At 42.7% G+C, this 288,358-nt stretch overlaps 1 protein-coding gene across 1 annotated transcript; it reads left to right on the top strand.

Moving 5' to 3' along the window:
• Nucleotides 1-81,810: 81,810 nt before the first annotated feature.
• Nucleotides 81,811-214,162, top strand: LOC126456721 (41 kDa spicule matrix protein-like). The gene is made up of 2 exons (XM_050092464.1): nucleotides 81,811-82,209; nucleotides 214,094-214,162. The coding sequence occupies exons 1-2, from the start codon at nucleotides 81,811-81,813 to the stop codon at nucleotides 214,160-214,162; spliced, it is 468 nt and encodes a 155-aa protein (XP_049948421.1).
• Nucleotides 214,163-288,358: the final 74,196 nt, after the last annotated feature.

The following is a 288,358-nucleotide window of genomic DNA, read 5'->3' as shown; positions in this document are numbered from 1 at the left end:
GAAAACTTTGCAAAAGGTGGAAGAAGGAGTGTGCAGAAATAACAGGAAAGAGCAGTCATTGTGGAAAAGCACCCGAGATGGAATTTTGTTATGCGAGGGCACATAGTGTCATAACACCAACACGGCGGGACGACAAAAAAAAGTCAGTGCAAGAGCTACAAAACAACGCAAGGAAGCGGAAACACATGCAAAATCACTGTCTACCTGGTTCGGAAACACACACATAAGCACTGATTCGAAACAACAGCAAACATCTAGTACCCATAAAACAACGAACTCTTCGTCAGCAATTGAAGTATCTGCCGCAAACAAGTAAAGGCTCAGGCTCAAATGAACACGACTTGAGACAATTGGCCTGGAAGGCTGTTAATAGACGATTGGGGGATCAAAACTCTTGGAAATATTAGCTAAGGCAAAGTCCAAAATAAAATTTTCTGGTAGGAACATTAACAGTACTTCAGGAAGAAGGCCTAGCAAAATGTTTTCAGTTTAAGTTTATGACTGTTACTCCACAATGAAAAATTGAAATTTCTGCCATGAAGTTCTTAGCACACTTAGGATAGGAACAAAGTCTGATTAACATTTCTTGGCAATCGCAAGATAGAAACTCCCTATACAGAAAAAGTTTTTATGTCCGGCTATACTGAGCAAATAAAACAAGGAAAAAAGAGCATGGAAGTGTTACAGGTCACGTTGTGGGATCAAGGGCGAGGAGGCTGGCTCAGAAGACAGTGACAGAGTAGCGACGGCACTGGAGTGAGCTGCTTATTATGCATAAGCATAAGCATTCGGCGTCAGGCCCAAGAAGCCCACTCGGAGTGAATTCGCTTCACAGGGCTCTGGTGCCACACTAAGTACAGCCCTTTGCGCTAGGATGCATTCGGGCCTACTTGCAGTCCTCTGCTGGTGCCGTGGTCTCCGTCTGATGGTCGCACAAAGCGAGGCAGCCGTCCAGCGTCATTTGTACGGCTTCCCACAGTCCGCCTGACTCGGATGCCATGTGGGCTGCAGGCAGAGTAGGCGTAAGCCCCCAATATTGCACCAGAGGCCACTGGAAGGAGGTGCAATAGGCTGATGAGGTAATAAAAGAAAAACCTGGAGTCGATGTGGAAGACGTAGGGGGTCCAGTAAACTCTAATTAATAATCAGCATTGGTGATCGAAGGCCTCCAGCATAAGAAGTCACCCCTTTCTGCCAGCGTCCTTATCAAAGAGGGCGGAGGAGCGGACAGAGGTTCAAGGCAATCTCTTGACCCAGGCGCGGGAAACTGCGCCTAAAGACGGAAGAATGGCGTAATGACCAACGGCATGAGGATGCAAAAGGCAGTGGAAACCACTGAATTAAATACATGTGGCCTATAATTGAAAAAGTGTCATGATGATCTCCCCATTGGCAAAAGATTTTGGAATGGTCCCCATTTCGGATCTCTGGGAGGGGACTGCCAATGGGCAGCTGACGATGAGAAACAGATTGATTTATTAACAAAAATATAACATTCTACGAGTCGGGGCGTGGTATGTCAGAAGATTTAACGTGGTAAGGAAACCAACAAAACTGAAAAGGGAAATGCAAAGGCGTAATCTGCGAGAAGATATAGTTGGGGTCAGTGAAGTGAATTGGAAATAAGAAAAAGATCTCTCGTCAGATGAGTACAAGATAATATCAACAGCAGCAGAAAATGGTATAATTGGAGTAGGGTTCTTTATGAATAGGAAGGTAGTGCAGGGAGTGTGGTACGGTGAACACTTAGGGTTGTTCTTATCAGAACCTACAGCAAACCAACACCGACAAGGATATTTCATGTATAAATGCCAAGGTCGCAAGCTGAAGATCAAGATACAGAGAAGGTATATGAGGATATTGAAAGGGTAATACAGTACGTAACGGTAGATGAAAATCTAATAGCCATGGGGCACTGGAATGCTGCTGTAGGGAGAAGGAGCAGAAGAAAAGGTTACAGAAGAATATAGGTTTGGGACAAGGAATGAGAGATGAGAAAGACTAATTGAGTTCTGTAATAAATATTAGCTAGTAATAGCGAATACGCTGTTTAACAATCATAAGAGGAGGAGGTATAATAGGAAAAGTTTGGGGGATACGGGAAATTTCAGGCAGATTACATCATAGTCAGACAGAGATTCCGAAATCAGATGCTGGATTGTAAGGCAGATGTAGACTCAGGACACAATATAGTAGTAATTATGAGTAGGCTGAAGTTTAAGAGATTACTCAGGAAGACTCAATACGCAAAGAAGTGGGATATGGAAGTACTACGGAATGACGAGATACGCTTGAAGTTCTCTAAGGCCACAGAAGGAATAGCTCAGTAGGCAGTAGAGTTGAAGAGGATGGTTATCTCTAAAAAGGGCCACTACAGAAGTTGGGAAAGAAAACACAGCTACAAAGAGGGTAACTGCGAAGAAACCATGGGTAACAGAAGAAATACTTCAGTTGATCGATGAAAGGAGGAAGTACAAAAATGTTCAACTAAATTCAGGAACACAGAAATACAAGTCGCCGAGGAATGAAATAAACAGGAAGTGTAGGGAGCTTGAGACGAAATGGCTGCATGAAATATGTGAAGAAAGCGAAAAGAAATGATTGTTGGAGGGACCGACTCAGCTTAGAGGAAAGTCAAAACAACCTTCAGTGGCATTGAAAAGAGGGTAGTAACATTAAGAGCGCGACGGAATTTCCACTGTCAAATGCAGAGGAGACAGCGAATAGATGGAAGGAATACATTAAAAGCCTCTATGAAGGGGAAGATATGTCTGATGTGATAGAAAAAGAAACACAAGTCGAATTACAAGAAGTAGGGGATCCAGTCTTAGAATCAGAATTTAAAAGATCTTTGAAGGACTTAAGATTAAATAATCCAAAGGGATAGATAACATTCCATCAGAGTTCATAAAATCATTGGGGAAAGTGGCAACAAAACGACTATTCACGTTGGTGTGTTGAATGTATGAGTCTGGCGAAATACCATCTGACTTTCGGAAAAATATCATGCACACAATTCCGAAGACGACAAGAGCTGACAAGTGAGAGAATTATCTCACAATCAACTTAACACCTTATGAATTCAAGCAGCTGACAAGAATAACTTACAGAAAAATGGAAGAGAAAATTGAGGATCTGTTACATGAAGATCAGTTTGGCTTTAGAAAATGTAAAGGCACGAGAGAGGCAATTCTGACGTTGCAGTTGATAATGGCTGCAGGATTAAAGAAAAATCAAGACACTTTCATAGGATTTCTCGACCTGGAAAAAGTGTTCGACAGTGCAAAATTGTGCAAGATGTTCGAAATTCTCACAAAAATAGGGAAGGATAATACACAATACGTAGAAGAGCCAAGAGAGAATCATAAGAGTGAACGACTAAGAACGAAATGCTCGGATTAAATAGGATGTAAGACAGGGATGTAGTCTTTCGTCTCAACTGTTGAATCTTTACATCGAAGAATCAATTATGGAAATAAAAGAAAGGTTCAGGAGTGGAATTAAAATTCAAGGTGGAAGTATATCATGGATTCGATACGTTGATGACATTGGTATCCTGAGTGAAAGTGAAGAAGAATTACATGATCTGTTGAATGTAATGAACAATCTAATGAGTACAGAATACGGATTGAGAGTAAATCGAAGAATAGCGAAAGTAGTGAGAACTAGCAGAAATGGGAATAGCGAGAAATTTAACATCCCGATTGATGGTCGCGAAGTATATGAAGTTGAGGAATTCATACATCTAGGCATAAAATAACTAATAACGGACGGAGCAATGAGGACATCAAAATCAGACTAGCAATGGCAAAAAGGGCATTGCTGGTCGAGAGAAATCTACTAGCATCAAACATAGGTCTTAATTTGAGGAACACATTTCTGAGAATGTACGTCTGGAGTATGGTACTGAAACTTCGACTGAGGGAAAAACGGAAAGAAAGAGGATCGAAGCATTTGAGATGTGGTGCTACTTAATTGGACTTATAAGGTAAGGAACGAGAAAGTATTACGCAGAATCGGAGAGGAAAAGAATATGTGGAAAACACTGATAAGGGGAGGGGTCAAGATGATAGGACGTTTGTTAAGACATGCGGGAATGACTTCCATGGTCCCATAGGGTGCAATAGAGGGCAAAAACTCTAGAGGACGACAGCGATTCGAATACATCCAGCAAATAATTGAGGACGTAGTTGGCAAGTGCTAGTCTGAGATGAAGAGGTTTGCACGGAAGAGGAATTCGTGTCGGGCCGCATCAAACCAGTCAGAAAACTGATGACCCAAAAAGAAATATAATAAAATGAAGTGGCAGCCAAACGACTTTCCAAGTTGGTATGTTGAATCTATGATGCTAGCGACGTTGCATCAGGCTTGAAGTATACCATCCACACACTTCTGAAATTTGCATAAGCAGATAAGTGCGAACCAACAGGGGTCAACAGAAAAGAATGAAGCCCAGGGGACCAGTCGTTCAACCCCACTGCTCAGTCTACAGATCTAGGAAACAATGATGGAACTAAACGAAATATTCGAAAGTGGAATAAAAATTTATGCTGAAAGGATAACAGTGATAAAGTTGGCTAGTGACATTGCTAGTCTTGGAATGAATCTAATGATTACAGTATGAGCGTCAAGAGAAAACAGGAAAAGAAAAAAAGTAATGAGAAGGAGCAGAAATAAGAAGAGCGAGAAACCTAGCATCAAAATTGGTGGTTTCGATATAGACGAATCAGACTAATTAGATGAAATTCGGCTATCGTGGAAGCAAAATAGCTCATGATTGATGACGGACTTAGGACACTGCCAATGAGGACACTCCTGGCCAAGAGAAGTCTACTAATGTCAGACACACACTGATCAGCCAGAACATTATGAACGTCTACCTAATAGGCGGTATGTCTACCGTTGGCACGGATAACAGCGGCAACGCGTCGTGGCGTGGAAGAAATGAGGCCCTGGTAGGTCGCTGGAAGGAGCGAGCGACACCTCTGCAAACACAAGTCACCCAATTACCGTAAATTCCGGGAGGGGGCGATGATATCTGAAGCCACGTTCAATCACACCCTATATGTGTTCGACCGGGTTCAGATGAGGCGAGTTGGGCGGGGGAAGGCAGCCCATCAATTAAAATACGCCAATGTGGAACAGCTCCAGCACACTTCTGCTATTGTGACATGGCACATTATCTTGTTGAAAAATACCACTGCCGTCGACAGACACGGTGGTCATGAAGAGTGTACGTTGTCTGCAACCAGTGTACAACACTTAGTTACCGTCATGGTGCCTTTTACGAGCTCCACTGGACCCACCGGTGCCCACATGTATGTTGTCCAGCACATATGGAGCCGCCGCCAGCTTGTCTCCGTCCCTCAGGAGCTATTAACCTAGCAGGTGACGGAATCGTGTCCTCCCATCGGCAAGATGCAGAAGGTATGGAGATTCATGAGACCATACAACGCTCTGCCACCACGCTAACGTCCAGTACCGATGATCAGCTGCCCATTCCACTCGCAGTTGTCGATGTCGTGGTATTAACGCTGACACGAGCATGGGTCGTAGGCAGCGGAGGCCCGTCGTTACGAGTGTTCGATGCGCTGTGTGTCCAGACATACTTCTACTCTGGCCTGCTTTAATGTGTGATGTTAGTTTCGACATAGTCCGCCACCTCTGCCGACATCTGCAAGGCGCGTGTTGAAGACACAGACCACAGCACTCCTCCAGCAGCTGACAAGTCCTGCAGTTTCCGAAATGCTCGTGCCGAGCCTCCGGGCCATCACAAGCTGCACTCGGTGAAACTCAGATAGATCGCGCACCTTCCGCATCCTACACGGACAGCACGCTTACAGATAACAACATCCACCTTGCGTGTGTCCGACTAGCAGTCATTCCTCGCCAGGTGACGCCGCTGCCGCCTGGACGGGTTTATAACTATAGTAGGTCGGTGGTCAGAATGTTGTGGCGGATCAGTGTAGTTTTAGTTTGGGGAAGACATTTCTGAGACTGTACGTTTGGAGCACAGGACTGCATAGTAGTTGAATCACACAAAGTGGGAAACCTAAACAGAAGAGATTCTAAGCGTTTGAGACGTGGTGCTACAGAATAATGTTAAAAATTAGGTGATAAGGACGGAGGTGCTTCTCCGTAGAATCGGTGTAATACAGAACACTGACAAGAAGAAGGGACAGGACGGTAGAGTATGTGTTAAGTCACCAGGAAATAAGCACCATGTTACTATGGGGAACTGTAGAGAGTAAAAACCGTAACGGAAGGCAGAGACTGGAATCCATCCAACAGATAATTGAGAACGTTGAATGGAGGTGCTACTCTGAAACGAAGAGGTTGTTGCAGGAGAAGAATTCGTGGCGGGTCGCATAAAACCACTCATAAGAGTGATGACTAAAAACCTAGTGGGCCAGACTGCAGAAACTTCCTGAAGGCTGGCTAGTGTGCTAGGCCATTCACCTGCGGATGCTCTGCGTGAAATTGTCTTGCTGCTTTTGTTGGGCAGTCAGATTGTCGCCCGGATACTAAGCTCTAGTTACAGCTCTGTGCTGTGGCTGTGTTCTAGACCGCTAACCACACACATCAAAAAATGTTTTGCATCAACTCCGTTCCGATAGTTCCGAAACCAGTACAGAAAATTGGAATAGAGATCAACATAAACATCATTTCCACCCTTTTTATTGCTCATGAAAACCACACTTTGCATGTTGTACCACCATACAGCGAGACTTCAGAGGTGGTGGTCCACATTGCTGTACACGCCGGTACCTTTAATACCCACTAGCACCTCCTCTTGCATTGATGCCTGTATTCGTCGCGGCATGCTATCCACAAATTCATCAAGGCACTGTTGGTCCAGATTGTCCCATTCCTCAACAACGATTAGGAGTAGATCCTTCAGAGTGGTTGGTGGGACACGTAGTCCACAAACAGCCCTTATCAATCTATCTCAGGCGTGTTCGATAGGCTTCATGTCTGGAGAACATGCTGGCCACCCTAGTCGAGCGATGTCGTTATCGTGAAGGAAGTCATTCACAAGATGTGCACGACGCGGGGGCGAATTGTCGTACATGAAGACGAATGTCTCGCCAATATGCTGCCGATATGGTTGCACTATCTGTCGGGGTTGGCATTCACGTATCGTACAGTCGTTACGGCGCCTTCCATGACCACCAACAGCGTACCTCGAAACCACATAATGCCTCCCCAAAACATCAGGGAACCTCCACCTTGCTACACTCACTGGACAGTGTGTCTGACCGGGTTGCCTGCAAACACGTCTCCGACGATTGTCTGGTTGAAGGCATATGCGACACTCATCGATGAACAGAACGTGATGCCAATCCTGAGCGGTCCATTCGGCATGTTGTTGGGCCCATCTGTACCGCGCTGCATGGTGTCGTGGTTGGAAAGATGGACATAAAAAATGGTTCAAATGGCTCTGAGCACTATGGGACTTAACATCTGAGGTCATCAGTCCCCTAGAACTTGGAACTACTTAAACCTAACTAACCTAAGGACATCACACACATCCGTGCTGGAGTCAGGATTCGAACCTGCGACCGTAGCGGTCTGGTGGTTCCAGACTGAAGCGCATAGAACCGCTCGTCCACAGCGGGTGGCAGATGGACATCACCATGGACATCGCCATGGATATCCCCATGGACATCAGGAGTGAAGTTGTGCGTCACGCATCCTACTGCGCACAGTTTGAGTCGTAACAAGACGTCCTGTGCCTGTACGAGAAGCGTTATTCTACATGGTGGCGTTGCTGTCATGTTTCCTCCGGGCCATAATCTGTAAGTAACGATCAACCACTGCAGTAGTAGCCGTTGGGCGGCCTGAGCGAGGCCTGTGATTGACTGTTCCTGCCTCTGTGTATCTTCTACGTGTCCGTGCAACATGGCTTTGGTTCATTCCGACACGCCTGGACACTTACCTTGTTGAGAGTCCTTTCTGGCACAATATAACAATGCGAATGCGATCGAACCGTGGTATTGATCGTCTAGGCATGGTTGAACTACGGACAACACCAGCCGTGTGCCTCCTTCCTGGTGGAATTACTGGAACTGATCGGCTGTCGGACCCCCTCAGTCTAATAGGCGCTGCTGATGCATGGTTGTTTGCATATTTTGCCAGGTTTAGCGACAGCTCTGAACAGTCAAAGGGACTGTGTGTATGATACAATATCCACAGTCAACGTCTGTCTTCAGGAGTTCTGGGAACCGGGTTGATGGAAAATGTTTTTTGATGCGTGTATTTAGCGTGTAAGATGCTCGTTGGATCGAAAGCCTGTTGGTGTAATGTTACTAGCCGAGAACCGCACTACAAATTTGTTTTGTGATATTATGTCTGTGTCTAAATTTCTACTATTACGAAACGATGTCCAAATAATAAATTAAATGTCGTCGTGTAAAATCCATATTATGCCATATCAAAGTAACTGAAAGAAAATGTACGTTGTTATTATGTCAATGGATAATTTAATTATTTATTCCATTGATTTAATTTGTATCATATCTATACTTTCTCAATCAGAATCAAAAGCATGAGCTGCTACTACAATTATGCAAATTAGATAAAATAATAGTTGTAGAACAACCTAGATGGAAGGCCATCACCAGAAGAAGCGACAAGTTGATGGCACATTCTGTTTTAATCAACTTGGCGATGGAAAGAACACTATAGGAGAAACAACTGAGGGAATATGAAGAAGGTACTATGCAAAATACAATATTGACGTTTTTGAATGTAGTTACGTAGAAATGAATAAGTTTGGCGCTAGATAAGAAAAGATGGTGAAGAACTTTTGAAAGATACATGACATTAGCGAAAAAGTAAACATGTATCAGAATTTGCGAGATCATTGACAACACCAGAAAGTATCTGCTTTTACAGCAGTGCGTGGCAATGGCGAGGGCTTTAATGCTCTGTTTGTGTGGATCACTCTGAATTTCAGCATATGCAGTGAGAACGTCAGTCAGAATTTGGGTATAGTTTCATTTTGCCCCATCAGGCGCAAACTGACAGCACAGCATTACACAATCGTTGATTGGCTGCACAGGCCTCGCCTGATTTACCGTAAAGCTTGTATGACGGTAGGGGCGCAACGCCATAAATATTCATTTGCCACAGCACATCACGATAGACATGTTGATCGCACAGTTCAGTTATAGCAGTGAGTGAGAGGAGTAAATAACCTAGATAGAGACAGAACCCAGCACACAGTTTTAGACAGATAGGGAAATTCGTAACGTCGCAAGCTGCGCTGCTCTGTGGACACATTTATTTTCTTTTTTGTGGAAAAAAACTGGGCTAGTTTTGGTAAAATTAAATACGAGACGTGAACCAAGAAACCCTACCATGTGCTAACAGATAACGTGGAGATAAGTGGCTGTAAGAAGTTGATCAGAAGATTAAAGTTGTATATCGTTAATGAGAAGATAGTTTTGTCACAAAATTGGTTCCCATGACATTATATCAGATACGGCTAATAGGAAGAAATATTGTTGATTCTGTTACTTCTATACCAGTTACGAGTGATTAATGTAGTTTGTAAGATGCAGCTATACACTGTGGTATTTTGGAGTATTAACAAAACCAGAACCAAGTGGAAGCACTTAATGCTCATGCTAAAAAAATCTTAAAAAAGGAAACTTCGATATTCTTTGTCCTTTTTAGAGGGGGTCTGATACGCAAGTAGGGCCCAGAACCCGAAAATATCGTTTAACGCACTTTCAGTAAAATCAAGGCACTTTCAGTATCGTCAACGACCAACATTACTATGAATATTACAATTATTTTAAATTAAAATTTCGTCAACTGTTGTTGACTTTTACTCAGAACATACTTTTTAAAGAAGTACTGATTTGTAAGTAAGGTCGAGAACCTGAATGTATTGAATGCGACTTTATTGGAAAAAATGAAATCAACTATTAAGACTTATATTTTTGCTTTAAATTTTACTGAAAAATTTAAAAAAACGTGGAGTCTGGTAGAAGAGTGCCTTAAAAGCAATAAATAATTTTCCGAAATTTTAAAATTAAAAAATGACTATATTCCAATCATTTTAAACGGTACAGAGAATTAACCCTTCCACCACCACTCTGCTAATGCGTAGGTTAATTAAAAATCGTAAATTATTTGGAAATGTTTATCCATGAGAACGCATGATTGCCGTCATTTGAAAGCAATATTCCATAAAATATAAAAAATATAATTTTTAAATTGCTTAATTGGAGCAGTCAGTACATCTGTCATGCCCCTCATAGGTAAAGAACATAGATGAAGGTAGATGTAGAACCAACTTTGCTGAGGCAGCTTGTATGTAGTCTGTATCGTTAACATACTATAGTAATACATATTTTTCTCGATATTGTTTTTGAAATAATAACCCAGTCCTCTTTAATTATTGGCTACAATATGAATATAGACGGTAAAAATATTCCAACACAGTTTTCAATCAGTTATGTAGAAGGTTATTGGTTCATCTCACAAAAAACATTATTAAGTGAATGAAAAATTCGTTTCTATTATGAAATAGAGCGACGATTGAATTTATGTTTTGAGCCAATGTGCCGTTAGAATTTGTAACACCATCTTGGAAGAGAACTTATTTAAGATCCCTCATCCTGTACTCGTTGAAGTATTCCGAGGGTCTTCTAAGCGATGGGAACATGTTGCACCCCGTCTCTGTATTGACTAACTTAACTTCCTTCTATTACTTTGTAATATCTAGAGGGTATACAGGTATTTGATGGTCCTTTGTTTTCAAGCTATAACTAAAGTGTTTTACGATGTCTAGTTTTATGTTTGACGGTCCCCGATGGCCGTAATGTTGTTTTGTAAGAGATCTGCAATTACCACACACTTTCAACCATAAAAGGAGGCCTGGTAAACGACAGGAGCTACAAACCTGCAAGTTCTTAACTTTTTATGTAATTTAATTACCGTTTTCCATCATTACGATTATTATAAAATTCATCTGAAGAAGAAAATGCGTGCATATTTGTAAGACCACTACAGTAGATTACAGCAGCACATGGACAATGCCGTATAAAACAGCCTTTCCTACTTCCTTGATATACCGACTCCTACGCTTGGCGTTATACAGTCACGAAATACGCAAATAATTAGACTATTGAAACGAAACACAAATTGATACACAGAGAGTATTGTCATGTAACTGCAGAACAACAAAGAAAATTTAAAATGTGAACACCTAATAGCATAATAGGCAACAAGGTATAACACAAATATTATTCGGTTGATGTTGTTGTTGTTGTGGTCTTCAGTCCTGAGACTGGTTGGATGCAGCTCTCCATGTTACTCTATCCTGTGCAAGCTTCTTCATCTCCCAGTACCTACTGCAACCTACATCCTTCTGAATCTTCTTAGTGTATTCATCTCTTGGTCTCCCTCTACGATTTTTACCCTCTACGCTGCCCTCCAATACTAAATTGGCGATCGCTTGATGCCTCAGAACATGTCCTACCAAACAAACCCTTCTTCTAGTCAAGTTGTGCCACAAACTTCTCTTCTCCCCAATCCTATTCAATACCTCCTCATTACTTACATGATCTAACCATCTAATCTTCAGCATTCTTCTGTAGCACCACATTTCGAAAACTTCTATTCTATTCTTGTCCAAACTATTTATCGTCCATGTTTCACTTCCATACATGGCTACACTCCATACAAATACTTTCAGAAACGACTTCCTGACACTTAAAACTATACTCGATGTTAACAAATTCCTCTTCTTCAGAAACGCTTTCCTTGCCATTGCCAGTCTACATGTAATATCCTCACTACTTCGACCATCATCAGATCATCAGACATTTTGCTCCCCAAATAGCAAAACTCCTTTACTACTTTAAGTGTCTCATTTCCTAATCTGAATCCCTCAGCATCACCCGACTTAATTCGACTACATTCCATTATCCTCGCTTTGCTTTTGTTGGTGTTCATCTTATACCCTAGTTTCAAGACACAATCCATTCCGTTCAACTGCTCTTCTAAGTCCTTTGCTGTCTATGACAGAATTAAGTGTCATCGGCGAACCTAAAAGTTTTTATTGCTTCTGCATGGATTTTAATACCTACTCCGAATTTTTCTTTTGTTTCCTTCAATGCTTGCTTAATATACACATTGAGTAACATCGGGGAGAAGCTGCAATCCTGTCTCACACCCATCCCAACGACTGCTTCCCTTTCATGTCCATCGACTTTTATAACTGCCATCTGGTTTCTGTACAAATTGTAAATAGCCTTTCGCTCCCTATTTTTTACCCCTGCCAGCTTCATAATTTGAAAGAGAGCATTCCAGTCAACATTGTCAAAAGCTTTCTCTAAGTCTACAAATGCTAGAAACGTAGGTTTGCCTTTCCTTAATCTTTCTTCTAAGATAAGTCGTAGGGTCAGTGTTGCCTCACGTGTTCCTACATTTCTACGGAATCCAAACTGATCATCCCCAAGGTCGGCTTCTACCAGTTTTTCTATTCGTCTGTAAAGAATTCGCGTTAATATTATGCATCCGTGACTTATTAAACTGATTGTTCGGTAATTTTCACATCTGTCAGCACCTGCTTTCTTTGGGATTGGAATTATTATATTCTTCTTTATGTCTCAGGGTATTTCGCCTGTCTCGTACATCTTGTTCACCAGATGGTAGAGTTTTGTCAGGACTGGCTATCCCAAGGCCGTCAGTAGTTCTAATGGAATGTTGTCTACTCCCAGGGCCTTGTTTCGACTCAGGTCTTTCAGTGCTCTGTCAAACTCTTCACGCAGTGTCGTATCTCCCATTTCATCTTCATCTACATCCTCTTCCATTTCCATAATATTGTCCTCAAGTACATCGCCCTTGTATAGACCCTCTAGATACTCCTTCCACCCTTCTGCTTTCCCTTCTTTGCTTAGAACTGGGTTTCCAAATGAGCTCTTGATATTCATACAAGTGGTTCTCTTTTCTCCAAAGGTCTCTTTAATTTTCCTGTAGGCAGTATTTATCTTACCCCTGCCTATACATCTTTACATTTGTCCTCTAGCATTCCTTGCTTAGCCATTTTGCACTTCCTGTTGATCTCATTTTTGAGACGTTTGTATTCGTTTTTGCCTGCTTCATTTACTACATTTTTTATTTTCTCCTTTTATCAATTAAATTCAACATTTCTTCTGTTACCCAAGGATTTCTACTAGCCCTCGTCTTTTTACCTACTTGATCCTCTGCAGCCTTCACTGCTTCAACTCTCAACGCTACCCATTTTTCTTCTACTTCATCTCTCAAAGGTACCCATTCTTCTTCTACTGTATTTCTTTCCCCCATTCCTGTCAATTGTTCCCATATGCTCTCCCTGAAACTCCGTACAACCTGTGGTTTAGTCAGTTTATCCAGGTTCCATCTCCTTAAATTCCCACTTTTTTGCAGTTTCTTCAGTTGTAATCTACAGTTCATAACCAATAGATTGTGGTCAGAGTCCACATCTGCCCCCGGAAATGTCTTACAATTTAAAACCTGGTTCCTAAATCTCTGTCTTACCATTATATAGTCTATCTGATACCTTCTAGTTTCTCCAGAATTCTTCCATGTATACAACCTTCCTTTATGATTCTTGAACCAAGTGTCAGCTATGATTAAGTTGTGCTCTGCGCAAAATTCTACCAGGCGGCTTCCTCTTTCATTTCTTACCCCCAATCCATATTCACCTACTACGTTTCCTTCTCTCCCTTTTCCTACTCTCGAATTCCAGTCACCCATGACTATTAAATTTTCATCTCCCTTCACTATCTTAATAATTTCTTTTATTTCATCATACATTTCTTCAATTTCTTCGTCATCTGCAAAGCTAGTTGGCATCTAAACTTGCACTACTGTAGTAGGCGTGGGTTTCGTGTCTATCTTGGCCACAATAATGCGTTCACTATGCTTTTTGTAGTAGCTTACCCGCACGCCCATTTTTTTTATTCATTATTAAACCGACACCTGCATTACCCATTTTTGATATTGTACTTATAACCCTGTATTCGCCTGACCAAAAGTCTTGTTACTCCTGCCACCGAACTTCACTAATTCCTACTATATCTAACTTTAACCTATCCATTTCCCTTTTTAAATTTTCTAGCCTACCTGCTCGACTAAGGGATCCGTAGAACGCCAGTTTTCTTTCTCCTGATAACGACGTCCTCGTGACTAGTCCCCGCCCGGAGATCCGAATGGGGGACTATTTTACCTCCGGAGTATTTTAGCCAAGAGGACGCCATCATAATTAAACCATACAGTAAAGCTGCATGCCTCGGGAATTTTACGGCTGTAGTTTCCCCATGCTTTCAGCCGTTCGCAGTACCAGCACAGCAAGGCCGTTTTGGCTAGTGTTACAAGGCCAGATCAGTCAATCATCCAGACTGTTGCCTCTGCAACTACTGAAAAGGCTGCTGCCCCTCTTCAGGAACCACACGTTTGTCTAGCCTCTCAACAGATACCCCTCCGCTGTGGTTGCACCTACGGTAGGGCCATCTATACCGCTGAGGCACGCAAGCCTCCCCACCAACGGCAAGGTCCATGCTTCTTGGGGGTGGGGGGGGGGGGGCATCGGTTGATATTACGAAAAAATTTCTCAACAACTAGAGAAATAAGAATACAACTGTTAGATAAACAATACTCTGAAACTTCGACTTAGTTACAAGATTGATAACAAACGTAACAGATTTGCAAATTCGGGCGTTCAAAATGCATTGCGATGTTAGTGATAAATTTTATATTTTGTTTATTTATTTACACGTCTAGTTAATTAGGACCAAATTGAGGAGAAAATCTACAAGGTCATGGAACGTGTCAGTACATGAAATTACAATACTGGAAAGATAGGTAGAAATTTTAATATTACATTCATACGCATCCGCAGGACAAAACAGCTTTTGGACTGCAACACATTAAATACAAAGATACCGTAACCACCATAAATAACAATATGCAAGTTGTACACAATGAGCCGAAATGCCACCTGTTGGATGTTCTATAAAAAACATAGATCTACAGGTACAAGAAACGCCACCCCCCCACTAAATTTCTAAATGAACAGAACGATATCAAACCGACCGCATATTTCTCACTGTCTGAGACACTGCTGTTTTTCTGGTCCTGTCTTTATGTTCCTGACCCTAGCCCATACCGCAATTATCCCACTCATAAGTGTGCACTTCCTTCCTCTCTCAGATTTTTCGCGTCTTCTTGGATGTGTTTTCGCGAGTTCGTTCCGCCTGTTACTTCTTTCGGGTCTCTGTACTCTGCTTTCAATTAATTACTTGATATAATATGTACGTTGTGAAACCATACTTGAGAACTGGAATTCGCATCCTACTGTGGACCCAATTTTATGCTTCAGATCATTTTTAATTAGATTTTTAACTCATCCCATTTTGGCGTATGTAGAATATTGTATGTCCGATTTCTGGCTTTGTAGCACATTATTGTAAACCGTCATTGCATACTTTTATTTGCTTCTTTAGCTAGAAGGGGACCACATGCCGATTAAATTTCTGTATTGATGCTACGTGAAGTTCAGAATTAAAATATCAATCGCCAAAAGCACTTTCGTGCAACTCTCAAAAATTCTCGGGAAAATAGACTTTGAAGTTTTCCGACCATCTTTAATACACAAACGCAAGGTCGAATTTTCTAGTCAGGGCGTTTGATTGCGTTGCAGAATACTCGCCTACTGCGTATGTAGTGAGGGTTCAATTACCAGTCCCGACAAAATTGTAAACAAAGGTACATGTTCGATAAACATTTCCCTGAGGTGAAAGATAAAAAAAATATAATTTGTAATTTTTTTGCATTTGAATTATCTTCTATAAAAAATAAATATTTCAGATTTATATTTTCAACACAATCTTGACTTTTGTGTGCGATATTCAATTGGAAGTAGGGAGACGTGTATTTTTCACGAAAATAGCCATTAGACGACTGTTAATTATCTTATATACGAATGTGGGGGGGGCTGGTCTTTCAAACATGTCCAAAAGAACAGACACCACACGAAATCGGCAGCTGTGATACACACTGTGTAAACTGAAGGTGGAGGGGGAGGGGGAGGGGGAGAAAAGAGAGAGAAAAGGGAAGGAACTACTGATGTAAAATGCATCTGGACGAACACGGAATCAGCGGCGACGTGTGAAAATTTGTACCGGTCCGGGATCTCCTGCTTAGTTGCTCAGTAGGCAGTTGTGTTAACCACTTTTTTTCGTTATTGTTCTCTCCAGTTGGCCGGGGTGGACGTAATATGACACCTGTTATAGCAAATCGTTGAATATTTCTCTCAGTTTTTTTTTTTAATTTTAATTACAGAGGGCATTCAGCCATCTGACTGAACATACTGAGCTCTCGAGCCTGATCCACTGCAGTATCCGGACACGGCAGGGTTTATCGCAATTGCGTGGGCTGTCTCGCCGCGCCTCCCGACCTACGCGGATTCTCACGTAGCGACGCACGTCTCCAGCATCCGTCTATGTTCTACATCCTCTCTACTTTGAGATTCCCGCAGGAATTCGAACGTAATTGTGCATCCACAGTGAATGCGATGGATTAATTACACACCGAGGAGAGTCAATTATGTGAATGCATGGTGTCTGCTCTTCTCGGACATTGGGTTGTGCCAACTCATTTGAGGCGTATACTAGGATACTTCTCACTAATAACCAATGGCCAGATTTCCTTCTTCCCTTGCATTCTACTAGCATTTTTAAAATATTTCTCCTTTACATCCTCATTGTTACTACACTACTGGCCATTAAAATTGCGACACCAAGAACAAATGCAGATGATAAACGGGTATTCATTGGACAAACATATTATACTAGAATTGAAATGTGATTACATTTTCGCGCAGTTTGGGTGCATAGATCCTGAGAAATCAGTACCCAGAACAACCATCTCTGGCCATAGTAACGGCCTTGATACGCCTGGGCATTGATTCAAACAGAGCTTGGATGGCGTGTACAGGTACAGCTGCCCATGTAGCTTCAACACGATACCACAGTTCATCAAGAGTAGTCACTGGCATATTGTGACGAGCCAGTTGCTCGGCCACCATTGACCAGACGTTTTCAATTGGTGAGAGGTCTGGAGAATGTGCTGGCCTGGGCAGCAGTCGAACATTTTCTGTATCCAGAAGGGTCCGTACAGGACCTGCAACATGCGGTCGTGCATTATCCTGCTGAAATATAGGGTTTCGCAGGGATCGAATGATGGGTAGAGCCACGGGTCGTAACATATCTGAAATGTAACGTCCACTGTTCAAAGTGCCGTCAATGCGAACAAGAGGTGACCGAGACGTGTAACCAATGGCACCCCATACCATCACAGCAGGTGATACGCCAGTATGGCGATGACGAATACACGCTTCCAATGTGTGTTCACCGCGATGACGCCAAACATGGATGCGACCATCATGATGCTGTAGACAGAAGCTGGATTCATCGGAATAAATGACGTTTTTCCATTCGTACACCCAGGTTCGTCGTTGAGTGCACCTTCGCAGGCGCTCCTGTCTGTGATGCATCGTCAAGGGTAACCGCAGCCATGGACTCCGAGCTGATAGCTCATGCTGCTGCAAACGAACTGTTCCTGCAGTTGGTTGTTGTCTTGCAAACGTTCCCATCTGTTGACTCAGGGATCGAGACATGGCTGCACGATTCGTTACAGTCATGCGGATAAGATGCCTATCATCTCGACTGCTAGTGATACGAGGCCGTTGGATGCAGCATCTTCATCCTGTCGCTTGAATTTCGCGTCTGTAGCACGTCATCTTCGTGGTGTAGCAATTTTAATGGCCAGTAGTGTAATATTATTCCTGTTATCACTCCTTTTTAATCTGTGTATCACTGTTGAATGTCTAACTCGTAAGATTTTCTTAATCGACTTAGTAAGTTATGACGTTTCCCACCAGCTTGTGATTCTGAAAGAAAGTAATTGAGTGGTAATTAATCATTTTTAGAAAACAGTCAAATGAAGTAACCCTAGTGGAAGTGTCATCAGAGTAAACGGAAAAGTAACATTGGTTGTAAAACAATGATTAATGCCACGTCGCAATGTTTCTTTTTCAGAAAATGGGAGCTATTCCACAGTCTCGAAATTTCCAGTCTCGTAACGGTATTCCCACAAGTCTAAAGCAGCTGAGGTCCTGGTAGCGTGTGGGAGGCGAGGAGCCGCCGTCATTTCTGGTGGTGTTTGTTCTGCCGGCGCCGCTGGCGGGATTTAATCAGCAGAGAGAGCGAGCAGGTCGCGCTCGGCGGGTTACTCCGGCGGCGGACGTTTCTCATCTGCGGCGGAGCTGCGGCGGTGGCGGCCATCAGCAAATGAGCGCCTCCTCCCTGCTCGGCTCGGCCCGTCTTGCTTTTCGGTGGCTCTGCGACTTTTGAAGTCGCGCCGAAATAAGGGGCAGGTGTCGGTGTCTCCCGGGACGCATGGGCAGTGATTACAAGCTGGCGTCTGTCGTAAGGGAAGGAGGCGCGCGAAAAACAGCCAGAGACGAACGCTAGATTCTGGACTGGACTCGAGAGCAAGTTCTTAAGGAGCGTGCGTCTGGTGTGAAATGTTAACTGAGAGGAAGATGACGCAACTGAAAATAGGTAAAGTTACGGTGCAACTAACAACGACTTTAACAACCTGATCCTTTGCGTTAGTGCTATATTGAGCTGTACTATTATATTCGAATACATTATAAATATTGTGACGTTTGACGAAGCCACGTTGATTAATTATCTAGGGATAACGTTGCAAAGTGACAAGAAATGGAACTGGTGCTTAAGGGCTCTAGTAGGAAAGACGAATGATCCACAACGGTTTGTTGGGATAATTCTAGTAAAATGGAGCTCAACTGTAACTGAGACTGCTTACAGAACATTTTTAGCACCCATTCTTGTGCCCTGCTAGAGTATTTGTGATCACTAGCAGGTCCGATTCAAGGAAAAAATTCAGAGGCGTGCTGCTAGATTTCTTACTGGTAGGTTCGATCAACAAGCGAGTGTTAGGGAAACGATCGGCGAACTCAAATGGGAAGCCACGTACGGAAACAGGGTTCTTTTTTCGAAACGCTGTTGGGAAAGTTTAGAGGACTGCTATTGCTGACAGACTGCAGAAGTATCCCAATACACCTACAGGGTGTTTCAAAAATGACCGGTATATTTGAAACGGCAATAAAAACTAAACGAGCAGCGATAGAAATACACCGTTTGTTGCAATATGCTTGGGACAACAGTACATTTTCAGGCAGACAAACTTTCGAAATTACAGTAGTTACAATTTTCAACAACAGATGGCGCTGCAAGTGATGTGACAGATATAGAAGACAACGCAGTCTGTGGGTGCGCCATTCTGTACGTCGTCTTTCTGCTGTAAGCGTGTGCTGTTCACAACGTGCAAGTGTGCTGTAGACAACATGGTTTATTCCTTAGAACAGAGGATTTTTCTGGTGTTGGAATTCCACCGCCTAGAACACAGTGTTGTTGCAACAAGACGAAGTTTTCAACGGAGGTTTAATGTAACCAAAGGACCGAAAAGCGATACAATAAAGGATCTGTTTGAAAAATTTCAACGGACTGGGAACGTGACGGATGAACGTGCTGGAAAGGTAGGGCGACCGCGTGCGGCAACCACAGAGGGAAACGCGCAGCTAGTGCAGCAGGTGATCCACCAGCGACCTCGGGTTTCCGTTCGCTGTGTTGCAGCTGCGGTCCAAATGACGCCAACGTCCACGTATCGTCTCATGCGCCAGAGTTTACACCTCTATCCATACAAAATTCAAACGCGGCAACCCCTCAGCGCCGCTACCATTGCTGCACGAGAGACATTCGCTAACGATATAGTGCACAGGATTGATGACGGCGATATGCATGTGGGCAGCATTTGATTTACTGACGAAGCTTATTTTTACCTGGACGGCTTCGTCAATAAACAGAACTGGCGCATATGGGGAACCGAAAAGCGCCATGTTGCAGTCCCATCGTCCCTGCATCCTCAAAAAGTACTGGTCTGGGCCGCCATTTCTTCCAAAGGAATCACTGGCCCATTTTTCAGATCCGAAACGATTACTGCATCACGCTATCTGGACATTCTTCGTGAATTTGTGGCGGTACAAACTGCCTTAGACGACACTGCGAACACCTCGTGGTTTATGCAAGATGGTGCCCGGCCACATCGCAAGGCCGACGTCTTTAATTTCCTGAATGAATATTTCGATGATCGTGTGATTGCTTTGGGCTATCCGAAACATACAGGAGGCGGCGTGGATTGGCCTCCCTATTCGCCAGACATGAACCCCTGTGACTTCTTTCTGTGGGGACACTTGAAAGACCAGGTGTACCGCCAGAATCCAGAAACAATTGAACAGCTGAAGCAGTACATCTCATCTGCATGTGAAACCATTCCGCCAGACACGTTGTCAAAGGTTTCGGGTAATTTCATTCAGAGACTACGCCATATTATTGCTACGCATGGTGGATATGTGGAAAATATCGTACTATAGAGTTTCCCAGACCGCAGCGCCATCTGTTGTTGAAAATTGTAACTACTGTAATTTCGAAAGTTTGTCTGCCTGAAAATGTACTGTTGTCCCAAGCATATTGCAACAAACGGTGTATTTCTATCGCTGCTCGTTTAGTTTTTATTGCCGTTTCAAATATACCGGTAATTTTTGAAACACCCTGTACATACACCTTGCGTAATACCCCTCGAAGGCACAGTAAGAGAAATCAATGTTCGTGCGGAAACATAAAGACACTCGTCTTTCCGTCGGACATTAGAAGTGGTACAGGAAAGGGCATCACAAGTGGTACAAATAACCCTCCATTATGTACAGTGCTTTCGCAGTATATACGTAGATGTAGACGTTTCACCCCAATTCATGTGATTTCATTCTATAACACAATAGAAACTTTGGATGTTTTCATTTTAAGCACAATACAAAGTTTTTATTTTGAAAGGAATCATTCAGGTTTAGGAGGATACGTCTTTTAAATGATTACACACATGGTGCACTTTCTATAATTATATTTAAGATCGAAGTGTTCAACCATCTTTCACAAGAGTTCAGTTGTCTCTCCTCTAGATGCTTGACAAACATCCATTTGACTTTCAAATTCATCCCACACCTGAGATAGCATTTTTGGGATTCCTGCATTAATAAGTGCAGCATCTAAATTATTAGGACAAATACACGATCTTTCACAAACCCTACGAAAGTATCAAATTCCATGAGAAAAAGCCATCTTTAAGGCCAATAGTGCAACCCGAAATATGAACCATTCGTACGCCCGACGCATCGCGGCAAAACTAAATTTTCGAGCAGGTTTTTGTTATTCTGGAAGAAGATATATGAACATATCCTGCTTTGTGATTGCTGTGACCATTGTTTTGCATGAAAGTGTAAATCAGTACAACAATCCTTGTCAACTTGTCACGTGCCCCCCGAACTCTTCGTGCCACTAAAGAATAATGGTATTGTCCCATACAGGGTGGTCCACTGATAGTAGTGACCGGGCCAAATATTTCACGAAATAAGCATCAAACGACAAAACTGCAAAGAACGAAACTCGTCTAGCTTGAAGGGGGAAACCAGATAGCGCTATGGTTGGCCCGCTAGATGGCGCTGCCATAGGTCAAACGGATACTAACTGCGTTTCTTTAGTAGGAACCCCCACTTTTTATTACATGTTCGTGTAGTACGTAAAGAAATATGAATGTTTTAGTTGGACCTCTTTTTTCGCTTTGTGATAGATGGCGCTGTAATAGTCACAAACGTATAAGTACGTGGTATCACGTATCATTCCTCCAGTGCGGACGGTATTTGCTTCGTGATACATTACCCGTGTTAAAATGGACCGTTATCAATTGCGGGAAAGGTCGATATCGTGTTGATGTATGGGTATTGTGATCAAAATGCCCAACGGGCGTGTGCTATGTATGCTGATCGGTGTCCTGGACGACATCATCCAAGTGTCCGGACCATTCGCCGGACAGTTACGTTATTTAAGGAAACAGGAAGTGCTCAGCCACATGTAAAACGTCAACCACGACCTGCAACAAATGATGATGCCTAAGCAGGTGTTTTAGCTGCTGTCGTGGCTAATCCGCACATCAGTAGCAGACAAATTGCGCGAGAATCTGGAATCTCTAAAACATCGGTGTTGAAAATGCTACACCAACATCGATAGTACCCGCACCATATTTATATGCACCAGGAATTGCAGGGCTACGACTTTGGACGTCGTGTACAGTTCTGCCACTGGGCACAAGAGAAATTACGGGACGATGACAAATTTTTTGCACCTGTTCTATTTAGCGACGAAGCGTCATTCACCAACAGCGGTAACGTAAACGGGCATAATATGCACTATTGGGCAACGGAAAATCCACGATGGCTGCGGCAAGTGAAACATCAGCTACCTTGACGGGTTACTGTATGGTGCGGCATTATGGGAGGAAGGATAATTGGCCCTCATTTTATCGATGGCAATCTAAATGGTGCAATGTATGCTGATTTCCTACGTAATGTTCTACCGATGTTACTACAAGATCTTTCACTGCATGACAGAATGACGATGTACTTCCAACATGATGGACGTCCTGCACATAGCTCGCGTGCGGTTGAAGCGGTACTGAATTGCTTATTTCATGACGGGTAGATTGGTCTTCGAAGCACCATACCATGGCCCGCACGTTCACCGGATCTGACGTCCCCGGATTTCTTTCCGTGGGGAAAGTTGAAGGATATTTGCTATCGTATTGGCAAAGGCATTGAGGTTGACGGATATCATTTTGAGCATTTATTGCATTAATGTGGTATTTACAGGTAATCACGTTGTAACAGCATGCGTTGTCAGAAGTGATAAGTTCATAATGGTACATGTATCACATTGGAACAACCGAAATAAAATGTTCAAACGTACCTACGTTCTGTATTTTAATTTAAAAGACCTACCTGTTACCAACTGTTCTTCTAAATTTGTGAGCCATATGTTTGTGACTATTACAGTGCCATCTATCACAAAGCGAAAAAAGTGGTCTCAGTAAAACATTAATATTTCTTTATGTACTACACGAATATGCAATAAAAAATTGGGGTTCCTAATTAAAAAAACGCAGTTGATATCCGCTTGACCTATGACAGCGCTATCTAGTGGGTCAACCAAAGCGCCATCTGGTTTCCCCCTTCAAGCTAGACAAGTTTCGTTCTTTGTAGTTTTTTCGTTGACGCTTATTTCGTGAGATATTTGACCCGGTCACGATCAATGGACCACCCTGCATACTACAGCAATAACAAAACCTCTCTTTTCCGGATCTGGTTGTGGTTGCTGTCTTCTCTGACCACTGGGTAAGGACGCGTCTGCCCTACAGGTAGCCGAGGTTCACAATAACTTGGCCACATCCTGCACAGGCCCTCTCTCATCGGCACACCACATTCCAGTTGAACTCCTCTCTTAGCTGCTGGTCACGAATCAACCCCTCTGCTCCAACTGCGGTCCGAGATGACAGCTTGGGACCACTGTGCAGCAAGCAAAAATTGGCTCTGAGCACTATGGGACTTAACTTCTGAGGTCATGAGTCCCCCCAGAATTTAGAACTACTTAAACCTAACTAAACTAACGACATCACACACATCCATGCCCGAGGCAGGATTCGTACCTGCGACCGTGACGGTCGCGCGGCTCCAGACTGTGGCGGCTAGAACCGCTCGGCCACTCCGTCCGGCCGCAAGCAAAAGAAGTGCGGACAGTACCCTTTAGCAAGACCAGCACCACCACCTGAATCGACCGCCCCTAGCCACCGTGGCTTCCGGCAATGGCTGAAGTATTAGTCACCACAGCTCCTCATCACACTAACACATTCACGCCTAGCTGAACGGAATGAACAATGTCTTGAAAGAAGAATATAAGATGAACATCAACAAAAGCAAAACGAGGATAATGGAATGTAGTCGAATTAAATCGGGTGATGCTACCGGAATTAGATTAGGAAATGAGACACTTAAAGTAGTAAAGGAGTTTTGTTATTTAGGGAGCAAATTAACTGATGATAGTCGAAGGAGAGAGGATATAAAATGTAGACTGGCAATGGCAAGGAAAACGTTTCTGAAGAAGAGAAATTTGTTAACTTCGAGTTTAGATTTAAATGTCAGGAAGTCGTTTCTGAAAGTATTTGTGTGGAGTGTAGCCATGTATGGAAGTGAAACGTGGACGATAAATAGTTTAAACAAGAAGAGAACAGAAATTTTCCAAATCTGGTGCTACAGAAGAATGCTGAAGATTAGATGGGTAGATCACATAACTAATGAGGAGGTATTGAATAGAGTTGGAGAGAAGAGAAAATTGTGGCACAACTTGACTAGAAGAGGGGATCGGTTGGTAGGGCATATTCTGAGGCATCAAGGATCACCAATTTAGTATTCGAGGGCAGCATGGAGGGTAAAAATCGTAGAGGGAGACCAAGGGATGAGTACACTAAACAGATTCAGAAGGATGTAGGTTGCAGTAGGTACTGGGAGATGAAGAAGCTTGCACAGGATAGAGTAGCATGGATAGCTGCATCAAAACCGAGCGAGGTGGCGCAGTGGTTAGCACACTGAACTCACATTCGGGAGGACGACGGTTCAATCCCGTCTCCAGCCATCCTGATTTAGGTTTTTCGTGATTTCCCTAAATCGTTTCAGGCAAATGCCGGGATGGTTCCTTTGAAAGGGCACGGCCGATTTCCTTCCCAATGCTTCCCTAACCCGAGCTTGCGCTCCGTCTCTAATGACCTCTTTGTCGACGGGACCTTAAACACTGACCACCACGACCACCAGCTGCATCAAACCAGTCTCTGGACTGAAGACCACAACAACAACAAGAAGCCGTATTACATAAACTATTGGTGCCATCGTCGAATGCTTTGAGCTCTAACTGGGGCAATTCCGTACTACGAACGAAAATCACGGAACGTGGTTGTGACTGAATTAAACTCGGTGAAACGGAGAACACGAAAGGCCGTTTGGTCATGTTGCTGCGCAATGCCATCTCGGCTTGACACTCACTGGGTGATCTACAAGCCAGCGAGTTGCCTGCAGCAGAAAGACGCTTGCCGGCTGCCACATCTAGACTTACATCTACATCTACTGCTCTACAAGTCAGGTTGCGGTGTGCAGCGGAGAGTACTTCGTCTATCACTGTCACCGGCCCTCCCTTCTATTCTAGTCACGAATAGTTCGGGGGAATAACGATTGTCGGTAAGGGTAGCAAAAAAATAACGTAGATTTTATGTTTATTGTTAAACCCTACCTGCCTAGGGAGTGGTACAGATCCATTACATTTCATAATATATGTAAACAACGTAGTAGACAAAATTGTAAAATACCATAATGTTGTTGTACACAGATAATCGTAGCGGTAGCAAATTGTAGTGAAATGCCGGAAGCCCTGCAGAGAATTGACGCTTGGAGCAAGGAGTGATAACTCACCCTCAACGTTTATATAGAGGTGATTCTAGGTGTGAGCTCGAATTTCAGTTATCTTTTCTTCATGGTCTTTTCTCGAGATGTACGTAGGAGGTAGTAATTCGTTTGTTGATCCTTCCAGGGACGTACGATCTCGGAACTTCAACAGTAAATCATACCGTACTGCAGAACGCTTCTCTAGAAGCGTCCTGCACTGCAATTAGTTGACCACTTCCGTGAAGTTTTAGTGTCTACTGAAGTATCCTCTATCAGTCATACCTCGTACAGATCCCGAACCGGCGAGCAATAACCAGCTATTTGCAGAACAAAGGTACTGTGAACTACCTCCTTTGTTGAAGGACTACATTTCCTGAGAATTCTTCCAATCATCTTCAGTCTGTCAGCTGCCTTTTCTGCCCTTAGTTTCATATAGTCGTTAACTTCAAATTGCTCAGTACGCATATCCCTGCACATTTTACCTTTTCCAGTGATTGTTCTGCAGTCGTGTAACCATAAAATAATGGGTCTTTCTGGCTATATATACGTTGAGGGTGAGTTATCACTCCTTGCTCCAAGCGTCAATTCTCTGCAGGGCTTCCGGCATTTCACTACAATTTGCTACCGCTACGATTATCTGTGTACAACAACATTATGGTATTTTACAATTTTGTCTACTACGTTGTTTACATACATTATGAAATGTAATGGATCTGTACCACTCCCTAGGCAGGTAGGGTTTAACAATAAATATAAAATCAACGTTTTTTTTTTGCTTTGAAATCGTTTTAAGGCGCTTGAATGATGAAGCCAGCTTTCTAGTTGAGGGCAGCTTTTACCATTCCTTTAACCTCGTGTAATAATTCTGAGTTTCAAAAATTAGTGCTGTCGAAGTTGATCGGCGCCAGATGTCAAACGCTAGCTGCAAGTTACCGTGTGCCACGTAGGTGAACATGTGGAACCTGCCGACTGAAGAGTTAGTACGTTGCACCAGTTCATCGAAATTGGGAGCACGTGACCACAGCACACTCATTTACTTAGATTAAAGCGAAATATTTGGACAACAAATATACTTATATTACATCTTTTTTTGCTACTCACCGGTTTGTTGCCGCTCATTCACATAGGAAGTGTACGCTATTTAATATCGGAGCTGTGTTTGTATGTAAACTAGATCTATTTTTCAGAACATGTATTACGGCACCGCACACTCATAATAACACTGACGTGGTTCATTAACTGCAAACGGTACCTTAGCGTAATCAACTGTTAATGACCGCGTAACGATGCAGCCGTTAATTATGTATCCATATTAAATTAATTATCGCTAGCATTTGTTTATATTTGTATTCGGAGTCTCACATACGAATTTCTCCGCTCTCCTCATTGCTTCCACATTTACCCCGAAAGCGTTTACGTTTCGCTGTCCACCATCAATTATCGTTTGCCAAATGCGTGCATTTCGTTGATTTAGGCAATGCAGAGTTTTTGCGTTTTTCTGTAGCGTCGTGGATAATTATATATGTAAAGAATTTTTCTTAATATTTGACGGTCGCATGACCTTCCAAACGACTGAACGTGTGTGGTCGACCGACAGTGCAGCCACTACTTCATGAGAACTCAATGTACGGCTGGAGGCTCCGTGCTGCCGGGGCTCTGCAGGCTCTCCAGCCTGCACTTCCACGTATTTATTTTATTAATTTAACCTTATCTAATTAGGGCCATTAGGCTTTCTCGTACATGAGCCCATGGTTTCGCATATACATTATGATTTTTAAATGACAGTTACCGAATAAATAGCAATTTTAATATGTCAAATAGTACTAAAATGATATCAGTATATATAGTGATAATGTAAGTAAATAATACTGGCAGTGAACTAATAAAGTTAATACTGGCAGTACTTTTACTATTGATTTTGCAGCCTCTGACAGCAGTAATAGCAATAATAAAAAAAATTTTAATTTTTATTTATGAATTTGGCCAGTACTTCTTCATTTTATCGCCAACTGCTCGACTCTGCTCATCTGTCCACACTCTCTTGGGTCGACGTTTTGGCTCATCTTCTTCACAGATTGCGTTTTCTGTCAGTAGCCTGCAGTGATTCCTGTCACGTATTATTTGTTCTCTAACACCTATTTTGTTGGCGTCCTTCTTTACAGCTTCTATCCATCCTACAGTTTTTTTCGGGTTACTAACGCAATTAAAAATGTTCTTTGTAATCTGTGTTTCTTGCATTCTTTTTAAATGTCAATAAAATGTTAGCCGTCTCTTCCTCATTGTATCTGTGATCTTTTCTGTATTTTTGTATAAGTCTTCATTTATCCTTTTAATCCACCTATTTCCCTTGTTTTTCTCAGGACCTAGAAGTTTTCTTAGTATTTTTCTCTCTCTTTTTTCTAGTTCTCTTAAATCACCTTTCTTATTCAATGTTAGGCACTCTGACCCATACGTTGCTTGTGTCCTAATAACTGAATTATAATGTTTAATCTTCGATTGTATGGATATTGATTCCCTATTGTAGTAGTTTTGTGTTAATATGTATGCAAATTCTAACTTTCTTACTTTTTTTTTTATTTGTTGTGTTATCCAGTCCATTGGCTTGGATCCACTCCCCCAGATATTTGAATCTATCAACTCTTTTAATTTTTCCATACTTTGTTTTCATGAAACTTTTCTGTTTTGTTTTATGTTTGTGTTCTATATACTCGATTTTTTATAGGATATTTTTAGCCCAGTCTTTTCAGCAATTTCGTGTAATAGATCAAGCATAACTGTTGCGTCTATTCGGTTTTCAGTTATCAATGCCATATCATCCGCAAAGGCTAAACATTTTACTTCAAATTTGTTCTTTCCTTTTCCCATGCTTATACCCATTGTGCCTCTGTTTTTAATGTGCTTTCCCATGTTGTTACCATTTTATCTAAAACCAAGTTAAAGAGAATTTGGGACAGTCCGTCTCCTTATCGAACTCCTGTTTTGATTTTGGATGGTTAAGAAATTTCGCCTTGAAACTTAATTCTTGATGTTGTATCTGTCAGCGTTTGTTCAACAAGTCTTCTGGTGGTTTCATCTATCGCTAATTCATAAAATATCTGGAATAGTGTTTGTCTGTCAACTGAGTCGTAGGCCTTCTTGAAGTCTACGAAAGTAACTGCTGTATTCTTATTTTGTATAGCTCTCACTGTCAAAATTGTTTTTAAATTAAGGATCTGTTCTGCACATGATCTACCTTTTCTAAATCCTGCTTGATAATATCCTATATTAGATCCTACATGTTCCTCTATTCTATTTAAAAGTCCTTTAGAAAGTATTTTGTATGTCACTGGTAACAAGGGTATGCCCCTGTAGTTGTTGGTGTCTGTTTTATCACCTTTTATATGGAGAGGATGGATCAGTGCTTGTTTCCAGTCACTGTGTATGATTCTGTAATCCAAATGTCTTTACGTACTTTCTGAATTTTCTGCCAGGCGGATAAGCCCCCTAGTTTTCATATTTCTGCTACTATCCCATCCTGACATGGTGCTATGTTATTCTTCAATGGTTTGATAATCTATTCTATTTCATCTACTGTAGGTGGTTCCGATGGTGGATTTTCATGTTGTGGTTTTTGAAATTGTAATCTGTCATTAGGCTCTTCACAATTTAATAGATTTTCAAATAATTCTAGGCACTTCAGTCTGGAACTGCGTGGCTGCTACGGTCGCAGGTTCGAATCCTGCCTCGGGCATGGAAGTGTGTGATGTCCTTAGGTTAGTTAGGTTTAAGTAGTTCTAAGTTCTAGGGGACTGATGACCTCAGATGTTGAGCCCCATAGTGCTCAGATCCATTTGAACCATTTTTTTGCAGAGATATGTTTAACATGACACTGTGCAATGCAATGTGTTTTCAAGTCTGCATATTTCAAACTTTTTAGGTATTATTGTACAAACATGTATTTAACCATGTATACTGTGTGCCACAAACATATATTTGCCCCTCATAATTTCAGTCTTCCTTAATTTTAAAATATATGTATTCACATTGTAATATAGTGCACCTTCCGTGTACATTTTATTTGTGACCTGGTTACTCTTGCTATTTAAGTATGTAATCAATTGATGTTTGTTTACCATGATAATTCTAGTTAGAGCCGTACTGCTCACAACATAATGTAATTTGTTAATGAGAACAACTAAAGCTTTGTGGTCTAAAGTTTATTAATTTAAAAAAAAAGTGTATAAAGCATGTTAGACCAAAACCTATTATACGCTCCATTCTGATTAGTAGATAATGGAATAATTTATATAAATATTTAACTTTTTTGTTTATTACATGAAGCTAATAACAATATTTGCTACAGATCTACAGGTTTCCACACTAAAACGTGCGTATTTGTTAATAGTTACATTCACATTAATTTCTACAGGTCAATATGGCAGATAAATTCTGCACTGGTTTTTGAAATTGTATTCTCAAGTAGCTGCACTTATGTGTACATAATTTATGTGTATATCAACTTATCAGTGCGTTCACTCATTTTGCCTTTCGTAACTGCTGGGGCCCTTCGTTCTTGGTTAATTTCACACTGAAACATTATATCGCCATAAAATTGAAGGTGAATTTTATTTTTGATAGTCCAGGAACTCATGGGGATCCTATACGTTCCCATGTCTAAATATGACTTCTACAGATGAAACTATAGCTGGTTTACCCATGTCTAGTATCTTAGAGTGATGTCTGCAAACTGATAACGACTTTGCAATTTTAAGTGTCGTCGTTTTGTGCACGTGCTTGGCGTAGCACAACAGTCTAGTACCTTAGAGTGATGTCTGCAAACTGATAACGACTTTGCAATTTTAAGTGTCGTCGTTAAGTGCACGTGCTTGGCGTAGCACAACAGTAGTTTGTGTCATCAATTGTCTTTTTTGAGCCGTGCCCGCTTGAGACGTGCATGTTCGGAAGTAATGAATCCAGTCTAACTATCCGTGCCGTCTTTCTGGGTCTCAAAGTTTCAGTGTGAAGCGGTTAATGTGGTATTGTGGCGTCGTTGAACTGGTTTGAAACGAGCAATAATTTCAGTACTAAACCATAGAATTTGTCATCCGCCATTAATTGTCGTCAATAGAACCTTTCTGTGGTGAGCGTACTGTAAGACCTTCAGTACATACACCATCAGATTATTTGACTTTTCACTCTAACGAAGTAGGCGAGTGTCAGCAATATGTCTCGTGGTCTTATCGTGGCGTGTTTATCTTCTCCTGTTAGGTCAGACGATAGAAATGCCACTTGCACACTTAGAGTGGCAGATTGACGGTGTCCAACTTTAAACAGAACTTGATTAATTTTCACACACATTTATTAAAACAATAACAAGCATAAAAATTTCTTAACTTGGTTCTGGATGCTATTTACAATTGACAGTCTGAAGTTCCTTTGGTACTGGTATGTTAATCTTATTCTCACATATATCTCTGATACTTGACAAAAGTGTCTATACATTTATCTTCATGGCTATGTACAGGAATGTGGTAATATTATTAGGCGCGGACTGAAACTTGACTATAGACTGGTACAGACAAATGTAGAACTCGTACAGACTGATGCAGACTGGTACAGACCGGTGCAGACAAATGTAGACTGACTAAACAGAGGTCTGTACACTCGTTATAATACCTCTTGCATTCATGTATCACTGTGTGAGTGTGATCCATGAGGAGAAAAGTTTCTACGTTAGCAGCAATCTCATTGGCTGCGTTACATATTAATACGCGGATCGGCGGAAGCAGAATTTGGCCCGTCTCTATGGCAGCGCCATCTCGTAGTGCGGAGACGGGCGAGATCGCTGCGCCTGCGCTGTTGTGCTTAGCGGAGTGGTCTCTAGTGGGAAAGTTGTGCACGCGCTGACTACGCGGAACTATGTACGCAACACTTTCACTGTCCGCTTCCTTAAAGTCAGCAACAGAAAGCATATACCGAGATATTTGGAGGTGAAGAGGAGTAAATGAGCATTGGCATTAACTTTCACTGTCCGCTTCCTTAAAGTTAGCAATAGAAAGCATATACCGAGATATTTGGAGGTGAAGAGGAGTAAATCAGCAATGGCATTAACCCACACCACCGGTCCCGTCACGTTATAAGGTCCTTACTTATCAAAGCAGCGACTTGAAGGCACTCTCAAGCATTTGGAGCCTGTAAAAGGCTAGAAGAAAAATATATTAATATTACTCCACATAAAAGCCTTAACATTATCCAATGCATTTTCTTTTGCAGTGAGTTAACGTTTCAGTGCGACAAATAGTTGGAGATATTGGTTATGCTGTGGCATTCCTTTAGTATGGCATATGCATAGGGGCAAAGGAAAACCAAATTGACACAAGAGTCTTCGTCTCTTTTGAAGGACAAGTTTCGCTGGGAAAAGTTGTAGTATGTAACTGGGGCATCAAGCCTTACTTCCCACCACCCATCAGATGCTTCCGATACTTCCATTTTCGTGACATATCATCTCTCTGGATTTCAGAACCATCTGCGGAAATTTCGCATAACAATAGCCCCTGTCAATAACCACCTGTGTGCACAAACTGTCTGAACATACAAATTCCCCAACCACAGGTTTTTCCCACTTTTTTAAACAAAGAGAATGATAGAAGGGTATCAAACTGTGCCGTTTGCAGCTCGCGTTGATGCCGTTCATAGCTTGGCATCTAGTAATAGCTGTAGTGGTGTTCGTTTTCTTAGTGTGTTCACTGGCGCCACTACGTTTGCTCGCTATCGATAGCGCGTACTGTGGTACCATCTTTGGAGCGGCCTATTGTATTTCCAGGTCGTTGTGTGTCGAACGAGTTGAGTTGGGACGGATCAGCTGTGAGGTTCGGACAGCCAGTACTAGCCCGACCGCTGGCGACACACATGCAAGGTCCGACGGAAGGATGTGGTCGCGAGAGTGCACGACCACATCAAGTACCGGATTCAGCGAGTTTTAGTTGAATGGACCGTGATGTGCGAGTAGTGCAACTTTCACTTGTGAGTGTGTGTCCACCCGGTGAAGTGACCTCATGGCAATAAGTTGTCAGTCGACGATCGATACTGGGACCTTTCGCGTGCCTGACTTGAGCGGGGACGACCGTTGGTTGGTAGCTCGGTCGATCGTCGCAGCGGACGACGTGCATTTGGTTTTCCGACCGCTTCTGGCTTATCTGTGTTTCTGCCTACTTATAAAACGTCCATGTTGTTTCACAGTGACTGGTTTTAGTATTGTTTGAGAAGTTGTGGAATTGTCTTCTCGGATCTGTTTGTATCTTGTGTGGTTTTTAATGTCCAGTGATTTAAATGCTGCATTCGTTGAAACAGAGGATGACACGCGTAAAGCTGAAATACTAAACACCTTTTTCCAAAGCTGTTTCACAGAGGAAGACCGCACTGCAGTTCCTTCTCTAAATCTTGGCACAAACGAAAAAATGGCTGACATCGAAATAAGTGTCCAAGGAATAGAAAAGCAACTGGAATCACTCAATAGAGGAAAGTCCACTGGACCTGACGGGATACCAATTCGATTCTACACAGAGTACGCGAAAGAACTTGCCCCCTTCTAACAGCCGTGTACCGCAAGTCTCTAGAGGAACGGAGGGTTCCAAATGATTGGAAAAGAGCACAGGTAGTCCCAGTCTTCAAGAAGGGTCGTCGAGCAGATCCGCAAAACTATACACCTATATCTCTGACGTCGATCTGTTGTAGAATTTTAGAACATGTTTTTTGCTCGAGTATCATGTCGTTTTTGGAAACCCAGAATCTACTATGTAGGAATCAACATGGATTCCGGAAACAGCGATCGTGTGAGACCCAACTCGCTTTATTTGTTCTTGAGACACAGAAAATATTAGATACAGGCTCCCAGGTAGATGCTATTTTTCTTGACTTCCGGAAGGCGTTCGATACAGTTTCGCACTGTCGCCTGATAAACAAAGTAAGGGCCTACGGAATATCAGACCAGCTGTGTGGCTGGATTGAAGAGTTTTTAGCAAACAGAACACAGCATGTTGTTATCAATGGAGAGACGTCTACAGACGTTAAAGAAACCTCTGGCGTGCCACAGGAGAGTGTTATGGGACCATTGCTTTTCACAATATATATAAATGACCTAGTAGATAGTGTCGGATGTTCCATGCGGCTTTTCGCGGATGATGATGTAGTATACAGAGAAGTTGCAGCATTAGAAAATTGTAGCGAAATGCAGGAAGATCTGCAGCGGATAGGCACTTGGTGCAGGGAGTGGCAACTGTCCCTTAACATAGACAAATGTAATGTATTGCGAATACATAGAAAGAAGGATCCTTTATTGTATGATTGTATGATAGCGGAACAAACACTGGTAGCAGTTACTTCTGTAAAATATCTGGGAGTATGCGTGTGGAACGATTTGAAGTGGAATGATCATATAAAATTAATTGTTGGTAAGGCGGGTACCAGGTTGAGATTCATTGGGAGAGTGCTTAGAAAATGTAGTCCATCAACAAAGGAGGTGGCTTACAAAACACTCGTTCGACCTATACTTGAGTATTGCTCATCAGTGTGGGATCCGTACCAGATCGGTTTGACGGAGGAGATAGAGAAGATCCAAAGAAGAGCGGCGCGTTTCGTCACAGGGTTATTTGGTAACCGTGATAGCGTTACGGAGATGTTTAATAAACTCAAGTGGCAGACTCTGCAAGAGAGGCGCTCTGCATCGCGGTGTAGCTTGCTCGCCAGGTTTCGAGAGGGTGCGTTTCTGGATGAGGTATCAAATATATTGCTTCCCCCTACTTATACCTCCCGAGGAGATCACGAATGTAAAATTAGAGAGATTAGAGCGCGCACGGAGGCTTTCAGACAGTCGTTCTTCCCGCGAACCATACGCGACTGAAACAGGAAAGGGAGGTAATGACAGTGGCACGTAAAGTGCCCTCCACCACACACCGTTGGGTGGCTTGCGGAGTATAAATGTAGATGAAGATGTAGATGTGCCCGAGATCAGAGCTTCGGACGGAGCAGCATGGCGGTCCGCAGCGTGAGGGCGGAGCAGGACCGCTGGCGGCGTGCTGGGACTGTCGGATCGAGGGGCTGTAGCCTACAGCTGAAACCAGGACGTTTGAAGTTGAGCGAAACTTATCCAGTACTGAAACCTCCACTGTTTGAGATCTCGCTGTTGTTTGCGTGTTGCTGCTCCAAGGGTCGGTGAGACCAAGTGCAACAAGTGGACTATGTCAGGTTGGCGGAAGCCATTAGCTGCCTTCTACTCTTTGATGTTCGTTTGGATTTAGTATTGTTCTTATTAGTGAAGTGCAACCAGTGGCATTTTATGCCTTGTGGCCGCTAGCGCCTCAGTTTCCTGCCATGGAGGTTAGCTTACTTTTCTGGCAGTGTACCTTTCCTCGTCGTGTTGATGCTGTCCGACATGGCGTGTGGTTCGACAGCCTCTTGAATTGTACTGTGCATATGTTTTTGGGAGGTCTACCTTGGTTCTAGTGTTTCCTTCGGCCTTGGGTGTGTTTCTGAAGACGTGGTGCTGACCGTCTTTCGCCCTCGCCTAATATTCCATCGTTGTACCCGTGATCGGACGTTAGGTGCATTGGTCAGTCGGTCGGTTGGTGCTTAAGCTACCATTAGTGTGAGTTGCCATCCCGTTACGTGAGTACAGCTCTTGGCTGCCTGTCTCACCGCCTACACAGCTTTAGTCAACTCTATCAGGTCGAGCCAGGGAGCACTGTCTGTGGATCACTCCATCTTATTTCGACAAGTTGTCATAATTGTTTAAAATTTTTTCTAATGTTTTAACATGTTATTGCCTTCCCTACTTTTAATTCCGGCCTTCAGCCGTTAATTGTTTGTAACATTGCTTGTGGCCTTCAGCCGACAATAACTTTCAATTGTTCTAATAAGGCTTTCAGCCGCCAGTGTGACTAAATCTTTTAAAAATGATTGTTGAGAGTTTTTTTAAATAAAGTGTATGTGTTTTCTGTGAAACCAATGGTAACTGATTAGGCCTCGTCCATTCCTTTCCTGCTTTCCCAAAGTCCCACGTCTCACAAACGTTCATAACCTGTCAAAGACCAAATAATATATGAATGGCTTCATAGAGTTGGTATGATCACAGATTTGCCAAAGGTTCCTGGTAGCACCTTCTCTGTTTAAAGCTCTGGTCTACTTAATAAATCTGTAATCTGTTCGAGGGAGACCTTGCCACTGATCTTGAACAGCACATACACCCTGTCAATTGTACCCTCTGCTGTACCCTCTGCTGATGGAGCCAAAGAACTTTCTTACTTCTCTGCCTTCACTTGAAATATGGCCACCCCTAGGACTTCACCTTCCCTTATATAAAGTGACAAACAAAGAAGAGTCAGCCAGAAAAAGTAGTAAGTGCATCAGTCAATAAAATGGTCCAGTTGTTCTCTTTCCAAGATCTGCAACCTGGAAATATCTTCCAAGAATTGAAATCTTAGAAAAAAGAAGAAGACAGAGAAAAAGCTATAAACGAAGAACCACTTCGGCTTTCCCAAACCCCTTTGACTATGAAAGCATCAACTTAACCCAATGAGGATCAGCACTTGGAGTTAGAGCCTCCTAGCTCCAATGGGAGCAGATATATGGGCTAGAAAGAAGTTTCAACTGCTGACATATTGGCTGCCCTGCATGACAGGCAAGTGGTGTGGGTAGTATTGGCATGCCTTGTCAAGTCTACACATACAGATGGGCTCAGCTGAACACAGAGGGGGAGGGAGAGGGAGGTTGGTTCAAATGGCTCTGAGCACTATGGGACTCAACTGCTGAGGTCATTAGTCCCCTAGAACTTGGAACTAGTTAAACCTAACTAACCTAAGGACATCACAAACATCCATGCCCGAGGCAGGATTCGAACCTGCGACCGTAGCGGTCTTGCGGTTCCAGACTGCAGCGCCTTTAACCGCACGGCCACTTCGGCCGGCGGAGAGGGAGGGGGAGGGGGAGGGGGAGGTGTATGTGGGGAGGTGTATGTGGGGAGGATAGGGTTGACAGAGAAACGGGGAAAAGGAGATGGACAGACAGAGAGTGTGAGGGAAAGTTGGACAGAGTGAAGATGAGGGTGAAGTGGACAGAGAGAGATGCTCTGGTAGAGATGGATGAAGAGAGGGGCGAGTAGTGGCTAGAAAGATAGAGAAGGACAAAGAGAGAGGAAGAGGATGTGTACAGAGAGATGGAGGAGGGAGGTATTGCGAGACAGGGGGTAATGGAGATGGGCACAGAGAGGGAGGATGGGGAGGTGAAGAATTGGAGAAAGTGTTCTAATATCCAACAACCGAAACACACTTTAGTCAGTCTCCAAATTATTCTTCTTCAAATATCTGTTTATCTTCATGTGAGCTACTGAACTTGCATCCTTAAGACCTTGGGAAAGTCGTCGAGCAGTTTATCAGACTGTATTCTATGACGGACATGCAGGCTATTTCCATTTTCTAAGCCATAGCATACCGCTACGGTCGCATGTTCGAATCCTGCCTCGGGCATGGATGTGTGTGATGTCCTTAGGTTAGTTAGGCTTAAGTAGTTCTAAGTTCTAGGGGACTAATGACCACAGCTGTTAAGTCCCATAGTGCTCAGAGCCTTTAAGCGATAGCATAAAATCACATCCGTGGTATCACATGTAGAGTTGAAGACTTCTAATACTAACAAACGGTAGAAAATAGAAAAGAAAATACGCTAAAGTTTTCGTACAAACGATCAGCATAAAAGCAGTAAACATGGAAATGAAGTAATTTGTCTAAGCACCTTATAAACCATGGTACACATACGAAGTCGCTAATAATGCACTACTTAAAAACACACACTAACACGACTGCAACTACAGTACTCGTTGATCCATGCTACGGCTTGCGTTGGTGCTGTTTGTTGGTTTCCGCCCTCTGCTGCTGGCCAGACTATATCGTTTAGTTGGCATGGTCGCGATTGTTTGTCTTCTCCTCGTGTTGACTGGCGCCACTCGGTTTTGCAAGCGTTGCCTGTCTGCTAGTGGCAGTAGCGGCGGTTATGTAGTGACTGTTACCCCATCTTTGGGGTGACGTCGTTGTTTGTCCGGGTCGTGTGAGCGGGCCAGTTCGGTTGGGGGCTCAGGAGGAGCGAGGTCCGCAAAGTGTGTAACACGCCAGGACTGCTGGCGGCACGCATGGACCGCCGGATGGAAGGGCTGTGGTCACAGGGGTGCACGATGTCGTTGTGAACCGGATCTAGCAAGCTTTACGATGAGTGCATTTCAATCCAAGTAGAGCGGACTCAGTCACCCGTGTGGGCCCCGTAGTACGTATGTGATGTTGCGACAGATTATCATCGCGCCGTCTTGTGCTGTTTGGTGGATCTGCGAACTGCTTAGTGCTTGAAGGCCATGCTGTGTTAAAAACACTTGGCTCACTTATTAGACGGTGTGGTTACTCAACTATGAATCAATAAAGCAGTGAAGAGATTTGTTTCATTCTGCCAACCGTCGTCAGAGAGTTGTCACCGTGAGTTCAGTGTGACTTTGTGTGCTTCACGAATTTGATGTCACTCATTTGGCACTTGGTTTTAGCTCGCTTTGCGATTGTTACATTTCGGTTTTGCCTCACACGCAAATCGCGTAGGGTATTAGTTACTGTTAGTTTGTCTGGTGTTCTGTACTGTGACTTGTTTGTTCAGATTTTCGGGTTTGTGGAATAGGACGGAAATCTGGTAGTGGTTCGTTTCTCGTTCTGGGCGCTCTAAACACAGTATTCTTGACGTAGTGCAGACCGCCGGTTCCGGCTTTAGCGTACTGTTCCATCGTTGCATTTGGTTTATTGGACGTCAGGTGGCTTCAGCAAAATTGTCATTAGTCATTCGTTAGACTGCCACTAGTCTTATGTACCATCTTGTCAAGTGAATGCAACTCTTGGCTGCCTATCTCATCGCTCGCGAAAGTGTTTGCTGCCGGTCCTTCTCAGAGGTCGATTCCTGGAGCACCGTCCGTGACTGGTCCTTGTGTTTTATTATTTTATTATTTATTACCATACCCTGTAATGCCTACATTAAAGGTTATGTATGTCTATTTAATAGTTTCGGTCTCCTTCTGGAATAAATCTACCAGTGTAAGGGTTGTGTTACAAGATTACCATCATGTTATTTCACCCGTTTGGTACTCAGTTGCTTGTTTCTTTTAATTCACCTTTGCTTATATTTGCTGTTTTACAGCAGGTTTCTAAATTTTTTATACAATTGCCATTCCTGGGGTGTAAGGCCTTCAGCCATGATCATAGTGGCTTGGTTTATTTGAACATTATCTGTATCTTGCGACCGAACCGCCGAATCTTTCCATCAGTAAATGGGGTATGTTCTCAACTGATTCGGTTGTTTTAACCCCCTCCACTGACAGAATGACCCGCTTCCTACTTCCGTATGTATAAAGCCGATACGGACTTGTAGCTGTCACGCCTTTGTGCTTACTGCTACGTATTTTAACCGTAAATAGCTCAGTCCTAATGGTAAGAGGTAGTAGTGGATTCACGTTATTAATCTTTGAAGACAGCACAGCTGCCACAAGCTCAGCTCACTTTTACTCCACTCCTACCCTCGCCATTGCACCACATTAACTAGGTGCTACATGGACCTTGCTAAATTCACTTGCGTATACATTTTTGACCGTTACTCGCTAGTATTTACCTAATGATTAGTACACTCCTAACCGGACTATTTCCCAAAGAGCTGTGATGATTGAACGGGTTCGATCCACGGCCTACAGTGCCCTACAGTTCACATGGTAACACTGCCTACCTGACCCACTTAACTTGGTAGTGAGCTTATGTATCCAATCACCACTGCTAGCAGCAGTGGGTAATCCTATCAGCACGACGAGAGCAGCAGACTTACCGTCGAATCCTCCTGAAAATACTTATAACTACGGTCGCCAGCTCTTCACGCCTCATGCCCTTAATGGCGGCTGGAACTACGAGCTGTAGCACTCGTATAAGCTACTGCACGTCCGCCATAAAATCTGGGCGCAGGAACTCTTACAATCATCACCAGTGGCATAGAGACGGCTTTGACAACCATTCGTCGCGTTCTACTCCACAAACGGCGACGATATTCACCTCTTCGCTGTTGCACAATCACTTTTGCGTGAGCACAGTTACGCACGTCCGATCACGTCAACACTCCCCAGGCCATTCCATTGTTCAGTCCCTGTGTCTCCAGCTACCTCTAGCTACGCTCGTATCACCAAGAGTGGGGGCGTTCCCCTACCACCTTTTCACCAAAATCATTTAGTATTTAAGAATATTTATATTTATTACCCTGGAGTTCATACCAGTCATAATAATTTACTACTAGCGCTTTATAACATTAAATCATACAGTAATAACTTATAATTACCAAGAAAAAGAATACATTTGACTCCGAGAGCTTAGTACATTGTCTGACAGGCAGCGCTAATTCCCAGTTTCGCCAATTGATGTCATCAGGGTGCACTCCCTGGCAGTCTCACACCAGCGCGCCCGTTTCCGACGCGCGGGCTCCAAATTACTGTCAGCCCACCATCATTTCAGTTCCGTTACAATCTGTATTTTACGGTGATTTGCTAAATTATAACCACTGAAAATACTACTATTTGCACAGTTACTTATTCCTTCATTAATAACTTGTGGTATTTTTTAAATTTATTCTTGAGTCTGGAATTACTGTTTTAAAAATAAATGTGTGTAGCTGTAAAAGGCAGCCAATAGTAACTTATTACGCCCCGTCCACAATCGTAACCGAATCCTGCCTTGCCTTGACTATCAGGTTTCACTCGTTCAACACAACTCGAAGTGTACGACTGCCTGCAGACTGTCAAATGCTCAGATTACCGTGCATCCAGGGTATTGCGTTCCGAAAAGACGAATAATCACTCTTTTTGTCCAGTGAACGAAACGCCAGTGCGACAACGGCTGTGCTCATAGCCACAACCAAGCGTCTTTCATTTCTTCCTATGTGTTTTCAGACCCTTAATTTAGTGTACTTGTTTTCCTTGTTTCGGAGAGTACTACTACCACTCAAAATATTCAACTCCATTCTTTTAGCACCCTGTGTATTTGATATTTTTACACAATATCTCCTCTTCTATTGTGTATGATTCGCGTAGGGCTCACATTTGTGCTGTTGTTTAAGAGAATTTCAGTCCCTACCCCAGGCGTGATGTTAAATACTGCATTTTGTAACTTGCTGTAACATGCTCATGTTTGTTTCTGAACCATATGAAAATTATGGAGAAATTATTGCGTCACTGCCGGATTTCACAAGCTTCGCTGATTTCCTGTTGCCTAGGATTACCTGGAGTAATATTACACACCCCAGCTTGTCTCCCATCTAGCTGTTCATACGCTTGTTGCACCCAATAGACTTGCTACTGGGTCTCGAACACTCATGTTCTATTATCTAGGCTATTAATTTTCTCGAGTGTTTCAGTTTCTACAGTTTATGGTATTCCGAGGCATATTTGCTTTTACTTTGATTCATCAGATGAAGTTTACTTGAAGTCGCTTGTGCTTTTGTCATCAAATTTGATACTCTTTGTTGACAGATACTGTCTAGCTATTTTAATTTGCAATAACCTTTTCGTGGCGTGTATTTCCTGTTAAAATGTTATTCTTTGGACGAGGACGTCGTCTCTTGTCTCTTGCCTCTTGCCTCTGAAGGCTGTCTGTATGTCATAAGATGATGTGTTAGACAAAGAAAGTAGCCAAGTCTGGGGCAAAGATTTAATGTCAAGAGGTTTCATAACGGCGCATGCTACTCTGCCATGTGGAGCTTCATTTTAAGCCCTCTGACATTGTAGTAGTTTGTGTGAAAATATGTTCGACGTCTCAAAATTGCTTAAAATTCTTCCAAGTCATACACGTAGAACTATTAAGGCACTAAATAATTGTTGCAAATTATATTGCTCTTCCCTACCTTTTTCTTTTAATTTATGTTTTTGTTACTTTCCTTAGCGTATACCAAGCGATTATTAAATAATTTTGCTTGTCGTTGTAGAATTGCGAGGCTACTTTTGTGACTAGAAACGACGGACTCACCATTGCCGATTTTTGATTCATATTGAAGGTAACGTGAAGAACGTGCAGAACTCCATACAATTAATACGGTTTGAAGAGAAGAGTCTGAGAATTTTGCATGAAATACAAGCGTCCCGGTACGATTTTTGGTCCGCAAAAAGTTTTAATTTGTCAGGAGGTATTGTATCAGTTAACAGTCAGCTGCACAATGATATATAATTCTTGAATATTGAAACTGATGTAATTAAAGTTTTATATAAATGTCGAATAAAGAGAAATCCCATGCTTCACCAAAGAAGACGAAGTAAATGTTCCAGTATTTGAATCATCTGCCAACATGAGTAACAGGGACATAGATATCCTCGGAGTAGTGAAGCAACTTAGATCACTTAAGAAAAACAAGTCTTCCAGACCAGACTGTATACCAGTTAGGTTGCATTCAGAGTATGCTCATACAATAGCTCCATAATCATCAATCATATACAACCGTTCGCTCGAAGACTGGGAAACTGCAGAGGTCACACCAATGTTCAAGAAAGATAGTAGGAGCAATCCACTAAAATTACTGGCAGATATGCAGCAGGATTTTGGAAAATATATTTTGTTCGAACATAATAAATTACTTCGAAGAGAACGGTCAACACGGTTTTAGAAAACATCGTTCTTGTGAAACACGGTTAGCTCATTATACACACTAAGTGTTGAGCGCAATTGACAACGGGTTTCACATTCATTCTGTATTCATAGATTTCCCAAAGGCTTTGGACACTACCAACAAGCGGTTGGTAGTGAAATTGTGTGCTTATGGAATATCGTCTCAGTTATGGGGCTGCATTCGTGATTTCCTGTCAAAAAATGGCTCTGAGCACTATGGGACATAACTGCTGAGGTCATCAGTCCCCTAGAACATAGAACTACTTAAACCTAACTAACCTAAGGACATTACACACATCCATGCCCGAGGCAGGATTCGAACCCGCGACCGTAGCGGTCGCGCGGTTCCAGACTGTAGTTCCTAGAACCGCTCGGCCACTCCGGCCGGCATTCCCTGTCAGAGAGGTCACAGATCGTACTAACTGACGGAAAGTCATCGAGTGATTTTTGGCGTTCCCCAAGGTGGTGTTATAGGCCATCTGGTGTTCTTTATGTATATAAACGATTTAGGAGACAATCCGAGCAACCGTCTTAGGTTGTTTGCAGTTGATGCTGCCGTTTATCGACTAGTAAAGTCATCAGAAGATCAAAACAAATTGCGAAACGATTTACAAAAGATATCTGTAAGAATCAACCTACATTAATTGTACACAGCCACCGTCTCACTATTTCAGTTTTAGACATAATAGATATCTGTATGGCGCAAAAATTGGCGATTGATCCTAAATAACGAAAATTGTGAGGTCATCCACATGAGTGTAAAAAGGAATCCCTTAAACTTCGGTTACACGATAAATCAGTCAACTGTAAAGGCCGTAAATTCAATCAAACATCCAAGAATTACAATTACGAACAACGTAAATTGGAAAGAACACATAGGAAGTGTTGTGGGAATGGCAAACCAGAGACTTAGTTTTATTGGCAGGACACTTACAAAATGTAAAAGATCTACTAAAGAGACGCCTAAACTACGCTTGTCCGTCCTCTTTTAGAATAATGTTGCACGGTGTTGGATCCTTACCAGATAGAATTGACGGAGTACATCGAGAAAGTTCAGTGATGGGCAGCACGTTTTGTATTCTCGCGAAATAGGGGAAAGACTGTCATTGAAATGGTACAGGATTTGGGGTGGACATCATTTAATCAAAGGCAGTTTTCGTTGCGGCGGAATCTTATCACGAAATTTCAATCACCAACATTCTCCTCCGAATGCGAATATATTATGTTGACGCTGACCTACATAGGGAGAAAGTAAGGGAAATCAGAGCTCACACGGTAAGATATAGGTGTTCGTTTTCTCCGCGCGTTGTTCGGGATTGGAATAATAGAGAATTATTGTGAAAGTGATTCCACGAACCCACTGCCAGGCACTTAAGTGTAATTTGCATAATATCCATGCAGATGTAGATATAGAAATAGATTTGCTTTAACCGTTTCAGACCCTCTGGCCACAATTGTGTACATTAACTTTTACTCTGTGTGAGGTGCTACAGAAGTACCTTTTCTACAACGCAACCCTGAGGTACACACTTGTGAAATTTCAATCTCATCATTACGCGCAATTGCTGCCTTCTGATGTTTTTTAGTACGTTAATATCAACAAGTCAATGTTGCCGTGCGCAGCACCTCGTGACCACCAGAACGCACTGATGTGATTCGTTCCCTGTATTCGATTGTATAATTGAATATCGTTATTGTTATTTTGCATTGTAATGAATGAATGAATTGAATGATTATTTTATTTCCTACAATAGAGAATTTTTCGTTAATAGTCATTTTAGCCAATAAAATGAAGCCAAGTGCACAAAGTACATTTTGGAAACAGGTACATGTTTTTGTATAGACCTTGCATCTAAAATCATTCAAAACCACCTACGAGCCTTACCACATTAAAAAAAAAAAATATTCCTTCTTCCAGAAAAAGTTCAGGTCTGAAAGGGTAGAACAGCATTAGTACCTATTACCTTCGTACATTTTTTTTCTGTTTTTCAACATTTCTCCATTGCATAACTCCTTCATTGACAATTGCAACTATATAGGTAATTGGGTGCTTCATTGTCCGATTTGCTTGATACTGAGCCATTCAATTTCCACCGCAGGATATAAGTCGCCTCCACGTTTCTCCATCCATTAGACTCTCTGCTGTATGTATCCATGACTCCTCTACGTTTTCCTTAATATCATGTACCAACGCTGCCTTACGTTTTCGTCCTTTCTTTTATTATGTCCTGAAATAATTTTCCATCTCACTCTTATGTCTTTCCCATCTCTGTTTCGTAGTAATTATTGGAAAGAATACTACATCTAGCACTCCAGTTCGACCACTGATATATTTATTCCCTTTGCTGCACCTCCTAGTAATTGTCAACAAGCATCTCTCGCTGATAAGCTCTTAGTTTTTGCATAATTTTGGTATTTAACGTCCAGTTTCCAGTACGATAAACCTTAACTGCTATTAACACCGATGTCAAACTTCATTGTTCATACGTACTGCGAGGTTTGCTTTTAAAAACTATATTTAGTTCACTTAAATTGTCCTAGGCAATCCTTTCGCTATCCATGTCGTCGGTATTTTCTACTGCGATTAATACAAACACTCATTAATTGGTTTTATGGCCTCAATATTTGTGAATAGGTTGATTAAACTTCGTTTTGGTCTTGCTATAACTGAGTTGCACACCTGCTTTCAAACTTTTTCTATAATGTTATTCTGCTCAGTGTCTGGAATAAGTCTGCGTTAACTGCAATCGGTGTAGTGACATAGGAAAACGGAAGGTAGTTCCAATATATTACTGTATTTAGAGGAATTTTCAGGGACGTGGAAACTTTCTCTAGGGCTTCTTAGCGTAGTTTTCATGATGAGAAATCTCTTGTCCTACTCTCCTTTCCATTCTGAATTCCCTACTTCATTGATTGACTCAGGGTAGCTGCAGCTTAGACGTAAACCTTTCTGAGTATAACAACAGACTTTAGGAATGCATTCTCAGTACAGAATTATTTCAAAATGTGCCGAAATTTTTCGACAGAATCTATGAATTCTAGTCAAAGTGGAATTCCATACCCATAGCTCCGTTGTATCATTTCAGTTACTATTCACACATTGGCTAATATGCTGTGTCCGTTACTACAACCAGCTGGTGCTTTTGACTGATTAAAATTTAATGGCTTACGTGCTCGTTGGATGATAATTGTAGTGAACATCTGCACTGCAGAGATTTCTATATATTCTTTCCTTTGGAAGCTGGACAGTATTGATATTTACACAGCTTTGAAGATTTTTCTCCCTTCGTGGGCATTCTGAAAGTAACTTATCATATAGTATTCGCACTTAAATCTTTTGATGAATTTTTTACACTAATACTTTTTCCCTGTGTTTCTTCTCAGTATTCTCAGGACTTCTTCTTCTAATTGACAATGTCATTTCTTTACATCCAGAATGTTTCTCGCTGGTGACTGACGTAACTAAATCAACGATCGTAGTGTAGGTGGTACGAGGAGGACAGTATCTATCTGCCCAAAGCAGGCATCAGACTGATTTAGCAGCTCTCCGAGTTTGGGAGCTATGCCTTGCTCGCCTTCGTCCACTCCTGTTTATCCCGGCATGTCGCTGAGGTCTGATTGTGAAGCACGACAGCAAATCACGTTAAGGACTTCCCTCTAAAGCAAACAGCGGTTCATTACGGAGGACCCAGATCCAGACGAGTGGCTGGCCTCGTAATGACAGCCGCTACCCAAGTGGCCGTCTTAGCTCGGGGCCGGCGGCATTAATCAATACAGCGGAATACAATGGGCGTCAAGCAGAAAGCCTGCCCTAGACGGTCCAGACCGCCACACTGCTGGAAACTGAAAACGATCGCATCCCCTACTTAAACGCTGATGTACTCTTATGAGTAGAATGTCAACAAAATTATTTCATATTTAATTTATTTCGGCTACGGTGTATGATGTCCTTGTCCTAAAATAAAATATGTGGTATAATAAAAGTACAGGCGTGACACGAAAGTTTTGATATACTCTACAGGCGTGACACGAAAGTTTTGGTATACTCTCATAATATACGCAATCCTTGTATGAGAGTAAGTTATGTATTTTGTGTCAAGATGCATATGGACCTAGAATTAACTATAGGTTTATAATGTGGCGTAATTCCAAACCAACGTCAGTTGGTTGTTGGATATACTCCAACCTCTTTTTTTCCGCATAGTTTCACTCTCTACAACTTCCTCTGCTGCGATGGAAGTTGTTTCCTGATGTTCGTACAAGATGGCTTATCATCCTGTCCCTTATTCTTGCCAGTATTTTCCTCCCCAAAAGAAATTTCCTAGCATCAAATTTTCGCTTCGATCTGAGGATCAAATATCAGCGAACATACCTGCGAAGCGTAGTATTTAATGGAACTGAATTTTGGACGGTGGGGAAACTGGAAAAGAAGAAAATCGAAGCGTTTGAAATGTACTATAGAAAGTTCAAAATTAGGTGGATTGAAAGGAAAAGATATCTGAAGGTTCTCCGCAGAGTCGCTGTTTCCCTGCTCTCAGGGACTACCTCCTGTACCATTACATACTCTAGCTCATCTCCGTTTTAACAGTGCATAATTCATGCTGAAGTCGATAGAGTCGCCACTGTTTCCCCAACACTTATGTTGCTACTGTTTATTGATTTATGTTTCCGAAAATACACCAGCTGACAAAAATTAAGCACCTGGAACAACTGCCCTCATGCCCACACTAGTCTGATTCTACAGTATTTGTCTATTTGTCTTGTACGTCAGGCCTACTTTGGTTTACAAGGTAGCGGAATTCCTTCACTTCATTTTCAATCTTAATGTTAAATTACCGCTATTCTACTTATCACAATGTTATGAACTTAATATAGTTAATAGTTTACTGAATGTTTTTCAATTTAGGTGACTCAGGGAATTTCGGGACTGCTCAGATTCTCTTGATACCTGCTCTCGTGCACTACTACTTCTGTATTACCTTTCCCCTTTGGTAGCAGCACCGGATATTTCTTGAGTAACGACATGTTCAGGACACTGCCAGTTAATGTCGACTTGTGACTCCGAAGGCTTTCCCGGCGTAATAATTGACAATACTCTTCTCGGGCGTGCAGCCGGATCATTTGTCAAGATGACGTTATGATCCGGCTGCACACCCGAGAAGAATATTATCAATGTCGATTTGTATTTTCTGTGATTTTCACAAAGCGGTTTAATTAACCGCTTCGACGGTTTCTTGTTCAAGTTCGAGAAGGATGATTCCCTCGTTCATTCTAAAGCTGAAATTTGCTTTATCTTTTGTAATGTCACAATCGCCGAGACGCTAAAATGTAATTTTTCTCCCTTCCTTTCTGTCTTCTTGCTAACATGCAAGTGGATGGCAGTCTTACTGAGGTGACGTAATGTTGAGATGGAACCTGCTTTTTTTTTTCTTTTGTTGAATCTCGAAATGGGTTCTCTCTATTTATCGTATGCTTGCCGATGCATGTCATACTGTCAGTAACAAAAATTACCTGTTAATGGAATTTAATACGAAGCAGGAAATAGACTGGTGTGTGAAGCTTAAGGACGAAAGTAACTTTCGGATGATGGGTCACTGCCAAGTGATCTTGATGAAACTTGGACCATACCTTGGAATAACTGCTAGAGTAGAGTTCTGAAGGTGGGAAATACGCAGTGAGATTGGGAGAAATGACACTTCTGCTCAATACAATGACGCTGAAGTCACCGTGATTGATGATGTCCCTCTGCTCGTTACAAAAGGCGAGAATGTGATCACCACGACGGCAGTGCACGCCCTGTGACGCAGTCCCACGCTGACCACGTTCCACTCCTCCGCCTGCGCGCTTGACGACGGCTGGACAGTCTGCAGTGCACGTGTACCTGTGCTGTGATGCATCTTCCTAACGCATGCCACACGTGCCCGGCAGGATTTACACTGGGGCGCAATGCAGCAGCTCGACGTTGCATGGATGCAACAAGTTGTTGGGAATCCCCTGCACAAATATTGAGCCAGACCGCCTCTATAGCTGCCCACAACTGCGTAAGTGTTGCCAATGCAGAACTTTCTCCACGGACTGACCTTTCGAGTAAGTCCCATAAACGTTCGATGTGATTCGTTTCGGGAGATTTGGGTGGCCCAATCATTCGGTCGAACTGTCCAGAATGTTGTGAATACCAGTCGCGAACAATTTTGCTGCAAATAGTCTCGACATAACCGAACACAACCATTTCCAGTCAATGATCGGTTCAGTTGGACCAGACGACCCAAACCATTCCATGTGAACACAGACCACACCGTTATGGGGCCACTAACTGCACAGTGCCTTGTTGACAACTTGGGTCCGTGACTTCGTGGGGCCTGCATCACACTCGAACCCTACCACCAGCTCTTACCAACTGAAATCGGGACTCGTCTGAACGTGCCACTGTTCTCCAGACGTCTAGGGCCGAACAGACATGGTCACGAGCCCGTGAGAGGCGGTCACGAGCCCGTGAGAGGCGCTGCAGGCGATGTCGTGGTGTTAGCAAAAGCACTCGTGTCGGTCGTCTACTGCCGTGTCTCACTAACGTCAAATTAGACCACACTGTCCTAAGGGATACGTCCGACGTTCATTGATTTTTGCTGTTATTTCACGCAGTGTTGCTTGCTCGTTAGCACTGACAGTTTGAAACTTCTTAATAAAAAAATTTTACTTAAACTGGTGAGCGGATCTAAATCCCCTACTCAGTCACTCGTTGACCACGATGGCACTGAAACAGAGGACGACCGAAGAAAGGCAGAAATACTGAATTCAGTGTTCCGAAACTGTTTCACTGCGGAAAATCGTAACACGGTCCCTGACTTCAGCCGTCGCACGGACGCCAAAATGGAAAATATTGAAATAAACGATATCGGAATTGAAAAACAACTGCTATCACTTAGTAGCGGAAAAGCATCCGGACCAGACGAGATACCCTTAAGATTCTACAGTGATTATGCTAAAGAACTTGCCCCCTTTCTATCAGCAATTTATCGTAGATCGCTGGAAGAACGTAAAGTACCTAGCGACTGGAAGAAAGCGCAGGTCGTTCCTATTTTCAAGAAGGGTCATAAATCAGATGCGAATAATTATGGGCCTATTTCGCTTACGTCAATCTGTTGTAGAATAATGGAACATGTTTTGTGTTCTCGTATTATGACGTTCTTAGATAATACAAATCTCCTTCATCACAACCAACATGGATTCCGCAAACAGAGATCATGTGAAACTCAGCTCGCCCTATTTGCCCAAGAAATTCACAGTGCCGTAGACACTGGCGAGCAGATTGATGCCGTATTCCTAGACTTCAGGAAGGCATTTGATACGGTTCCGCACTTACGTTTAGTGAAAAAAATACGAGCTTACGGAATATCGGACCAGGTTTGTGATTGGATTCAGGATTTCCTAGAAGAAAGAACACAACATGTCATTCTTAACGGTTCAAAATCTGCAGATGTAGAGGTAATTTCGGGAGTACCGCAGGGAAGCGTGATAGGACCTTTATTGTTTACAATATACATAAATGACTTAGTTGACAACATAGGTAGCTCCGTGAGGCTATTTGCAGATGACACGGTTGTCTACAAGAAAGTAGCAACATCAGAAGACTCGTACGTACTCCAGGAGGACCTGCAGAGGATTAATGCATGGTGCGACAGCTGGCAGCTTTCCCTAAACGTAGATAAATGTAATATAATGCGCATACATAGGGGCAGAAATCCATTCCAGTGCGATTATGCCATAGGTGGTAAATCATTGGAAGCGGTAACGACCGTAAAATACTTAGGAGTTACTATCCGGAGCGATCTGAAGTGGAATGATCACATAAAACAAATAGTGGGAAAAGCAGGCGCCAGGTTGAGATTCATAGGAAGAATTCTAAGAAAATGTGACTCATCGACGAAAGAAGTAGCTTCCAAAACGCTTGTTCGTCCGATTCTTGAGTATTGCTCATCAGTATGGCACCCTTACCAGGTTGGATTAATAGAAGAGATAGACATGATCCAGCGAAAAGCAGCGCGATTCGTCATGGGGACATTTAGTCAGCGCGAGAGCGTTACGGAGATGCTGAACAAGCTCCAGTGGCGGACACTTCAAGAAAGGCGTTACGCAATACGGAGAGGTTTATTATCGAAATTACGAGAGAGCACATTCCGGGAAGAGATGGGCAACATATTACTACCGCCCACATATATCTCGCGTAATGATCACAACGAAAAGATCCGACAAATTAGAGCAAATACGGAGACTTACAAGCAGTCGTTCTTCCCACGCACAATTCGTGAATGGAACAGGGAAGGGGGGATCAGATAGTGGTACAATAAGTACCCTCCGCCACACACCGTAAGGTGGCTCGCGGAGTATAGATGTAGATGTAGATGTAGAATGCTTACTCAATATTCTTAAACTGCTGAGTGAAACTGAACGTACTGAACCTACCGTCTCTTTGCTTATTCTTTATCATTTCAACACTGACCTACAGAATTTGCCCTGACAAGCAGAACTCTAACTTTTCCTGTTCGCTGATTACTGACAATATTCAAGGACAACGCAATCTGACTGCTCAAAAATGATAACCTGATTTCAAATAATTAATACAAAAGAATGTCCCAGAATGAGAAGAAATCGTGACAGTAAACTATACATTTCATATGTCACTTACCTCACAATAAATCTTCATTACCCGAAGTACAGCGATGCCGCAAGCACCAATACTGCCAGCTAAATAAAAGATTCTAAGTACTGTAGGCTCTAACTACTAATAGGCATGTGGTTAGCAAAGGAAATATTTTGTTGCAGAGCAAATAATGTATTTACCTTAATAATGTGTCAACCAGTTCAAAAAATATATATTCGTCCACGCCATCCAGTTCCAAAATTATAAAATCATCAACAATATTACATTTCCATGACAGATACAAGTCCAGATCCTCAGCTTGCTCTGACACTTTAGACCTCCAACCTCCATCAGTGCTAACTACTCACTTGCAACCTCCATCAGTGCTGGCTGGTCGCCTCCAACAGCTAGTCCGACCAGCCACAGAGTAACTTAAAGACTGCGCACAGCGCAGTCAGAGATTTAATACAGAGCGCTACATAGCGCTACCGACATACAAACACAAAAGTAGCCTACTTACAAGTTCTACGTAACCGAAGCAGCTGTCGATCGTTACATGAAGGCCGTCGGCCACTGCGGTGTCCGTGGTGAGAGGTAATGCCTGAAATGTGATATTCTCGGCACACTCTTGACACTGTGCATCTCAGAATACTGAATTCGCTCACGGTTTCCGAAATGGAGCGTCCCATGCATCTAGCTCCAACTACCATCCCGGTGTGTTAATTCGAGTCGTGCAGCCATGATCACGTCGAAAATCCTTTAATATGAATCACCTGAGCACAAATGAGAACTCCCCGCTGCCATTTTATATCTCGTTAACGCGAAGCTACCGCCATCTGTTATCGCTATCCACTGACTTTTGTCATCTCAGACTAAGTCGGCGAAACGGGCACGGCAGGCTATCCGCCAAGCACCCTCTCCTTCCCAGAGCTTCCCCTGCCCTCCTGCTCAATGCTAACGCGCAGTGACACGCAAGAAAATGACGCCAGTTCCGAATTCAAGCCGGAAAAGGAGCACAATGGGAAGGTGTGCAGTGTCACAACAACATTGACCAGTGTTCAGACGTCTGGAAGTAAGTACGCCCTTGCAACATTATCCCTCCCGCACACCTGGATAACCAAACCGATCCTGTTCCAAAATTCTGGACTCACGCTCATTTGGCGACAGGTGGGAAAATGTAATGCACCCAAGAACATTCTCGAATCCAGTCTGTAAATAATTTCGCAAATTTCCTTTCTATAACTTTTCCTTCAGCTTTACTAGTTCCTATTGAATCAGTATAACTGGCTGGCGCATCCCTTTGCTTCATACCTCGAGTGGATGTATGTATCTAATGCCTCTCAGAGAAAGTAATTCTGTTCAGTATTATATCTGGATGCCTGATTCACGTAGTCAGTTATATAAACATTCACAAAAGTCGAGGCACTTTCTTTTAATTTCCTATGCATAGTTAATTATCGCTTCAGCAACCATTTTAACGTCAAAACAATATATTTTCGAGACTTTTCGGGTGTCCAACCAGGTCACGTAATAAGTGCTCCACGATATTTCGGTAAACACTCTCGTTACCATCTTTAGGTGGTTCCTTATAATTGTCGTCCAAGATGGCAACGTTTCAAATTGGTTCAAATGGCTCTGGGCACTATGGGACTTAAGTGCTGAGGTCATCAGTCCCCTAGAACTTAGAACTACTTAAACCTAACTAACCTAAGGACATCACACACATCCATGCCCGAGGTACGATTAGAACCTGCGAACGTACCAATGGCGCGGTTCCAGGCTGTAGCGCCTAGAACCGCTCGGCCACTTCGGCGGCGACAGCGTTTCTTTTTACTAAAATCTCGAGAACTTACGACACGACCCAGGAAGATACCCGAGAATTTTACAAGTCAGAGATACACGGAGAGAGAATCAGTTCGTTTATTAAAGCGATATAGTTTCTGTAAATACAAGGTTCAGTCAGTTTAAAGTGACCACCATCTCTGTTCGAAGTCAAAGTCAACGTACAATAGCCACTCACAGACTGTAGGTGGCAGCAGTAGCAGTGGAGGGTATGTAAGGCATTTCGGGGGGACGTGCAAAACAGTACCGTCATTTTTGTAATGTAGAAATGGACCGATTTATCTGACGTCTGGAAGGACATGATCATTGGCGTTTGCGAGCAAGGGTGGAAGCATTCCTGAAACCTGTAAATCTGTAAACTCTGCACATGCCCCTGTGGTTGAAGCATACCGAGCATGACAAAATCGTGCAATGCAAAACTGGCTCCGAGGCAACTGCGGTTCACCGCGGGCCGTAGATGAAAGGGGTGAAAGACGGCTGGGCGAATTGACGTGATACTGTCTAACCGTCACAGTTCTCGTCAGGCGATGTCCCTAACAGTGTCGCAGTCAGAAAACGATACCTAGCCCGTGCTTGGAGCGAGACGGTAAAGATCACAGTTGCACCAATACGATCGCAGTCTATATTGTCATCCGCGTAACATCCCCATCTCTGTTCGGCATAAAAATGCACGTAGACAGTATTTCAAAATGTTCCGCCGAGTTTGTAAAAACTGGTTTTAGCTCTGAATATATTGTACTGTATACAATGGTTTTAACTTTGACAGGCCAATGCATCTTGCTTCAACAGCTAATTAAGATATGCAGTGCACTTATGGCTCAAATTCGACAAATGTATTAACTTGCGCTGAGATCAAATGATGGTAACTCCGTTTACCGAAGCCGGCCATCGAAAATAAAGTTTTACAAATGCGATCCTGGCCGAGATGCTTTCTCTGTTCAAGCTGAATGTTTACAGATCACCCATTATCATTCTGCATCAGCAAGTTGACTAATGCGATGCGACTTGAAGACATTTCTGGCAATGATTGAAGGAACTCAATCGACACAGTCTGATGCCACGCAAATCCAACGTCTTCACGCTTTATCCCTCATCAGAAAATATGACTGTGTTATGACTACATGATGTTGAGTTATTTCAATAGACAAAACTACGCTCCCATAGGTTCTCGATACAATACTTTTGGGACCAGTTCGACATAAACTCCGCCATCTCAGTGTCTATACACTTTAAATCGCCAGCCAGTTGCAGCAATTAAGGGTCAAGTTGCCAATGAAGTGGAAGTAGCTACTCGTGTGACTCGCTTTGCAACTGAATCATTGCCTTCATCTAGGCTGAAAAGGGCAACGTTCAATTGACAAGGGATCAGTAATGTTTTTATACAGCCGACTATGCTGTTGTTCCGCGTAAACTTGCAACTACTAAAATAATAGCAAGGAATGTCTCAACACGTGAAGTTACATTTTATTACGTCTTCTTCTTTTAGGTACTAATGTTTTCTGTCAGTCTGTTTCTGTACGTCCTGGAACATACATTTTCTACTATTCACGACTGATAAGCTGCCGTATTACTATAAAACTTCATTCTGAGAACAGCATTGTAGAGCATTCCAAATAAAAAGTACTTCTTTACGAAGTTCACGAAACCGAGAAACGCAAAACTACAAACGAATTTTTGACTTCAGTGACTTTGTTCACTGCAAGAGACGGAAAAATACTTTTATTATATATTAACAGGTTCAAAGAAATGGAAAATAATGATGTCGGTGGCAGAGTTGTACGCTTGCGCCAAAAGGACTGGAGTGCTTCAGTATTAACAATGTTAGATTTTTTGCGATAATTCGTAATGTTTACTGTACTTTAAGGACAGTTTTATAATAAATGATAAATTATTAGTCTCTTACAAAAAATAACGTTAACCGTAACTGGTTAAGGAACAGAAGTGCAGTACCATTGAAGAGGAAGAAATGAAACTGAAATCATGTAATTGATTATGGATTACAGCATGCTTTAATAATGGTGTTTTAAAAATTAATCATAACCTGAAAGTACTGTGTTTTAAAATAACACATTTCGCATTAACATTTGGAATACATACCGTATCCATAAACTTTTACTCCGTTCAAATCGTTAAAATGAATAATCCGTCATTACCATCTAATGACACGTATGATTGTAATTACTCGCTCGAACAGTTTGACTAGTAAACCGTTCAGTTTTGCTGCAGCGTGAATTTGAATTCAACTCAACCAATAATTTATGCAGTATCCCAGTTCGAAACTAATTTACGCAAATGTAATTCTTAGCAAGAAATTAAAATAACAAAATGACATAGGACAATATGATTCCTGTAAGAAACTGTATATCTTACAATATGTAATAACTTTTACGTTGAGAATGGAAATGGAAAACTATAACAAGGATTTAGAACAAAGGTAACATTGACAGCCTGGAACTGGAATACGGCTGGCTGGCTGCAATGTAATTTCTGCACTAATATTTCGGCCGTAATTCTAATTAACAGCCGAGTACTTTATAACAGTCCCAAGTTTTTACTGCTACTACGTTAGTAACATAAAAATATTGGTTTGAAGTGTATTACTATGATAATCTATTTTAATCTTATTTGCGTGTATGTATCTGACATTTAGAAAATGCAGATAAGCATCTTTTATGTGTAAGAGCCTGAGTGAAATTTAAAATTTAGGAAAATGTAATTATGCTTTAGTAAAAATGTGACAGAATTACCCTAATCTGTGTTTATACTACACTAGTGAAACCGGTAATGCTTCGCAATTGCGTAATATGTATTTGCATTATATATACGTCCTGATCTTAATCTCCCCTCCTCTGTCTACCCCCTCCTGACCCTCACTTTGTTCATCTCCTCCTCTTCTTCCATCTCTTTTCCATCTCTTTCTATTCCCTCGTCTCACTGTTTATCTTCTCCTCTTCCGCCATCTCTTTTCCATCTCCTTCTCCTCTCCATCTCCTTCTGTACCCTCCAATCTCTCTTCATTTTCTGGTTCATTCCTCTCTCTATACGTCATCTCCTTCCGTCTTTGTCTGTCCATTTTCTTCCTATTCCTCTCTCTCTGTCCATCTCCTCCACCTCTCTCTATCTGACCTATATCCTTGTTTATTGTTACTGCAAACGAAAACTCGACTAGGAAAACAAGTCCTTAAAATGAATGAGTAAACAGGTTTCTATCCTTAATGCAAGGCATACAGGAGATACCTCATCAGTTGCTGGATAAGTCAAGATAGCACTTTCTATGAAAATATTTCTCATAGCTGTAATCTGTGAATTGGTAGGATAGCTAAGTTTTGGATAATACAGAGCCTATAGTTTTATTCTAATCATAAGTCGATAAGCCATAAATACAACATTCGTCTTTCCTCTAAAAACTGACTGCGACAAATAAACCTAAACAGCACACTGTTGCGTAGGCAGGGTTTGTATAAAATTACATAGAAGCAGAAAGAATATAAGTGGAACAAACAATTTCTCTAATGGTTTAAGAGCACTGATATTTCAGTTAAAAATGACAGTGACAAAGGAAACGAAACCGCACTTTGTCATAGCATAGCATTTTCTTTTTCGCTGTCTGTTTTAATATAAATTCTGTACATAGTTGTTAATAAAACAACATACAGCCTATGTCCATCTGAATGTTACTAGGGTATCATATAATAGTTTGAAGAAAAAGTGGTCAACACTTTTCGAGAATTTTGCTTTCAACTTTTCCCTTTATATAATAAATATGTATATTCATATTACATATAGTAAAAAATTTACACTCAGTGTCTGACTTAGAGCGATCAATATTTCATCACGGTATTAAGGAACATTACCAACATCTGACCACGACTTTCAGGAAGTTGAAAGGGAAATTTAGTCGAAATGAATTTCAACTGCCCATGTACATGGCATTTTCTTAGAATTGGTGGCAATGGAGATATAAATATAAAGGGGGTAGGCACAGTTTGCTAACTTCATTATACCATATGCGTAGGCTCTGCCTATAACACCGGAGACGCGGGATGTGCGGGAGAGTTACCGTAGTCCGAATATTTATTAGAGCATCATGTGAAAATCTGAAATAAATTGGTCAAGAACTTTTGAAGATTTTTAGTAACAACTATTCGTCTCGATGTATTACTTATATGTTTATTCAAAATACATATTTAAAAACATATAGCTTACTTCCGTCCAAAGTTTATTAGTGTGTCTTGTAAAAGTAGAAAAATAGTCACTGAAGAACTTTTCGAGATATTTATTCGTAATGTTTCCTTTTTATGTATTACATATATATTTACGTACCATATATATTTTAAAAACATGTAGCCTATGAATGTCTGCACCGCTTGATTTGTAAGAAAAGACATTCTGGTACTTTGACTTTTCGGGGGGGGGAGGGGGGGGGGCGGGGGGGCCAAGGTTGTGGTTTTGAAATTCGATCTTCTTAAAAATTATTTTAACACTTTTCTGAGCATTTTGAAAGTGTGAATACAACATTCCCAACTCAACCTACAATCAGTTATTTCATAAATAAAGTGAAACATTGCTTCTCAGTTTATAATTTGTTACAAAATAAACTACAGTAAGGTGAACAAACATAAATTTGAACTAAAACATACTGAATGACGAAAACATCCCAAATGTTCATCTCACTGGTGCCTACAGTGGACTGCCATCCACGAAGCAGCCATGATTCCACGTACTCTGAAGGGTCAAAACGACTCAGTGGTGGACCACTCACCTCCGGAAAAAAGTATTGAAAAAACAGTTATTGTTAACAGAGAGGCTCTGCCATCAGTAATGATCAGATTAATTTGGGGAAACTCTCTCTTTCACATTCTGTGCATGACACTGGAATTCCCTTACTGGTAATTGTCAAGAGAAGCAAATTTGTGGACTATTTGTTTTGTTTCCACAATTTACACCAAAGTTCTCACACTTGGCCAAAAGATTCACCTGAAGTCCTTTAATCGTATCTTAGCTGTCCTACTGACAGTGAACCGCAGGGGGCTCAATCTCTTTGGCCCCAGAAGTATTGTCTTTAATATCTTTGGGCCAAGTGCTTGTTTCAACTATATGGGCTGAATTAGCTATTGCTGCAATTTCCACACTCAGCATTCACTTTTCAAAATCTTGTGAAAGATGGTCATGAAAGTCAACTGGATTAATTGGCAGTTTTCGTACAGTCTGATTCCCATAAATCTTTTGTTGTTGGCAGATGTCTCAGCCTGTTCATAAAAATTCCTATACTACCTTTCCGAGCAATAAGTGTGTTAACCAACATCTGATTTTTTTATTAGCCAGATATAAGTCTACATCTCGGTTTTGCAATTCCTCACTAACTTCAGAATGTTATTTAAGTTCATCAGACATCAACGCCAAATCTAAAACAAAGCACGTCACGATAGTTTCCTGAGTAGGCCCTTATACTTGCATCTGTCCGAAACATCATATTTTGCATCTCCTTTAGCTGCTACAAAATGGTTTAAAAGAACCTCGCATTTCTCCCAAACTGCTGAAACTTTACGAAAACTGGACGAAAACCATATTTTGTGTAAAACGCTTGCAGTTGTCACCAGTTGAACGCCAAGTTAGTATGCAAACAAAGGCATCCCTCTGCTTTTCTTTGGTAGGGCATGGTATTTAACATAAATTATTTTAGTGAAGCCTTTGAATCGACTTGTCATTTTCTTTACTACAGCAGTTACACAAAGTTCAGGTCTATGAATACAACAATGCCATACAATAATAGACGGAAAATGGCCTTTGCAAAGAGCCCCAACTCCAGATTTTCATCCAATCATCAATGCAGTTACCACATACGACAGGAATTAGTCTACTCTTCAAATTTTCTTCATCTTTTTTTAGCTTCAAGATATTGCAACACAGAAGGAAACCACCAAGAGACATCAAACTTTCAATTACACCAAAAAAATAAATTTACAGAGAACTCCATATTCAGTTTTGTTAGGCAAAATCTAAAGTACAAAATTTATTTTTTGCTTAAAGTAGCTAATTCATCAATGATTATTGCAAATTTATCGTCCTATTTCCTCTACAATATGTTTTCTCATTTCTCCTCTATCATGGTTGATATTCACATACGGTTAATTCGACTGTAGAATTCGGCCCATATTTGATCCACTGAGCACTTGAACATCGATTTCTGGTTCATAGGTGTTGGAAGTTTTGTTTTCTTTTGCAACCTTGTAGGCAACGTTAAATATTCTTGGTATGAATCCCTTATTTTTCGGTACGGTTGCCAGTCAAACGTTTTCCGGTGGTTCTTTCTGGGATTCTCCTGAAATCGTTACAGCTGCTCTGTAAGCACCACTGTCTTTGTGATCAATATATTTTTTCTCAACGCTATTTGGGTGTTGGATGGAGTTTTTCCAGAACTACTAGTAACTTCACATCCAGTCCATTGCTTAGATGTTTTCATACCAGGGATTTTCTTCCTTTTTTCCTTCCATTTTGTTTTATTTTATTTCTGTTTTTCAACGACGAGAGACACAAATTTTCGGTAAGCATCACTGTTCAATATTTGGTTACGTATTTTTACAAAAGTCGCTAATCTGTTCGTAAGTCCAACAGTCTGGTTATTGTTCGAACAGTCCACGGGTATACTGCCGGTTCATAGTGTCAAAAGGGCACAATATTTCAGCGATCAGACATGTCGCCATCGTCAGGTGAGCTGACGATGGCGACATGTCTGATAGCTGAAATATTGTGCCCGTTGGATACTATGAACCGGCAGTATACCCGTGGACTGTTCGAGCAACAAATACGCCTGGAGAAACTGAAGAATAACAGTCTGATTATTGTTTATCATGTTATCTGACGTCCTCAATTGAAGACCGTGAAGTGACGCTGGAAGTATCAGACAACTGGGAGTCCGTTTGAACTGTTTCCTTTGGCTGCGGCGGGAATTTTTCAGCTTCTTCGTCTAGTTTTTGGTTTTTAGATTTTTTACTGAAATAACTAGTAATTTTATTCATTCTACACGACGAACAAAATCCTTAGGCGGTTTGATTTTATGACATTACCAGAGAAAGCTGAGCAAACGCAACAGAACAGTGATAGATAGAGAGGGCACTTGCCACACCAAACCGAGTCGAATCGAATAAACTTACAGAATCGATGTTAGTGCAGTACAGGGGAGCTCTTGTGGAGTGGTGGACCGGACAGGGAGGGCGTCGAAGGGTCAGCTGACCATAACCATCTCCCACAGCCTCAACTGCGTACGTCTGGATAAACTACAGTACAGTCTCGCACAAAGTAGGTGTAGTTCTACACAGCTTCAACCGCTGGAAAATTTCTGTCATACAACGTCTCAAAATCTCAGGTTCTGATTTCGTTTTCCCACCAGAGGTGCCGGTACGGCGTATCAGAGCTTTGTACCGTCACAAATCAAGCACTGGATGCTTTAATGTTTTTAGAGTATTGTGTAAAAATTTGAAGTAAAACAGTAAAGAAATTTTGACTAATTTTACGGAACAGATTGTCAATATACAGCTGTTCCAAGTGTCATCATCGTCAACTGGATGGAGCACTATCTGCTTACGTCTACTATGCATTAAAGGCCGAAACCAGTAATGAACGACTATAGAATCGAGACTGTTTTTACTAATTTTACTTGACCGATAGATCGCTGTTAGGTCCCAATAATGTTACCTAACTTTATGGATTATTCTATGGTGCCGAAGGGCATCGGGCGCAACAAACATGGTGGCCATAACGCGCGAATCATGTGATGCAAAACTCTCGCGTTCCATAGCAGCCACAGAGGGTTTTCAAGTATGCCCTCAGACCGCCAGGTAGCACACCGAAAGCTACAGATCACCAGGTGCCCCACCAAACAACAGGAAGAGGTCGCTGGCAGGATTCCAAGACCACGTCTACATCTGGTCACGAGTTACTAGGGGGAAAAATGTCTCTTTCTGGACGACAGCTATTTAAGGAAACCCAGGGATCAGGACGGACCCACCCCTTCGTTCCACCTCCATGATTTTCATGTCACCATCTATGGCTGTCCTATTCACCTCATCCCCCACCCTCAAGTACCTTGGTGTCACCCTTGACCGTCGCGTTTCCTGGATCCCCCCTCTCCGGACGATCCAAGCCAAGGCGCGTTCCTGACTCCGCCTCCTCAAACTCCTCTCTGGCTGAACGTGGGGACTGGACCCCTCCACCATCCTCCACACTTATAAATCCCTCATCTGCCCCATCCTCTGCTATGCCCATCCTGCCTGGATCTCCGCCCCTCCCACCTACTATAATTCCCTCCAAATCCTTGAACGCCATGGGCCTCGCCTTTCCTATCACATCCGTCTCCCATCCCCCACGCACATACTATACAACTTGATTCCCTTCGCACACCTTCCGTTTTCCTCAAACGGATATGGATCCTTTACACCTCCTGCAAGCTCGATCCCCCACACCCGCTTGTCTCTCCCATCCTCGCCCATGTCAGTCCACTACTGTGCCTGTATTCTTGCATCCCACCTGCTCTACATCTTCACACACTCGATACCCTTTCCGAAGGTGGATTCCGCCAACTCCCTCTTCCTGATGATGTCCTTTCCAATCCATCTACCCCTCCTACCAGCTCTGACTCTGCCCTCCCGTCCCCCCCTTTCCTCCAGGGCTCCCTCTCTCCTTGCTCCCCTCTCTCCTCCTCACTGCTCTCCCTTCTTTCTCCCACTGGCTCCACCCCCCTCCTTCCCACCCTCCTACCTTTTACCTGGAGGCAGTCCCCCCCCCCCCCCCGCCTCATCGTAAGTGTGAGTGCTTCGCGATAATCGTCGCCAGTTTTTTCCGTGCGTCAGTGTGTCTCCTTTTGTGTACAGTCTTTTTATCAGTGTTTTCCACTACGTTCGCGTCTCCACCTGGATATCGTGTCTTCGTCTGTTCAACTGGTGACACCCTTCATGTACAGTGCCTTCCGTCAAACGACTTCTAATTTATTGTGCAGTCTTCCTCATATGTTTACCATGCTTTTTATGGTTTCTCTGTCTTCCTTGTCTATATTTTGTATCTCTTGGCCGAAGAGCGGCGTATGTAAGCCGCTGCCGGCGCACCTCAGCTGAGGCATGAAATAACAAAAAAAGAAAAAATCACGATTGACAGTTCCCTCTGAACAGAGCTGGCCGACTCAGGAGCCAACTGATAGGAGTCCCTCAGTTAAGCTCTCATGGACGTCACATTTGTGACGACAGCGGAACGTCGAGAAATAGACTTTGTGTGGAAAAGCGCTTTCTTCGATTGTTTGTAATTTCAGTGTTTTTTTCCAACTCCAGGGAGTTTCGTGGAGCTAAATCCACAGAACTGTATTTTGTTTGGAACCACAGAAGCGGCGGAGATAATTTATAATTATACACTCCTGGAAATTGAAATAAGAACACCGTGAATTCATTGTCCCAGGAAGGGGAAACTTTATTGACACATTCCTGGGGTCAGATACATCACATGATCACACTGACAGAACCACAGGCACATAGACACAGGCAACAGAGCATGCACAATGTCGGCACTAGTACAGTGTATATCCACCTTTCGCAGCAATTCAGGCTGCTATTCTCCCATGGAGACGATCGTAGAGATGCTGGATGTAGTCCTGTGGAACGGCTTGCCATGCCATTTCCACCTGGCGCCTCAGTTGGACCAGCGTTCGTGCTGGACGTGCAGACCGCGTGAGACGACGCTTCATCCAGTCCCAAACATGCTCAATGGGGGACAGATCCGGAGGTCTTGCTGGCCAGGGTAGTTGACTTACACCTTCTAGAGCACGTTGGGTGGCACGGGATACATGCGGACGTGCATTGTCCTGTTGGAACAGCAAGTTCCCTTGCCGGTCTAGGAATGGTAGAACGATGGGTTCGATGACAGTTTGGATGTACCGTGCACTATTCAGTGTCCCCTCGACGATCACCAGTGGTGTACGGCCAGTGTAGGAGATCGCTCCCTACATCATGATGCCGGGTGTTGGCCCTGTGTGCCTCGGTCGTATGCAGTCCTGATTGTGGCGCTCACCTGCACGGCGCCAAACACGCATACGACCATCATTGGCACCAAGGCAGAAGCGACTCTCATCGTTGAAGACGACACGTCTCCATTCGTCCCTCCATTCACGCCTGTGGCGACACCACTGGAGGCGGGCTGCACGATGTTGGGGCGTGAGCGGAAGACGGCCTAACGGTGTGCGGGACCGTAGCCCAGCTTCATGGAGACGGTTGCGAATGGTCCTCGCCGATACCCCAGGAGCAACAGTGTCCCTAATTTGCTGGGAAGTGGCGGTGCGGTCCCCTACGGCACTGCGTAGGATCCTACGGTCTTGGCGTGCATCCGTGCGTTGCTGCGGTCCGGTCCCAGGTCGACAGGCACGTGCACCTTCCGCCGACCACTGGCGACAACATCGATGTACTGTGGAGACCTCACGCCCCACGTGTTGAGCAATTCGGCGGTACGTCCACCCGGCCTCCCGCATGCCCAATACACGCCCTCGCTCAAAGTCCGTCAGCTGCACATACGGTTCACGTCCACGCTGTCGCGGCATGCTACCAGTGTTAAAGACTGCGATGGAGCTCCGTATGCCACGGCAAACTGGCTGACACTGACGGCGGCGGTGCACAAATGCTGCGCAGCTAGCGCCATTCGACGGCTAACACCGCGGTTCCTGGTGTGTCCGCTGTGCCGTGCGTGTGATCATTGCTTGTACAGCCCTCTCGCAGTGTCCGGAGCAAGTATGGTGGGTCTGACACACCGGTGTCAATGTGTTCTTTTTTCCATTTCCAGGAGTGTAATTTGTGACGAGCAGATATTTGGTTTTTAGAATGAGAATGAAGAAGCTACTGCATTTTTACTGGGACTCTCTTTCAGTGTCTCAAGTATTGATTGTTTCTTTGCTTTATAATATATAGTGCGACTTCTTCCTTATTCTTCCTATGAAGGACCTCATCATTTGATGTAATCACTAACCTGATGATATGCAAGAGACATCAGTACGTATTTCAGGGGCCTCAATTCGTTTTTGAGAACTTCTATGTGATGTCTACACATTCATGAAGGGGAATAGTAACTTTCTCGTTTTCAGTTGCTGACTGACTTGTTGAACAAGTCCCTCGTATTGATGAATGTTTCCTTGCACACAACTTTGGAATTTATCTCACATTCGGGGTAGCATTGGAAGTGCAAGACTTCCCCTAACTATTTGAGGGAGGACTTTTAGTCAGCTGTTTTACTGTGAAACTTTATTTCCGTTTAGAGAAAATGATAATTTTCTTCTTTGAATGATTGATAACTCGACCTAACTCTTCACTGCGATGAAGAGGTGGTTTATGATGCATTGAAGAAAAGGTAATTCGTTTCCTATGATGGTTGTGTGCTCTGCATATTGGGCATTATTAATGACATTCTCATTTGTTGGGAACGTTCCACTATCTTCTTCCGTTAACATTTTCCTACTTCTGATAGTTACTTACAGTTAATTAGAAATGGCATTAACTGGTACCCCAACTTGTAACGTAGATGTAGGTTCAGAAATCGATAACGTTGTGGATACACGTAGTTTGTTGCTGTTAGCTGTCTGTGGTTGCAAACCTACAGTTGAATTCTTGAATTTAAGATAAACTTCTAACATTAGAATTAACAAACCAAAATTGGGTGTAACGATTGTTTATTTTGCTTCCAAAACAAAACCAACAGTAGTTTGATGAACTAAACTATCTTGCGCCATCAGTGCGGCCTGCTTTATGTTGCGCCAAAATTTTACAGCTCCTTCTTGAAAACATACACAAGTGCATAGCTCTGGACAATGTGTCAAGGCTCTCAACACAAAAACCGCACACTCATCACTGCCCAGTTGCTACCATCCCCGTTCAGCTCAGGCTGCTGCTTTTATTTCATTCCATTGGCGTCACGCAAGCACCTCACCAGAACTGCGATTCATGTTTTGATTCAAGTTTTATATAATTTTTAGCTGTTCTGGAGACTAATTATGTAAATAAATGAGTGCATTTTAACAACATTGGAAGTCTCTCATAAACCTGATTACATGTAAATCATATTTACCACTTACTAATTTAACTGAGTTGTAAGAGCTTGGACAGCCTAAAACCATACAAAAACTACTTCACTAGAAATAGATCAAAACAAAAACCAAACAGAATGGTTTTGTGATGTGTAGTAATCGACATTGTTCATCAGAATGTTGCAAAACTAAAATTCTGTCTGGGTAAATTATTACGAAAATTGTGTTTTAATTAATGAACAGTACCTAAAACTTCGTATTTTAAGCGAAAGTAGTCGTCAGCATCAAGGTGTTTTGATTTCCTGCTTCGACTGAAGTACGTCAATTGTTTCAAACTGGTCTTCTAAAATAATTCGGAAATTAAGATGAGCAAAGTTCCCATACCAACATTTACAGAATTAGTAGATGGAAGCTATTGCACACAGGAACCAATAATGTCATTACAAGAAAGAGGTTTATTCCGATATCCATTTCATTATAGTAAAGTTGTGGATAATTTCTAAAAGAGAAACCAATCGCGAAACCTTAAACCACAAAGAGAAAGCTGATAAAGTAATTCTTAAATCCAGAATGAGATTTTCACTTTGCAGCGGAGTGTGCGCTATTATGAAACTTCCTGACAGTCGCGGTACAGAAAATGGCCCAGGGATCACCAGTGTGTGTGTGTGTGTGTGTGTGTGTGTGTGTGTGCGTGTGTGGGTGTGTAGTAAGTGAATTGTTATGAAATAATGTGTGTGTAGTGTGTGCAGTGACTGATAGTGAGATATGAGTGAATATGTGGCACTACATTAGTTAATAAGCATGTTAGACCAAAACCTATTATACGCTCCATTCTGATTAGTAGATAATGGAATAATTTATATAAATATTTAACCACATCGAGTACCGGATTCAGCGAGTTTTAGTTGAATGGACCGTGATGTGCGAGTAGTGCAACTTTCACTTGTGAGTGTGTGTCCACCCGGTGAAGCGACCTCATGGCAATAAGTTGTCAGTCGACGATTGATACTGGGACCTTTTCCGTGCCTGACTTGAGCGGGGACGACCGTTGGTTGGTCGCTCGGTCGGTCGTCGCAGCAGACGACGTGCATTTGGTTTTCCGACCTCTTCTGGCTTATCTGTGTTTCTGCCTACTTATAAAACGTCCATGTTGTTTCACAGTGACTGGTTTTAGTATTGTTTGAGAAGTTGTGGAATTGTCTTCTCGGATCCGTTTGTATCTTGTGTGGTTTTTAATGTCCAGTGATTTAAATGCTGCATTCGTTGAAACAGAGGATGACACGCGTAAAGCTGAAATACTAAACACCTTTTTCCAAAGCTGTTTCACAGAGGAAGACCGCACTGCAGTTCCTTCTCTAAATCCTCGCACAAACGAAAAAATGGCTGACATCGAAATAAGCGTCCAAGGAATAGAAAAGCAACTGGAATCACTCAATAGAGGAAAGTCCACTTCACCTGACGGGATACCAATTCGATTCTACACAGAGTACGCGAAAGAACTTGCCCCCCTTCTAACAGCCGTGTACCGCAAGTCTCTAGAGGAACGGAGGGTTCCAAATGATTGGAAAAGAGCACAGTTAGTCCCAGTCTTCAAGAAGGGTCGTCGAGCAGATGCGCAAAACTATAGACCTATATCTCTGACGTCGATCTGTTGTAGAATTTTAGAACATGTTTTTTTGCTCGAGTGTCATGTCGTTTTTGGAAACCCAGAATCTACTATGTAGGAATCAACATGGATTCCGCAAACAGCGATCGTGTGAGACCCAACTCGCTTTATTTGTTCATGAGACCCAGAAAATATTAGATACAGGCTTCCAGGTAGATGTTATTTCTCTTGACTTCCGGAAGGCGTTCGATACAGTTCCGCACTGTCGCCTGATAAACAAAGTAAGAGCCTACGGAATACCTGACCAGCTGTGTGGCTGGATTGAAGAGTTTTTAGCAAACAGAACACAGCATGTTGTTATCAATGGAGAGACGTCTACAGACGTTAAAGTAACCTCTGTCGTGCCACAGGGGAGTGTTATGGGACCATTGCTTTTCACAATATATATAAATGACCTAGTAGATAGTGTCGGAAGTTCCATGCGGCTTTTCGCGGATAATGCTGTAGTATACAGAGAAGTTGCAGCATTAGAAAATTGTAGCGAAATGCAGGAAGATCTGCAGCGGATAGGCACTTGGTGCAGGGAGTGGCAACTGTCCCTTAACATAGACAAATGTAATGTATTGCGAATACATAGAAAGAAGGATCCTTTATTGTACGATTATATGATAGCGGAACAAACACTGGTAGCAGCTACTTCTGTAAAATATCTGGGAGTATGCGTGCGGAACGATTTGAAGTGGAATTATCGTATAAAATTAATTGTTGGTAAGGCGGGTACCAGGTTGAGATTCATTGGCAGAGTGCTTAGAAAATGTAGTCCATCAACAAAGGAGGTGGCTTACAAAACACTCGTCCGACCTATACTTGAGTATTGCTCATCAGTATAGGATCCGTACCAGATCGGTTTGACGGAGGAGATAGAGAAGATCCAAAGAAGAGCGGCGCGTCTCGTCACAGGGTTATTTGATAACCGTGATAGCGTTACGGAGATGTTTAATAAACTCGAGTGGCAGACTCTGCAAGAGAGGCGCTCTGCATCGCGGTGTAGCTTGCTCGTCAGGTTTCGAGAGGGTGCGTTTCTGGATGAGGTATCGAATATATTGCTTCCCCCTACTTATACCTCCCGAGGAGATCACGAATGTAAAATTAGAGAGATTAGAGCGCGAACGGAGACTTTCAGACAGTCGTTCTTCCCGCGATCCATACGCGACTGGAACAGGAAAGGGAGGTAATGACAGTGGCACGTAAAGTGCCCTCCGCCACACACCGTTGGGTGGCTTGCGGAGTATCAATGTAGATGTAGATGTAGATGTGTCCGAGATCGGGGCTTCGGACGGAGCAGCAAGGCGGTCCGCAGCGTGAGAGCGGAGCAGGACCGCTGGCGGCGTGCTGGCAATGTCGAGTCGAGGGGCTGTAGCCTACAACTGAAACCAGGACGTTTGAAGTTGCGTGAAACTTATCCAGTACTGAAACCTCCACTGTTTGAGATCTCGCTGTTGTTTGCGTGTTGCTGCTCCCAGGGTCGGTGAGACCAAGTGCAACAAGTGGACTCTGTCAGGTTGGCGGAAGCCATTAGCTGCCTTCTACTCTTTGATGTTCGTTTGGATTTAGTATTGTTCTTATTAGTGAAGTGCAACCAGTGGCATTTAATGCCTTGTGGCCGCTAGCGCCTCAGTTTCCTGCCATGGAGGTTAGCTTACTTTTCTGGCAGTGTACCTTTCTTTGTCTTGTTGATGCTGTCCGACATGGCGTGTGGTTCGACAGCCTCTTGAATTGTACTGTGCATATGTTTTTGGGAGATCTGCCTTGGTTCTAGTGTTTCCTTCGGCTTTGGGTGTGTTTCTGAAGACGTGGTGCTGTCCGTCTTTCGCCCTCGCCTAATATTCCATCGTTGTACCCGTGATCGGACGTTAGGTGCATTGGTCAGTCGGTCGGTTGGTGCTTAAGCTACCATTAGTGTGAGTTGCCATCCCGTTACGTGAGTACAGCTCTTGGCTGCCTGTCTCACCGCCTACACAGCTTTAGTCAACTCTATCAGGTCGAGCCAGGGAGCACTGTCTGTGGATCACTCCATCTTATTTCGACAAGTTGTCATAATTGTTTAAAATTTACTCTAATGTTTAAACATGTTATTGCCTTCCCTACTTTTAATTCCGGCCTTCAGCCGTTAATTGTTTGTAGCATTGCTTGTGGCCTTCAGCCGACAATAACTTTCAATTCTTCTAATAAGGCTTTCAGTCACCAGTGTGGCTAAATCTTTTAAAAATGATTGTTGAGAGTTTTTCTTAAAAATAAAGTGTATTTGTTTTCTGTGAAACCAATGGTAACTGATTAGGCCTCGTCCACTCCTTTTCTGCTTTCCCAAAGTCCCACGTCTCACAAACGTTCATAACCTGTCAAAGACCAAATAATATATGAATGGCTTCATAGAGTTGGTACGATCACAGATTTGCCAAAGGTTCCTGGTAGCACCTTCTCTGTTTAAAGCTCTGGTCTACTTAATAAATCTGTAATCGGTTCGAGGGAGACCTTGCCACTGATCTTGAACAGCACATACACCCTGTCAATTGTACCCTCTGCTGTACCCTCTGCTGATGGAGCCAAAGAACTTTCTTCCTTCTCTGCCTTCACTTGAAATATGGCCACCCCTAGGACTTCACCTTCCCTTATATAAAGTGACAAACAAAGAAGAATCAGCCAGAAAAAGTAGTAAGTGCATCAGTCAATAAAATGGTCCAGTTGTTCTCTTTCCAAGATCTGCAACCTGGAAATATCTTCCAAGAATTGAAATCTTAGAAAAAAGAAGAAGACAGAGAAAAAGCTATAAACGAAGAACCTCTTTGGCTTTCCCAAACCCCTTTGACTATGAAAGCATCAACTTAACCCAATGAGGATCAGCACTTGGAGTTAGAGCCTCCCAGCTCCAATGGGAGCACATATATGGGCTAGAAAGAGGTTTCAACTGCTGACATTTTGGCTGCCCTGCATGACAGGCAAGCGGTGTGGGTAGTATTGGCATGCCTTGCCAAGTCTACACATACAGATGGGCTCAGCTGAACACAGAGGGGGAGGGAGAGGGAGGGGGAGGGGGAGGGGGAGGGGGAGGGGGAGGGGGAGGGGGAGGTGTATGTGGGGAAGTGTATGTGGGGAGGATAGGGTTGACAGAGAAAAGGGGAAAAGGAGATTGACAGGCAGAGAGTGTGAGGGAAAGTTGGACAGAGTGAAGATGAGGGTGAAGTGGACTGAGAGAGATGCTCTGGTGGAGATGGATGAAGAGAGGGGCGAGTAGTGGCTGGAAAGATAGAGAAGGACAAAGAGAGAGGAAGAGGATGTGTACAGAGAGATGGAGGAGAGAGGTATTGCGAGACAGGAGGCAATGGAGATGGGCACAGAGAGGGATGATGGGGAGGTGGAGAATTGGAGAAAGTGTTCTTATATCCAACAACCGAAACACACTTTAGTCAGTCTCCAAATTCTTCTTCTTCAAATATCTGTTTATCTTCATGTGAGCTACTGAACTTGCATCCTTAAGACCTTGGGAAAGTCGTCGAGCAGTTTATCAGACTGTATTCTATGACGGACATGCAGGCTATTTCCATTTTCTAAGCCATAGCATACCGCTACGGTCGCATGTTCGAATCCTGCCTCGGGCATGGATGTGTGTGATGTCCTTAGGTTAGTTAGGCTTAACTAGTTCTAAGTTCTAGGGGACTAATGACCACAGCTGTTAAGTCCCATAGTGCTCAGAGCCTTTAAGCGATAGCATAAAATCACATCCGTGGTATCACACGTAGAGCTGAAGACTTTTAATACTAACAAACGGTAGAAAATAGAAAAGAAAATACGCTAAAGTATTCGTACAAACGATCAGCAGAAAAGCAGTAAACATGAAAATGTCTAAGCACCTTAGAAACCGTGATAAACATACGAAGTCGCTAATAATGCACCACTTAAAAACACACACTAACACGACTGCAACTACAGTACTCGTTGAGCCATGCTACGGCTCGCGTTGGTGCTGTTTGTTGGTTTTCGCCCTCTGTTGGAGGCCAGACTATATCGTTTAGTTGGCATGGTCGCGATTGTTTGTCTTTTCCTCGTGTTGACTGGCGCCACTCGGTTTTGCAAGCGTTGCCTGTCTGCTAGTGGCAGTAGCGGCGGTTATGTAGTGACTGTTACCCCATCTTTGGGGCGACGTCGTTGTTTGTCCGGGTCGTGTGAGCGGGCCAGTTCGGTTGGGGACTCAGGAGAAGCCAGGTCCGCAAAGTGTGTAATACGCCAGGACTGCTGGCGGCACGCATGGACTGCCGGATGGAGGGGCTGTGGTCACAGGGGTGCACGATCTCGTTGTGACCCGGATCTAGCAAGCTTTAAGATGAGTGCATTTCAATCCAAGTAGAGCGGAGTCAGTCACCCGTGTGGGCCCCGTAGTACGTATGTGATGTTGTGACAGATTATCATCGCGCCGTCTTGTGCTGTTTGGTGGATCTGCGTACTGCTTAGTGCTTGAAGGCCATACTGTGTTAAAAACACTTGGCTCACTGATTAGACGGTGTGGTTACTCAACTATGAATCAATAAAGCAGTGAAGAGATTTGTTTCATTCTGCCAACCGTCGTCAGAGAGTTGTCACCGTGAGTTCAGTGTGACTTTGTGTGGTTCACGAATTTGATGTCACTCATTTGGCACTTGGTTTTAGCTCGCTTTGCGATTGTTACATTTCGGTTTTGCCTCACGCGCAAATAGCGTGGGGTATTAGTTACTGTTAGTTTGTCTGGTGTTCTGTACTGTGACTTGTTTGTTCAGATTTTCGGGTTTGTGGAATAGGACGGAAATCTGATAGTGGTTCGTTTCTCGTTCTGGGCGCTCTAAACACAGTATTCTGGACGTAGTGCAGACCGCCGGTTCCGGCTTTGGCGTACTGTTCCATCGTAGCATTTGGTTTATTGGACGTCAGGTGGCTTCAGCAAGATTGTCATTAGTCATTCGTTAGGCTGCCACTAGTCTGATGTACCATCTTGTGAAGTGAATGCAACTATTGGCTGCCTATCTCATCGCTCGCGAAAGTGTTTGTTGCCGGACCTTCTCAGAGGTCGATTCCTGGAGCACCGTCCGTGACTGATCCTTGCGTTTTATTATTGTATTATTTATTACCATACCTTGTAATGCCTACATTAAAGGTTATATATGTCTAATTAATAGTTTCGGTCTCCTTCTGGAATAAATCTACCAGTGTAAGGGTTGTGTTACAAGGTTACCATCATGTTATTTCACCCGTTTGTTACTCAGTTGCTTGTTTCTTTTAATTCACCTTTGCTTATATTTGCTGTTTTACAGCAGGTTTCTAAATTTTTTATACAATTGCCATTCCTGGCGTATAAGGCCTTCAGCCGTGATCATAGTGGCTTGGTTTATTTGAACATTATCTGTATCTGTATTTTATGGTGATTTGCTAAATAATAACCACTGAAAATTCTACTATTTACACAATTATTTATTCCTTCATCTATAACTTGTGGTATTTTTTTAAATTTATTCTTGAGTCTGGAATTACTGTTTTAAAAATAAATGTGTGTAACTGTAAAAGGCAACCAATAGTAACTTATTACGCCCCGCACAATCGTAACCGAATCCTGCCTTGCCTTGACTATCAGGTCTCACTCGTTCAACACAACTCGAAGTGTACGACTGCCTGCAGACTGTCAAATGCTCAGATTACCGTGCATCCAGGGTATTGCGTTCCGAAAAGACGAATAATCACTCTTTCTGTCCAGTGAACGAAACGCCAGTGCGACAACGGCTGTACTCATAGCCACAACAAAGCGTCTTTTATTTCTTCCTATGTGTTTTTAGACCCTTAATTTAGTGTACTTGTTTTTCTTGTTTCGGGGAGTACTACTACCACTCAAAATATTCAACTCCATTCTCTTAGCACCCTGTGTATTTGATATTTTTACACAATATCTACTCTTCTATTGTGTATGATTCGCGTATGGCTCACATTTGCGCTGTTGTTTAAGAGAATTTCACTCCCTACCCCAGGCGTGATGTTAAATACTGCATTTTGTAACGTGCTGTAACATGCTCATGTTTGTTTCTGAACCATATGAAAAATATGGAGAAATTATTGCGTCACTGCCGGACTTCACAAGCTTCGCTGATTTCCTGTTGCCTAGGATTACCTGGAGTAATATTACACACCCCAGCTTGTCTCCCATCTAGCTGTTCATACGCTTGTTGCAGCCAATAGACTTGCTAGAACACTCATGTTCTACTATCTAGACTGTTGATTTTCTCGTGTGTTTCAGTTTCTACAGTTTATGGTATTGCGAGGCATATTTGCTTTTACTTTGTTTCATCAGATGAAGTTTACTTGAAATCGCTTGTGCTTTTGTCATCAAATTTGGTACTCTTTGTTGACAGATACTGTCTAGCTATTTTAATTTGCAATAACCTTTTCGTGGCGTGTATTTCCTGTTAAAATGTTATTCTTTGGACGAGGACGTCGTCTCTTGTCTCTTGCTTCTTGCCTCTGAAGGCTGTCTGTGTGTCATAAGATGATGTGTTAGACAAAGAATGTAGCCAAGTCTGGGGCAAAGATTTAATATGTCAAGAGGTTTCATAACGGCGCATGCTACTCTGCCATGTGGAGCTTAATTTTAAGCCCTCTGATATTGTCGTAGTTGGTGTGAAAATATGTTCGACGTTTCAAAATTTCTTAAAATTCTTCCAAGTCATACACGCAGAACTATTAAGGCACTAAATAATTGTTGCAAATTATATTCCTCTTCCCTACCTTTTTCTTTTAATTTATGTTTTCGTTACTTTCCTTAGCGTATACCAAGCGATTATTAAGTAATTTTGCTTGTTGTTGTAGAATTGCGAGGCTTCTTTTGTGACTTGAAACGACGGACTCACCATTGCCGATTTTTGATTCATATTGAAGGTAACGTGAAGAACGTGCAGAACTCCATATAATTAATATGGTTTGAAGAGAAGAGTCTGAGAATTTTGCATGAAATACAAGCATCCCGGTACGATTTTTGGTCCGCAAAAAGTTTTGTCAGGAGGTATTGTATCAGTTAACAGTCAGCTGCACAATGATATATAATTCTGGAATATTGAAACTGATGTAATTAAAGTTTAATATAAATGTCGAATAAAGAGAAATCCCATGATTCACCAAAGAAGACGAAATAAATGTTCCAGTATTTGAATCAGCTGCCAATATGAGTAACAGGGACATAGACATCCTCGGAGTACTGAAGCAACTAAGATCACTTAAGAAAAACAAGTCTTCCAGACCAGACTGTATACCAGTTAGGATGCATTCAGAGTATGCTCATACAATAGCTCCATAATCAACAATCATATATAACCGTTCGCTCGAAGACTGGGAAACTGCAGAGGTCACACCAATGTTCAAGAAAGGTAGTAGGAGCAATCCACTAAAATTACTGGCAGATATGCAGCAGGATTTTGGAAAATATATTGTGTTCGAACATAATAAATTACTTCGAAGAGACCGGTCTATTGAGATACAGTCAACACGGTTTTAGAAAACATCGTTCTTGTGAAACACGGTTAGCTCATTATACACACTAAGTGTTGAGCGCAATTGACAACGGGTTTCACATTGATTCTGTATTCATAGATTTCCCCAAGGCTTTGGACGCTGTACCAACAAGCGGCTGGAAGTGAAATTGTGTGCTTATGGAATATCGTCTCAGTTATGGGGCTGGATTCGTGATTTCCTGTCAAAAAATGGCTCTGAGCACTATGGGACATAACTGCTGAGGTCATCAGTCCCCTAGAACATAGAACTATTTAAACCTAACTAACCTAAGGACATCACACACATCCATGCCCGAGGCAGGATTCGAACCCGCGACCGTAGCGGTCGCGCGGTTCCAGACTGTAGTTCCTAGAACCGCTCGGCCACTCCGGCCGGCATTCCCTGTCAGAGAGGTCACAGATCGTACTAACTGACGGAAAGTCATCGAGTGATTTTTGGCGTTCCCCAAGGTGGTGTTATAGGCCATCTGGTGTATATAAACGATTTAGGAGACAATCCGAGCAACCGTCTTAGGTTGTTTGCAGTTGATGCTGTCGTTTATCGACTAGTAAAGTCATCAGAAGATCAAAACAAATTGCGAAACGATTTACAAAAGATATCTGTAAGAATCAACCTACATTAATTGTACACAGCCACCGTCTCACTATTTCAGTTTTAGACATAATAGATATCTGTATGGCGCAAAAATTGGCGATTGATCCTAAATAACGAAAATTGTGAGGTCATCCACATGAGTGTAAAAAGGAATCCCTTAAACTTCGGTACACGATAAATCAGTCAACAGCAAAGGCCGTAAATTCAATCAAACATCCAAGAATTACAATTACGAACAACGTAAATTGGAAAGAACACATAGGAAGTGTTGTGGGAAAGGCAAACCAGAGACTTAGTTTTATTGGCAGGACACTTACAAAATGTAAAAGATCTACTAAAGAGACGCCTAAACTACGCTTTTCCGTCCTCTTTTAGAATAATGTTGCACGGTGTTGTATCCTTACCAGATAGAATTGACGGAGTACATCGAGAAAGTTCAGTGATGGGCACCACGTTTTGTATTCTCGCGAAATAGGGGAAAGACTGTCATTGAAATAGTACAGGCTTTGGGGTGGACATCATTTAATCAAAGGCGGTTTTCGTTGCGGCGGAATCTTATCACGAAATTTCAATCACCAACATTCTCCTCCGAATGCGAATATATTATGTTGGCGCTGACCTACATAGGGAGAAAGTAAGGGAAATCAGAGTTCGCACGGTAAGATATAGGTGTTCGTTTTCTCCGCGCGCTGTTCGGGATTGGAATAATAGAGAATTATTGTGAAAGTGATTCCATGAACCCACTGCCAGGCACTTAAGTGTAATTTGCGGAATATCCATGTAGATGTAGATATAGAAATAGATTTGCTTTAACCGTTTCAGACCCTCTGGCCACAATTGTGTACATTAACTTTTACTCTGTGTGAGGTGTACAGAAGTACCTTTTCTACAACGCAACCCTGAGGTACACATTTGTGAAATTTCAATCTCATCATTACGCGCAATTGCTGCCTTCTGATGTTTTTTAGTACGTTAATATCAACAAGTTAATGTTGCCGTGCGCAGCACCTCGTGACCACCAGAACGCACTGATGTGATTCGTTCCCTGTATTCGATTGTATAATTGAATATCGTTATTGTTATTTTGCATTGTAATGAATGAATGAATTGAATGATTATTTTATTTCCTACAATAGAGAATTTTTCGTTAATACTCATAAAATGAAGCCAAGTGCACAAAGTACATTTTGGAAACAGGTACATGTTTTTGTATAGACCTTGCATCTAAAATCATTCAAAACCACCTACGAGCCTTACCACATTAAAAAAAATATTCCTTCTTCCAGAAAAAGTTCAGGTCTGAAAGGGTAGAACAGCATCAGTACCTATTACCTTCGTACATTTTTTTCTGTTTTTCAACATTTCTCCATTGCATAACTCCTTCATTGATAATTGCAACTATATAGGTGATTGGGTGCTTCATTGTCCGATTTGCTTGATACTGAGCCATCCAACTTCCACCGCAGGATATAAGTCGCCTCCACGTTTCTCCATCCATTAGACTCTCTGCTGTATGTATCCGTGACTCCTCTACGTTTTCCTTAATATCATGTACCAACACTGCCTTACGTTTTCGTCCGTTATTTTATTATGTCCTGAAATAATTTTCCATCTCACTCTTACGTCTTTCCCATCTCTGTTTCGTAGTAATTATTGGAAAGAATAATACATCTAGCACTCCAGTTCGACCACTGATATATTTATTCCCTTTGCTGCACCTCCTAGTAATTGTCAACAAGCATCTCTCGCTGATAAGCTCTTAGTTTTTGCATAATTTTGGTATTTAACGTCCAGTTTCCAGTACGATAAACCTTAACAGCTATTAACACCGATGTCAAACTTCATTGTTCATACGTACTGCGAGGTTTGCTTTTAAAAACTATATCTAGTTCACTTAAATTGTCCTAGGCAATCCTTTCGCTATCCATGTCGTCGGTATTTTCTACTGCGATTAATACAAACACTCATTAACTGGTTTTATGGCCTCAATATTTGTGAATAGGTTGATTAAACTTCGTTTTGGTCTTGCTATAACTGAGTTGCACACCTGCTTTCAAACTTTTTCTATAGTGTTATTCTGCTCAGTGTTTGGAATCAGTCTGCGTTAACTGCAAACGGTGTAGTGACATAGGAAAACGGAAGGTAGTTCCAATATATTACTGTATTTAGAGGAATTTTCAGGGACGTGGAAACTTTCTCTAGGGCTTCTTAGCGTAGTTTTCATGATGAGAAATCTCTTGTCCTACTCTCCTTTCCATTCTGAATTCCCTACTTCATTGATTGACTCAGGGTAGCTGCAGCTTAGACGTAAACCTTTCTGAGTATAACAACAGACTTTTGGGATGCATTCTCAGTACAAAATTATTTCAAAATGTGCCGAAATTTTTCGTCAGAATCTTTGAATTCTAGTCAAAGTGGAATTCCATACCCATAGCTCCGTTGTATCATTTCAGTTACTATTCACACATTTTCTAATATGTGTCCGTTACTACAACCAGCTGGTGCTTTTGACTGATTAAAATTCAATGGCTTATGTGCTCGTTGGATGATAATTGTAGTGAACATCTGCACTGCAGAGATTTCTATATATTCTTTCCTTTGGAAGCTGGACAGTATTGATATTTACACAGTTTTGAAGATTTTTCTCCCTTCGTGGGCATTCTGAAAGTAACTTATCATATACACTCCTGGAAATGGAAAAAAGAACACATTGACACCGGTGTGTCAGACCCACCATACTTGCTCCGGACACTGCGAGAGGGCTGTACAAGCAATGATCACACGCACGGCACAGCGGACACACCAGGAACGGCGGTGTTGGCCGTCGAATGGCGCTAGCTGCGCAGCATTTGTGCACCGCCGCCGTCACTGTCAGCCAGTTTGCCGTGGCATACGGAGCTCCATCGCAGTCTTTAACACTGGTAGCATGCCGCGACAGCGTGGAAGTGAACCGTATGTGCAGTTGACGGACTATGAGCGAGGGCGTATAGTGGGCATGCGGGAGGCCGGGTGGACGTACCGCCGAATTGCTCAACACGTGGGGCGTGAGGTCTCCACAGTACATCGATGTTGTCGCCAGTGGTCGGCGGAAGGTGCACGTGCCCGTCGACCTGGGACCGGACCGTAGCGACGCACGCATGCACGCCAAGACCGTAGGATCCTACACAGTGCCGTAGGGGACCGCACCGCCACTTCCCAGCAAATTAGGGACACTGTTGCTCCTGGGGTATCGGCGAGGACCATTCGCAACCGTCTCCATGAAGCTGGGCTACGGTCCCGCACACCGTTAGGCCGTCTTCCGCTCACGCCCCAACATCGTGCAGCCCGCCTCCAGTGGTGTCGCGACAGGCGTGAATGGAGGGACGAATGGAGACGTGTCGTCTTCAGCGATGAGAGTCGCTTCTGCCTTGGTGCCAATGATGGTCGTATGCGTGTTTGGCGCCGTGCAGGTGAGCGCCACAATCAGGACTGCATACGACCGAGGCACACAGGGCCAACACCCGGCATCATGGTGTGGGGAGCGATCTCCTACACAGGCCGTACACCACTGGTGATCGTCGAGGGGACACTGAATAGTGCACGGTACATCCAAATCGTCATCGAACCCATCGTTCTACCATTCCTAGACCGGCAAGGGAACTTGCTGTTCCAACAGGACAATGCACGTCCGCATGTATCCCGTGCCACCCAACGTGCTCTAGAAGGTGTAAGTCAACTACCCTGGCCAGCAAGATCTCCGGATCTGTCCCCCATTGAGCATGTTTGGGACTGGATGAAGCGTCGTCTCACGCGGTCTGCACGTCCAGCACAAACGCTGGTCCAACTGAGGCGCCAGGTGGAAATGGCATGGAAAGCCGTTCCACAGGACTACATCCAGGATCTCTACGATCGTCTCCATGAAAGAATAGCAGCCTGAATTGCTGCGAAAGGTGGATATACACTGTACTAGTGCCGACATTGTGCATGCTCTGTTGCCTGTGTCTATGTGCCTGTGGTTCTGTCAGTGTGATCATGTGATGTATCTGACCCCAGGAATGTGTCAATAAAGTTTCCCCTTCCTGGGACAATGAATTCACGGTGTTCTTATTTCAGTTTCCAGGAGTGTAGTATTCGCACTTCAATATTTTATGAATTTTTTACACTAATACTTTTTCCCTGTGTTTCTTCTCAGTATTCTCAGGACTTCTTCTTCTAATTGACAATGTCATTTCTTTAGATCCAAAATGTTTCTCGCTGGTGACTGACATAACTAAATCAACGATCGTAGTGTAGGTGGTACGAGGAGGACAGTATCTACCTGCCCAAAGCAGGCATCAGACTGCTTTAGCAGCTCTCCGAGTTTGGGAGCTTTGCCTAGCTCGCCTTCGTCCACTCCTGTTTATCCCGGCATGTCGCTGAGGTCTGATTGTGAAGCACGACAGCAAATCACGTTAAGGACTTCCCTCTAAAGCAAACAGCGGTTCATTACGGAGGACCCAGATCCAGACGAGTGGCTGGCCTCGTAATGACAGCAGCTACCCAAGTGGCCGTCTTAGCTCGGGGCCGGCGGCATTAATCAATACAGCGGAATACAATGGGCGTCAAACAGAAAGCCTGCCCGAGACGGTCCAGACCGCCACACTGCTGGAAACTGAAAACGATCGCATCCCCTACTTAAACGCTGATGTACTCTTATGAGTAGAATGTCAACAAAATTATTTCATATTTAATTTATTTCGGCTACGGTGTATGATGTCCTTGTCCTAAAATAAAATATGTGGTATAATAAAAGTACAGGCGTGACACGAAAGTTTTGGTATACTCTACAGGCGTGACACGAAAGTTTTGGTATACTCTCATAATATACACACTCCTTGTATGAGAGTAAGTTATGTATTTTGTGTCAAGATGCATATGGACCTAGAATTAACTATAGGTTTATAATGTGGCGTAATTCCAAACCAACGTCAGTTGGTTGTTGGATATACTCCAACCTCTTTTTTTTCCGCATAGTTTCACTCTCTACAACTTCCTCTGCTGCAATGGAAGTTGTTTCCTGATGTCGTACAAGATGGCTTATCATCCTGTCCCTTATTCTTGCCAGTATTTTCCTCTCCAAGAGAAATTTCCTAGTATCAAATTTTTCGCTTCGATCTGAGGATCAAATATCAGCGAACATACCTGCGAAGCGTAGTATTTAATGGAACTGAATTTTGGGCGGTGGAGAAACTGGAAAAGAAGAAAATCGAAGCCTTTGAAATGTACTATAGAAAGTTCAAAATTAGGTGGACTGAAAGGAGAAGATATCTGAAGGTTCTCCGCAGAGTCGCTGTTTCCCTGCTCTCAGGGACTACCTCCTGTACCATTACATACTCTAGCTCATCTCCGTTTTAACAGGGCATAATTCATGCTGAAGTCGATAGAGTCGCCACTGTTTCCCCAACACTTATGTTGCTACCATTTATTGATTTATGTTTCCTAAAATACACCAGCTGACAAAAATTAAGCACCTGGAACAACTGCCCTCATGCCCACTCTAGTCTGATTCTACAGTATTTGTCTATTTGTCTTGTACGTCAGGCCTACTTTGGTTTCCAAGGTAGCGGAATTGCTTCACTTCATTTTCAATCTTAATGTTAAATTACCGCTATTCTACTTATCACAATGTTATGAACTTAATATAGTCAATAGTTTGCTGAATGTTTTTCAATTTAGGTGACTCAGGGAATTTCGGGACTGCTCAGATTCTCATGATAGCTGCTCTCGTGCACTACTACTTCTGTATTCCCTTTCCCCTTTGGTAGCAGCACCGGATATTTCTTGAGTAACGACATGTTCAGGACACTGCCAGTTAATGTCGATTTGTGACTCCGAAGGTTTTCCCGGCGTAATAGTTGACAATATTCTTCTCGGGCGTGCAGCCGGATCATTTGTCAAGATGACGTTATGATCCGGCTGCACGCCCGAGAAGAATATTATCAATATCGATTTGTATTTTCTGTGATTTTCACAAAGCGGTTTAATTAACCGCTTTGGTGGTTTCTTGTTCAAGTTCGAGAAGGATGATTTCCTCGTTCATTCTAAAGCTGAAATTTGCTTTATGTTTTGTAATGTCACAATCGATGAGACGCTAAAATGTAATTTTTCTCCCTTCCTTTCTGTCTTCTTGCTAACATGGAAGTGGATGGCAGTCTTACTGAGGTGACGTAATGTTGAGATGGAACCTGCTTTTTTTTTTTTCTTTTGTTGAATCTCGAAATGGGTTCTCTCTATTTATCGTATGCTTGCCGATGCATGTCATACTGTCAGTAACAAAAATTACCTGTTAATGGAATTTAATACGAAGCAGGAAATAGACTGGTGTGTGAAGCTTAAGGACGAAAGTAACTTTCGGATGATGGGTCACTGCCAAGTGATCTTGATGAAACTTAGACCATACCTTGGAATAACTGCTAGAGTAGAGTTCTGAAGGTGGGAAATACGCAGTGAGACTGGGAGAAATGACACTTCTGCTCAATACAATGACGCTGAAGTCACCGTGATTGATGATGTGCCTCTGCTCGTTACAAAAGGCGAGAATGTGATCACCACGGACGGCAGTGCACGCCCTGTGACGCAGTCCCCTGGTGACCACGTTCCACTCCTCCACCTGCGCGCTTGACGACGGCTGGATGGTCTCCAGTGCACGTGTACCTGTGCTGTAATGCATCTTCCTAACGCATGCCACACGTGCCCGGCAGGATTTACACTGGGGCGCAATGCAGCAACTCGAAGTGGCACGGATGCAACAAGCTGTTGGAAATCCCCTGCACAAATATTGAGCCAGACCGCCTCTATAGCTGCCCACAACTGCGTAAGTGTTGCCAATGCAGAACTTTCTCCACGGACTGACGTTTCGAGTAAGTCCCATAAACGTTCGATGTGATTCGTTTCGGGAGATTTGGGCGCCCCATCATTCGGTCGAACTGTCCAGAATGTTGTGAATACCAGTCGTGAACAATTTTGCTGCAAATAGTTTCGACGTAACCGAACACAACCATTTCCAGTCAATGATCGGTTCAGTTGGACCAGACGACCCAAACCATTCCATGTGAACACAGACCACACCGTTATGGGCCACTAACTGCACAGTGCCTTGTTGACAACTTGGATCCGTGACTTCGTGAGGCCTGCACCACACTCGAACCCTACCACCAGCTCTTACCGACTGAAATCGGGACTCGTCTGAACGTGCCACTGTTCTCCAGACGTCTAGGGCCGAACAGACATGGTCACGAGCCCGTGAGAGGCGGTCACGAGCCCGTGAGAGGCGGTGACAAGCCCGTGAGAGGCGGCCACGAGCCCGTGAGAGGCGGTCACGAGCAAGTGAGAGGCGGTCACGAGCCCATGAGAGGCGGTCACGATCCCGTGAGAGGCGGTCACGAGCCCGTGAGAGGCGGTCACGAGCCCGTGAGAGGCGGCCACGAGCCCGTGAGAGGTGGTCACGAGCCCGTGAGAGGCGGCCACGAGCCCGTGAGAGGCGGTCACGAGCCCGTGAGAGGCGGTCACGAGCCCGTGAGAGGCGGTCACGAGCCCGTGAGAGGCGGTCACGAGCCCGTGAGAGGCGGTCACGATCCCGTGAGAGGCGGTCACGAGCCCGTGAGAGGCGGTCACGAGCCCGTGAGAGGCGGTCACGAGCCCGTGAGAGGCGGTCACGAGCCCGTGAGAGGCGGCCACGAGCCCGTGAGAGGCGGTCACGAGCCCGTGAGAGGCGGTCACGAGCCCGTGAGAGGCGGTCACGAGCCCGTGAGAGGCAGTCACGAGCCCGTGAGAGGCGGTCACGAGCCCGTGAGAGGCGCTGCTGGCGATGTCGTGGTGTAAGCAAAAGCACTCATGTCGGTCGTCTACTGCCGTGTCTCACTAACGTCAAATTAGACCACACTGTCCTAAGGGATACGTCCGACGTTCATTGATTTTTGCCGTTATTTCACGCAGTGTTGCTTGCTCGTTAGCACTGACAGTTTGAAACTTCTTAATCAAAAAATTTTACTTAAACTGGTGAATGCTTACTCAATGTTCTTAAACTGCTGAGAGAAAATGAACGTACTGAACCTATTGTCTCTTTGCTTATTCCTTAACATTTCAACACTGACCTACAGTATTCGTCCTGACAGGCAGAACTCTAACTTTTCCTGTTCACTGATTACTGACAATATTCAAGGACAACGCAATCTGACTGCTCAAAAATAACAACCTGATTTCAAATAATTAATACAAAAGAATGTCCCAGAATGAGAAGAAATCCTGACAATAAACTATACATTTCATATGTCACTTACCTCACAATAAATCTTCATTACCCGAAGTACAGCAATGCCGCAAGCACAAATACTGCCAGCTAAATAAAAGATTCTAACTACTGTAGGCTCTAACTACTAATAGGCATGTGGTTAGCAAAGGAAATATTTTGTTGAAGAGCAAATAATGTATTTACCTTAACAATGTGTCAACCAGTTCAAAAAGTATATATTCGTCCACGACATCCAGTTCCAAAATTATAAAATCATCAACAATATTACATTTCCATGACAGATACACGTCCAGATCCTCAGCTTGCTCTGACACTTTAGACCTCCAACCTCCATCAGTGCTAACTACTCACTTGCAACCTCCATCAGTGCTGGCTGTTCACCTCCAACAGCTAGTCCGACCAGCCACAGAGTCTCTAACAGACTGCGCACAGCGCAGTCAAAGATTTAATACAGAGCGCTACATAGCGCTACCAACATACAAACACGCAAGTAGCCTACTTACAAGTCCTACGTAACCAAAGATGCTGTCGATCGTTACATGAAGGCCGTCGGCCACTGCGGTGTCCGTGGTGAGAGGTAATGCCTGAAATGTGATATTCTCGGCACTCTCCTGACACTGTGGATCTCAGAATATTGAATTCGCTCACAGTTTCCGAAATGGAGCGTCCCATGCATCTAGCTCCAACTACCATCCCGGTGTGTTAATTCGAGTTGTACAGCCATGATCACGTCGAAAATCCTTTAATATGAATCACCTGAGTACAAATGAGAACTCCCCGCTGCCATTTTATATCTCGTTAACGCGAAGCTACCGCCATCTGTTATCGCTATCCACTGACTTTTGTCATCTCAGACTAAGTCGGCGAAACGGGCACGCCAGGCTATCCGCCAAGCACCCTCTCCTTCCCAGAGCTTCCCCTGCTTCCTACTCAATGCTAACGCGCAGTGATACGCAAGAAAATGACGCCAGTTCCGAATCCAAGCCGGAAAAGGAGCACAATGGGAAGGTGTGCAGTTTCACAACAACATTGACCAGTGTTCAGACGTCTGGAAGTAAGTACGCCCTTGCAACATTATCCCTCCCGCACACCCGGATGACCAAACCGATCATGTTCCAAAATGCTGGACTCACTCTCATTTGGCGACAGGTGGGAAAATGTAATGCACCCAAGAACATTCTCGAATCCAGTCTGTAAATAATTTCGCAAATTTCCTTTCTATAACTTTTCCTTCAGCTTTACTAGTTCCTATTGAATCAGTATAACTGGCTGGCGCATCCCTTTGCTTCATACCTCGAGTGGATGTATGTATCTAATGCCTCTCAGAGAAAGTAATTCTTCTCAGTATTATATCTCGATGCCTGATTCACGTAGTCAGTTATATAAACATTCACAAAAGTCGAGGCACTTTCTTTTAATTTCCTATGCATATTTAATTATCGCTTCAGCAACCATTTTAACGACAAAACAATATATCTTCGAGACTTTTCGGGTGTCCAACCAGGTCACGTAATAAGTGCTCCACGATATTTCGGTAAACGCTCTCGTTACCATCTTCAGGTGGTTTCTTATAATTGTCGTCAAAGATGGCAACGTTTCAAATTGGTTCAAATGGCTCTGAGCACTATGGGACTTAACTGCTGAGGTCATCAGTCCCCTAGTAGTTAGAACTACTTAAACCTAACTAACGCATCCATGCCCGAGGTACGATTAGAACCTGCGAACGTAGCAGTGGCGCGGTACCAGACTGTAGCGCCTAGAACCGCTCGGCCACTTAGACGGCGACAACGTTTCTTTTTACTGAAATCTCGAGGAGAACTTACGACACGACCTAGGAAGATACCCGAGAATTTTACAAGTCATACATACATGGAGAGAGAATCAGTTCGTTTATTAAAGCGATATAGTTTCTGTAAATACAAGGTTCAGTCAGTTTAATGTGACCACCATCTCTGTTCGAAGTCAAAGTCAACGTACAATAGCCACTCACAGGCTGTAGGTGGCAGCATTAGCAGTGGAAGGTATGTAAGGCATTTCGGGGGGACGTGGAAAACAGTACCGTCATTTTTGTAATGTAGAAATGGAGCGATTTATCTGACGTCTGGAAGGACATGATCATTGGCGCTTGCGAGCAAGGGTGGAAGCATTCCTGAAACCGGTAAGTCTGTAAGCTGTTCACATGCCCCTGGGGTTGAAGCATACCGGGCATGACAAAATCGTGCAATGCAAAACTGGCTCCGAGGCAACTGCGGTTCACCGCGGGCCGTAGATGAAAGGGGTGAAAGACGGCTGGGCGAATTGACGTGATACTGTCTAACCGTCACAGTTCTCGTCAGGCGATGTCCCTAACAGTGTCGCAGTCAGAAAACGATACCTAGCCCGTGCTTGGAGCGAGACGGTAAAGATCACAGTTGCACCAATACGATCGCAGTCTATATTGTCATCCGCAAAACATCCCCATCTCTGTTCGGCATAAAAATGCACGTGGACCAGTATTTCAAAATGTTCCACCGAGTTTGTAAAAACTGGTTTTAGCTCTGAATATATTGTACTGTATACAATGGTTTTTACTTTGACAGGCCAATGCATCTTGCTTCAACAGCTAATTAAGATATGCAGTGCACTTATAGCTCAAATTCGACAAATGTATTAACCTGCGCTGACATCAAATGATGGTAACTCCGTTTACCGAAGCCGGCCATCGAAAATAAAGTTTTACAAATGCGATCTTGGCCGAGATGCTTTCTCTGTTCAAGCTGAATGTTTACAGATCACTCACTATCTTTCTGCATCAGCAAGTTGACTAATAGGATGCGACTTGAAGAGACCTCTGGTAATGATTCAAGGAACTCAATCGACGCAGTGTCATGCCACGGAAATCCAACGTCTTCATGCTTTATCCCTCATCAGAAAATATGGTAGTATCACCTCTCAACAGAACAAACCTCGTCAGTGCACTGACTGTGTTCTGAGTACATGATGTTGAGTTATTTCAATAGACAAAAATACGCTCCCATAGGTTCTCGATACAATACTTTTGGGACCAGTTCGACATAAACTCCGCCATCTCAGTGTCTATACACTTTAAATCGCCAGCCAGTTGCAGCAATTAAGGGTCAAGTTGCCAATGAAGTGGAAGTAGCTACTCGTGTGACTCGCTTTGCAACTGAATCATTGCCTTCATCTAGGCTGAAAAGGGCAACGTTCAATTGACAAGGGATCAGTAATGTTTTTATACAGCCGACTATGCTGTTGTTCCGCGTAAACTTGCAACTACTAAAATAATAGCAAGGAATGTCTCAACACGTGAAGTTACATTTTATTACGTCTTCTTCTTTTAGGTACTAATTTTTTCTGTCAGTCTGTTTCTGTACGTCCTGGAACATACATTTTCTACTATTCTCGACTGATAAGCTGCCGTATTACTATAAAACTTCATTCTGAGAACAGCATTGTAGAGCATTCCAAATAAAAAGTACTTCTTTACGAAGTTCACGAAACCGAGAAACGCAAAACTACAAACGAATTTTTGACTTCAGTGACTTTGTTCACTGCAAGAGACGGAAAAATACTTTTATTATATATTAACAGGTTCAAAGAAATGGAAAATAATGATGTCGGTGGCAGAGTTGTACGCTTGCGCCAAAAGGACTGGAGTGCTTCAGTATTAACAATGTTAGATTTTTTACGATAATTCGTAATGTTTACTGTACTTTAAGGGCAGTTTTATAATAAATGATAAATTATTAGTCTCTTACAAAAAATAACGTTAACCGTAACTGGTTAAGGAACAGAAGTGCAGTACCATTGAAGAGGAAGAAATGAAACTGAAATCATGTAATTGATTATGGATTACAGCATGTTTTAATAATGGTGTTTTAAAAATTAATCCTAACCTGAAAGTACCGTGTTTTAAAATAACACATTTCGCATTAACATTTGGAATACATACCGTATCCATAAACTTTTACTCCGTTCAAATCGTTAAAATGAATAATCCGTCATTACCATCTAATGACACGTATGATTGTAATTACTCGCTCGAACAGTTTGACTAGTAAACCGTTCAGTTTTGCTGCAGCGTGAATTTGAATTCAACTCAACCAATAATTTATGCAGTATCCCAGTTCGAAACTAATTTACGCAAATGTAATTCTTAGCAAGAAATTAAAATAACAAAATGACATAGGACAATATGATTCCTGTAAGAAACTGTATATCTTACAATATGTAATAACTTTTACGTTGAGAATGGAAATGGAAAACTATAACAAGGATTTAGAACAAAGGTAACATTGACAGCCTGGAACTGGAATACGGCTGGCTGGCTGCAATGTAATTTCTGCACTAATATTTCGGCCGTAATTCTAATTAACAGCCGAGTACTTTATAACAGTCCCAAGTTTTTACTGCTACTACGTTAGTAACATAAAAATATTGGTTTGAAGTGTATTACTATGATAATCTATTTTAATCTTATTTGCGTGTATGTATCTGACATTTAGAAAATGCAGATAAGCATCTTTTATGTGTAAGAGCCTGAATGAAATTTAAAATTTAGGAAAATGTAATTATGCTTTAGTAAAAATGTGACAGAATTACCCTAATCTGTGTTTATACTACACTAGTGAAACCGGTAATGCTTCGCAATTGCGTAATATGTATTTGCATTATATATACGTCCTGATCTTAGTCTCCCCTCCTCTGTCTACCCCCTCCTGACCCTCACTTTGTTCATCTCCTCCTCTTCTTCCATCTCTTTTCCATCTCTTTCTATTCCCTCGTCTCACTGTTTATCTTCTCCTCTTCCGCCATCTCTTTTCCATCTCCTTCTCCTCTCCATCTCCTTCTGTACCCTCCAATCTCTCTTCATTTTCTGGTTCATTCCTCTCTCTATACGTCATCTCCTTCCGTCTTTGTCTGTCCATTTTCTTCCTATTCCTCTCTCTCTGTCCATCTCCTCCACCTCTCTCTATCTGACCTATATCCTTGTTTATTGTTACTGCAAACGAAAACTCGACTAGGAAAACAAGTCCTTAAAATGAATGAGTAAACAGGTTTCTATCCTTAATGCAAGGGGTACAGGAGATACCTCATCAGTTGCTGGATAAGTCAAGATAGCACTTTCTATGAAAATATTTCTCATAGCTTTAATCTGTGAATTGGTAGGATAGCTAAGTTTTGGATAATACAGAGCCCATAGTTTTATTCTAATCATAAGTCGATAAGCCATAAATACAACATTCGTCTTTCCTCTAAAAACTGACTGCGACAAATAAACCTAAACAGCACACTGTTGCGTAGGCAGGGTTTGTATAAAATTACATAGAAGCAGAAGGAATATAAGTGGAACCAACAATTTCTCTAATGGTTTAAGAGCACTGATATTTCAGTTAAAAATGACAGTGACAAAGGAAACGAAACCGCACTTTGTCATAGCATAGCATTTTCTTTTTCGCTGTCTGTTTTAATATAAATTCTGTACATAGTTGTTAATAAAACAACATATGTCCATCTGAATGTTACTAGGGTATCATATAATAGTTTGAAGAAAAAGTGGTCAATACTTTTCGAGAATTTTGCTTTCAACTTTTCCCTTTATATAATAAATATGTATATTCATATTACATATAGTAAAAAATTTACACTCAGTGTCTGACTTAGAGCGATCAATATTTCATCACGGTTTTAAGGAACATTACCAACATCTGACCACGACTTTCAGGAAGTTGAAAGAGAAATTTAGTCGAAAAGAATTTCAACTGCCCATGTACATGGCATTTTCTTAGAATTGGTGGCAATGGAGATATAAATATAAATGGGGTAGGCACAGTTTGCTAACTTCATTATACCATATGCGTAGGCTCTGCCTATAACACCGGAGACGCGGGATGTGCGGGAGAGTTACCGTAGTCTGAATATTTATTAGAGCATCATGTGAAAATCTGACATAAATTGGTCAAGAACTTTTGAAGATTTTTAGTAACAACTTTTCGTCTCGATGTATTACTTATATGTTTATTCAAAATACATATTAAAACATATAGCTTACTTCCGTCCAAAGTTTATTAGTGTGTCTTGTAAAAGTAGAAAAATAGTCACTGAAGAACTTTTCGAGATATTTATTCGTAATGTTTCCTTTTTATGTATTACATATATATTTACGTACCATATATATTTTAAAAACATGTAGCCTATGAATGTCTGCACCGCTTGATTTGTAAGAAAAGACATTCTGGTACTTTGACTTTTCGGGGGGGAGGGGGGGGGGGGGCGGGGGGGCGAAGGTTGTGGTTTTGAAATTCGAACTTCTTAAAAATTATTTTAACACTTTTCTGAGCATTTTGAAAGTGTGAATACAACATTCCCAACTCAACCTACAATCAGTTATTTCATAAATAAAGTGAAACATTGCTTCTCAGTTTATAATTTGTTACAAAATAAACTACAGTAAGGTGAACAAACATAAATTTGAACTAAAACATACTGAATGACGAAAACATCCCAAATGTTCATCTCACTGGTGCCTACAGTGGACTGCCATCCACGAAGCAGCCATGATTCCACGTACTCTGAAGGGTCAAAACGACTCAGTGGTGGACCACTCACCTCCGGAAAAAAGTATTGAAAAAACAGTTATTGTTAACAGAGAGGCTCTGCCATCAGTAATGATCAGATTAATTTGGGGAAACTCTCTCTTTCACATTCTGTGCATGACACTGGAATTCCCTTACTGGTAATTGTCAAGAGAAGCAAATTTGTGGACTATTTGTTTTGTTTCCACAATTTACACCAAAGTTCTCACACTTGGCCAAAAGATTCACCTGAAGTCCTTTAATCGTATCTTAGCTGTCCTACTGACAGTGAACCGCAGGGGGCTCAATCTCTTTGGCCCCAGAAGTATTGTCTTTAATATCTTTGGGCCAAGTGCTTGTTTCAACTATATGGGCTGAATTAGCTATTGCTGCAATTTCCACACTCAGCATTCACTTTTCAAAATCTTGTGAAAGATGGTCATGAAAGTCAACTGGATTAATTGGCAGTTTTCGTACAGTCTGATTCCCATAAATCTTTTGTTGTTGGCAGATGTCTCAACCTGTTCATAAAAATTCCTATACTACCTTTCCGAGCAATAAGTGTGTTAACCAACATCTGATTTTTTTATTAGCCAGATATAAGTCTACATCTCGGTTTTGCAATTCCTCACTAACTTCAGAATGTTATTTAAGTTCATCAGACATCAACGCCAAATCTAAAACAAAGCACGTCACGATAGTTTCCTGAGTAGGCCCTCATACTTGCATCTGTCCGAAACATCATATTTTGCATCTCCTTTAGCTGCTACAAAATGGTTTAAAAGAACCTCGCATTTCTCCCAAACTGCTGAAACTTTACGAAAACTGGACGAAAACCATATTTTGTGTAAAACGCTTGCAGTTGCCACCAGTTGAACGCCAAGTTAGTATGCAAACAAAGGCATCCCTCTGCTTTTCTTTAGTAAGGCATGGTATTTAACATAAATTATTTTAGTGAAACCTTTGAATCGACTTGTCATTTTCTTTACTACATCAGCTACACAAAGTTCAGGTCTATGAATACAACAATGCCATACAATAATAGACGGAAAATGGCCTTTGCAAAGAGCCCCAACTCCAGATTTTCATCCAATCATCAATGCAGCTACCACATACGACAGGAATTAGTCTACTCTTCAAATTTTCTTCATCTTAGTTTTAGCTTCAAGATATTGCAACACAGAAGGAAACTACCAAGAGACATCAAACTTTCAATTACACCAAAAAATAAATTTACAGAGAACTCCATATTCAGTTTTGTTAGGCAAAATCTAAAGAACAAAATTTATTTTTTGCTTAAAGTAGCTAATTCATCAATGATTATTGCAAATTTATCGTCCTATTTCCTCTACAATATGTTTTCTCATTTCTCCTCTATCATGGTTGATATTCACATACGGCTAATTCGACTGTAGAATTCGGCCCATATTTGATCCACTGAGCACTTGAACATCCATTTCTGGTTCATAGGTGTTGGAAGTTTTGTTTTCTTTTGCAACCTTGTAGGCAACGTTAAATATTCTTGGTGTGAATCCCTTATTTTTCGGTACGGTTGCCAGTCAAACGTTTTCTGGTGGTTCTTTCTGGGATTCTCCTGAAACCGTTACAGCTGCTCCGTGAGCACCACTGGCTTTGTGATCAAATATCTTTTTTCTCAACGCTATTTGGGTGTGGGATGGAGTTTTTCCAGAACTACTAGTAACCTCATATCCAGTCCATTGCTTAGATGTTTTCATACCAGGGATTTTCTTCCTTTTTTCCTTCCATTTTGTTTTATTTTGTGGTGTCACCGCCAGACACCACACTTGCTAGGTGGTAGCTTTTAAATCGGCCGCGGTCTGGTAGTATACGTCGGACCCGCGTGTCGCCACTGTCAGTGATTGCAGACCGAGCGCCACCACACGGCAGGTCTAGAGAGACGTACTAGCACTCGCCCCAGTTGTACAGCCGACTTTGCTAGCGAAGCTACACTGACCAATACGCTCACATTTGCCGAGACGATAGTTAGATTAGCCTTCAGCTACGTCATTTGCTACGACCTAGTAAGGCGCCATTACCAGTTTATATTCAGTGTAATAATGTCTAAACAAGAGCGATGTTCTCCAATTGTGGATTAAAGTTAAGTATTCTACCAGTACCTCCTGTTTTGCTAGTCTTATTTCTCTGACCTGTTCCAGACCTCACGCCAGTCTGCGTGTAATTAAACGCGTGCATTTCGGCCTCTTCTAGCAACACGGTGTTGGCTCTTCTGCCAACACTTCATATTTTATTTCTGTTTTTCAACGACGAGAGACACAAATTTTCGGTAAGCATCACTGTTCAATATTGGTTACGTATTTTACAAACGTCTCTAATCTGTTCGTAAGTCCAACAGTCTGGTTATTGTTCGAACAGTCCACGGGTATACTGCCGGTTCATAGTGTCAAAAGGGCACAATATTTCAGCGATCAGACATGTCGCCATCGTCAGGTGAGCTGACGATGGCGACATGTCTGATAGCTGAAATATTGTGCCCGTTGGATACTATGAACCGGCAGTATACCCGTGGACTGTTCGAGCAACAAATACGCCTGGAGAAACTGAAGAATAACAGTCTGGTTATTGTTTATCATGGTATCTGACGTCCTCAATTGAAGGCCGTGAAGTGACGCTGGAAGTATCAGGCAACTGGGAGTCCTTTTGAACTGTTTCCTTTGGCTGCGGCGGGAATTTTTCAGCTCCTTCGTCTAGTTTTTGGTTTTTAGATTTTTTACTGAAATAACTAGTAATTTTATTCATTGTACACGACGAACAAAATCCTTAGGCGGTTTGATTTTATGACATTACCAGAGAAAGCTGAGCAAACGCAACAGAGCACTGATAGATAAAGAGGGCACTTGCCACACCAAACCGAGTCGAATCGAATAAACTAACAGAATCGATGTTAGTGCAGTACAGGGGAGCTCTTGTGGAGTGGTGGACCAGACAGGGAGGGAGTCGAAGGGTCAGCTGACCATAACCATCTCCCACAGCCTCAACTGCGTACGTCTGGATAAACTACAGTACAGTCTCGCACAAAGTAGGTGTAGTTCTACACAGCTACAACCGCTGGAAAATTTCTGTCACACAACGTCTCAAAATCTCAGGGTCTGATTTCGTTTTCCCACCAGATGTGCCGGTACGGCGTATCAGAGCTTTGTGCCGTCACAAATCAAGCACTGGATGCTTTAATGTTTTTAGAGTATTGTGTCAAAATTGGAAGTAAAACAGTAAAGAAATTTTGACTAATTTTACGGAACAGATTGTCAATATACAGCTGTTCCAAGTGTCATCATCGTCAACTGGATGGAGCACTATCTGCTTACGTCTACTATGCATTAAAGGTCGAAACCAGTAATGAACGACTATAGAATCGAGACTTGAACATGTCGTGATAACCGTCTTCAATTGCTGATAAAATCTTTATTGAACCAGTTACTAATTTTACTTGACCGATAGATCGCTGTTAGGTCCCAATAATGTTACCTAACTTTATGGATTATTCTATGGTGCCGAAGGGCACCGGGCTCAACAAACATGGTGGCCATAACGCGCGAATCATGTGATGCAAAACTCTCGCGTTCCATAGCAGCCACAGAGGGTTTTCAAGTATGCCCTCAGACCGCCAGGAAGCACACCGAAAGCTACAGATCACCAGGTGCCCCACCAAACAACAGGAAGAGGTCGCTGGCAGGATTCCAGGACCACGTCTACATCCGGTCACGAGTTACTAGGAGGAAAATGTCTCTTTCTGGACGACAGCTATTTAAGGAAACCCAGGGATCAGGACGGACCCACCCCTTCGTTCCACCTCCATGATTTTCATGTCACCATCTATGGCTGTCCTATTCACCTCATCCCCCACCCTCAAGTACCTTGGTGTTACCCTTGACCGTCGCGTTTCCTAGATCCCCCCTCTCCGGACGATCCAAGCCAAGGCACGTTCCCGACTCTGCCTCCTCAAACTCCTCTCTGGCTGAACGTGGGGTCTGGACCCCTCCACCATCCTCCACACTTATAAATCCCTCATCTGCCCCATCCTCTGCTATGCCCATCCTGCCTGGATCTCCGCCCCTCCCACCTACTACAATTCCCTCCAAATCCTTGAACGCCATGGGCCTCGCCTTTCCTATCACATCCGTCTCCCATCCCCCACGCACATCCTATACAACTTGATTCCCTTCGCACACCTTCCGTTTTCCTCAAACGGATATGGATCCTTTACACCTCCTGCAAGCTCGATCCCCCACACCCGCTTGTCTCTCCCATCCTCGCCCATGTCAGTCCACTACTGTGCCTGTATTCTTGCATCCCACCTGCTCTCCATCTTCACACGCTCCATACCCTTTCCGAAGGTGGATTCCGCCAACTCCCTCTCCCTGATGATGTCCTTTCCAATCCATCTACCCCTCCTATCAGCTCTGACTCTGCCCCCCCCCCCCCTTTCCTCCAGGGCTCCCTCTCTCCTTGCTCCCCTCTCTCCTCCTCACTGCTCTCCCTTCTTTCTCCCACTGGCTCCACCCCCCGTCCTTCCCACCCTCCTACCTCTCCCTTTGACCTGGAGGCAGTCCCCCCCCCCCCCCCCCCCCGCCGCCTCATCGTAAGTGTGAGTGCTTCGCGATAATCGTCGCCAGTTTTTTCCGTGCGTCAGTGTGTCTCCTTTTGTGTACAGTCTTTTTATCAGTGTTTTCTATCCACGTGGATATCGTGTCTTCGTCTGTTCAACTGGCGACACCCTTCATGTACAGTGCCTTCCGTCGAACGACTTCTAATTTATTGTGCAGTCTTCCTCATATGTTTACCATGTTTTTATGGTTTCTCTGTCTTCCATGTCTATATTTTGTATCTCTTGGCCGAAGAGCGGCGTATTTAGGCCGCTGCCGGCGCACCTCAGCTGAGGCATGAAATATCAAAAAAAGAAAAAATCACGATTGACAGATCCCTCTGAACAGAGCTGGCCGACTCAGGAGCCAACTGCTAGGAGTCCCTCAGTTAAGCTCTCGTGGACGTCACATCTGTGACGACAGCGGAATGTCGAGAAATAGACTTTTTGCGGAAAAGAGCTTTCTTCGATTGTTTGTCATTTCAGTGTTTTTTTCCAACTCCAGGGAGTTTCGTGGAGCTAAATCCACTGAACTGTATTTTGTTTGGAACCACAGAAGCAGCGGAGATAATTTGTAATTATAATTTGTGACGAGCAGATATTTGGTTTTTAGAATGAGAATGAAGAAGCTACTGCATTTTTACTGGGACTCTCTTTCAGTGTCTCAAGTATTGATTGTTTCTTTGCTTTATAATATATAGTGCGACTTCTTCCTTATTCTTCCTATGACGGGCCTCATCATTTGATGTAATCACTAACCTGATGATATGCAAGAGACATCGGTACGTATATCAGGGGCCTCAATTCGTTTTTGAGAACTTCTATGTGATGTCTACACATTCATGAAGGAGAATAGTAACTTTCTCGTTTTCAGTTGCTGACTGACTTGTTGAACAAGTCCCTCGTGTTGATGAGTGTTTCCTTGCACACAACTTTGGAATTTATCTCACATTCGGGGTAGCATTGGGAGTGCAAGACTTCCCCTAACTATTTGAGGGAGGACTTTTAGTCAGCTGTTTTACTGTGAAACTTTATTTCCGTTTAGAGAAAATGATAATTTTCTTCTTTGAATGATTGATAACTCGACCTAACTCTTCACTGCGATGAAGAGGTGGTTTATGATGCATTGAAGAAAAAGTAATTCGTTTCCTATGATGGTTGTGTGCTCTGCATACTGGGCATTATTAATGACATTCTCATTTGTTGGGAACGTTCCACTATCTTCTTCCGTTAACATTTTCCTACTTCTGATAGTTACTTACAGTTAATTAGAAATGGCATTAACTGGTACCCCAACTTGTAACGTAGATGTAGGTTCAGAAATCGATAACGTTGTGGATACAGGTAGTTTGTTGCTGTTAGCTGTCTGTGGTTGCAAACCTACAGTTGAATTCTTGAATTTAAGATAAACTTCTTTAGAATTAACAAACCAAAATTGGGTGTAACGATTGTTTATTTTGCTTGCAAAACAAAAACAACAGTAGTTTGATGAACTAAACTATCTTGCGCCATCAGTGCGGCCTGCTTTATGTTGGGCAAAAATTTTACAGCTCCTTCTCAAAAACATACACAAGTCCATAGCTCTGGACAGTGTGTCAAGGCTCTCAACACTAAAACCGCACACTCATCACTGCCCAGATGCTACCATCCCCGTTCAGCTCAGGCTGCTGCTTTTACTTCATTCCATTGGCGTCACGCAAACACCTCGCCAGAACTGCGATTCATGTTTTGATTCAAGGTTTATATAATTTTTAGCTGTTCTGGAGACTAATTATGTAAATACATGAGTGCATTTTGATAACATTGGAAGTCTCTCATAAACCTGATTACATGTAAATCATATTTACCACTTACTAATTTAACTGAGTTGTAAGAGCTTGGACATCCTAAAACCATACAAAAACTACTTCACCAGAAATAGATCAAAATAAAAACCAAACAGAATGGTTTTGTGATGTGTAGTAATCGACACTGTTCATCAGAATGTTGCAAAACTAAAATTCTGTCTGGGTAAATTATTACGAAAATTGTGTTTTAATTAATGAACAGTAACTAAAACTTCGTATTTTAAGCGAAAGTAGTCGTCAGCATCAAGGTGTTTTGATTTCCTGCTTCGACTGAAGTACGTCAATTGTTTCAAACTGGCCTTCTAAAATAATTCGGAAATTAAGATGAGGAAAGTTCCCATACCAACATTTACAGAATTAGTAGATGGAAGCTATTGCACACAGGAACCAATTATGTCATTACAAGAAAGAGGTTGTTCCGATCTCCATTTCATTATAGTAAAGTTGTGGATAATTTCTAAAAGAGAAACCAATCGCGAAACCTTAAACCACAAAGAGAAAGCTGATAAAGTAATTCTTAAATCCAGAATGAGATTTTCACTTTGCAGCGGAGTGTGCGCTATTATGAAACTTCCTGACAGTCGCAGTACAGAAAATGGCCCAGGGATCACTAGTGTGTGTGTGTGTGTGTGTGTGTGTGTGTGTGTGTGTGTGGGTGTGTGGGTGGGTGTGTAGTGAGTGAAGTGTTATGAAACAACGCGTGTATAGTGTGTGCAGTGACTGATAGTGAGATATGAGTGAACAATGTGGCATTGCATTAGTTAATAAATTATTTGTAAAGAAAGTACTGTATACCAGGAGTAAATCAAATGATTGTAACTAGAAGTCTGTAAATATATGTGTATACGAATTATCTTACTTTAAATTGATCTAAACTTGTAAATACTTTGACATGTCCTTTACCCTCGTACAAAGAGATCTACAGATGAATAAAGCTACTACTAGTACTACAACTAAAAGAATTGATATGAAAATTTGAGATATTTTCATGTTGTAGCTAAAGCGTATATTATGTTACACCAGAACCAAATTTTCCTGTATTTTCATGAGGTGGTGGCCTAAAACTCGTAGACATTTATAAAATGTCGTGATTAATTTCAACTGCTGGTGTAACCTTTATTTAGACAATTACTTTCTACAGAGATTAATTCATGTTTTTACAGTCTGATGTCAATGCTATTATATTGCCTAATATGATGCTGTAAATGCCTATAAGAACTTCATGATGGTCAGTCGGTGAAAACTGGTTCAATAAAGATTTTATTAGCAATTCAAGACGGTTATCAAGACATGTTCAAGTCTTACAGAATCCAGTTTAGATTACGAAAAGACAGCAGTTTACACTGGAGGCAATCGATTTGTAATTCATCGATGGTTCATAGTCGATTTTTCTGGATGTATGAAAAGCACAGTGAGTCGCATAGTATCGTATCACACTTTGTCGTACATACTATAGGTGTCGAGTCTCAGACTCCTACACTCGGCAGGAGAGAGCTGAGTGGGATGTAGCGGTGAGGCCTTAGTTTCATTCCGAAAAGCCGAACATTATCAATAACGAATTTATTAAGCAGAAATACAGGATTGTCTTCCAAAACACTGCGCTATAATCTGTTCAGCAGAAAAGTGCCTCTTCAGCAGAGGAGAGCCAATGTGCTCTCTACTCACAGCAATACGACCAGTGAGTGAAGGGTCAGGTAGGGACTGCTTCGTTACGGGATGGCCTTCACCCCACAGGATCCAGCGGTCTCCAGCTCTATATAGCCATCTCATGGACGTCGAAGATTTTCACTTTGGAGTCTCACCCCTCCTCCACCTGAAATACTCACTGGCTCGCAGGTTTCCCATTTAGGAAATAGGAGCCAGCTGCATTGCTGTCTGCCACAAAAATGGGATTAGCAGCGGCGGTGCCCACACACTCGAAGATGGAGAGTGTCAGGTCACGCAGGTGAAGCCTCCAGAAGACCTGTAGGGTAATGGTGGCCTCTGCACCCCATTAGTGTTGGCTCAGAAGTTGGCGGTGCAGTTCGCAAGAGCAGCGTCCTTCCAGCCAGACTCGTGGTTCCATATACGATTGAAGACAGCTAGGCATGCTGACGGTCGGCTTCCATAGCCTCCCCTCTCACTGGGTAGCTGCAAGTGATACAAGGGCAGTCGGTCATCAGCACTCATCAGACAGCAAGGACATTTCTTAGGATGGTTGGGGTATTTATTTTAGCGCTTTCCATGCGCTCCGTGGCGGTGGGGTTGGCTGTGAAACGATGTCTCATGATTTTTCCTCGCTATCGGCTCTCCTAATGACTACATACTTTGGCAGCTTCACCTTACAGAAGCTCTTTTCTGCTACATAGACAGCTGAATATTTAAAGTTGCATTGCATCTAGTCTTTCTTACAAAACACTGCTTTGTTACTACATGACGGTATTTCTCGGCTTCCATGATTTCTTCATGCTTCGCTTCGAGACTTGTACTAACTGTCAGTCTACTGGTCACTGAAAAAGGCAGTTCGCCTTGCGGGAGCCGCCGAGGTAGAATTTGGAGGAATTTTTGGTGTCCACCAGGGATACCACTCTGGGGCATAAAATCTCATCCTTCCTCTGGAAAATTCGTCTCAAATATTTCAGTTTGGAGTACCTGCAATAAACAAATCCTAAATATTTTACACCACTCATTATACATTATATAACTTTATTTACTCTTCCGTTGCAATATAGCTAATTTATATGATTTACAACGGTTAATGTATACAGGGAGCGAAGGTCTATTTACAATTTATACAGAGACCAGATGGCAGTTATAAGAGTCTAGGGACATGAACGGGAAGCAGTGGTATATTGAGCAAGCAGTGAAGGAAACAAAAGAAAAATTCGGAGTAGGTATTAAAATCCATGGGGAAGAAATAAAAACTTTGAGTTTCGCCGATGACATTGTAACTCTGTCAGAGACAGCAAAGGACTTGGAAGAGCAGTTGAACGGAATGGATAGTGTCTTCAAAGGAGGATATAAGATGAACATCAACAAAAGCAACACGAGGATAATGGAATGTAGTCGAATTAAGTCGGGTGATGCGGAGGGAATTAGATTAGGAAATGAGATGCTTAAAGTAGTAAAGGAGTTTTGCTATTTGGGGAGCAAAATAACTGATGATGGTCGAAGTAGAGAGGATATGAAATGTAGACTGGCAATGGCAAGGAAAGCGTTTCTGAAGAAGAGAAATTTGTTAACATCAAGTATAGATTTAAGTGTCAGGAAGTCATTTCTGAAAGTATTTGTATGGAGTGTAGCCATGTATGGAAGTGAAACATGGACGATAACTAGTTTGGACAAGAAGAGAATAGAAACTTCAGAAATATAGTGCTACAGAAGAATGCTGAAGATTAGATGGGTACATCATATAACTAATGAGGAGGTATTGAATAGGATCGGGGAGAAGAGAAATTTGTGGCACGACTTGACTAGAAGAAGGGATCGGTTGGTAGGACATGTTCTGAGGCATCAAGGGATCACCAATGTAGTGTTGGAGGGCAGCGTGGAGGGCAAAAATCGTAGAGGGAGACCAAGAGATGAATACACTAAACAGATACAGAAGGATGTAGGTTGCAGTAAGTACTGGGAGATGAAGAGCTTGCACAGGATAGAGTAGCATAGAGAGCTGCAGCAAACCAGTCTCAGGACTGAAGACCACGACAACAACAATGTATGGAAGCGATAATGTAGGTCTTTGCAGATGTCATTTCTTCCACACTAACACTATTATTCATATACATACGGGTTCGTGTGTTAGTTGACATGTAGCTCCCTTACTGTTCAAAAAATGGTTCAAATGGCCCTGAGCACTATGGGACTTAACATCTGTGGTCATCAGTCCCCTAGAACTTAGAACTACTTAAACCTAACTAACTTAAGGACATCACACACATCCATGCCCGAGGCAGGATTCGAACCTGCGACCGTGTAGTCGCGCGGTTCCGGACTGAGCGCCTAGAACCGCTAGACCACCGCGGCCGGCTCCCTTACTGTTTCGGAGCGTTATTTACAAACCAGTGAATGAGTATCTGATGCAGAGGTAAATCTGAGTTTTGTACTGGCTTTCGTTTAAAACAGAAATAGATGACACAAATCGATGATGTGGTCTATCGTGGTATTCCTGTATGTGTTGGAACATTTTTCGGCTATAATTTTTGCGTTACTACTAGTTCGCCTAGTGAGTGTAGAATATCTGGATTCATGATATTATTTAAGCAGGTTAAGTCTACAGTAGGCAGCACCTCTAGCGGCTCTTCGAGTCAGAACAGCACAGGTTGTTCCCAGTTACGTGTGGTCCTACCTGTGATCGTAGCTGGTAGACGAAATGTCACACGTGCTAAGTGGCAAGTGGTACAGCTTATTATTAGTCTGCTATCCTGTAATTCCACTATGTTCATATCTGTTGGTTTCTCGTGTTCGTAACAGTTTTCTATGACTACTTCTGCTGAAAAAACTGAGCAGAAGCAGTGGGTACCCACAGGCTGGAAATGTGGATACAGCATTAACGCTTCCTTTTGACATTCACTTGCTTCGGTTTTTGCCAGGAGTAACACGACCTCGCATTCCTGTATGCCAGTCTGTATCATCCAACTTGGGCATATCACAACATTTTACCTGTGGCATCTCTGTAGGTCTTCCAAAGAAATTTGATCGTAATGCTCTGAAGTTATTAATACATTTTCGTCCGAACCTGTACACATTTCGGTATGCTACCTGAGAGAAAGGAACCTTTATTATTTTCAAATTTCCTGCATGTTAATTCTTTATGGTCGGCTTTCGGGTTGTTTCCATTTACAAGCGCTATATTTCGGTGATTAACGCAGCTGTCTCCCTCAGGCTGTCTGGGCACCTGCCAGCCTATGAAGTATCGCTACTGCCACGGTTATTTTCTGAGAGGAACGGTCTTCCCCTGTTTCCTGTGAAGTGTTAACACCTTGGGGGATTGCCTCCCTAGCCTCGTGGCCACGGTTTGAGCTTGTTGTACGGTGGTCTTCTGGTTTCCCAGATTCAAGTTGTTTCTTATCCTCTGGAACTGGCAGCATTGCTATCAGTACGCTGAAGGCAGACACGGTGACGAGTCACGGCTGGCTGAGGGGCATCTCTAAGCCACCAGTTGCTGTGCAGCTGGAAATGTAGCTCCTTCTGCAACTGTCTTCACGACAGCCGAAATCTGCTGCGCCAGGTTTTCGGCCCGCTCTATTACCCACTCAAAACTATTCTGTAAATATCGCCTCGCTGTTAACAGCCGAGTTACTTGTTTTGTTCCGTGAAATGACCATTTCTCCTCGCGTTTTAAAGTTCCGTATTGTCGCCGGTTTCTGACAAGACCGAGCACGAGTCGAGAACCAGCAGAACTGGTTAGTCGGTCGAGAACACCAACAGCGAGTCGCCGAAAGTAAACGGATACAAAAGTAAAAAGACACAAAAAGAGAAGGACGAACAACGGTGACGACAGGGTAGAATAAGAATTTCATGGAGTAAACCAAGATCTAAACCCTAAGACATACCGAATCCACAACTAAGATCAATACCGTTCTTATGAACTCTTCGGAGTTTTAATACGTATGTCTCTTGTGGTTTCATTCCGCTGGATTTCCATCTTGATGTTTCGAAGTTCATGGTCTTGTATGTGTCTGTTGTACGTATGTGGCTATTGGTTTCACTGACAGACTTCTGTTAGGTTACTTTATAGGCTAATGTTAAATGTAAATAGAAGACTTTCCGCACGAAATATTCTTTGGCAATTGTTTGTCGTTATGTATCATGTATGTTACTTTTAAGCCTGTTATTACACATTGACAGTGGATGTTATTAATACTGGCAACATTGTTTTATGTTAGTACATTGCTTGGAATTAATAGAAATTTTGGTGACTTGATTCACTGTTACTTCTAAGATACTGCATATTTGTGGCCTTTTACTTACACATGTGTTTGTGGATCCTAGGGATATAACTGGTTTGTTGTCCAATGATATCAATGGAGCATGGGCTTATAGTTTTTTGTGACTTAAACTCTATTCGTATACTAAGTTTTACACCGTGATTTACATTGTTTATGTTCTGGGGACCATTATAGTATATGTGGTATTACTTTGGTGGGATTGCATTATCCAATGAACGTTTCTTCATTACGTTTTTGTTACATTTGTCTACTGCAGCCGTTAGGTTTTATGTTATTAGGTTGTTTCGTTTTATTATTGGTACTTCTCGTATTCATACGTCTTCCAGTTACAGACTTGCGTTTCTTTGCTGTATGTAATCCACTGTAAATGTGTGATCCCCCGGATATATTCTGTAATTGGAGTACATACACACACACAGACACACGCATACACACACACAAACACACACACACACACACACACGCACACATACACACACATACACACACACACACACACACACACACATATATATATATATATATATATATATATATATATATATATATATATATATATATATATATGATTTTGAATTATTTTGAGTAGCTATCGATGGCATCCTCTTTATCACGTAATATTATGAGGCGATTTATCCCAGTTTTAGTCGCAAACAGTGAGTTTTTGTTAATACTTTTGTTATACTTTACTACCATGCTATTGACGTTTCCATATACAGGTGCCTGAAGATGATGATTTGATGTGTCGAAAATGGTAGCATGTTTTGAATAAACGACGTCTGATTTGTAATAAACCTTTTGCTTTCACTTTTCATTCATCTAGATCAGTACCAAAGCGCAAAGAATTACGAAGGATTGTAGACATGACGTACTGCTGGCTTTAAAGGGCGACCGTGGGCGGGTATTGATATGCCAACGAAGTGAGTGTGTCCGATAGATAGAGTTTCCAGTGGTGACAGCAGCGCCCTCAGATGTAGCAGCGCTGGCTAGCGGCTGTCGTCGAGTGATACCTTCTGGCGAGCCTTCAAACTCTCCAGGACAGGATACAAGATCCGTCCCTCCCAGAAACAGGCACGTAAGAACGGAAGCGCGTTGGATAATGCTTTGGAAGGTGGATTGGTGTCCTGGCACTAAAGTCGACCAGACAGTGGGAGGAAACTGGAGCGTCTGGCAATACACGGGATGTTCCAGGGAGGTCGATTATGGTCAAGGTAGATGGAGCTCTAGCGAGATCTCCACCTCTATGCACGCGTCAACAGGAATTGCCACATACGTCTTGGAGTGCAAGCGGTACCCATGTGAGTACAAGATCGGCATGGGTGGGTGTTCCAGATCATATTGAGCAACTGATGGCGGTGCGATCGCTAGGTGCGGATGGAGTTGTTGGTATGTCAGCGCTCCAAACCCCTCAGCGTGTCAACGAGTATAAGGTGCTGCTTACGGGCCAGAATCCACAATGGGTTTTCCCCATACAAGCGCGCCAACACAGCCGAGTGCAGCAGACAGCACCCCCCAGGGTTCCAGGGACTGTTGCCAAGGAGATGGAGGAGAGCACGTGACTGCCGCCCATGGAAGCGCTTCGCCAGGCTACAGTGATGGACAGGGGTGGTCCTGTATGTGCTGCATGCGGTCAAGAACATCGTGAGTGCAGCCATGGTAGTGGAGGTGCCGACTACATTCATCATTAGTTGTTTAAATCTCTACACCATGTATTCACCTTCGCCATCGGAGGGCAGATGAGGCAGTGCACTGAACACGTGCATGATGCTGTTACAGGCTCATAAATGTGTGAAAGGCATCGCCATGAATTCGGGTCCGTCGTGGAACATGATAGTGTGGGGAAACACTTCGATGGCATGAATCTGAATTAGTCCTTCGAGTGTGGCGTCAGCGGTGGTGGACGTCATGCCTACCAATTAATATATTAGTGATAATCGCAAGAAATATATCAGCGAAACCGCCCGCTCTTTTAATGTTGGGTCTCAGGAGCGTCACAGCTGCGTAAAAGAACTGCCTTGAGGTTGCATTTAGCAGAAATCAGCCATACTATAGAGAGCATTGAGAATAGTATGTGTGATCGCCACAGGGCACAAAAAGCCCGTACTTACGGTTTGTCTGAAGATCTTGTAATTTATAAAAGCAGAATATAGGAGCCAGCAAGAGTCCTCGTTGTCTACATATGGGCAGGATGGAGGGGAGGGTGGGGGGGGGGGAGAACAAAGTAACACGATAAAACGGTAACGTTAACGTGAGATAGTTACAAGTGAAGTATTTTTTAAGTAATGTAAATTCCTATATACAAGGAACATGGCTTTCTTTTTTCTTCTAATTTAAAACAGAAATAGTAAAAAGGTAAAACGGAAAACAATACAAGTATATTTAATACATTATCAGTATGCAAAACACTGTTCATAAAAAGTAACGCTTCACTTTCACTAAAACTGGAAGGACCTTCCTGGGATAAGTAGTCTGTCGTTAAAGGGGCAAAATGTTGGGCGTTGAGGAGGGTAGGTGGTATAAGGATCGAGGAATGATGCGTAGTAACAAAGCAGTAGGAGTGGATGTTGGGAGACAGGAGGGTATGAGTATTTTGGCTATTGGTACAGCCAAAACTTTAAGGTCGTGGGTCGGGGAAAACTGGTGGAAGGGAAAGAAGGTACGGAAGTACGGGGAGCGAAGAAAAATGGACCGTGATGAGTTGCAATTGGTGGGGCGGATGTGTAGTTGGCAGTACGGGTAATTGCTAGGACGGATTTCATGAGAAGAGACAATTGAAATTTCATCGGGAGACGATGTGGAGTCGGTGCTGGTGTAGGGTTGGTAGAATGTATCGATAGAGGCGTGGCACCGTTCTAGGATTTGAAATTAGATGGGAAACAGTATAATTATTGGAGTCAAGAATGCGGATGGCGTTGGGTGTCCGAAGGTGTTCATCGTGTGTTAGGAGAGCTGGGAATTTGGTGAGATCGTAAAGAATCGACATGGAAGAATATAAAGCGAGGCGGAACTAATCACTGAACGCCCCTCTTGTTTACTTCATGCCTGTTGATTACTTAGTGTACAGTACATTGTATTTTTGCTTCTTCTTCTTACTTTGATTAGTAATTAGTTCAGCCTTTTGTTTATCCATTTGATTTCTTTCACTACTATTTTAGTGTTCTTATATTATTCTGGAAGCTCCTATCGATTTTTCTTGTGTCTGTTATTTTTGTTTTGAATTCACCACAACTGTCTGAAGGGATGAAGCATTGTCACTTATCATTTATAATATTTTATTAGTTTAATAACTTACACATTATAAGCCCACAATAGTTTTACGTATCGTATTCTCTCATTCTATTGCATTTTGTACAATTATATATTTGACGAACATGTGCAGGCCTACGGTAGCGACGTCTAACAAGCATTTTTTGTAAACAGTAGCGCTGTTAACAGGATGACTCTGTCGGCGCTGTGGAGTAGTTTGCGCTATGTTTTAAGTATGTGCCGTGATGTTAAGGTGGTTTTGTGTGTCTGTTTGTTGACGATGCCATTATGGTTTCTTAATACTAGTAAATAAAAGTGAACTCCGTCCACCGACCCTGGGTGAGCACGTCGGAACCGACCGACGGCCGTTCCATCATTCACCAATGGCATCCAGTGATGTGGTGTGGAGGGGAGTGGAGACAGCACCCGGCCGCGGTGGTCTCGCGGTTCTAGGCGCGCAGTCCGGAACCGCGCGACTGCTACGGTCGCAGGTTCGAATCCTGCCTCGGGCATGGATGTGTGTGATGTCCTTAGGTTAGTTAGGTTTAAGTAGTTCTAAGTTCTAGGGGACTGATGACCACAGCTGATAAGTCCCATAGTGCTCAGAGACATTTGAACCATTTTTTTGGAGACCGCATACTGCTCACTTTTCGTGATCTGAAGCCGCTGCTACTCGGTCAAGTATCTCCTCAGTTGGCTCCACGAGGCTAAGTGCACCCTGTTCCACTCCTCCCACTAAGGAAAAATCTCTGGCAGTACCGGAAATCGAACCCGAGTCCATCGCAATGCAGCCAGATACTCAGGTAAGAAGGCGCCGTTGTTTCAAAATAGGTATGCTTCTTCGTATTTTAAGCTCCTCTTTTCCACATGTATGAAAGTAACGCCATTCAATGTGACATATTTTATTTTTTTTATAGGTAGGTTGTCCATTAGTTGCATTTGGTTTTCGTATGTTCTACTGCCCCCCCATGAATCATGGACCTTGCCGTTGGTGGGGAGGCTTGCGTGCCTCAGCGATACAGATGGCCGTACCGTAGGTGCAACCACAACGGAGGGGTATCTGTTGAGAGGCCAGACAAACATGTGGTTCCTGAAGAGGGGCAGCAGCCTTTTCAGTAGTTGCAGGGGCAACCGTCTGGATGATTGACTGATCTGGCCTTGTAACATTAACCAAAACGGCCTTGCTGTGCTGGTACTGCGAACGGCTGAAAGCAAGGGGAAACTACAGCCGTAATTTTTCCCGAGGACATGCAGCTTTACTGTATGGTTAAATGATGATGGCGTCCTCTTGGGTAAAATATTCCGGAGGTAAAATAGTCCCCCATTCGGATCTCCGGGCGGGGACTACTCAAGAGGGCGCCGTTATCAGGAGAAAGAAAACTGGCATTCTACGGATCAGAGCGTGGAATGTCAGAGCCCTTAATCGGGCAGGTAGGTTAGAAAATTTAAAAAGGGAAATGTATAGGTTACAGTTAGATATAGTGGGAATTAGCGAAGTTCGGTGGCAGTAGGAACTAGACTTTTGGTCAGGTTATTACAGGGTTATAAATACAAAATCAAATAGGGGTAATGCAGGAGTAGGTTTAATAATGAATAAAAAAAATAGAAGTGTGGGTTAGCTACTACAAACAGCATAGTGAACGCATTATTGTTGCCACGATAGACACAAAACCCATGCCTACTACAGTAGTACAAGTTTATATGCCAACTAGCTCTGCAGATGATGAAGAAATTGATGAAATGTATGACGAGATAAAAGAAATTATTCAGGTAGTGAAGGGAGACGAAAATTTAATAGTCATGGGTGACTGGAATTCGTCAGTAGGAAAAGGGAGAGAAGGAAACATAGTAGGTGAATATGGATTGGGGGGAAGAAATGAAAGAGGAAGCCGCCTTGTAGAATTTTGCACAGAGCATAACTTAATCATAGCTAACACTTGGTTCAAGAATCGTGAAAGAAGGTTGTATACCTGGAAGAATCCTGGAGATACTAAAAGGTATCAGATAGATTACATAATGGTAAGACAGAGATTAAGGAACCAGGTTTTAAATTGTAAGACATTTCCAGGGGCAGATGTGGATTCTGACCCTGGATGAACTGCAGATTAAAACTGAAGAAACTGCAAAAAGGCGGGAATTTAAGGAGATGGGACCTGGATAAACTGAAAGAACCAGAGGTTGTACAGAGTTTCAGGGAAAGCATAAGGGAACAATTGACAGGAATGGGGGAAAGAAATACAGTAGAAGAAGAATGGGTAGCTCTGAGGGATCAAGTAGTGAAGGCAGCAGAGGATCAAGTAGGTAAAAAGACAAGGGCTAATAGAAATCCTTGGGTAACAGAAGTAATATTGAATTTAATTGATGAAAGGAGAAAATATAAAAATGCAGTAAATGAAGCAGGCAAAAAGGAATACAAACGTCTCAAAAATGAGATCGACAGGAAGTGCAAAATGGCTAAGCAGGGATGGGTAGAGAACAAATGTAAGGATGTAGAGGCTTGTCTCACTAGGGGTAAGATAGATACTGCCTACAGGAAAATTAAAGAGACCTTTGGAGAGAAGAGAACCACTTGTATGAATATCAAGAGCTCAGATGGCAACCCAGTTCTAAGCAAAGAAGGGAAGGCAGATAGGTGGAAGGAGTATATAGAGGGTTTATACAAGGGCGATGTATTTGAGGACAATATTATGGAAATGGAAGAGGATGTAGATGAAGATGAAATGGGAGATAAGATACTGCGTGAAGAGTTTGACAGAGCACTGAAAGACCTGAGTCGAAACAAGGCCCCGGGAGTAGACAACATTCCATTAGAACTACTGATGGCCTTGGGAGAGCCAGTCATGACGAAACTCTACCATCTGGTGAGCAAGATGTATGAGACAGGCGAAATACCCACAGACTTCAAGAATAATATAATAATTCCAATCCCAAAGAAAGCAGGTGTTGACAGATGTGAAAATTACCGAACTATCAGTTTAATAAGTAACAGCTGCAAAATACTAACGCGAATTCTTTACACACGCATGGAAAAACTGGTAGAAGCGGACCTCGGGGAAGATCAGTTTGGATCCCGTAGAAATGTTGGAACACGTGAGGCAATACTAACCTTACGACTTATCTTAGAAGAAAGACTAAGAAAAGGCAAACCTACGTTTCTAGCATTTGTAGACTTAGAGAAAGCTTTTGACAACGTTAACTGGAATACTCTCTTTCAAATTCTGAAGGTGGCAGGGGTAAAATACAGGGAGCGAAAGGCTATTTACAATTTGTACAGAAACCAGATGGCAGTTATAAGAGTCGAGGGGCATGAAAGGGAAGCAGTGGTTGGGAAAGGAGTGAGACAGGGCTGTAGCCTCTCCCCGATGTTATTCAATCTGTATATTGAGCAAGCAGTAAAGGAAACAAAAGAAAAATTCGGAGTAGGTATTAAAATCCATGGAGAAGAAACAAAAACTTCGAGGTTCCCCGATGACATTGTAATTCTGTCAGAGACAGCAAAGGACTTGGAAGAGCAGTTGAATGGAATGGACAGTGTCTTGAAAGGGGGATATAAGATGAACATCAACAAAAGCAAAACGAGGATAATGGAATGTAGTCAAATTAAATCGGGTGATGCTGTGGGGATTAGATTAGGAAATGAGACACTTAAAGTAGTAAAGGAGTTTTGCTATTTAGGGAGTAAAATAACTGATGATGGTCGAAGTAGAGAGGATATAAAATGTAGACTGGCAATGGCAAGGAAATCGTTTCTGAAGAAGAGAAATTTGTTAACATCGAGTATAGATTTAAGTGTCAGGAAGTCGTTTCTGAAAGTATTTGTATGGAGTGTAGCCATGTATGGAAGTGAAACATGGACGATAACCAGTTTGGACAAGAAGAGAATAGAAGCTTTCGAAATGTGGTGCTACAGAAGAATGCTGAAGATGAGGTGGGTAGATCACGTAACTAATGAGGAGGTATTGAATAGGATTGGGGAGAAGAGAAGTTTGTGGCACAATTTGACTAGAAGAAGGTATCGGTTGGTAGGACATGTTTTGAGGCATCAAAGGATCACAAATTTAGCATTGGAGGGCAGCGTGGAGGGTAAAAATCGTAGAGGGAGACCAAGAGATGAATACACTAAACAGATTCAGAAGGATGTAGGTTGCAGTAGGTACTGGGAGATGAAGAAGCTTGCACAGGATAGAGTAGCATGGAAAGCTGCATCAAACCAGTCTCAGGACTGAAGACCACAACAACAACAACATGTTCTACTGCTGAGGTAAATATGGTCATCGTTTAAAGCAACCGACAGTCTAAGGACCAAATTGTTTCTTGTTTATGGACGGAATTAAAGAACATTCCTTTGTGATTGATGGTCAGAGCTTGAGGTTTAGAGACTTAGGACAATGTTTTCTATACACACTGTGACACAAGAATCTTTCCATTCTTCTCTTAACAAAGGCATCGAAAAAAGGCAGCCATTCCTTTTTTTAGTGATCCATTGTGAATTTTAGACTGGGATGGGTGGAATGCAAAACATGTCTATGTCTGAGACGAAGTCCCCAAAGCACAAAGTTAATGAATCACACGAAGAAAACCTAAGAGCTCAAGCTTTAGTGTTTTGTTTATTACAAAAAAACAGATATCCTGAAAGCATAGATTTTGTATGGTGCTTCATCAAGCAAAATTCCTTACCTGTAGGGTGGGGAGGTGTGCTGTATGCACGAATGGCCGACACTTTAAGTGGACGTGTTCCTAGTGTCTCTAGAGCAGCTGGGTATCCCCTTTATCAGAAGGTAGCGCCTCGTGTGGGGGCGACACGCACACGTGTACACACACACACACACACACACACACACACACACACACACGACGCTCACCTTTAGGGCGGCCGGGTCCTCTACCGAGAGTGCGGCCGATATTAAATTCTGCAGCGCACCCCGGATTCTCCTGGCGTTCGGGTGAGTTCAGAAAACACGCCTGCTACATCAGAAACTGGTAATACCAGAACAAAGCACAGCTAAGGCACGCGCAGCGCACATTACGTTCAGAAATGTCTGACACACTCTTTGTACGTAATATCTTCAAGTATGCTGGAAGCTTATCACTGACCTGTTTGCGAGGTGGCGAACAAGACTCAGAGCTGCTGCAATAAAGGCAGGTAGCGGGCCAACGTAGGCACTGACTGGTAGATTACGGTAGTTTCCCCACTAACCTTGGTCAGTTAAGATCGTATGTGCGACCTGCACATCAGGTGCATTGCATACCTATCGAGCGATACCTCAAATCGATTGCTTTATTTTCATATGCGATCATAGTATTATTAGATTCTCTTAGATCTGGAAGAGGTGAACCGTCTAGAAACTCTGTGCAGTAGTTATCCTTCTGTCTGTTGCCTAAAAAATACAGATTTTATAGTCAAATTGAAATTATCAATGTTAAATTCAGGTTTTATTTTTAAAAAATGTTCAAATGTGGGTGAAATCTTATGGGACTTAACTGCTAAGGTCATCAGTCCGTAAGCTTACACACTACTTAAATTATCCTAAGGACAAACACATACACCCATGCCCGAGGGAGGACTCGAACCTCCGCCGGGACCAGCCGCACATTCCGTGACTGCAGCGCCCTAGACCGCACGGCTAATCCCGCACGGCTCAGGTTTTATTCGAAAATTGTTTATTTGTAACGTGCACCAGAAAAAAAAATACAGATTACCATATAGCGCTATAAAACGCAATTTCACGCCAAAAAACAGCTAAAATACGAAAATACCGCATAACAAATACATATCAAACATCGCTTCGGTACCTGTAGCTTATATAAAACATGTTTCTGTTATTCATAGACGTCTTCCACGTTTACCTATAACAATAGGAAGCCCTTGCCTTTGCTTATCATGAAGAACGTTCTATTGCGCACAAAATAACAACACTTGTATAGATTTTCTCTGTCTACGTAAACTGTACTTGTATCAAAAGTAATTGTCTTCATTACATAGAAGTGCAGACGTTACGCGACGAACTAATTTTTATTACTTGCAAAATTCAATTTGTAGCATGTAATAATACAAAATACGTATTGGACAAAAAGTGAATGACGTGCGGCTGTATTTATATGAAAAACGAAGAACGAAACAAACAAGATAGCTAAAGAAATCATCCGTTTCCAGTTCCTGTCTTACACGTTAATTTATATTTCTTTCCCCACCAGTGCAACCAATACTACCGGTAATCGTACCATTTAATACGTCATTTACATAGTGTACCAAATCTACCGAAGCGCAGTTCTAGTCAGAGCTCACTGCCTCTGCTGCGTGCGCACCGTGAAGTGGATGATTTGAAAATGATCCGATCTTCCAACTAATTTTACATCCAAACGGTTCATTTCCTGACTGAGTTACTCATAAACACTTTATCTACAAGTCTGCTCTATAGCGCCAAGAAGCCTATAAAAGGCGTTTTGAAGTTCTCAGATTATCCAGCACAGTTAACAAGAAAGCAAAATCATCACATCCATGTCTCCCAAAATCGTACGGGCACTTATAACCTTGCCGCTGAGAGCCCCTAACCCACAAATACACACACGCACAATTGCACGCACGCACCCACACACCCACACACACACACACACACACACACACACACACACACACGAGACAGAAATATCCACATATACATAAAAATGTATGTACATATGTATTTCCTCCTAAACCACTGGACCGATTTCAACCAATCTTCATACCTATACCACTTACTGCCTGCAAAGAATTGCTGTGGGAGTAAGAAACACGTACCTATCAAAGGGGTGGGAGTCGGGATGAAATAGAAGGGTAGCCCACTGCACGTGAATACGCTGACTTTATTCAGCCAATATTTCAGAATGAGATGTGACTTGCAACGTACTTCATACATATTTTCAACCCTACACGAAACTTTTTCTCGCTGACAACCCCCACAAAATGATGAAGTGGAAAAATTTTAATCGCTTACTAAATATTCGCTGCGCATGCATAAAACTTCCGCGTCAGTTACGACGTTTTAATTCATTAATCTTTAATCAGTCGTTTCTGAAACACGTTTTGCAGACAGTACTTATATATACGACTGAATATACCTGCAAAGTTATATCATTGTACGGCACGTATTCATTAGATATGAAGTTATGAACATTGAGCAATGTGAATAACTGTTGCATGACGTTTAAATTTATTACCCCTTCTACTAACTATTTCCAACACACTTCGCAGACAGTATTCACATATGCTGCTAAATGCACCTACAAAATAATGTGCTTGTATGACACATAGTTCAGATGATATGACGTCATAAGCATTGAGGTAAGTGAAAACGAATGTGCAGTGCAAAATTCACCAGCTATACAAGTGAAACACGTGTACAAATACACTCCTGGAAATTGAAATAAGAACACCGTGAATTCATTGTCCCAGGAAGGGGAAACTTTATTGACACATTCCTGGGGTCAGATACATCACATGATCACACTGACACAACCACAGGCACATAGACACAGGCAACAGAGCATGCACAATGTCGGCACTAGTACAGTGTATATCCACCTTTCGCAGCAATGCAGGCTGCTATTCTCCCATGGAGACGATCGTAGAGATGCTGGATGTAGTCCTGTGGAACGGCTTGCCATGCCATTTCCACCTGGCGCCTCAGTTGGACCAGCGTTCGTGCTGGACGTGCAGACCGCGTGAGACGACGCTTCATCCAGTCCCAAACATGCTCAATGGGGGACAGATCCGGAGATCTTGCTGGCCAGGGTAGTTGACTTACACCTTCTAGAGCACGTTGGGTGGCACGGGATACATGCGGACGTGCATTGTCCTGTTGGAACAGCAAGTTCCCTTGCCGGTCTAGGAATGGTAGAACGATGGGTTCGATGACGGTTTGGATGTACCGTGCACTATTCAGTGTCCCCTCGACGATCACCAGTGGTGTACGGTCAGTGTAGGAGATCGCTCCCCACACCATGATGCCGGGTGTTGGCCCTGTGTGCCTCGGTCGTATGCAGTCCTGATTGTGGCGCTCACCTGCACGGCGCCAAACACGCATACGACCATCATTGGCACCAAGGCAGAAGCGACTCTCATCGCTGAAGACGACACGTCTCCATTCGTCCCTCCATTCACGCCTGTCGCGACACCACTGGAGGCGGGCTGCACGATGTTGGGGCGTGAGCGGAAGACGGCCTAACGGTGTGCGGGACCGTAGCCCAGCTTCATGGAGACGGTTGCGAATGGTCCTCGCCGATACCCCAGGAGCAACAGTGTCCCTAATTTGCTGGGAAGTGGCGGTGCGGTCCCCTACGGCACTGCGTAGGATCCTACGGTCTTGGCGTGCATCCGTGCGTCGCTGCGGTCCGGTCCCAGGTCGACGGGCACGTGCACCTTCCGCCGACCACTGGCGACAACATCGATGTACTGTGGAGACCTCACGCCCCACGTGTTGAGCAATTCGGCGGTACGTCCACCCGGCCTCCCGCATGCCCACTATACGCCCTCGCTCAAAGTCCGTCAACTGCACATACGGTTCACGCCCACGCTGTCGCGGCATGCCACCAGTGTTAAAGACTGCGATGGAGCTCCGTATGCCACGGCAAACTGGCTGACACTGACGGCGGCGGTGCACAAATGCTGCGCAGCTAGCGCCATTCGACGGCCAACACCGCGGTTCCTGGTGTGTCCGCTGTGCCGTGCGTGTGATCATTGCTTGTACAGCCCTCTCGCAGTGTCCGGAGCAAGTATGGTGGGTCTGACACACCGGTGTCAATGTGTTCTTTTTTCCATTTCCAGGAGTGTATATGTGTACTATTTTAAGTAATTGTGACATATATGTGACACGTGCGTTTGTGAGCAAGGCCGTTGCTAAATAAGCCTTCTAAACCCCTGGATCGATTTCAACCAAACTTCGGACACACATTACTTCCTATCCGGAAAGTAATACTGTAGCGATGAGAACCAGTAACCTCCTATTTTGGGTGGACACATTTCAGCCAAAGTTGGTACACGTATTACTTACTATCTCGAAAGTAATACTATAGGGGTAGAGAAACAGTGTGCTCCTATTGGGGTGGAGATGATAAGGTGAAGAGAGAAGAGGTAGCAAGAGATGAACAAACAAGGAGGGAAAGGAGGCTATAGACACAGATGTTGTGGAGGAGGAGACGGACAGAGGAAGAAAAGAGCTGCGAGAAGAAGGAGGAGATGGACTGAGAGAAACGAAGGAAGAGACAGGCAGAGGGTTGAGTCGGAGGAGATCGACTGACTAAGTGGAGGAGATGGAGGAGATGGACAGAGAGAGAGGAAGGATCAGGCGACAGTGGAGGGAGGAGCAGATCGACAGAAAATGTGGGTGGAGGAGATGGAAGAAGAGGGGCAGAAAGAGATTGACAAAGACGACGGTGGATGTGATGGATAGTGAGAGGAGGAAGGTGATGAACTAACTGAATGGAACGGAACGCATACCTGGGCAACAATAGATACTCAGAAAGTATGCAGATAAATGAAATGGGAAAGGCGGTAGCACACACTGCAAACTGAGGCTGGAAATTCCTTCATAAATTATTTCGGAGGAAAAAAGCATTTTTCCCGTGACGTCGTAACATCTATGTGAATCGGTGAAACCCAGACGTGTGTGAAACTGTTCACATTTGTTATGCAGACGCCTTCTAAAAAATGGTTCAAATGGCTCTGAGCACTATGCGAGTTAACTTCTGAGGTCATTAGTCGCCTAGAACTTAGAACTAATTAAACCTAACTAACCTAAGGACATCACACACATCCATGCCCGAAGCAGGATTCGAACCTGCGACCGTAGCGGTCGCTCGGCTCCAGACTGTAGCGCCAAGAACCGCACTGCCACTCCGGCCTGCAACGCCTTCTAGCTACAGTTTATAAAACAATAGTGATAACTGTATTGAAATTATACTAATGCATTAATTAGGACAGTCCTGAAAATGACTGATGTGTAATGAACAACAAATAACACGTATAATGATAATTAATTATAGTACAGTTACAGTAAAATATATACAGGTGGAAGAAATTGATTTTGATGTAGGATTGTTTCTGTGCTGCCAACCGCAGAACAAGGTCTCATGCAAAAGTTGGTACCTCACGACAGCACCACAAGCAAACATAGTCGCTGCCCGACACTTCAGTGAATCGGTGAAGTCGATGTGAGTACGCCCCTATGCGGTTCCTTACCCGTCAAAATCAGAAAGTTATTTATGTCCAATCGCAGAGCCTCTCAACCTAGTCTCTACGTAATCAGAAATCACTTGGTATCATCACTTACGACGACAGTATTGTCTTAGCACAGATCCGGCTGTGGGGTAACAAAATAGTCATTCAGAGCTGTAGATCAGGTTACAGGCGTTGGTACTCTGATGTAGAATAATTATCATGCAATTACCGAAGTTTTAAATACACACATCAGAAAACGTTTTGCAACACCCTGGTTCCCAGAACCCCTGAAGACAGACGTTGACTGCGGATATTGTATCACAGACACAGTCCCTTTGACTGATCAGAGATGTCACTAAACCCGCCCAAAGATGTAAACAACCATGCATCAGCAGCGGCTATTAGACGGAGGGGATGCGACAGCCGATCAGTTCCAGTCATTCCACCAGGAAGGAGGTACACAGCCCGTGTTGGCTGTATTTCAACCACGCCTAGACGATCAATACCGTGGTTCGATCACGTCCGCATTGTTACTTTGTGCCAGGAAGGGCTCTCAACAAGGGAAGTGTCCAGGCGTCTCGGAGTGAACCAAAGCGATGTTGTTCGGACATGGAGGAGATACAGAGAGACAGGAACTGTCGATGACATTCCTCGCTCAGGCCGCCCAAGGGCTACTACTGCAGTGGATGACCGCTACCTGCGGACTATGCCTCGGAGGAACCCTGACAGCAACGCCACAATGTTGAATAATGTTTTTCGTGCAGCCACAGGACGTCGTGTTACGACTCAAACTGTGCGCAATAGGCTACATGATGCGGAACTTCACTCCCTACGTCCATGGCGAGATCTATCTTTGTAGTTACGACACCATGGAGCGGTACAGATGGGCCCACCATCATGCCGAATTGGCCGCTCAGGATTGGCATCACGTTCTCTTCACCGACGAGTGTCGCATATGCCTTCAGCCAGACAATCGTCGGAGACGTGTTTGGAGGCAACCCGGTCAGGCTGAACGCCTTAGACACACTGTCCAGCGAGGGCAGGGAAGGTGGAGGTTCCCTGCTATTTTGGCGCGGTTCTTTTCAATCTCGCATTAGAGACGGTAATGCGAGAGATGTCATCTAATGAACTCACAGGAGTCAAATATGCCGATGATATAGTGCTACTGTCTGGGTTGCGGGAAGAATTATGGGAAATGGCTGACATTCTGAAATCAACAGTGAGGAAAAGAGGACTTCAGATCAGTCGTGACAAGATGGAACACATTGTTCTACACCGTAGACATAAAGAAACTCAAGAACAACTTGAATTCTTACAGACAACTGAAGGTTTTTATCGTCAAGTCAGGGAGTTCAAGCATCTGGGCGCGGTATTCTGAGATGAACCATCCAGTAAAATGGAAATACAGACAAGACTACAGGCAGGAACTCGCTGTTAACACGGCCTAAATGCTCTCCTCAAAACCAGAAGTTTGTCAAGACATTTCAAAATAAACATCTACAAAACAGTCCTAGAGCCAGTAGTACTATATGGATGTGCCACGTGGAGTACAAACAAGTAAGATCTGAATAGGCTGGTGATGTTTCAAAGGAAAGTCCTTCGGAAGATTTTTTGACCAGTTTATGATAATGAGAGTAAAAAATGGAGGATTCGTCACAATGCAGAGTTGTATGATACTTACAATGAGCCAAACATCGTGGCTATAATGAAGACACGACGACTCCAATGGGCAGGGCATGTTGATCGAATGCAACACAACCGATGGTCGAGAACTGTATTCAACACCAAGCCAACCGGCAGAAGGTCTGTAGGGAGACCTAGAACTCGATGGAGAGACTGCGTATCCAAAGACCTACAGAGAGTGGGACTACTGGAAGGATGGCAGAAAGGAGCCGAAGACAGGCTGAAGTGGAGGCAGTCTCTCAAAGCAGCGCCCGGTCCATCGGGCCAGATCGCGTAAAGATTAAATAAAAGAATCAGGCGAGAAGGAATACAAACGTCTCAAAAATGAGATCTACAGGACGTGCAAAATGGGTAAGCAGGGATGGCTAGAGGACAAATGTAAGGATGCAGAAGCAAGTATCACTAGGGGTAAGATAGATACTGCCTAAAGTGAAAAAAGAACCACCTGCACGAATATCAAGATCTCAGATGGAAAACCCGTACTGAACAAAGAAGGGAAAGCAGAAAGGTGCAAAGAGTATTTAGAGGGTCTATACGAGGGCGATGTACTTGATGGAAATATTAGGGAAATGGAAGGGGCGTAGATGAAGATGAAATGGGAAATATGATACTGCATGAAGAATTTGACAGTGCACTCAAAGACCTGACTCGAAACAAGACCCCAGGAGTAGACAACATTCCATTAGAACTACTGATAGTCTTCGGAGAGCCAACCATGACAAAACTCTACCATCTGGTGAGGAAGATGCATGAGATAGGCGAAATACCCTCAGACTTCAATAAGAATATAATAATTCCAATCCCAAAGAAAGCAGATGATGACAGGTATGAAAATTAGCGAACAATCAGTTTAATAAGTCAAGATTGCAAAATACTTCGACGAATTCTTTACAAACGAATGGAAAAACTGTTAGAAGCCAACCTCGCGGAAGATCAGTTCGGATTCCGTAGAAATTTTGGAACACTTGGGGCAATACTGACCCTACAACTTATCATAGAGTGTAGGTTAAGGAAATGGAATCCTACGTTTCTAACATTTGTAAACTTAGAAAAAGCTTTTGACAATGTTGACTGGAATACTCTTTCAAATTCTGAGGGTGGCAGTTGTAAAATGCAGACAGCGAAAATCTATTTACAATTTGTACAGAAACGAGATGGCAGTTAAAAGAGTCAAGGGCACGAAAGTGAGGCAGTGGTTGAGAAGGGAGTGAGACAAGGTTGTAGCCTATCGCCGATGTTATTCAATCTGTACACTGAAGATGCATTAAAGGAAAGAAGAGAAAAATTTGGATTAAGAATTAAAGTACATGGAGAAGAAATAAAAACTTTGAGGTTTGCTAACGAGGTTGTAATTCTGTCAGAGACAGCAAAGGACCTGGAAGAGCAGCTGAATGGAATGGATAGTGTCTTGAAAGAAGGATGTAAGATGAAGATCAACAAAAGCAAAACGAGGATAATGGTATGTAGTCTAATAAAATCGGGTGATGCTGAGAGAATTATAACAGGAAATGAGACACTGAAGGTAATAAATGAGTTTCGTTATTGGAATGCAAAGTAACTGATGATGGTCGAAGTAGGGAGGATATAAAATGTAGACTGGCTATGGCAAGGAAAGCGTTTCTGAAGAAAGAGAAAATTAACATCGAGCATAGATTTAAGTGTGAAATTTTCTGAAGGTATTTGTATTGAGTGTAGCCATGTATGGAAGTAAAATGTGGACGATAACTAGTTTATACACGATGAGAATAGAAGCTTTCGAAATGTGGTGCTACAGAAGAATGCTCAAGATTAGATTGGTAGATCACATAACTAATGAGGAGGTACTGAACAGAATCGGGGAGAAGAGGAATTTGTGGCACAACTTGACTAGAAGAAGGGATCGGTTGGTAGGGCACGTTCTGAGGCATCAAGGGATCACCAATTTAGTATTGGAGGGAGGCATGGAGGGTAAAAATCGTGGAGAGAGGTCAAGAGATGAATACACTAAGCAGATTCAGAAGGATGTAGGTTGCAGTAGTTACTGGGAAATGAAGAGGCTTGCAGAGGATAGAGTAGCATGGAGAGCTGCATCAAAGCAGTCACAGGACTGAAGACCACAACAGCAAATTGAATGGGGATCACTGCTATCAGCTGCAGTGGGACAGTAAGCGGAATCAGCGGCAACGAGCGAAAATGCGCACCGGACCGGAATTCGAACCAGGGATCTCCTGCTTACTGGGAACGCGCAAATATGTCCGACCGCCTGTGGGAATCTCTAAGTAGCGAACTAGAGTATAATAGACAGGGACTGCGGATATGTGACGCTCTCTGGGGGTGTGGGTCGGCCTTGGGGCGTACAGAGATACTCCGTGCAGTTGCGACGACGCCGTGTCCCGGATAGCGGCGTGGTTACCGCACCTGACTAGTAAGCAGAAAATCCCGGGTTCGAATTCCGGTCTGGTTCACATTCCCGGTCGATGCCGCTGATTCCGCTTAGTGTCCCGCTCCGGCTAACAGTGGTGATCCCCCTTCAGTTTACGTATAGTGTTTCACAGCTGCGGAATCAGCGTAGTGTCTGTTCTTTCGAAGGAACAGACACCATGCATTCTAATAAATATGTAATATTTATTGCGTTGGATGTAGGTAATTTCGTAAATTCCAAACCACCTTCCACACGGAGCACGTCCGTATGTCAGTACTGACTTCTAGCATTAGCCGTACGCCAGTGTATGGGCCTGAAGATGACATTGTTACAACGTTGAAATTAGTTGCCAAAATAAAATAGATACCTTAAATACAGTTGCAGGTATTTCTTCATTTTTAATATAAATTTATACCAGCTGACGTCCCACTGTCCATTTCAACTATAGATGTACGAAGAGTTTACGTATTTAGCTGCTGGTGCGCTGTCAGTTGAGTGTAGTTTGTTCAGTTCATGTTTTATCTGTTTTGTCATTGTATTTATGAGTGAAAGATCATAACCATTGCTTTTTTGTAGTAGATTTTAAGTTTTCTATTTACTGTCGGAGTTCTGTATACTAATGTCTAAATTTCTGGGCTCTGTATAGCCTTGATGTATATGCAGATGTCGAAAACATCCCGCACTGAGATGCAGGTTAAGCTTCGAGCATCTAAAAACAGTTGCAAATGCTGGAGCTTTTGAGTTCTTATAAATCTGGCAGATTTTTATCACTGCATTGGACGCATAAGGTAATACTGTGAAATGTTCTTAGCTGAATGTTGTGTTGAATCATTTAAACATGGCCGTTAGAGAGTTCGGTTTGTGTTCAACCCTAATAAGAGAATAATATGCACGCAAGTTTTTGATTACTGAACAGCTCCGTGTAACAGATACGTCTGTGCAACAGTATTCAGGGAAGCAGTAGGAAACAGCAGCACTGAAAGGAAAAAGAGGACACGAGGCGATGTGAAGAAATACTGCGGCGTTCGCTGCGGCAGAGCAGAAGTCGTAAGTTTTCTCGGCAGCGGAATGGAGCAATCTGGAGGCAGCATCTCTTTGAAATGCAGACGTGTGTCTTGCGGAGCGGTGACATATTGAGGGGCTTTAAATGGAAAAAAGAGAGAGACTGCAGGCCGGGAGACGGGAAGGGATATCGCGACGTAGGGGCTACGCAACAGTCACTCTGGTATTAGATTCCTCCTTCCACATCGCTTAGCTTACTGGTGCTCCCACACGGTCTAAAGGTAAAACATCTTTCTGGACACGTAACATTTTATCAGCGGTAAGCATTAGACGTGTAGAATCTTCATTATTGAAATGTATGCAGCAATATCAGGAGAAAACCCGAACATTTAAAATTTATTATCAGAACTTGGTATGAGTACTATCAGAGAAATGCAGGGCCGCAAGGTCATCGGTTTCCTTCGAAAATGCCTGATGCGATGACTGACTTTCCAGACACGTTCGATATTTGGGGGAAGGGTGGGGGATACGTAGTAATATTTTGACAATAGGGGAAACTGGTTGGTGATAATGAATTTTAATATTTCTAACACGGCATCTTATTTTCGAAGTCTGAACTCACTTAGCAGGATCTCTAGTTTCTTCATAACGAAATTAGCGTAACTGCGTCAAATAACTAACCTCTAAGTACTTCTTCTGCTGTCGTCTTTAGCTCTACGAACAAAGAAATATTAAAAATAAGGGACACTGTCTCGTGTTACTGAAACTGGGACCAGTGGAATTGTGGACCAATACGACTGGCAATAAAACCGGTGAAACCGCGCAAACGGAGTTAGTTTATTCTAAGAGACTCTTGTATGAAATAGAGTGACAAGTCTCATTACATTTTAAGATGACACTTTTCCTAACCGTCCTTAACCAGCAGACAATGTTTTCACCGTTGTTGTCCATTCACGCCTATCAGGCACGCATAACTACAACCGTTGCTGTTGGTACTGTGCGCACTATAAAGTGGAATCAATTTATTGGCATCCCACTTGGAACAGAGATTTCTATCTATCAGCGAGCGACTCGTAACACAATGAAACTGAAGGCAAAAGTAAACTTCACAGAAACAATTTCTTTCTAGATATTTTTGGAATAGTTCGATTTCAGTTCGCATCTTTTGGAATTAAGAGTGAACTATAGTCAACATTAATAGAATCGCACTTCACATATCACCGGGATGCAAAAACTTTATTCAAATTCTAAGCCAATGACAAAGAGGAAAAGGTCCGCAGCAACTGTCTACACTACTGGCCATTAAAATTGCTACACCAAGAAGCAAGGCAGATGATAAACGGGTATTCATTGGACAAATACATTATACTAGAACTGACATGTGATTACTATTTTCACGCATTTTGGGTGCATAGATCCTGAGAAATCAGCATCCAGAACAACCACCTCTGGCCGTAATAACGGCCTTGATATGACTGGGCATTGAGTCAAACGGAGCTTGGATGGCGTGTACAGGTACAGCTGCCCATTCAGCTTCAACACGATACCACAGTTCATCAAGAGTAGTGACTGGCGTATTATGACGAGCCAGTTGCTCGGCCACCATTGACCAGACGTTTTCAGTTGGTGAGAGATCTAGAGAATGTGCAGGCCAGGGCACTAGTCGAACATTTTCTGAATCCAGAAAGGCCCGTACAGGACCTGCAACATGCGGTCGTGCATTATAATGCTGAAGTGTAGGGTTTCGAAGGGATCGAATGAAGGGTAGAGCGACGGCTCGTAACACATCTGAAATGTAACGTCCACTGTTCAAAGTGCCATCAATTTTAACAAGAGGTGACCCAGGCGGTAACCAATGGCAACCCATACCATCACGCTGGTTGATACGCCAGTATGGCAGTGACGAATACACACTTCCAATGTGCGTTCACTGCGATATCGCCAAACACAAATGCGACCATCATGATGCTGCAAACAGAACCTGGATTCATCCGAAAAAATGACGTTTTGCCATTCGTGCACCCAGGTTCGTCGTTGAGTACACCATCGCAGGCACTCCTGTCTGTGATGCAGCGTCAAGGGTAACCGCAGCCATGGTGTCCGAGCTGATAGTCCATGCTGCTGCAAACGTCGTCGAACTGTTCGTGCAGATGGTTGTTGTCTTGCAAACATCCCCATCTGTTGACTCAGGGATCGAGACGTGGCTGCACGATCCGTTACTGCCATGCGGATAATATGCCTGTCATCTCGACTGCTAGTGGTACGAGGCCGTTGTGATCCAGCACAGCGTTCCGTATTACCCTCCTGAACCCACCGATTCCATATTTTGCTAACAGTCATTGGATCTCGACCAACGCGCGCAGCAATGTCGCGATACGATAAACCGCAACCGCAATAGGCTACAATCCGACCATTATCAAAGTCGGAAAGGTGATGGTACGCATTTTCCTCTTTACACTAGGCATCACACCAACGTTTGACCAGGAAACGCCGGTCAACTGCTGTTTGTGTATGAGAAATCGGTTGGTAACTTTCCTCATGTCAGCACGTTGCATGTGTTGTCACCGGCGCTAACCTTGTGTATGCTCTGAAAAGCTAATCATTTGCGTATCACAGCATCTTCTTCCTGTCGGTTAAATTTCGCGTCTGCAGGACGTCGTATTTGTGGTGTAGCAATTTTAATGGCCAGTGGTGTACAAAATTAGTGGTGTGCGTCTTGATCACGTCACGTCGTATATTGATGGGTAATAACAAGAAGGAATATAGAATGTGACGATCCAAATAAAATCGATACTATGGAAGGTGATTGGAAAACGTAGATTTGTTGCAAGGGTTCTGAGAAGATGCAGTACTTCAGTAAACGAAATTGCATACAAGACGCAACTATCATCAGCCCTAGTGTTCCAGTGTTTGGAGTCATTAATAACGAAGCATGACATCAGAAATCGAAGGAATTGAGACGCTCTTGTAGGTTCGTAACCGATCGGTATAGCCCATCCGAAAGTACACTGCTCTGTAAAACTCAAGGAGGAGCTGGATAAAATAATACATTAACTACTTGGTGAAAGTGAACGAAAGTGCGGCAGAATACTGTTAGAGGTCTTCCAGTAGTGCACAGAAAGCTAGACATCACATGCGTAGCATGACTACAGCACCATACAAGGCTGCCCCCGCCAACAGAGGGCACTTAGGTGTACTGTGCAGTTTTCTCTTCTACATGACCCGGAGACTACATTTGTGTGACTTTACACAGGAAGAATCTCCCGTAAAATGAAGGAAGAACAAAGTGTGACGTGAGTAGTCCAGGAGTATAGTATTGCTCATATAAAGCACTCCGTCGTCAGGCCACAAGTAGCCCATCGGGACCATCCGACCGCCGTGTCATCCTCAGTCGAGGATACGGATAGAAGGGGCGTGTGGTCAGCACACCACTCTCCCGGTCGTTACGATGGTTTTCTGTGACCGGAGCCGCTACTATTCGGTCGTGTAGCTCCTGAATTGGCATCACCAGGCTGTGTGCACCCCGAAAAATGGCAACAGCGCATTGCGGCCTGGATGGTCACCCATCCAAGTGTCGATCACGCCCGACAGCGCTTAACTTTGGTGATCTCACGGGAACCGGTGTATCCACTGCTGCAAGGCCGCCGCCCTAATGTTCATGTGCTTAGAGAGTATTTAGAACTATGGGCACTTCTTCCCCAAGGGGAGGAGGTATTCTACGATGGTCAACTACAGCAACAGCGACTGCTACATTGTGCAACGGGCAAGAATGGAATCGCGACACACAGCGGACGTAACTGCAACAACATGTAACGGGACTGCAAGTCACGCAGTATCACTCTCCACAGCGGTCCGGTGACTGCACTGGCGTAATATCTTGTGCCGACGACAGTACGATCTGTTCCTCTGACAGCTGCACATCGACGTCATCGTCTGCGATGGTGCTAAGAGCATAGTGACTGGACTCATGAAGAGGAGGCTCACGCGCTCTTCTTGTACAAGAGAAGGTTTCAGTCTGAGTATTGACTGTGGGCGGACCCCCACATGGCGAGAGCTGGAACACACAGTCCACGCTGGATCGTTATCGAACCCATTAAGAACAATCTGGAATTTCCATGGGACCATCATAAACTGCGGCAACTTCAGTGTAATTATTGATAAGTGTCATTTCTGTTCGTCTGGTTACACTTTTCTTTCAATTACTTTCTGTACCGTTCTGCACTACAGCAGATCATTCTTTGGATTATTAAAGTTTCATCGATCTATCGAGCTATGTTGCTTGGCGGTGACGCATCATGCGAAAGTTAGTTTCTTCCTTAAGTTTTTCATATCTGTGTACAAAAGAAAGGTGCTGCAGTTCTCGCGAAATCATTTATGTTAACTTATGGAACCTGTATTCGTCGAAGTAGCGCCACCATTAAGATGATATCTCGCCTAGGGATCATGAGAATAAGATGAGAGAGATTAGGGCAGGTGTAGAGGAACAAAACCAACAAATATTCCCTAGCTCAATGCCCAAATGGAATAGGAAAGAAAATCGATAATATTGATACAGTGTACCCTCTGCCGCGCACTCTACAATGGCATGTGTGGAGTATGTATGTCAATGTAGAAATTCTAATGCTGATGGCCGCCAGGGTAGCCGAGAGCGCTAATGTGCTGGACTCGGGTGGGCCGGCTGGCCCCGAATCGAATCCACCCGGCGGACTAACGACGAGGGTTGGTGTGCCGGCCAGCCTGGATGTTGTTTTTAGGCGGTTTTTCACATCCTGCTAGGTCAAAATCGGGCTGGACCCCACGTTCCGCCTCAGTTACACGACTGTCAGACATTTGACACACGTTCGCACTATTTCATGGTTAACACTAGACGCAGACAACTGGAGTACACTGATTATGTCCTTGGGAGGGGGGGGGGGGGGGTACGGGGTGGCGACTGGAGGGGTATCTGTCCACCCCTTCAAATTAACATGCCATGTCCTTTTAAGCATAACAGCAGACCCCGCAAGTCGGAATTAATGCTTGGAAAGAGAGAGAGAAAGAAATTCTAAAGTTGATCACTCAAAATTGGCACCTGAGACACAGAGATCAGTGCCAGAGTCGTCTCCCAACTGACTTTCTATTACACTCCTACCAAAATTTAAAATATAACGTCGCTGTTGTTCACCTAATATCAAGGTTAGGCTCTATACTAACAGAATTCTTATGAACACTTACCAATCAGCGATAAGCATTTTCGACGTACGATGCTACAGAGCACCTTGTCAGCTGCTAGCACCACAGGTTTCTAACAAAACCGAGGAATTTCTAATGCCAATAGGATACTTATTTTCGGCTGATAACTTTTCCAACGTTAGGACACCAGTTCCGTGAAGATGAGCAGAGTGGATCACCTCTGTCAAAAATTAAAACCAAGCGACGTTTCTAACAAGGGAAACTCTCCATCGCATTGCCCCTCTAATGATGGCTCACTAGATAGCCAGTGAAAAACTGAACACAGATCAAGCATAAAAACAGGGTGAAGATGTACTAAACTGTGGAAAAAGGAATCAAAATAGAAACAGTGAATGGTCGAAGATCAACGTGTGCAACATCGAGCGACTTAAATGAACGAAGACGTCGTGGTTACCGTGTTAGAGTGGCAAGGGGGAGATCCGGTTCAAGTCTGCCTCCCTCATGCACCCCTCTTTTTTTCACGATATTTTGAACTGCCCGTCCGGTTATTAGCGTATCTGTTCACTGTATTCAAATTTGTGTCTGTGTCGTGGTGTGTAACGTCAGTTTGCATCTGCGACGTTTGACGAGTGGGCCTCCAGACGTACGTACCTCCTATTTGTTCTACCCAAGTACCACACGCTATGTCTCTGGCGCTCTGGTTTGGAAATTTTGACTCTCGAATTCCTTCATTGTAACACAGTTCACACCCAGTTACTCGTTGTTTTCATTTTTGTGAGAGGTCTCAAAAATTTCAAATGTGTGTGAACTCCTAAGGGACCAAACTGCTGAGGTCATCGGTCCCTAGACTTACACACTACTTAGACCAACTTATGCTAAGAACAACGCACACACCCAAGCCTGAATGAGGACTCGAACCTGTGGCGGGAGTGGCCGCACAGTCCGTGACATGGCGCGTGAGAGGTCTATGTGGAATCTCACCTGCTCTCAGCATTTATCACATTTACTTGCGTCGCGTAATATTATTCTCACCACATGACTCACATTCCGTAATCAATGTATAGTATGACAATTGGCAAGATTACAGAAGGAGAACAGACAAGTCAATGACAGGACGGACAGTTCATAAATTTGTGAAAGAAAAAATGGGGCATGAGTGAGGTTTCAACACGAATCTCCCGCTTCGCAGTCCAACACCGTAACCACACAACCACGATGCCTTGGTTCTTGTGAGTCGCTCGATGTTGCACGTCTTGAGCTTGGATCCTATGATTTATGGTGAACACACTGAGATCAATAAGAAAATTTTAAGTTTTGACCTAGGTACTTAATCTACAATCCTGCTGCTTAGCGTGATATATGAAATTGGTGCTGCTTTACCAACTACCATAATTTGTATCACTTAATCTCCAGCGTAATTCAGTGAAATGCAAAAATACTACAATTCCTTTAAATAATAAACTGACCAACTTTGACACTGAAGGTGATGTTCCCTCATGGGATAACACTTTTAAAGTGTTAGTTCAATACCTTGCATATCAGGGGTTCATGATATTTCAGACTTTACCATAACGATGCATAAGCTATCGGAAGTAAAAGAAACTACACAACTTGCATTATATTCGTTGTTGCCATAAGTAACAGCTGTGTATATAATTCTGGCAAAGAAACATTAGAGTGTCAGATTTGGTATCAGCTGACTATAACAGTGGTATTTGTCTGATGGCCTGCTTCATGATGTCACCCATATTAAATTTTGTAAAACATTTAGAAGAAAAGTTATAATCAAAGTGAAAAATGAGATTTTGCATTCAGTCGTCATTGCGTTAATGAAATTTAGTAAACCCGTATCTTTGATTGAATCTTTAGTTAAACCTGAGAGTTTGTTTTCATCTATAACAAAAACTATGGAAAGGATGTCCCTATGAACAATCATTCACTTGTTCCAAAAATCATCGTTTTCTTAATACCACATTTCGTCCAGAAACTAACTCAAAGAGTTAGATAATCACTTCTCTTATTTGGTTACATCCATTCAGCGAAAACGCGATCAAAAAACCGAATATTACACAGTCTAGAATTTTTACAGCTTGTACCACACAGAACATCAAAATAACAGTAGAGATTTGATACTACTACATTATTATTAGTTGGAAATGTTCTCCAAAATATTTCTCAGTATAAGTTCCAATTAGGCGAGATACACATATAAATGTTAAAGAGTAAACAGTGTCAAACGGTTGAGGAAAAACGTATCGAGAAGATTTTTTAGTGGTAGAAAGTGGGATATTATTTGTGAGTTTGCAGGAATTCGTGGCCGGATACAGTTTCCACAGAATTCTTCTCAGCTGTTGACCGAGTTTTAAAGTAAAACGACGAACCCTATTTTCGGTCGCTGTTGCAACTGACAGAAGCGTTGATTCTTCGTTTTACAATCTGACGCACCTAGCAAAAACACAAGGGTTTAATTCAAACTGTTGACTTACATCTTCATTTCAGCATATCTCGATATTAATTTTGCAGTTACATCTCCATCCTTTCTCATTTTAGTATGTCAACCAAAGAAAACCATGTTTATTACGATTTCACCAGGAACTAAGGCAGCTCATTTAACAAACATAAAATGCATTACAGTCCAACGTTAATCTGGTTACAGGGCATCTTGATGTTACTCGATTCTTCCTTAGTCTTTGTAGGTGGCTACTATGGTAGTTACCGTACTAAATTCTATACAATTTTTATGAAAATGATCCGTAGTTAATCGAATATATACTGGTAACATACTGTACATAAATGGAAATGTAGTTCATTTTCCAGTCATATCGAGGAAATGTTTCTGAATTAGGGATTACTGCTGATATGACAAGGAACCCCTTGACTGCGGGGTCACAACGTCAGTCTTTAGTATGGCTCATTTGCTGGTGTTGTGTTAACAGTCACGACAGGAAAAATGTAAGCTGCCAATGATTCAGGAAGGCGACACAAATTGAGTGCCCAGGGGTACAGAGATCCACCACCGATGGGGTGTATGAATTACACTTCGCAAAATGGACATCGTCGACATTCAAGAAATGTTCAAAACAAACCATTAACTTGCACCATGAACAGCAAATGAAAACTGGCACGTCACTGTGATCACAAAGGCTTGTACTCTCAAGATCGGAAGCGAATCCTTTGGGAGCTACAAACAAAAACCGGCTCTGAGCACTATGGGACTCAACTGCTGAGGTCATAAGTCCCATAGAACTTAGAACTACTTAAACCTAACTAACCTAAGGACATCACACACATCCACGCCCGAGGCAGGATTAGAACCTGCGACCGTAGGGGTCGCGCGGCTCCAGACTGTAGCGCCTAGAACCGCTCGGCCACTTCGACCGGCAGCTACAAACAGTGCAAGCTCTTGAGCGAGGTATTTACTCTTAAGGAATGCGTATAGAGTCATATTGATGTAACGGGATGATGAGAACTGATGAAATGTGTTGACACGCAACCGCATGCGAAACAGTCTGTGAAAACTGGCTATCGTTTAAGGCGTAGCTGCAGATAGTGGGAAAATATATTTTATATGTGCGGGAAAAACAAATGTCCGGAGTGTGAGTGTGTACGGTGGTTCCCGGTGGTATGAATCGCAATGTCACACACATTTAAGGAGTACTATGAGTTTTATATGCAGACCAAAAGCAAGTTATTTCGATCAGGTATTGCCCAAAAACAGTTTTCATACCATAGTTGTTGTTCTGTTACGCCCATTTTTCAATTCTTTCTTGCTGAAACGTAAATATTCCCTACTACCATTGCAAAATCTCGCACACGAGAAACAACTGTAGGAGGCAGATCACCTTCAACTTCTGGCAACACAATAAATAACTTTTCAAGCGTTTACCATCCTGATTAACAGTCGGCTTAGTTGCATGCCAATGCGTTAAAGCATTCATCCTAGTTGATATTGATACAACTCCTTTGGTACTTCCAATTTCCAGGGTTCTTTTAATACACATTTTTTCTTCAAATCCCGATTGGTCGGAGATGAAAACAAATTTCTTACTGAATAATGAGATAAGTTTGCTTTGTCATCTACAAATGTTAGGGTCGATTCCGCAGATTACGGTACATCGTCAAGTCGACGCTTTGTTTGAAATTTCGTTATCTGACGTCTTCCAATTTCGTAGCACTGTTTGAAGTTATTCAACCATCCACTGTTTCCCTTGAAATCACTGTAATATATGTTATGCACAATTTGAAGAGCATAACGCAATAGGTCGCTATCATGCGCATTCTGTAAATCGTATCGAGCATCCTTGAAACGCACGAACACCAGTTTTTGTAACAAGAACTCCTACGCCTTCCTTCAATATTCGTAGTTATTCTTATACAGTATATGGTCATATTGTTACAGAGTTATTCGAAATATGTTCATAGTTATTCTTTTACTATAATGCAGATGATCTTCCATGTACGGAATTAAGTTTAATATCCGCTTCTGGGACAACGATAATCTTTCCTACGTTTCAGTAGAGAAGGGATTTGTGGTTCCCTGTTCGACAAGGATCGTGAACTACGTAGCTCGACAGATGTTTCAGTATTACTTTCACTTGCTACGTATCGTCATCATTGTACTCCTTATATACATTGTCCACACAGTCGAGCGGATACGACCCCACACATCACACTAACTCGTCTTGCAGAAAAGCTAATATTTAATCTGACACTTTTTTCCCTGCGAAATTCTTTCGGTTCCTTCCTGATGAATTTTCAACTTCGGCAACTGTTGTTGTAGAAACAATGCAATGTTTTCTTTGTTTATCTTGCACATCGCTCTACTTTGTATCGACACTACTGGCACTGTAACACTGTTGTAAGTTACTCGTCGACTAAGCAGTTCAACTGCTCTACGCAGCCTCATGCTGAGCTCACCATTGGTACGTCAAGTCCCGCCCCCTGTTGTCATTAGCAGCCAGTACTGTGGTTATGTGGTAAATAATAAGTGGGACGTCGAATGCCATAAACATCATTGGCCTCTTGCGAACTCGCGCCCGAGAGGTTCAAAAAAAATGGTTCAAATGGCTCTGAGCACTATGGGACTCAACTGCTGTGGTCATAAGTCCCCTAGAACTTAGAACTACTTAAACCTAACTAACCCAAGGACATCACACACATCCATGCCCGAGGCAGGATTCGAACCTGCGACCGTAGCGGTCGTGCGGTTCCAGACTGTAGCGCCTTCAACCGCTCGGCCACTCCGGCCGGCCCCGAGAGGTTCCTTGTGACGTTTTCTTCGTAACAGATGCCTCTAGAAACGCGTGTCAAGAACCAGTGATTATCGTGAATGGAGCACCTGTGCGTTGATGTCATACTTGTATTTATTAATCAGTATTCAAATTTTCTGACGCCAGTTTTGTGTGAAAGCAGATACACAAAAGTATGGAAAAAGTCTATGGCTTTCTTTCCTTTTTTCCTAAATAAGAATGTTTCTCTAAAAGATACCTTCCAATTGAGTGGCCCAAAATGGGACTGGCAACTGTACATATGAGAGGCAGACTTTAGCTTTCTACTACTGCCTGTGGGAGTTGTTCAGTGATCCATTACACAGGGTACGTGTTTCCAGAAAGGACGGAGATCCTCAGAGAGCGGATCGCTACACCGCCGTGATGGAGAAGCCGTGTTTATCGCTCGGACTTCCGGTCTGACCCCGGCCATTAATCCCCCTCCGCGTAATAAAAGCGGAGGCAGGATGAATAACGCGAGCGGCCACGCCCTGAAATAAACCCAACACTTTATTACGCCGTCACTTCTTTGTTTCCTCTCGCCCTCGTAAAACTTCCCTCGAATAGCGCCCGATGACAAAGGATTTGACACTGAATATAGCTGCCATTCACCGAGTTTCGTTTCGTAGCCGCTGCGGCCGGAAGTGGTAGGCGCAAATAGATGACAATCAGCAGCCAGAGGAGATACACTTCCGCCACATCTCTGGATATCGATAGGCCACTATAAGATAAAAGCGAGAGATGTTGACTACAGCCCAGTATCTATGTGATATATCATCAGAAGCTCTGAAGTGGATAAAGCCAGGCGAACACTTTCTTGTCGTAAACATTATCTTTTTGTTTTTTTTGTTTTTGGACATCAGTCTTCTGACGGTCTCCTGTGCCAACCGCTTCATCTCAAAGTAACACTCGCAACCTGCGTCCACAATTAGTTGCTAGGTATATTCCAGTCTCTCTCTTCCTCTACAGTTTCTACCCTCTACAGCTCCCTCTACTATCGTGGAAGTTATTCCTTGATGTCTTAACAGATTTTCAACCATCCTGTCCCTTCTTCTTGTCAGTGTTCTCCACACATTCCTTTCCTCGTCGATTCTGCGAATAACATTATTCCTTATCAGTTTGCCTATTTTTCAACATTCTTCTGAAACACCACATGGATTTCCAAAAGGTTTTTGATGCCGTTCCTCACAAGCGGCTATTAATCAAATTGCGTGCATATGGAGTATGGTCTCAGTTGTGTGACTGGGTTCGTGATTTCCTCTCAGAGGTGTCACAGTTCGTAGTGATAGATGGTAAATCATCGAGTAGAACAGAAGTGATACCTGGCGTTCCGCAAGGTAGTGTCATACGCCCTCTGCTGTTCCTGATTTACATAAATGATCTATGTGATAATCTGAGCAGCCCCTTTAGATTGTTTGCAGATGACGCTGTAATTTATCGTCTAGTAAAACCATCAGACGATCAAATACAATTACCAAATGATCTAGAGAGAATTTCTGTATGGTGCGGAAAGTGGCAATTGGCACTAAACAAAGAAAAGTGCGAGGTCATCCAATAAATTTCGGTTATATCGCACAAATCTAAGAGCTGTCAATTCCACTAAATACCTAGGAATTACAATTACGAGCAGCTTAGATTGGAAAGACCACATAGATAATATTGTGGGGAAGGCGAAACAAACACTGCGTTTTGTTGGCAGGACACTTAGAAGATGCGACAAATCCACTAAAGAGACAGCCGAAATTACACTTGTCCGTCCTCTGCTGGAATATTGCTGCTTGGTGTGGGGTCCATACCAGGTAGGATTGACGGAGGACATCGAAAAGGTGCAAAGAATGGCAGCTCGTTTCGTGTTTTCGCGCAGTAGAGGAGACAGTGTCACTGATATGATACGCGAGTTGGGGTGGCAGTCACTGAAACATAGGCGGTTTTCTTTGCGGCGAGATCTATTTACGAAATTTCAGTCACCAACTTTCTCTACCGAATGCGAATATATTTTGTTGACGCCCACCTACGTAGGGACAAATGATCGTCATAATAAAATAAGAGAAATCAGAGCTCGAACGGAAAGATTTAGATGTTCCTTTTTCCCACGCCCAGTTCGAGAGTGGAATGGTAGAGAAGTAGTATGAAAATGGTTCGATGAACCCTCTGCCAGGCACTTAAGTGTGAATTGCAGAGTAACCATGTAGATGTAGATGTAGAAAAGGTTCGATTCTCTTATTTTCTGGTTTTCCCACAGTTCATATTTCACTACTATACAATGCTGTGCACCAAACGTGCGTTCTCAGAAACTTCTTCCTCAAATTAAGGTCTATGTTTCATTTTAGTAGATTTCTCTTGGCCAGGAATACCCTTTTTGTCAGTGCTAGTCTTCTTTTGATGTTCTCCTTGCTCCGACCATCCTCGGTTATTTTGCTATCTAGGTAGCTGAATATCGTAACTTCGTCTATTTCGTGATCACGAATCCCGATGTTAAGTCTCTTGCTATTCTAATTTCTGCTATTTCTCATTACTTTCGTCTTTCTTCGATTTACTCTCAATACATATTCTGTACTCGTTAGAGTGTTCATTCCATTGAGCAGATCCTGTATTTCTTCTTCACTTTCAATGACAATCGCAATGTCATCACCGAATCTCATCATTGACAACATTTCACCCTGAACACTCTCGAACATTTATTTTATTTTCGTCTTTGCTTCCACGATGTACAGACTGAACAGTGGGGGTGAAAAAATACATCTCTATCTTAAATCCATTTTAATCTGAGAGCTTCGTTCTTGGTCTTCCAATCTTAGATTTCACTCTCGTCTCTTGTGCATATAGCATATGCTTTCACTATAGCTTAACCCTATCTTCCTCAGAACTTCGAAAATCTTGCAACATTTGACACTGTGGAATGCTTTTTAAAAACAGTTCGACAATTCCTACAAACGTTTCTTGATTTCTCTTTGGTCTTTCTTCCATTAACAACCGCAACGTCCGAACTGCTCTCTGGTGCATTTACCTTTCCTAAAGCCAAACCGATCGAAGTAATAAATATGAATAAGCATTTTACTTGGGATTTAGACACAATTTCAATAAAATATGTGGCAAATAAGGCACTGATTCAGCCTATATTTGTGTACTGACGAATATATACTTCAGATGATATAGTCTCTACTGGACTCGATTAAGTAGTGGAGAGATCAGAATTGAAATATATATCAGGTAAGAAGATTCCATGGCGTCAAAAGTAATCTCAGCTGTTCTAGAGTATGTGTTTGATCTCTAAACTGCAAAAATAAGGGAAGATGCAAAATTACTTTCCTTTTTCTCTCTACGCACAGTATGACTCAAGTGCATAGAAACTTCAAGAACTTACTGAACAATATAAGTTTGAATTAATCCTAAATATGTGTTATAACAGCATTAAAATACAATTTAAACATGTTTTCGCCTTCAGTCGGAAGACTGGTTTCGGCCTTCATTCCAAAGACTGGTTTTAGGCTATCCTGTGCAATATGCTTTCGCTCTACGTAATTAATGCAGCCAACGTCCGTTTCACATTACTTACTTTAGTGGAGATCTAGCTTCCCTCAATAATGTTTACCCTCCACACTTCCCTCTGCTACCAGACTTACAATTCATTAATACCGCTGGAAGTATCGTATAATTCGATTTCCTCTTTATTCACATTGTGCCTTAATACTCTTTCCTACCAACTCCTTTTAGTATTAGGTTGTTACGTAAGTTCAGAGCGTTTTTGTTTTGCATGTTGGTATTCCACTTACTGTGGGATTACTTACCAATTTTCATCTTTTGTTTGTAATTCACAGTTGCTATTTTAGTTTACACATTCTCATTTTTTTCATTTGGAGGTAGTGAGTGGAGCTGTGGATGCTAGAAACTTAAGTGCCAAGTAGAGAAGACACTGTCTCACTCACTTGTGAACTGCGGCACTGCTTCCCTTTCCTTTCGGTCAACGTTTATAACAAATACAACAATTTCCACTTTGGAAACGATATAGTATGGAGTTCTGGGAATGGTATAACTCGACACTGATGTCAACGAAGAAGTTGGTAAGTTTTTATATTTAGAGCTACTAATAACATATACTTCGTAGTGTGAGGACCCAAAGTTGATGCCCTGTAATCTTTACTGAATCCATCGATGCCCCGTTTCTCAACAGAAATTGCCGGTACCGGTTTGGTAAATTCACATGCATCTCGGCGCTTGCTCAGGAGCTCATTGTCTGCCTATTATTTTCATTCATTAGCATTCATTTGTTGTGTTTAAAGGTTATTTGAGAATTTTGTATATATTCAGAAGACATAATTATGATAATTCCGAAAAGGTTAGTCAGGCAATGATTCTTACTTTCAATTAGAACAGAATTGGCTAAAATTATTATGAATATTAAGACGAATCAGATATTTTAATTACACACACTTTTCAACACACCAAAACTTACTGTCACGGTTTACATGTTAATATCAATGTAACACCTTTAAAAGGTATCTTTGATACAACATTGTCTTTGGTAGTATGTTGGCACCAACTGTGCCAGGGAGATAATTTTTCTGTGTTGTGGTTAAGGACTGTGTTGACAACGTAATAGATTTGTTACGAGCAGTGCTTGCTCTTAATGTAATTACTTCAAGATTTTGGCAAGTTTATATAAAAAGAGCTGTGGACTTTCAAGACTTGACACCATAGTTTGTAATAAAAATGTGTTGTAAGAGAAGTATATTACTCGTTTCCTAGTAATCCCGGATCGCTTTTATGCAGTATCTGAATGGAATTTAATCGCCCCATGACACTGACGCCACAACAAAATATATTGATATGATCTTTTTTTCTGTCTTACAGCATTGCTACTTTTGTAGTATTCACGTCATTGCAGAAACAAAGCAGCTGTTTGTCACTGGGAAAGATAAACAGAGGCCACTATATACATTAAGTGCCCACATAGTTGCGTCCAGTTGTGGGCCGTTGTTTATTGGACTTTGACGAGAGGCGTTAACACGCGCTAACACAAACAATGAAGCCATTTTTCTGCCGGTGACTCGTCTACTGTGTACCATCATACAGTTTAACGTAATTTTCATTCCGCTTTCATTTTCCTAACCGTACTACGGTCATACACCAATGAGATAATAATAAACAACCAAAATTTATTTATGAACAATTTTTTCCATGCAACCATCGAAAATATTCCCTTAATGAAGCACGGGTTCACATACTTTCGCTATTTGGACTACTTTTACAAGCTCCAGTCTTTCTCTGATCCGCTGTCTCTTTCTCTCTACCCCCCCCCCCCCCCCTCTCTCTCTCTCTCTCTCTCTCTCTCTCCACCACTTCATACTTTTCTCAAAAGTATTGTTTCTGCGCTAGGAGCGAGGACAAAAAAGGGCGTAGCCAAAATACATTACAGTATCTATGTTAAATGATTACTGAAGGCTAGGATCTAGATGAGAGACAGCCCTTTACGATATTTCAGCAGAGTAGACATATTTATTTGTTTCAAAATAATTTTTCTGGATTTTCCCGTTCGAGTTGAGGTACTTTTCTTCTTGGTGATCAACTTGCGAGAGGTAAAACTAGCGTGTTATTTGGACCATCTGGATACAATATTACCTGAGAACAGGACTCAAATATAGCTGAAAAAATTGGCCGGGAACATGCATTACAGTTTCACACAGCAGTCATGGATTCAGCTCAGTAGAAAAAATAAGGTGAATTGCCTTAAAAATGGTTAGACAGGAAACATGAGTTTTTTGCCTAAATTCAGTATATCTCTGTCCTGCAAGGAGTTGCCGTTGTGTGTCCTTCATCCCATGAGTTTTCTTTACGGCTGTAAAATATGTTTACAGTATGTTTTATAAACGCGGGAAAATATTCCGTGCACAATTGTCGCACACTGAGCTACAATCACCCACCCCTCCCCCTTGTTGTTATGCCATGAAATTGAAGCGCAACTAAATTTTCATTAAGTTGAGAAATATGAAGTTAGATTCTTTCTTTGCGTCTCAATAAGCCAGAAGTAATACCTGTAAAACTACACAACTTCCGCATGTTGCACGTATTGATCTGTTTTCATGTCACTGTCGGTAACGTGTGGCTCAGTTCTTACATTACTGACAGTACTGTATAATGGGTAGTCATTATCCCGATTCGATCCAGCATAGACTGCTACATAACAGGACTTTGACACGTTATGTAATGCATCTGTGGGAGAGTAGCGTGTTCAGACCATAGAAGTCTTCAATGACTCATTACGTAGTTAAGTTTTCTACACTACTGGCCATTAAAACTGCTACACCACGAAGATGACGTGCTACAGACGCGAAATTTAACCGACAGGAAGAAGATGCTGTGATATGCAAATGATTAGTTTTTCAGACGATTCACACAAGGTTAGCACCGGTGGCGACACCTACAACGTGCTGACATGAGGAAAGTTTCTAACCGATTTCTCATATACAGACAGCAGTTGACCGGCGTTGCCTGGTGAAACTTTGTTGTGATGCCTCGTGTAAGGAGGAGAAACGCGTACCATCACGTTTCCGACTTTGATAAAGGTCTGATTGTAGCCTATCGCGATTGCGGTTTATCGTATCGCGACACCGCTGCACGCGTTGGTCGAGATCCAATGACTGTTAGCAGAATATGGAATCGGTGGGTTCAGGAAGGTAATACGGAACGCCGTGCTGGATCCCAGCGGCCTCGTATCACTAGCAGTCTTGATGACAGGCATCTTATCTGCATGGCTGTAACGGATCGTGCAGCCACGTCTCGATCCCCGAGTCAACAGATGGGGACGTTTGCATGACAATAACAGTCTGCACGAACAGTTCGACGACGTTTGCAGCAGCATGGACTATCAGCTCGGAGACCATGGCTGCGTTTACCATTCACGCTGCATCACAGACAGTAGCGCTTGCGATGGTGTACTCAACGACGAACCTGGGTGCACGAATGGCAAAACGTGATTATTTCGGATGAATCCAGGTTCCGTTTACAGCATCATGATGGTCGCATCCGTGTTTAGCGACATCGCGGTGAACGCACATTGGAAACGTGTATTCGTCATCGCCATATTGGCGTATCACCCGGCGTGAAGGTATGGGGTGCCATTGGTTACACGTCTCGGTCCCCTCTTGTTCGCATTGACGGCACTTTGAATAGTGGACGTTAGATTTCAGATGTGTTACGACCCGTGACTCTACCCTTCATTCGATCGCTGTGAAACCCTACATTTCAGCAGGATAATGCGCGACCGCATGTCGTAGGTCCTGTAAGGGCCATCCTGGATACAGTAAAGGTTCGACTGCTGCCCTGGCCTGCACAGTCTCTAGATCTCTCACCAACTGAAAACGTCTGGTCAATGGTGGTCGAGCAACTGGCTCGTCATAATACGCCAGTCACTACTCTTGATGAACTGTGGTATCGTGTTGAAGCTGAATGGGCAGCTGTACCTGTACACGCCATCCAAGCTCCGTTTGACTCAATGCCCAGGCGTCTCAAGGCCGTCATTACGGCCAGGGGTGGTTGTTCTGGGTACTGATTTCTCAGTATCTATGAACCCAAATTGCGTGAAAGTGGAGTCACATGTCAGTTCTAGTGTAGTATATATGTCTAATGAATACCCGTTTATCATCTGCATTTCTTCTTGGTGTAGCAATTTTAATGGCCAGTAGTGTATGTGGCTTATAAGGAGTTGCTCGACCATATTGCCCCATTCTTTTTTAAATCCATACTCAGTAGCAGTGTGTTAGCTGGACTCCTGGTAGCACTTTGGAGGTCACGAGTGATCCATTTCGACTGTTTTATGCCACTGTTTACAACCGCCCTCCGCAATGGTCGGCGGTCCGTGTCAGTCCGTCAGTCCGTCAGTACGTGAGATCCGCTTGGTCTCGGTTTAGTTGTGGTTGTTCCTTCGCGGTTCCACTTTACATTCACGTCACCTACAGTCTACTTGTCCAGCTTTAGAAGAGATGAAACGTCCCTGATGGATTTGTTACTCAAGTAACTAGTCCTCGTTCGTAGCCACCGAATTTTCACTGACGACCTGTTCTCCTGTTATTGCTTCTATACGGGTACTCCACGCCTCCTTCTACATAGGCAGATCCACCACTCGTAACATGTATTAGTCACTTTGGTATTCCATAGTGTATCCGAATACTTTTGATCACTACAGTACAATCGCAGTTTAGTTATGTGTTGACAGTACCTTTACAGTTACATGAAAACTTTTATAACTAACGTACAACTTAATCTGTGAAAGGACCTGTACCTCAAATGGTGGAAAACCACACAGTATTCTGGTCGATCACGGTGAAATGAGATCAACATTGGTAATGCGCTCGTTGAAGTGAGGGACTGGTCTCATAATTTTGAATATAACATAAGCTACAAAACAGCAGCGGTGGGGAAAGCGGGACAGTGTCAATAGGGAGAGCCAGCAATAACAACGATAAAACAGCAGGGCCTAATAAAGTTCAGAGTTACGTGTCGAGGTGTTTACTGAGTAAATAGCTTCACAGGTGGTGCTGTTTACACTGCGATCAGCATACGTGAAGTTAAAATTACAAAACAAGGAAATTGGAGCTTTCGGTGAAACGCGACGTTAAATTTTAATAGCGTCGAGTTCTGAAACAATTACAGTTGCTTTAGGCAGCGAATAATTAAAAAAAGAGGTTGGACAGAACACTGAAATCACCGGAATAGTGAAGCTGTATTTGCCCAGATATAATTTCCTGGCTAATTTCGCCCCTCCCTTGTTAAACATTTCCTGCGCGTTCGCTTGTAGCCTGCCTTTTAAATGCACTCCACGTCATCACCAGGAAAAATATTATTGTAATGTCTAAGAGTTCAGCTACTATTCAGAGATGATTTAAATTTTTGAAAGTTGTATACCTGTTGTTACTGTAAATTCTTTAAAAGCAAGTCAACTAGCGAAGTTCAATATCATTAAACACATCGCAGGGCTTTGTAAGAAAGTGGTAAATAAGTGCTCTAGTTGTAACATGAAAATAAGTGCTCGAGTTGTAACATGAATATGTAAGTGTTCTTTCCAGATAACTATAATCTGAGCGATATCAGGAGAAAGAGCCTTGTTTGGAGGCATATCCCTTCAAAATTCCGGCACAGCGGTTCTAGGCACTTCAGTCCGGAACCACGCGACTGCTACGGTCGCAGGTTCGAATCCTGCCTCGGGCATGGATGTGTGTGATGTCCTAAGGTTAGTTAGGTTTAAGTAGTTCTAAGTTCTAGGGGACTGATGACCTCAGATGTTAAGTCCCATAGAGCTCAGAGCCATTTGAACCTTCGAAGTTCCCTTTTCTCCATAATCGTATTTAAATGCCTTGAGAACTGCTGCTGGGTCAGTGTCACCCTCGACAGCAGAATGGAAAAAAATGTACTGTGCTTCAAGAACTGCTAACGGTACGAAGCAATACATTTTTCTCCCTCCGTATGAATATCATTCTACTGCAAGTAGTTGAGAGTTCACACAATATGGCCCTTTCGTAACACACTCTGTCGTTCGTTGCAAATGCTAATAACCTACAGGCAACGGACAAAGATACGATAATACGAAAAAACACAACGCGTTACCTTGTCTAATATGGTGTAGGAATTCCGTTTCCATTCGAAACGGAAAAATAAAGGTCCTCTATCGTCTTCATCGGCATCTTATACCAGTCTTCCAGCAAAATAGTGACAATTTTTGGTAACGATTGTGGAGGGGTAGCGATCATGCACCATTCTCTCCAAAGTAGGCCACAAAAGTCTACAGATATTGAGGTCTTGTAACTGTAGGGGCCAGACGAGACGTGACAGCTCAATCAAGTAGAGTTTTCTACAAAAAACTTGGCAGCATGAGCCCACTTATCACCATGACGTTGGACCTTCTGTGGCCTAGATACGAGGTGCGACAACAAAGTAATGAGACTGATGTGAAATAAAAAATATTGCTTACCGTTTTAGTTCAAATGGTTCAAATGGCTCTGAGCACTATGGGACTTAACATCTGAGGTCATCAGTCCCCTAGAACTTAGAACTATTTAAACCTAACTAAACTAAGGACATCACACACATCCATGCCCGAGGCAGGATTCGAACCTGCGACCGTAGCGGTCGCGTGGTTCCAGACTGAGGCGCCTAGAATCGCTCGGCCACTCCGGCCGGCCTTCTTCAAAATAGTTCTCTTCTGATTGCACACACTTTTTCCAGCGCTTCTGCCATTCATGGTAACATTTCTCGAACTCATCTTCTATAATATCCTCCAAGACCCTCGTCACAGCATTTTGGACATCTTGTGTTGTTTGAAAATGGTGTCCCTTGACCTCCGTTTTGACTCTTGGAAATAGAAAAAAGTCGCACGGAGCAATATCTGATGATTAAGATGGCTGTTGTAGAACCGAAATTTGTTTTGAGGTTAAAAATTGCTGTACTGACAGAGCAGTATGGGATGGCGCATTATCATGATGCAGAATCCAATTATCAGCGATGTTGGCACGGACACGAAGAACTCTTTTACGAAGTCTTTCTAAGATTTCTTCGTAGTAATATTGGATAACTGTTTGTCCAGGAGGCACCCACTCTTTATGAACAATGCCCTTGGAATCAAAGAAACACACAAGCATGCATTTCACTTTGGACTTGGACATGCAAGCTTTTTTTGGTCTGGGTGATCCCTTTGAGTACCATTGCGAACTTTGGCGTTTTATCTCTGGATCGTACTGAAAAAACCAATATTCATCACCAGTGATAACACGGCTCAACAATGGTTGAGGTGTGACATTTTTGGGGACGATTTTTGCACAAATCTTTCTCATACCAAGATCTTCAGTTATTATTAGACGAACCGTTTCTCTATTGATGTTCAGCTCTTCTGCAATCATTTTCACGGATAATCTTCATTCAGATCGTACGAGTTCACGCATCTTGGCCAAGTTAACATCCGTCCGTGAGGTTGATGGTCGTCCACTGCCTTCTTCAACTTCAACATTCGTTCTGCCTTCACTAAACATTTTATGCCAACGAAAAACTTGAGCTCTTGACATAACCTCCTCTCCAAACGCCTTCTGAAGCTTACCGTAAGTTGTCGTCACGTTTTCACCCAATTTAACGAAAAAAAATGGCATACCGTTGCGCAATATTATGGGGTTCCTCTCAGTGGCGAGAGAAACAATCATGTGTTAACTTATTACAGCACAACTCACGATTGAGCAGTTGCATCGATGTGCCGCTTGGACTAGAAGCTGCTTATAAGGCCCGTCCACACGCAACGATCTGTGTGCACAAATGTCTGCGCACATCACATCTGCGCAGACAGATCGTAGCGTGTGGACAGAAGATTTGCACCAACCTGAGGTGTGTGTAAACATGGAAGTTGGAGTTGGAGGTTTGAGCGAAACCTCTCAAATCTGTGGGTTCAAACCACATCTGCGCAGACAAGTTGGAGCGTGTGGACGGGAGATCGCCGCAAGTGTGGCGCGAAACAGCTGTTTGCTCAGTCTAGTGTTTGTATTTGTGCGCACAGGGCATTAAAATGGCTGATACTCGTCAGTGTTCTCGAGAGTTTGTAAGTGAATTCATTGAAATATATAGAAACCACCCATGTTTGTGGAAGATTAACAGCAAAAAATATAGTGACCGAGACAAAAAGACAGCAGCATACAATGCTCTAACTGAAAAATTGCGGGCAGTTGACAACTCGGCAAACAGAGAAACGGTAGTAAAAAAATAATTTCGTTGCGAACTGGCGAAATTATTTTTGGATGGATGTCGAAACTTATAATTATCTCTTAAAGCTTGTAGCCCCTCATATTATGCGAAAAAATACTTGTATGAGAAGGGCAATTTCTCCTCATGAACGGCTGGCGGTAACATTAAGATTCCTAGCAACAGGAAGGAGCTACAAAGATTTGGAATTTTCAACTGCAATATCAAAACAAGCGTTGAGTGAAATAATACCCAACACATGTGAAGCTATTTACGCTGCCCTGAAGGATGAGTTCATGGAGGCAAGTCAAGTAAATTAAGTCTGTCAGCGAACTGTTCAACGAAAAGAGTTATCCAAATTTCAGAAATCTAGAAGATCTGGTGTAGGAGTAGATCAAGTATACCAGCCAACTTTATGTTATTTTGATCTGCTTGGCTTTCTTAGTGATCAAGAAACGCCACGACCAAGCAGGAGTACAATTGAAGATGAAATTGGAGTGTCAATGAGCGAGGAAATGGAACATGAGGCAATGTAAAACAAAACAGGTTCGCCCTGCAACTCTCGCAGTAAATTTACGTGAGAAAACTGCTTTCGCTTTAGCAGCCACTGTCTGCACCATTTTGACCGCTTTCTCTGTTTCCTGCGGTTGGTCTGAATGTTTTTTGCAACACAAGTTGCGAACACAGACCACTACAGAACTTCCTCCATTTCTATATTTCAAAATAACTGATTTAAATTTTTGACGTTTACGGGGAGCGTAGTTGCTTGCCATTGATATTTCTTTTCTACACCGACAGATGGCGGGCGAGTAGTAGATTGGGGCTTGTGTCCTGTGAACACACCACATTTGCAGCGGTCTCTAGCATGTACAGACATCTGCGCCGATGTCTGCGCAGACAGATCGTTGCGTGTGGACCGCGCTATAGACCAAGGTCAAAGATATCGTGCCTACGCAAGCCTGCAGGGTTGCCACAACTTTTAAAAAAAAGTCTCATTACTTTATTGTCGCACCTCGTACATGCACGATCTATTGGGTATTGTCTCACAAATGCGTTGTGTCCTCTCGTGAGGCAAGCTGGTCCAAGTAAGTTGTAAGTGGTCCTTGATATCCCATATACTGGCAATGAGTCAAGAGTTTACGTCTGAACTGGTCCCACACATGTTCTGTCGGGGACATATGTTGGGATCCTGTGGCCACGGCAGTACTCCAACATCGCGCAGACAGTTCATAGAGACACACGCCATGTGTGATTTAGCATTGCCCTCTTACAAAATGGCACCACTGTAGCGTAGCATGAGAGGTAACACACGAGAGTGCACGATGTCTGAGCCCAGCCAGCACGCCTCTGGCAAGCGGAATCAGAAAGGCTTGACGCATAAGCCCAGCAGCGTTGGTGATTTGTAGTCAAGGTGGAAGCCGACCACAGTTGGCTGGTGCGCGGCTTCGGTCACGAATCAGCCTACTAGCAGGGACGGAAATGTGTGGCCCGCTGCAGTACCTGTGTATCGAAGTTGTGGCCGCGACCGCTGGGTACAGGGAGCAGTCGAGAACGCCGCGCGGGATTAGCCGAGCGGTCTCAGGCGCTGCAGTCATGGACTGTGCGGCTGGTCCCGGCGGAGGTTCGAGCCCTCCCTCGGGCATGGGTGTGTGTGTTTGTCCTTAGGATAATTTAGGTTAAGTAGTGTGTAAGCTTAGGGACTGATGACGTTAGCAGTTAGGTCCCATAAGATTTCACACACATTTGAACATTTTGAGCAGTCGAGAACTGTACGCACCGTGTGAAGGCTGTATGTTGCCAAAAATCTGTGTTACTCAACGGGTGCGTGCTGTCGGCGTGCCATTTTCTCGTTACTGATGGTCTGGAGGACGGCGCCCCGGGCGTATTAGCAAGGTGCTCGGCTAAGGTTTCTATAGGTCGAGCGTTGTTATGTCGCACGTTATACTTCATAGGGCGCTGTGTTTCTTTGGGATTTTAGCTGTCTACTATACCATGTTCGTGATATTGACGAATTTGTGTTGGTGTTGTCTACCGCAGATGGATGTTGTTAAACTGAGTATGTCAGTTTGCTGGTCTCTCTTATACGTCAGTGGACATATTTATAAAATTTCAACTTTCGTTCTCGTTCACTCCTGTTCTTTGAAATTAGTGTTTTTGGTTGCTTGTCGAGTAGTTATCTCTGTAATGCGTTTAAATTCTGCAGAGAAGTAGCACGCTTTATTGAGACCTCCATGTGTCTCCAATTAACTGGTGGCCATATCGTATCTGAATACCTAACGTTCAGTGCACCACTTGCACCAAAGTATTCAAGCATTTCCGTTTGTCACAAGTAAAATGATGTGCACATCATGTATGTTCTTGTGTAAAGCTTTGCATGGTTGATCACATTAAAGAAACATTTGTCTTAATATTTAAAGCTTTAGTATTGGCCTTTAGCACGGTTTCCAGTAACATAGTGCTTTGATAGTTTGTGTAAGCATGAGTTTATTATTAGTTGTTTTAATGCAATTAGTGTGAGAGATTATTGCCATAAGTTTTGACATGAGTTATAAAAGTAATGTATTTCTCTCTTATGGCCAAATGTAATTAATATTGAAATGGTACAACCTTTATCCTTCCACTTTTGTCCACTTGGGATAGATCTGCAGGCCATGATTTGAGCCAATATCAGTCGTTCGTTTCTCAATAGTCGTACCACTGAGCTATGGAGAAGATACAGACGAACTGTTTTACGTTAGTTTTCATTACATATCGCTTCCTTTCACGCAAGTGTCCTCATAGTATCAGCGATTTTATTTTTGTGTTTCATTTTTGTCTGCTGCCGGTGTTTGGTTCGGAAGTCTGAATGGCACTGAGTGTCGTCTGCTGAAATGTTAGACGTAGCTGGCATAGCTACTGTATGTGCAGGCTCAAGCTGCTGCCAACTTGAATTTCCTTTCCTGGGTAACGAAGCAGACGTGAGGGACAAACATGAGTGGGGATCTGCAGTTTTGGAGGGCCACTGTTGGTGGATAGTCCTTTCACCCACCCTTTACGCAAGCGGCTCTGGACTCTGGTGCCGCCATGTTAGACATTTGGAAGATTATGCTCGAGAGAGACGATTAAACTTTGTATATGCTTCTTGAATTATGTCTTGGACAACAGTATTGTATGTGACATATTCAGCTTGAAGAACGCACTTATTCATTCATTTGCAGATGATACGATGAGAAGAGAATGTGTCTGATCGGATCGTGTGAAAAATTATGTCACTATATTTAATTGTCTGCACCTTCTTTTAGAGGTGAAATATTTTACTGAACTGCCTCTGGAAGTGTTTGAATCAGTGGGGATTGATTCCGAGTTACAAAATTATCTTAGATTGATTAACGGTCTGGCTGAGGCGTTTGATCTTGCGTTAAAATATTGAAAAGTTCTGAGAGCACACTCATTCCTGCTCTGCTATTCCAGTCTCCATAGGGTATACTAAGGTCAGAGAAACTGTCTTTGTGCGAATGGTGAATGAGGGCAGTGCCTATCCCCGATCCATGTGCAAATTAACAGAGCATTTAGTGAATCTATTACATTGTAATGGAAGTAAGAAAGTTAACTATTTCCCGACACTTTAAGTATCTGAAATAGATTCTAGAGAGTTGTGTCGTCCATGTTGTTTCGCACCCAGTACCAAGTAACCAATCCCGCCATACTTCCCCTATACGACTACTGTTATCATTGTGGCGTATCTACAATATGCTGTATGCGTCGCATAAGAGGTATGTGGACAATCAGTCACTGAGTGGCTCACAGTTTTAAGATTAGTTTAGAGTTTTCCATTGCACTATTTCGTCTCTGGTCACCATAAAAATGTGCTATGTTGAGGGCTGATGTTCACAGTTTTATTTAAGTCACGTAAAGGGTACGCAAAGATGGATGAACCTCATACACAGGGTAAAAATTTCATCTGGCGAGTACATCCGGCAGAAAAAGGACGTTAAAGAGTGATGTCCTCCCATGGTTCCGATAGCTAGCTTGCTGTAGGTGACTTTTGCTTGTAAGCCTCGCCAGCAGTAACCAACCATGGGAAGTGTGCTTTAACCAGCAACGTACGTCATTTCTGAAACTCTGCTCAAGGGAACAGCCCAGTAAACAAACACAACTTCTCGCGTGAGAGAAGGAAAAGAAAATTTTACTGCTCAATGTTACTAATAAAACGTTCCCGAAGTCTGACCGTACAACCCTTCCCCCTAGCAAAAGAGCGGTGACTCACAGAGTTTACAGAGCGGCATCAGGTACTTCCTGGGAAAGGCGGGCTGAGCTGACAGGGGCCTTATAGACTGTGGGAGGCTCCAGCATATAGTGAATCGATATGTTTTAGAAATGGCTTTATTTCATCTCTAGTCAACATTGTCTTCAAGGAAGAAGAGGAGGTAAACAACTGCAAGCCTCAAAGAACTATCATAATCCAATATTATGTGTTACAGATTTTTCATGTATACGAAAAGTTACAAGCCTGACTGTCTGGAGCGTGATTCACTGTGCGTAAATTAACTGAGACACACGCCCCGGAGCGAACTCACTATTGCTGCGCGTCTTGACCGGTGCCACAAAATTTCCATCGTAATTACTATCCTTAAAATTATTAACTTTTCAGTAGAAGAGCTCTCTGTGCGCATAAGACACATTATTGCGACGGCAAGAGAGAGGAACAAGAAATGGAAACCAAATGACTAATAATGGCACTGAAGCTATAAGCAAGCCTTGAATGTAAAACCTGTGTAAAACATCTGAATAAAAGCTGCACTGTATCTAAATTAATTGTACAGCGTGAATTCACAGTTAATGAAAGCACGATGTTTTGTCTAAACTTTTGTAATGTACTGTATCTCTGGCAACAATTTTCCCTCTTGTTTCTGCTTATAAAGGCAAAGCGATGCGTGTGACGTGAAACTAGCACGTACTGTTTGTATCGGAGAAAAAACGCTTCGTGTTTGTGTGGACTGAAAGGTACAAAGCGGATCAATAGCAATCATCCAAAAGCATGCCTCCACCAAACGCATCACCTTATTGCCGACAGTACGATTAATCGACAGTTTGAGGTACTCTCTACTCGCTACTCACCGGTACTGTTTGTTCTCCATTTACTCATTAGTAGAAAACGGCTCCCTTTCTGTCGAATAAAATACGAGCTTTCTCTTTGATGAGCTTTTCAGAATTGACGACATTGTTGTGCAGCGGAGAGAACAGGCGTAAAAACAGCGCGGCGCGGCGTTTGCGAAAGCAGAGCTCACAAGCCGCGTCTCGTTGCGTGAATAATGGACGCGCGTTCACGGCAGAAAGCTCGTGTCGGGGTTTCGGTTGAGTGGCGGTGTGGAGTGGCGGCACCCAGCTCGCTGTCGCGTTCGCCATTGTGCGAGCAGGGCCGAGCAGAGGGCGAATGTAGCCGCGCGCGCTTTTCGTTGAGTCGCCGCTGAAAGCCACGCGCCGCGTTACGGAGCACAATGCTCGCAGTTCGGGATACACGGCGGCACTAGCTGTGCCATTAGCGGAGCGTGGGCAACAGGCGCCACGGGGACTCTACCGGAAGTAGGCGTGCTTTTCTTGTGATAGTCCGCTATGTCATTTCCCACTCCAGGTGTCATGATGGACGACGTCCATCCCCACATTCGTGCAGCATCTGTTGTTCCTCTTCCTGACAAGGGAGGTAACGCAGCTTGAACGACGAAACTGAGATAACCATTATTTGGAAATGTGCGCTTGCGACAGTTCCACCACCCATAGAGCTCATTCATTTGCAATACTTTGCCTGTGTGTATTGAAACGGAACTTGTTGTACCGTTCCAATGTTTTATTAAATTGCTAGCACGCAGAAATTATTAGCAAGAGTTTCTTCTCTTGCAGGTAATACCCCAGCTGGTGTCCAAAAGGAGAGAGTGGACTAAACAGGGTTGTTTATTGAATTTTTCTGTTGTGTACCATGTTTCCCATTTTCCTTTCCTTTGTGCGGCCTGGACGGTATAAATGAGTGAGTGTGTGAACTAGCAGAAAGCTTTAGGCACAGATTGTAACACTGCATGAATGGTCGTTCTGGGGTAGGGTAGTACCAACCCCCCAAGCGTGAACAAGTTTAGCAGAGACCAAGTTTGTAGGTCAGGGCAAAGATGACACGTAGGCGCGCGTGTTGGTTCTGTCACGTTGGCGCGCCACCCCCACCAAGCTTTGTAAGTGGAACGGTTAGGCGAATTCGGTTAGAGGAGCACTTGTTCCTGGATCGTGGTGCTGGATAGACATGGAGACACAGCTCTTGTTTTGGTAATGTTAACATAGGTATTAGATTGTCTCAAATCTGCTCTGTAATGAAGTCCAGATGTGGAAATCAGGCGCGAAATTACCACTGAACCCCATAAGGGAATTGATTTTATTAATTTACTCGAATTTCAGTAGACCTTGCGTTAGTGCCTTGTTCAGGCAACGCACCATATGCCTTAAGCTCACAGTCACGTTATTGCTCTGTGCTTAACGGAAATTTAGTCATTCAATGTATTTTAATCTGCTCTTCCATTTACAGTAATACACTCCTGGAAATTGAAATAAGAACACCGTGAATTCATTGTCCCAGGAAGGGGAAACTTTATTGACACATTCCTGGGGTCAGATACATCACATGATCACACTGACAGAACCACAGGCACATAGACACAGGCAACAGAGCATGCACAATGTCGGCACTAGTACAGTGTATATCCACCTTTCGCAGCAATGCAGGCTACTATTCTCCCATGGAGACGATCGTAGAGATGCTGGATGTAGTCCTGTGGAATGGCTTGCCATGCCATTTCCACCTGGCGCCTCAGTTGGACCAGCGTTCGTGCTGGACGTGCAGACCGCGTGAGACGACGCTTCATCCAGTCCCAAACATGCTCAATGGGGGACAGATCCGGAGATCTTGCTGGCCAGGGTAGTTGACTTACACCTTCTAGAGCACGTTGGGTGGCACGGGATACATGCGGACGTGCATTGTCCTGTTGGAACAGCAAGTTCCCTTGCCGGTCTAGGAATGGTAGAACGATGGGTTCGATGACGGTTTGGATGTACCGTGCACTATTCAGTGTCCCCTCGACGATCACCAGTGGTGTACGGCCAGTGTAGGAGATCGCTCCCCACACCATGATGCCGGGTGTTGGCCCTGTGTGCCTCGGTCGTATGCAGTCCTGATTGTGGCGCTCACCTGCACGGCGCCAGACACGCATACGACCATCATTGGCACCAAGGCAGAAGCGACTCTCATCGCTGAAGACGACACGTCTCCATTCGTCCCTCCATTCACGCCTGTCGCGACACCACTGGAGGCGGGCTGCACGATGTTGGGGCGTGAGCGGAAGACGGCCTAACGGTGTGCGGGACCGTAGCCCAGCTTCATGGAGACGGTTGCGAATGGTCCTCGCCGATACCCCAGGAGCAACAGTGTCCCTAATTTGCTGGGAAGTGGCGGTGCGGTCCCCTACGGCACTGCGTAGGATCCTACGGTCTTGGCGTGCATCCGTGCGTCGCTGCGGTCCGGTCCCAGGTCGACGGGCACGTGCACCTTCCGCCGACCACTGGCGACAACATCGATGTACTGTGGAGACCTCACGCCCCACGTGTTGAGCAATTCGGCGGTACGTCCACCCGGCCTCCCGCATGCCCACTATACGCCCTCGTTCAAAGTCCGTCAACTGCACATACGGTTCACGTCCACGCTGTCGCGGCATGCTACCAGTGTTAAAGACTGCGATGGAGCTCCGTATGCCACGGCAAACTGGCTGACACTGACGGCGGCGGTGCACAAATGCTGCGCAGCTAGCGCTATTGGACTGCCAACACCGCGGTTCCTGGTGTGTCCGCTGTGCCGTGAGTGTGATCATTGCTTGTACAGCCCTCTCGCAGTGTCCGGAGCAAGTATGGTGGGTCTGACACACCGGTGTCAATGTGTTCTTTTTTCCATTTCCAGGAGTGTATGTTGGGGTTTTTTATTTATTTTCCATATGTTTTCTTTGTGAACTTGCTTTCGCGCCACGTGGTCGGTTGGAGCAACCGCCGCATTGATAAATTGTAGTTTCGGTCTGAAAATATATAGTAAACGATGAATAATCATACGATAGTGAGCGAGTGTAAAATAGGGAAGGAATAATCGTGTGTGTCTATATTTTTCTGGGTTTCCGTTGGCTACTGAAACTTGGCCATGTCCGTTGAACAGCATTGAAGTGATGTTTCTTGTGCACCCCTTATAACGATTTGATTTGTTGGCGACGTTGTGCGTTAAGTAAAATACTCGTGCCACTAGGAAAAGTATCGGATTTTAATGCCCACTGATTTGATACAGATTTGCGGAATATTCTTCCACCCTGACCTAGTTTTGCTTGTATTGTCTCTACGGAACTTGTTCTGAGTAATCTATAGTCGCTGAATGTAATAACCGAGGGTTTAGGTATAATTGTGCGGTTGTAAAGAATTACATTGAAGTCAGGTCTGCGCTCTTCTGTCCCATTCCATAATTACGTGGCGAAACTGAACCATGTTAACTAGAGACCGGTTTGATGATGTACATTGCAAGAGAAACACGACTAGTTGTTGAAATACAATCGGTACTGAATAAATATCAATTAATCTCTACCCTCGACTGATTATTTACTCCTTCCATCATAAAGAATAGGTGGCAGTCAGTACCACAGTCGAACTCTGGGTCATGATAGCAAATAAAAGCTATCTAATGCCTGTTAAGCCCTGTATAGGTGCCTTCTGTAGTGGTTAAAAAAATGCGTTATCCGTTGCGTTCAAATTTCTACCGGTTCGTTAAAACCTTCCGCTAGAAATTATTAATACCCAGCAATAACTCGCAGGGGCCAGTAATTTCGTGGACCACACGAATTTAAGAAACCATTTACTACAGACGGTAGCTTGCAGGAGCGGTAGGACATGTCAAAGCGATGGTAATCTACCTACTTAGGTGGACTTATACCACCACCAGTACTGGAAGGTTAGGTTGCAGTATAATATACGTCTGGAAATTAACGAATGTAAACACTACATAAGCACGAGCTCCTGAAAATCAGTACATTTTAATAGGGAGCAAACTCATAAATTTCTATCGTGAGACTTTTGGATCAACTATGAGAAAGCCTTTCCATAACTACTGAAATCTTCAACTATTTGAAACTATTTACTCTGTTCTAGCCTTCGTCTCTCCGCTACAACTTCCCTACCCCCTCCCCCTCCCACACACAGTTTCCTCCATTGACGGCACGTCTACCAACGATAAGCGTGGTTGTTCGTTTACTGCTCTAACTACTGAAGCCCATGTCGCCGGAGTACCGGACAATCGAGTGCTGGGTAAAGCGGACAATGACATTGATTAGATGTCGTCAGTTGATTCTAGAATACGAGTCGAAACTAGATGTATACGAAACATAGCTTGCACTCATGCTATTACTTTGCGAACGATGGAAATTTTTTGCACATTGCTCACAGTTGGACTGAATTATCTGGGTTTCCAAAGTGTACCACGAGAAGCAAATAAGTGTTCCGCGATAAACAGTTAATAAAATTTCGTTTATTTCATTAGCATTACGCATTTCTTCCGCTTTATATACTTTACGAAAATGGCTTATGCTGTGCTGTAATCATTAAGTTGGTCGCTTCCACTTATTAATAATAGTCGGTAGAAACGAGAAGCTATCGTTGTTCAAACAACTGCCTACTATTGTGGTCTAAAGACTGAATTCCGGAGAAAACTACACTTTGGGAACAATACGTTATTCACAAGTATGTACGTGTTTTTAATCGATGAAAATTAATCAAATCCCTGTATTTGTATTGATAAGTTGAAATTCGATGCCCTGCTTCTGTACATGAGAAACAGGCGAGCCGTTGAACTCGGCCTAGCTAAAATAAATGAAGGCTGGGGAGGCACTAACAACTTTTCTTTCATGTTTTATTTCTCTTTCATTGTGGAGTATACAGGAAATTGAAAGAGGTGTTAAAGAAAAGAGAAGCAGCTGTATGAATATGAAGAGTTGGTTGGTTGGTTGTTTGGGGAAGGAGACCAGACAGCGTGGTCACCGGTCTCATCGAATTAGGGAAGGATGGGGAAGGAAGTCGGCCGTGCCCTTTCAGAGGAACCATCCCGGCATTTGCCTGGAGTGATTTAGGAAAATCACGGAAAACCTAAATCAGGATGGCCGGACGCGGGATTGAACCGTCGTCCTCCCAAATGCGAGTCCAGTGTCTAACCACTGCGCCACCTCACTCGGTGGTGAATATGAAGAGTGCCGGCCGCTGTGGCCGAGCGGTTCTAGGTGCTAGAGTTCGGAATCATGTGGCTACTACGGTCGCAGGTTCGAATCCTGACTCGGGCATGGATGAGTGTGATGTCCTTAGGTTAGTTAGGTTTACTTAGTTCTAAGTCTAGTGGACGGGTGACCTCAGATGTTAAGCCCCATTGTGCTTCGAGCCATTTGAACCATTTTCTTGAATTTGAAGAGTTCAGGTGGAAAACCAGAACTTAGCAAAGAAGGGAAAGCTGAAAGGTGGAAGGAGTATATGTAGATTCTGTACAAGGGAGATGACTTGAAAGCAATATTATAGAAAGGCAAGAGGGCGTAGATGGGCATGAGATGAGGACGTTATACTGCAAGAACAATTTGACAAAGCACTGAAAGACCTAAGTCGAAACAAGGCCCCTGGAGTTGACAACAGTCTGTCAGAACTACTGATAGCCTTAGGAGAGAGAGCCGTGACAAAAAAGTTCCATGTGGTGCGTAAGAAGTATAGTGCAGGTGAAATACCACCACAGTTAGCCTTCAAGAACAACGTAATAACTTCAATTTCAAAAAGTACAGATGCTGACAGGTGCGAATATTACCGAACTAAATGGTTAAATAAGTCATTGTTGCAAAATACTGACACGTGTTCTTTACTGAAGAATGTAAAACCTGATGGAAGCCGATCTGAAGGAAGATCAGTTTGGATTCCGGAGAAATGTAGGAACACGCGAGGCAACACTGACCATACGACTTCTGTTAGAGGGTAGGTTTAGGAAGTGCAAACCTACGTTCATGGCATATGCGAACTTGGAAAAAGATTTTGGCTGGAATACTCTCTTTAAAATTCTGAATGCAGCAGAGATGAAATAAAGAGAGCGAAAGGCTATTTACAACTTGTACATAAACCAGACAGCCGATGAGGTGAGGGGAGGGGGTTGAAGGGGAAGAGTCGTTGAGAAGGGAGTGAGAAAGGTTTGTAGTTTAAGCTTGATGTTATGCACTGTATACACTGAGTAAAAAGTAAACGAAACCAAAGACAAATTTGGTGTAGGAATATAGTTGAAGAAGAAATAAAGGCTTTGATGTTTGTCGATGACAGTGACTTCTGTTCGAGACAGCAAAGAACTTGAACAGCAGGTGAACGGAATGGACAGTCTTCATTGGAGGACATGAAATGAAAAATCAACAAACGCAAAACGAGGATATTGGAATATAGCCGAATTAACTTAGATGATGCTGAGAGAATTAGATTAAGAAACGAGACACTTCACGCAGTAGACGAGTTTTGCTGTCTGGACAACAAAGTAATTAATGATGGCCGAAGCAAAGAGGGATACATCATGTAGACTGACAATGGAAAGAATTGCGTTGGAGCAAAACAGAAATAACTTAACATAAAATATAGATCTAAATGTTTTGAGGTCTTTTCTGAAGGTATTTGTCTGGAGTGTAACCGTGTATGGATGTGCAACATGGACGATAAACAGTTTGGACAAGAAGAGAGTGGAGGCTTTTGAAATGTGTTACTACAGAAGAATGACTAAGATTAGGTGGGTAGATCGCGTAAAAAATGAGGCGACACTGAAAAAGATGGAGAGAAAAGAATATTGAGTAAAAGAGACTGGTTGTTAGGACATATACTGAGACATCACGGTGCCACCAATATAGTACTGTAGGGAAGTGTGGGGTGTAAAAATCATTGAGTAGGACTACTAAATGAATACAGTAAGTAGATTCGGAAGGATGTAGGTTCCAGTAGTTACTGGAAGGTGAAGGGTCTTGCACAAGATAGTTGCATGGAGGATGCATCAAATTAGCCATAAAACAAAATACAACATTAATATGGACTAAAATGGGCAGCAGAGACGTATATTTGCTACCTAGATTTTGCCATTAATTCATACGTGTCTTCTAGGACACAATTCCTACGTTCTGATCCTGCCTTTACAACAGTGATGTGAGATGATGATTGGATGCGGGAGACTTTCGTTCGCTCGGTGTTGTTGGCAATCTGTCAAATAAAATATGGCACTCCAAGACCGTATCACTCTGATTAAATGCTACGACATTATGAAAATTATCCTTTGGTAATTCCGCCAAGCCAGAGAAACAAAATGAAATACCTTCCACTCCACAGTATTAATTAATCCCCATTTGCTTGTAACTGTGCTCTAACAGTCGCTGGAATACGTGCCGATATATTTGAATCAGATTTGTCAACTTGAATTATACCAACCTACATTCAGACGCCGTACAATATTCAGTTCTTTAAAATGGCTTTCTGATTCTTTAAAATCGTAATATAACTGGGACTAAAATTTACACATGGAGGCTAAACTCATGAATTTCAGAAAGAAATGTGAATTATGTTTAACTGAAAACCAGGAAAAATAAATCATTAAGCTTTACCGAAATCCCATATGCAACTAAATAATTTATTGGGGCACGACTTAGTAAATAACACGTTATATATATTTTATCATGACCATTGCTGAGCTTCAGGTGTGATCCACACGCACACTATGACCACGTCCTTAATAGCTTGTTTGATTGTCTTTGGAATGAAGTACATCACTGAATCTGTATCAGGGATCCGACAATTTCTAGGTAGGTTTCTGAGGGTATGTGGCGTTATATGTCTACGCACAGGTCACGTAACTCGTGTAAATATTGGGCCGCTGATTTATGTACGCGGTGATGGCACCCGATAGCGACCCAGAAGGGTTCCATAGGATTTACGTCAGGTGAATTTGTTCGCAGAGACATCAACGTGAACTCACTATAATGCTCCTCAAACCACTATAGCGCGGTTCTGGCTCCGAGAAACAGACGATTATACTGCTGAAAAATGACACGCCGGCCGCTGTGGACGAGCAGTTCTAGGTGGTTCAGTCTGGAACCGCGCGACCGCTACGGTCGCCGGTCGGGAGGACAACGGTTCAATCCCGCGTCCGGCCATCCTGATTTAGGTTTTCCATGATTTCCCTAAATCACTCCAGGCAAATGCCGGGATGGTTTCTCTGAAAGGGCACGGCCGACTTCCTTCCCCATCCTTCCCTAATCCAATGAGACCGATGACCTCGCTGTCTGGCCTCCTTCCCCAAAAACAACCCAACAACGGTCCCAGGTTCGAATCCTGCCTCGGTCATGGATGTGTGTGATGTCTTTAGGTTAGTTAGGTTTAAGTAGATCTAAGTTCTATGGGATTGATGACCCCAGATGTTAAGTCCCATAGTGCTCAGAGCCATTTGAACCATTTTCAAAAATGACATCAACGTCGGGGAAGACATCAGGCATAAAGGGATGCAGACGGTTTGCAGCTGTCTGCGTGTCTTCGATTAATATCACAGGTTCTATGGGATCTCTCATAGCACAACACTGCTCCCAGCAGTTTGCGTCCCAGACACCCTGCACATTTCGATTCGCCGATCACCTCGATGACGGCGTTTGTGGAGACTAGCGACTTATTGTAGAAAAAATGTGATTCGCACAAAGACCCGACATTTCCATTGATCGACGGTCGAATCTCGATGGTCCCGTACCGAGTGCGGTAGGAACTGATAATACTGTTGAGTCAACATATCAACAGGTCAACAGATAGGGGTGGTCTAATGCCGATCTCGATGCTCAATCATGTACGGTAAACGGTTTGCTCCGAAACACTTGTGCGTGCACCAGCATTGTGCTCTTTCGGCAGAGTTGTCACAGATCTCCATCTGTCCTACTTTACAGAGCAGACAAACCTCCGAACTCCATGTTCTATTACGAGTCGTGAACGTCCAACCATTTAGCGCCTGGTTTCACTGGCCTACCTCTTATCGTAGATGCTCACAACAGTAGCCCTTTGTCAAAGTCGCTTATCTCAATGGACTTCCCCGATTTAGACCAATTTCTTCGCTAAGGTGATTCCCCGTCCGTGTCTGCTCAGCTTACACACCTTTGTTACCGCGTCACGCGCCCGCAACGCCGCCAGAGGGTATCCAATGTAGCGTCGGGCAGTGGTTGTAATATTTTGGCTTATCAGTGTGTGTATTAATCTGGCTCATATTTTCTTACGCAAATTCAATTAAGCATTCACCTGACAGCTTAATTTACTGTTAAAAATGACTACATACATAATGGTAAATGATAAAATTTTTGCATCCGGCAACTGAGTTTTGATACTGGCTTTTTCACGAACAGTCTTACGTGCTGGTAAAGGGCTTATACGCTGAGAAAGCAACTGGCGGCATGCCCGCCCGACTTCGAACGCAGCTGATGTCGGAATGGCATTTGTTTCCGACTGCTGTCAGCCTCGGCGATTTCACATCTGTGGCACTGTCGTAACGCAGTCGTGTTGTATGTGTCAGTTGTGAAATAAATAACGTAATGGATGTCTGAACGTAGTCTCCGTCATGGGCTTTCACAAAATTCGCTACATCTATTTGTAATTTGTACCGCAGTTGGTGAGTTGGATGCACGCCTGAATGCTCACCACTGAATAACGAACATTGCAACATTTCCTCTCACGTCCGTACACCATGCTTTTTCCACGTTCTTCCGCTTCCTGTTCTTCCTGAAGGTCGAACCTCACCTTAGCAATGACAATTTATAGACCTATACACTTTTGTAAATACTTTATTTAAATCGTTTAAGTACAGTATTTAAACCACCGAGAAGGTATTTCAACAAAATTATTTTTCTTTTTACAGAACTTGCACATTGTTAAAAACTAGAGCTATCCTCGTATTCATGGTAAGAAGAGTTTTGATGGAAGGAAGTTGTGGTACTACCTGCCCAGCGGAAGGATACGGAGATCAGGGATTCATCTCAAGACGATACTGAAAGAACTTGTGCCCTATAAAGAAAAACACCTAAACGGAAATATGATGAAATCTATTTAAAATTTAATTTCATGTGTAGTGAGGGTAATATTCATGTTACTGGAATTATTTGTAATTACTGGTCCGAGATATTTCATGACAGTATCTACTGAAGCTGACAAACCCATCTCTTCCGTAACAGTTATGAAATGTGTTTTTTTTTTAAAGTTCTGCAACTCTGCAGTAAAGTGAAACATAAAAAATACATATTTGTGGACCCTCCGATTATTATAGCTGAAGCACTTGCGTCATGTAGAGGTCAGCCAGAACAATATGACCCCCTACCTAACAACCAGTATGTTCGCCTTTGACAGGGATAACAGAGGCTACGCGTCGTGGCATGGAAGCAGTGAGACCTTGGTAAGTCACTGGACGGAGCTGGTACCACGTCTGCACACACAAGTCTCCTACGGAGACGGACTGCCAAGGAATGCTGACCATGAGAAAAATATGGAATAACCAACGAAAGGATAACGTTCTATGAGCCCCGGCGAGGATATTCACAAGTTTGAACATGGTAGGGAAGCTAGGAAATCCGAAAGGTTCAGTCTAAATATAGTGGTAGTCAGTGAAGTGAAAAGGAAGAAAGACAAGGATTTCTGATCAGATGAGTATAGGGTAATGTCAACAGCAGCAGGCAATGGTGTAGGATTCGTTATGAATAGGAAGGTGGGCAGAGAGTGAGTTACAGTGAACAATACTTCTCATCGGGGTCGACAGCAAACCAACATCCACGACAATAGTTCAGGTAGACGTGACGACGTCGCAAGCTGAAAATGAAGAGATAGAGGAAGCATATGAGGATATTAAATGTATAATTCAGTAAGAAAAGTGAGATGAAAATCTAGTAGTCAAGTGGCGAGTATAACAGACAGTCAACCAGTTGCAATAGATGGTGGTTTTCAAATAGCCTTTACCATGGTTTCGTCGGATTTAAACCAGTCTTCCTCAGAAGAACAAACATGCACAGAAAGCGATAACATAACTTACAATCTAAGCTTCATGGACCAATACCACGTCTTAAAGGGAAACTACTCCCTAAACTAAGTTTAGAAACGTCACAAACAACATTATATAGACCAACATAGGACAAATAGTTCTTACACACTTCACATCAGCAATCAGTCAGTAACGCTACCTCAGCATGACAGGTAAATGTTAAGGCCCCTAGAATCAAGGGCTGCTCACATCAGTAAAACCAATGTCTTAAAATAACAAACCACGTTAATAGGTACACGCCAACTGCAGGAGAGTGGAGCGTGTGGATTCCAGGAAAAGAAATCCTTAGACGCGTGCACCGATAAACATGTACACTTAAACAGCCAATAAGCGTAGGCACAATGAAATTATTAACAGAAATACTTCATGCGAATCAACGAGTATAGAATAAAATGTTGAAAAAGCCAAATACACATCACATACTACCATACGTTAACATCCTTATAAAACTATCAGTACATTATAGTACAGGAATAGTGTCTGTGCATAAGTACGTTATTACAAGCATAATGAAAGAAATGAAATTAATATCACCTGCAGTACACCATCACGCGAGAAGTAAGAATGCCATAAAAATGCCAATGCATAAACATAATGACGGAAAAGAGCAGAAATTCATTGGTCTTTGAATAGGGCCACAGGCAACAAAAGTGGGTGATATAAATATCTTAGCGCAACGTAAACAGATAACCGAAACTGTATGTACAGGAATTGTGTAGCATAATTTCGAGGAAATTAACCATTAGCAAAGGCTACCGTAAGTCGTATGAAGATTTTTTTTTTTTTAAACAGTATGGGATTGAAATCGTCAAATTGTCTATATGCGAGCTGCAGCTGGTCGTTTAGTAAATTCCCATCTTTGCGCTCAAGATGTTGACAGATATCTAATTCTTCTCTGTGAAGAATAACTGTGTCTTCCAAACTCTTCGGAATGTGGTTCGCAATCGCTAGATGTTCAGCAAACGTAGAGTTATGTATGTTTGCTCCTTTCTCTCCTAACAGATGATCTTTGTATCCTGTCCTCACAGCTTTGCCTGTTTGACCAATGTAATAGCAAGGGCAATTATTTTGGATTAATTTATAGACAACTGAGTTGGAGAACGAGTGACCAGTATCTTTCACAGTATGCAAAACTCTTCTCTGCAAGCCGTTGTCACTATCGAAAGAGACGTAACAGTTGTATTTCTTCACTAGAACACGTTTAGTCTTATAGGAAACATTTCCCAAGCAGGGAATGCATGTAAATTTCTTATTGTGGGAGGAAGGGTCGTTACACAAAGTCGAACATTTCTAAGCGGATTTCTTTCTGAAGATGTGATGTGCCATGCCCTGGTCATAATCGATATTGACTCTCTAAACATTCTGCGTGGTGTCTGTCTGTTCTATATCGTGTCTCCCTACCACTTTCGCGCAACGACGCTCTGAGCGTGTTTTTTAGGGAATTGACTAGTTTAAACCTGGGATCTGTTGCTGGTAAGGAGACGCCAGACCACACATGACATGTAGAATTCAGAAGAGTTCAGTGAGACTAGCGATGATATAACCAAATACTTAATGATTTCAGCTTCAGTTCCATTGCACTCCCTGTAAAAGAATCTTAATACTAACTAAATTTAATGGAAGGGGTTCAAGGCTTTCCTATTTTTAGTTAGCTGGTAAAATAACGTCGAAAAAGCAGTTAAGTTTACCATTGGAAATTTTATTCTACTCACAAAACATCGTTAATAAATTGCACTATTGATAAAAGGAAATGTTTTAATACAGCATGGTAAAAACCAACTGCGTTCAACAAAAATGTGAACGAATATTCCCTGAATGGGTTTCCAAGTGCCACAATGGATCGAAGGATGACCTATGCCATATCACATCTATAATCTAGGTTTAAATAAAGTTTCACAAGAGAGAAAATTATCAAAATGGTCTACAGTGACCCTCTATTATCTTTAATTACTTATCTAACTTGTCGTAAATTACAGTGGCTGATGTGGCTTCTAACAACTATATAACATAAAAATCATCGCATTTCAGATTTTTACTTCAAGTGGCAAATGTGAACACCCTGAGCTTTAATTGAAGATCGACACTAGTATTACGCAAAAAGGGGATGTAACAGATGAGACTTCTGCAGTTCTGAGTGAAGCCTTATGCGCTCAAAAATGCGGCATCGCCTGCGTTCATTACCTTGTCGGTGTTCGTCAGGAGGCGGCGGCTGGCGCAGGTCCGTCCAGCTCGCCCTCTCGGAAGCAACTCTTGTCCTCTAACTTCTCCTTACTACAATTTACCGAAGTTGGTTTAAAAAAACTATATAGCTGTGTTTTCATCTGACCTATCAGGGTCTCAATGTTAACCTTAAGCTCCGCCTACAAAAATTCTGCCTATCCAATGAGAAACGTTATACTTTTCGTGGAGGGGCAATGTTTTTAAAGTTTGCAACGTAACAGAGAAGCGAAAAAGTCTCACCCTAAAACTTGCAGCTGTTGTGGTCCTTTTAGCGTTATCGTAAGATCTATACTGTTCTTCTGGACGGCTCTATCTTTTAACATGGGCTGGGGGGTGGTCCTAACGTAACAGAGACGTGAAAAAGTCTCACGCTAAAACTTGCGGGTGGTGTAGCCCTTTTTGTGTTATCGTAAGATCTATACTGTTCTTCTGGAGGGCTCTAGCTTTTAACATTGGCTGGGGGGTGGTCTTGACGTAACAGAGACGCGAAAAAGTCTCACGCTAAGACTTGCGGGTGGTGTGGTCCTAGCAGTTAGCTGGCGACGTGGGTGTCCGTCCGTCCCTTATCGTAGGGCCTTCCAGCTTGACACGGTTCTGCTCTCGGCTTCTGTTCTCGTTTCTCCCCTCGGAACTGCGTCTGTCCCACGGTGGGAAGGTATGACATGCATTTAGGCATTCTTGTGTTAGTCTGTGGTATTCCATTTGCTCACTCGTTACTCGTATTACTCTGGTTAATTTAATGTCATGATTTATTCGGAGCTATGTGACATACTACTGGATTTGCTTATCATGTCAGGGTTTTCGAGGAAGGTGTTGGATTTGCCTGACACCTTACAACTGCAATCCCTTTAATAACATTTAACTCATTTACCTGACTGGCTAGCGAGAAAGTGGTAGCTACAAGATGGCGTATGGCGGAATGATATAATGCTAGTTTATGAACTTAGGGCTGCGTCGTGTCAGCAGGGATAATATTTGTGCTTGTAAATTATAGACTGCAGCGATCAGTCGTCCTTTTTTTAAATTTTATTGTGCACATCTAGATTTCCGCTAGAAGTTAGCCATTCTCAGTTCTAATAATACAAGAAATACATTGTTAGATGATGTCATAATGGAAGGTAACCTGATGGGATAATATTTGTAAGTAGGCTGTTTATGTGTTTGTATGTTGGCAGCGCTATGTAGGGTTCTGCATTAATAACTCTGACAGCGCTTGCGCTCTCTGTAAGAGACTCTGTGGCTGGTCAGACGTGCAAGTGGACGTTAGTAGTCAGCAGTGATGGAGGTTGGAGGTGAACAGCCAGCAGTAATGGAAGTTGGGAGTGAGTAATCAGTAGTGATGGAGGTTAGAGGTTAATAATTAGCAGTGTTGGAGGTTTGCAGTATTAGCGCAAGTGGACAGTCCGAATGTATATTCATCATGGAGATCTGAACTGGTTGCCACTTGATTGAGGTAAAATCTACTAAATACATTGTTTGATCTGCAAGAAAATCTTTCCTTCGCTAACCACATGCCTATTAGTAGTTACAGCTTTCAGCAGTTAGAATCTCTTATTTAGCTAGCAGCATTGGGGCTTGTATCTCTGTAGTTCGTGTCATGAAGATATTCTGTGAGGTAAGTGTGACTTATGGTATGTATGGGATATTGTTAGGATTTCTTCTAATTCAGGGCCATTCTTCTAAGTTAATTTTAAAGCAGTCAGATCGCGTTTCCATTGAATGTTGTGAGTAATTAATGAATAGGAAAAGTTTGAGTTCTGTTTGTAAGGGCAAATTCTGTAGGTCAGTGTTGAAATGATAAAGACTAGCAAAATGACTCTTGCATTCAGTGTCCCTCTGCAGTTTAAGCAAAAATTTTAATTAAGAAATTTCACCGTCTCCCAGTTATTTCAGTTTAACTAAACAAAAAAAAATTATATTAAGAAGTTTCACCTGTCGACCCTTAGTCGAGGATACCTCACGGAAATCTTCTGATTTTCTTGTAGTCTGAATAATTGGTGAATAATTAGAAATAAGTTATTGTTTACTGCTAGCGCTATATTGTTTTGAGAATTTCCTATGTAGTTCTAGTTTCTTATTGTTGTACTGTATTGTAATGAGCAAAGCAGTAGTGGCATACATGTGAATTTGCACCAAGTATTTCGGAGTCGCTTTTGGAATTAATTACATATTTTCATATTTTCAGTGGTATTTTAAATGTGTCTTCTTATTTTTTGCTTTTCAAATTGTGTTTTTTCTTTGTTATCGTGTGCCAATTACGGCGTGTGACAAGCACAACACTAGGCTGAAAGTAAATTGAGAAATTACAGTGACGACGAGCTTAGCACCACCTAGTAACAAAGTGACAAATATTCAAGACAGTATTTTGATAATTGTGCGTAGGAACATAGACCAGGTAATAAATAACGGTGTAAATAGTGAAACAATGAGTGTACAGGGGAGTATTGTCGATAGATCGGTCAGTAACAGATCGCCTCAGGAATGTGAAATGACAGAACAAAATCTTGCAAATACCGTAGATTCAGGTTTTGCGTCATATACCTTTTCTCAATTAAGTCAAGACACATTCTCTGCTTTTCAACGTACGAATATTTCCGATGCAAATGCACTGCCGAAAAGCACAGACGAAGATGTTTCAGTCACTAATACAATGTTACTGCAGTTAATGCAACAAAGAGACCAAAAGCTTCAAAAGTTATATACAGTGGTACAAAATGAGGAATGAATACTGCAACGGCTCTAAAAACTTAACAGAATTGAACAACCACATGAATAAACACGTGAAGATTTAATTGCTGAGGCATCCGAAATCGAATCGAAACATGAAAAAGTTTCTGAAGTAGTAAAAACATAAATTTGTGGACATTTGCAGCCTATCTTTTCGCGATATGAAGAGACAATATAGGATCATGAAGCTGACATAAAAGAACTGCAGACAATTGTTCACGAAAAGCACGACACCTTGCAGGCCAAAACTGACTCAATTGCAACGACCGATAAGGCTATACAACTTTCAAAAAAAAAAAAAAAGGAAAACTTAAAGGACACAGTAGATATGATTTCGACACAAATGGACAGTCTAAAATTTAGTTCAGAAAACCACACGGAGGAAATCAGCACATTATCGGAAAAAGTAGCTGAACTTTCGGATCAGGTAACAAATTTATCTACGAAGGTAGATGATGATCTGAATGACATAGGACCGGAAGCCTTTACTGACACAGAAGAGTACGAAGAAATTAGGAAATTCATACAACGTCAGAAACAAATCAACACGCATCACGAAAGAGAAATGCAAGAAGTACAAACTCAGTTGGCACACGTGATACAAGGGTTGCATACACTCCTGGAAATGGAAAAAAGAACACATTGACACCGGTGTGTGAGACCCACCATACTTGCTCCGGACACTGCGAGAGGGCTGTACAAGCAATGATCACACGCACGGCACAGCGGACACACCAGGAACCGCGGTGTTGGCCGTCGAATGGCGCTAGCTGCGCAGCATTTGTGCACCGCCGCCGTCAGTGTCAGCCAGTTTGCCGTGGCATACGGAGCTCCATCGCAGTCTTTAACACTGGTAGCATGCCGCGACAGCGTGGACGTGAACCGTATGTGCAGTTGACGGACTTTGAGCGAGGGCGTATAGTGGGCATGCGGGAGGCCGGGTGGACGTACCGCCGAATTGCTCAACACGTGGGGCGTGAGGTCTCCACAGTACATCGATGTTGTCGCCAGTGGTCGGTGGAAGGTGCACGTGCCCGTCGACCTGGGAACGGACCGCAGCGTCGCACGGATGCACGCCAAGACCGTAGGATCCTACGCAGTGCCGTAGGGGACCGCACCGCCACTTCCCAGCAAATTAGGGACACTGTTGCTCCTGGGGTATCGGCGAGGACCATTCGCAACCGTCTCCATGAAGCTGGGCTACGGTCCCGCACACCGTTAGGCCGTCTTCCGCTCACGCCCCAACATCGTGCAGCCGGCCTCCAGTGGTGTCGCGACAGGCGTGAATGGAGGGACGAATGGAGACGTGTCGTCTTCAGCGATGAGAGTCGATTCTGCCTTGGTGCCAATGATGGTCGTATGCGAGTTTGGCGCCGTGCAGGTGAGCGCCACAATCAGGACTGCATACGATCGAGGCACACAGAGCCAACACCCGGCATCATGGTGTGGGGAGCGATCTCCTACACTGGCCGTACACCACTGGTGATCGTCGAGGGGACACTGAATAGTGCACGGTACATCCAAACCGTCATCGAACCCATCGTTCTACCATTCCTATACCGGCAAGGGAACTTGCTGTTCCAACAGGACAATGCACGTCCGCATGTATCCCGTGCCACCCAACGTGCTCTAGAAGGTGTAAGTCAACTACCCTGGCCAGCAAGATCTCCGGATCTGTCCCCCATTGAGCATGTTTGGGACTGGATGAAGCGTCGTCTCACGCGGTCTGCACGTCCAGCACGAACGCTGGTCCAACTGAGGCGCCAGGTGGAAATGGCATGGCAAGCCGTTCCACAGGACTACATCCAGCATCTCTACAATCGTCTCCATGGGAGAATAGCAGCCTGCATTGCTGCGAAAGGTGGATATACACTGTACTAGTGCCGACATTGTGCATGCTCTGTTGCCTGTGTCTATGTGCCTGTGGTTCTGTCAGTGTGATCATGTGATGTATCTGACCCCAGGAATGTGTTAATAAAGTTTCCCCTTCCTGGGACAATGAATTCACGGTGTTCTTATTTCAATTTCCAGGAGTGTATTTCGGAGGATGCTCGCTCTCCGACACGGGGAGAGGTATTTAGAAATACGGAAAGGCTACAAAGCGATAATACATGGTGTTTCGGAGATCTTGAAAGGAGTCGGCAAGGTGCAGCGAGCCTTGACAAGGAACTGCTGACACTACGCAACAATGATTTGCGACTCGGCGTCATGATGACTTTTACTATAAGCTCTTCATCACAAATGCGTAAATTCAGAACATTCAAGAATTCAATTTTCTTATTTCTTTCCTCCTAACTGGTTATCAGAGCAAAAATATTACAAAAGATTATACATTTCTCGTGTAAAACCTATTATTGAGAAGCAATTTGCTTTCTGTCTTAATCTCTGCCATTAAATTTTTCGCTTCTAGTTACTATTGCGCTTTGTCACATTTCGCATGCAGCGATGTTTTGAAGTCAGCTATCTAGTCAACAACCTATGGAATTTATTAAGATAGTAATTTTACGAGTCCACTTTTCTAGGGAACAGATGACACAGTCTTATCGTATGTATATTTTGCTTGTTAGTTGTACGATTACGTCACGACTATAAAGTCCACATTCTTGTAACATATACTGCTAATGAGGTTTTACTGCTACATTTTGGTTTTCTTGAAAAGACATTTTTTATTTAAAGAACTTTCTGAGAGATTACAGATGACACAGTATTTATGTTGTTTGACAGCTACACGATTATACTACGACGCTACTTAGGAGTGAGACAATCTTCATTATTGCTTTTATGCTGTATCTGTTTATGTCTGAACAGTTTTTCTACTTTCTTCTGGAAAGTAAAGCATGTTTTGGTAATGACTTTTGTGGCATAGCTACAGTGAGACGGTTATTTTTCGTAACACAACGATACGTTACAGTATAGTACTTTCTAGGTCACGACAACAAGCATAATAACTACGGCATTTATACACATGTCTCTTTACTTTTATAAATGACAAGGTAAGCACACTGACTTCTGGGGACTTTGCTTATTGACGACAACTACGACACTTGGCACATTTTTACCGTTGGCCAATGACAGAAATTATCTTACAGCAAGAACTATAGTTTAGCGTTACATGACACGCATTTGAGTGATTACCTTTTATATTTGGAATATTTTTGAACTTCTATGGTGCAGAGAAGGTTTTCGGCAATGCATTTCATTCTACAGTTTTCATCATTAAGATCTGAGGGTATAATTACATTATCCCTCATGGGGGTACGCCTACTTTGTATACCATGCATGTGGCAAACGCAAGGAGCTCTACCTAATGTGGTATTTGCTTATACAATTTTACACATCGGTACCGTATTTCTCTAACACAGAATTACACAGCTATCTGGTTATTTAACTGAGAGAGGCACAAAAATTTTTTTTTACTACGTCACTGACATATTTCTAGGTAGTTACACAATTGGATTACTTCACATTTATGAAATTGTACTTTGCTTGCATTTCGGAAACTGTTCATATTTACTTTCGAAATCATTGTGATACTGCAAGACCTTTGAATGATGTATATTGAATGGTATCATGATTTTTGAAGTACGTTTGAGGTAGATGACAGTATTATAAAGAGCAGAGAATTTTTTTTAGGTTTGTAAATTATTGAAAGAAGCTACAACGATTCTGAGATGTGACTCATGTGCTATGAATGGTATTACTATGACGACGATGTGTATTATGATGATGAGATATGGTTATGATCGATATGGTGATGCTACATGAGGAATATATTTATGCCAAATGTTTATTATGACGAAATATTGAACAAGTATCGACAAATATGTATTTGTAATGAGGCAATGAATATTGAGTACTGGTTAGGGGCTCTGGTTTGTGGAAAGAATGTTGCAAATCAAGAATAGTACTCTAAGAGTTATGAGATGTGAGTATATATGTGAATGTGAGTACCACAATACTAAGGGAAATTTTTGGTCACTGTTATTCATGAGAGTTCGTTTCTAAACACTTATCCTGTAAATTTTCAATCTGTGAAATTCTTGATTCTGTATCAAACTGTCATTGTTGCTGAAATTTCTGTCGTAATATGTTGGTAAGAAGTGTATGTGACCTTAACGTAATACTCTGCTGCGCCCAGCTGCGCACTAGACGCTTTGAAACATACCCATTTTTATGTGGACCGGTGCCGCTTAAGCCACTTTGAAGCTTGCCGTATTCCTGCAAGTGCTCACATAGCTGTAGAAAGGAGAACCGTTGACCTCTCGATTGATATTACTTTGCAGGACGCACCACAAACACGACACACTATTACTTGGAAACATATGATTACACTTCGGAATTTGTACTTTGTGCTACTTACTGAAATGCTTGTGAATTGATGAAAAATATTCTTATGTCTACACACCCGATTATAACAAGTGTCTCTCTACGTGAGTTGAGAGAATTTTTACTGACTTCAGAAATGCTACATGGCTATTAAATGATGTTTTTTACGCTTTGCTTGTTCATATTTGCTTATTTTATTTCATATCTGGTTTCTAGCTGCGCTGTAGCATTGGCTTTATAAAACAAAAATTTAATACATTTGTTAATGTGAACACTTTCTGTCAACAGATCCATTAAATAATAATTTTATGACCCACATTCACAAAAAAATGGGGTATCACTTAGAAAAAAAATAATAAGAGTGAGAAGTGACTAGTAATAGGATGCATACATAACTTTCTTTTCAAGGACTTGGTAATTTTTTGCTAGAATAAGTTATTATGGTGCACCACTCTCGTGTTATGACGTGACATAGGCATTAAGATGTGAATAGTCATTTCCCTTACCTGCCTTGCTGTCTTTACTATAATTTTTTCTGCTAGTGCTTTCTATATTTAGGTATAAGTTATTGCATTTGCGGAACTGTTCCAGCACGCACTCACTACCACATACTTCCATTGTGGTGGTATATTCTACCAACAGATAGACGGCGTGACCATTGGTGCCCCCCCCCGGCACCATGTATCCAAACTTATACATGGAATATTTTGAAGAAACGGCTCTTGAAACGGCGCGCCTGTATCCGAAGGTGTTCTGGTGCTACGTGGGCGACACGTTTGTGATTTGGGAGTATGGTGAAGAAGGTCTACAAGAATTTCTTAACCACCTCAGTGGCATATATGACAAAACTAAATTCAACTTGGAAGTGGGAGAAAATGGACGGATGTCTGACTTTCCTCGACATCATGATACAGAAGAAGACTGACGGCACATTAGGCCATTTTGTTTACAGGAAGCCAGTCGCAGTGACCGAGCGGTTCTAGGCGCTTCAGCCTGGAACCGGGCGACCGCTATGGCCGCAGGTTCGAATCCTGCCTCGGGCATAAATGTATGTGATAACCTGAGGTTAGTTAGGTTTAAGTAGTTCTAAGTTCTAGGGGACTGATGACCTCAACTGTTAAGTCCCATAGTGCTGAGGGCCATTTGAACCATTTCTTTACAGGAAGACGCACACCGACCTGTACCTTAACGCCAACTGCCGTCATCCAGCACAAGGCAAATCCGTGCACCGCCTTGGTTCGCAGAGCACGACACATATGCGACAAGGAGAGTCGACTTCCCAAACTGCTGCACTTGAGAAAAAACCTTTCGCGAGTAAGGCTGTTCCGACGCTGTGAGCGTGGCAGAAAGCACATCGGGCAGACGCGGCGATTTGTTTCGCAGCGCTACTCAGAAAACGTAAGGAGCCTAGCACGAACGGAGAAATCTGCAGTGGTGGAACACGATCTCAGTGAAAACCATATGCTTCATTTCGAACAAATGAAGCTGCTGTGCAGGGTGAACAGGTTCTGGGATTCGATCTTTAAAAAGGCTGTGGAGATACGAGTACACAAGAGGCTTGTTTTTTAAGTAAGGGCCGTTCGCGCGTATAGTCCCGTAGTTCGCGCGGGCGCCGCAACAAGCCACTGCGCCACTTGCCGACATCCTTCCCGTTCACACTGATGCAAGTTGCAGCTCTGTAGCTGACGTGTACGCATCGCTGTGCTACTTTGTAATGTTTACGATTATTGAATCGCCCGCCGCGTGTGAGATACGGTCAGTGATACGTTTTTTGACCGCGAGAAGCCTATCAGCTGCAGAAATTCATCGTCAGTTAACAGAAGTTTATGGCTTGAATGCCATGAGTGAAGGTAAAGTTCGTCTAGGGGTTAGAGAGTTTAAAAATGGCCGTCAAAACGTCCATGACAAAGAACGCTCAGGCCAGCCCTCTGTGATCACTGATGATTTGGTGGCTGCAGTCGAAACAAAGATTCGTGAGGACAGAAGATTCACAATTTCCACTCTTTCTTTGGAATTTCCACAAGTTTCAAGGTCGGTTTTGTACAAAATTGTGTCTGAAAACCTAAACTTTAAGAAACTGTGTTCTCGTTGGGTACCCAGACTCCTCACAGAGGACCACAAAGGGAAGAGATTTGCCACTTCATTGGACTTTTTGATTCGTTACGAGGAAGAAGGGGATGACATGTTGAGTCAAATTGTCAGTGGAGATGAAACATGGGTATCCCATATCACTCCCGAAAGCAAGCGACAATCGATGGAATGGCGACACACAACCTCACACGTCAAGTTCAAAGCCAAACAGACGCTGTCAAAGCGCAAGATTACGGCAACTGTGTTCTGGGACCGGCGCGGTGTTTTGCTAGTGGACTTTATGCCACGAGGAACGACAATCAACTCAGATGCCTACTGTGCAGCTCTAAAGAAGCTCCGCAGAGCAATTCAAAACAAAAGGCGCGGCATGCTGACAAAAGGAGTTTTGCTCCTGCACGACAACGTTAGGCCTCACACCTCTCAAAAGACTCGGGATTTGATTGATTCTTTTGGCTGGGAAGTTTTGGACCATGCACCATACAGCTCCGACCTTGCTCCTAGCGATTTTCACCTTTTCCGGTACCTGAAACACCATCTTGGCGGACAGCGCTTCAATGACGACGATGAAGTGAAAGCGGCTGTGAACTATTGGCTGTCGGGCAGGCGGCCGACTTCTTTGAAGAGGGAATTAAAAACTTAGTTGTACGGTATGACAAGTGCTTAAATAAACTAGGAAACTATGTAGAAAAATAGGTAAAAGTGTGTAGAATCAGCAAATAAAAGTTTTTTTACAAAAGTATTTGTATCTTTTTTAAAAAAATAAAAACGGCCTTACTTAAAAAACAACCCTCATAATAACCTTGTCAACCCTGATAGCGGTTTCCAACTTAACACCGTATGGGATGGAGCAATAACAAAAATACAGCAGGCACGCTCCAATGCGAGAGTGGCGAAGGCAGTAGATGGAATGGACAGGTTCCAACAAGACACGACGCTCGCACCCGCAAGCACGCGGGGAGCCCCCCACCACCACCGACCACGACTCCTCCACCTCTCCCCCCCGCCCCGCCCACAAAAGACTTCGACGCCCCTTCCGAAGGCGAGGAATTGGCGCTGCCGATGCAGTCAAGGCAGAAGAGCCTATCGTCCAATGGTTATAAAGGCCCTGACAGCATACGAACCCAATACTTCGCCTGAAGATGACAAGTGGGAAACTTGTTGAAACGTTGCTACAGAACGTCACCTTCGCTCGGCTGATAACCAGAGCTGACTGCATCACAGTGTTAAGTGTTTCCATCACCTTTATCCATGGACAAAATGTCCAACCTTACTCAAAATATATTTCAGATAAACTGAACCAGTTTCTTGGTACTGCCGCTGCTGAATGTTGGACTTTTTTGACAGAGCAGCAACCTCACCACTCCGTGCGCCGCTTCATCACTCCTGGAAGGTGTTCTTTAAGTTTTGGAAACAGACGGGAAACGAATGAGGCCAAGTTGGCACAGCATGGAGGGTGCTCGATGATAGTGAAACTAAGATGTCGGATTGTTGCAAATGTCACACCACTCTTGAGTTGTCTGGCACTGTCGTGTTGAAGAGGTTGCTCCATAGGTGACTAGCTCTTCAAATTCTAAACTCGGCTACAGTACCCCGTTTCCTCGCACACTGCTACGTTATGCGCTGCAATTGGAAGCCCTCTAGTGACAGAGGGCTCAAAATATGTAGACGTGAAGAATAAGGATGTGAAATAATAATAATTTATTTTTATTTATAGAGCTTTAAGAATTTTTGTATAAAAATTTCGGAGGTATTACTTTTCAGCCCCTCCCCCTCGTAAATCATATGTAAATAAGTTTATTTATAAGGTTCTTTCCATGCTGACTTTTGTTCACTCTTCATTCTTCGCAATTCTGAATGGCCTGTGGCATCACAAAAGCTGCTGAATAAAATGAACCTTCCTAATTGTTTGCATTATGATCTGAAAATAACATGGTGTCACATCGTATGGGTCCACCTCACAGACATTACAACTTCTGAGAAATTTTTGAATCACTTTCTATTTTTATCGAGTACTAGAAAGTTAGCTTGAAAGCAGAAGGGAAATATTTTTCCCGCGATTCATAATCTGGAAATTTTAGATGCGCATTTTTATGAAACTAACGTAATTTTCTCGGAGCTGGCGCTGAAAATTCAAGAAAACAACATCTGCAGCTCTTCGTGAGTTTTATGAAAGAAGATAATATTCCCCGGTTTAGCTGCCGTCGCCATCGCAGCTAATAACGGAAGTCTGAGCATGACATGTTTACGCAAGTCGTTCCTCTCCCACAATGAGTGACCACCCCGCACATCGACCATCTATTGTGTTTCCGCTGAGAGCTGTTTATCAGCAAAAAACATTTCTTCCTAAAACAGTCAAGCTCTAATGGACTTACTCTTCTCTGACGTAAACGATCCGGTTGTTGTGAAAAATAATATCCTCTGCAAATGTAATTCGTTCTTCACTCGACCTCCTCCGTCCATTTCAAAGGGAGTAATTGAAGACTATTTCTTAATTCAAGATACTTCACCAAAGAAAAAGATATGATATTCTCAGGTTAGTAATTGCTCAGTAACAATTTAGCACTTGATAGATGCGACATTGTTTTTGATTAATTACTTGAATTATCCTTGAGCTGGATGACTCTCCATTCAGTATAATAAAACATCTTAAGGTCTTTATTTTCTCGGCCAATCATATTCACCTATGTGAAGTTTCAGATTAGTTTATGCTGTTGGAAAATGGTGATCTCTCTCTCTCTCTCTCTCTCTCTCTCTCTCTCTCTCTCTGTGTGTGTGTGTGTGTGGGTGTGTGTGTGTGTGTGTGTGTGTGTGTGTGTGTGTGTGTGTGTGTGTGATCCTGCTGTATCTTACTGTAGGGAACAATTAAAGCTGAAGATCACAGAAGTTTCGATATTACCCTCTTCGGTCACTGTTATTATCAATGAAATCAGTATTAAAATAGGAAGTTCTGTGTATTCATTAGTGGATGCGAACAACAAGAGCTAATTCACGAAACATAGATCTTCTGAAGTAAATTAAATTATCGGTGAATCATATGGTGAAACAAAACGTCTAGTGCTAATTCGTCTCGATAGTCTACACGGTGAAATTTGCGAACGAGTGTTTCTTTTTGTTGTTGTTGTTTGCCTTTGGTGATACACATACAGAATGCACATTACCTTATGAATAATAAATATTACTTGTTTAAGGGCGAATAAGGATTTCACAGGGGCACAATGTTTCAACATGTCCTATATTTCAAATGACAACAAAGCATGTATACAGAGTCTACCTTGAAATAAGAATATGCATTAAACATGCATATGTTGTGATCACATATTTCCAGAGTTGATTGGTTTCGATATACGTTGAAGCAGTTACCTGTAGTTATCTACAATTCTAATTTAGCGTTTTTTATATTCATTAGGCTTGCCCTCCCCCAGAAGAATATTACAGTAACCAGGCAGCTCATAAAGAATTTAAAGAAGCGAGAATTCTGTTCGTGTTTGGAGTGCTAGAAGAATGAGGGCTTGAATGTTGCTGTGTGTGCTGTAGTTAGTCTAACCTTATCTAAGAGCTACTTTCTTAACTGATACGTTGGGAGCTGTACTTTACTCCTACAATCTTCATTAAAAAACTGGTTCTTGAAATCTTAGAAGTTGGTTCTTCAGGTGTCGGTCAGTCCGTGTCTTACGTTTCCGTGTTGCTCCCAGTGTAAAGAACAAAATTTGAGACGATCTATTTTTGCCCTTGAGCCAAAGGCTTAGCCGCTTTGTGAACACCGGTTCCCGCCAGACCACCGAAGTTAAGCGCTGTTGAATGAGTGACCGTCTGGGTCTGGCCAGCGTGGTGCACTAATGTGTTCTAACGCCAATAAAGGAGCTACTTGACTGAGAAGTAGCGGCTCCGGTCACGAAAATTGACAACGACCAGGAGAATGCTACACTGAACCGATGACCCTCCACATCCGCATCCAGTGATGCCTGAGGATGAGACGGCGCTCGTTCGGTACCATTGTGCAAGAGAGATCTTCCCCTTACTTGTATACTATCAATATTACCAGCTGTTCATATTTGGCATGCTTTTCGTACACTTGAGCACTGTTCTAGGATAGGTTCATAAGGACCCTTTCTGGTAATCTGCTTCATTCTATCAGTGTTTCGAAAAAGAATGAACATAGTATCAAAACTATGGACCTATAAAATGACGTCTCCCTCTTCTCAACAGTTCCTTAATGATAATGTACACTAATCACGACAGTGATCACAATTATCTAAGCAGTTAGAACTGCGTAGCTAATAGAATGAATTTATTTAAGTACGTGAACTGTCGCCTTATAGATTAGTTTTAATGATACCACTTTACTACGAGAAAGTAAGATATAGTAATCACTTCAATTTTAACAAGGTATCTAACCTGGTCACCACTCAACCAGTTGCAACGTGCCTAGACGGGATTTAAGGTAACATTAAAGGCAATCATTAGCCAATAACACATTAAACAATGGCGGTCACTAAACTTCATTAATTTATACCTGTTTATTCTTCTTCCACGCCAGAACATTATTTGGCGCTGTCGCACACACTTGGCGGTGTCGCACACACGACTAAGACAGAAGCTGGTACTTATCATCAGTCAATCCAATTGAAAATTTAGTGTGTTTGAAGTGTTGTAAAAGCTGGGCTCAAAAATTGTTAACCCTGGTAGAATCAGAATGTAGTGTGTGATCTTTAACCGTAAATTAACAAAGTTAATCTATACTGTAAGTTTATTATTCCTTGAGACAAACAAAACTAGAAACCTATACATTGAAAGTACCTGCAAAGTGCAAGTTGTGTATACACTAAACTTGTTTTTACGACACAGTGTCAGTTATGTATGACAAACTACCACAGTTATTCAAGATGTATACTGACATGCATTTCAAAGAATCTTTGCAAAGTTAACTCCCTTGCGCATATTAAATGATTTCATGTGTTTCAATTGCAGAAGTTAATGTACTTCAGTATTGTCATCTGGTACTTACCTTTGAGGTAGCACTCACAAAACATTTCTTTTACCATTTAGTCTAAGACTGTAAGCATTTTAAAACTGGCATGAGCTTTGTGTGAGGGCTAAACTATCACATTTACAATAAAAATCAAAACTGTGTGCGTTTGAATACAACGTCTTTTAAATAGTTTTGCACAAAGAGTAATTTGATGTACTGGCTACCCGAAAATATTGCAACTGCACTGGTATTAATCTCTTTAACTACAATGATGTAAAACAACACTTAACATTACATTGTATGACACGAGTCTTTCGGACTCTACCTCTGTTCCAAACTATTAAGAAATATTCAAATAAATTACGGGTTTGCTGTCGGGTGACGTTGTCGAACACCGCCGACATTTCGACAGGAGCACATGCTACCATTGTCAAGGCACAAATGCAAGGAAGAAAAAATGTGCAAGCAAATTTAATACCTTGGTTCACAGAGTAGAAACAAGGAAGACACCATACACAGAACAAGTCTCAACACAACCAAAGATAACCAACATCAGAAATATCGATAGTTACTATTAATCAACAGGTGAGGCAGCACTAATTCTGTCCCTCTGTTTTTTGATGAGAGACAGAGACGGATTCCAATGAGCATTTAAACAAAATCCATCATCTCTGTTAATAAGGTTGCTTGATAGTCTGATTTCAACAGCTTCCTTAATAACATTATCCCAATAGCTGGACGTGCAATCCCGAATCTCCGTATTGTTGTATTCCATAGGATGACTGGTGTCAAGACAATGTTCTGCAATAGCGGATTTGCTCGGCTGTAAGCGTGTGTGACGCTCATGTTCAGTACACCGGTCTTCCACAGTCCTGATTGTCTGACCAATATATGACATGCCACAACTGCAAGGACTACGATAGACCCCAGCCTTACGCAAACCAAGATCATCTTTTACGGACGCCAACAGGACCTTAATCTTAGAAGGTGGTCTAAAAACACATTTCACATCATGTTTCCGCAAAATACGGCCAATCCTGTTGGAAATGCTTCCTGTGTAAGGCAAAAAGGCCGTAGACTTAGGGGCCACTTCGTTGCTCATATTAAGAAATAGTAGCTCCATTAGTGGTATATATTGGCTTTCCTGTATGTTAAACACAATAAGACAAGAAAAATACTCTGCACAATGTACACCATGTAACACAACGCTCAGATCTTGCCTTGATGCCCGAAGTATAGCACTATACAGATGCTCATGAACCCGGTATTGTGTCGCGCCAATCACTTACTAATTGCGCGTACTTCTTCTCTGGATATGAGATGTGTGCAAAACTTTCCCCACCACTTGCGCGTGATTTGTCGCTGGCGGCACGCTTCTGCTTTATTTCAAAGAAGTGCACGTCCACCTTTTACATGCTTTAATATTCTTCTCGCCTCACATCTACAAAACACCACATCCTTGTACTGAACATACGATACTGTCCATTTGATCACTTTGAACGGTGCTTCCGCAAGACATTTAAAGAAAAAAAGAGTATTGTTCAATATTTCTGTACATACGTACGACTTGCTACTTCATATTGAATGTCTAATCAACAGAAATAGCTAACTCAAAGCATTGATCATACTAACAGTGTGTACCGCTCTGCTAACTGTGTACGAAGCGCTGTCATCTCTAACTACTGACTAATATTTTGTCCTTTTGTTGGTCGCGGTAACTTTCCATGCACTCCCATGTCACCGGTACATCCATCGCAAGATAAATTTTAATTTTATTTAGGATGAGATTTTATACAGTAGTGTACAACGTCGATTACACTTACAGATTCTTACATAATCACACTGTCAAAAAATGACATGAAATAAAAGAAATATAAAAGCTACATTACTATAATTACATGATTCGAATAAAGAGCTGTGAAGCACTTTGTCTTTGGTCTTCAAATTCTGGAGTAGTTTTCGTAATTTCAGAAATAGACCGCATCACATAAAAAATGAATACCGCCATTTCAAAATGGATTATGAAAATATATAAAACTTTTATTACAGTTCTGACTAGAGGTGAAAGTCTGAACACTCTCGTCTATTGTTAGTGTAAATGTGCTTCGCTAAACGTTTTTCAGTAACACTCACGCGAAAGTTTTTCCTTTTTCAATATTTTTAGTCCCCAGCCAAGTGCTTAAATTTAATTTCTGTTAGAATAAAAATAAAAGCAAGGCTTCAGTAAAACGACAACGTAATACGAATCACAGTTTAAAGTTTTGTAATTGTGAGTGGAATGGAGATCAGTTCGAAATCCTGTAAATATCAGATCACAACAACAGATGCTTTACGGTAGCATAAACACTTCTATCTTGCTATTAGATTAATAGCTTAATTGCTTATTGTCGTTAGGAAATAGTGACGGAATCAGGAAACTATGTTTAATTTATTGAAATTTATCGTAACACACTAAAGCCCTCAATTTCCCGGTAGCAGAGTAAGGTAATTTTAAGTTTTTTAATAATTTAGTAGGAACCCTTTCTTTAATCACGTTTTCTTAGAAAAAAAGAGAGAATTATTTCCGATACACGACATAATGCGAAGAGAGACAAGCGTGTTCGATAACTGTATCTGAGAAATCTGCTTCACACAGAATGACGCTTCAGAGTATACCAGTGTGGAAAATCTGCAACCAAATGTTATTCTCACTTGCAGTGACGAGAAGAGAAATCGGTAAAAAATAAATGGCAGTATCTAAGGAAATGAGTAACGGAAATTTAAGTAACCAATCATGATGTCGATTTGGGAAGCCAAAAAAAGTGCTAGTTACGTTGATCCTCCGAAGAAAACCATGTGTTGTACTAACCACTGTATTACTGCATACACATAATCAGCTACCGACTATTCTCTTGAAATTATCTTTTTTTTTTTTCGTGCTGGTTGCCTGTTGTAAAACACACAGCGACGAGAGTATTTTTAAAAATAGTTTTCCACTGAGACGCCATTATATTTTGTCCTTTTCTGCTGCACCGGGTAGCTGTTTTTTTACCTGACGGTATTGTGTTTTGTTGCGCGTAACGAACCGTTGTCACACGCTCCAGAGGCGATTCTGTTTACTCTGCGAATATCACGGGCTGTTCATTAAACAGTTTTGTTTCAACTTTGAAGCGAATTATATTCCGTCAGTCTGACGTACACTAATTTGTTTTTAATTGAATTTGCCATCGGATCGCGTTACTCAAAACGGTATTAATTTATATTCGCCGAACAAAGGGTAGTGCTCGCTGCAGCGAATATTTTAACTCCTCACATTTCCTCTCCCCGAACTAACGGCGTCAAAAACAATTTTTGTTTTTGTAAAAATAGTGTATCATGGGATTTCCACACTCGTGCAGCTTTTCAGCAGCAGCTACAACGCAGCAAGAAGAAATGATCTGAACCTGATCTGCAGCTAGGCAACATGTGCAGGAATGGAGCGGTACACGGTGTGACATTATACCTACGGTGCGAAGCGGCGGCGTCATTTTGTTCTAAAGCCCAGAAGAGATACACGCTAAATAGCGAGATGGTGGTTGTTAAATCTGGTCGCATGGAGGATGGACAACTCATTATCCTCAAATTCCGAACAATAACGACAATTATAACGTAAATAACGAACAGTTATTTGATACTGTTTTAAGCACACACCTTACAGCAACTTCTGTGGTTCTGCACGCTTTTATAATGAATGAAAAAACCAAAATATGAATATTTGCTACTATATTTGATACTTGCGTTTTCCAGTTTCACCAGACAACTTTTGCAGCATGCTTATGAACATCCGTGAAAAATTGTACCAGAATCGAATTGCAGGTTAAGACTGTACTAAAGGAAGTTAAAATTAAAACTTCTCTTTTGTAAATGACAAAGCAAGTTCGTATACTATATGAAGAAAGATAGAGAACTGCATAAGACATATACTTTTACAATTATATACTGTGTAAAAGTTATGTGTGCACTGTAATTTAAAAATAAAGTTTAAAAAAGCATAGTGGATAGTGACGATCCACATCACCATCATCATCATATCCTATCTCTAGTTTCCCAGGTGTCTAGAAGTGGTTTAGGGCATTACTTAGAGTCCGATCGCAAGAAAGTTAAGACCTCTGGTGAAGGTGATTGTGTGTTTGTTCACATACTCCTCAGGCAGATAGGATAAATTGACAATAACGAAGAAGGGAGAGAAACAGACAGAGACGGAGGAGGGGAGAGAAAAAACATCAGAGAGAATGGGGAGCACACAGACAATGTTGCTCATCCGTAAAGTCTCACCGTAATACCAGTGATAATCTGTTACCATTATCAGCGTCCACCAAAGGTCATGATGCATTACGTAGTCACTTTTACCAGTCACTAAGCACATCATTCAGTAGTAAATACTGTAGTTATTTCCATAGACTGAAATATGTTCTAGGTCAGATTCTGAATTCCTCTTCAAGATTTTTCTTAAAACATGTGCTTTATTAAGGTGTTCCATTTGTTTTGTTTATCTTTTCTGTAGGACGCTAATCAGTACCGTTCATTTGTTTTAGTATTTGTGAACGAACGTTTCCTTTCAGTGTATGACTTTGTAATTGTTCGTCATATACAATTTGCAGTCACTCCTGATTGTGTTTTTTTTTTCTTGGTTGCGTAGAGTCTATCATTCACAGCCAGGGATACAACGTATTTCGTTCTCATTTCTGTATTAAGGTGATGTTTCCAGAACTCTGTAGTCAATGTAATAATTCTATTTTCTTCTTTTATTTAACAAGACACTGATCACTGGTGTTAAATTGCCAATTTCAGTTATAATTCTCAGTAATTTTCATATCAACCGTTGCAGTATAAGAGTCCTCATAATGCAGAGACGAAAGTGTTGCCCTACACTTCTTATGTTCTAACAACAGCGTATGTAAAGACGACGACAGATTACAGTTGAAACTAATAATTTTATAAGGAAATTTGTGCCTGCCGGCCGGATGAATAAAAAGAACAGTAAAAGTTTAATGTAATTGTTTATTATTAATTTTTTCTGTGCCTAATGTGTTTTGGGTATGTGTGATCCTTCTCTTAATACACGTTATGATTCATAGCTCACTACACCACCAGGCTTAAAAAATTAGGTTCTCGGTGTAGCTGTTCCACCTGATTTTAATTCTTCGTTTGCTGATTGTTGTCCTCGGTGTCGACGTACTGAGTTGCTACACTGGCTGAAAAATGGGTTGTGGATTCCGACACTGACTACTGCAAATTATGTAGCCGACAGGTGCACAGGTGTGTTTCATAGCACATTAATTCCATTTTTCACAATCCCAATATTACAGATTGCACCATTATTTAGCCTTCGATAAGCCTCATTTATAGTTAGCAGGCGAAACTCCACATACTGCTGCAATAGTTTCTTGTTGAACATCTACGAGTAGTAAAACCTAACCACTAAGCTCACAGTTCTTGAAGCACAGGTTACTCGTCAGAAACTCGGCCGTTGACTGAGTGTCTCGTGACCAAAAATAGGGCCCTTATATATCGTCACAATAATAGGTGCTGAAACTACATTTTGTTTAAAGTTAAGTTTTACAGAAATTACAATTGAAACTTAAATGATTCAATTAACTGAATACAACGAAAAATTGCGTCTTTGTAATAGTTTCTTCTACTACAATGTTTAGGCTGAATTATTTGTTTAAATCATGAAATAAACAAATACAGTTATGAAAAACAATACTTTTGACAGAAGTGTTAACTACTTCGGAACTAACGAAGGGCTGGTTTTGCTGACATTTTTTTGATTAGAGTTAATAAATACTTCGTCTTCCAAATGTTTACCATTATTACAGAATTTATGCTTGTTTATATGTCAACAATATAATTTAAGTTAAGAAAAAAAGCACTGATTTTGCCCTATAATGAAAGTTTCGAATTAGGAATAACCTAAATAAATTAGAAAATCAAATACATGCGTATAACTAAGCACAAAATTACATCTGATGTTAAATCCCTTAGAACTGAGGGCCAACTTTTCTCTTTTATGAAAAGGCAGATTGTATTCATGTATGCTAATGGTAAATAGTTAAAAGTAACAAGACTAATTTAAGGAGTTAAATAACAAGACGGGAATTAAAATTATCCCAGCTTCACTGGTCAGATCGGTTTTAGAGTTTCATTCTCTATATGGACGTTTGTTCGTATTTGCCTCTCCAACTTATCAGTTACCACCATTCTATGAGTTGACGTTCAGCTTAGGCTTGTGGGTTTCCAGTGTTCGAAGTTTATTACATTAGCACCGAATATTATGCCATTTATTTGTTACTTTTGTCGATTTAAAGCATTTTCTGCGCGAGCTTTAAATCTGTAGGGACTGTGGTGTCGAGCACGTTCCACCTTTTCCCATAATGTTGTTACTATCTTTTTTCCGTTTTTCTGTTTCTCTAGTCAGTTACAGTTTTGTTCAGTTTTCCAAAGAGTCTGTTTCATTTAAAGTCTATTACAGGCCAATGAGTGTTTCATATGCACTCTGTTCAGTCCAATTTCCCTTGATAATTTTACTGACAATGCCATTATAGTTTCTATTCTTCCTTTTCTTTATGATATCTAAATTAATTTTCTAGATGCCTATTAATAATGATTAAGTTCTAATTTTTTGAACAATGTATTTGAAGGTTTGAATAGTAGTTCTCTAAACTGTTTACTCATTAGCGTTTTCCTTAAATGTGGTTTATGCTTTAGTTGAATTCACTGTCAGCGTTCCACCTTCACAGCAGACATATAAAACTTTGTATATTAGTTTTTCACCTTATCTTCAGCATACTTCATGCACTCAACAGTGATATTAGCTCCTACATTTAATTTTTGTTTAAGTAATGCAACCCTGAATTCTGGTCTGATATCTTATGGTTCTGCAAATACTTTCAACCACGTTTCTACCGTACTTATACTTGAAATATCACCACTGTCTTGTCTATGTATTCTTCAGACAAATTTACCACTCCTTTCTTATAGGGAATTCTGGCTTTTATGTTCTTAGCTAAGTGGTTACGAGTTCTTGTTTAAACAGCTGTGATTAGATTTTTCATTTATGATATCACTTTTCCCCCAGGAAAGTTTGATACCTAGTTTCCGCTGTCTTAAAACATGTCTTGCCACCCTTTACCTTCTAATCACTTCTTTCTTCACTTATTATTTGAAATAACGTCTCTTTTATTTTACCCATCTAGTTGACATTTCTGTATCATCACGTTCCTAATGATTTGGTTCTCTCCTGTTCCTGATTATCGCTGCTAGTTATCATTACTTTCTGTAACAGCTCATTATTTAAATCTGTAGCCCTACACTGTGTGAACTATTTACATGATAATTTCAACAAGACAATACATTATGCATATGTTTGTAATTTGTGAGCAACGAGTACGCTGCGCAGCAAGGTAAATAGGAATCTGTGTCTGGTGGAGTTAAGACGTACGTTTCCTGTGCATTCTATTTTCAATGTTCTTACCTCACCTATCCCCGCAATGTTAATATATGCCTACTATAGGGAACATTTTCTCACAAACTACTGGAGACAGAGAGGTAAAAATTTTACTGTATGTGCATTCATATGTTACAACAATACTGAAACAACAGTTTATTGTCAAAGTATTTTCTTACAGAGATATTGTACATTTATTTTTAAGTAAATTTTTTCCATCGCTTTTTACTAGACTATCACCCCTAAGTCTTTTGTAAATCAAGTAATTAAAAAATCGTTGTTTCAGTATGTAATAGGGACCTATGTCACTACGTCATAAAAATTTCAGACTTCTAGGTTGACCAGTACCTGAGATAATGTTCCTAGATGAAGTAAAAAGTAAACTTACGGGAAACGGAGAAAGAAGATTAAAACATTCCTGATCCGTAGCTAATACCCCCTTCACAGTCTTCATAATCATCTTCAAGTCTTCTTTTGGCACCCCTCTGCACCTGTCTTGCTTTTTTCACTAATGTCTTGATTATATTATCAGCATGCCTTAGTCTGTGCTGATCTAAAAAGAACATAGCACGTACCGTACGGGAACCAACACACATACCCAACTTTTGAAGGACCTGGCATTTAGTTATATTTCCAAGATTGAAGGTTGCCACAGCATCATACACACCAAAATGTAGTGTATTAATTCCGACAAACACTGTTTTTGGGAGACGATGCCATATCACACTATTCAAGCACTCGTTGGGGTTCTGCGTTTTTCCGTGAAGACATTTCATCAGAAGACTTCTGTCAGCCAGATCTCTGAAAATGGGCTTTATTTCTGCCGTGATGGCTGATGGTAGACTGTGGTGGTGAATGTATTTCTCTCCTGTTGTTAGTCCCCTATTGTATTTACACCAGCTGTTTTCACCTTTGGGGCACAAACCATGTTGTGGATGCTCATCCGTGGATGCGGTGTGGAAATATAAAGCCCATATAGCTCTCCTCATTTCTTCAAGATTGCCTGTATTTTGCCTGATTGCAAGGCCATAGCAGTTCTGAATGTGGTCTATTATGGAATCAGTCAATCTTCCTCTGCCATCCAAGGTTTTCCCATCATCTAGTTTTTTCCCTTTCATAACTGATTTTAACCTTCTCAGCCTGGCACCCATTCCCTTCTGCACATGTCCTATACATTCAAGTTTGCTTATATTTACACTGTTCCCATATGGTTTGCTTTCCAAAACTTCTTTGAATGCTTTAGAGTCACCATCTCCCAGATATTTGACATAGCGAACATTATACCACTGTGAAGAGCGATGAAAAATTTTCTTCACCCCAGCAACCTCCATGCCACCACTACTACCATAATAATTAGCAATACAGTCATCACTGTGTTCATTTTTCAGCCTGCCTGTGCACCTACAGTATTTAGACATTATTGCAACATCAATAACCTTGCCAGTATCAACACTAGTTGCTGTTACAACACCATTGTTGGAGGTGTGGCCCCTTTTCTGCCACGTGCCATCAAACGCCACTGTGAGGTCACGACTGCCGTCATTTTCTTCCACTGCTTCTTCCACAGCAACCTGCATTGACTTCTGTGCTACATCTTCAACTGCAGATCCTAGTACATAATTGTAAGCTTCAAACTTTGAAGGTGCACTTGGAAGATTTAGAACACCACATAGCATATCACCAGCTGCTTTGCCCTTACCAATTGCTCGCAATCCATAAACTAACCTAATATTTACACTATAAAGTTCAGTTTTCTTGTATCCATTATTTACAGTTACTGAAACCGAACTTGGAAACTTACAGCTGTATTTACAAACACTGCATATTAAATTAAACTGGGCAGCCAGGCCAACATGGGATTCTACTTTCAGAGAAACGTTTCCATGACATTTTTTGCAGCACAAACTGTTTTCAAGAGCTTCACACAATATATTCGTATCAATGAGTTCAAAAACTTCATTCCCTCTATCAAGTAAATTATATTTCTCTTCCAAATCTCTTAGTTTTTTATGAGAAGCACTGTTTTCATTTGGTGTAAGTTCGTTCGGCAAATCAGTAATAAGTGGATTCACATTTTCCAACAGTGATGATGATGAACTGCTTTGCTTTGCTAATGAATCATTATTTCTTTTCTTTTGCCAGTTCACACGCTTTTTAAATACTTTTGCTTTAGCTCTAGGCATTTTCACTGCGAAAAATGAAGCACTAAATACGAAATAACTCAACAACAACTACTTTCTTATATCACACTGTTTACAAAACAGTCCCGCCAGAAAGTCAAAGAGTAACTTGAGGAAACCAGAGAGAAACATTTTCGGGCAACTAGTGTATAAATAGTCGCTGGAAACCGGGATATTTGAATTCATGTCACTTTAAAGGTACTGCCAAAAAGTTCATGGTCAGCCACGAGAGACGTGTATAACTAAAGCGCAATACCCGATCTCACAAATATATAAAAATAAAATAGTAATAATTGTAGTAGAGCTATGTATGATACGTCATTTTAAAGAGGAAACATGGCAGAATATAATACGCCAATAAAAAAAAATTCGATTTTTTAACCCAAAATCCGATTCCGTATCCCCTTAAAATTTTCTCCATACCTAAATGACAATCAGGGAATAAATAAAAATGCATACGGGTCTGCGTGATCGCTTCGCCTGTAGAAGAGACACGCTGTAACACTTCTTTAAATTTGGGCCACTGTGTAGGTTGTGTCAGCAGCAGCAATAGTGTATACATTTAATGTGAAAAATTTAGGATTAACTGAGTAATTGGTTTTGTGCTACAACAAAACAAAATATAATTAGCAGAATGGAACAGAGCTAAGTACCAGTGAAACTGTATAAGTATGATGTGTCCTAACTATATCTGTCGTAATAGATGTTTCGTATGAAGTGTACAAGACCCCTGGAACGCGAAACAGGTGTTCCAGTAACGGCTACCCGGCGAGAACGCACTCAAATTACCGATCTGTTAGCCTCACGTGCAGTAAGCAGGACATTCCCTGCATGAAGGGAACGAAATGCGAATTGCTGCTAATGAGATAACCCGTTCTATGAAAAAACTGCTACTTCAGACACAACCATGAATAAATTTTGCAGTGACTTCGGAGCAGATACTAATCAGTACGCATAACAAGTCCAGTTAGTAGTTCTCCTGTCCTTCAGAAATGTTTCCTGTCTAAAAAATTTGAGTCTTCTGAGACAGGAATCGTGTGACAACACCTGGTTGATCGAAATCACCATTGAACACCACTATCATTTTGAATAGAATACTTAATTTTTCAATCAGGCGCTGATTCCAAAATAGATAAATTTGTCTTGTTTCACGCGTCGGCGAAATGGTGAAATGTCCTGCAGCCTCGGAAATGTTGCGTTTACAAAGGGTGAAACAGAATGGCAGTCACAATCCTCGAGAGGTAGGAGACGGTGTCATATGGAAGAAATTGAGGATAGCAACCCATATATGGTGAGCCGTGCTGCGGATCGCATTGGTGCTGTTTGTAGGTTTCCGCCCTCTGATGCTGGTAGACGGTATCGATTAGTCGGCATGGTTGCGGTTCTTGTCTTCTTCTCGTGTTGACCGGCGCCTCTCCGTTTCGCAAGCGTTCCCTGTCCGCTAGTGGCAGCAGCGGCTGTTATAGGGACAACGTCGCTGTTTTCCGGGTCGTGAGAGTGTGCAGTTCAGTTCGGGACTCAGGAGGAGCCAGGTCCGTGCAGTGGGGGAACATGCTGGAACCGCTGGCAGCGCGCGTGGACTGCCGGATGGATCGGTTGTGGTCACGAGGGTGCACGACTTCGTCGTAAACCAGATCCTGCAGGCTTTAAGATGAGTGCATTTCAATCCAAGTAGAGCGGAGTCAGTCACCCGCGTGGGCCCCGTAGTACATATGTGAGGTTGTGACAGATTATCATCGCGCCATCATGTGCAGTTTCGTGGATCTGCGTACCGCTTAGTACTTGAAGACCCTACTGTGTTATAAACACTTGGCTCTGTGATTAGACAGTGTGGTTACTCAACTGTGAATTAATAAAGCAGTGAAGAGATTTGTTTCATTCTGCTAACCGTCGTCAGAGTTGTCACAGTGCCTTCAGTGTGCGTTTGTGTGCCTAACGAATTTGATGTCACTCATTTGGTACTTGGTTTTTGGCTCACTTTGCGGTTGTTTCGCAATGACGTGGGGTTGTTGATTCTGGTTGGTTACATTTTGGTTTTGCCTCGCACACGAATCCAGTGGGTTTTTAGTTGCTGTTAGTTTGTCTGGTGTTCTCTACTGTGACTTGTTTGTTCAGATTTACTGGTTTGTGGAATCGGACGGAAATCTGGTAATGGTTCCTTTCTCGTTCCGGGCTCTCTAAATACAGTATTCTGGGGACATAGTGCAGACCGCCGGTTCCGGCTTTGGCGTATTGTTCCATCGTTGCATTTGATTTATCGGACGTCAGGTAGCTTCAGCAAGATTATCATTAGTCATTTATTAGACTGCCACTAGTATGAGTCACCATCTTGTGAAGTGAATGCAACTGTTGGCTGCCTATCTCATCCCTCGCGGAAGTGTTTGTGGCCGGACCTTCTCAGAGGTCGATTCCTGGAGCACCGTCTGTGACTGTTCCTTGTGTTTTATTATTGTACTATATATTACCATGCCTTGCAATGCCTGCATTAAAGGTTATATATGTCTAATTAATAGTTCCGGTCGCCTTCTGGAATAAATCTACCATCATCTCATTTCACCCGTTTGTTGGTCAGTTGTTTGTTTCTTTTAATTAACCTTTGCTGGTATTTGCTGATTTACATTAAGTTTCCAAATTTTTTTTATATAATTGCTGTTCCTGGCGTGTAAGGCCCTCACCCATGATGGTGGTCATTTCCTTTAAAAATTAATTCGATATTTGTATTTTAGCAGTAAGCCTTACAACCTTATTTATTGCCATTCCTAGATTCTGATACCTTCTGCTGTGTTTGTGGCCACTTACTTTTTAATATTTCAATACTTGTAAGTTGTAATTGCAGCGAGTTCTTAAACGTTCTTAATTTATTGCCATTCTTGGCGTGTAAGGCCTTCAGCCATGATCAGAGTAGCTTTTTTTTAACATTATCTGTATCTGTATTTTATGGTGATTTGCCAAACTGTAACGCAGTGAAAACACTATTATTTACACGCTTGTTTACTCCTTCACTAATAACTTGTGGTATTTTTTAAATTTATTGTTGGGTCTGGAATTACTGTCATAAAAATAAATGTGTGAAACTGTAAAAGGCAACTAATAGTAACTGATTACTTTCCCGTCCACAATAGTAACCAAATCCTGCCTTCCCTTGGGTTCCAGGTTCCATACGAAAACGTCACTCAACGACTTTACGATGTGTTGAAAACGTAGGTATCAGGGCTTACCTCTTGGCTATCCCTTCAGCAGAAAACGGGGACCTGTAGACTGTCAAACCATAATGACGACTTTAGGCAATCTAACTGAAAGTATTCAGGAGTACGACCGCTCTGTAAATGCCCACGTCTATCACATGTTTGCTGCCGAAGGGGCTTCGTGGAACGAAACTACGCCCAAAGCGCAAGTTGTGAGCCAGATTTTCAGCTATCGCTTTTACAAGACGATCGTCGTAGAACATGCGAAGAAATGGCAAATGCAGCAAACATCTCCGCCTCCTAAGTGTTCTGAAACGTGATTCAAAAAGTTTTTTTTTTTTATCATCAGTCTGCTGACTGGTTTGATGCGGCCCGCCACGATTTCCTTTCCTGTGCTAACCTCTCCATCTCAGAGTAGCACTTGCAACCTACGTCCTCAATTATTTGCTTGACGTATTCCAATCTCTGTCGTCCTCTACAGTTTTTGCCCTCTACCGCTCCCGCTAGTACCATGGAAGTCATTCCCTCATGTCTTAGCAGATGTCCTATCATCCTGTCCCTTCTCCTTATCAGTGTTTTCCACATATTCCTTTCCTCTCCGAGTCTGCGTAGAACCTCCTCATTCCTTACCTTATCAGTCCACCTAATTTTCAACATTCGTCTGTAGCACCACATCTCAAATGCTTCGATTCTCTTCTGTTCCGGTTTTCCCACAGTCCATGTTTCACTACCATACAATGCTGTACTCAAGACGTACGTCCACAGAAGTTTCTTCCTCAAATTAAGGCCGGTATTTGATATTAGTAGACTTCTCCTGGCCAGAAATGCCTTTTTTGCCATAGCGAGTCTGCTTTTGATGTCCTCCTTGCTCCGTCCGTCATTGGTTATTTTACTGCCTAGGTATCAGAATTCCTTAACTTCATTGACATCGTGACTTTCAATCCTGATGTTATGTTTCTCGCTGTTCTCATTTCTACTACTTCTCATTACCTTCTTCTTTCTCCGATTTACTCTCAAACCATACTGTGTACTCATTAGACTGTTCATTCCGTTCAGCAGATCATTTAATTCTTCTTCACTTTCACTCAGGATAGCAATGTCATCAGCGAATCGTATCATTGATATCCTTTCACCTTGTATTTTAATTCCACTCCTGAACTTTTCTTATATTTCCATCATTGCTTCCTCGATGTACAGATTGAAGAGTATGGGCGAAAGGCTACAGCCTTGTCTTATACCCTTCTTAATATGAGCACTTCGTTCTTGATCGTCCACTCTTGGTTGTTGTACATATTGTATACGACCCGTCTCTCCCTAAGCTTACCCCTACTTTTTTCAGAATCTCGAACAGCTTGCACCATTTTATATTGTCGAACGGTTTTTCCAGGTCGACAAATCCTATGAAAGTGTCTTGATTTTTCCTTATCCTTGCTTCCATTATTAGCCGTAACGTCAGAATTGCCTCTCTCGTCCCTTTACTTTTCCTAAAGCCAAACTGATCGTCACCTAGCGCATTCTCAATTTTCTTTTCCATTCTTCTGTATATTATTCTTGTTAGCAGCTTCGATGCATGAGCTGTTAAGATGATTGTGCGATAATTCTCGCACTTGTCAGCTCTTGCCGTCTTCGGAATTGTGTGGATGATGCTTTTCCGAAAGTCAGATGGTATGTCGCCAGACTCATATATTCTACACACCGACGTGAATAGTTGTTTTGTTGCCACTTCCCCCAATGATTTTAGAAGTTCTGATGGAATGTTATCTATCCCTTCTGCCTTATTTGACCGTAAGTCCTCCAAAGGTCTTTTAAATTCCGATTCTAATACTGGATCCACTATCTCTTCTAAATCGACTCCTGTTTCTTCTTCTATCACATAAGACAATTCTTCACCCTCCTAGAGGCTTTCAATGTATTGTTTCCACCTATCTGCTCTCTCCTCTGCATTTAACAGTGGAATTCACGTTGCACTCTTAATGTTACCACCGTTGCTTTTAATGTCACCAAAGGTTGTTTTGACTTTCCTGTATGCTGAGTCTGTTCTTCCGACAATCATATCTTTTTCGGTGTCTTCACATATTTCCTGCAGCCATTTCGTCTTAGCTTCCCTGCACTTCCTATTTATTTCATTCCTCAGCGACTTGTATTTCTGTATTCCTGATTTTCCCGGAACATATTTGTACTTCCTCCTTTCATCAAACAACTGAAGTATTTCTTCTGTTACCCATGGTTTCTTCGCAGCTACCTTCTTTGTACCTATGTTTTCCTTCCCAACTTCTGTGATGGCCCTTTTCGGAGATGTCCATTCCTCTTCAACTGTACTGCCTCCTGCGCTATTCCTTATTGCTGTATATACAACGTTAGAGAACTTCAAACGTATATCGTCATTCCTTAGTACTTCCGTATCCCACTTCTTTGCGTATTGATTCTTCCTGACTAATGTCTTGAACCTCAGCCTACTCTTCATCACTACTATATTGTGATCTGAGTCTATATCTGCTCCTAGATACGCCTTACAATCCAGTATCTGATTTCTGAATCTCTGTCTGACCATGATGTAATCTAATTGAAATCTTCCCGTATCTCCCGGCCTTTTCCAAGTATACCTCCTCCTCTTGTGATTCTTGAACAGGGTATTCGGTATAACTAGCTGAAACTTGTTACAGAACTCTATTAGCCTTTCACCTCTTTCATTCCTTGACCCAAGCCCATATTTTCCTGTAACCTTTTCTTCTACTCCTTCCCCTACAACTGCATTCCAGTCGCCCATGAATATTAGATTTTCGTCCCCCTTTACATACTGCATTACCGTTTCAATATCCTCATACACTTTCTCTATCTGTTCACCTTCAGCTTGCGACGTCGGCATGTATACCTGAACTATCGTTGTCGGTGTTGGTCTGCTGTCGATTCTGATTAGAACAACCCGGTCACTGTACTGTTCACAGTAACACACCCTCTGCCCTACCTTCCTATTTATAACGAATCCTTTACCTGTTATACCATTTTCTGCTGCTGTTGATATTACCTGATACTCATCTGACCAGAAATCCTTGTCTTCCTTCCACTTCACTTCACTGACCCCTACTATATCTAGATTGAGCCTTTGCATTTCCCTTTTCAGATTTTCTAGTTTCCCTACCACGTTCAGGCTTCTGACATTCCACGCCCCGACTCGTAGTACGTTATCCTGTCGTAGATTATTCAATCTTTTTCTCACGGTAACCTCCTCCTTGGCAGTCCCCTCCCGGAGATCCGAATGGGGGACTATTCCGGAATCTTTTGCCAATGGAGAGATCATCATGACACTTCTTCAATTACAGGCCACATGTCCTATGGATACACGTTACGTGTCTTTAATGCAGTGGTTTCCATTGCCTTCTGCATCCTCATGTCGTTGATCATTGCTGATTCTTCCGCCTTTAGGGGCAATTTCCCACCCCTAGGACAAGAGAGTGCCCTGAACCTCTATCCGCTCCTCCGCCCTCTTTGACAAGGCCGTTGGCAGAATGAGGCTGACTTCTTATGCCGGAAGTCTTCGGCCACCAATGCTGATTATTTATCAAAATTTAGGCAGTGGCGGGGATCGAACCCGGGATCGAAGACGTTTTGATTATGAATCAAAGACGCTACCCCTAGACCACGGGTACAGAAAACAAAATCTGTTACGAAGTGGGTTCCTCATGCTCTAAGTGAAGAGCAAAAAGCAAGTCGCAAGAGAACACAACAGTTGCTTCAGCACTACGAGATAGATGAAGAACAGGTTTTAAACAGGATCAGTGCCGCAGACGATACATTGATTCGAGATTTTGAGCCAGTCTTCCAATGGAAACATCCTGATCTTCCTCGGCCCAAATAACGATAAAGTCAAGTTGATGGTGATTATGGCTTACGACAAGAATGGATTGATAGCAACATGTGGAGTGCCCCAGGGAACCAATGTAGCATGGACTTTCTGCGAAATGTTTTGCGCCCATAGATTCTCCGAAAAAAGTCCGGCACATTCGCAGCCAGAGAACTCACACGAACTCACAGAAACTTGTTTTAGCGAATTATTACGCTGAGTTCTGCAGAATTTTGTTCGAAATCCAATAATTGTTTTTCTTTTATTTTATTTTCCGTTTGTCAGCCCATGTCCATAGAAGGTTACAACACGAATGATTCTTATGAAGTTGGAGGATACAAAGGTGTTACATCAATTGTAAAATTACAACTGTGTTTCACAATGTCGTACATTAATTATGTAATATATATGTGTACGGTAATTTTAGCAGCTACTATACTTTTAAGTTCTCATATTCTTATACTTCAAACTTATATCAATTATTACATTAATTTCTGTCTTTTATGCTTATGTTTATTCTTGAGGAATATTTGTTGTATACCATTGGATGATACCGGTCTTAGAAATATTCGGAATTCTGAACACCACGAGCAAAACGCGAAGGAAGGTTAAGCGCAGTAACATTTCTTCGTATGAAATTCACTTCTAAACGAAACGGCGTTAACATTGCTGAAGATTTCACATGTTGGCAAATAATTTCGCTGCAATAACGCATAACGAATCACTTCACCGAAAAGTCGCGCTTACAGATGATTGGGAATCAAGATAAGTTACACCGCAGGAATTACACCGAAATCAATTACATATAATTTTCTCACTAATTTATTGCTTTTTTTCCTTTTTTCTTGTTTTTAATTCATTCACAATACGTACAATTAGCAGACGAATATGAACAAAGTTATTTCAACATACTTTGGAAAAAAATTCGGGTAATAATCTGTTATGGACATAAGTAGATAAATGAAAGACAAAAAATTAAAATAATAAACCGGTTTCGAACACTAGGCACAAAAGTGTGAATCTGCGCCGTTAGACACAGTGGCACTACCACTATTGAGCTATGTGTTCCCTGAATGGCATATGAAGTACCTCGAAAAATTTGACCGTCGTTTTCTCAGAAAAGGATGAGTATCTGTAAATAAAACGAAATACGTGTTCGCTTATTTTGACCTCCTTTCCAATGAGCGAATTTTCTGGGGAAACCGGTTACGGCTCTTGCCGTCGTCTCCTCGTTAGAGCTCAGCCTAGTACCCATAAAACCGAAACCACTAAGGATGTAAACACTAACCCTGAAAACCTGCATTGTACGGAAGGTGGAGAAGATGTTTTATTTATCAGCTAGAGAAAATCAAGTTAACGAATTAATTTTACTTCATTTGCAGGTACCTGTCTGCCGTGTTGGTTAAAATGGAAATCTTCGCGCCATAGCACTTAGGACCAAGCTGGAGAAACAAAAACAAAATGCCGCAGACTATAGGTAAGGTGAAGCACCGTGCGGTAATTCGTTTTCTGCATTTGGGTGAGTACAATTCTGTAACACTCCATGCTGATTTAGCGGAACAGTACGTCAACAGTGGACTATCATATTACACAGAGTTTAGGTGGCGCACATGCTTCCAATGTGGCAGGCGTGGCAAACGATATGCCTGTGAAGAATCGGGGCTGACTGTGGTGTTAGATGACCAGCGTTCCACAGTGGAAGCGACTTCGGGAAAAAGCGGATACTACTTATTGCGCGACATTTTGAAAATGACAAATGTCACCACCCTTCGGGTTTCGCGACAGCTGCTCACACGATTTCAAAATGGCCGCCTCACGGAGGCAGCTACGGGTATGTTGTTTTTATGTCAGACTAAAATTGCTGACTTCTTCACCGCTTTAATTGCCATGGACAAGTGCTGGGTCTATTACTATGACCGCGAGATAAAGGGGTATGGCAAGCAGTGGACAGATGTGGCTTCACCGGCACCGTAAATGGCGAAGACACATTCACCATCGGGAAGGCCCCGTTAGGGAAAACCCATCACGTTAGTATACTACCGACTTATAGTCACGAGGTTATGGGAGGCTTTTAAGATGAGGCGTCGCGAGAAGCAGTCCAAGCAGCTGTTTTTTCTCTATACCAATGCCCCAGTTCATTCTGCACAAGACACAGTCACACATACTACTTCATTATTTGGATTGGATTAGCAGTATTTTCCGTTACAGTAGATCCATAGTGAGGAGATCTTCCAGGAAGAAGAATATACCAGAAGTCAAGCAATATTTACAAAGAAAGTAAGATGAGCTAATGGGCTTCCAAAGATGCGAAGCGAAATGGTCATCAAGGATGTAGAACAAGTCACAAAATCATAAAAATATTTTCATTGAAAGGCACTAACAAGCTCACCACAAAACACGGAAATGTTGAATACACTGGGGTGAATACAATAATTCTTAGCCAATAAAAGCTAAGTATCATTACTTAGAAAAATCAATTTCCAAATTTATTGACGTTGGTCGCACTGCTGCACTGAATTTGCCCAACGAGATATTTTGTGCAATACTCACATCATTTGATATTATTAATAACGTATGCACAGAAGTCAGTTCTCCTAAGAAATTCTTCGAGGGGCTAGAAGTTGTTGGCCACCAATAATTCGTTTAGGCTCTTCTGAAACTGAACTTGGTATTAGTAGTCATTTCTCCTCAGTTGCTACTTCTATTATGCTTTATCAGAAAGATAACAAAAATTCCGTCTTTTGCATGGAAGTCATCACCGAGCAAAACTTCTTTTAGTTCAACAATCCCTTCTATTTACAGAAACGAAGGTCTGGTAACTTACACCGGCACAGATATGCAGACAGTATCCTATGCCTCACAGATAATCCACACTAACATACAAACAGTTTTTGCAATCAGTTAAATAACATACACCACAACATTCAGTTCAATACGGAAACAGAAGAGACGATACACTATCTCTACCTCAAAATCACAAAATCTGTCAACAGACCAACAGGCATAGCTTTAACATTTTCAGAAAGGAAACATCTATGTTCATGAAATCTACAAGGAATCAAACCGTCCACATTCTCAAAAAGAGAAGAAAGGAAGCCTCAGACATACTGTGTACAGACTGTGTGTATCACCTGTAAGAAAAAGAATATGATCAACAGCATAGCACAAAACACTGAATACTACAGTAATATAGTACGCAACCTACATGACACCGTTAAAAGGAAAGTACAGATAGAACATAGAAAAATCAAAGTTAACCCGGATGTACCAAAACATAACAATGACACCCAATATACACTCACACCAGAAAACACATTCCTCAGTACTAATCACCACAACCAACTCACAAACAAGATTAGTAACATCTTCCAAAATATTACATTAATATATCCTTCAAGACAAGTAGCACAGTACAAATGAAACTAAAAGCCAAGAATGCAGAGAAACAGTCAAGGAATGTATCAGTTTACATATAATAGCTGCAATTCCAAATACACTCCTGGAAATTGAAATAAGAACACCGTGAATTCATTGTCCCAGGATGGGGAAACTTTATTGACACATTCCTGGGGTCAGATACATCACATGATCACACTGACAGAACCACAGGCACATAGACACAGGCAACAGAGCATGCACAATGTCGGCACTAGTACAGTGTATATCCACCTTTCGCAGCAATGCAGGCTGCTATTCTCCCATGGAGACGATCGTAGAGATGCTGGATGTAGTCCTGTGGAACGGCTTGCCATGCCATTTCCACCTGGCGCCTCAGTTGGACCAGCGTTCGTGCTGGACGTGCAGACCGCGTGAGACGACGCTTCATCCAGTCCCAAACATGCTCAATGGGGGACAGATCCGGAAATCTTGCTGGCCAGGGTAGTTGACTTACACCTTCTAGAGCACGTTGGGTGGCACGGGATACATGCGGACGTGCATTGTCCTGTTGGAACAGCAAGTTCCCTTGCCGGTCTAGGAATGGTGGAACGATGGGTTCGATGACGGTTTGGATGTACCGTGCACTATTCAGTGTCCCCTCGACGATCACCAGTGGTGTACGGCCAGTGTAGGAGATCGCTCCCACACCATGATGCCGGGTGTTGGCCCTGTGTGCCTCGGTCGTATGCAGTCCTGATTGTGGCGCTCACCTGCACGGCGCCAAACACGCATACGACCATCATTGGCACCAAGGCAGAAGCGACTCTCATCGCTGAAGACGACACGTCTCCATTCGTCCCTCCATTCACGCCTGTCGCGACACCACTGGAGGCGGGCTGCACGATGTTGGGGCGTGAGCGGAAGACGGCCTAACGGTGTGCGGGACCGTAGCTCAGCTTCATGGAGACGGTTGCGAATGGTCCTCGCCGATACCCCAGGAGCAACAGTGTCCCTAATTTGCTGGGAAGTGGCGGTGTGGTCCCCTACGGCACTGCGTAGGATCCTACGGTCTTGGCGTGCATCCGTGCGTCGCTGCTGTCCGGTCCCAGGTCGACGGGCACGTGCACCTTCCGCCGACCACTGGCGACAACATCGATGTACTGTGGAGACCTCACGCCCCACGTGTTGAGCAATTCGGCGGTACGTCCACCCGGCCTCCCGCATCCCCACTATACGCCCTCGCTCAAAGTCCGTCAACTGCACATACGGTTCACGTCCACGCTGTCGCGGCATGCTACCAGTGTTAAAGACTGCGATGGAGCTCCGTATGCCACGGCAAACTGGCTGACACTGACGGCGGCGGTGCACAAATGCTGCGCAGCTAGCGCCATTCGACGGCCAACACCGCGGTTCCTGGTGTGTCCGCTGTGCCGTGCGTGTGATCATTGCTTGTACAGCCCTCTCGCAGTGTCCGGAGCAAGTATGGTGGGTCTGACACACCAGTGTCAATGTGTTCTTTTTTCCATTTCCAGGAGTGTATATTGTGATGACTGCAACAAATTTTAACAGCAGTTATAGCGAATATGTAAGCGGACTGAAGACTGAATGCACCAACTGTATTTATGCAGAACAGCTACTAAAAGAAAATGACTATCACACTGGAATAAAAACAGAATGGCAGTTTGGTAGGATACCTATCGCTTCTACAGCAAGAATATTTCATACAGAAGGCCTTAAACGAAAACGGAAATATGCTCAAAGACCAAAAGAACAGCAAGAGAAGAACAGTATTCGATCTAATTAACACTTTATCGTATAAAATTAAAACAAACATGTCTTTGTATTATAGATCACTGAAGAACCCTAGTATGAATAGGAAAAACGTATTTGACACACAAATATAAATTCAGTTGCAAAAAATAGCTGAAATTCATTAACAGTTAAATCCTTTATAGCTGCCAGCAATTCAATAGATTTTTAAATTTTGCCTCACACCCCATTTGCTCATGTCTTGGAACACTGTGACGTCCTATTTCCTCTGGTGAAGAAACCTTTGTGTGACAGGCATATCTAGAATGACGACAATGTGATTTTAGAGGTGTAAAGGTTCCTCAACAGGTAAAATTCAGACTTGTACAACGAAGGTCTCCACTAAGACATCCGACGTTGAGAAAGTGTCTCACATTGAAGGATGAATATTTAGGGAATAACTAATGTCATAGTTAAGTTCCATGATCCCAGGGTGATTTTTTGGTGGCAATGATCAAAAATTTATGGATAATCACTTGTGCAATCACGGTCTTAATATTATAACACTTATCGCAGATTTCTCTTGCCTCTAACCTGAAACTTTAGACTGGTTCACCTGGAAAGACGACGAAATCTCAGAGTATTTCTGAAGTGGCCACCAGCATTCAGGACACGTAGGTTCCCCGTATTACGGAGCGCGGACCGCCAGCTCCCTCGAGACCCAGTGAGCTGCTGGGCTTCTCAGATTAAGTCGCCGTTCCCTTTCCATTTCCCTTTCCCTCGCCGCCACACCTTCTGCAGAATCAGCGCGAAGGCGGAGGGAGTGAGAACCGCAAGTTTGTCCGTAGGTCCGCCCCTAAACGTGCTGAAGCCCTCCGCCTGTTTGAATTGAGGCCGATAACTGTAATGGCGGGATCCGGTTTTATCAACTTCCTGCCGCCCCCGACCGTCGACGAATGGAAACCTCCAGCACCCCTCTTTGTCATTTCGTATTGGTTTCTGCGACCAGATAGAGATTCCTCAGACCTCTGAAACAAATTTAAGTAGTTTTTCGACTTTAATTTTTGTCTTCAGTCTGCTCAAATATTCGGCGTTTCTCTTCTATAGGGAGAATGAAAGATTCAGCTTTTAATCAATGTCAGTTACATTATAATTCCCGAGCTGCTGACAGTTATTACAGCCACCAACTTCAGAAATTAAAACTACCGTTCGTTTTCTAAAAACGTGTTAAAATAATTTCTTTCCTGTAAGGATTAGTCACGCTTAGTGCTATGATATTAAAAATATTGCCGTTGGAGAGGTGTCAAAGAGTGTGTATAGAGTAAAGATAACCTTTTCACTCGTTTACCCTACATGGCAGAGTATCGCAGTACTATTTTTGGTAATCTTGCGTCTAATATTTCTTACCCCTGCTACATCAAACTCTGTCCTCAATGCGTAATTAAGAGAAATATTGTACTCCAATATTTGACAAACTAAAACTTAAAAAGAGACTGTATAGTAGTATCATCAATACCAATAAAAAATCTACTGTGGCACAAATGTCCAGTAGTAATAACGTGACGTACGTTTTTGTTGTAGTGAAGTCACAGATAATATCACAGATTTTTCTAGTGCTCCCCAGCTTATGAGATTTTATCTTTATTCTACATACTCAAAATGGTGCCTTAATAGCGTCCAACAAATATTCACGTTTCGGCAGCATAATGTTTCAAGATACAATGTCATTAATTTTCGTCTTCCCCTGTGACACAGAAATCAGCGAGCAAAAGTATGTGCAATGGCAGAGATTCAAATTACTCGCACTGTTTCTCTGGTGTGTCAGATCAGAGACATAATTTAATTTCTCTTTAAAGTATCGAGTTTCAAATATTCTTTCATAGAGACGTGACACTCGTGGGGAAGGTAATTTACGTGATATTAGATTTTTAATGCTGTTTGGACTGAAGAGCTAATTTATTTCCCAAATTACAAGTATCGTTAACAAAAGTTTCACTGAAGTGTTGCATTTGCAGTCAGTGAAAAAACTCCTCAGCTTTCCGTCTTAATCTTGCTTTCTGATTGTGCGAGACTTACATAACAAACTCATGTTCAGAGAAAAAACATAACACCTTGAACGACTAGAGATAGGACGTTCACATTCATAGGATGTGAACATATTACGTTCTGCAGAAATGATTAGCATTTAAGTCACCTGGGGTCCAGCATGTGTCCCGTTGCCTAGTAGGCACAGGGTTCGCCATGCTCCCTGATAACCTGTTTCACGCGTGATGGTATCGACGTGTATAAGACGCGAATGGTGTTCTGTGGTATAGCCACCCATGCTGCATTCATCTGGTTCCAAAGTTAATCTGCGGTGGTTGACATTGGGTCAAAGCACTTCACCCATCGTCTCACCGCAACCCACACATTTTCGATTGGCGACAAGTCTTGTGATCTAGCGGACCAAGGCAAAAGGCTTACATCCTGTGACACCAACAAGGCACATATTCTTGCAGCAACATGTGCATTGTCTTGCAGGAAAATGGCGTCTGGGGTGCTGTGCAAAAAGGGTGTGACTACGGGTGTAGTGGAATGTAGCTGGATTTAACCGGGAAATGCTTCGGGAACTAGATTAGGAAATTAGACACTAAAAGTAATCGTGCGTGTCCTTTGAATAGGAACGCCGTGTTCCTACTCTTTCAAAGAGTTCTGTTTTTTTTTTCTGAGTAAGAGTGTAAGTTCGGTCGGTCCATCTTTGACTTTGGACAAAGCTTTGGGTGGTTAATCGTGTGCTGTCTAACAGACTTGTAGACTAACAATAGGGGTGAAGCATCCATCTCATCTGTTTAGCTTAATGATGATGGAATTCTCTTCGATATGATTTTTTTTACTTTTTTTTATTTTTGAATCATCAAATCATCAGTCTTCAGCTGGTTTGATGCGTCCCACCACGAATTCCTCTTCTGTGGCAACTTTTTCATCTCAGAGTGGCACTTGCAATCTATGTCCTCAACTGTTTTCTGGATATAATCCCCTATTGTTTTTACCCTCTACAGCTTTCTCTAGTAACATGGAAGCTATTCCCTGATGTCTTAACAAATGTCCTATCATCCTGTCCCTTCTTCTAGTCGGTGTTTTCCATGTACTCCTTTGTTCTCCGATTCTGCGCAGAACCTCTTCATTCCTTATCGTATCAGTCAATTTTCAGTACTCGTCTGTAGCACGTCACCTCAAATGCTTTGATTCTCTTCTGTTCCTATTTTCCCACAGGCTGCATTTCACTACCACACAATGCCGTTCTCCTAACGTACATCATCAGAAGTTTCTTCTGAAAATTAGCGTCTATGTTTGATACTAGTACACTTCTCTTGACCATGAATTCCCCTCTTGCAAGTACGTTTTCCTTTTGTGGGGCGGCGGTTAGAAAATTTACTGTTATTTAAATGTTTGAATGTGGAAACACTTCAGAAGCATTTCCCTGCCGATGCACCATACGTGGGGCGGCTGGTAAAAAATTTCCTGTTGTATAAAATGTTTTGTGATGTAGAAAAGATGCATTCCTTGCCGTTTTAACCATATGTGGGGCGGCGAGTGGAATTGTTATATAAGTGTTCCTATTTTTTTATGCTGTTGTTTTGCCGTTCTCAACATTGGCTCTCTAACTACAATATTGGCAACCAGAAAGTGATTAGCAAAACGTGATGCCTGTAATTAGAATTCCTAGTTCCCACTTCATCTGAGAAATACACTTATAGCTACAGCTTATAGCTCTGAGGAATTAGGAGATTGTCTGGGATTCATAATCAAAAACGATCGTGAAAAAAAAAACGTTCTCTGTATTCTGGAGGTCACAGATGAAAAAAAAGAATCCACACAATCTGACTAACAGAGCAATTCGGAGTCTAATGCGCCGATGCAACTATAACTGTCCAAATTAAATGTTTAAATGAATGCTCACCATAATTTGATGATAATGTTCACCAAACGCCACGCTAAATAATGGTAGAATGTCTGTCCCGCGTCGGCACGTGAAAATACGACATACGCAAACTGAAGGTATATCATTAAAGTCATCCCAGAATTAACACTTCTCTCGAAGATGATTTCATGGTTACGCGTATCCCGAGTAACTTAATACGGCATCCGAGGCTGTTTGTGGCAATGATACCGACGCGATGCGACTCCCGACACAGATGGCGTGCTATTCAGCGTCTGGAGAGAACTGGGGCCTTACTCTCTCGCGCAGCGTTCTTATATATAAAGCCGCGGTGAGGACGGCTAAGGAAACGCCTGATCAAATCGGCTCTCCCAACTGGCCGCTGGGCTAGTAATGCACCACTTTAAGTCATTGAATAAATCATTGCTTCTTTTGCTGATGGCCGATGAAGCTCTCAATTTAAATGTGCATTCAGCACACAGGTAAGTAATCATAATAAAAGTTTGACGTGGCTAAGTTAAATATTTTGCGCGAGAGAATTAATTCAATTACACTGCACACAGTAGACGAGCTCTGAACTTGCCCTTTTGAGATACGCCTTCGCTATAGTTTTATAGTTATTTAAATGAAACTTCTCACATCTTTATGATTACAGCGGATCTCCATTCTACTTAAATATAAACATCCTAGCCTTATTTATTAGCCTACTTAATCTATCTTGCTTCCTTAATTTTTAAGATAAAAACCAGAAAATTATGAATTTCAACTAAAATCTTAATTTGTGAGCTCCAGAAGACTGTTTCTATTAAATAATTATGAAAAAGGAATCTAAACATAAATTTTTAATTCTCTAGCTCTTTTCTGTTGCGCCAATGATTTTTACAGAAAAACGTCCAAATTTCGAAAATGGTTAAAGTTATTGAACTGACATTTAACACATGTTGATTTAGTATTACTCCTGACATGCTAGAAACATTTTAGGTTATTTATTTGATTTTTAAAGTATTGCACAACCTTTATGACGTCAGAGCTAGTTACCGCGGACTGGCTGGCACACAATGGAAAGACTGCTGTGAATTTACTATGGCGTGAGTAGGCTGCTTCCCTACACGTTGATGTCCTCCTTGCTCCGTCCGCCATGGTTATTTTACTGTGTAGTAGCCGAATTCCTCTTGTTCATCTATATCGTGACCATCAATCCTAATATTACGTTTCTTGCCTTTCTCATTTCTGCTACTTTTCATTCCTTTCGTCGCAGCCGGTAGAGCACTTGCCCGCGAAAGGCAAAGGTCCCACCTTCGAGTCTCGGTACGGCACACGGTTTTAATTTGCCAGAAACTTTCGTATCAGCGCACACTCCGCTGCAGAGTGAAAATTTCATTCTGGATATCTTCTCACCTTGAATTTTAATTCCACTCTTGAACGTTTCCTTATTCCCATCATTACCTCCTAGATGTATTGAATGGACAGTAGGGGCGAAAGACTAGATCCCTGTCTTGCGCACTTCTTAATAGAGCACATCATTCTTGGTCTGCCACTCTTCTCATTCCCTCTTGACTCTTGTACGTGCTGTAAGATATTCGCCTCTCCCAAGAGCTTACCCCTATATCCTCAGAATTCCGAACATGTTGCACCATTTGACCCAGTTGAATGCTTGTTCAAAGTCGACAAATCCTATGAATGTCTCTAAATTTTTCTTAGTGTTCCTTCCATTACTAGTCGTACCGTCCGAACTGCCGCCCTGGTTCCATTACCTTTCCTAATGCCACACTGATCGTCTTATAACACAGCTTCAGTTTTCCTTTCCTTTCTTCTGTTCATTATTCTTGTCAGCAACTTGAATCTATTAGCGGTTAAGCTGATTGCTCGCTAATTCTGATACTTGTCAGCTCTTGCAGTCTTCGGAGTTGTATGGATGATAAATTTCCGAGAGCTAGCTGGGATATAGCCAGAGACAGACATTCTTTACACCGAAGTCTTTTTGTTGCTAATTTCCCCAATTATTTTAGAAATTCAGATAGAATGTTATCAGTCGTCAGTGCCTTATTTGATGTTAAGTGCTCCAAAGCTCTTCTAATATTGGATCTCGTATCTCTTCTATCTCTCCTATCTCGTGTCTCTCCTATCACATCAGAGACGCCTTCAGTGTACACTTTCCGCCCATCCACCTCTGCATTTTACAGTGGAATTTCCATGTTACCGCCCCTGATTTTAATTTTACCGAAGGTTCTTTTAACTTTACTGTGTGCTGAGTCAATGTTTCCGACAATCATTTCTTTTTCTATTTCTTCACATTGTTCATGCACCCATTTCACCTTAGCTTTCCTGCACTTCCTATTTATTTCATTCCTTAGGGTCTTGTATTTTTGAATTCCTGAATTTCTCTGAACATACCTATTGAGCCGTGCGCGGCTAGTGTCCTTGCCGTATCTTTTTTGACAGCTTCTCCTTACGGAACTGTCACCCCGTTTCTTATTCGATTTACTGGCGTCACTAAGTTGCTGGCTTACCTGCCCGTGAGAGGCAGCAGCAGCGCGTATCGATAAGAGCACTGTCGTATTATCTTTGAAGCGACCGCTAGCATTTCCGGCTCGTCGTGTGTAGGGCGTTGAGTCGGGACGCAGCGCCAGTGAGGTCCCGACAGCCAGTACTCGCCGACCGCTTGAGAGACACATGCACTGTCCGACGGTTGGTCGTTCGGTCTGTCGTGTCATCGGGCGACGAGTGTCTGATATTTTGACTGTTTCTGGGCCTCGACAGTTGATCATCTTGCCGGACGTGGGTCGGTCCCTTCCTTGTCCAGAGTGGTCGGGTGGCCAATGGGCAAGTGTTACCTCTGCATGGTTGGGTCCGAGCCAGTCTGCCCGGGTCGCCGTGTCTCCGAATTGCGAACGGACATCGAGTTGAGTCGGGATGGAGATGCAGTGAGGTCCGGACAGCCAAGACTCGCCGGACGGTTGCTGACACACATGACTTGAGTGGGGACGACCTTGGTTGGTCGTTCGTTCGGTCTTCTCACCGGACGACCTATATTTGGTCGCCGACAGCTTCAGGTTCTCTGTGTGTGTCGACTTGTCATTCGTTCTTGTTGTTCCATAGTGATTACTTTTATGATTGTTCGAGTCCTTGTGGAAGTGTTTTCGTGGACCTGTGCCTAGCCAGTGTAATTTCGACTGAACAGCTACGTTAATGCTGTCTGCGTACTGGAGTAGGCAGTCGGTCGATTGGGACAGTTCAGCGAGGAAGTCCGCGGCGAGGGCATTAGCGTAGTGTTTCGCAGTGACTTTTTCTTCGCTATCTTGATGCTGTCCGTACCGCGTGCAGTTTGACAGCCTTTGGTGTTGTTCCTATTTTTGAGTGGTTATTGTGCCTTGGATGTTTTTTAGACGCCAATTTTGAAGACGTAGTGCTGCTTGTATCTTCTTCCTCGGCTGATATTTTCCGTTGTCGTCCCGTTGGTCGGCGCAGCGGCATTGATTAGGTTGTTGGTCGGTCCTTCAGCCGTCCCTGGGTCGGGTTGCCATCTGATTACGTAATCTCATTCTTGGCTTCCTGTCTCACCTAACCTTACGTTAGAGTTGCCTCCTCAGGCCGACCCTTGGAACACTTCTGAGCACCATTGTTCTCTTGTTTTTAGATTGTGATTTTTTTTTCTCAAGTACGGTGCGAGGCCTTCAGCCGCCATTTAATTTAGTTTGTTTTAATTTTAAAATAAGGCCTTCAGCTGTCTTAAATTAAAGTTTTGAAGATTCTTGTTTGAACTATTTTTAAAAAAATAAAAAGAGGAGAATTTCTCTCAGTTGCATTTCTTGTTATCCAGGCCTTAAACCTCAATTCTTCTGTGTACAGTGTGTGGCCTTCAGCCGAGTATTTAGGTAAGATTTTCTTTTTTAAGTGAGGCCTTCAGCCGTGTGTATTCCTTAGAGCAATTGTAATAAATTGTACTTTGGCTTTCAGCCGTATTGTTTTGAATCCTTTTAAGGGCATGTTTGATTAAGCGTTTTTAGGAAAATAGAGTTTGTGTTTTGTGCAATTGACAGTAACTAATTTTCGCCCCTTTCCGCAACCATAACCTGATCCTGCAAAACGATATTTCACCTGAATTCCTTCTTTCACCGATCAGCTGTAATATTTCTTTATTTACCCGTGGCTTCTTCGCAATCACGGTCGTTGTACCTATGTTTCCTTTTCAAACTTCTGTGACTATTGTTTTTAGAGGTGTCCATTCCTCTTCTACTGAACTGCCTACTGAGCTATTCCTTATCGCATTATCTATAGCCTTAGAACTTCCGTCGACTTCTGCATTCTCATGCCGTTGATTACTGATCTTCTACTTTAGGGGCGGTTTCCCACCCAAAGGGCAAGGCAAGAGGGTGCCCAGAACCTCTGTCCACGCCTACACCCTCCCTGACAAGGCCGTTGGCAGAATGAAGGTGACCTCTTATGCCAGAAGTATTCGACCGCTAACGCTAATGATTTTTACTCAGAATTGATCGGTGGCTGTGTTTGACCCCGAGAACGAGTACGTTTTCATCAGTAATCAACGGCTCTACCCCTAGACCTCGGGTTAAGCCTGGATTTAAAACTTTAAAGCATTTGCAGAGGCTAATTTGAACTCGTAATAATTAAAGAGAAGAAAATTGAAGAGGTGTGACGGATATAAATTGAAAGAACCGAAGGATGCGAAAAGCCGAAAAGCTTTAAAGGGAACATTGGGCATCGATTGACTGACACAAGGAAGGGAAACAAATGGGCAGCTGTGACAGATAAAATACTAAATGCATCAGGGGATCAAAATGGCAGAGAGACAATATCCAATAGAGATCTTTGGGTAACACACGAGATACTGAACTTAACTGAAGGAAAGGAAAAAAAAACACTAAATGAAAAAGCTGCAGGGAGTACATATGTCGACCAAATAAGATCGTCAAAACGTGCGTAATGTAAGAGCTGGAACGCTAGATGATAAATCCAAAATTGTAGACACACGCATGACTTCGGGACATCGACGCTGTGTATATAGAAATGAAGAAGACTGTGAAGAAAAGGAAAAAGACCTACATGATTGTAAACAGCACAGGTGGAAAACCAATGCTAAGGAGGGAACGGTAGAAAGGGAGAATGGATATACAGGGTGGTCCATTGATAGTGACCGGACCAAATATCTTACGAAATAAGCATCAAACGAAAAAACTACGAGGAACGAAACTCGACTAGTTTGAAGGGGGAAACCAGATGGCGCTATCGTTATCCCGATAGATAGCGCTGCCATAGGTCAACGGGTATCGACTGGGTTTTTTTAAAAAAGGAACCCCCATTTCCTATTACATTTTCGTGTAGTACGTAAAGAAATATGAGTGTTTTAGTTGGACCACTTTTTTCGCTTTGTGATAGATGGCGCTGAAATAGTCACAAATGTGTAAGTACGTGGTATGAAGTAACATTGCGCCAGTGTGGACGGTATTTCCCTCGTGATACATTATCCGTGTTAAAATGAACCGTTTACCAATTGCGGAAAAGGTCGATATCGTGTTGATGTATGGCTATCGTGATCAAAATGCCCAACGGGAGTGTGCTATTTATGCTGCTCGGTATCCTGGACGACATCAACCAAGTGTCCGGACCGTTCGCCTGATAGTTACGTTATTTAAGGAAACAGGAAGTGTTCAGCCACATGTGAAACGTCAACCACGACCTGCAACAAATAATGATGCCCAAGTAGGTGTTTCAGCTGCTGTCGCGGCTGATCCGCACATCAGTAGCAGACAAATTGCGCGAGAATCGGGAATCTCAAAAACGTCGGTGTTGAGAATGCTACATCAACATCGATTGCACCCGTACCATATTTCTATGCACGAGGAATTGTATGACGACGACTTTGAACGTCGTGTACAGTTCTGCCACTGGGCACAAGTGAAATTACGGGACGATGAGAGATTTTTTGCACGCGTTCTACTTAGTGGCGAAACGTCATTCACCAACAGCAAACCGGCATAATATACACTATTGGGCAACGGAAAATCCACGATGGCTGCGACAAGTCGAACATCAGCGACCGTGGCGGGTTAACGTATGGTGCGGCATTATGGGAGGAAGGATAATTGCTCCCATTGGCTATCTAAATTGAGCAATGTACGCTGATTTCCTACGTAATGTTCTACCGATATTACTACAAGATGTTTCACTGCATGACAGAATGACGATGTACTTCCAGCATGATGGATGTCTGGCACGTAGCTCGCGTGCGGTTGAAGCGGTGTTGAATAGCATATTTCATGACAGGTGGATTGGCCGTCGAAGCTCCGTACTATGGCCCGCACGTTCACCAGATCTGACGTCCCCGGATTTCTTTCTGTGGGGAAAGTTGAAGGATATTTGCTATCGTGATCCTCCGATAACGCCTGACAACATGCGTCAGCGCATTGTCAATGCATGTGCCAACATTACAGAAGCCAGCCTACTCGCTGTTGAGAGGAATGTCGTTACACGTATTGCCAAATGCATTGAGGTTGGTGGACATAATTTTGGGCATTTATTGCATTAATGTGGTATTTACAGGTAATCACGCTGTAGCAGCATGCGTTATCAGACATAAGTTCACAAAAGTACATGTATCACATTGGAACAACCGAAATAAAATGTTCAAACGCACCTACGTTCTTTATTTTAATTTAAAAGACCTGCCTGTTACCAACTGTTCGTCTAAAATTGTGAGGCATATGTTTGTGACTATTACAGCGCCATCCATCACAAAGCGTAAAAAGTGGTCCAACTAAAACATTCAGGAATGAGATTTTCACACTGCAGCGGAGTGTGCGCTGATATGAAACTTCCTGGCAGATTAAAACTGTGTGCCCGACCGAGACTCGAACTCGGGTTCGAGTCTCGGTCGGGCATACAGTTTTAATCTGCCAGGAAGTTTAAAACATTCATATTTCTTTACGTACTACACGAATACGTAATAAAAAATGGGTGTTCCTATTTTAAAAAAGGCAGTTGATATCCGTTTGACTTATGGCAGCACCATCTGGTTTCCCCCAACAAGCTTGACTAGTTTCGTTCTTGGTAGTTTTTTCGTTTGACGCTTATTTCGTGAGATATTTGGCCCGGTCACGATCAATGGAACACCCTGTATAGACCAATGGCAACGAGCTTTAATATAATATTAAGAGGAGATGGAAGGTATGACTGCGAGACGAATCTGGCCTAGCACTCAATGACCTATGTCGAAAAAAGCGCCGCGCGGGGTAGCCGTGCGGTCTCGGGCGGCTTGCCACGGTTCGCACGGCTCCACCCCCAACCCCCGCTCCGAGGTTCGAGTCCTCGTTCGGGCATGGGTGTGTGTGTGTTGTCCTTAGCGTAGTAAGTTACTTTAAGTTAGATGAACTACTGTGTAAGCCTAGGGGCCGATGACCTTAGCAGTTTCGTCCCATACGTAGGCATTTACCACAAATTTCCAGTTTCAAAATTTGGAAATTTGAGGTAATGTCTTATGGGATCAAGCTGTTGAGGTTATCTGTCCTAAGCTTACATACTATTTAATCTAACTTTAACTTACGCTAAGGGCGACACCCACACCCAGGCCCTAGGGAGGACTCGAACCTCGGAGCGGGGGGAGGGGAGGGGGAGGGAGGTGGGGTGCCGCGCATACCGTGACAAGCCGTCCCCAGACCGCACGGCTACCCCGCACGGCTCCAGTTTCGGAAATAAGCCTCTAAAGTGGGCTATATTCCCTTATAATTACTGAGATCCTTGAGACAAAAATTCATGACAAGACTATTCCACCTGATATGCACGACACATGACTCAGCTGAAATACCGGCAGACGTCAGTATGATTACAATAATCCGAACAGCAAAGAAACCAGTCGCTAAAATATGTCAGCTGTACACCTTAATACGTCACGGTTGCAAAATACTGTCGCGAATTATTGACAAACGGATGGAACAGCTGGTAGAAAGTGACCTCGGGAAGGATCAGTTTGGTTTTCGGAAAATGAAGAAACATTAGAAGAACCACTAATCCCACGTATTATCTTAATGGATAGGTTGAAGATAGGTAAAACTTCCTGTTTTAGCATTCTCAGAGTTAGAAAAATACTGTTGATGATGTTGACTGGAATTTCTTCTTTGAAGTTCTGAAGGTATCAGGGGTGAAACACAGGGAATTAAAATTTATTTACAACTTGTACAGAAATCAGACTGCAGAGACAAACGTCGAAGAACATAAAACGAAGGCAGTGCTTGGAACAGGAGTGAGACAGTATTTATCCCCGATGTTATTCAACCTATACACTAAGAAAACGGTGGAAGATAGCCGGAAGAAATTCAGGAAAGGAATTAAAGTTCGAGAAAAATAAAAAAAATATTTGAGGTTTGCCGATGACGTTGTAATTTTATCAGAGAGGGAAAAGGAGCTATAACACTAAATGAACGGAATGGATAGTGTCTTGAAAGAGATTATGAGACGAAATTCAACAAAATTAAAACGAGTGTTGTGGAATGTAGCAGGATTTAACCGGGAAATGCTTCGGGAACTAGATTAGGAAATTAGACACTAGAAGTAATCGATGAGTTTTGCTATTTAGGCAGAAAAGCAACTGACGGTAGTACAACAAGTGGAAATTTAAAAAAAAAAACTGACAACAGTTCTGAAAGAAGATAATCTGTTAACATTGAATTTATATCCAAGGAATTCTTTTCTGAAGGAACTTGCTGGGAGTGTAACCACGTATAGCAAACTACAAACCTTTTGGAAAGTGGTGCTACAGGAGAATTATCAAGATAGCGTGGGTAGCTCGGATAACTCAGAAATTTTTGATGAACAGCACCTTGACGCCTATCAGTGGAGCACTGTATGGAGTGCGTCCACTATTAGTGGACGACTTGCACTCTGTTGAGGATACTTTCAGTAAGGTGCCTGAATGCCTGCGAGGAGATGCTAGACCATTTTCCCTTAAGAGCAGAACCTGATGAAGGTTGTGACCTAGGACGCTGGAACCTGGAGGGAAGCTGACGTTCTAATACTTCCCAAAGGTGTTTCAATGGGTGTTAGTGTCCACAAACCACTGTCTCACAGATGTTGCTTTAGACAGGGTGCATTGTCATGCTGACTCAGTCATCATCTTCGAACAGTTCCGCACCTGTACGCGGTACAGATGCTGTGAAATGTGTTTATTCCCTTCCAAATCTAGCCTAATGACCGCAATGGTAGTACCATACTCTAATCACGTAAAGCAGTCCCGTACTATAACATCACCTCCTCTGTCGTTCATTGTTGGCAAGACACATGATGTCAAGAAACGTTCTTCAAGTATTCACTAATCCCAGACCACTTCATCCGACTGCCAAAGGATATAGAATGATTTATCACTCCGTATCACCCGTTACCAGTCATCCACTGTCCAGCGACTTCGGTCCTTACATCACCTCAAGCGTCGCTTAGCAATGACTACAGACATGTATGATTTACAGGGAGCCGATCGACCACTGTAGCCAGTTCTTTTGAATCACTCTTATTATTTAAACCACCCTCTGCAGTGGCTGATGGTTCCTGTCCCGTCAGTACAAGTGTTCTAACTGTTCTTGGTTTATCTGGGGCTGTTACTTCGTATTTCTACTTCACAATTACATGAGCAACAGTGGAACTGTGCAGAAAGGTTGAAAGTTCCCGGATCGATTTGGTACTTCAAATGGTTCAAATGGCTCTGAGCACTATGGGACTTAACATCTGTGGTCATCAGTCCCCTAGAACTTACAACTACTTAAATCTAACCAACCTAAGGACATCACACACATCCATGCCCAAGGCAGGATTCGAACCTGCGACCGTAGCAGTCGCGCGGTTCCTGACTGAGCGCCTAGAACCGCTAGACCACCGCGGCCGGAGATTTGGTACTCGGGTGACATTCAACTACTAGTGCACTTTCGAAGTCACTAAGCTCTCCTAACTGAACCATTCTGTTTTGACCGCTTAGCTACTGTCAGCAGAATACTTCCTGCCTCCTTTCACTCTTGTGACATCTAACAGGCCAATTCCGCATTACATAGCGGTGTCCGGTTACTTTTCGTCATATCAAGTATAAGAATGTCCTGAATCCAACTGGAAAGAAAAGAAATTAATTGGACAAGCTAATTAAAAGTAGGGGTCAGGTTGACAGGATACATTCTGAGGCTTCAGGCAATCGCCCAATTGTAATCAAGGGAAGAGTGGGGCTTAATTCTAGAACGAGAGCAGGCTTGCCTGCAGTGGTCAACTTTAGATGGATGTACATTGCAGTAAAAAGGTTTGCGCAGCTTGAGTTACTGTGGAGAACTGCAACAAACCAATCTTCAGATTGAAGACAACAAGAAGAGAAACAACATATATTTGAAGACGTTCACTAGCAGACGAAGGCAGTCACAGTAGCCTACATCCATGTGTAGTTGTGACTTATATACTGTACATAACTAGTTTTAAGAATTTGGCCTGTTGTGATAGGTGACTATTAATTCACTGGAGTATGAGGTAGCACTGGCTGGAAAAGAAACACAAATGAATGTGTAAAGAGGAACTGGAAGCCAAAGACATCTCTTTGTTTTTTGTTTGTTTCGCACATAATTAGAATCACATATCGTTCAGTGTTAGTCTGCTGTCTATTTTGTACGATTTAAAAAACATAAATTGCATTTTATAAGTAGGAAAAATTAGTTGATCGAGTAACTTCTGTGCTTTTATGTAATCAATGCCACTACAGTTTACGTCAAGAAGCACAAAAAAGCTGTATAATTATTGTTGTTATTTTGTCCTCAATAGAACAGCAAGGCTAAGAGACTCCTGTTATTGATAATAAGGAAAGTTTTCATGAGTGATAGACATATGTTTCATATATGCTCGACGAAGCAGTATCAATGTTATCTATGTTTCCATGTAGAGTGTCTTTTTTTCTTTTTTGAGGAAATTGTGATCTAGCGCTGTGTGATAAACCTGTAATTTTTTGTTATTTTTACTACAGTGTATCTCTGTTTCACTTTCATACATCAACCATTTTCAATAAATCTGAATTAAACATTGACAATTTTAATTTTGCTACAAATAATTTTTAGTTAAGAGCCAGGACGATAACTGTGTAGAACAAAAATGTGTCACTGCTTCCGTTTTCCGGTAACACACTGATCGCAGACGCAAATCAAACGTTCGAAATGAGGTGATAACCCATTGGTATGCAACACACCTAACGTACCGCTAACGCAGTTACGATCTTCACTGACCAAAGCTGCTAGCGAAATTACCATCGTCTATGCTTGTTTATGACAGTCTATGGTAGCCTACAGTAGTTTTACATAAATAATATGAGAACGTTATTCACATTTGTGAATAAATGGCTCTGAGCACTATGGGATTTATCTCTTGAGATTATCAGTCCCGTAGAACGTAGAACTACTTAAACCTAACTAACCTAAGGACATCACACACATTCATGCCCGAGGAAGGATTCGAACCTGCGACCGTAGCGGTCGCGTGGATTCAGACTGCAGCACCTGGAACCACTCGGCCACTCCGGCCGGCACATTTGTGTGTATAATTGTTTATGATGAAAGCAACAAGTAAACAATGTATATTACATATGTATTGGAAAAGATGATGAAATCCGCTATAAAATGAGCATATTTGACATACAACCAGTCCAAAACATTATTATAAATAGAACACTGCGTCGTTATTGCTAAGTACCATAACAAAGAGCTCTCCACAGTCACAAAAAAACCTTAGCTTCTGCATCAATTATTTATACTATTCATTTTTAATGCCTTACGTTTATTTAATAATAAATTTGTGAATTCATATTTGTCAGGAAATTACTTGAACGCGACAGTGCGAAACCGACATGAGAAAATTAAGTGGCAAATTTGACCAGTGATTTCCTTTTCGGTCATCCTATGTACAAACCGAATCTTAAAGTTGATTAAATGGCTGTGTTTGACTGTAATAAAATCATACTCATGTGCAATTGTTCAACCACATAAAACGAATATTCGTGGAATACTTAACATTTCTAAAAAATACGTGTGTATAAAGCACTGGTGGTACTCTTCTGATCAAGTTAGAGTCATTAGGCAGAGTTGAAGAAGGGACAAGCAGAGTACGTTTCTGCATCTTCTGATCACAGTTCGTGTTACGCTAAGGCCTTGTGCGGTCCATGAGCTGCGTCTGTTAAGTGGTAGCGATGTGTGCAGTTAGTGTTGACTAAATCATTTCAGTGTAACAGTATGCAGTTTGGTTCTGTATACTCCCTGTGTGCTGATATAGACTTTTGATGTTGATCTTTGATTTTCGTTAATTAGTCGTTCATTAAGCTTGGGCGAGTTGTTAGAGGTGGGGAATTTGTTCCCGTTAACGATCTGGTGCACTGCGTAATGCCAATGGCAGAACTTAAATCTTGCCTGTGCAAGATCTAATTGCTTTGATAACGCTGTGCTTTAGTGTAAACTGCTATTATATTAGTTTCTGTAAGACCATCACGCTACAGGGTGAAACTTAGTAACGTTTAGAAACAACGTTGATGTCTCTGCGACAAGTAATCTGATATAAAACACATGGGGTTACAAACGTCGGGAAATATCCCAAAAGTGAATGACAAATATTAAACATGTGACGTCACCAAATGACGTACATCGTCGCACGTGCAGCGGACGGACTTGTGTGTCCCACACTCGTCAGCAGGGGGCAGCGATACACAGTGCAAACCTTTAATAAATGTGATCTACAGTAGACATGGAAGTTACAAAACTACTGTCCTCGCTGTAATCGAACAAAAGCTATTCTTATTTTGTTTCTGTCCTCTTCCCCCCTCTTTTGTTTATAGACATGATGTAGTAAAGGAAACGTAGGTCATTAATTGGTAGCGACGAAATTCGAAAGTCTTTAGTCATTGACTTGTGACGCTGTCGGTGGCTTTCTAATAAACTAGCGGAAACCACAAGACCGGCAAATAAAATAAAAATCTTATATCAGTGTAAACACGTAATTGTGTAACGCAGTGAAAATAATAGTGCCTGCCAGACGTGACACTCGAACCCTGAGCCCCACACGCTAAAGTCGCGTAGGCCCGTTGCTACATCGACGTGAAAATTTGACTTGTGTTGCGATGATCAGGTGCGGAAGACAGATAGGCTCAACCGCTGCATGTACTGCCAGGTACTTATCGAGATATCGAACCGAGTGTCACGGCTCGTACTCCTACATAATCTTGTTTCATATTTCGCATCTATTTGTGTCTTTTCACATCTATTCGGGTTGGGGTATTTCTCTGCCCGCGGACTCGGTGTTTGTGTTGTCTCGATGCAGCTCTCCCAGTCGATAGTTTTCTTCTGTAATACAAACAGTAATCATAGAATTGTATTTTTCGATATTCAGAAACATCTTCAGTTGTCGATTACTGCCACAAGTGCTACTCACTTACTTTTTCCATGTTTTAATTCATATTAGCTTTATGCTTATCAAGAATTTTGTCACAGTTGAGGGTACCGTTAACTGATTCTGAGATTTTTCTGTGTTATAGTCAAAACTGGAGCGCAGTACAGAATGTCAGCAACAGTCAAATGTGCAATCTGTTAGTAAACTAGGATAAATGGAAGAGACAACGATTTCAACCCAGGATGTCGTTAAACCCTTGTTGGAAATTTTGAAACAGTTGAAGCATGTTGTTATGAAAGATAAGAGTATAGCATCTCGGGAAGCTGAAATGTCGAAAGCTCAGTCTCAGTTTCCTATTGAAGTAGAAAGTGTTCCTCCAAAATAGGATTTTGAGCAAGTAACTTCACAAGTCTTGGCGATAGTTACGGAACAGTTGGAGATCTCTAATGAGATTACGCTAGCCTGAGAAGCACAGGAACTGTTTCCCAATTAACTACAGCAGATAACAGAAGAAAACTATGATATTAGTCATAGACAGGAAGAGGCAGAGACTACCAGTAGAAAAAATTAGAGAAGTAGTTTCTTATTTGTCATCGGGTTGCAAAGAATTAACAGTAAAGGCAGCTCGAACAGTCCACGGGTATACTGCCGGTTCACAGTGTCCAACGGGCACAATATTTCGGCGATCAGACATGTCGCCATCGTCAGGTGCGCTGACGAACTGAGCTCCTTACTCACTCACTCACTTTAAAACTCTGGCTACATATGTCAGGTGTAAAGGCAGATTAAGCAGCGGAGCTGCTGTTCCTGCGGTGACCTCTTTAGGGGTGCAGTGGGACCTAACGGGTTGAGCTGTCCTCACTGGGCGTCGTTCACTGTGACGCCCTATGTTTCGACATCGGGCGGCAAGAGATTATTACTCTCGCAGTAGGTCTGGCCCTCTCCAGTTTGTGCTGGAACTCCTTGTACTCGCCGGCCCATTGGATGACGATAGGCGGCGGCTTCTTTTGGGCCGGCTGCCTCGTGTGCGGTAGAGCGGCAGCCTTCTGAATGTTACAGAAGGCGAGTAGAGCCGCCTCGTCGTCCTCTCGACCAGGTTAGGGGCCCCCGTGGGCGAGTTTGTTCATAAGAATGAACACTCGATCACGAGAGTGCGCGTCAAAATCCGAAGAGTCAAACCTGTCAGCGTCAGTTGTCGAAAGCCGGTTCGTCATAAGTGGGGGGCCGGATGGGGCCGCCACCGGGATCAACTCAGTCGCCTGCGCTGGCCCCGACGGACGGCGATCCGCCACACCCTTCGCAAGTATCGTCATCCAATGGGCCGGCGAGTACAAGGAGTTCCAGCACAAACTGGAGAGGGTGGCCACGTCCGCCGCTGTCAAGAACGCCGGCCGTGACCTCTACAAGGTCACAGTGTCGACCGACGAGGAGTACCGCGCGGTGATGGACGCCATCTGCAAAGATGGTCTCCCGTGCTACACGCACCCCTCCGAGCCGCTCAAACTACTGAAGGTGGTATTCCGCCACCTCCCCCTCAAGTTCGGTGCGGACTACCTTCGCGAGGAGCTCGAGGACATGGGCTTCGGCGTCCGGTCCACCGGACTGATGAAGTCTCCCCGTACTCACCGCGACATGCCGCTGTACCAGGTTGTCCTCGTTGACAACCTGGAAAATCTTCCGATTTTACAGGTACAGCGGGTCGGCCGTGTCAAGGTCGCAGTGGAACCTCTCCGGGCCAAAGGCAAGAGGGCCCAGTGCTTTTCCTGCCAAAGGTTCGACCACGTCTCCCGCTACTGCTCCATGTCGCCCCACTGCGTCAAGTGCGCGGGCCAGCACGAGAGCAAGTCCTGCGGGCTTGCCAGGGAAGACAAACCGACGTGCTGCAACTGCGGCGGCACGCACGTTGCCAGCTACAGAGGCTGTTCGGCCTTTAAAAGGGGCCGATATCGACAGAGGGGAGGGGCTGCTCCTTCTCGTAAGGTGCACCCGTCCACCAGCTTTGCTGCCGCCACCAAGGGCGGACCATCAGCCTCCACCACCCGAAGTTGGGAGCAGGTGGCGGGCAAGACGCAGCAACCGACCGCACCGTCCACGGCTTCGCCCGTGGGGGTGGCAACCCCCGCGCCCACGCAGAGCGCGCGGGTTGCCGCCCCGCGCAGGCGTCGCCGGCGCGCAGGCCGGGCCACCCCTGCCGCTGCACAACGGACTGCTGACGACACTCTGCCGCTGCAGAGGACGGCACCTCGTGCTGCGCCGCAACCGCGACCGGCTGCCGATGCTCCACGGCAGTCGTCAAGTACGGAGCGACCGCAACCGGCCGCCCCAGTGGCGGAGGCCGCCCCAGCGGCCCCCACCGCCCCCATGGCCACCGCCGCAGCCGAGCTCCGATCGCTCTTGCGGTCGCTGAGCCAGCAGCTCGAGCAGCTCCCGGTGCTCCTCACCGCGGTCACGTCGGCCCTTCAGGCCGGCGTTGCAACTCCACCGCGCCATGGATAATCGCCATATCCATGGCCTCACCGTTTGCGCCTTCAACGCAAACAGTTTGGTCCCCCAACAAGGGGAATTCAGGGAGTTCTTGCGCGACGAGACAATTGACATCTGCCTCGTGTGCGAGACCTTCCTGAAGCCGGGAATACACGTGAAGGTGGCCAACTATGGGTGCTACCGCACCGACCGGATGACCCACGGCGGAGGGACGGCTATATATATCAAGGCGTCCCTCAAACATCATGAAGTCCAGCTTCCGCCCCTCGCTGCAATGGAGGCCACTAGGGTGGCTGTCACCGCGACGGCGGGGGTCATCACCTTCGTTGCGGCCTACAGGCCGCCGAGGGGACTGCTTCAGGAGGCTGACGTCGACGCCCTGCTGGCAGTGCGCGGGAAAGTCTTCATTGCGGGTGACTTGAACGCCAAGCACCCGCAGTGGAACTCCCGCATCACCAACGCCAGTGGCCGCCGCCTCCTTCGCGCTACGCAACGGCATGGCGCGATAGTACTGGGGCCTTATGAGCACACCGTCTTCCCCCATCGCGGCCAATCTGATGTGCTCGACATCGCCGTGCTCAAAGGTGTTGGGCACTTCACGTCCGCCACAGTTGGATGTGCCATGTCGTCCGATCACCTCCCGGTGGTCTTCGACATGGACGTCATCGGTGCATCTATGCCGTCTGACAGCCACAACTTCCGACGCATAGACGAGGCGCGCTTTCGTGTCGAGGTCCTAGACCGCCTCGAGGGCGCGCCCGATCCCGCTGTGCAAGGGGCTGACGAAGCGTTGGACTTCTTCACGCGGCACACACTGGCTGCAGCGGAGGCGGCCACCCCCAGGCGGCCAGGACGGCCGCGAGAGATGTCGCGCCAACTCCCGCCGTACATCCTAGAGGCGATCACAAACAAGAATCGCCTCTTTCGGGAGTGGCAGCTCACACGGCTGCCTGACACGAAGCGCCGCCTCAACAGGGCGCTGCGCGAGATTCGGGCCGCCATCGACGACCATCGTCATCGGGACTGGGCGGGCCTCGTGGCCACACTCACGACGACGGACGGCAGCGCTTGGCGGACCGCCAAGCGTTTCCTTCGTCGTCGCCAGCGTGTCCCGCCTCTCCATGCAGGTGCGAACGTTGTCTGCGAGCCAGATGCGAAAGCCGGCATCCTCGCAGACACGTTCGCAGAAAACTTTCAACCTGCTGACGGTGTGGTCGATCCCGATCACGTCCGTCTGGTGGCAGAGCGCCTGCCGGTTTTCCTCGCTGCACGAGAGGACGACGACGAGATCGAGCAAATCACGGCCGAGGAAGTGGACCTGCAGCTCCGTCGGCTCAACCCGAAGAAGGCGGGTGGCACGGATGGTGTCACCAACTGCCTGTTGCGGATGCTTCCGCCGGAGGTACACCAATCTCTGGCGGACATCTTTAACAGCGTACTACGCTCTGGGACCTTCCCTTCCGCGTGGAAACACGCGGAAGTGGTTGCCATCCCCAAGAGCCTCAAGGACCCACGTCAGGCAGCCAACTACCGGCCGATCAGTCTGCTCCCGTCCCTCTCAAAAGTGTTTGAGAGGTTGTACGCGGAGCGGCTGCTGCGCCACGTGACGGAACGGCAACTCATTCCCGAGGAGCAGTTTGGCTTCCGGTACGGCCACTCTACCACGCAGCAGCTGTTGCGCCTCGTGGAGCAGGCGATGCGAGCGCTGCAGACGCGGGAGTACCTAGGGGCGGTGCTTCTCGACGTCTCCAAGGCCTTCGACTGCGTGTGGCACGACGGCCTCGTGTACAAACTTTTTGCGCACATGGTACCGACGTCGTACGTAGTCCTGCTGCGCTCGTATCTCTCGGGACGCACTTTCCACGTCCGAGCAGATGGAGGCACTTCCACCGACCGGCAGATTCGAGCGGGAGTGCCGCAGGGGTCGGTCCTCGGCCCCCTGCTGTACTCCCTGTACACCGCCGACGCCCCGCGGGTGGCACGCGTGGAGTTGGCCCTTTATGCCGACGACACGGCGTTGTTCACCCGCAGCATGAATGCAGCCGAGATGCGCCGTCGCCTACAGCTCGGATGTGACGTCCTGGGCGCCTGGTCCACGAAATGGCGCTTAAAGTTCAACGCTGCGAAGAGTCAGACTGTCATCTTCAGCAGAAAGAGGCTGCCACCGGACCTACCGCCGGTCACGATCATGGGGGGCCCCATCCCACGGTCGCGGACCGGCAAATACCTCGGGGTGACGTTGGACAGACACATGACGTGGCTGCCACACGCCCGAGACGTCAGAGGGCGGGCAGTGGGGCGCCTTCGTGCGCTTTACCCACTGCTCAACCCTTCTTCGACTCTTCCACCCCGCCACGGCCTCACCATGTATCTGTCCCTAGTTCGGCCGGTACTGGAATACGCGGCCGTGGTGTGGGGTAACGCGGCAGCGACGCACATTGCGACGCTCCAACGCGTGCAAAATAAGGCGCTGCGACTTGCGCTCCACAAGCCGCCTCGCTATCCGACGAGGCTGCTCCATGACGAAGCTGGGATCCCCTTCCTGCGGGATCGCTTCCGGCAAATCGCCAGACAGTTCTACAGCGAGGCAGAACGGTCTGGCAGCCGTTTGATTCGTGGTCTGGGCCGCCAGGTCCACCACAGGCCAACGACTCGTTGGCCAGACCTACTGCGAGAGTAATCATCTCTTGCCGCCCGACGTCGAAACATAGGGCGTCACAGTGAACGACGCCCAGTGAGGACAGCTCAACCCGTTAGGTCCCACTGCACCCCTAAAGAGGTCACCGCAGGAACAGCAGCTCCGCTGCTTACACTGCCTTTACACCTGGCATATGTAGCCAGAGTTTTTAGTGAGTGAGTGAGTGAGGAGCTCAGTTCGTCGGCGCACCTGACGATGGCGACATGTCTGATCGCTGAAATATTTTGCCCGTTGGACACTATGAACCGGTAGTATACCCGTGTACTGTTCGAGCAACAAATACGCCGGGAGAAACTGAAGAATCACTACAGTAAAGGTGTTTGAGGAAAATAAAGCACAGTTTTCAAGGAAGTTAGAACACTGAGCAATAAAAATGGAACAGTAAGCCATTCACTGCGTAGATAAGGAAATAAAGGAGGCTCTGTCGGAGTTATTATTAGCAGAATTGCCGTCCACTGATCAAGTCAAGCGTGAAGTTAAGGAGATGAGGGAACAGTTAATTTGGTCTTTTGTCACTGGAGTATGAAGATGGCACAATCCTTTCAGAATTTTTGTGTGATATAATGGTAGTCCAAGTAGCAGTAACAGACGACCGGCCTACACTGTGCAAGGAGCACTGGACTAGCATACGGCGTCCGCAGCTCGTGGTCGTGCGGTAGTCTCTGCCTCTTGAATGACTGGGTATTGTGTGATGTCCTTAGCTTATTTAGGTTTAAGTAGTTCTAAGATCTAGGGGACTGATGACCATAGATGTTAAGTCCCATAGGGCTCAGAGCCTAGCATACGGCGAAGCAGCAGCATACAACACATTTTTTGAAGGCAATCTGGGATTGATTTGCAATGTTTTGTCACATGATAACTCATACGTCACAATGATAATGGAGGAAAAGCTCCTTAAACATGGAACTTCCAACTGTATTTACCTGGTAAAATATCAGGCAATCCAGTAGTTTTCATAGGAGGTTTCCACTGAAGTTTGCCAAGGGCCTGGAGGGAATCGCCAAACACAACCTATGTCTCAGAATATATTCAAGTATCCGGCCGCTTTGGGCCACCGATGTGATGAATTCCTGTTTGACATAGAATTAATACGAAAAGGCATTTTTAGCCAAATACTAGTCTAAAGGTGTGCAAGGAAGGTTGAGAAAGGAATTTTTTAGCCTGGAGTCGTTTTCATTCAAGAACACTTTTGAAAAGTATCTTAATAAAGCGATGCATTGGCATCATCTAGTAGCTTACATGGATATCATAAAAGTACTGAAAGCTAAACTGCCCATTAAATCATAGGCAAACTGATAAATGCACCTAAGGAAAATCTTGACGATTTTATGTCAGGTTTAGAGTCAGTAAACTTGATACAGGAGGATATAAAATCGTTGTCTGGACAAAACCACTTTGATACGCTGGGATACACTTGGTACAACCGTGATTTCCACAATATTGCCTACATGAAGTAAATAATAATCATGAAAGACAATAAGGATGTAATACACAACCTAATAACAATTGTCAACAGACTGGTAGAGAAATAATTTTCGTCCAAATCAAAGGGGCGAATGTCAGAAAGATCACTTAATTCAGTGCGTAATTCTAATTTCAATAACCAGAGATTGTTTCATAGGAACCATAATCAACAAAAAGAACCGCAACCATCTTGTAGTAACTTGCAGGAACAGCCACAGTTGTGTTACGTAGTGTATTTCGCTATGGTGAAGCAAGTTCAGACAACTAACGTCTACTGCTTCATGCTCCAGAGGCACAACCAAAGAACTAGAGAGGGTCTATGGCTAGGAAGTAAATTTTGTCCAGCACAACGATGGTGCGGGTATTAGAGAATAACTCTGTGCGGGTGTCAACCCTTGCAGTAAGGAAATACCTCATTACTTGTTTCATCAATCAGAGTTGCCACTGAGGACATTCCTGTTGTGAAGATTTTGGAACAGGAGCAATGGTCAACGCCATTTGAAGTAATTTCTTACAGCAGGTATTGCAAAAAACTGACTTGCCAACAGTTTTTGGTGCAACACAGTAAAATAATTAGAGTTTTTAAAATAAGAAACTGTAAAATAATTAATGTATTTGTCACACGAGTTTAAAATAGCAGTAAAACTAGGAAATGGAGCTATGAAATGCACGTTCATAGTGACCAATAATTTCAGTTTCCACGGTGCATTAAAATAATTCAATTTACTTCGGAAAATGGCCGCTGGTATTGCATGGAGGAGATAATACTTTTCGGCTTGTCAGGCCAAATAAAACAAAATTTGAAATAGGCAGAACATTTTACAGAGGCACAATGGAAGGAATTGAAACTTCATTGTGAATTGAAAGGGTGTGCCAGACCGATACTTGAACTCGGGACCCTTTGCCTTTTGGGGGCAAATGCTCTACCAAGTAAGGTAAGCAAATACTACTCATGACCACTCCTCACAATTTTACTTCCACCAGTACCTCGTCTCCTACCTTCCATACTTCATAGAAGTTCTCCTACGAAACTCTTCGAACTAGAACTGCTTGAAGAAAGGATATTGCGGAAACATGGCTTGGCCACAGACTGTAGGATATTTTCATAATGCGATTTTCACTGTACAGCGGATTGTGCGCTGATATAAAAGTTTCTGGCCGATTAAAACCGTGTGCAGGGCCGAGACTCAAAGTCAGGGCCGTTGTCTTTCGTGGGCAAGTGCCGTACTGGTAAAACTGGCGGAAATAAAACTTGGAGAACGGGCCTTTAGTTGTGTTTGGGTATCTCGGTTTACAGAGTACTTATCAGCAAAAGCAAAGGTCCTGAGTCCGAGTCTCAATCCAATAAACAATTTTAATCTGCCAGGAAGTTTCATATCAATGCACAATCTACAGCAGAGTAAAAATTTCCTTCTGGATAGGAAGCAGTTGTTAGCTGCGTTAAATAATTTAAGAGAAGCCTGTAATATTAAGGGGTATGTCTATTCTATTGAAGTCTTTCCACACTGGACATATTTCCACAGTTTTTATCCAATCCCTTGGAGGCAGAAGCAGGCAGTTGATAAGGAGTTTCTAATTCTATTGATGAAAGAGCCAGTTCACTAGAGTTGGTATCATCAAATGTTTAGAAATATGTCTCAGTTGCAAGTGCTGTAATAACGGTGTTCTTTGGTAGGGCAACTTTACTGCAGCCAAATGATTGAAGGATACAAGCCTATTTAAACTTGTGAAGGATGTGTTATTTCACTGAAGAAGTGCACAAAGCCAGAACTGGTACATGTACATACGTCATGATAATGAAATAAAAATAATTTGGTACATGCACTATGGGTGTGCCAATTTCAACATTCTCAAATGTGCTAATAAAATAGCATCATAGTGATTTTTCCCAAATCTAATGGGGAAGATGCTGCAAATCATAAAGACATGTGGTATTTGTCAGAAGGATAAATCAAATAACACAGATAGAAACAGGTTCCTTCGCTTGATAAGACTTGACAAGCCACTAGCCATAATGTCCATAAATGTCTGTGTCCCATTACCAAGATCAATAGGGGGTTGTAAATATATTGTGGGGTCTGATATTTTTAAAAAGCATGTTAAAATTTATCACATCAAGACAGCCACTAGCCCACCGATTATTAAATATTTGATTAGTGGTTACATATGTCAAAAGGGCAAATCTAATGCTATTCTTTCCGACAAAGTGTAGAATTTCACCTATTTCAGTTGGAGGAATTCTTTAACAGGGGCCTGTCTCACTGAAATCTTAACATCCCGACACCATCCCAAAGGAAAACCAATGCAAATAATTAGAGAAGTTTGAAGATGTAATGAATCACTTACCGCACAAAACAACTCACTTCATTCCAACTGAATTGTTGCTTTAGCAACCAGAAAGGAATGAGTGGGTGAACCAGATACCAAAAATATCTGTCAAAGTTAAGCTATGGAAGGAAGAAGTGCGAACTGCCCCAGTCAACCTCATGGAAAGTGTTAAGAGGAGGAAGACAGTTTATGAAAGGAAAAGGATGAGGATGCAGCAGTTATGAGAAGGAAAAAGTGTCACATTAAGAGAACACCTTCGTTCATCACACCTAACGAAGAAAATTAGAAAATGGCAGCTGTTGTATGTGAGGCCTTTTGAGATTCTAAGAATATCCCACACAGGATCATATCTTCTAGAATATCCTCCCGTTCACTGGGTAAATGGACTGGTCCTACATCAATACCTGAAGAAGTATTGCTCCTCAAAAAAAGGAAACAAAGAATAAAACTAATACAAAAGACAATTAACCTACGAAAGTATATGTATTTACATAGGTATATTTATATAACTGTGCAATTTAACTTACTACATTCAATGAATGTTTATATATTTATTAGAGAGTTAAATTGATCACTTCTTGTACTGATTTATTTGTGTATGTGCTAATCAGTTCTATTTCTGAAGATTATTCCCTCATATCCATTAATATTTGTATGCATTAATGAATTAATTCCACTAAATGTATAATTAATGTAGTTTTTTACTTTATGATTTTCATGTAATGATAATTGTTTAACTTTGAAACGTCCCCTTAGAAAAATTATACGTGACTGTGTTTAAACTGACACACAAAATTTTTTAGCGCAACGCAATCTGACTTTCAATAATCCCTACAAAAGAATGGCCCTGACTATCATTAACCTATACCTTTCACAAATCACTTACCTCACAAAAATCTTCGTTACTCGAACTACTGCAATACAGCGAGCGCCACTACTGCCAGCTTAATAAAAGATTCAAACTACAGAAGGCACTAACTACTGATAGGCATAGTTAGCAAATGAAAGATTTTAATAGAGAACAAACAATGTATTTACCTTAATAGTGTTGAAAAATCATAATATACATAGCAGTTCATGACATCCAGTCTTACAAATTTCAAAACTCCGCCATTTCTCTCCCCACATCCACCACTGCTGGCGGCTCACCTCCAACTGCGCAACGCTATGCGCTGTTAACCATCCAGCTGCCCAACACTACAATGGCAGACAACAATGCAAACTAGCCACAGACTGCACACAGCACAGCCAGTGATTTTCATACAGAGGGCTATGTGGTGTTACCAATAAGAAACCCTAAACAGCCTACTTACAACTTTATTTAATCACTGTTCTAATGTGTTAAGGATTATATGCTAGAACTAATATTAGTTGCATTTTAATTGAATGATTCAGTAATATTAATAAAATTGATTCTTATTTAATATCTGTGTAATTTCCTGATGTAATTGTTAAACGAAATATTTGTTCAATTTTTCATAACCGCCCAGATTTGTCTTTTTCTTCAATAACATGGCCATTCCATTGTAAATAATTGCGAGTAACCTACCCATGTAACATGCATGTACAGGCTGGTGCAGGTGAGTTAGGTTTTTTGAGAATCCATTCTAACCTCTAGTGGACGGGTGTGGAACACTAAAATTATTGAATCACGAACCTTCATTCTTTGAGACATGGAGGCAGTTAATTGTTTTGATGAATGAGTAAATAAAATTCAGACGATGAAGTTCATACGTGTAAATGCGTGAAATAATGTGATACCTGAAAATTAACCAGAAATGATCTTCTTACGAAGCTGTTATGTGATAACTAAATAGCAGTGTTAAATATACACATACATATTTTAAATGTCATTAAGTGATGGTATCAATGAAAACGTGTAACAGTTGACAAGGTCCTCACATCTTTTACTGTGTAAAATGAAGAATACTATGTGACTTTCGAATGTGAAATTTTAACCTGAAATGCACTTAAATTCTCCCGAATCACTGAATTCAGCCCAGGAGTCAACACGATGAATTGTTCGATTAACTTGTTCTCTTCTATGTTTTTTTGATTTGATACTTTACGTATGTGAGTTTAGATTTCTTATGTGTTCGCACACACGACGTTGCTCAAGAGTGGCGTCTTGAGGGATTGATCCATCCTGATTTCCTATGATTGTCCCTATTCCTGACCGTACACACGAGTTCTGGTTCCAGAAGAACTACGTTTCACCTTTATAACCAGTCCATCCACCGTAACGTTCCAACACTCATGGTTTTACTGTTCAAGACACGCTCATATGTTTTTGCGTGTTGCTACTTCAGACTTCTTCGCGAAACTTTTACGTTTGATTGAAACGATAAGAAGTAAGGCAATGTTCACTGATATGTCACGCCATGACGAACAATTTATCGATTTTTTTACTAACTGAACATATCTACGAAACATTTTGAAACTGCCTATGAATTTCAAAATACGTATCTATTTCAAAGACTACCTAGGATGTAGTAAGTTGGAGAGTATTGCGAATGGAACTAGGTTCGGCGAGCTTTTTTCAAGATTGTTTTGATTTTTTCCTTTGATCCTTTGCCAAAATGGCGAAGTTCTTTAATGATTTTAAGTCCATGGCGAGCAAGTGGAGTAACGACTTACCTACACGACTAGCATGCGTACATCAAGCCTTGGCAACAAGGAGGTAGCATGTTGGTATCTGCCGCTGTCCAGGGAAACGTACCCAGTGCAAACTCATTTGAGTTACAGCTTCTGACTTTGTAATGTACAGCCACTAAGCCATTCAGTTAGAGAAATGAGAGATATTTTGATGAATGAAGCCTTCTGTGTTAATTAAATGTCGCTTCCATAAAATTTGAAAATAGTCCTTAATTTCTGATGAACGCAAAGCAGCGATATTCTCCTGCGAGCGCTCTGAGACGCTCATAAATACTCTTTGAATGCAGCAGTGTTAACCTTATGTGGATAGTTAGCATTGTCTTATATTCTAATCTTAAAGGAGAAGCCTTTGTATTGCAGTATATTATGGAAGGCCACCATTAGAATGCTGATCAAATAATTAATTATTTCTAAAAACTTGTAATAGGAAAGTATCGTTCAGAGAATATATCAGACGTTTATTAGTACTAGAGTATGATCGTTTATCAGTTTTCAACGACTCCCTGAAATTCGTGTGAAATTTCATACAACCAGCAATAAGATGTCGCTTTGGTCTGTCGGAATTAATGCGAACTGATTTGGTGGGCGTGTCTTCATGCTGCCACGACTACAACAAGAGACATTTTCCACTCCTGTTTGAAACTGAGAAATCCATGGGACTACCAATCACTTTTCCAATGGATCTAATTCGAGAAGAGTAAAAATGATATAACGTTTCAGGGTTGTCGAGGTCTGCAACTTCATTAGAGACACTTCCACCAGGATCTCCGACACGCAGAACACCATGAACACCGAATAGGCGAATATTGCTGTTGTGCTTAAAATGTAGCCATGCAGGTATTAGTACCATAATTCTCACTTGGCTGCACATTGAAGAAATAGGATACAATCTTAAGGATTATTTACTTCAATTTATCATTGTACTTTTCGTATGAAAGAGAATTTCCTGGATAATTTTTTGTTCTGAAATGGAGATGTTCAATTTGAATGCAAGTCAGATCAGCTCCTTGCCAAGCAACTCACCATAGTATAATAATAGATACTGAGAATTCTCATAACTCTTTTCGGTCATTCTGTTTCATATTAAAGCTTTGTTGTGGTAGATCACTAGATTGCCTTTTTATGTGCAAACAGCCACTGGACCTGCGAATGTTCCTCACACCACGAACAAATAGAGAAGTGTAAACAGCACTGACACCACTATTCTGCTGAACTGAAGAGATCTGTACTCTCTGTCCCAACTCGAATAGACGTGGAAAGGGCCAGTGGTACCAACCGATCTCCGTGTCATCCTCAGTCAGTATGCGCCACTGGGTGTGGATATGGAGGTTCATGTGGCCGCACACCACTCTCCCAGCCGTTGTCAGTTTACGTGCCGCTATTCTTCAAGTAGATACTTAGTTGGCCTCATAAGGACTCATTGCACCCCGCTTGCCAAAAGCGCTCCGCAGACTCAGACGGTGACCCATCCAAGTGCTATCCAAGCTCAACAGTGTTCAACTTCAGTGATCTGAAGGAACAGGCGTCACCAATGCACCAAGGCAATTGACGAAGAGTGTTGTGCTGAGAGAAAAATGCGACACTGCAGTGCTATACGAAATGTCGCACTGTACTGGGTACTTCCAAGAAATTCGAGCGAAGCTGAACAGGCCAAGCTTCAGACCGCTCGCGGCCGGCACATCCGGCCTGGGTGTAGTTTGGCACACCGTGACTGGACCTGTTGTAACGGAAACATTACGAGTTTTGATAAGTTTCTGAAATGCTTATGCATTGTAGTTTCATCTTCTCACTGACCGTAATAGTGGAAGCCTATTATGCCACAAGGTAAATGGCAGACATGATCTGTTATGGCCTTCCCAGCATTGTGAATCCCATTACAGTAACAACATTAACAGATGTTTACTGCATGCTGCATCCATGGATAATAACTAAGGAATGTCTCCATTTTTTTTTTTTACTGTATTCTGCATGCCGTTCCTAATAGCAAAGAGTTTGCAGTTTAACAGCTGTGTTCCACAGCAGCAAAGATGGGCAAGTGCTCACAGCTCATTAGGTATGTATTTTAGAGCCCATATTTCTAGGATAGTTTTGTATTGTTATCGGTCATGCTACTAACTCTCTGACTATGGTATACATTTTCCAAGCACCATCTACACGATATTTGTGTAACATGGGAACTTACAGACAGCTCTGCATCTTAGATTTTCCCCTCTCATATAGGTTTTCTTGGCCAGTGTCCCGACATCAATCTCCTATAGCACTACGATGCAGTTGTGACAAAACTTCTGTCAGTCAGGTTTGAGGATTGACAGATTTAAAAGCTGTGTAGAGTATAAAACAATTCCAGCTGTTCGACGTATTCACCAGTAACCAAACCTAACATCACTGGCTTGAATGTCAGTTGGAGCTTCGGATTATTTAATTAAAGCTTTTTAAAGAATGCCACTTTATTTGCGATTATAATTGACATTAAAAAAAATTAAATTTGATGCAGCCATACAGTACTTTGTAGATAAATGAAACAGAGAAGGTAAACAATTAAAAATTAATGTATCCTACAAAAAGGACCAGACAACAGTCGGGTTATTTCCAAATATGAACGAGTTCACCCATATGTAGTACCAAATCTCTAGCGAATGAAATCGTCCTAGCGAGCTTGGTGGCTTTTACGTGTATAACGATGTTGTCCCCGGCAACATCACGCTTTGTGCTCTGAGCACTCTCCTTATGCAGTCAGATGAGGTGGTTATCCACACCGCCAGTATAACGGCCCTGTGACCGTAATGAAACCTGCGCGAAGGCAATAAAATGGCTGTAACTGGACAGCTGAAAGGAGCAGAGACGGCGCAATTCACTGTAGGTCGTAAATACACTTCCAGTCCGCTGCACTTCCATTTATGCCTCCGAGCAGGTCTGGAAACGCCACCCGACAAGGATGGTCGTTGTGCCACCTACATTACATCAGGCTGTTAGTGTGCGCCCATTCAGGGAATGTAGAGACTGTGCTCAGTCCAACGATGATTTCCATGTATGCCTTCAAAACAAAGTATCACGTTATTTTACCTGTTGATTTTTAGTTATTATTTCCAATATTTTTTAGCGTGGGCTTGTGGGTTAGTACAGTGGTGATTTTCACTCTTTCCTCAGGGACCATTTTATAGTTAAATTACATTTCCATTTAAATACCATACTGCACTATGACATATCGGACGAGAATGAGTGCTTCAGACTGGGGCTGTGATACCGAAATTAAATGCGAAAAATGAGATCAAAAAACAGTGTGAAACTATTATTTCCAAAGGCAAATTATAAGCTATGAATAACCATATAAAAACTCTCCTTCCAAAATAACTGAGAACACCATGATAAATCATTACACTGCTCCAGCAGATCCATTCAGTAGGTTCCAGCTCACTTTCTCCCAAGGTAGCTGTCCTGTAAGAAAGATACCTAGAACCTACTGAATGGATCTCCTATAGTCCACTTTTTTGGTCTAACTCACTTATTTTTTTAATAAATTACGTAGAAAAATTAAGAAAAATAAAAAAAATATAGCACATTCACTTACAAAAAAAAATTTTTTTTATCACGCAATATCACTGTAACAAAATAAACTTAATATTTCTTCAAAAAAGATGCACATAGGAAAAAAATTTAATTCATTATCACACAGAATAAATCATTAAAATGTTACTGGCTCACTCTTTCAATCTATTTTACTATAAAAGATGAATGTAAGGAAATAAATAAAAACTGTTCCATTCCATACCTAAAATTTTTCTCATTCTCTCTTCTTGATCAACCAAAAGACTTTTATGAAAAGTTGATTTTTCGTGTTTGTTGAGATAAGGTTTGACTACAATTCTATCACAATCATATATAACTTTTATTGTAATGTATTTAGTTTTACATTATTTATAAATCCAACAATATCTATCTTTTCACTGTTTATCTTTACAGAATTCACTAATATTCTTATTATTGAGACAGTAAGGAATAACAAATTAAATACCAAAAAATAGAGTATTAAGAAATTTTCACAGAGTGAATTCCAGGTCACAAAATTCTTATTTCTATTTTTATGTTTCTTCATCCCTTTGCATTTCATTTTCATCTGTCCTTCACCTAATCGAAAACCCAGTCAGTAATTAACTTAGAATATCTATCTGGTAAAATAATCTTAAACTCATTATTAAGTTCCATACATATTTTTCTCTATAACTAGTATTTAAATATTCATATCAAGCCATATTATATAAAACATTTACCACTAACTCACTTTTTAATTTCTTTTGAGACACTTGTGCTGTTAAGCTTCCTGACTAGAGTTTCAATTTATACAGAAAAAATTGTATTATACTGTTTTACAATCATAATACCCATATAGTAATATATATAATTTATTTTCCAAAACATATCTTCTCACATCATTAGGACTCAATGATTTCTTGCTTATTTCAGCTGAATAGACTTCATGTTCATCACTTTGGATTATATAAATTTTTCTGTACTTTCCTCTATTGTTAAACAAATAATGTTTATAAACTTCTGAACTGATTTTATTTTTAACAATACATTTCTTATGGCTTTAGATTTTTTCTCTACTCTATCACCAACCTTATAACCACACATTTTTCTCTCGGACTTCAAAACTCATCCACTATTTTTCCATTGCATTTGTTTTTCATTTTTCCTAAAACCTTGTTGTTTACTTGTGGAATTCCATGTTTATTATTTTCAGGGTAATCACTTTTATCAATGTAATTCATCATCGATTTCATATCTTTACAAAAATCTGCAGCTTTAGCACTGTAATGAACTGTCTGTATCTTCATAACATAACTCAATATTTTCTCCGTATTTCGGTTTCATTACTCTGTTGTGAAAATCATGGCAGTTCTTATACATCAAGCATAGTTATACCATCATAGATAGGTTTATAGAACACAATCTTTGATTTATTAATATGAATAACGCGTAAGTTTCCATTAAATGTAGTTTGCTTTTAAGGTTTGTTTTAGCCATACGTTCATCACAGTTATCTCCATCTGACACTAAATTTATACCCACTCTGTATCTTATGTTTTCCATCGTTTTCCATACACTGAATTATTCATTAATTTACAGATATCTTTCTCAAGATCGGTATTGGCTTTAGTTCTCATATCTATACTTAAGCCTATATATTTCTTCAGCCAATATGATTGATTAAATTATGAGACTCTATGTAGTTTTGTTATTTTCATTCCAAGAAACAGTTATTGTCATTCAGAATAGTCAACAACTTGCTTACCTTAGTTCCTCATATTTTATTATCAGGAGCTAATGGCAAATCTATATGTAAATCATGTATTTTTTTTTAATATTCTAAATCTGCTTCTAAAATATATCCAATTTGAGCAGTATCTGATATTTCACTTATTTCTGTACAATCCAAGATGTGGTAAATATTGACTTGTAGCATAAACATATAAATTGTTTGCATCTATATATGCTAAACAATTTGATATTATCCTATCACTGTAATCTCTAATACAATTATTGTTTACTTCAACATATTCTTCACAAAAATGTGATAGTCCTTCTCTTATGCCCTTTCGAAACATTAAATTTCTATCATAATCATGCAATAAATGAGGTGGCTGTTCAATCATGTTCAAAAACAGTCTTCATCACAACTTATTTATTACAGTGACCGGTTTTGACCACTACTGTGGTCATCTTCAGACCAATGAGTAAGAAACTACTTCTGCTAGAGTATCACCACTCTTTACTCATTGGTCTGAAGATGACCACAGTAGTGGTCGAAACTGGTCACCATAATAAATAAATTGTGATAAAGACTGTTTTTGATTGTAAGTAGTTTAAGTTAGTTTAAGTAGTATGTAAGTCTAGGGACCAATGACCTCAGCAACTTGGTCCCTTGGGAATGCACACACATTTGAACACACATATTTTCTTTACGCAGTTTTTGTAGATCAAAATAACTGAATGGATCAGGATACATATCGATTATTCTTTGCAATTATCTTTACTCCATTTCATTTCATTTACATTACTGAATTATCTCATTTTATTTTTCTAGTTCTTTATCAGACATTTTCTTGTTTAGTACTGCATTTCCGATTGCTGCAGACCCTCCAGCGAGTGAACCAGTAGTTGCTATATACAGAAATGCAGCTAATAGTAATGGTGAAAACTCACCTTCATATTCTGTTAACCCTGAACCTTCTTTTTTTTGTTAGACTTGACAATGTTTTCCAAAAGCGGAAAACATAATGTAATAAGAAAACTTCCACCAGATTTTCCTCTCTTTCTTTTTTGTGCATCAGTTAAAAATTGATCAGTGCTACATAACTGGTCATTATTTAGTTTAATTTTAATTAATTTTGGGTTAATTCATCTTCCCTCTAGGTAGCTAAGTATAATCAATATTCAAGCCATTCATTTATATAGATAAAAACTTATAAGGAGTAATATTTTCTTAATCCCTATCCATTTTAGTCTAGTTGAATACCCATACCCAATATTCGGTTTCCTAGAATTATACCTGCTACTGCAGCAGAAGCAAGTCTTTCATATAATTTTACATTCTTACTAAGTAATCTTTCTTTTGGTGCATTCTGTACCACTTTATCAGCTTTATGTCTTTTCTCTAGATCTTGATTATCACAGTATACAATATTGTGGTGTTTACATGCTTCATCTGGTGGATTTTTACCTTGAACTCCTTCGGCAAGTTGTTTATCTAACGCATTAACTGAGCCACAATGCTGGTATGTAGGAAGTGATAAACTGATATTATGCTTTCCAATTTGATTAATCATCCAGTTTGCTAATACTGTTCCATCTTTTTCACTTTTCCAAAATCTGTGTGTTAAATCATTCAAAAATCAGATCAAACATGGAATTCCTATTGGATTTTCGATTATGAAGTCACTAAATTTATTTGTTAACGTCTGTGCTGTCCCAACTTTTTCATTATGATTATTTTTATTTCTGGCTGAATCTGCAACAATATTAAAGTCAGAATTTAAAGGAGCTGTGGATGACTTAAGATCAAATGAGGTAGAAAAGATACATAGCTAAAATTACTAAAATGATCACGGGAAGTGGCAATAAAACGAGTGTATACAATGGAGTTCACAGTGTATGAATCTGACGATGTACCATCTGACATTCGGAAAAAAAACATCATCCAAGCAATTCCAAAGATAGCAAGAGTTGAAAAGTCCAAGAATAATAGCACAATCGACTTAACACAACACACATCCAAGTTTTTGACAAGAATAACATACAGAATAATGGAAAAACAATTGGGGACTTGTTAGATGGTTACCAGTTTGGCTTTAGGAGAGGTAAAGGCACCACAGAGGCAGTTCTGATGTTGGGGTTGATAACAGAAGCAAGACTGAAGAAAAATCAAGACACATTCGTTAGATTTGTCGACCTTGAAAAAGCATTTTACGATAAAAATTTGGGCCACATCTTAGAAAACCCAAGAATAACAATAGGGGTAGGTTATAGGGAAAGAAGGGTGACATTCAATATGTAAAAGAAGCAAGAGAGAACAATAAGACTGAAGACCAGGAGTGAAGTGCTTCGATTTAGAAAGGTGTAAAGTGAGGATGTAGTCTTTTTCCCATACTGTTCAATCTATACATTCAAGAACCAATGACAAAAATAAAAGAAAATTTGAAGAGTGGCATTAAACTTCAATGCAAAAGATTAACAATGAAAGAGCTCGCTATCCTCACTGAATGTGAAGAAGACTACAGGATGTGATGAGTGGATTAAACAGTCAAATGAGGACCAAATATGGACTGAGAGTAAAACAGAAAGGGGAAAATGTAATGCTAAGCAGCAGAAATGAGAAAGCGGGAAACTGAACATCAAAAGTGACAATCACGAAGTAGATTAAGTTAAGGAATTCTGATACCTAGGCAGCAAAAAACTCATGATGGATAGAGCAAAGTGATAAAAAGTAAACTAGAAATAGAAGTAGGGCATTACTGGCCAAGAGAAGTCCTTTTTATCCTACATAGGCTTCAGTTTCAGAAAGAAATTTCTGAGACTGTATATTTAGAGAACGATATAGTATAGTAGTGAAACACGGATGGTGGAAAGCTCGCAACAGATGGGTATCGAAGTAGCTGTGATGTGGTGTTGCAGAGGAATGTAGGAAATTAGGTAGACTGATAAGTTGGGAAATGAGGTGGTCCTCCGCCGAATGAGAGAGGAAAGGAATATATGGAAAACACTGACAAGAAGTTGGAACGGGATGATGGGACATCTGTTAAAATATTAGGAAATAACTTCCATGGTACTAGAGGAAGCTGTCGAGCGTAAAATCTGTAGAAGAAGACTGGAACATACAGAAGACAAGTGAGGGCGCAGGTTGCAAGTGCTACTCTGGGATGAAAAGTTTGGAACAAAGAGAGGAATTCGTGGTGGCTCGTATCAAATTAGGCAGAAAGATGATGACTCAGGAAGAAAGGGAAGCAAAATTATACATGATGACCGAATCTAAGAAGGCATTGGAATTACACCTAACAGAAAGCTCTTTTCAATATAAAACATTACAAAGACGAAATATGATATGGAAATAAAGACGAAGTTGCGAGCTTCCTCGTATTTCAGATATCATTCATTTGCCGTTTTTCGTATTATATTTGATAGCTGCTTTAAAGATGAATAACCTGCTATCTTGAGCACTGATTCAGTGATACGAGCAAGGAGGCAGTTTCCACGACTGGAAAGCAGGTATCGAGACTCGTCATGCTATATGGTGCTGAAAGTACGGTAGTGGGATGAGGTACCTAGCGAGGCGCGAGAGAATACTGCAGCTGTCGTAGTAGTCTTAAATTTCGGGAGTCCACTAAGAATTTATGTGTAAAACTACTATTTTTCTTATATCAAATATTGATTGTCCGAATCCAATTTTAACATAGTAAATGCTACAGGCACTCAAAGAGCCATCAAAGCTTCTTTATTATTATTGCACTACACAGTAAACTAATTGTAATTAGAAACAAATCACAATGAATATACTATCGACAAAGTGCGATTACTTTCGATGTCTATGAAGTTTGTTGCTGATTCCTCTTGCGGCCCAAGTAAGCCAGTCGGTGTCAGAGTGTATTCCTGGTTAGGCTTACCATATTTTTTGGGCCCAACCTGGGACATATTGCTACAATTAATAAAATGTCTGAACAGTTTACTGAAACAGTAAACTTCATTTTTTTCAGTTGTACTTTTCAGTGGACATGGCTTTTTCCAGAAATGTGTGTCTTCAGTGTTGCTTACTGCAAATACCACATGTCTGCTGACGACCTACAGTTGCATTTAAGTTCAAAAGCAACATAGGGCTGTAGCTCATCGCATCCTATACCCAAGCGGTACTGGACGGTCAGTTTAGGTTAATTAGCCTGAATCATCGAGAATACCTCCCATTTTCAACTCTAAATGTGACAAATAATTGATGAACCTAATAATGGGACCAATAATTTATGAAAATCTAAATTGAGCTTTGCATGTAACTGTAGTGTGCAAGGAAGCATCAGCACTCCTCCATGTTCTGCAAACATATAAGATGCTCTTCCCTCTTGACCTGAAAAAGAGACTTGTACAAACCCTTCTACTTCAGATTACTGATTTCAGCGATGTTATCCTGCAAGGCCTTACCAGGAAAGCTCACTGCGTCTGGAACTGGTTATGAAGGCCTGTGTTCATTGTATCTCTGATGTTCGACTCTATGATCATATTTCGCCCTCATATGCACAGCTATCGTGGCTGCATGCAGACAAGCGCAGAGATTTGCATATCCTCTGTCTTCTCCACTGTCTTATCAATGAACACTTTCCATCACTTCTCTTCTCGATCTCAACATTCCTGTCTGAACTACGTGGCAGAGACACCTTCTCCCATCAGAGCCAAATACTTTCTGTCTCACTCTATCTTTCAGTCACTTTCTCCTAGTCCATCTCAGTAGCAGGAACCTGACTCTGGAATAACCTACCACAGTATACTAGAAAACTAAATAATATCTCCAGCGTCAAAAGACGTTTAATGCCATACCTACTAAAACAGCAACATTCATTACATTGTTCCTGTACACACTCGTTACCCTTGTCCATCCTTACGTCCAACCAGATCATCCTCCTTTCCAAGTATTCTTAGCTAGTGCAGTCTTTTAATTTCCTTTTCCCAGAACTCACTTCATCATAACACATCTGTTTTTTACACCCATACATACTTTTTATATCTGCCACTATCATTTTTGTTATTATTTTCATTACTATTTTTATTATTATTATTATTATCTCCGTTACTGGCAGCAGCAGCAGTAATAACTCAAGTACTGCCAGTATTAACTTTATAAACTCATAGTCGGTATTAGTTACTCACATTGTCACTGTGGACACTCAAATCATTTTCACCTTATTTCCCATATTAAAATTGTTACTTCTTAGGTAACTATGAATTAAAAAAGGTACCATATGTAAGCTATCCACAGATATTATCATATCATGTTATGTAAATAAATAAATAAATAAAAGAATTAATAAATAGAAGTTCCCCATAACTGAGGCAACTTCCTCAACAGCAGCAGATGCGAAAAGAAAAGAAATCGTAAACTCCATTACCTCGTAGAAATACAGCAACATGAAGTATCAGTCCTTTGGAAAAGCGTAAACATTGCTTTCCACTTCGTCTTCATTAGTATCTGGTACTTATCGGAATTTGGACCTCAATCCACCCTTTGATTTTGAATTATCTGATTCAACAATCTTCGTTCATCATGTTGGTGATAAATATTGATGAAATCTTTTATTGTTTCATTAAAAAATTGTGAAGTCACCCATAAATCAGATAATGCTATTTCAGATAGTAAATTCATCTTCTGAAACTTACTACCTTTGTCCACAGTCCTTAAGTACTCAAGACTAGAATTATAAAAATTTTATACTTTTTAAAATTTTTTTTGAACGTAATTATTTTCTTTGAGAGCACTGTCTGACAGAAGATGGTACAAGACACACACTTTCTTTCGTCCATTGCTAAGTGATGAGACGAAAAAAGAACAGAGATAAAATGATGAAAACCGTGTAGCCGAGTTACTTTACACACGAAAACAACATAAATACATCACTATATTGTGTTGGCAAATGGTAAAGTGAAAACCATGTGATCGAACCGGTACTCTTGCCTTCCCATCGACGACAGCGATTGCTCCTAAGACAGCTGCAGAGGCATGACCGTAAGAGAATGTTTGAAACAGCAGTGTAGATCATACAGGTCTAAAATTAAAAGAAAAAAATGCTTGCCAGTCATAAAATTCTCAAATCAAGGACATTTTTGCAACCCTGGACATTACTTCGGACCGCACTAAAGAACCAGGACTCTGCGGGCTAATTTCATACGTACAGTAAGCCTACTCATGGTCTGATCTGAACAACACTCTCTCGCTCCTCAATGTTCCGTGATGTTAAGTATACCGAAGTGAGTAACTGTCAATAAATTTAAGAAGTTTATCAATAATTACATGTCACTTCGGAATCTTACTTAACATAAGTTAACTACCTGCACATCCGACTGTAGCCACATAGGTAGACTTCCCGCAGCTCCGGATGTTTTCAATAAACTATAACACATGCTACAAGGGATGACGTTGACGAGAGCACTGTACAGAACAGGTATTAGGAGGTAATATAACAACGATTCGCATAGGCGGTCCAACGAAGGTTTATCTCTACCCTGATAATCTACATCTACATCTACATGGTCTCTGCAATTCACACTTAAGTGCCTGGCAGAGGGTTCATTGAACCATTTTCATACTACTTCTCTACCATTCCACTCTCGGATGGCGCGTGGGAAAAAGGAACACCTAAATACAGCCGTTCGAGATCCGATTTCTCTTATTTTATTATGATGATCATTTCTCCCTACGTAGGTGGGTGTCAACAAAATATTATCGCATTGGGAAGAGGAAGTTGGTGATTGAAATTTCGTAAGTAGATCTCGCCGCAAAGAAAACCGCCTTTGTTTCAGCGACTGCCACACCAACTCGCGTATCATATCAGTGACACGCCTATTGCACCATGACACGAAACGAGCTGCCCTTCTTTGCACTTTTTCGAGGTCCTCCGTCAATCCTACCTGGTAAGGATCCCACACCACGTAGCAATATTCCACCAGAGGACGGACAATTGTAATGTAGGCTGTCTCTTTAGTGGGTTTGTCGCATCTACTAAGTGTTCTGCCACAAAACGCAGTGTTTGTTTCCCCTTTCCCACAATATTATCTATGTGGTCTTTCCAATTTAAGTTGCTCGTAATTGTAATTCCTAGGTATTTAGTCGAATTGACAGTCCTTAGATTTGTACGATTTATCGTATACCCAAAATGTATCGGATTACTTTTAGTACCCATGTGGATGACCTCGCACTTTTCTTTGTCTAGTGCCAATTGCCACTTTTCGCACCATCCAGAAATTCTCGCTAGATCATTTTATAATTGGCATTGATCGTCTGATGTTTTTACTAGACGGTAAATTGCAGCGTCATCTGCAAACAATCTAAGGCGGCTGCTCAGATTATCACCTAGATCATTTATGTAAATCAGGAACAGCAGAGGGCCTATAACACTACCTTGCGGAACGCCAGATATTACTTCTGTTCTACTCGATGATTTGCCGTCTATCACTACAAACTCTGGCTTCTTTGATTTCGGACGAACGGGAAAGATTTGTCTTACTGTACAACTACTCTGTCACCTTCTACGGGAACATGCAAACTGCCTGAAAGCACAGAATTTTATGGACGTTAGTGACCATAGGAATTTCGAAGAAGATGGTGTTATCATACAATGGTCAAAATTAAGTGGGTATATTACAAGTTCTGAAATGAAGAGATGGGGAAAGAAGTCAGCAGAAGAAGAAGAAACACGTTAGTGGGATACCTGCCCCGTCTTGCTTAATGCTGGAAGGAACATTAAAAGGGACCAACAGTAGACAGAGACAAAGACTGTGATATACGCTTGTTGAGTGTAGTAGTCAGGAAAAACAATCAAAAGGCCGATGACTTTGAAGGAATTGGCCACTGAACACGTGTAGGAATAAATTCACTGTTATACACTCCTGGAAATTGAAATAAGAACACCGTGAATTCATTGTCCCAGGAAGGGGAAACTTTATTGACACATCCCTGGGGTCAGATACATCACATGATCACACTGACAGAACCACAGGCACATAGACACAGGCAACAGAGCATGCACAATGTCGGCACTAGTACAGTGTATATCCACCTTTCGCAGCAATGCAGGCTGCTATGCTTCCATGGAGACGATCGTAGAGATGCTGGATGTAGTCCTGTGGAACGGCTTGCCATGCCATTTCCACCTGGCGCCTCAGTTGGACCAGCGTTCGTGCTGGACGTGCAGACCGCGTGAGACGACGCTTCATCCAGTCCCAAACATGCTCAATGGGGGACAGATCCGGAGATCTTGCTGGCCAGGGTAGTTGACTTACACCTTCTAGAGCACGTTGGGTGGCACGGGATACATGCGGACGTGCATTGTCCTGTTGGAACAGCAAGTTCCCTTGCCGGTCTAGGAATGGTAGAACGATGGGTTCGATGACGGTTTGGATGTACCGTGCACTATTCAGTGTCCCCTCGACGATCACCAGTGGTGTACGGCCAGCGTAGGAGATCGCTCCCCACACCATGATGCCGGGTGTTGGCCCTGTGTGCCTCGGTCGTATGCAGTCCTGATTGTGGCGCTCACCTGCACGGCGCCAAACACGCATACGACCATAATTGGCACCAAGGCAGAAGCGACTCTCATCGCTGAAGACGACACGTCTCCATTCGTCCCTCCATTCACGCCTGTCGCGACACCACTGGAGGCGGGCTGCACGATGTTGGGGCGTGAGCGGAAGACAGCCTAATGGTGTGCGGGACCGTAGCCCAGTTTCATGGAGACGGTTGCGAATGGTCCTCGCCGATACCCCAGGAGCAACAGTGTCCCTAATTTGCTGGGAAGTGGCGGTGCGGTCCCCTACGGCACTGCGTAGGATCCTACGGTCTTGGCGTGCATCCGTGCGTCGCTGCGGTCCGGTCCCAGGTCGACGGGCACGTGCACCTTCCGCCGACCACTGGCGACAACATCGATGTACTGTGGAGACCTCACGCCCCACGTGTTGAGCAATTCGGCGGTACGTCCACCCGGCCTCCCGCATGCCCACTACACGCCCTCGCTCAAAGTCCGTCAACTGCACATACGGTTCACGTCCACGCTGTCGCGGCATGCTACCAGTGTTAAAGACTGCGATGGAGCTCCGTATGCCACGGCAAACTGGCTGACACTGACGGCAGCGGTGCACAAATGCTGCGCAGCTAGCGCCATTCGACGGCCAACACCGCGGTTCCTGGTGTGTCCGCTGTGCCGTGCGTGTGATCATCGCTTGTACTGCCCTCTCGCAGTGTCCGGAGCAAGTATGGTGGGTCTGACACACCGGTGTCAATGTGTTCTTTTTTCCATTTCCAGGAGTGTATGACAACACCCAGTCATCACATGTGGAGTAAAATGCAGACTATTCCTTCTATTGTTTACGAGCTTACACGGGTAGGTGAGTATCTCTGGAAGATGTATGTTCGACGTTTTGTGACCAAGGCAATAAAATGTGTCAACAATGACCCCAGAAAACGAAATAAATTAAATTTCTTGTCAGACTACATCCATTAGGTACAATATTTCATGTATTTTAAATGGTTTCTTCAGATGTTACGTGGTTCTCATCACTAATAACCAACGAAACTAACCACAGTATTTGCATGAATGAATATTTGGAAGCAGGCAAGAAGTCAGAACTAACCTACAATTACTACTGTTTCCTGTTGCATATAAGTTATTTTTATAGTATTTCGAAACTATAACTACTTTTAGTTCTCAGTTTTCCTCTCACGTAAATCACATTTCATAAAAATATGTCTGTGTGCTCCTCAGACACACGACACCGATGAAGAGACTTAAAACGCTTCTGTCGGCATCATACTGTTCGTGAATCTCGGAGACTCTGCTTGCTCTTAGGTCTAGGCATGGTACTGATCACTGCATCAGATACAGAAGTCTAAAATAAGCTACTGCTGTTTTCGGTTATTAATATCATCACATAAGGTTAGGTCAGTAATGTTAAGACGGAGAGAAATTCCGTTATAAGACAGACAGACAGAATTTTACTGTAAATGGGGTACAGTCTGCTGCTCTAGCAAATCCTCTACAATAGTGGATTGTGCAATAACTGACTAACATTTAATCTACAGATTTTATAGGAAATTTTGCGGATAAAATCTTCTTGTAAAATTTGTGGCATAACACGCGCGACAAAAAATTTCGCAGTAAAAATACCTTGCATCAGCTGTCACGGGACACAAAAGCGGTTGACGGAATTCCACTGAAAAATGTTAAAATTGCGCATCCGCTATTTTCACAGAGAGAGCATCAAGCAAAGCGACCACCTCTGCCCTCATAAATATGTGGAATGCGAGCTCGATGGACTCCGTAATCTAACACAAACACAACCTTTCTTGCTTACCAAGCTAGAGCGCACTGTAGTTCAGGCAATGGCCTCATATTCAGGAGGTCTGGAATTCAGATGCCGCCGCAATATTTGAATTCGAATTTTCTCTGGCTCTCCTAAATAGCTCAAAACAAATGCCAGGATGGCTGCACTGAAAATTACACAGCCCATTTGAAACTTCCCGGCAGATTAAAACTGTGTGCCGACCGAATTTCGACCAGGGAATTTTGCATGTCGCTGTCAGTCCTATTACCTATGAAAGTATGAAAGACAGGTAGCGAATTCGAGTCTCCGTACGGCAGACAGTTTTCATTTGTCAGGACTTTCAACACACACTCCGCTGTAGCCCATTTGCTTGTCTATCCTTGTCCAATCGCGACTCGTCCTTCGTCTCTAGATACGCCATCGTCCTCCTAATATTAAATCCTACCTTTCTTTACTTTCTGCATATGTCTGCAGTCGTTGGTTCAGGGAACATGTCATCCTTCAGTAAAAACATTAAATAATGGAATAGAAAAGATACAAAATGTAACGAGGAGGAAACTATTTGTTTGCATTATTTGCTACCAAACTGCGTCCCATAAATCGAGGAAAACAAAGTGGTAGTAATACAAAAGTTATGCATCAAATCTGATGATGTTTAACATAAGTGTAGAACATAGGGTAAGGTATTTAAAAAAAGCAAAAACAGTTCAATGTAAAGATCTTCATAGAAATTTCGATTTCATTCCAAACTGAAAACTTACTTCATATGCTTTATGTGTTTGATAAAGGGCAAACGTTTCTCTGCGCGGTAACTTAGTCGCTAAGTCTCTTAGTACAAGTCGAAAGTCTTGGGATTAATTCTCCATCGGTCTTAATATGTGAAAAGTCGAGCCAATGTTCGGAGTCCATGTTATACGTTGGTTTCCCTACAACCGCCTGGGAAAGATAGTTGAAAGATCAGAGGCAGTTAGGTGGATAATACACCTAACGGAACAATGTCCAGTAAGCGCTGAGGTGGTTAAATAAACCTTCTTGTTGACAGGAACGTCACGTATAGTCTTGGACTGACAGTACCGAGTGCCGTTACCCTGAACAACAGTAAAGCGAATACATCGACGTAATTTAGTGGGCGATCTATGGTCTCGACAAGTAAAGTATGACATTTTCCTTGTAAAACAGCAGCCATGGCGAGAAGGTTATATGAAGAAAAACTGCGAGGAGCAAAACATCCCTGACACCACCTAAGTTGGATTCAGATCAAGAGATTAGTCGAAGTTGTGCGTATTCATAACTAAAACCATTTTCGTACACCACAGATGCTGATTAAATGCTTTATTTCCCTATAGGTGACTCTCAACTGAAAACCTTAAAGTGATCTATATGACATGCATGTAACTGACATTAAATAAATTACGGAAATGCTACATTATCTGTTAATTTCTGCAAATGAATCTTGATCGTGCTCTGCCTTCACATCTGAATAATGTTAAAAAAAACACAGTTGCGGTCACCAATAAGTATGAAACTGATATGTGGGTATTCGCTATGGTGACATGTCAGCATTTCACACCGAACCAAAAGGACAGATAAAAAACATACAGTTTTGATATCATCTGTTGATTTAGTTACACTTCATTGGAGAGCAATGAAATGTAGAGAAATGTGGCGTCCTAAAAGCATCGAACCTAAAACGCAATTGTGTCCACATAGTATTTCATTTCTTTGAAAACTGTAAAACGTCATTCATGAAGCGTGTATTGGGTGGTTGTAAGCGTAATTATCGTGCAGCTGCTCAAGGAGGTCCATTGTGGGCTGTAACTATTGTACGACTGCGAAACTTGGTAGATATGCTGATGCGTTAAAGCGGAACCGATTTGAGTTGGAAAAAAGTAGTTCAAATTTTGGCCACCAAGTGCGAAAGATAAATGTTTCCATCCGTAACGTATTAGGAGCGACACGTAGGCAGAAAAGATCAAACAAGTGGGAAAGGCATAATGTTTATTTTATTATTAACCATCGCTTACACAGCTGGTTCAACATCAGCACCGTACACTTCGACGAGACGCTACATGCTTAAAACGACGTTATCAACTGTTGCTCGGAGCGGTTCCGATGGATTCAGAAATGGTTCAAATGGCTCTGAGCACTATGGGACTTAACTTCTGAGGTCACCAGTCCCCTAGAACTTAGAAGTACTTAAACCTAACTAACCCAAGGACATCACACACACACCTATGCTCGAGGCAGGATTCGAGCCTGCCACCGTAGCGGTCGCGCGGTTCCAGACTGTAGCGCCTAGAAACGCTCGTCCATACCGGCCGGCCGTTCCGATGGAATCTGAACAACGTGTTCCTGTATACTCGCCGTCAGATCAGGTAGAGACCGAACATTTCCCTGATGAACGCTTTCTTTTACGTATCCCCGGAGCCAAAAGCCACATGGATTCACGTCAGGTGATCTTACAGGTCCACTGATCTGGAAAACCTTCGTAGAAGGTTGCCCTAAGCAGATCTTACATTAGGCGAGGGACACGAGGTGTTGCCCTGCCTTGCATAAAAGCAGTATTTCGACACGGTTGCGCTTTTTCAAAGCAGGAATCACATGCTATACGAAGTGGTCTCCATAACATCCAGACGTCACGGTACGTCTATCACACACTGTGTATATTCTCTTCAAAGAATAACGGACCGAGAATAAATGTGCTTTTGAATGCACACCACACAGTCACACAGGGCGAGTGCAATAGATCTTCATGCACAACACGCGGTTCAGCAGTACCCCGAATTCGGCAGTTCTGTTTATTCACCGGCACTGTTGGGTATATTGTGCTTGCCTGCCCATATGTCAGCAAGTACGATCCGTGCCAGAAACTGAAAAGGAAATCCATAACTTTGCTGCATATCATAAAGTTTCAGTTGCTGTACTATCTGAATCTTGTACGGGCACCGATGTAAAAAAGACCGCAAAACTTTCCGTACTGTCGGCCATGAGTTGCACAACTCTCGTTAGACTCCACGAGCACTTACAGACTGCCTGGGTCACGTAATGCAATCTTAGTTACTGCAATTTCGACCGGGATAGGACGCCTTCCTCTTCCAGGTGCCACACCAAGCCCAGTCGTATTTTGGAATTTCATTATCATCGTCTTTAAACCAATTAATGACACTCGGCCTTTTCTCCGACCTTTCAGTCTGCGATGCTGTGTTTGACGGTACGTCACATAAATATTGACATTTTTAGCGGTTGTAAATCGTAGTTTACGTATTTTATGAATACACTCCTGGAAATGGAAAGAAGAACACATTGACACCGATGTGTCAGACCCACCATACTTGCTCCGAACACTGCGAGAGGGCTGTACAAGCAATGATCACACGCACGGCACAGCGGACACACCAGGAACCGCGGTGTTGGCCGTCGAATGGCGCTAGCTGCGCAGCATTTGTGCACCGCCGCCGTCAGTGTCAGCCAGTTTGCCGTGGCATACGGAGCTCCATCGCAGTCTTTAACACTGGTAGCATGCCGCGACAGCGTGGACGTGAACCGTATGTGCAGTTGACGGACTTTGAGCGAGGGCGTATAGTGGGCATGTGGGAGGCCGGGTGGACGTACCGCCGAATTGCTCAACACGTGGGGCGTGAGGTCTCCACAGTACATCGATGTTGTCGCCAGTGGTCGGCGGAAGGTGCACGTGCCCGTCGACCTGGGACCGGACCGCAGCGACGCACGGATGCACGCCAAGACCGTAGGATCCTACGCAGTGCCGTAGGGGACCGCACCGCCACTTCCCAGCAAATTAGGGACACTGTTGCTCCTGGGGTATCGGCGAGGACCATTGGCAACCGTCTCCATGAAGCTGGGCTACGGTCCCGCACACCGTTAGGCCGTCTTCCGCTCACGCCCCAACATCGTGCAGCCGGCCTCCAGTGGTGTCGCGACAGGCGTGAATGCAGGGACGAATGGAGACGTGTCGTCTTCAGCGATGAGAGTCGCTTCTGCCTTGGTGCCAATGATGGTCGTATGCGAGTTTGGCGCCGTGCAGGTGAGCGCCACAATCAGGACTGCATACGATCGAGGCACACAGGGCCAACACCCGGCATCATGGTGTGGGGAGCGATCTCCTACACTGGCCGTAAACCACTGGTGATCGTCGAGGGGACACTGAATAGTGCACGGTACATCCAAACTGTCATCGAACCCATCGTTCTACCATTCCTAGACCGGCAAGGGAACTTGCTGCTCCAACAGGACAATGCACGTCCGCATGTATCCCGTGCCACCCAACGTGCTCTAGAAGGTGTAAGTCAACTACCCTGGCCAGCAAGATCTCCGGATCTGTCCCCCATTGAGCATGTTTGGGACTGGATGAAGCGTCGTCTCACGTGGTCTGCACGTCCAGTACGAACGCTGGTCCAACTGAGGCGCCAGGTGGAAATGGCATGGCAAGCCGTTCCACAGGACTACATCCAGCATCTCTACGATCGTCTCCATGGGAGAATAGCAGCCTGCATTGCTGCGAAAGGTGGATATACACTGTACTAGTGCCGCCATTGTGCATGCTCTGTTGCCTGTGTCTATGTGCCTGTGGTTCTGTCAGTGTGATCATGTGATGTATCTGACCCCAGGAATGTGTCAATAAAGTTTCCCCTTCCTGGGACAATGAATTCACGGTGTTCTTATTTCAATTTCCAGGAGTGTATAATTAGTGTAAAAGATATAGTTAATGTTCTTGAAACAACTGATATGCAGCGATAGCATCTTTATTTAATGTCTATGAAAATAAAAAAGGATCGAAAGAGAAGCGATTGTATGGCCGACGAGGAAGGACGTATTTTGTGACAGACACACTGTTTTGTTTCGCTATACGGAAGGCAGCCATTGAGCGGCTACACATATTTTATGTACGTTATTCGTATTTCTGCTTAAATAAACTTGTTATTATTATTACAAAATGAATTTGTTTGTGATAGTTGCCACCTCAAATGCTCGTAGTGGCTAACTATTTTTAATAAGCATTTTTTCAGTAATTTGCGCTGCGAGAAGCACATCTTCCTATGCAGCCTGTGGTCGGCCATTACACGCCGAAGTATTAATTTACTTTTCAGTGTTAACAGTAACTGTAAATGCGAGAGATTTCGTTATAAGAACCTTTTAAAATTGCAACAGATAATTAAAGTTCATGTTTTTAAACTATACAGATTCCATGAGTTCAGTAAGTTTTATCTTGGCCGCTCGACGGCAACAGTCGAAATTCTCTCAAGCCTTGCTTTGCAATCAGTAAATAGAAATTAACAAAATTACATTCAATTCAGTTAACGGCAACTATATTTTAGTCATCACGTTCAAAATCTAAAGTTGGTACATGAATAATGGAGGCCCTTCAAGAACCCGTTTCATACTTACTTATGCACGTAAGTAAAAGTGATAAGAAAGGAAAATATCCCTGAGAGAATGAATCATGTTGATAAATTAAAAATAAAATATGTAAAATACATATATGTAATAATTTTTTTGTATGTGACGTAACGAATCCCAAACGGACGTCACAAGCGACGTCACACGTGTCAAAGCGGTTCTGTGAATGCTGCCGTTCAAATACAGCGGTTTCACTAATACCACACAGTCTCTCTTCTCGATAGCCATACTGTTGACTCAAGTTATGACGCGTCAGATGACAGCGAGGATGTCATATAAACAGTGTCCAGCGGGAGATATGCACCTTTCCACCAAAATTTGAACTAATTTTTTTTTTCCTTCCTTAATCGTTTCCGTATTAATGAATTGTCACATCTACCAAGTTTCGCTGCCATACGTTTCCCATATTTTGTTTGTGAACCCAACAAAATGTTCAAATGTGTGTGAAATCTTATGGGACTTAACTGTAAGGTCATCAGTCCCTAAGCTTATACACTACTTAACCTAAATTATCCTAAGGACAAACACACACACCCATGCCCGAGGGAGGACTCGAACCTCCGCTGGAACCAGCCGCACAGTCCGTGACTGCAGCGCCTTAGTGCGAACCCTACAGATTAAACTGTTTGTGGATATTTATTGCCGCAGGACAAATGCATTTCTTGATTCCCGGGGCATAGGGTGACGTATCTGCATCGTCAACGTTTTCTCTGTAGGACGCTACGACACACTGCACCTTCACCGACACAGCATTTGTGAAATCACTGATGCAATGAACACTTACGGCCCGTTTCTTCTATGGCTGCGAACGTGAACTGACTTCTCCCTTCTGTCAGGCATGCTGCCTGGCAGAGAAGATAACGTAGCGTTGTGTTGTTGTTTATCTCGTAAATTATTTCCTGTCCGTCCTGGGTACAGTGACGGTAGTATCTTTCAAGATTTTGCCAGGAGGACGTGTCGACTACTACTCGGTATATCTTCCCAAAACATGTGTTGCGGAGCTCCAACAAAGCTACAAGCGCAGGTAAGCGTACCGGACAACAAACTTACCGGCGCTCTAGGTGCCATCAAGTAAATACCACACAAGGCCGCCCGGTCAGCCGTCCTATCTAACGCACTGCTTTCCGAGCAGGAAGGAATGCCTGTCCCTGGCTCGAATTCGCCCGGCTGATCATTGTCGAGGTCCGGTGAGCTGGCCAACCTGTGGATGGTTTTTAAGGTGGCTTTCCATCTGCCTCTACGAATGCGAGCTGGTTCCCCTTATTCCGCCTCAGTTACACTATGTCGGCGTTTGCTGCACAGACACTTTCTCCACGTACCCGTGCACCATTATTACTCTACCACGCAAACATTTGGGGTTACACTCGTCTGGTATGGGTCGTTCCCGGCGGGGATGGGGGGGGGGGGGGGGAGGGGGGGGGGGTCACAGGGGGCCGAACTTCACAATAACTCTGGGTTCGATGTGGGGCGGTGGTGGGGTGAGTGGGCTGCTGTAACCTGTTGTGCGGTTGTGAACCACTGAGGGCTACGGCGGGGACGAAGCCTCTCCGTCGTTTCTGGGTTCCCAGTTCAATACAATACAATACAATACAATGCAACACAAACACCATACAACACCACCTCTAGTCTCAGTAACGATCTCAGTTGGGTGAGGATGAGAGCCCACAAATTCAATGAGGAATGCCATTCGTTGATTATCAGGTCCTACAGAGATACTAAGCTGGCGGTATTTTGGTTGCAACATTTCACTTGCCTTTCCAAATACTCTCAAACGTCTTCGACGGTGTATGTATTAGGAGATTTAGTGTATTAGTGGAGGCTCGATAGTACGGGTAGTGTTTGTCGAACCAGGAGTGTATGTGATCATCGCCGTTAATACAGCTGTCATCATCTTGGGTGCTAGGTAACCACAGCATACTCATCATGAAGATACGGAAGAAAGGTAAACACTTGGAGAGTAATATGACGAAATGAAAATCCTATTTCACGCTGACTGTAACCTTAATGAGTGGATTCTATGCGTTGTGTCTTAAAGGTCTCAATGGGGCGTCGCTGGACGCGACTCCTTGCATCACTTAAAAAAAAGGTGAGTCGCGACTCGCCGCACCACATTAGTTGACGTCAGTCACCTAATGTGTAGTTCCTATCAACATCTGACGCTCTTCACGCCCCTTTCATATTGTACCAAGTCTGGCACAACACTAAACATGAACTACACTAATGCGCTATGGCGGCCGTCCTACTTGTTACAGAGCACTGTAGCTCTAATCCGACCATGTCTTCAGGTTGCTGCATTTGTTTTGTCAGGCAGCGTACATGGCGTTCATTTACGAGTAAATATATCTCGCTACTATGTAGTTTACTGAGTTCAGTTTATGCAACTTCTAATATGTAATTGTCTCGTTCTCACCGACGCATTCTTTATTACCTACACACCCATTGATGATGGACCATGTGACGATATATTATATGATATTTTTTTAAATTCTGGCATGTGCTAAAACACTAAATGTGAGTAACATACTTTTTTGTAACAGTAAATGAAATATACTGTTTTGTGATATAACTGCTTTTTGCATAGCACTATTTTGCTGAAACACAATTCTCAGTGTATACTTTGCTTTCGTGGTTTTGGTCAATAACCGATAGTGAAATCGTGCACTTACAAATTAATAATTTTGACAGCAGAAAGCGACAATTATGTCTTTCAATAAGTTTCGGAAGACACTGAACATTTAATGAGAAAATCTCATTTTCTACAAATTCCTTTTGGGTTACCATTACAATGAATATTACGCCAAAATCCTAAACATGGCTGCGAAACAGCACCGGTGTAAATCTGAAGAGGTTGAAAAATCAGGCAACAGTTGCAAATAAAGGTTAACTAGCCCTTGACCATGGTTCCGATATTTGTAAAAATATCTTTTTCAGTATTAGTGGCTTACAGTGTGTGATGTAATAACACCACTACTTCTGAAGAAGATATTTTTACAAATATCGAAAGCATGGTCAAGGAAGAATAAACATTTATTTGCAACTTGTTAGCTGTTTTGTTCAACATCTTTCGAATATTACGTCATCTGCAATTGCGCTTACGTTTCCATTGTATAGTAATTTTTCTAGTATTGGCTCCAGTCCTGCATCCTAAATCTTTGGGCAAGATACTGTCCTCTGAGGACAGGTTTAAGAGAGATTATTTATAGTGTCAGAAGCAAAAAATACACAACACAAAATTATACATCTTAACTAAGTTATAAAGTCAATAAATATTAAATATTGCGAATAAATATTAACTACTGCGAGACATTTCATGATACAGGACATTGGGCATAAGCGACAGTGTCGTAAAAAGCAGGCTGAATTGGTCTGAACAAGACATTCAGATACTTTCATGTTGCACCCATTTCGGACAAGTGCTTGCGATTTTGAGGTTGTAGAACTGAACCCACGACCTGTTTTCATAAGTCTTCGAGGTCTTTGTCTCTCTAAGTACAATCATATTTGCTGCAGAGAACCTAGAATACAACAGGTAATTTATAATGTTATTCATGAACAAAACAGTCACATTTTTTGCAGCAGACAATAAAGTGGCCTTGGCAATCGTTAGTTGCAACAAGTCAACAAGCAGAGATCAAATACTAACGTACTACAACTGTAATTGTAATTCGCTGCAAAATCAGTACACCGTACATCACCAGGGTAGCTGAATTTTGTTATGTCCATAACACGACTTCATTCATTGATGTAGGAGCACATGCGGCTGTATGCTGCTCAGAAAATCGAGGCTTACGCTTTATCAGTTGTATTTATTCATGAAATGATGAATTTAATATTTACGATTTTGTGAAAATTGAATCGTCGATGTTAATAAATACAAAAATAATCCTACAGATACTCATGTTATTTTAGATTTATAACTAATTGTGTTTCAATTCCTGATATCAAAAACTATAGTACCTTTATTGGTTTTACGGTATCACAACACCCTGATAAACACAGTAAACACAAACATAACTGCACATCCAGAATGAGATTTTCACTCTGCAGCGGAGTGTGCGCTGATATGAAACTTCCTGGCAGATTGAAACTGTATCGCCGGCCGCGGTGGTCTAGCGGTTCTGGCGCTGCAGTCCGGAACCGCGGGACTGCTACGGTCGCAGGTTCGAATCCTGCCTCGGGCATGGGTGTGTGTGATGTCCTTAGGTTAGTTAGGTTTAAGTAGTTCTAAGTTCTAGGGGACTTATGACCTAAGATGTTGAGTCCCATAGTGCTCAGAGCCATTTGAACCATTTTGAAACTGTATCCCGGACCGAGACTCGAACTCGGGACCTTTGCCCTTCGCGGGCAAGTGCTCTACCAACTGAGCTACCCAAGCACGACTCGCGCTCCATCCTCACAGCCTTACTTCTGCCAGTACCTTGTCTCCTACCTTCTAAACTTTACAGAAGCTCTTCTGCGAACCTTGTAGGACTAGCACTCCTGAAAGAAAGGATATTGCGGAGACATGGCTTAGCCTCAGCCGGGGGTATGTTTCCAGAATGAGATTTTCACTCTGCAGCGGAGTGTGCGTTGATATGAAAGTTCCTGGCAGGTTAAAACTGTGTGCCAAGTAATGTGAGGACGGGGCGTGAGTCGTGCTTGGGTAGCTCAGTTGGTAGAGCACTTGCCCGCGAAAGGCAAAGGTCCCGAGTTTTAATCTGCCAGGAAGTTTTGTAACTGCACATATTGATAAATACACAGAACCAAAACAACACTATACATACGTTGGTATCCTTCTTTTTTTTTCTGACGTGGCCCACTTTTAACATTGCTCTGTGGCTGTTATTGTTGCACTGATGTGAATTGTTGATGCTCATAGCTAAATCAATAAGTTTATTAAAAATGTCGTTACTTTAGTTAACAGCACTATCAAAGGTAATCTGCTTTAATTAAACAGTAAAGTGTTTCGATACTCGTTAATACGATGGAATCTCCTCCGGCTTCCAACCAGATGGTTGTGTTTAAATTCTGCAACGTTTCGATGACCATCTTCTAGCGAAGAAGCGGAATCTTAGGTCTGAGCACTTATCACTTTTTAAATTCAAGAATGAAACTCATATCAGCAAATTAGGTTTCGTCCTTAAGACAGCAGAATGGATCCCAGAAACGTCAACAAAGGACTTCAGGCTTCGTTATTCCATGTCCAGGTAATAGAAACGTACTAGAAGAACTAGTATCTGTGTACACATTATTTCCGGAAGTAATGGCACACAGACACTGACGCAAAAAAAAAAAAAAAATAAATAAATAAATCGCAGCTCCAAGAAGTTGAGAAGTTAGGCGACATAAACGAAAATTGGTAAGCGTGTTTCTACGTCTGAAAGATGATGTCTGTTCATATGTGGCGCCAGTCGCATAAGAGTGGCGGTAATAGCATTACTGTCAGGTTTGCTTTAAATACATGTTTTAACGGTCTTGAGGTCTGCCCCAAGTAGGTAAGTGATCAGTGCGACAGAATGTCATTACTGAGGGCCGGGTTCGATTGCCGGCTGGGCCGGAGATTTTCTCCGATCAGGGACTGGGTGTTGTGTTGTCCTAATCATCATTATTTCATCCCATTGACGCGCAAGTCGCCGAAGTGGCGTCAAATCGAAGGACTTGCACCCGACGAACGGTCTACCCGACGGGAGGCCCTGGTTGGTTGGTTTGTTGGTTGGTTAGGGGAAGGAGACCAGACAGCGTGGTCATCGGTCTCATCGGATTAGGGAAGGACGGGGAAGGAAGTCGGCCGTGCCCTTTCAGAGGAACCATCCCGGCATTGGCCTGGAGTGATTTAGGGAAATCACAAGTAGGCCCTAGCCACACATTTTTATTTATGGTCTTGAGCATTAGTTACCTTTGAGACTGGACGTGGCGAGTTGATGTTACTCAACAAAGACGCCTTTCTCAACAGTTCACTGACCTTGAACGAAGTATTGTAATAGGGCTACGAGAAGCTAGATGTTCCTTCTGTGCTACTGCAGAAGGATTTGGCAGGAATGTACCCACTGTACATGACAGTTGGCAGCGGGCACTACCAAGAAGGAAGACCATTTTATATATATATAAAATAAAAAAATTTGCATGGCGCGAGATTCGATCCGGCGACTTTCGGATTACGAACCCCAGCGCTTACCGCTGTGCCACGACGCTGTAGAAAATTGCTAGTCGTAGAGAGTATTTCACCGCAATGGTTTCTTTTAACTGTCGATTTTCTCGACAACGGCTGAGAAGTGCATCTTGGTGCTTTGCCACATTACGCCTCTGGCCATGAGCTTCTATTATGCACAGTATGAATCGAATCTGAATTTCACAATTGGCGGCCTCCCCTTGTGAGTCAATTTTACAAAGAATTTGGTAGTATGAGCCCAGTTATCAGTGTTCCGGAGTAAAGACAAGAGCCGGCACGAAGATGGAGAACGCGCGAGCAGAGAAGGCTGCGAGACGACGTCAGACAATAACACGCTGACTGGGAACGCACCACGATTGGAGCGCCCTCTAACCGAAGAGAATATAAGCGCCGCTCCTGCCAGCCCCGGCCGGATAGTAGAAGACACACAGTAGTAGACCTAGGCGAGAACAGAGCCACTACAAGTGCCGTGATCAGTGATCCATGTGAACTTGTCGAATTACTTGTATGGACATTGTATACAGCGAAGTACATTGATTATTTGTATGTCGCCATTTGCTTGCGACCCAAAGTTAATTATTGTGAATCTACATTGTTGTGTTGTGGTCTTCAGTCCAGAGACTGGTTTGAAGCAGCTCTCCACGCTACTCTAACCTGTGCAAGCTCTCCCAGTGCCTACAGCAATCTACATCCTTCTGAATCTGCTTAGTGTATTCATCTCTTGGTCTCCCTCTGCGATTTTTACCCTCCACGCTGCCCTCCAATACCAAATTGGTGATCCCTTGATGCCTCAGAACATGTCCTACCAACCGATCCCTTCTTCTAGTCAAGTTGTGCCACAAATTTCTCTTCTTCGCAATTCTATTCAGTACCTGAATCTAGTATAATAAAAACCATAAATGTGATTTGCTTGAACCCCTCCCCAATTCTATAAAGCCCTCCAAATCCTCGAACGCCATGCACTCCGCCTCGCCTTCCGCATCTGCCTTCCATCCCCCAGGCGCATCCTCTATGACCTCATCCCCTTCCCCCACCTTCTCCTTTTCCTTGAACACATCCGCACACTATATATTGTCCGCCGCCTTGATCCCCCTCACCCCCTGGTGTCTCCCTTCCTCTCCACCCCCAACCAGCTGCTGCGCCTTTACCGTTGTGTCCCTCCCTCTCTCCATCTCACCACCCTCCATCTCCTTTCCCAACACAACTTCCACCGTCTACCACTCCCGGATAATGAGCTTCGCCCTGACATCTACCCTTCCTACCAACTCTAGCCCCCTCTTCCTGCCTCCTCCTCAGGGCTCCCTCTCCTCCCCCTCCCTCCTTCTGAGCGGATTTCCCCTCCTACTCCCCGTCCATCTCTTGTGCCTTCTTTCAGTGTCTCTGCGCTCCCTCCTGCCCTGTCTTCCCTTTTCCTCTCCCGCCCCATGTGTCTCCTGTCTCTTCGTGAACCCACGGTTGCCCCTCCTCTCTTCGTCCCGCCGGTTCCCCAGCTGCCCCATGCTCTCCCCTCCTTTTCCATCCTCTCTGACCTTTCCCTCGGCAGGTCCCGCCTGGTAGTTTTATTCTTCGTCGTGTGTGCTCCAAGTGGGTTTTAAGTGCGTTGTTTCGGAGTGTTTTTAATACTGTGGCCAACTTTTAACCTGTGCATGCGCATCCAGTGTCTTCTCTGTGTTTTAAGAATAGCCAACTGTGTTTTTTTAACTTTCTGGTGACTTTTTTAACTGTCCCCAATGAACTTCTACATGTCAGTGTATTTTTACCTCCATTTTCTCCCCTTACTCTGTTTTATGTTCCCCTTTTTTACCTCCTTATGTATGTATTATTTTATTCTTGTTTTAGTTGTCATGTCACTCGGCTGAAGAGCGGCGGATTGTGCTGCTGACAGCCCTCCCCTGCCCATATGGGGCAGGGGCATGAAATCACAATAAAGAAAAAAAAAAAAAATTTTGCTCGAATTGTTGTAGAGCTATCCGAGAAAGCAGTAAGCTTTAGGCACCCTATAAGATACGAGTGGGCAGGACACCCCAATCAGTATGACTTTTCACCCCCTCTAGCCTGGTTGTATACACTGATTCGGTTACGAAGGTTGTCATAAAACCGTCGAATCAACTCCTGAGACAAGTGGCCCACCACTGTCGCAACTCTTTCTTGATATCCTGCATACTGACATTAGGACGGTGTTGACGTTCTAGATGCTCCCACATAACCTCTACGTCAACGGCCTTGCCGAGGCACCACATGCACTCCCCTCCTATACATCCCACTGTAGATGGGTCCGGGGGGCACCGCGGCCAGGCCTCAATTTCGACCCCTGCCCTGCCTGCCCCCTGGTTCCACCGATGGACTGGTGTATGTTCCTCATTGTTTCTCCCCTCCCTTTCTTCCCCGTATAAAGTAAATTATACTCTAAATACGTTCCTCTTTTTGGTAATGAAGCTACTCATAGAGAAAAAATGAGTATATTGCAGTAAAAAAAAGAAAGAAAGGTGGATACACTGGTTCCCCTCAAGTCACTGAAATTAAGCACCGTCGAGAATGGCCAGTACTTATATGGGTGACCTTCCAGGTACGCTGCGCAGTGTTGACCTTTCTCCCATTTGCCTCTACGGTAGAGGTTGACAGGAAGGGTGACGGCTTGGAGTCCCTGATCGCCAGCCTCTGCGCCAAATTTCATCGATTCAATTCTAAACTTCTCCGGAATGTCTCATGAAGTGAGGACATGTGACACTGTTTATGGTGATCCCACCGAGATATGGGGACGTTAAGCTCGGCTGCCCTTTTCGTGCTCTGCTAGAGGAGTGAGCTACGTGTCAGCACCAGATTTCACACTCTCCCTTCTCTCATCAAGACACTACACTACAGACACACCCATCACAGTCACCGACACTTAACAAATACAGTAACATACACAGCTATCATACTTCGCGACGGAAGGGTGTTTACTGCCGTGAAGGATAGGAAAAATCCTTTCCAATTAAACGGCTGAACCTGTCGTTCTGGGTCTCCCAGCCATTCTTGCCATACGACGTTACTTTGATGATGATGATGATGACGATGAGGGTCCGCAGCTCGTGGTCGTGCGGTAGCGTTCTCGCTTCCCACGCCCGGGTTCCCGGGTTCGATTCCCGGCGGGGTCAGGGATTTTCTCTGCCTCGTGATGGCTGGGTGTTGTGTGCTGTCCTTAGGTTAGTTAGGTTTAAGTAGTTCTAAGTTCTAGGGGACTGATGACCATAGATGTTGAGTCCCATAGTGCTCAGAGACATTTGAAACATTTTTGATGACGATGAGGTCCCGTACTCCAAGGAGCATAGGGGATCGATGCGGGAGGCCCGCATCGCTGTACTAGGCAAGGTGCTAGTGGAGGTGGTTTGCCATTGCCTTCCTCCGACCGTAATGGGGATGAATGATGATAAAGACGACACAACAACACCCAGGCATCCGTGACCCCACCGGGAATCGAAGACGGGACCCAGTGCTCGGGAGGCGAGAACGCTAGCGCAAGACCACGGGATGCGGCCATTACTGTACTTTACATAAATTCTATCGGGGACAGATTTAGAGAACCTACTCGCCAATGGAGTACCACAAAATCACGCAGATAGTTCAATAGAGGTATATGCCATGTGCGGACGAAATTGTTCTGTTGGAATACTGCAGTGTGGCATGATAGGTAAAACAAGAGGACATAGGTTGTCTGTGACGTGCCGCTGTGCCACCAGAGTGTCCCAGTCACTGCCATTTCTGACCAGAACTCATAAGTGATGAAGCGATGGCTACTCTTACATAACACTGCTGCCCCTCTCCGAAAGAATGGAAGAATGGGACCTCTGTCATACTCCCCGACAATGGTCACATTGTAGCAGAGACTCGCGATTCACCGCTGAACACAATGCAGCGCCATTCAGCACAGCTCGTGCTTTCCGGTCACAGCTCCACTTCAAACACAGACGTACGTGTTGTGGTGTTGACGCCAGTCTACGCATGCAATGGTAGCTCCCTTGTCCGGCTGCTGCTAGCCTACGACCAAAGGTGCGAGATGAGAGGGACTGTTGCAGGTACTGCATTGCCTTTTCTAGGATGGAAGGCCCAGATGAGAAGAATTATGACGTGCTGACCATGTCTTCAGGATGTTTCGCTTTTTTCGTCAGGCTGTCACATTCTGCCTCGAAATCTGTCTTCGTTGAGATATTTAACCCTTTGTTGCCTGACGGTACTTAAAAGTAACAGTAAGTTTTGACTCTCATTAGTTTCTCGTGGTGCAGTTTCGTGATCTGAGAGCCTGTCGGTGCGTAACAGTAACTCTGCTCTGCTGTTTCATAGTTGTTATTGTGCAATACATAGACCTCTCTGGCGGTCAGAGCTTGAAATTGTTTTTCGCGCGCTGCTGTGAAAACAGAAGACTGTATGTGCTTGTTTCCATGGTGTTGCCTGAATTTGTGCGCAATTTATTGAAACATCCGTTGAGTTTTCCATTGTACGTACTTACCATCTTTGTTTTTTTATAATAGTTTGAAGCATTACGTTACAAGTGAATGAGATGAAGTGGAAAATATAAGGCGGACTTATTAGTACCGTCGGGTTGTGCGAACACTTTATTGTCGCAACAATGCATTACCTCTCAGTAGTTGTTCTGGCCACTTTTTCTCACACAGAAATCCGTAAATACATTTGCCTGTGGAACAATTAGAAAAAACAGGAAAGGCTTGCCAGGGAATTTACCTAGAGAAAAATGTCTAAATCAAATCACAGAGTGTCATCTTTCGAACTAACAGTATTTCAATTTAAGGAAAATAAAGTAGTATATTTTGCGTCAAACTTCCATAGCACCGAACAGAGCATAGTGACAAGAAAACAGAAAGATGGAACTAGTATGACTATACCATGTCCAGTTATTGTATGTGATTACAATAAAAAGATGGGTGGTGTGGATCATGCAGACAGATTACGTACAACTTATGGTCTTGAAAAGCGATCAAAGAAATGGTGGCACCGTCTCTTCTGGGGAGCAATAGAAATTGCTTTTGTCAATGTTTACGTCATTTACAGTGATCTACATGGGGCACTGCCACTGCTGGAATTCAGGCGTGCTGTGGCACTAGGGCTAATGAATGAACAGCAAGTGCCAAATCTCAAAAAGAGAAACTCTGGTAAAGATGAAATAACTCTCCCAAAGAGAAGGAAGGATAACTTTTCTGTTCTGAAGGATGTATGTCTTGGCAACCGAGGAAACCATTTTGTAGTGTTCGGTTGTAAAAGAGGACGATGCGAAATGTGTGCCAAAAATAAAATTCAGTCGAGTCCACATTCACAATGTAGTACATGTAAAGTGTATTTGTGCTGCAATGAGAAAAAGAACTGTTTCCTACAATTTCATGAGGTATCACTAAATATGTGATATGTATATACTGTCAAAAATGTATAGCCAAGTTACTATGTATTGTGAAGTTGCTCTAGAATAAATTTATGCAAAATTAAAAAAAAAAATTCAGAAATATCATATTTTTGTTAATTTTCTAATGTAAATATATTTAATATTTATGTGGAATAAAGTACAAGTTATAAAAATTGGAGCATTTTTCTGCGCATGTTGTGATTCTGTCCATGGAGTCTAACGGTACTTCTGAGTACCAGGAGAGAAAAAAGTTGCAAAAAATAAAATAAAATTTTACAAAAAATCCTACCGTCATTTGAGGCCACAATAGCATAAATTCTGGAAAGAAAATGTTAAAAAGTAAAAATTTTCTTATGTCAGGAAACAAAGGGTTAATACTCTGTGAGATTGGGCTTAAATCTCCACCACTGTACAAATCTTCTCAATTTCAATTCTATTTTGCATCTTGTAGGAAAACTAGAACGTCACGTGCAGCTATATCTGGTGACTAGACTCATAGTGGTAGCTGAATAGGAGTTGTTAATGTCAATTGAAGGTGAACGGGCGAGTGGGAGGCGGCAGGAGGAGGAAAGGGATTACTGATGTCATTTGCATCGGGACATTACGCGGAATCAGCGGCGACAAGTGGAAATGTGTGCAGGACTGAAAGGCCATACACCACGCGTGGTAACTGATTCGCGTGGATGGGCAATGGATGCATCTTCTTCAGTGCGAATGCACCAGTACGTCCCACCTCCTGCAGGAATCTGACAAGCGGACCATACGTACTTGCCGTCACCGATTTGATCCGTGTTGACAAGGTGTGTAGAGCACGGATATGACTTCGACTTATGTAAAGAGGAAGGCGTAACTCTCAAACGTTTTCGATAAATTCTAGTTTGATAGTTTCAGGCATGCTTGTATACTACTGTGTGGACGCCAACGGCCGAAGAGTCCATAGCAACTGGTTAAGTGCTCAGTTCCATAAGTGTAATGTCTCTGGATCGAATCTAGCATCTCGTGCTTTTTTTATCCCTCGTAACTCTAACGACAGATATATTATAACTGTCCAAATTATCAGTATTTGATGATTCATTTATTATTTTCATAATATTTATCCTTAAAAATAGGGAAACTAAATACTTTTCTAAAGACATTGGAAATAAAAGGGGATACATACCCCTTTTGAATCAGATCAGCAGTCTTTTTATTGACATTATTGTACCTACATTTGTGACACTTATGGAGCACTGCAAGAATCAGGATGATACTATTCGAAAACATCTAAAACCATAACTATTGTGGCATACAGCATACGTAATGAACGTCGAGATTTTGCATGAGCATGGTTTTTTCAATGTTCCTATAACAAAACCAACTTAATTAACGTTCATAAAAGGTCTTGGTCATCAGACAGCTTCGCGTCATATTTAATCATATCACCGAATATCGGCGCCGACAACTGATGGTCTACGATTAATTGAATTTTTAAACAGTCTTCTCTTGAAGATATCTCTCTGTTGTGCTCGATAATATACGAGCAATTTTGTAGTCCGTTTGTAAGGTTTTTCGCCTGACGAAAAATAAACGTCGTAGAGCTGCACCAACGAACTACATTTTGGAGGAATTACTTTAATACTGTACGTTTGCAGACCCTGTCTATCTTCAAAAATTTCGTCGTATAAAACTTGCTGAATTTGCCCTTCCGATGAATCAAGGGGCAAAAGAAATTGATCTTCCAATCACGTGTGGCTTCAAGACGTCAACTAGAAATATCCTGTATAGTATTGTTTTGAGAATGACGGACTTTGAGATAATATCATAACATTGATGTACTTGTGTGGTTATTCATAAGCTGCTTTTGCACCCTTGGTCGCCGACAGGGGTGGCCGAGTGGTTCTAGGCGCTACAGTGTGAAACCGCTTGACCGCTACGGTCGCAGGTTAGAATCCTGCCTCGGGCATGGATATGTGTCGTGTCCTTAGGTTAGTTAGGTTTAAGTAGTTCTAAGTTCTAGGGGATTGATGACCTCAGAAGTTAAGTCCCATAGTGCTCAGAGCCAATTGAACCATTTGAAGCACCCTTGGTCTAAATGAGACAGTGGTGCCTTGGAAGCAAACGAAAACTATTCGTGGTAACTTTCTAGATAAGATGATAGCGTATTGTGTAGTGTAAAAATGTGTAACCTTGAGCATATCCTATCGCTTCACGTTTTGCTGTAGGGGCTCCAGCCTGCATTTCGAAATTACTGCTGCGTTAACGACTTGCTGCAGTAAAGCGCTTTCCCTCTAGGATACAATTCTTCTCTGATAAATCCGACGGCTTCTTTTGAAGTGCAAGACCCATGAATAATTAGCTTGAAAATTTAAATCAGGAAACTGTCTAGCAGCACCAGGAACTCGTCGTCATCTGTTGATTACATTCTCGGGCTTGAATGAAACGATCATAAGTCGACGAATCAATTTTTTAAGTTGTTCATGCGTTGTTCCACTTTGTTTAACATGTTGTTCCCATCTTTTCCAGCGTTTCATGCCTCTGACGTGCGAAGCTCCTGCGAAGGGTGGCCAAACTCCGACGCTAATCCTGTAATACTGCGGAACGCAAAGGGTGTCCGTTTTTGGCTGCTTCTCTTCGGCCTCGTAATCGTCTGATGAAGATGAAGCGACTTCTTCAATTTCCTCAAACATAATCTCTTCATCGATGTGTTTGTGGGGAATTAGCTCTTCTTTTACCACGTTGTGCTATTACTGCAGACGGTTTCGAAGTGATAAGAATGTTTTGGAGAATTTCACTGTACACAAGTGCCATTTTTAATCGTACTCTCGAAACTCCACTGTAAAACGAACCTAATTCGCAATATGTTCACGTTCTCTTGCTGACGAAGTACGAGGCACATCAGTACGCTTATTTGTAAAATCAGATATCTTGGAGCGTTGACATGTAACTACCTCGGCGGCTAACACACGAATGAAGCATTCTTCGTGTCTGTAAATGTAGTTCCTCCACCAACAGAAACTTGTTTGTGCACCTATAACTGTTTCTGGTGGGTCAAAACTAACTGCAGGATTACCAAAAAAATGTGTTCATTCGGTGAGTCGTACCGAAACTGTACCTATACCGGGAAAACCGCTCATTGTGTGTCGAAACGAACCTGCGGGAACACGGCTGTAATGATAAACTTTTTCATGAATGTTGAAGAAAAACCAGAACTTTGAAGGTGAAGATAATGTTAACAACAAATTATTCCTTAGATACTGGCCATTTTCACAATCATAATAAACCTGTTATTAGAATTAGGTCGGAACGAAATGAAAAAGTATTGGGAGCGAGATTTAATCCAAGTCCTCTAGTTTCTGAAACCAGGTGCTTACTCGGTCAGCTATGGACTCCTTGACTATTAGCCATCACAAACATTTGTGTGTAAGCTTGTCTAAAGCTTTCGAACTCGATTCTATCGAAAACGTTTCAAAGTTCCGCCACCTTTTTTTACATATATTGATGTCCTAGCCATGATCTACACATCTTATCAATATGAATAATCTCGATGAGAATGAAATTTTCACTCTGCAGCAGAGTGTGCGATGATGTGAAACTTCCTGGCAGACTAAAACTGTGAGCCGGACCGAGACTAGAACTCGGGACCATTACCTTTCGCGGGCAAATGCTCTACCAACTAAGCTACACGAGCTAGGCTCACAAACCTTCCTCACAGTTTCAATTCCACCAGTACTTCGTCTCCTACCTTCTAAAAGGGTGGAATTGAAGCTGTGAGGACGGGTCGTGAGTCGTGCTTGGGTAGCTCAGTTGGTACAGCACTTGGAGCGAATGTCAAGTTCCCGAATTCGAGTCTCGGTCTGGCACACAGTTTTAATATGCCAGGAAGTTTCAATCCCGATGAGAACTGATGCGTGCCGGCCAGAGTGGTTTTAGGCACTACAGTCTGTGACCGCGCGACCGCTACGGTCGCAGGTTCGAATCCTGCCTCCGACATGGATGTGTGTGATGTCCTTGGGTTAATTAGTTTAAGTCGTTCTAAGTAAGTTCTAGGGGACTGATGACCTCAGAAGTTAAGTCCCATAGTGCTCAGAGCCATTCGAACCATTTTTTAGAGCTGGTGCGTATGGTCTTCTTGTCAGAGTAGCGAGCTTTGAGGAAAAGGTTAGGGACTGCGGATAGATGGCCCTCGGTAAGACTATTGGTCGGCCGTGAGGCGCGCCTAGAAACTGTTCACAGTCCCAATAACGCCGTGTCCCGGCTGGCCCACTGCTGTACGCACGTGTCTAGTAAGCAGGTAGTCCCGCGTTCGGATCCCACTGCGGTACACATTTTCATTCGTCGGCGATGATTTTGCGAAATGTGCCGGTTCAGCTGACGTCAATAATCCCTTTCCTTTCCTTTGTCTACCCCCCCCCCCACCCACCCTCTCATCTTCAATTGACATGTAGTGTATCACAACTGACGATTTCGTATGTTGTCTGTTCTTTCGAACATGTCCAAAGAAACAGACACCACGCATTCATATCGCTGTCATCTTCCTTTGGCCAAAAATTCCTGGATAATAGAGGCCGTGTGCGGCCGTGGATTGTCATGTTGTAGTACCGAGTCGTTTGTATTCCACTTTAGTGAGAGTTTTTTCCTCGTGTGCTCCTTTAAACGTCTTACAATCCAGCAATAGAACTGCTGACTGAGATCTGACCAATAGGGTAAGTTATCTACGAACATTCTCGCCAATATAGTATACATTTAAAACTAGCTAAGAGACCCAACTTTGTCCGGATATAGCTGTGCGCGAGACATAATACGTGTGGAATTTATTATTAACTAGTAAAGCCTCTTTATATATTAAGTTTGTAGTAATGTAAATGGGGACATGATGGAAGAGCTCGTTTGCCTCACGAGCACGGGGAAGGGCCACGTAGGGCAGCTCGTGTGGAAAGCAACTGACACTTAGGGCAACGCCCGCAATATGCAGCGTCTGGCCTTGTACTTTCCTTATGCTCGTGGTATAACATAAGCTCACCGTGAGTTGTGCACGTTTAAAGCGAAATGGTAAATTGTTAGGAATAAGCCGGATTAGGCGTGTAAAAACTCGTCCGCCTGCGCCACTTGCCGTCACATTTTCCGCTTCTATGATATTACATTGGAGAGCAGTAAATTTAAGCCTCGTCCAATTACACATTTTTGGTGGGCTTAAATTTCGCAACAGAATATTCGCTATGCTGTTTTTCAAATTCATTTTGTGCACTGGGAGGCTAGGTACGCTGAAAGAGCTTAACATTTCTAGTGGATTATGGCAGCACTATCTTGCCCCATACATCTGTTAATAGAGATATGCTCTACATTTTCCCCCTCGACATGAATACGTCCGACTTAATTGTTGCAGCTTCATCGTTTCGAGGTGTCAATACAGCCCTTTCAGAAAGAAAACAGATTTCATGGATTCTTGTTTGCGTTCGATCACCATTAACGAAAGAAATACGTTCTCGAAGGGAAATTACAGGCAAAACGATTTCTCCATTTTTTTCGGATATGTTCCCGCGCCAATTTTTAAAAATCAATCAGAAAACTCTAGTGCATTTGTTTAGACATCTATTCTTGGAGGCATTCGCATGATGTGTCGCAACAGACTTGAGCTTCTCCAAGCATGCTCTTATCCTCCCTTGTTCCCCATGGTACAACTTGTGATGTCTGCCTAAAACCGCCACGAAGGGATTGGAGCACCACCCCTGAGTTGATCACTTTGCCGAATATCTCTAAGGGCTCTATCAGCTTCCTCTACCGCTTTTCAATTAGCAGTGGTATGCTCGTCGAAGATTATTCATCAACATCCAAGTAGAAAGTTGGGTTTTGTCACTGTTCCTGGATGTGTCACATAATTTAAATTCAATCCAAATATATTAGTAATTTAATCATTGCATGAGCAGTTTTACCATCAGGTAGCTGCTGTTCTCGATGAAACCACAGCATGAGCTATCTTTCCTTGTGATCGTAATTTGGGCAACACGGATTTGAGACGCCGTTTTCCCAAGGTTTCTGCAAGGTCTACTGGATTATAACTCATTTCCAACGCGAATTCTCTGTCGAAGCGTTGGCTTTCTAGAAATGGCCATGGCAAGCCGTACTTCCTATAGAAGTTATCAAATTTTCAATAGTCAACAAGCACTGATTAAAAGCACCACTAAGCAATCTATGGTTCAGTTCGTCTTCCATATTTTGTCCGATATTCTTATGAAAGCCTTCCATCAGTTTATCTTGACACTTTCACCACCACAATGCACCATTAGGTTAGATTAGATTTGCTTTCATTCCAATTGATTCGTAGTGAGGAGGTCCTCCAGGATGTAGAACATGTCAGAAAAACAGTAACACATCACAAATATTTACAACTCAAACAAATAAGCTAATGTACCATTCCACAGGTCCCCCGTGGAATGATTGCCATTTTTTAATGAACACTATATGAAAGAATCATTTTACAACATGATTGTCATTTTTTTAATTAACACTATATGAAAGAATCATTTTACAAATACTAATGCACTGAATTTAAAATTAAAATTTATTTATTTATTTATTTATAAGGTAATAAACGTGTAATACAACTACTATAATACTTACTTACAATGAACACATTACTGCACTGAAATTGTGCAGAAGTTATAGATATATATATATTTTAGACACGCACAAATCTGTTGGTTCTACTGAGAAATTTGTCAATGGAGTAGAAGGAGTTGGCCACCAATAAATCCTTTAGGCTGCTCTTAAACTGAATTTCATTGGTGTTTAAGGCACAGAATACCAACAAATGTACAAACAAATGACACAAGCGATGTGGACTGTCAGTAACCTACGCTTCGGACATTCCAGCACTTGTCATTATTAAGGAAGTTTCGCTCTTGACAAGCATCTCGAAAAGCGGGATATTAGAGGTCATTCTAACGTTCTAGCCCAGTTTGCTACAGCCTGTCCTTACCACTTACCACGCACGGATAGCTCTAACAAGTTTAAAATGCCTGCGAACCCAGGTCCTGACAGATAAGGAGATCCCAGACACAGTGACGTTTAGACATCAGAGTAATAGCTGTTACACAAGACCTAAAATACATCAGTGAGCATGGGATGACTTCTACTTTAGATCAAACAAACGAACTATTGCCTGTTATAAGTGTGTGGATGTTATGTTGACGAGTTGTGCAACGGATTGATCTGACAGGTACCCTTTGGCTCCTGCTAGAAGCAATTTCCACTTCACACTACTACAGAAGTCAGACAGACGCTCCTAACGTACCAAAGAGAAATGCCTGAAAAAGTTAAGAAAATCAATGAAACTTTTATGTATAAACCGATACACATATTTCCGGGTTCTTTTCGGAATAAGAGGTTTCCACTTATGGCTAGGAATCCTGTTAATGACATTTATATACAAAGTGTGGGAAAGCTCTTTTATCACTTTTCTTTAAGAATGTTATTTACTCGGCAGAATGGCTGAGAGCCGCGCCTGCTGAACTTGAATGACTATCTGATTGAATTTTTCTAAGTACGGTCGAGACAGTTGCGTGAGAAATGTAATGGAGTGATGTGAATGAGGTACATTATTTCTAATGGAGGAAAGATGGGACTCGCCTACACTGTAGCGCACAATACCGTGAGCTGCGATGACTTCTGCCTGCGTCGTTTGCCGCTGAAAAATAACAAAACTATCCCTTTCTATCTGGATTGACCTTCGCCAATCGAACTCTCACCACGCCTTGATGAAGTCAAGGACTCCTATCTGCCCCTAGTCTAACTATTGGCATGGTGCACCGGTCAGATAACCAGTCCACCTCGCTACCACTCAATGTTCGCTCGCAGGTGCTAACTAATACTCTGTCTGTGTTCACACCGCACATTAAGTGTCGCGGCCAACACAGTGAAAAACGCTTAATCGCGAGCGATTCAATATAGAGTATCACTTCGATTCGCTAGCGACAGAGGTGCTCTCTTAGTTCAGTACTGAATAGAGACTTTTTTGTCACTCTCTGCGTACATGCACGAACGCTCTCGCTCCTGCTATGTGTTCCTGCTACAAGAGCATCACCGGAACGACTTCCCTCCATGCAAAAATTGAAAGGGTATATCATCCGCTGTTTTTACCTCACTCCTCTGGTTCATTGCATCAGAAATAGTCCACCAGTGTTACTCTTACAAATGGGAGGATGGCGCTCCGTTTAAGCCGACCAATCCAGAAATATATAGCACCAGCATTAGGCGACTACTGTCCACTTGTGAGAAATCTGAAACTGCGCACTAGGTCCGTCAAAAAAAATGAATATGCTGGGGATCTCCCAAATAATACAGCGGGTTTTTGTTTTAAGGTGAACACGCAGGCCATAATCCCTTTTCTCTGGCAAAAACTGTTTTGGTCCATGGGTGGTTGGCCGGCTGGTGCAGCTGCGTGCTAACTCACCCTCCTATGGACTTTCCAGTGGGCTGGTTGCCTCTGCTGAACAAAAGCTCCTATGGCCATCGTGTCTTGAATGTTTGTGTATGCCAGCCTTGACTTTTTAATCTTGGTGTGCACATGTGGTTTATTTATTAGATCTGTATATCGATTAAATGGAAATACGTAAAATTGACTCTACCCTATCGAGTTTGGGCTCAAATGAAACGTCTTGATACGCAAAATACGATGGTGGGGTCGGAATATGTAAGAAATGAAGGTCAGGAGACCACACCACCTTACACTGTACTAAATATTTTTATTATCATAATCACCATATGCAGTGGAGTCAGGTTGGGTATTTGGCGACGAAGGAAACATTAACACAAGAAAATCTTAATGAACCTAATTTCATTCAAGATAAACACTTGAAATGTTACTGAAACTGTTTTTACACTAGTGTAATTTCATCACAGATACGAGTCCCACTTGAAGTGCACTGAACACACGAAAATGAGCCCCAAAAATGTTACGTTGATGGTATTATAAAAATCACACAACTGACTGTGCACTGACTACTCTGTTATAGCTGGACAATATCGTCTATCTGCCGAATGGCTTCCCCAAATTTAAGCCACAAGAACACACGCACATTATGTGATAGCCATGGACATAAGGGAATGAGGAAAACCACGCCAATAAACTCCAGTCTACAGCAGATCGGAAGTGAATTCTCTGTAGTGAGTCCCACACACAGCAACTGAGCAGTGCAGTAATTCATTGTGCAGACTGCGGCGACACTGGCGATTGTGGTCGGCTGTGGCGAGTGGTGGTGGCTGATACGTCGACACTTCGTGAACCTGTAGGCCTGACACTTCTACTCTGGCCTTGACTGGATGTATAGTCGTAAACTGCCTTATGTTTTCGTGAGGCGAAGAACTGTGTTCTTCCCTGGCTAAATCAACCAGCTGTGTCCACTCGCTAAGGCTGAGTGAAGTGTATACTGCTGCTCTCAAATGTTCCACAGAACTTAACTAGCACAGCTCGTAGCTCTTAATCTGTAACCCGGAGATACTGGAAGATACCAATTTCAAGTGGAAAATTTTGGCTAATATATTAGGTCGATCATACAACGCTTGTCCAGCAAAAAGTTCTTGAGCGATTTCTTTCCACTTTGGACTTGTTGTGAATGAAATAAACAGATTAGGCCTTTCGTATTTTCATACAGGAAGCGTCTGACGTACGCCCGTGCATGTACATGGGCCACTGTCAAAAGCTTCCCGTTGTGTTACACTGTTGCTTAGTGTCCCTAGCGTCCCACAAGTGCACGTAATCTCCAGCGCATAGCCGTATATGTTGGTGTTTATGTATTCTGAGCGCTCGGTCTCGATTTTGGCGTATATCTTGACGTAAACTGGCTAAACTGTCCACGAAATCTTTGAAAGTATGGTTTCGTATTATTTGCAGCTGGTGCGCATAAAATTTCTGGGATATATATATATATATATATATATATATATATATATATATATATATATATATATATATATATATATTTTCCACGATCTTGTGGTAGGGCCGTCTTGATAGAATCTGAAACTGAATCCATCTTCTCCATGGCAATAAATTAAGGCCTTTTGCAGGGGGTACGACCAGTGTGTCTCATAAATGCGTTGAAGACTTTCGTCTTGAGCGCACAATACTGTATTACACCGTTCACATTCCTAATCGGCCAAAACAGCTGCAAGTTTATTTGTAACAGGGACATTATACCTGTCGTAGTTTCCAGCAGCGCGTCCTTTACCTGCAATCATGACAGATTTATAAATATTATTTAGCCCTTGCGGAATGGACCCAAGTGCAGCTTTAAAACTACGGAAGTACAGATTCACTCCGTTTTTAAGCACAACATTCAGATCATTGTTAAGATGTGGAAAGATTTTGTTGCTAATATTTACTTGTTCTTCATGATTAGAAACGAAATACAGCTGCAGAAGCTAGGAATCATTTTCAGGTAGCAGAGTACTGACAAACGTATCCCTGAGCCCTATAGGTAGGCATGGTCAGCTTTTAGCAGTGATTTTAAGATCAGACGCAGTTCAATATGTACTTTTTCATTCGAGTAACACATTCGAGCCGTTTATTTTAGCCATTTCAGAACCTCACAAAAATTCACATTTATACATTTAAAAGTTTTAAAATATGGTGTATAACAAACACTTATCTCAAAGAGAACCACTTCTCTGTCGCTAAAACTGAAAGGACCTGCCCTAGGATTCGGAGCCTTTGTCGAAAGGGATAAGGTTTGACTTGGAGGAGAGTACGAGAATGCTGATGTAAGGATGGAAGGGTTGTACGTGGTATCGATGGGTCAGGAGTTACAGCTAGTAGAAAAAGGGAGAGTGTTAGTGGGTGAGAGACGATGAAATTTATACCTGCGTATGATAAAAATATTTCTTTTCTTCATACCTCCTCTGTGTTACCACAGATGAGGTGCCACTGATCTCATTTGTACTAAGATTGCAGCACACGCGAGGTGCCTGTTTGCTTCCACAGCCCTGAGTAGAATGCATAAGTTCTAATAAATGTTCACCAACCTGCAGTCTTCTATATTTGTTTTCCCCTGCTCAGAAACAGGACGTAGGTCGTGAATCCGTTATCTTGAGGCTGTAAAAGACTCTTAGCGAGCAACTGTCATGTTAAAAATGATTAAATTTCCAATCAGTTTGTTTAAACGTGATGCCACTCGCTTTTTATTAGCGGAACACGAGAAACTGCTCAATTACATTTCTTTTTAGGCTCAAAAATACTTTGTATTCTTCAACGAGTTAATGAACTGTGTATTTCCGTAATTACTGTCGCACTGTTCTTAACTGTATGTTCCAAATAACCATACATCGCTAATAAAATTTTAGCTAACATCGACCGCGGCAAACAACATGTCTGTCCTCAGACATTGCCGACCAGCTCAGATCTTACAGCCGAACCACTTCACCCGCCATCCAAATTAGGCGCGTTCCGAATATTACCGAAGTGCTTCGCCTGCCTTTTCATTTAGCAGTTGTTTGTTATTCTGTTGGTTTTTAATATTTGTGAAGTACTGCAGTGATAGCACGTTATTGAGAGATGCTTTAATTTGAGATGCAAGTAAATACGCTGTTTCGTTTGTCTAAAATTAATAACACAAGGTCAACATTTTGGAGGAGCAGCGAATCGCGGAGAAGGACCACATTTTAGGCGGTCTTTCAGACGATACTCGTACCGAACAAACTATCTGTCATCGGCACCTCACACCACACTACGCCATGTTCTCAACTGCTCTAAGAAGAGCGTCTTGTATCTGAATATGATGGCTGCAAAGCCAGATATATTACAGAGTGGCTTTTGGAAAAAGAGAAAGAGGGCGTAGTAGATAAGTGAAGGCAAACTCTTAATGGGAAATTGGGTTTAAGGAGGAGGGGCAAGTGGGAAAGGGTTACAGGAATATGGGAAGGGGAGGAAGAGGGAGCCTGAATGAGGTGCAAATGGGTGGCGTGGATTTAAATTTGGTTGGATGAGTAAATTTTGCGACGGAGTTCATTATCTGGAAGGGGAAGGTGTGATGTGGTCGTAGAGGTATGGTAGTGTGCGAAGAGAAGGAAGTAAAGAGGAAACTGTAGGATTTTTGAGTTAAATTTGTAGATGGTATAGGTTGTCCAGAGCTGTTCCATGAGAGTGAGGAGACGTGGGAAATTCGTGAGTTGGTAAAGAAACGTTGTAGGGGAAAGTAAATGGATGCAGAAATTAAGGCAGAGTGTGTGGCTTTCAAAGGTCTGGAGGGACTTGCAGAATTTAAGGTGAGGCAGGAATTAATGTAACATTCGCACATGGAAGGCTAGGTGGGACCAATGTTTTGTATGTGGCAGGACAGTGGAGGAGCCCGCATCTCGTGGTCGTGCGGTAGCGTTCTCGCTTCCCACGCCCGGGTTCCCGGGTTCGATTCCCGGTGGGGTCAGGGATTTTCTCTGCCTCGTGATGGCAGGGTGTTGTGTGCTGTCCTTAGGTTAGTTAGGTTTAAGTAGTTCTAAGTTCTAGGGGACTTATGACCACAGCAGTTGAGTCCCATAGTGCTCAGAGCCATTTGACCCATTTGACAGTGGAGGACTGTTATCCATAAATTCGGCCAGTTAGTAGTTTTAGTTCATTGTGGACTTTCTCTTGGATGGTTACTAGCTGAGTTTTAAGGTTGGTTGTCAGTCTATGATTGGTCAATGACATTTTAGTGTATAAGTTAGCTGGATAGGACAGTCATAAATAGAAGGTAGAAGTGATGGAGGCAGAAGGTACAAGTGGTGCATCCTACAATTGTTGCCTGTGTTTCGGTTTTGTCTTTAGGGGCTATTGGTAACACTGGAAGGTCAACTAATTGAAGTGGATACGAGGAGCTGTTGGGATTTCTGGAGTGTAGGTCAGGAAGTGAGGAAAGTAGTGCCATCAGTGTACTAAAAGAGGTGCAATAGTGGGAGTGATTACGGCATATTATCAGTGTAAAAGAGACAAAGAAGAGGGAAGAGGACAGAGACTTGGGGCATGCCTGTAGTGCGGTGGAAGATGTGGGGATTGGTGTTGTTGATGGTGACAATGGATGAGTGATTAGACAGAAAGGATACAATAAGATGGAATAATTAACTGAAAGGTCGTTCTCTGGAGTTTTAAAATTAGACTGGAATGGTCCACATGGTCGTAGAGCTTCTCTAGGTTGGAGGATACAAAGATATTTATGGACATTTCTCTGGTGGGAGAGGAGATGGGTAAGATGCAGGAGGTGATCATCAGAAGAGAAGGTGTAACACAAGCCACACTGGATAGTGGAAAGGAGGTAGTGGTCGTTCAGGAGTTGATGGATGCACTGGGGGAGGATGGATTCGAAGACCTCTATAAACACTGAGGTGAGACTGATGGGGTAGTAGGAGAGGTATCAGTAGGGGATTTGTGCGGATGAGAAAGAGTGGAATTTTGAAGGTTTTCCACAGTTCAGGATAGTAACTTGTGGAAATGATGATGGTATAAAGTGTTACAGTGGTGACTAAAAAGGAGGCAGGACATTCTTTTAGGTGTCTGTAGGTAATGCAGTCTTGACTGGGGGATGTGTTGTGTTTTCTGTGAAGTACTTGTTTTATGTCACGTGCTGTGTTTGAAGTGTTCAATTCTGTTTGTAGTATGTGTCCAAGCACTGGAAGATGAGAGCTAGGGTATGACAGCAGGGTTTGTGCTTTTATGGATGGTAGGGAACGAAGTAATCAAAATGATGGAATCAGGGATGGAAAGATTGGATGCAAAGTGGTCAGCTTTGCTCAGGTTGTCAAATAAGGAATGGTGGAGTTTTTGCCAGTGAGTCGATGGAATGGTGTCCAGTACTTGGAAGAATTGATGGGGAGTGTAGCAAGGAATGTGATGCATGTCTGGCGCCAGTCCAGTACCAGCGGATCATTTTTTTATTTTTTCTGGTGTGCCTATGTATTCTTTATTTGCCAGTGGCATGGCAGAGTATCTGGTTACAAGTCGACAAGAAGGAACTGGACAAGTGACCAGATTCTCAGGGAAGGAGTAGTGCTTGTGGTTGGGGCCAGATGGGAGGGGGGGGGGGGGGTGCACGGACTAGTATGTATGGCTTTGAAAGGGATATGGGCTGACACGGTGTGTGACAAGGTCTGCTGCAGGAAGGCTGTGGCGTGGGGGATGTAATCATGTTGCTGGAAAATTAGGGGGCGGTTCAAATCTGGGTGTCTATACATTCTCAGTAGGCATTGTAGTTGGAGGTCGTTGTGGATAACTTTTTGGATTATATTGGGGTTTGGTGAATGAGGATGACGTAGTGTGTAGGAGAAGGTGAGAAGAACAGGTGTATGCTTGCTTCCTGCTGGATCGAGGACTTCTGCAGTAAGGCGCCCAAGAAGGTTGGAAGACGCTATGACGATGCCAGGGGAGGTGTTTCTTTCACGATGTGTGTGCTGTGGGAGGGGAATAGTGTCACCTTGGAGTGTCTGCAATTTGACGCCACTGATTGAGTTCTGCATGGGATCTAGTATGGATATTGGTGTCAGGAGCAATAAGGCAGGCGGCAAAGGTGCAGTCGAATGGGTGAGGAAATTGTAGCGAATGGGATTATTAGGACTGATGCATGTAGCAGAACAGGTCAGAGACTTTTGAAGAAGATGTTAAGGATAAGGTGTTCAGTGGGATTCCTGAGTAAGGGTTGTGGTTGAACGGGAATATTCTTGTGATGACCGATTGCAACTGCACCTCTGGCCAGGGGATGGGTGTATGTAAGGACAGGTGACCCCCGTACATCACAAGAAAAAAAACTAACTTCTTTTTACTTTCGAAAAATAGCAGGAATGGCATATGGCGGTTACGGAATGCAGTCACATTTACCGTCTTATCATGACATTTCTACTGCTGTAGTCTTCACGCCAACAGTTTAGCATTACTTTCGGCGATTCGAGATCTCTCACTAGGTCACTAAGTACACATTGTTATTTTGTGAATCTATGTACGCTCATCGAAACAGACAAAATCATGATCTTTCGAAAAGGGATTCTGAAGATGATAGTGCAGCACTAGTTCCACTACCGCCCTTGTCACTGTCACATTCATGTGGAACAGGAACAGGTGGTTCGTCTCCGTGAGGAAACTGGTCGCATGATCGGCGGTTTATTAGGACATGGCAAGAAAGACTTATATCCTTGGAAATCCATGTGTTAATAGAGTTGTCATACAAATATAACAATCATTAACATGGCTTGATAGTTCCCGCCATCTCATGGGTATAAAAAGGCCCATGGAAGGTCTTTCACTATTCAGCAACAAATGAAGACTCGAGACACAAGACATGTAACATAGTCATCAGTCTACTGACTGGTTTGATGCGGCCCGCCACGAATTCCTTTCCTGTGCTAACCTCTTCATCTCAGAGTAGCACTTGCAACCTACGTCCTCAATTATTTGCTTGACGTATTCCAATCTCTGTCTTCCTCTACAGTTTTTGCCCTCTACAGCTCCCTCTAGTACCATGGAAGTCATTCCCTCATGTCTTAGCAGACGTCCTATCATCCTGTCCCTTCTCCTTATCAGTGTTTTCCACATATTCCTTTCCTCTCCGATTCTGCGTAGAACCTCCTCATTCCTTACCTTATCAGTCCACCTAATTTTCAAGATTCGTCTATAGCACTACATCTCAAATGCTTCGATTCTCTTCTGTTCCGGTTTCCCACAGTCCATGTTTCACATGCTCTAATCCAGACGTACTTCCTCAGAAATTTCTTCCTCAAATTAAGGCCGGTATTTGATATTAGTACACTTCTCTTGGCCAGAAATGCATTTTTTGCCATAGCGAGTCTGCTTTTGATATCCTCCTTGCTCCGTCCGTCATTGGTTATTTTACTGCCTAGGTAGCAGAATTCCTTAACTTCATTGACTACGTGAACATCAATCCTGATGTTAAGTTCCTCGCTGTTCTCATTTCTACTACTTCTCATTACCTTCGTCCTTCTCCGATTTACTCTCAAACCATACTGTGTACTCATTAGACTGTTCATTCCGTTCAGCACCCCGTTTAATTCTTCTTCACTTTCACTCAGGATAGCAATGTCATTAGCGAATCATATCATTGATATCCTTTCACCTTGTATTTTAATTCCACTCCTGAACCTTCCTTTTATTTCCATCATTGCTTCCTCGATGTACAGATTGAAGAGTAGGGGCGAAAGGCTACAGCCTTGTCTTACACCCTTCATAATACGAGCACTTCGTTCTTGATCGTCCACTCTTATTATTCCCTCTTGGTTGTTGTACATATTGTATATGACCCGTCTCTTCCTTTAGCTTACCCCTACATTTTTCAGAATCTCGAACAGCTTGCACCATTTTATATTGTCGAGCGCTTTTTCCAGGTCGACAAATCCTATGAAAGTGTTTTGATTTTTCTTTAGCCTTGCTTCCATTATTAGCCGCAACGTCAGAATTGCCTCTCTCGTCCCTTTACTTTTCCTAAAGCCAAACTGATCGTCACCTAGCGCATTCTTAATTTTCTTTTCCATTCTTCTGTGTATTATTCTTGTAAGCAGCCTCGATGCATGAGCTGTTAAGCTGATTGTGCGATAATTCTCGCACTTGTCAGCTCTTGCCGTCTTCGGAATTGTGTGAATGATGCTTTTCCGAAAGTCAGATGGTATGTCGCCAGACTCATATATTCTACACACCGACGTGAATAGTCGTTTTGTTGCCACTTCCCCCAATGATTTTAGAAATTCTGATGGAATGTTATCTATCCCTTCTGCCTTATTTGACCAGCCGGCCGCGGTGGTCTCGCTGTTCTAGGCGCGCAGTCCGGAACCGTGCGACTGCTACGGTCGCAGGTTCGAATCCTGCCTCGGGCATGGATGTGTGTGATGTCCTTAGGTTAGTTAGGTTTAAGTAGTTCTAAGTTCTAGGGTACTGATGACCACAGCAGTCGAGTCCCATAGTGCTCAGAGCCATTTGAACCATTTGAAGCCTTATTTGACCGTAAGGCCTCCAAAGTTCTTTTAAATTCCGATTCTAATACTGGATCCCCTATCTCTTCTAAATCGACTCCTGTTTCTTCTTCTATCACATCAGACAAATCTTCACCCTCATAGAGGCTTTCAATGTATTGTTTCCACCTATCTGCTCTCTCCTCTGCATTTAACAGTGGAATTCCCGTTGCGCTCTTAATGTTACCACCGTTGCTTTTAATGTCACCAAAGGTTGTTTTGATTTTCCTGTATGCTGAGTCTGTTCTTCCGACAATCATATCTTTTTCGATGTCTTCACATTTTTCCTGCAGCCATATCGTCTTAGCTTCCCTACACTTCCTATTTATTTCATTCCTCAGCGACGTGTATTTCTGTATTCCTGATTTTCCCGGAACATGTTTGTACTTCCTCCTTTCATCAATCAACTGAAGTATTTCTTCTGTTACCCATGGTTTCTTCGCATCTATCTTCCTTGTACCTATGTTTTCCTTCCCAACTTCTGTGATGGCCCTTTTTAGAGATGACCATTCCTCTTCAACTGTACTGCCTACTGCGCTATTCCTTATTGTTGTATCTATAGCGTTAGAGAACTTCAAACGTATCTCGTCATTCCTTAGTACTTCCGTATCGCACTTCTTTGCGTATTGATTCTTCCTGACTAATGTCTTGAACTTCAGCCTACTCTTCATCACTAGTATATTGTGATCTGAGTCTATACCTGCTCCTGGGTACGCCTTACAATCCAGTATTTGATTTCGGAATCTCTGTCTGACCCTGATGTAATCTAATTGGAATCTCCCCGTATCTCTCTGCCTTTTCCAAGTATACCTCCTCCTCTTGTGATTCTTGAACAGGGTATTCGCTATTACTAGCTGAAACTTGTTACAGTACTCAATTAGTCTTTCTCCTCTTTCATTCCTCGTCCCAAGCCCATATTCTCCTGTAACCTTTCCATCTACTCCTTCCCCTACAATTGCATTCCAGTCGCCCATGACTATTAGATTTTCGTCCCCCTTTACATACTGCATTACCCTTTCAATATCCTCATACACTTTCTCTATCTGTTCATCTTCAGCTTGCGACGTCGGCATGTATACCTGAACTATCGTTGTCGGTGTTGGTCTGCTATCGATTCTGTCACTGAACTGTTCACAGTAACACACCCTCTGCCCTACCTTCCAATTCATAACGAATCCTACACCTGTTATACCATTTTCTGCTGCTGTTGATATTACCCTATACTTATCTGACCAGAAATCCTTGTCTTCCTTCCACTTCACTTCACTGACCCCTACTATATCTAGGTTGAGCCTTTGCATTTCCCTTTTCAGATTTTCTAGTTTCCCTAGCACGTTCAGGCTTCTGACATTCCATGCCCCGACTCGTAGAACGTTATCCTTTCGTTGATTATTCAATCTTTTTCTCATGGTAACCTCCCCCTTGGCAGTCCCCTCCCGAAGATCCGAATGGGGGACTATTCCGGAATCTTTTGCCAATGGAGAGATCATCATGACACTTCTTCAATTACAGGCCACATGTCCTGTGGATACACGTTACGTGTCTTTAATGCAGTAGTTTCCATTGCCTTCTGCATCCTCATGTCGTTGATCATTGCTGATTCTTCCGCCTTGAGGGGCAATTTCCCATCCCTAGGACAAGAGAGTGCCCTGAACCTCTATCCGCTCCTCCGCCCTCTTTGACGAGGCCGTTGGCAGAATGAGGCTGACTTCTTATGCCGGAAGTCTTCGGCCGCCAATGCTGACTATTTTCAAAATTTAAGCAGTGGCGGGGATCGAACCCGGGACCGAGGACGTTTTTGATTATGAACGAAAGACGCTACCCCTTTTTTTTTTTTTTTTTATTTTTTTTTATTTTACTAAAATATACATTTCAAGTATTCAACAGTACAATTAATGATTAAACCATTTGCAACATTAAAAAAAAGAACCAGTTTAAAACTATTTATATGCTAAATATGTCTAATACAGTAATAATGGTAAAACAAACTTTAAAAGTGGTTACAGTATAAACTTTGCTCAAGATAACTGTGATTATTCTAGGTGCAAATTATTGTCACCCAATCAGTGGGTTTGTCTACAAAGTTGAATTCACTGTTTAATTTGTAAACTGTCCATTGAATAAAAAATAATAGCATATTTAATACCAGTTTTCTTGACTATGAACCAGTTTAAATACAATCCAATTAAACACATACAAAAAAAAAAAAAAAGTTCCGGAAGCAAGGTTAAAGTAAATAATAATAAGGAACCAAGTGACTTTTATTTTTCTTCTGTTCGTTCTCGTTCAAGGTGTTGTAGTGGTTCCACATATTTAACCAACACCCATTCTTTCAAAAATGATCTTCAGCATGTTGCCATAGTGCTTCTTGTGGTTGCGATACGTGCTGATTTTTGCATATTCACACTTCATGTAAACGCGGAATTCTATCTCGTTGTCCGATCCAAGTGTGTGGATGACATAACTAACATATTTTCCCAGTAACCAGCTAATGGCGTTGGTTTTTAATTTCGGAAAGTATGTCATGTCCGGTCTCAGGAGGAGCAACGGCGTTATATATTGCGTAGAGGATCTGGTGAGAAAGGCGATTTGTTGCCTGATCCAATTCCAGTTATGCACATTGCCACCACAGGTGAATCTGTGGCTGAGTGTATCCACCAGATTGCATTTTCCACAAAGGTGTGTCTGGTTTAAACCGATCCCATATAGTCTCTCGTTGGTGCTGATGACATTATTAACTGTTTTGTACCATGCGGAAATAGCGTCTGTAGATAGCCCGGCATAGTTGATGTTCCGCCATACAGCTTTCCAGTCACAATTTGGGAATTTCGTTTCAATTTTGTTTCTACCCTCATTTAACTTCCTTTCAAGTATGATGTCGCGCGCTGTGATACGTGTGTTGCTTCTGATTTCGTCACTAAGATAACTTGCTTCGAGGAAAAAGTTCCTCACATACTGCAGACGGGCATTAATCCTTCGCACATCAATCGGTGCTTGCAGGCTATGGGGTGTCACAGCCTCAAAGAGCTTTGCGGTTATACATTGTGGAAGTTCTCTGAGTATATGGAAAGTCCGTTTGAGGAACAGAGCAGACGCTTTATTGCCAATATGCACCAAACCGAGGCCCCCGTTTCTGACATCCAGTATAACCGTAGTCGCACCAACCCTGAATATGTCTCCTCTCCATAAATAATTGGTAACAGTGGACATGATCCCTTTCGCTACTAGTTTAGGGATTGGAAATACCTGCGCAGTGAAATACGCTTTAGACAAAACGCAGGAGTTGATGAATCTGACTTTTTGCACCAGGTCCATAGTTCGATGGATGTTCTCCATTACAGCACCATGAACTTTCCTCCTAGTTTCCGTCCAGTTAAAAGCAGCCATCCGCATCGGACATGCCATTAAGGTGATTCCCAAAGTTTTATGTTTGTTGTCTTGTTTTGCCCATGCCAGTCGAAGGTGATCTAGGCCCCGTAGATTCAATATTTGACTTTTGTTTTCATTTACTGTCGCTCCCGACGCTAGACAATATCTTTGGATTTCTCTTTCCAGTGTAACTGTCTCCTCCTTATTCCTTATTACAACGCCCACGTCATCAGCATAAGCTCGTATGACAGTTTTCTCACCACTCAATGTTATGCCTGTTAATCTTTCGTGGACAGTGCGGAGGAAGGGCTCTAAAGATACTGAAAATAAAAACATTGATAAGGGACTGCCCTGTGGAACCCCTCGCCTTATCTGTATGGGTTTAGATGTTTGGCCATTGATTGCTATTTTCGCATTTACACCTGTTGCAATATTCCTTAGCATGTTCACAATCTGGGGGTGGAAAGCCATTCTTGACAGCGTCGCAAAGAGGTATCTATGACTAACGCGGTCAAAAGCTTTGTTGAAATCTATGAAGATTAAAGCACATTTTATACTTGTCACTGAGGTAATTGCAATGACGTCTCTGTATGCAGATAGACTTTCGAATATCGTTCTGGTCGGAGAGCAAGATTGGTGATGACTCAATATTTTGTTGGAAAAGGCAGAGAGTCTTTTGTTGATAATACGCGAAATTATTTTGTAATCAGAATTTAGTAGCGAAAGAGGCCGAAAATTGTTTAAGTTGGTTTTGCCTTTACTCTTAGGAATCAGTACTATTTTACTTTCCTTAAACTCTGCAGGGACCGGTTTTCCGTTCAGGACCTCATTTGCCATGGAAGTGATCTTCTCCCCAATTATAGACCAGTAGCGGGCATAAAACTCCACAGGGAGGCCATCAAGTCCCGGAGATTTGTTGAGAGGTGAGTTACGCACTGCCTCATGCGCTTCATCTTTAGTAATAGGTGACAGGATGTCAGCGTTGTCTGTTCCCGACAATTGTGGACCTAAAATAGTGAGAAAGTCCTCGAGAGCTGCATCTTCCACTGTGGTAGGGGCATATAAGGTTTCATAGTACCTGTGGACTTCGTCCAGTATTTGTTTCTGGCATGTGAGCCTCGTACCAGTATGCGTCTGGACTTCATCAATTAAAGTTTGACGTCTGTTTTTAGCATGCCGCACCAAGTGATACAGAGAAGCTGTTTCATCTGCTACGACTGATGTGGCTTTCGATTTAATTTTGAGTCCCTCCATCTGTTGCCGTTTAATGCTTAATAACTTGGCTTTTATTTTTTTGATATCATTTAGACGAATTACGTCATCATGGGCCTGTTGATATAAGTCTCTTAAAACTTTATAATAAAACTCCATTGTATTCCTCAACTCCCTGTGCCTGGCTGCACTATACTGCATGACAACTTTCCGCAGCCTTGGTTTAGCCCTCCTTGTCCACCAGTCTATGACTGTTGGGTGCTTGTCTACTGTGCGGAGGCACATAGTCCACGCAAACCTTATTTCCTGTTCCAGTTCTTCGTCAGTTAAAACAGAGATATTTAAGTTCCATTGGCCTCTGAATCGACGGGTTGGTTGTACACTTAGATTAAAGCAAGTTAAAAGTGTACTGTGATCGCTAAAATACACTGGAATAGTCTCAACGTTTAATAAATAATTTTGCAAATTTGGTGACACGTAAATTCTATCTAGTCTGCTGCGGGAGTGGCTGGTTATATACGTGAACCCGACTGACGTCGGGTGCTGAAGTTCCCACACATCCTTAAGGTGTAGATCACTTACTAATTTTTTTAACTGTGGCGAGTAGTTGAAGTTGGGTTGTTGATCTTTCTGGTTTAAAACACAGTTAAAATCTCCACCTAGTATAAGAAAACACGGATTTTTCCTCAATAAATAAATCAGTTCATCTTGAAAAAACTTCGCACGATCCAATTTGTGGGAAGTTCCTGATGGGGCGTAAAGGTTAATCACTGTCACATCGAAAAGTTTTATGCCTATGGCTCTTCCTGATTCTAGTCGTTCGATTTCAGTCACCGGAATGCCTTCCCTTATAAGAATGGCTGTACCGATATTGGCTTCCGTAGAAACATTAACAATTTCAAAAAAGCCTGGGATCCGAAATTCCGTTATCGCAACTTCTTGTAGCAACGCGATATCTGTTCCGGACTGGTACAAGAATTCCTTTAGTGCTGCCAATTTCAAGGGTGACTGTATTTTATTAATGTTAATAGTAGTAATGCTATAAGCTTGCAGCACAGACATACCGGAAGAAGCTATTTGGGATGAGGTTCGGTATGATTATAGCAGCAAACGTGCTTCCCTACAAGGCACGATCTTTACAAGCTGTGTGCCCATTACATGTACTGACTGCCTAGAAAATTTGCACTGCTTTTAAACAAATAGCTTGAGATGAAAAGTATCCTGAAATCCTGACAATGCATTGCTATAAGTCACTGTGGCCATTCTCTTTCTCCTCGTCAGTGTTGGACCTGATGACTTCATATTTGATATTTTTTTTCTTGATGTCTTTCTTCTCTGGTGTGACTTTCGCTTGATGACGCGTGACAGCAAGGCCCGGTGTCTGTCGCAGCCGCCGGCGGTGGCTAAATGGGGCAACGGCCGTGGCTTGCGAGTCGTCAATGTTTGGTTCCGGCGTGGTGTCTGTTGTGTTGTTTTGCTGGCGAGGCGGTGATGCTTGTGTATTTCCTCCTTCGGCGCGGCGTTGCGCTTCGGAGTCAGCAGGTTCTTTACCTGGTACTTCCTCGTACGGTTCGCACTGTATGGGTTGTGCACTTGATGCGGTTTTTTCAGCCGTGACCTCAGGCTCAGGGTCACATTTCCGTGAAAAATCACTACCCGCTGCGTTACTATCTGTTCGTGGCGGTGTAAGTCCTTGTGCGGAAGTGGGAGCCACATCGACCTTCATTCCATCTCCTTTTTCCACTTCCAACAGATCTTCAGGACTGGGCTTCGGCCTCCTGGCAACGGGTGTTTCACAGGAAGAGTCCTCATCAACATTTCTTTCAGTGTCCTCTAGAGGACGCTTTTTTGTGGGAATCTCGCTGTCACGGGACGGAATTTCAGCAGTTAATGCAGGTTTTAAAGACGGAAAGTCATTAACATTAAGTGCAACATTTTCAGAGGTAGTAACAGGATCCACGACCGCCGCTGGCTCTGTTGTATTACTGGCTGGCAACAAATCGTTGAGTGTCAATTTCCGGCGTTGCGTAAGGTTATTCGTTAGCACAAATACACGGCGAGGGCAGTCCTGACGGAGGTGACCAGACTCGTTACATACATGACATGTAGGGGTTTGTCCTGAGTACATAACATGCGCCTTGTGCCCGTCAACAAAGATGTGGGAGGGAATGTTTGCTTTCACTTCCATCTCCACGGAGCGAATGCCGTTAAAGCACTGCAGCTTGAAATGCGAAGCCCACCTTTCGTTGACTATTTGCCTGACAACCCCATACTTTGAAAGGGCATCTTTAATTTTCGAATTGTCTACTTCTATGGGAATATTCAAAACTCTAACATTCCTAATTACAGACTCGGAATTCCGGAGTTTGACAGTACTTTTAGTACCATCACGGTGTATAAATTCCGTTTCATAACCAAATTTTGCCAGAAAGCGGTCTACACTCGCGGAATCGTTAAACTTTACAAAAATGCAGTATTCATCAGAGTCCAGCTGCATGGTATGAACAGATTCAGAATGAAGGCCAATTACCTCGGTAATCCAGTCGTGTATTTCAAGTGCAGAGGGCTGTACTCGACGGGTGTGCTTGTCGAAGGTGAAAATCACGGTGTTTTTTCTCACGGAGTTTGCCATGGTGTTCTGCAGCGAAGAAATCTCGGACAACGCCGAAATCCCAACGGCACTTCGTAGAAAGATGACACGAAAGAAGACCAAATGCTCAATTGATAACGCTTAATTCACGTGCAAAACGTCAATAAACGAGCACAAAACACGAAAACACTGGCGTAAACACTGAACGTTCACGGAGCAAACTTGAGGAGCGTGCGACCGCTGCGGCAGCTAATGCCAGACTATGTAGACCACATCACGGTATTAGCCGAGCGATCTGGGGCGCTGCAGTCATGGACTGAACGGCCGATCCCGGCGGAGGTTCGAGTCCTCCCTCGGGCACGGATGTGTGTGTGTTTGTCCTTAGGATAATTTAGGTTAAGTAGTGTGGAAGCTTAGGGACTGATGACCTTAGCAGTTAAGTCCCATAAGATTTCACACACATTTGAACGTTTTTGAATCACACGAATTATAATGACCGCACGCGCTAACTGCACTTCAGTAACATCCAGCACACGAACAGAACATAGCTTGTAACAGACAGAAAGTATGCTTAAATAAAACATGCTGCGCTCTTAGCTTCCTCTTCCCTATGCCTCACCCTTGTTGCTACGAGTCCGTGCTAAAAATAATGACCAAGAACACACAGATATTGTTATCCGAAACTTCATCGCTCTATCTAGCGCCAGTGGGGATTTCGAAGCCGGGATTGACAATGAATACCAATAAAATATAATTAAATGCGCCCCGCCTGTACCTTCTTGAAAACGAGAGCTAATTCGAGTTTTTTGTTGTCGTTTTCGTCGTCGGCGTAGAAAAATACAATTAACAAACACCGATTTCAGCTCACTTACACTTTCACTGTTGGATAGCATAATTAATATCTCAAACACCTCAGGTCTGATTAATGGCGCAATTAATGGACGCATTCGCCTTTTCTTTCCACTTCTGTGGGTGTTCTTGATTATTTTATAGCAATGTTGTATCGGGCTTTACAGAACATTGGTCTGTTAAATAAGTGTAGTAGGCTCTCGTTTCTCTAGCCCCTTTATGTTTCTCTGTCACGGCCGACCACCATGGGAGTTTACTAGGCCATTTACATAACTACCAATTTACCCGCTGCCCTCCTTCCTCTATGTTTTCCGTCAACGACGGAGATTTAATTCTGCGGGGTACGTGAATCAAACGTGACGCTGCCTGCTTGTGAAAGCCAGGAGATCCACGCAGACCGCCCTTGCTCCCAGCATAGAATGGGCAGCACCGCCCCTCAGATGTCAAATACAAGGGGCCCACAGTCTCGCCTCTCTTTAAACCATCAACCGAACGGCCGTATCTGGCTGTAGCCTCACAAGTTCACTTACAGTAATGTTTTTGTTTACTTATTAGTCAACTGTTTCTTTACCCGCGATACCGCTACGTACTTTTATCCAACAAACGTACGTGATGGTAATTTTCTTTGCTACTACTAGGGCTACTCGGTGAGTAGAGTCCGACAAGTGGCTAAATGTAACCACAGAGAAAATCAAAATTTTTTATTTACAACATTTAGCTACAACTGCCCTCTAGTCCTATAGATAATCGCCGCTCAGACTAAGATATTTGCGATAGTATTGTGCCAACTTTCCAATACCTTCGTCGTAGAAGGCTGCCGACTGTGATTTCTGCCGATTCTTTACGCTGAGCTGACGCTTCTCGTCTATGCCACAATGCTGTCTTGATAGCCAGCGGGTCATGTGAGCAGAAATGAAAATCAGAGGGAGCCAAATGCCGGGTGATGGTGGAAGGCCAAACGTTTCCCTCAGAAAACCCTACAGCAGAGTCCGCACCGCCCCAGCAGTATGCGGCGGAGAATTGTCGTGACGAAGAAAGAGCATGACAGGCACGTTGTGTGGGCTTCATGAAATCAGAGAAAATCTCTCTCAGGCGCTCTTACTTGACGGGAGACACTATTTTATAGACATCTTTACGCGCTCAGTGCTGTCCGCTCAAATCTGAAAAGAGCCACATGACGAGATTCTCGGGCATACTGGAGACACTGTCCAACATATGTATACAAAGCTTCATCCAGTTTTCACTATGTTTTCATTTTGCGATCTATCAGACTCTCGCGTTACACAGACAACGTCGTTAAATGACAGGAAATATAATAAAATATTTCTTTTTATTTTGTTGTCGTAACGTGGTGGGCTTTTCACAAAATAATTGATAATTTGGTTTTTGGTTATGATCTTTGAATTTAAATCAAATTGCTATTTGGAAAATTGGTTGTTTAATAGAAGTTAATCCTGAGCAAAATTATTAGTCACGGTAATAACTGTAAGCCACACTGATATTGAAACACGTTACATTTAAGTTGGAAAACGAAATAAACTTTTCTTTTATATTTTTGCCTCGGCTAAACTTTCCTGCTCAAGCATGAGATCGTTGATTATTATTTGCATTTGCCCACACAAGCGTGAGAGAATTATTTCTTACCACTTTTTATAATGCATTGTAGTCCGAGTCGTGGATCTGGATATCGGCCGTTGAACTAAAAATGAAAATCTTAAAACTACGACGTCTGCTGCCGCGTTTGTCGGCTGTGGAAAAAATGCTTATTATAATTTACAGCTTTGAGGGATGAAGTAGTGACGGCAGCAGAGGATCAAGTAGGTAAAAAGACAAGGGCTAGTAGAACTACTTGGGTAACAGAAGAAATATTGAATTTAATTGATGAAAGGAGAAAATATAAAAATGCAGTAAATGAAGCAGGCAAAAAGGAATACAAACGTCTCAAAAACGAGATTGACAGGAAGTGCAAAATGGCTAAGCAGGGATGGCTAGAGGACAAATGTAAGGATGTAGAGGCTTATCTCACTAGGGGTAAGATAGATACTGCCTACAGGAAAATTAAAGAGACCTTTGGAGAAAAGAGAACCACTTGTATGAATATCAAGAGCTCAGGTGGAAACCCAGTTCTAAGCAAAGAAGGGAAAGCAGAAAGGTGGAAGGAGTATATAGAGGGTCTATACAAGGGCGATGTACTTGAGGACAATATTATGGAAATGGAAGAGGATGTAGATGAAGATGAAATGGGAGAAATGATACTGCGTGAAGAGTTTGACAGAGCGCTGAAAGATCTGAGTGGAAACAAGGGCCCGGGAGTAGACAACATTCCATTAGAATTACTGACGGCCTTGGGAGAGCCAGCCCTGACGAAACTCTTCCATCTGGTGAGCAAGATGTATGAGACAGGCGAAATTCCCTCAGACTTCATGAAGAATATAATAATTCCAATCCCAAAGAAAGCAGGTGTTGGCCGGCCGGAGTGGCCGAGCGGTTAAAGGCGCTACAGTCTGGAACCGCACAACCGCTACGGTCGCAGGTTCGAATCCTGCCTCGGGTATGGATGTGTGTGATGTCCTTAGGTTAGTTAGGTTTAAGTAGTTCTAAGTTCTAGGGGACTTATGACCACAGCAGTTGAGTCCCATAGTGCTCAGAACCATTTCATTCCAAGCAGGTGTTGACAGATGTGAAAATTACCGAACAATCAGTTTAATAAGCCACAGGTGCAAAATACTAACGCTTATTCCTTACAGACGAATGAAAAAACTAGTAGAAGCCGGCCTAGGGGAAGATCAGTTTGGATTCCTTAGAAATATAGGAACACGTGAGACAATATTGACCCTAAGACTTATCTTAGAAGCTAGATTAAGGAAAGGCAAACCTACGTTTCTAGCATTTGTAGACTTAGAGAAAGCTTTTGACAGTGTTGACTGGAATACACTCTGTCAAATTCTGAAGGTGGCAGGGGTAAAATACAGGGAGCGAAATGCTATTTACAAATTGTACAGAAACCAGATGGCAGTTATAAGAGTCGAGGGGCATGAAAGGGAAGCAGCGGTTGGGAAGGGAGTGAGACAGGGTTGTAGCCTGTCCCCGATGCTATTCAATCTGTATATTAAGCATGCAGTAAAGGAAACAAAAGAAAAATTCTGAATAGGTATTAAAATCCATGGAGAAGAAATAAAAACTTTGAGGTTCGCCGATGACATTGTAATTCTGTCAGACACAGCAAAGGACTTGGAAGAGCAGTTGAACGGAATGGATAGTGTCTTGAAGGGAGGATATAAGATGAACATCAACAAAAGCAAAACAAGGATAATGGAATGTAGTCGAACTAAGTCAGGTGATGCTGACGGAATTAGATTAGGAAATGAGGCACTTAAAGTCGTAAAGGAGGTTTGCTATTTGGGAGGCAAAATAACTGCTGATGGTCGAAGCAGAGGGGATATAAAATGTAAACTGGCAACGGCAAGGAAAGCGTTTCTGAAGAAGAGAAATTTGTTAGTATCGAATATAGATTTAAGTGTCAGGAAGTCGTTTCTCAAAGTATTTGTATGGAGTGTGGCCATGTATGGAAGTGAAACGATAATGGTGGGACGATAAATAGTTTGGACAAGAAGAGAATAGAAGCTTACGAAATGTGGTGCTACAGAAGAATGCTGACGATTAGATGGGTAGATCATATAACTAATGAGGAGGTATTGAATAGGATTGGGGAGAAGAGAACTTGACTAGAAGAAGGGATCGTTTGGTAGGACATGTTCTGAGGCATCAAGGGATCACAAATTTAGTATTGGAGGGCAGCGTGGAGGGTAAAAATCGTAGAGGGAGACCACGAGATGAATACACTGAGCAGATTCAAAAGGATGTAGGTTGCAGTAGGTACTGTGAGATGAAGAAGCTTGCACAGGATACAGTAGCATGGAGAGCTGCATCAAACCAGTCTCAGGACAACAACAACAACAACAACAACAACAATTTACATGGGCGAATTCTTCGCTTCCACTAATTATATAAATTAAGATTGCCACCTAATGGCGTCTATGGTTGCAGCTGTGGCTGCAATTGTTGCAGTACTCACCGATATGACCGACGTCTCGCACAGAAGACAAGAGAGAGAGTGAACAGATAAAACAAGACAACTGGTCCTTTTTCATCTACACTATCCATTATTGTCAGAGTGCATCCCTTCTATTCTTTGCACTCGAAAGCCTCTAATAGAATTTTATATAATAATAATAATACACGAGTAAAATTATCTACCGTCTGAGCGGTCAGTATTCATGCACAATATAAAATCTCTCGTACATTTTGTTTGTTTTTGAAATATCACTTTCGAGTTTTTTTGCAATATTTCCACTGGGGTCGGCACAAGATCTTACTTTCTGAACAGCCCACGCATAACGGCCACACACATTTTTAAAATAACTTTTTAGATTGCACGTCCTCTAAGGAAGTTTTAGAATCTGTTGTCAGTGTGAACTTCGATGCCTGTTCCGCAGTTAACTCCCTTTTCTGATTATCACAGTTCTACTGCTGTAGTGACGGAAGTTTCGTTTGTAAGTGCATTCGGATTGAACCCTGCTTTAGAAGAGCTGTTGAAATACCTTTTCCCATGTTGTCGAATTGTTATATGTAATGATATCCTATCCAAAGGAAAAAACAAACAATAACAAAACATTACGATCCACTGAAATTCTTATGGATGATATTTCATTGTGGAGCCCTTAGTCATGGAGTTCGTATTCTTATATTAAGAGGGAAATTGAGAGTTATTTTAGGTACTAACAAGGGAACCTCCCCATCGCACCCCTCTCAGATTTAGTTATAAGTTAGCACAGTGGATAGGCCTTGAAAAACTGAACACAGATCAATCGAGAAAACAGGAAGAAGTTGTGTGGAATTATGGAACAAATTAGTAAAATATACAAACTGAGTAGTCCACGCAAAGATAGGCAACATCAAGGAAAGCGATATTTAAGGAGCTCCGTGGTGCCGTGGCTTGCGTGAGTAGCTACGGAGCGATAGGTCGAGGGTTCAAGTCTTCCCTCGAGTGAAAAGTTTAATTTTTTATTTCCAGTTTATGTGACAAACTCTTATGTTTTCATCACTTTTTTTGGGAGTGATTATCACATCCACAAGAAAACCTAAATCGGGCAAGGTAGAAGAATCTTTTTACCCAGCCGCTAAGTGTACAAGTTAGGTGGGTCGACAACGTATTCCTGTCATGTGACGCACATGCCGTCACCAGTGTCTTTTAGAATATGTCAGATGTGTTTTCCTGTGGAG

Source organism: Schistocerca serialis, chromosome 1, assembly GCF_023864345.2.
Source record: "Schistocerca serialis cubense isolate TAMUIC-IGC-003099 chromosome 1, iqSchSeri2.2, whole genome shotgun sequence".
NCBI lineage: Eukaryota > Metazoa > Arthropoda > Insecta > Orthoptera > Acrididae > Schistocerca > Schistocerca serialis.
The sequence above is the reverse complement of the archived record's forward strand: the minus strand, read 5'-3'. Positions and strand labels throughout refer to the sequence as shown.

Coding starts and splice junctions, on each gene's coding strand:
- LOC126456721 (XM_050092464.1), top strand. CDS start 81,811: ATGAGAGGCGGTCACGATCCCGTGAGAGGCGGTCACGAGCCCGTGAGA. Junction 82,210..214,093: donor TGAGAGGCGGTCACGAGCCC/GTGAGAGGCAGT, acceptor TCTGTGTTATAG/TCAAAACTGGAGCGCAGTAC.